The sequence below is a fragment of the Esox lucius genome, chromosome 19, assembly GCF_011004845.1.
Source record: "Esox lucius isolate fEsoLuc1 chromosome 19, fEsoLuc1.pri, whole genome shotgun sequence".
NCBI lineage: Eukaryota > Metazoa > Chordata > Actinopteri > Esociformes > Esocidae > Esox > Esox lucius.
The window spans coordinates 28540572-28773803 of record NC_047587.1 but is presented as its reverse complement, the minus strand read 5'-3'; the positions used below and the strand labels follow the sequence as shown (position 1 = coordinate 28773803).

The 233232-nt window shown below is 42.3% G+C and overlaps 8 protein-coding genes across 14 annotated transcripts; 6 read left to right on the top strand and 2 right to left on the bottom strand.

Annotated features, from left to right (window-relative positions):
* The first annotated feature begins 2117 nt into the window (after positions 1 to 2117).
* Positions 2118 to 10447, top strand: csnk2a2b (casein kinase 2, alpha prime polypeptide b). 2 transcript variants are annotated; one of them, XM_010884038.5, is made up of 12 exons: positions 2120 to 3286; positions 4185 to 4296; positions 4914 to 5015; positions 6536 to 6586; positions 6923 to 6982; positions 7108 to 7191; positions 7483 to 7593; positions 7764 to 7865; positions 8336 to 8436; positions 8686 to 8834; positions 9017 to 9099; positions 9541 to 10447. In XM_010884038.5, exons 1-11 carry the CDS (start codon positions 3183 to 3185, stop codon positions 9091 to 9093), a joined length of 1053 nt encoding a protein of 350 aa, XP_010882340.1. In that variant the 5' UTR covers positions 2120 to 3182; the 3' UTR covers positions 9094 to 9099; positions 9541 to 10447. The 2 variants fall into 2 exon arrangements, with proteins under 2 accessions (XP_010882341.1, XP_010882340.1); XM_010884039.5 differs by lacking the exon at positions 6536 to 6586 and having other exon boundaries at positions 2118 to 3286.
* A 13163-nt stretch (positions 10448 to 23610) lies between these two features.
* Positions 23611 to 55759, top strand: fa2h (fatty acid 2-hydroxylase). Of its 3 annotated transcripts, none has more exons than XM_020040579.2 (7): positions 23611 to 24250; positions 45259 to 45348; positions 49176 to 49318; positions 50069 to 50169; positions 51921 to 52093; positions 52449 to 52701; positions 52887 to 55759. In XM_020040579.2, the coding sequence occupies exons 1-7, from the start codon at positions 23960 to 23962 to the stop codon at positions 52952 to 52954; spliced, it is 1119 nt and encodes a 372-aa protein (XP_019896138.2). In that variant the 5' UTR covers positions 23611 to 23959; the 3' UTR covers positions 52955 to 55759. The 3 variants fall into 3 exon arrangements, with proteins under 3 accessions (XP_019896138.2, XP_010882343.2, XP_034144283.1); XM_010884041.4 differs by having other exon boundaries at positions 23613 to 24241; XM_034288392.1 differs by lacking the exon at positions 23611 to 24250 and adding an exon at positions 44651 to 44761.
* Positions 55760 to 73778: 18019 nt separating this feature from the next.
* Positions 73779 to 117733, top strand: LOC105018601 (anoctamin-10). 2 transcript variants are annotated; one of them, XM_034288032.1, is made up of 13 exons: positions 73779 to 74069; positions 76022 to 76221; positions 76569 to 76742; positions 76962 to 77102; positions 77679 to 77798; positions 82056 to 82667; positions 83325 to 83380; positions 103562 to 103636; positions 105346 to 105510; positions 108054 to 108245; positions 113845 to 113982; positions 114147 to 114263; positions 116939 to 117733. In XM_034288032.1, the coding sequence occupies exons 2-13, from the start codon at positions 76029 to 76031 to the stop codon at positions 116945 to 116947; spliced, it is 1992 nt and encodes a 663-aa protein (XP_034143923.1). In that variant the 5' UTR covers positions 73779 to 74069; positions 76022 to 76028; the 3' UTR covers positions 116948 to 117733. The 2 variants fall into 2 exon arrangements, with proteins under 2 accessions (XP_034143923.1, XP_034143924.1); XM_034288033.1 differs by lacking the exons at positions 73779 to 74069; positions 76022 to 76221 and having other exon boundaries at positions 76576 to 76742; positions 77033 to 77102.
* A 6220-nt stretch (positions 117734 to 123953) lies between these two features.
* LOC105018530 (anoctamin-10) lies at positions 123954 to 136478 on the top strand. The gene is made up of 13 exons (XM_010884042.5): positions 123954 to 124256; positions 124758 to 124957; positions 126899 to 127072; positions 127405 to 127545; positions 128096 to 128215; positions 130734 to 131372; positions 131919 to 131974; positions 132424 to 132498; positions 132675 to 132836; positions 133326 to 133517; positions 133708 to 133845; positions 134048 to 134164; positions 135640 to 136478. Exons 2-13 carry the CDS (start codon positions 124765 to 124767, stop codon positions 135646 to 135648), a joined length of 2016 nt encoding a protein of 671 aa, XP_010882344.2. The 5' UTR covers positions 123954 to 124256; positions 124758 to 124764; the 3' UTR covers positions 135649 to 136478.
* A 150-nt stretch (positions 136479 to 136628) lies between these two features.
* Positions 136629 to 160170, bottom strand: snrkb (SNF related kinase b). Its single transcript, XM_010884043.4, has 6 exons — positions 159766 to 160170; positions 154724 to 155438; positions 143291 to 143432; positions 140234 to 140446; positions 139865 to 140002; positions 136629 to 139295 (listed from the first exon to the last, which is right to left on the bottom strand). The coding sequence occupies exons 2-6, from the start codon at positions 155310 to 155312 to the stop codon at positions 138113 to 138115; spliced, it is 2265 nt and encodes a 754-aa protein (XP_010882345.2). The 5' UTR covers positions 155313 to 155438; positions 159766 to 160170; the 3' UTR covers positions 136629 to 138112.
* A 2002-nt stretch (positions 160171 to 162172) lies between these two features.
* Positions 162173 to 172979, top strand: ldhd (lactate dehydrogenase D). Of its 2 annotated transcripts, none has more exons than XM_010884044.5 (11): positions 162173 to 162424; positions 163907 to 164019; positions 165613 to 165754; positions 165955 to 166096; positions 166337 to 166496; positions 167013 to 167212; positions 167366 to 167494; positions 167610 to 167737; positions 171482 to 171572; positions 172126 to 172237; positions 172324 to 172979. In XM_010884044.5, exons 1-11 carry the CDS (start codon positions 162326 to 162328, stop codon positions 172487 to 172489), a joined length of 1482 nt encoding a protein of 493 aa, XP_010882346.3. In that variant the 5' UTR covers positions 162173 to 162325; the 3' UTR covers positions 172490 to 172979. The 2 variants fall into 2 exon arrangements, with proteins under 2 accessions (XP_010882346.3, XP_034143959.1); XM_034288068.1 differs by lacking the exon at positions 162173 to 162424 and adding an exon at positions 162481 to 162666 and having other exon boundaries at positions 172324 to 172489.
* A 4041-nt stretch (positions 172980 to 177020) lies between these two features.
* On the bottom strand, positions 177021 to 217022 carry znrf1 (zinc and ring finger 1). The gene is made up of 5 exons (XM_013138994.4): positions 215791 to 217022; positions 194302 to 194397; positions 180036 to 180141; positions 178758 to 178846; positions 177021 to 178412 (listed from the first exon to the last, which is right to left on the bottom strand). Exons 1-4 carry the CDS (start codon positions 216173 to 216175, stop codon positions 178789 to 178791), a joined length of 645 nt encoding a protein of 214 aa, XP_012994448.1. The 5' UTR covers positions 216176 to 217022; the 3' UTR covers positions 177021 to 178412; positions 178758 to 178788.
* A 2954-nt stretch (positions 217023 to 219976) lies between these two features.
* gins3 (GINS complex subunit 3) lies at positions 219977 to 224577 on the top strand. Of its 2 annotated transcripts, none has more exons than XM_010884046.3 (3): positions 219977 to 220330; positions 221017 to 221250; positions 224172 to 224577. In XM_010884046.3, exons 1-3 carry the CDS (start codon positions 220160 to 220162, stop codon positions 224400 to 224402), a joined length of 636 nt encoding a protein of 211 aa, XP_010882348.1. In that variant the 5' UTR covers positions 219977 to 220159; the 3' UTR covers positions 224403 to 224577. The 2 variants fall into 2 exon arrangements, with proteins under 2 accessions (XP_010882348.1, XP_019895777.1); XM_020040218.2 differs by lacking the exon at positions 224172 to 224577 and adding an exon at positions 223728 to 224060.
* The last annotated feature ends 8655 nt before the right edge of the window (positions 224578 to 233232 follow it).

Here is a 233232-nt window from a genome sequence, read left to right as displayed (position 1 = left end):
AAATTTGCACAAATGTGTTTTCGCATTGTCTTTATTGGATATTGTCGATTGATGGCAAAAATATATTTAATAAAAAATGAATGAGGTCTATAATACAACAAAATGGGGAGAAATTGCAGTCTGCCAAAGTTCAAACAAATATCTCCAAAGCAAGACCATAACCTAAACTCATATGGCTATAGCAACTGGAGTTTTTTTTTCTGGTACAAACAGTGGAAATTAAATCTCAAGATTTAAATCCAGTTGAACATGTCTTTCATTTGCTAAAGAGTTGACTAACATCCCTCTTAACAAGTACAGGTCTGGCAGAGCTCCATCAGAGAAGATACTAATCTCTGAGAAGATCTGAACCCTGGTTTTACAAAGACACAGCAAACTGCAAGGTAATGACTTTGCCACTGATCCATTTAGGGATACCCTAAACTTTGGCTTTTAAAAGGGAAATGTTGAATGGGCAGTTACTGTAAAAGGGAAATTTGTGTGATTTTTGCTGTACTACTAGCAAAAAATAAACAAAAATGACCAGTAGACATCTGTAGTTATAGTGTTAAGTTAGTGTTTCAAATCATGTTTTTCTACAAAATGTATCAGAGTTGCTGACATATTCCCCATTTAAACATTCTAATGGGTCTGTCTATCTGTTTGCATTGACTTGTAATCTCCTTATGCTCACTTTAGACTCTTGCAGTACTATCCTTCCAGTCCTAAACTACCCTGGACTATCTATTACTATACCAGCCTCGTTCAGTAAGGGAAGATGAGGAGATAAGCTGTGTTATTTTTTAAAGGCAGGATTCTACACAATGCCCCTTTTAAGTAGTAATGGCCAAACAGGCTTCATTTGCGTTATTTTAGGTGCAGGATATTATGCTCAGATTTTCTTTATCACAATAAAAGGAACCATTGAAATATATAAGGCAATATAGTTAATAATCTAATATGTAAAAAAGAACAGAAAAGTGATGACGGACTAGATTGACAGACAAGATTGTTCACACACAAAAACAAAATCCAATTATTATCCCAAAGTAGTGTGTAAAGCAGGCATAAGCAACCAGCTTTTCTACAGGTAGTCTTTAACTCCCTGATTTTTGAGTCCAACATAACAAGCATTGCTCTTCTTTGGCAATGTTTGCAAACACAGAAAGCTAGGCACCAGATGCTTAACCAAAACTCTTTCTCTTTTAAAAGAGGGTGAAAATATGACGAAAGGGGAAAAAGAATAGAATAAAGAGCTTAGAATAAAATACAAACCTCCATCTTGCAACTTTCAAAATATAATGTAGGAATGGCCCTTCCATGTCTGCAAGAACACTGCTATACAGCATAGATAAGACAGAAGTGTGCTGGTATAACCCAAACAAGATGGAAGGAAATTGAGTATGAAAACACAGATGATGTCAATTCAGGCCATAATAGCAGACAGGAAACTGATAAATAACCTTATTGATAAAAACAACATTGATTAACCTATCCTTTAGGATCATCTGAACCCAGGGAAAATCCACAACATCTATGACTTGGAGGGAATTTGGGTGACAAAAAAAAATATCCCCTGCAGCAAAGACATTAGGGTAAAGGATCAGAATGTTGTAGATTATGCTGCTTTAAGGAGGCAAATAATCTCCATATATAACCTCTCTTACTGGAAGGAGGTGCTCAAATGCATGGAAGCCATTTTTGGATTCGATATTTACTTTAGAGGAGATGCATTTGACAGACGCCAGTTTTAAATAAAATAATAAGCAAATGTATAAAAAACCTACAGGCTTTCTATATTCCGATTGATAATTGGTGGAATTATTCCCAGTGCTGTTATATCTCCTACGCACTGAAAGGCGCTGCAGCGGTATCTGAATCTATAGCTATATGGCCGAAGATATTACAAAAAGCGACACATCCGACTTAGAGACACGCCCACAATGTTTTTCTTTTTCTTGTATCAGATGGAGGGCTCTTTGGTCTGCTTAGTTCCTCCACCCAGCGTAGGGGATGCACCAGAGAGCGATATGCCTATTGGCTAGTTTATCTTTCAGTGTGGGCGGTGGCCCTTGGCAGACCTTCCAGCTAACACTACCAGCTCTGCCCCAACCAGAAAGAAGTAACCAGTGGCATGTCACGTTCTGGGGCACCCCTATGCAGGGCGGGGGAAATAAGCAGACCAAAGTGGCCCAGTCTGGATGAAAAAATATTGGGGGCATGTCTCTAAATCGGATTTTTCCCTTCTGTGCTGTCTCTTATATGGCCATTATTCAGATGATGTTTATTTCCGGGTGCGCCTTCTATCACAATCCGGTTTCCTGCGGTTCGGAATTAGGAGCGGGGGGGTTCTAAAAGAAAGCCCCGCATCCCGACCTCCAATAGACTTTTCAAGGGATTTTGAAGCGGTCTTCACTCCGTCTGCATATGCCACGGGCCCCGGCGAGGGTGCACCGCACCGCGCTCAACGGTGGTGCGATTCTTTATGACTGAGTTAGTAAGCATGCTAGCTAGCTAGCAACATCGATTTCTACACCACCCCCTTTCCAACCGGCTATTCCTGCTGGTGTCAATACCCCGTAGCTTGTGGGTGAATTGTAAAACCCAACTTCTCTATTGGACTTTTCCGTTTAATTCCTCCACGATATCCCCATCCTGCTGGAAGTGTTGACTTGGAAGGGCCATCAAAAGAAGAGGACATTTCTGGTAGGATCCCTGCTTCGGATTTGGGATTTAAGGCCCACAAGGGGGTTTAACCCGCAATCATTTGATTCCTAAACCCCTAATGCCTGGAATCTTACAGTTTTTGTCAGTATTAATGAAATGTTTAGCATTTTTATTTATGTAATTAGTGACAGTTTTTGATTTTGCCTTTCATTCTGGACCCAAAATGTCGATCCTACCAGCAGTTTTAACCCTAATTGGCTATATTTTACGGTCCCTATCCTAACCAACATCAGCCTTGGAACACCAGTCAGATTATAAGACTGACAATCTGCAACTAGCAGTGTTCAGCGGTAAATGTCCACAGCGCACTGTGGTCATCTCTCACGGGGAAAGGTGTCAGATAACAGGAACACCCTACTTTGACAGCGAGTCTCAGTACTCCGACCGGACGACGGTGGTCTCTGTTCCAGTTCCAAGCAGTAAAATAGCTCCGTGGCAATCGAATCGAACACACAGGCCGAGCTCCGGTGCTCGCCATGCCCGGCCCGGCGGCCGGCAGTAAATCTCGGGTATACGCCGATGTCAACACTTTGAAGAGCCGGGAATATTGGGACTATGAAGCCCACGTGCCTAGCTGGAGGTAAGATGTTGTAATTTCTTGGCATCGAATTTCGTAACATCGTTTTGCGTTATTTTCACTGATGGGCTTCATAGTCATAGATCTCTCTAATGATGTCCATATCTCCATGTATGTGTTTTCTATTAGAATTACCAGGGTAAATAGCAATTATAGGATATTGCTGCAGACAAATCCTATTTGCGCTCCACTATTACAACACCATATCTAGCTACTTCCACCAACACTATTTTGATTGCATTGGAAATACTGTCTGTGGGCGGGTGCCATATTATATAATGATAATATGAATAATATTAATACTGTTAATAATAATAATATGTTATTTCGTAACTACAATGCGCCCTTATTATATCAGTCATGTTTGGATATGTAATTGCTTAATAAACACGTTTTTTTCTTTTATCCGGAACGTGGATGGGAGTATGCAAGTCGTTGCAAAGCACGTTCAAATTGGCGTGTGCTATCGACCTGGATGGTAAAGTCATCAATCTGTGAGATTGAGCAGACCTAGCTGGCAGTTTACGCCAAGGCTGTACAGAATGACGTTTGTGAATTGTTTGCGCTACAGTGACTACATTTCATATACCCTGCCTTCCATATATAACTAGGATTCCTTTAAATCCTGTCGTAAATATATTGTTCTTTGAGGTTTAGTTCATTTGGATCTATTTACATGCTGTTCACGAGAAATTCAATTAAAATATCTTTACAGTTGGATACCTGATTTTAATCTTACTATTAGGCCACTCATTTAATATATCCAGTGTAAAGCAAAAAAGGGCCTACTCTATACCTTGAGTGTGGTGTTGGGATAGATGTATGTGAAATACAGTTATCTGCTCTGTTTGCTCTCAGTGAAAATGATCTTGTACTCATTTCTTTTCCATCTTCCCTCTAGTAACCAGGAGGACTACCAGTTGGTGCGTAAGCTTGGCAGAGGAAAGTACAGTGAGGTCTTTGAGGCCATCAACATTAACAACAATGAGAAGGTGGTGGTCAAGATCCTCAAGGTACATTTCCCAAGGCCTGCTTTATTATTATTCCCTCAATAGCCATGACATGACATGGCAGCCTGCTTTAAACATATACCAGGTTTAAGCTAAATCTGAAAAGAGAAAACACCCAGGTAAACACCCATGTCTTTACACCTGAGTGTCATGAGACAAGTGGGAAAGACTTGAATTATGCTGCTGTACAATGGCAGAAATGTTTTTGCGTAGACACATGAGAATGTTGTTGTTTTCTTAAATTAATAACTTTGGGGTGTGTATACACAATTAAAAATCCTAATTTTATGTTTTCTTATTGAAGTATAAAAAATGTCCCAAGATTCTTTCACTTTGATAATTTTGAGTGGATTTTTAAATAAAAAAGATCAAATACAGTACCTTTACAGATTTAAGTTGAAGGGAACGGAATATGTAGATTGTGCAAACGGAAAGTAGCATTTCACTAGTGACTACATTGTTCATGTACTAATCAGCCAGCAAAACATAGTGGGAGGTAACGTTGGCATCTTGTTTATGCCATCCCCATTACAACTTAATAAGGTCACATTCAGCACAGTCAAACGTTTTGGCTTCGTCCTGGTCTGACTGGATGTTTCCGTTATTATGACCCTGATCAGCCTGTCAAGAAGAAGAAAATCAAGCGGGAAATCAAGATCCTGGAGAACCTCCGAGGGGGAACCAACATAATTCGATTGGTGGACACAGTGAAAGACCCTGTGGTATGTTTTACAGCTTTTCTCTCTTCTGGACCGTCAGGTTACCTGGCCACTGCGTTACCCCCACACCTTAATATATATATTTGGACTGTGACCCTGTTTTTGGGTTGCGGTGTCTGTATTCCGTCAATTTGAAATGAATACGTTAACTGTGACATCTTGAAGTTCAGCGTGTTTACATACATAGTTAATAGACCACTCCATTTTAGTCTACAAAAGTATTTGGAGAGATTAACATTATGTACAATTGCGTTGTTGTTTATTAATTTGTCCTTTGCATGCTATGATTTCCTGTAGTCTTTGACCCATAGACATCAACAGACGCTAGGTGTCTTCCCTGGTGAAACTTTGCCAGGCATGTACTGCAGCTTTCTTCAGTTCCTGTTTTTTTTCTGGCCATTTCTTTGGCTTCAGTCTTATCTTCAGCATGTGACAATCATGTCCAATCAGATTCAGATTGGGTGATTGACCTAGGCAGTCAAGAATATTCCAGTTTTGGCCATGAATGTCCATAATGTTCAGGCTCTTTATGATACTTTTTAGGGAAACTAACCCAACTGTTCTGTTCTTGAGGCTTCTTGTTGTTTGCATCTTGTGGTGTGTTATCCCTGGTTATCCCTGGTGTGCTCTCCAACAGTCGTCTGAGCTCACCAGTGCAGCGTTTTTTCTCTTTTCAATGTACCAAGCTGATCGTTTTGGCATGCCAGATGTTTAGGCAATGTCTCTGATTGATTTTATTCAGATTTTATTTAGATTTTATTTGCCTCATGATGGCCCTTATGGCACAGCTGTGAAGCCCGTTGTCCAAAGACTTGTCAAATGTTATTAATCTAATTGGTTCATCAGACAAGGATGATATATATTATAGTTACAGAATCTCTAATGAAGGGTAATATTACATCTAATCGACACAATTACATTTGCACCGTACATCACACCACAATCACTACTTATTGGGACTGTTTTAAATCCATATCTTTTTTTTATTGGTTAACAGAAATCTTAGTAATGGCAACCTTTTTATCAACTGTACATGATAAAACGGGGGACATTCTTTGTTACATTAATGCGTGGTTATTTCCATTTAATAGATAACATGGAAACACCCAACCGATAAAGCTAACTTAACAAATCATTGCTTCAAAGTTCCACTTTATCACATGTTTTCGATGCTTCTAGCAACAAAAATAAGAATGACGGTAATAGTAATCCCAGAGGCTAAATTAACTCGACTTATATTTAATTTCAAACGGACAACAATTGTGACCGGGTCGAAATTGCGATGCTTGTAATTATTTTATTTAATTCTTAACCTGTGTTTGTGTGCAGCGGCTGTGTGGTAAAGCCGCGGCCCAGGGACCAGTCTACCCATGTTCCCTGGCAGAGAATGTCTCATAGCCCAATGTCATTGTTATTGTTTGACAAATCAAACAATTTGAATATTTGTGATTTGAATATTTCACTTATTTTCTGATTTATTTTCAACTTTCTTTCCCTTCTCTCCATCTCTGGTCTCTCTGCAGTCCCGAACGCCTGCGCTTGTCTTTGAATGCATCAATAACACAGATTTTAAGGTAGAATCATCTCTCTTTAGGCATGGAGTTTGAATTGTTTGGTATGGTGTTTTCAGGAGGTAATCTTGGTCATGTGGCCTATTAAGGCTCGCAGTCTGTTTGGCTGTTTGGTTTCAGAATAGGAGTCCCCTTTATTCGCTAAGTACATTTATATATGAACAAATATAACCCTGGTATAAATGTGCTGCTAGTGTTTGACAACATGTACGGAGTTCACATGTTCACGCAAATATCACGTGTGGTTTGTTTAACATCAGTTGTTTCATTAAGGATGTATCCTTCTTATACTTGCTTTCTGCTATTTCAATCTCAAATGTTGTTTTATTCACTCTGCAGGAGCTCTACCAGAAGTTAACAGATTTTGATATACGTTTTTACATGTATGAACTACTTAAGGTGAGCCTCAATTTTGACCCTGTGTGTTTTCAAATTGCACCCGTAGTCCTGTCTCCTTAACGGTTGGATTAGTTTGTTTTTGTAGCCGTTATTTCTCTACATGATTTGGTTGTTTGTGCTCATAGGCTCTAGACTACTGCCACAGTATGGGGATCATGCACCGAGATGTCAAGCCCCACAATGTGATGATTGACCACCAGATGAGGAAGGTAAGGGAGCTCTTCATCTTTCTCAACCCTTGTTTGGTGGAACCGAGGTAGACCCTGCGAGTTGGATGCTTGTGACGTGCCTGGTCAAATACGTATCCTGCTCCTGGTCAAGCTATTAAAAAAATTATCCGAAGTTCATAAAATCATCCCAGTATTTGTGTGGCCACCAGATGGCGTCGGAAAAACACACCGGACGGCAAAACTCACGATGCTTTTGGAGTACCTCCCTTGCATGCCACCTTTTCTGTGTGTTTCTTTTCTAACGCCCTGTTGTGTCTTGGTGTGCTGCAGCTACGCCTGATAGACTGGGGCCTTGCGGAGTTCTACCATCCTGCACAGGAATACAACGTACGAGTAGCATCGCGCTACTTCAAAGGACCTGAGTTACTGGTGGATTACCAGGTAAATCCCCAGCTGGACACACTCAACTACACACAACACACACAGCCACACACACCACATCCATTCGGTAAATTAAAAGTGCTCCGGTGATGTTATTGTGTACCAATTGAATTGTCATTCCTAGCTCTTGGTGTGCTGATTAACTGCTGCATTCTGAATTTTCCTGTCAGATGTATGACTACAGTTTGGACATGTGGAGTCTGGGCTGCATGCTGGCCAGTATGATCTTCCAGAAAGAGCCCTTCTTCCATGGCCAGGACAACTATGACCAGGTGTCCAATCAATTAACCTTCCCTTTCAATTGTCGCACATCATAGTTAACCCACTGTAGCTACAGACATGTGTAATCTAGATCAGTGGTTCCAAACTCTGGTCCTCGACTACCCCCAACAGCACACATTTTTGTTGTAGCCCTGGACATGCAAACCCAATTCAACTCAATGAGAGCCTGATAATTAATTGACAAGTTGAATCAGCTGTGCTTGGCTTGGGGCTACAGTGAAAATGTGTACTGTTGGGGGTACTTGAGGACCGTAGATGGGATCCTCTGATCTAGATCTCTCTCATAGTATTATAAAAATGACTGTTAGTCTTTAAGTGCAGATAATCACTACCAGATAATGCATAATAACCGCATTAGATCAGATTACACATTCACTGCCCGATTTAGTTTGTACATGAAGAAATGTCCCCCAAGACAAACAGAGACACTTATTTGTAATGGATGCTGTTCTGACTTCAGCTGGTTCGAATTGCCAAAGTCCTGGGGACAGATGAGCTTTTTGGCTACCTGCGCAAATACCACATTGAGCTGGACCCACGCTTCAAGGACCTCCTTGGCCAGTGAGTACTGACAGGGTTAGGACATGTGTTTAGCTTTAATGAGTGTTGACTAATAGAGTTCAGAGATTGATCTGTTCTAGTACTACTTCTACCCTAAATGAGTCCCTACAGATTTTGACCACATTTAAAAAATAATTATCAGATGGTGGCCCCCTAAATCCAGGAAAGGAATCATTAATTCCCAGGTGATTATCATGTCCTATTGATGTGACTGCCTGGGGTAAGTTAGTTCTCTGGCTCCCCCCTCAGGCAGACACGGAAACGCTGGGAGCAGTTTGTCCAGACAGAGAACCAGCATCTGGTGAGCCCAGAGGTTCTGGACCTTCTGGATAAGCTGCTGCGCTACGATCACCAGCAGAGACTGACGGCCACAGAGGCTATGGATCACCCGTACTTCTGTGAGTATCTTAGCCTGAACCAGCCCTGCTGGTTGCCCTGCTGGTTGCCCTGCTGGTTGCCCTGCTGGTTGCCCTGCTGGTTGCCCTGCTGGTTGCCCTGCTGGTTGCCCTGCTGCGTAGTGACGTGCCAAGTATTAAGGCCGTGGTTGGATAGGATCTCTAACACAGTAACCCCTCTACAGATCCTGTGCTGAAGGAGCAGTCTCTCTCTAATGCGGATGGCAATATGGTGACCAGCGGATCCACTACAGCCCGATGAAAACAGGTGAGTGAGACCACACAGGAGACTGCTGTGACAGTTGTGCTGTTGTACATTTGAACATTTCTGATACCCGCTGCATTTAGATTAGTTTCACATGTTCGAACAGGATCTGTGAACACGTCCCAAACCACTGTTTGGGACTGTTGTGAGTTAATATATTAATCTGGGTTCACATAGCTATTTGCCAACTTCAAATGAATTGTTTTACCTGAGATAGGTTTCCTACAGAACATAAGCAGCATGTGTAGTTTGCTTCGATATGTTGGTGATTCTATCAATATTTGTACGTGAAGACATTGCTGCAAATTACATTTTACAGATTTCTGGTTTTCATTCCACCTGTTGTGATTTGCGCCCAAAGAAAATTGTGGATGTAAAAGTGATTATATTCTATGAAGGGAATAAGCATTAACAGCCTTATCATTTATCTGTTTTGTCTTTCAGAAGAACATTTGTTACCTCAGATTTTTACCCGTTTGTGGCAGAAACCTCTTCAACTGTACAGTGACAATGGATCCAAGTAAAGCTGACCATAAACACCACTCAAAGATGTGCATATGGACACACACGCACACACACACACACACACACACACACACACACACCCTTCTTCTCAGTGTCAGTCTGTGCTTGCCCAAGTAATATGTCAAGCAGCCAGACGATGAGCTTGATGCCTGATCTGCTGCCCTGCACCCCTTCCCTTATCTTTAGGTCATCAGAAAATGTTCAAAGACAAGAAAAAAGGCCCCTTCCCCGTCTTTCTCCCCCTTTGGCCCCCATCCCTTGTTTAACTAAGCATGGAGAATGAAAAGGAGCGTAAGCCTGTCCCCCGCCCTCCTGCCTCCGTCTGTCTGTCTGTCTGTCTAACTGTCTGTCCCCCGCCCTCCTGCCTCCGTCTGTCTGTCTGTCTGTCTAACTGTCTGTCCCCCGCCCTCCTGCCTCCGTCTGTCTGTCTGTCTGTCTAACTGTCTGTCCCCCGCCCTCCTGCCTCCGTCTGTCTGTCTGTCTAACTGTCTGTCCCCCGCCCTCCTGCCTCTGTCTGTCTGTCTAACTGTCTGTCCCCCGCCCTCCTGTCTCCGTCTGTCTGTGCCCCGACTTCCTGCCTCTGTATGTCTGTCTCTCCCCCACCCTCCTGCCCCTGTGTCTGTTTGTCAGTCTGTTTCTGTCTGTCATTTTCTGTCTGTCAGTCTGTCAGTTTCTGTGTACATGTTCAGTATTCAGCCCCTTGGCAGACCTGACCTCAGCCTCCACACACTGTAGTTCCTAAGTGGCATGGTGGACCTTTTACTCTGCTCTAGGTAGAATAATGAGAATAATATTCATGAAAATAAAGGATTTTTATTTAGGTTGATGTGTTTGTGTCATGATTTTATAAAATGTCACTATAACATATTGTTATTCAGCATTTTAGCAACATTGAAAGTTGTAGCTCATCAGAGAGACCTCTATATGTGGCACTGGCATGTTGGTCAAAGAACAGTGGCATCAATGCCATTAATTGCTGAGCAAGGTGAAAAGCAGTCATAGTTTTGGCTCCAAGATCTATATAACCTAAATAGGCAATTTGTTGAATGATTTTTCTTTCTGTTGACCCTATTCATGTGTATGGACTTAACTGTGTGGTTGTTGTGTTGGATATGTTCATCCATGTTCTTCACTACTATACACAGGTACACATCCTGTGACTATTATTAGGAGGCCTTTGTTATTGGAAAAGTTTGTGCTGCCTGACCCTTGTGCTGGAGTGCATTTTAGGTCTTGTGAGTTCTCTTTTTCACAAGAGGAGCTTTTGTGACTGGATATAACTGGGAGATCAGGTGACCAAGTATAGCCACATGAAATCATTTAGAGGCTACATACCTATAAACTCTATATAGGTATATAAATTGTTGCCAATGTCTCTGGGCACATCAATATCGCCATTACCCCATATCAATGTAGTCAGTTGAGTGGGACTAGGAAATTCACTTGCTGATCACTCCTAGTGACCTGGTTATGCATGAAGTCACTGTTGGCTGCAATAAAAGAATGGAAGCCCTCAGTGTTGCTGTCCATGTTTAAACCAAGTATTTTTGGTGTATAATATATTGCATTATTTACTGTGTCACAAAAGCATTCACCCCCTTTTCTACATTTTATTGTGTTATGAAATAAAATCCAGATGGATTCATTCAAAAGTTTTTGCCATTGATCACAAAAAAAGTCCTTATTGTCAAAGTAAAAAAAGAGGAATTGTTCTAAATTAATTAAATACAAAACCAAAAATTATTGTCACTTGTATTGTGAGAAAGACTACAATGTCTTCCTGAATATTGTAGATATACAGTAGTAAACCCATTTGGGGGAATAAAAGGTGTCTTGTGTACAGGACTATCCAATATCCTTATCCTCAATCTCATGTAACTAGGATGATGTAATGAACCACGTTGGTATGTATAGGGGATCAATTAGTCATGTGTATGTTGCCTGCAATGGAAGCCAATCTGCCTAATGTAAATTGTGGAACTGGTGCCAAGGAACCAAACAGCCCCTAGTGGTGCTCATTTAAAATAAATTGTACATATAGGTTCAGGAGGCCTTGTCAGCAGGCCTTGTTAATGCTGTGTGCAGGTGTGTCATGTCTTGTGTTAGTTGAGGAATGTTCAGCTCCTCCTGAACCTTTGGCCAATCACATTCTGTCTCAGGGCTCTGCTCAACATTCTGGTGGACGGAGCACTGCCGAGTTTTCTCTATCTGTGGGAAATCCTGTTTTTTCATAACTCAATTAATCAGATACATTTTTTAAACCATCTGAAATGTTTTGTCACAAACATCTGCACTGCCTGCCTAAAACCCCAAACAGAAAGCAATACACATGCAGAGTCACAGTGGCTAGAAGAAAATACAATCAAAACAAAGAACCCCGGAGAGGTTGAACTGTTTTCTTTAGAGGTAAACAATGATTTTTCTATTTTTCATTGACTTTACCCTTTGTGAAGGACAAGGTGTTTGAATTGTTTATATGTGACACTTTATAATCATTGACTTTACCCTCTGTGAAGGACAAGGTGTTTGAATTGTTTATCTGTGACACTTTATAATCATTGACTTTACCCTCTGTGAAGGACAAGGTGTTTGAATTGTTTATCTGTGACACTTTAAAATCATTGACTTTACCCTCTGTGAAGGACAAGGCGTTTTAATTGTTTATCTGTGACACTTTATAATCATAGACTTTACCCTCTGTGAAGGACAAGGTGTTTTAATTGTTTATCTGTGACACTTTAAAATCATTGACTTTACCCTCTGTGAAGGACAAGGCGTTTTAATTGTTTATCTGTGACACTTTATAATCATTGACTTTACCCTCTGTGAAGGACAAGGCGTTTGAATTGTTTATCTGTGACACTTTATAATCATTGACCTTGCCCTCTGTGAAGGACAAGGCGTTTGAATTGTTTATCTGTGACACTTTATGATCAATTGACTTTAACCTCTGTGAAGGACAAGGCGTTTGAATTGTTTATCTGTGACACTTTATAATCATTGACTTTACCCTCTGTGAAGGACAAGGCATTTTAATTGTTTATCTGTGACACTTTATAATCATTGACCTTACCCTCTGTGAAGGACAAGGTGTTTTAATTGTTTATCTGTGACACTTTATAATCATTGACTTTACCCTCTGTGAAAGACAAGGCGTTTGAATTGTTTATCTGTGACACTTTATAATCGTTGACTTTACTCTCTGTGAAAGACAAGGCGTTTGAATTGTTTATCTGTGACACTTTATAATCATTGACTTTACCCTCTGTGAAAGACAAGGCGTTTGAATTGTTTATCTGTGACACTTTATAATCATTGACTTTACCCTCTGTGAAGGACAAGGCATTTGCTTCAAGCTCTACACATTTCAGCTCCTTCACGTGTGAACAAACAAGAGGCAGTGTGACTGAAATATCAACTTCCTTCTTGAAAGGAAACCTGAGAGCTAGCTTCCTGTGCTATAACTTGACTCCTCTGCTCCTCACGCCTTGATGACAGTGTTCAAACAGGGATATGAGCAGTAACACGGTCTAGTCCGCTGTGGTCCGGTTAGCAGGGACTTGGTCAGGCGAGAGAACTGGAATCTATGTAGGAACTGAGGCCTTATTTGAGGTGTTTTGTTTCCTGTGTTGTTTAGGTGTCCTGTGTCTTAAGTGGCTATGTCAAACGTTCTTTTAAGCATACACTGTCTTTCATTATTTGACCTATTTCTTTGTGCCTGTCTGCCTTTCATTAGTCTGCCTGTTTCAAACAGGATAATTTATACAAGTATTTTGGATTAATTTACTCAGTTCATCAATGTAACCTCAGTTGCATAACATTTCATTCTATTTTCCTGGCCATGTTTGTTCCTGGACTTCACTCCAGGTCGTGGAACCCACAAGTGAAACAACCATTACCCACAAAACAACCCAGAGTCAGTGGCTAGAAGCAGACACCAAAACATCTATGACTGAGTGGATCAAGATTGTCAGGAATATGTGGAAGCCAAACCTTTAATCCAATCATTATTACATTGTTTTGAGGAATAACTCCCCTTGAAAGTAATTGGTTAATACTTGATATTATGTATGGCACAAACAGGCGTCATGTACTATTTGTGTTTCTATGTAAATATCATGTCCATTTAACATGTAATCCAGAGTCTACACTTAAGTGGAATGTCATCAATTTATTACATTTTCACAGCAAACACAATCATGTAATGTTGCAACAGTTCACTATAACAGGTGTTAGAAATTTTCCATTCTTGAATAAAGAAACCACACTAAATATAAATAACAGTATAAATTTCACAGTACAGTTTTCACAGTGCAATGTAAATTTATTACAATCCCTGTTTCCCCAAAAAATGGGACGCTGTGTAAAATGTGAAGAAGAACTGAAAGCAAGGAAGTGCAAGTGCTACAGAGCCTCGGAGGTGACATGGATAGGAAAGCATGCGTGCGCTTTATAACTCGCATGCACGCTTTACTAAGTTGCACACGCATTTTAGTAAGACGTCCATTGCAATGCTTTTGGTAATTTCAATGAGTAGAACAATTCACAAGTGTAATATAATAGCTAGATGACTGCACCTTATTAACTTGTAATATGTAATACACAAGAAGGACATATTTGGTGCTGGGCACTGAAATGCTGATACAGTAGGTAAACATGCCCCTGCCCCAACTTTTTTGAATGGTGTTGCTGGTATCAAATTCCGAACGGGCATGTATTTCTCAGTTTCAATAGTTGATATGTTGCCTTTGTACTATTTTCAGTTAAATATAGGGATTAAGTGATTTGCACATCATTGCATTCTGGTTTTATTTACATTTTACACAGCACCCCAACCTTTTTGGAAACGGGGTTGTATATGGCGACTGCCAAAATGTAACCAACACAAACCAACACCTTCTCCCCCATTCCTCACATCAGGGAAATAAGTGCTGTACACTATCCTGACCATTGGTGACTTTCCCCTGGTTTAATTACGCACCTTTACAGTGAACAGAGTCTCACAAAAACATTGCAGTGCTTGCCATCAATAGAGGATTAAAAACATTGACACAGAAGTCTCTAGACCATCTGTATCAATGGGTAATGAATGCCTGCTGGGCCCTAACATAAAGCTGAGTCTGTCAAAAAATACAGGTGTGCTGTGTCTCAGCAGTCCCTTCCCTACCCCCAAGAAACGAAGCGTGGAATGGACAGAGTCTCTGCCCCTTGTTACTGGTTTATGTGGAGGAGGGTTAGAGTCATCCCAAAACAAACTGTGGCTCCCATCAGCTGCGTTGTTGTTTTTGGAACATGGTGGGGTGTTTGTGGTCATTTATCATCCACATCTTATCACGTTGGTGATACTACGTTTGCGCCAAAAGCTTGAAGGCAGACATCTCTTGTCTGACTTGGCCGGGGAGCCCGGTGGAGAAGACGTCGCTTGCTTCCTGAAACACAAAATGTTTGGCCATCAGCATGTAGTTTATATTGAGGAACCGTATTCATTTAACACACACACACATACGCTCAAACTACATTCACAGTGGGATGGTTTTTAAATTGACATATTAATCCAATACATTTTGGACCCTGTGACTAGACGCTAGGTGATACACTGCACGGGGCTTGTGGCCTCCGACCGTAGACGGGGAACGTGCCGTGTAGAGACTCGGCCATACCTGTTGTTGGCGGCTGCGGTTGCCTCGTAGCGCAGAACCCGCAGCATCCTGTAGATCTGACGTAGAGTCAACTTTGGGGCATTGCATGCCAGGCGCGGGCGGGTGACATTACGAGGGTGGCGGTAGGTGATGAGGGACATGTAGTCACACTTAGGGCCCTTCCCGAAGAGTTGGAGAGGCTGCCGGGGGGGCCCATCCCCGTAACAGGAGGCAAACTGAAGGGGACACCAGGATGTGGTTCCATTAGCAACACAGTGTCAAGAGCATTTGTCCAAATAAAAAATAAATCAGGACACACGTTGATGATTGTTTTCAAGAAATAAACTATATAAATAAAAGAAAAATCTCGTTTTGTTTTATTTACATAGTTTACTAAAACATTTTTGTTGTTTTAGTTTTTAACAAAGGACTATTTAATCCATTTTATCGCATTCAAACTGCACTGCAAAATCTTTCGTCTCTGCCCAGAACTCCAGTAAACAGTCGAACAACTCACATGCAAGATACAGCTTTTCTAAAGAACATCAAAACTCTGATCACTGGCAATCAATTAGCATATGATCTGGCACTGGCCTCTCGCCTTCAATCAGGGACACACTTAATCACCCTCTCTATCAGTAACCCTATCCCCAGCACACACAGCCTCCATCTGCTGCTGGATCCATCTTCCTGACAGTGACACTCCAGATAACCAGATTATTTTACTTGCCACCTGATCATCAGGGAGAACACTGGCTGAACATCCTCACTCTGATTGCCAGACAGCCTGAGCTGGTGCATGTACAGCTGAGATTATAAACAGAGGCTCTTGTGCAGAAACGTATTCAATCTATTTCTATTTGATGGAATTAAATGCACTTCTCTTTGGTCTTTTCCCTGTTTTATTTCCTCACATTTCTACCATAAGCTTACTTAATAATCATAATATCATCAAACTCATCCGCTGATCCAGTTATTTTAATGAACATCCATTAATTACCAACATTTTCTCAAAACAAAATTATCACCCAAACACAAATATACTCACGGGAACTACAGTTGCCATGTACTGAGACGGAGAGACTGCTTAATCTGTTCGAAGTCCTGTGGCTGAGGAGTGAGCTTTGAGATTTTCTGTGGACATGCCACCTTCATAAAGCTTCTGAGAAAGTGACGCGGAATAGACTTTGGCCAATCACATTCCAGACAATACAAAACAGACCTGCCTGCTCCTGACATCACCAAATAGTGAGGTCACTGCTCCCTGTGCCCCCCCCCCCCCCGCCAAACACAAACCAGCAGCGGTCTAATGTTTCAGAGAATCAGAAGCACAAACAAGCTTTTAATTATTAAGGCTTTAGTCCCTGAAGATATATTTAGAAGCAGAATGTCAGGAACAGTATAATTCTGGCAATGATAAAGGAGAAGAATAGGATGACAAGTTAATGGGATGGACTCGTCATCATTTCATTGTTTGAATTGGGCCCCTGGTTATCATGCTTAACATAGACCACGAGTCGACGTTTTCATTCATTTGTTCCTACAGAGCGGATCAGAAAGGTGAGCTGCCGGCTGCAAGTCAGGTCATTGCCAGTAAAGGTACAGTATATATGTTACATCCCATTCACAGTCCTCACTCAATTTGCATACGTATCTGAGCATGTGCGCATACACACACACACGCGTAACCACACGTCTTATCTAACTAAAATGGGACATAAAAGTTGATTGCCTTTAAACCATAATCCCCCAAGTTTTACTGTAACCATGAAACTAAACTTAATTCTGATTTCAAATTATAATTCAAACTATCTCTAACCCCAATTGTAACCCCAAAACAATAGCCTTTTTCAAAATGGATACAGGAAAGATTTCCTGATTAGCCACCTTTTTCTGATTTAACCACAATTTGGGCATATTTTTGTCCTCATTTCTATAGCAAAACCTGTTAACAAAGCATACACACACTAACCCAAATAGACAAATGGGATACCTCCTTTAAGGTAAAAAATATATATATATTTACAATATATAATGTAATTTTATTTTTGCCCAATTTTTCCAGAGAAAAGATACAGAGCAAGACCTAGAAACACATTGAGGAAAAGTCCAGACAAGAATTATTAAAGTTGGACTCCAAACACAAAGCAGACAGTACCCAATCACTTCCTCTAGCCATTTTTTAGATTGGATGCAGTTTTGATTGCCATCTTATGTGCCAGTCCAATTTTCAAGAGCTGTCCCCTAAATTTAGCATGTGGGGACAATTGAACAATTTGCTCATTTACAGGGTTGATATCACCAACAATTCAATGCCAATTGTAGTCACATATAAAACACCAGTCTCAAACGTCACAGTGAAGAGAGAACTATGGGATGCTGGCCTTCTAGGCAGAGTTGTAAAGAAAAAGCCATATCTCAGACTGGCCAATAAAAAGAAAAGATTAAGATGGGCAAAAGAACAAAGACACTGGACAGAGGAAGAACTCTGCCTAGGAGGCCAGCATCCTGAAGAAGACTCAACACAAATTGCAGGTATTATTTAATGAAGCTGCCAGTTGAGGACCTGCGAGGCATCTGTTTCTTATCTTCTTACTCAGTTTTGCACAGGGGCCTCCCACTTCTGGGCAATTTCTCGCATGGGAAAACCTTCATTTCTCAGAACAAGAATTGATTGAAGAGTTTCAGAAGAAAGTTCTTTGTTTCTGGTCATTTTGAGCCTGTAATTGAATGCACAAACACTGACAGTGAAGAGGCTGAACAAATCAATAGGCCAGTTTTATTGCTTCTTTAATCAGCACAACAGATTTCAGCTGTGCTAACATAATCGCAAAAAGGTTTTCTAATTATCAACTAGCCTTTTAAGATGATAAACCAGTTGTAACACTTTTTGCAATTTTCACAATTAATCAAAAACCATTTACACTGGAACGGCCAATTTGATATTGTTGTAAACTTCACTATGTCAACTACTGAAACAATGTATTTAATTGTAAAATTGTAAAGCATAAAAATTATTAAATATGTCTGGAGATGCCGTGGTGAACGTTATACTGCCTGCAACATCATCCAGCATGATCGGTTTGGCGGTGGGTCAGTGATGGTCTGGTGAGGCAAATACTTGGAGGGTCGCATAAACCCCACGTGCAAGTCAACAGTACCCTGACAACTGTTAGGTACCGGGATGAAATCCTCAGACTCATTATCAGACCTTACGCTGGTGCTGTGGGTCATGGGTTCCTCCTGATGCAGGACAATGCCCAGCCTAATGTGACAAGAATGTGTAGGGAGATCATGGATGACGAAGGCATTGATGCCATTGACTGGCACTCACATTCCCCAGACCTGAATCCAATTGAGGACATCTGGGACGTTATGCATCGATGCATCCAACACTGCCAAGTAGCACCACAGACTCTCCAGGAGCTCACTGATGCCCTGATCCAGATCTGGGAGGAACAAGGTGTTACAACCGTCCCAGTATGACCAGCCATGTTTTCACTTCGTGTGTACTAGCCAGACTGCTAGCTTGACACATGTTAGTCATCTCTATTTTTAGCTTTCAAAACAATTATTCTAATAATATTTGTTTGGATTCCTAGATTTGATCCCAGGACAGTATCCAAAAAATACATCTGAAAAAAACACTAAAACAAAACCTTTTGCTGGTAACGTTCTCTGGGAGTTACAAATTCCACTCCTCGTTTCTAAGCAAGAAGACAATCTAACTGAACATATGCAAAGTGAGTGTAATCACTCTAGCTTGTTTCTGATTGTAGGAATTCAAGGTGTTACAACTATCTCATGTTACAACTGTCCCTGGTCTCCCCTACATTAAAGCATTGGCCATTTCCAGCTACAATAATCATTTCCAACATTAACAATGTCTTTTGAATGGTAGTTTAGGTGGCCCGGAAGTGTCAAATGGATTCAACATGACAACATGTTTGTGTCAGACTCAAACATCAGATCAGGTCAGACTCCTCATGAGGTGCGTAGTTTGTAATTTTGTAGTGAGTAAGCTAACTCTGACCATCATTTTCCCTTGCTTGGGCAAGTGCCCTTGACTCAGATGAAATTATGTAATTCAAGGGCTGAGGGTGCAGTGTTTACTGTCTACTTTGCAATTGGAGTTAAGAGAACAGCCTCAACTGTTGTGACCTGCAAAGACTTTCCCCCAAAAAGGTGTTAGCCAGTTTGGCCAAGTCAATTAATGCGTCGTTTCAAAAATCCTCCAAGAAAATGTATAGTTATTTCCATCCTGATGCATTGCACTGTATATAGGTTAGGAAAATGCTCCTCTCTTCTGATTCTATTCTGCCATCTACTGGGAGACTTGAATTGTTCTACATTACTGACTGCATGAATGACAGTTTTCTCCCAAGTGCTATGGGCCCTCCAGGTTTATAATAAGTTCTAAATAGCTTCTCGTAGAAAAAATATATATAATCATTGTGAAAATTTATTAGTGTTGCCAAAGGTGGTCTAGTTGTCTAAGCTGGTGCCTCCAGTGCACCTATACCGCTGTAGCATCAGTTTGATCCTGGGCACTTTCTTTTCAGCAAAAACAATAAACATACGGAAAATACAATGCGGTCCATAGGTTTTTTGGGCAGTGACACAGGTTTTGTTGTTTTGACTTCAGCATATTTGATTTGAAATGAAACAATGACTAAGGAGTTAACGTGCAGACTGTCCACTGTATTGCGAGAGTAAACATCCACAATATGTGAACCGTGTAGGAGTTGTCTTTCTATACATAGTCTACTGCATTTTATGGGACCAAAATTAATTGGACAAAAACCTTAAATAAATGTGTCACAGTTTCTCATTTGTAGCCAATCCTCACGAGACACCAGGTATCTTCCCTTTTGATGCGTTTATGGTATTTATTGAAAAGGGGAGCGGGGAATCGAGAGGGCTGAGGTGGAGATGATCCAGGTGGGGATGGAAAGAGAGAGAGACCGGGGCAGACAGGACGACGGGGGGAGACCGGCGAGGTGGGCTGGTGTGAGCTTGGCGCGGAGTGAACAGGTAGGTAGATGGGCGTGGTCCACGTGAGCGTGACGGAGCAATCAGCCAATGAGTGGCTGACAAACCGGGGGAGAAATATTGCAAAGCTGTCGAGAGGCAGGTGAGACCAGTTGCAGGTGAAAGATGCCCGGAGGGAGGGAAAACACGGAGAGGACTGAAGGCACGGCCGGGACTGTGACAGTACCGCATACACATTCAGATCTTTTTCTCAGGACATTTTTGCTTTCAGTCATGTCTTCAGCTAATGAAAAAGCATGCTTTTTGGGATTCAGTTCAGGTGATTAACTAGGCCAATCAAGAATAATCCACTTGGTCCTAAATAACTCCTTGATGCTTCTGCTGTATGTTTAGGGTCATTATACTGCTATAAGCTGAAATGGCGTCAAAAAGGTGTTAAGGCATTTGGTCTTTTTCTTTTTACATGAGGATGGATTGATTTGAAACATGGTACAACCAACATCAAGTTAATATTTTTGACAAGCAGCATGATAGTAAATCTTTTACACGTTTTCACAAGTGTATCATCTGTGTAGTCTGTCATGAAAGGGTTATTGTCAGTGCAGTTGATATTTTTTTAATGATTAAAGAAAATATGCAAGGTTTTAAAAAGCATTGCCACATAACAGCATTTGATAGTGGAGTTAAAACCACTTTGTCTAATTCACCCTATTTTTAATCACTAGGCTGATGATATCATCTCATTTGCATAGTCAGTTAAAAGAGGAGACAAGAAATCTTGCAGTAACAGAGTTACTGAGAGGTTGTTTAGGAGACGTTGTATATTTTCATGGCTGGGTTTATTAGCTGTAATAAAATTACTCATCTTCATCTAGCAACATTATTATGGTAAAGAAGCCTGTCTGTAGAACAGTCCCCCATGTTCTAAATAAAAGTATGTTGAGCAGTCCCACGTTCCAAATAAAAGTCTGTAGAGCAGTCCCACGTTCCAAATAAAAGTCTGTAGAACAGTCCCACGTTCCAAATAAAAGTCTGTAGAACAGTCCCATGTTCTTAATAAAAGTCTGTAGAACAGTCCCATGTTCCAAATAAAAGTCTGTAGAGCAGTCCCACGTTCCAAATAAAAGTCTGTAGAACAGTCCCACATTCCAAAGAAAAGTCTGTAGAACAGTCCCATGTAACCAAATATTTAACGCCAACACACCTTGTTGAATGAATGGGGTGACTCACTCCCTTCTGAACATTTTTATTGAAGAGACACAGAGTTGGAAAGATAATGGATAGGAGGATGGCCAATCAACAGGAGTATATTGCATTTCAACCCATGCTGACTCTGGCTTATAAGATGGGGTCAACAACTGTAACCGCTGGATAACTTCAAGCAATTATTTACCATGTGGGTGTATGCCTTTAAGGATGTGCTTCATATCTTATCATAGCATATTTAGAAGAATTCCCGTTGGAATTAAAGGGACAATCTGGTATTGGTACAAACATAATATCCTTTTGATATAATGGATGATAGATAATTAACTCTATAGCTCTGTCCATGAATTTAAGAGTGGTTGCATTTCTCCAGCTCCAGCCCGTAACTATATACATTTGTTGTTGTTTTTTCTTTAAACCTTGTGTCACTGAATCCTTAATTGCTGGAAGAAAAGTACTATCGGACCTAATGCCTTGATAGAGCTAACAGGGACCCAAGCTGTCACAAGGAGTGTGGCCACACAAGGCAATCATATTTGATCACTTACCCTGAAACCTAGATTGAGCCAGCCAATTGCAAAGCCCTCCATGGGACCCCTGCACTAATCCAGAGGCAGTGACGCTCTTGTCCAGAGCAATTTGCAGTTGGAAATGTGATCGGCCAAACCATGCTGGTTGAGTACAGTGATTGACTGTTTATTAGATGTCCCAACACCTAGCAACCACTGACAGAAAATGTATTACTTACATCACAGCCGTTGAGTTAATTACTTTAAATCAGTTAGTAAACACATAACTACATCATATATTTCATTTTATTTTATTTGCCTTTTCCCACTTCCCCAACATATGTATTTTAGACTAATGTTTTGTCATTGCACATTCTCCAGTATCTTCCCACAAATACTTTTTTCTTGCTGTGTACGGCTGCTTTAGACTTTAATATGTGTTAATACCTTAATAGACCTTAATAGACCTTAATAGTGTTGTGACCTTAACCCAAAACCTAACAACCTTGTGGTTCAAACGTTTTGGCATAAGGTTTGTTGGTCGCTGAACCTGACTTTGAGTAAAAGTTGTTGCTGCCAGATAATTATCTATATTGGTACCAGTAGAGGAAAGGCACCCACCAGCCATTTGAGAACCATATACATTATGAGGGACTTATAAAGAATTGTGTGGATACATATTCTGGAATGAATTGGGTGTAACAATCATACATCCAGAAACCATGCTGAGAGGTTTGAACCTCTTGTTTTTACCCCTTGTTCAAGTACAGTCTCTGTACATGACTGAGTCTAGTTCAGGGACATCGCAAGAATTTTCCATGGGATCCTCAGTGACAAAAGCTTATAGACCTGCTTAAGTGAATTTGTCACATTGTGAGACTTGATAAGTTACATAAGTGCTTTCAATTCTGTTTATACAAATACAAAAATACCCTAAAATAAATAAATTCCAGTAATATACTGTATCTATCATTCTGTCCATGTGCAAGGCAATGAATTGCTCCTGTAAATCGATCTGGATGAGAGCCAATATTGTCTGCTAAATTATCAGTATGTAAAACTCATTATATCAATCATTTTGGAGTAAATTTTTCACTTCGCAAATGCAAACGGTAAAAAAAATATAATCGGCTAGTTGTCATAAGTGTATAATTTAAATGATGATGTATGCTATTGACATTGTGGGGAATTCCCACACATCTAAAACGCAGAACTAAATAGGCCTACGACCATTCGAAATTAAAACCCAAGCACCTCTATAATTTTCACAATGTACTTAATGAATGTTCTTAGCCGACCGGTATTAAATATTTTTTTCTCCAAAATAAATCTAAACATTAGACTGATGATATTTGTAGGCTTCACACCGGAGATGGCTTGCGTTCTGATGTAGCCTAAAGTAACAGGTAGCGTGGACGAAAGACATGCCCTTAGAGCAGTCATGAGAGATGAATAAACTCATGCATATGGTAATTTGAGTGTTGGTCGGGTGTTGGGCATTCCGAATCTTGTCGGTGAGCCGTGTCTTTTGGCTCTGTTCAACTAATTAATTTGGTTCCCAAACGACTCTACGCTCAGTAGCGGAATATTGTATATTATGTTGGCAACTTAACTTTAAATATGTATTCATTTTTACAGGGCTAATGTGTCTCGCCTGCAAACCGTTTAGATGTTAAACACTGCAAAAACAAGTGCGTTCAATGCGAATAGGCTAAGAATATGCTTCGGTAGCCCATATGAAATCGTTGTCTGGTGCGCAACAGTAGCCTACTAGCAAGGCGTATACAATTTACGGAGCCAAATAAACGGCTCTTATGCAAATGCGATTTGGTTCTTTACGTTCACCAAAAAGAGCTGTTCGTTGGTTAACTCACCATCACTCAAACCTTAGGGCTGACACGAGTTAGAAGTTATACCCGCGCGGTCAGTTGGCCTGCCAAGGGGTCTTTCAGTACTCCTTTAGTTCATGTTTTTAGTCTCTTCAACATCATAATGTCTCTATCGGATTCCCCTCGGGTTTTCTCTAAGAAAGAGGTAGCCCGTCATTGCACTAAAGACTCATGTTGGGTGCTATTGGGAACGAGAGTTTATGATGTGACTGGATTCCTTCGAATGCACCCGGGTGGAGAGGCTCTGATATTGCGCAGGGCAGGGAATGATATCAGCCCGGAGTTGGAGGGACCCCCGCACCGACACTCGGAGAACGCACGGCGGTGGATGGAACAGTACTACATAGGAGAGCAGGACAAAGACTGTGATGCGGACGAAACACAGGTAAAGCCTGTATGTCAGAGCCTTCCTAGAGAATTACAGTATCCGATAGGCTGCAAAATACAATACTAGAATAGAAATTGCTTTTACCCTTTCGTCTTTACATTTTACAGTAATCTCAAATGGGCTGCTAACATTTAGCTCAAACATGGTTTATTATTGCTTACTGAAAGTAGACCAACTTAAATTGGCTGTAAGAGATGTTTCCTTATCTCACAGTTAAAATATTGCGGTGCAAGGAGGTGTGAGTTTCACATCTACTTCTGTGGTGCTGCATCTAGACAACCTCACACTTAGGAGCCTACTGCTACTTTGAAACCAAAATGATGTGTCACAAAATTCCAATTCAGGATGTATACAGACACTCATTCCTATTCTTCTCAATGCTTTTCCATTACAACATTTAGAAATATATATACATTTTTTTATCAAACTGCAAAATCAAGAATTAATGTTGATCATAGTTCATAGACCATGGGCCTCTTAACACTCTCAGTGTAGCCTAGACTTCGAATATCACTATAATGGCTGAAACATTCAAGTTTAGATGGAGAGAGTGTTGAACTCTGGCGTAAGTTCACAACAGAATATTTCTGGGTCAAGGGGGCCATATTTGGTTGTCACCGTTCTAATCCTGAAGTTAGAAAGTGGCCTTGCCTTGATCCTGTTTACTTATGTTAAATAGTGTCATGGTCTTGATCCTGTTAATTAAACACTGTGTCACTGTCTTGATCCTGTTAAAGGGTAACAACTGCCATTTCTGAAATGTGTGTACCTGCCTGAACCTCTGACAGTGTTGGACTGTCTGTCAAAGTGCTCACCTCTTTTACTGACAAAGAATAAAACCAAGCTAAAGGACATGCTAAGAGTGTTTTTACACTACAATAATTTTATGTAAATCAAAAACAGTTGTTACCAGATTTGCATTGGAGATACATTTGAGTGTAAATGGGTAAAAATATTACATATTATGTTAATGTTATTTAAATTGTTATTTATTTTTTGAAGACAATTGTTGTAGTCTAAATAGGCTGTAAGTCTATAAATGATGCATCCCTCACTCCTTTCTGCAGCATTACATACAAGTTTTGTGAAATACAGCCAGCCTATAAAATAAATAAACATTATTTTACAGTGAACGTGTTACATTTGGAAAGTATCATTGATTGTGAGATACTACATGTACATTTGATGTGATGCATTTGTACAACTCTGGGAAACAAGGTGTTGACAAGCTGAATTGTGGAAGGTGGTACGTGATTAACTTCAGCCAGTTAACCAGTAAGAAATACCATAGTTCTTTATTTCCGTGTAGCACAGGAATGTTGCACCTCTTATAACCACAGGCCAAATAGGGAAGATTCAGCTATGCTTCCTGTTGCTGATGTGAAGGATATCAAGCGTATTTCAGACCTGGGTGTTCAGTGCTCTGAATTTGTGCTCTTGGAACGACTTGTTGTTTTAAAACTATTATAAATATTTTCGGTTCCTGTTTTTTACCCATGTGTTTGCTAATAAAAGCCATAAGTGATGATAGTGAAAGCAAGTGTTTTGGTGATGTGCCCCTTTCTTATACACTTAAACATGTAAACATTAGGGCCCAGCCCAGAGAACTGTTCTTTCAACATTCTCCCTTCCACTCATTACCACAGTGTTTGTGCTATTGTGGCTAGGTCTGCAGGCTCTTTGGACATTGTACAATATCATATTATCTCTCTCCCTCATAATCTAAATCCTAGGGAGATGGTTGCTACTGAGAGTCAGGGGACAGTTTCTCTGTCCTGGTATATCTGCTATCTGATCCTTATGGGACACAACAAAACCTACAGCCAAATTTACACAAAGTGAACGGGTTACGCTGGTTCCTCATCCCGTCATGTTTACTATTCCTAAGAGTCCTTTCTGTTGTACAAGTCAGCAACCAACACTGGAAAGGACTCAGGTACAGGGAGAGGGATGTAACGTTCCCATGGCACAGGTTAATGAGCGATTGGATGATACATGTCATTGAATGATTCTCTCATGGAATCTGGAGATATTTTGGTGGGCCTGGTCTGGTGTTGAAGTCAATTCCATTAGTTTTCTCAATGACAAAATCTAATTATTATGGCTTTGAATGGGGAAAAAGTTAAACTGAAACAGGAATTTGGTTTAGCCTCAGACTTGACTGAAATTCAAATGGAATAGGCCATTGATCTGGATTTTGATTCTTAGAGTGGCAGTGTGCTGTCCAGTCTGTTGTAGCTTTTCTAGTTTGTATGAGGTTAGGCACGGGTGCTACTCCATAGCTTCACTACTTTGTTCCAACCATTTGAATACAGTTTTATCATTGTTAATTGAAGCCATAACTATGCTGTACACATTCCGCCCTGACTTGATGGGGAGTGTGTACCAGGCTGTTTGTTTTCATGTGTAATGTATGTATGCATAGGCTTTTAAGAATTGTGAATGTTGTCCCTCTGACATTATGTGGGACGCGGCCTGTCAGTGGGTTGATGATAACCTTTAAGGAGGAATGTGTGAGGGCAGTCATTGGACCTCAGCCTAAAAGGAATGTTTCCTACATTTTCTGTCAAAGACTGTATTGTCTTTCATTACTCAAACTCAGGGACATGACCAAGCATTTTGCAGCAAGCTGCTGACGGAGTTAGGAAGTAGATCATATCAGACACGCAAATCACAGCCTCTTTTGTTATTGGACAGCAGAATGAATTTCTAAAATAAAATTAAATGTATTCGTTAACTTCAGGTTAAACATGTAATATTTCAGTGTATCAATACACTCAAAATTCAAGGTGCCTATAAGAACCTTTTGGGTTGCCATGAGTTAAGAATCTCCTGTGAAAGTGCTATTTGTGGGATCCCTACAGGAAGTTTAAAAGGAAACCTTATTCTGATTGGTTTGATTATTAACCTTTTTCATCTCCATAGAAAAGGCAGTCAATCAAATTGGATCTGTAGCTTATAGGAGGCGTGTCTTTTGCATAGTTATTTAAGGTCCAAATAAAATATAATTACTGTTCATCATGTTAAGTTTGCACCCCACAATTTAAAATTGTCTTTCAATATGTATCTTACAGTTGTCCTGAAATTATAAAAGCGTTAGATAGTTGATTGTATGTGGAACATTTGACATAGAACCCCAAAATAATCTATGTTGGTACTAAGAAGGGTTCTCCCTGGAAAGAATAACGTCTCCTATGAACTATGATTTGGTTTTAAGAGAGAACACCAGGGTAAAAAGCGAATCTCCTCGGGCATGCCATTCCTGTTTACCTCCTACTACTTTGGAGAAAGACATCAGTCGCAACCTTTCAATTAGCACACATTGTGCATCCCTCAGGTACCGCTCTACAACTGCCAGTTGGACCCGCCTAAGGGTAGTGTGGGAATAGGATGATGTCAGTGGAAAGCAGCGGGTCGGAGAGGGCTGGGGGGGGTGGGGGGCGGGGTGAGGAGAGACCAGGCAGGGAGTCCCGATTGATTAGGACGTAGCACAAACACAGCCGCCATGTTTAACCTGTCCTCTGTGAGGATGGCCCACTGGCTCTGGTAAAATAAGAGCATTAAAGTGAGGCTTGGGCCCCTGCGAGAGGAAGCACAGGTGAAAAGATCAGACTGTTGACACAAGGAGACTTCATTGAGCTTTGGGACGTGTAGCCATAGAAAGATGCAGGGGGTCTCATTGGTTAGTGTGACACGGTAGTCCCACCATGAGGAGCCCTGAGGGCTGACAGAAAGTCCTTTGGCAGGACTGAGGGTGGGGTACGCCATGCCACACTCTCACTTTGTATCTAAACTCCTTACCCCTCCCCATCCATCTCCTTGCTTAGAGACAAGGGGAGCCAAGGAGAATCCGTTACTTGTTTACAGCCACCAGTTTGTACCGCTGCAGATTCATTTAGTATATTGTGTCTGTTTACCTAATAGGGTTAGCTAACATGTTAAGGTAATAGGACACTGCATGGGTCAGATTGTGTAGCAAGGACCGACACAGTTTAACACAGGCCATTCCAAAGGACAAATAGTCTTGTTTAGTTCAGTGTCATTGGGTTGTAAACTATTAGTAATTAATAGGATAACATTTGCTCTCTATCCGTGTGCCAAATACCTCTGCTCTGTTAATGGTTAATGACTTACCGGGGCACAGCATTTGGCTCTTGGTAGACATGCAGTAGCTTGGCAAGATGCAGTGATCTTTAGGACAGAGATCGCTAGTTACCCATAATATTAAAAGGAAAGTTATCATCCCGGAAAAGCTATTGCACCTCACAATTTAATGTATTAGGCGCCTTCACATTCAGCAACAGCTTTCATTACTAATTTTAAATGAAGCAAATTGATACTAACAGAATTTTGGCAAAATCCTCCAAATGGCATAGTTGTTAGCTATGGTTCAACTGTCTATATGTTTTCTAAAGAAACAAACCAGCTATGCAGTGAAATGAGTCATTGTTTTCATTATAAGTACTGTATAGCTGTTAGTTAGCCATCCCCAACATAGCGTAGTGGTTAGAGATGTGGACTTGTGGCTGGGGTTCAGTCCTCACCGTTGAACTAAAAATGAGGCATTAGGATTTGTTCAAATTGCTCTCGTTTTCAATTTACATAGTGTAGTTCTCATGGCGTAGTGGTTGGCTAATCAAGTTTCTGTTTGTTGTCTAAAGAAACGACCCAGCCGTGGAGTGACGGGAGTCATTGTTTTCATTATAGGTGCTGTATACCTATTAGCTAGCCATCTACAGTGATCTCGTTCTAATTGAACGTGTTGAATGTAGTGTTGCAATCCTGTTATACCTGTTGTTGGTTTGGATGTTAACTAATGGAGGGACCTAGTTTCGAGAACCGTGGAGTTTCGTCTAATTGGTTTGACAATACTGAAGTAAACAGACACCACATCTCTACACACGTATCACGTGCAACAACACCTCTGTTTAAATAGCGTAGTGGTTAAAGACACAGTCTGTCCCATCGAATCCAGCCAGGGAAACAACATTCATTCTTTCTAATTGCTAGCCTGTTAAACTAGGCTTGCCTGGTTTCGTGTTGAAATACAATCTCTTTTGGGGTTTAGTTGAGGTCAGTTTACAGGTACACATCATTTTATAGTTTGTGGTTATGTTCGGTCCCTGACCATCCACTTCGCATAATCAAATATTTTGGTTTTCTGTGGAGGCCTGCTTCTCAGAATAAATTTAATTTGAACATCACTAGTTACCATGCCCATGTTGTGTTTAAAGTCTATATGGGTTCTCCTGGGTAATTGTGGTAAAATTATATAAGCATTCTGTAAATGTCTTTATAGTAACATGAAACTTGTTCCCATACATCTTAAAAAATCGAATGAAAGAAAAACTGTTTGTGTCTGCACATTTGTAAATGAGAGGAATCTTGCCAGTCAAGTTTGACTGGTTTTGTTACTGAGACGGGTGGAGTGATACTGCTAGACCCATTTAAATACGAGTTTGTGTCTGAGCAGTGGAAGAAGATAGACACACAACTCTACATCCTGTCACTGTTCCTGTCTACGAGGGAAGTCACATGTTTATCATACATCCAAAATCATTAATGCAGTTCGTTTAAATAGCAGACACATTTCCACATCTGAAACACGCTGCCCGGGACACTTTTTACAGTATAACATGCAGCTAAGGTGACTTTTGTGCAAGGTGAATGTTGTGGCTTAAAGGAATACTAAGTGACCTTAATTAAGTAATGAGAATTAAGTCAACCGTATTAATCCATTACCCACATTAGTAACTTGGATCTGGGACATGTGACCAGTTGGTAGTTTCATATCCTCAGTGTTGAGAAACCAGAGAAAGGGAAAGACACGGAGAGAGACAGAAACAGACAGAAACTGAGTGAGAAACATACAGAGAGAGAGAGAGAAACAGACAGGGATTGTGAGAGAAAAAGGGATTGCTGATCAGACACATTCAACAGAGCCATTGTAACTGAAGTCAGCTGATGTGTGAATGATAATGAGACTGATCTGATAATGAGATACATGATCTTTAGCTAAAAATCAATTAAGACTGTCAGTAATTGGTTCTTATGTTCATGTGTATGGAGAAGGGGAAGTAATCTCTCTAAACTCTTTGTCAGTCTGACTGTCTACCTTGGCAAAGACGTTATAGTGAGAGTCAATCATTAACAGAGTCAAGTCACATGACCTCTTCACTGTGACTAGGATGGAAGTATGGATGTCTCCTCGGACAGAGGTTTTTAACTGGAGTTCTCTCCATGGTATCCTCAGACACAGAATCCACATGTCTTCCGTTCTTGATCCGGTATGAAAGATGATACCATTATTTTGGGTAATTGGTACAATTACGTCAGATTTGTTTAATAAAGATTTAGGCACACATTGCTCTTCAGATCTTCTTGTTTAAATTATGTTTTTATAAATAGGTGTATTGTATTAATATCTTGACAGAGAGGTTAATGATGACTACTATTTGACAATGTCCTTATTTTCTCCAAAAGTTTGTTTGATTAAAAATGAATATGTCTTTTCTAAAACTGTTATCCCACTATTCTGGCCACACCAGTAAGGCCTCCATTATGAGTTCAATATTTCTAAAAGTGTGACTGTGAACATTGAAGCTGTATTCACATTAAAAATAAATATACAGCCCAACCCAGCTACTGTTGACTAACATTCAATAAACGGTTTGATTAGGTGTAATTGCCGGCAGCAGGAGATGGAAAATGTGCAGGGAGGAAACCATAGCAATTATAAATCAGGTGTGGCATCACCACACCACTTTGGATTTAGTTTAATAAACTGTATGATGTTAAGTGTGAAGACAGGAAAGTGATGTTTCTCTGCCCTTAGAGGCTAATACTGCCTGCTGGTAGCTGGGCAAATTAAGTAATGCTATGTTTCTGTAATTTTCTGGATTTAACATTTGAATACAGCATCTTTTTAAATGTTTCCCCAGTTGGAATACATAGCTGTGTACGGTGAAGCCCCAGGTTCCCTAAAATACAGTATTTCTAATTGGTAGCTGATTTGTGTAAAGTTTGCAGTAGCATGAAAAATATTATGCCTGTATATAGAAATATCTGTATATACTGTATATACAGTGAACACCAAAACCATTTGCAGTTTTGTTTTTTGGCTCTTTATTCCAACAATGAACATACAGTTAAAGTGCAGACTCTCATCTTTAATTTAAAGGACGTTTCAATTGTTTTAGGCATTAGTGTTGCTTTGTCTTGTTAGTGCTTGCACAAGAGAACCGTCAGTGTCTAATCTGGATTGTAGGCATTGCATTTCTAGTTTAGTCTTTTGCTGTTGTTTGAAATCATGAGGACCAAATAAGTTTCAATTAAATATCAAGCTGAACATCACAAAACAAATAAATGAGAATACATCCATCAAACACAAGCATCAATTAGATATGTTGTCCCCTCTATACATCTCTATATGACAACAGGTATAGAAAGAATCAAATTTGTACAATACACTACCAATATGTTGTTTTTAAGATCACAGACATCTTATTGAACTGTATTAATAAGATGTCTGTGATCTCAACTGTATTGTGTTTGGTAGTGACTGTCTGTTCATTTGAGAGTTTAGATTATGTTCTGTTCACTCTTTGCCATTTACTCTTCCCACACACACTATCAAACACCATCAGCAACACTATCAGCAACACAATCAGCAACACTATCAGCAACTATGCGCAAAACAAACCTGTATTGTAGTTGGTTAGATAGAAGCATGTATATGTCTATGTGTGTTACTATACTCATACAGGGGCTTTCTGGTTGCAAATTTTGTCTTGGACTTTTTCATGATGTTTTTGACAAATATTTACTACAAGGCCTTCTTTAGCTGCTAAGCAAAATGGGAAATAGAAGTTCTACAGGACTGTACTGTTACTCTTGTCAGTTGGATGGGCAGCTGTTCCTTTTGGCTGTCTGTGACCTCACTATCTGCCACCCTAAACCAAGCATTTCCCTCTGTACCCCAGGCTACCAGTCCCACACCCATTCTTCCAGGGTTCCATATACACACTGTGACCCCTTGTTCTGGCTGTACCAGTCTAGGCTAGCGGCTTTCCTGGCAATCCATTTGTATTTTGTCACTCATTCTTTAATTAATTAATGAAATAAGGACACACAGTGGCTTATTTCAGTCCGCTCCCCTCTTCCCGTCCCAATGTAGGGCTGCTAATGAAGAAGGTCAATTGTCTTACTACATGACTAAAACAGAACTGCTCAGTTCTCCTGTCCCACATGCCTCCACACAAAACAGACCACTGCAACCAGGAACAACTGCACACATACCCTCTGAATCTCTCAGACCTCTACAGTAGAAATTGCAGAAGGGTTAGTATAGCAATGGTACAGTAGTTGTACAGAAGTAGTACAGATGCAGTAGTAAGTCAGGAGAATTTGCAAGATGCGGTCTATGAGGCCCTGAATTCTTGCAGGTGGTATAGCTACCCATTCGTCTTGTCAAAATACCTCATAGTCACACAAAGTCTTTGGTCGTTTTGCATGAACTGCATGTTTGAGATCTCTCCAGACTGGCTTGATGATATTTAGCTGAGGAGACTGTGATGGCCACTCCAGAACCTTCACCTTTTTCTGCTGTAACCACTGGGGGGTCAACTTGGCCTTGTGCTTAGGGTCATTGTTGTGCTGGAAAGACCAACAGCATCCCTTGCGCAGCTTTTGTGCAGAAGAATGCAAATTGTTTGCCAGTATTTTCTGATAACATGCTGCATGCATCTTGCCATCAATTTTAACAAGATTCCCTGTGTCTTTAGAGCTCACACCCCTCCAAAACATCAGTGAGCCACCACCATTATATAGTATTCTGTTCACTATAGGCCTTGATGACCCCTCTTCAAACATAGCGCTTATGTTTGTGGCCATAAAGCTCTTTTTTGGTCTCGTCACTTCACATTACAGTGTGCCAGAACCTGTAAGGCGTGTCAAGTTGTTGTTGGGCATACTGTAACCAGGCTTTTTTGTGGCATTGGCGTAGTTAAAGGCTTCTTTCTGGCAACTCGACCATGCAGATAATTTTTTTCAAGTATTATTGTATTGTGCTCCTTGAAACAACCAATCTTTTTCCAGAGCAGCCTGTATTTCCCCTGAGGTTACCTGTGGGTTTTTCTTTTTATCCTAAACAACTCTTCCGGCAGTTTTGGCTGAAGTCTTTCTTGGTCTACCTAACTTTGGCTTGGTATCAAGAGATCCCAGAATCTTCCACTTCTTAATAAGTGATTTAACAGTACTGACTGGCATTTGCAAGGCTTTGGATATCTTTTTATATCCTTTTCCATCTTTATAAAGTTCCATTACCTTTTTACACAGGTCTTTTGACAGTTCTTTTCTGCACCCCATGGCTCAGTATCTAGCCTGCTCAGTGCATCCGTGTGAGAGCTGACAAACGCATTGACTATTTATACACAGACACTAATTGCTATTTAAAAAGCCACAGGTGTGGGGAATTCACCTGTATTTGCCATTTTCACCTGTGTGTGTCACCTTGTGTGTCTGTAACAAGGCCAAACATTCAAGGGTATCAGAATCAGAATCAGCTTTATTCGCCAGGTGTGTGTACACATACGAGGAATTTGACTCTGGATTATACAGGCTCATGATGTGCTTAAAAAACGTAAACAAAGGACACTCAACAAGAGTCACCGACTGCAATATACAGTACACATAAATACCCATAATAAACCAAAACAATAACATAGTAAGACTGATGAGACAATATACAGTACACATAAATACACTTAATAAACCAAAACAATAACATAGTAAGACTGATGAGACAATATACAGAACACATAAATACACTTAATAAACCAAAACATTAACATAGTAAGACTGATGAGACAATATACAGTACACATAAATACACTTAATAAACCAAAACAATAACATAGTAAGACTGATGAGACAATATACAGTACACATAAATACACTTAATAAACCAAAACAATAACATAGTAAGACTGATGAGACAATATACAGTACACATAAATACACTTAATAAACCAAAACAATAACATAGTAAGACTGATGAGACAATATACAGTACACATAAATACACTTAATAAACCAAAACAATAACATAGTAAGACTGATGAGACAATATACAGTACACATAAATACACTTAATAAACCAAAACAATAACATAGTAAGACTGATGAGACAATAGTGCAATCAGCAGGGAATAAAGGGTGCTGGAAATAAATATTTTTTAGAGGTATTATTATTTACATAATGACGGTGGATGTGATCTATATATATCTAGTGTAATGGAGCAGAGTGCAAACGATGCTGGAATGAATAAATAAATAATTTCTGTGCAGGTGTAATGTACATGAGGTAGGTGGATGTGATAAATACAGTATATATACAGTAGAACAGCACTGAATTACAGGATGAATGTATGTTGAATGAATGAAAGTTGAATGTTCATCAAGAGTGATGGCCTGTGGGTATAAACTGTTCCTGTGTCTGTTCGTTTTGGCACACAGTGTTCTGTAGTGCCTACCAGAGGGGAGGGCCTGGAACAGGTTGTATCCAGGGTGTGATGGATCTGCAGTGATGTTTCCTGCCCTTTTACTGACTCTGGTTTTGTCCTGGATGGAGGGCAGGTTGGCACCAGTGATCTTTTCTGCAGTTCTGACTGTCCGTTGTAGTCTGTTCCTTTACCGTTTCGTGGCAGATCCAAACCAAACAGTAATGGAAACTTGTTAGGGGGGTATGTAAACTTTTGATCGGGGCCATTTGGGTGATTTCTGTTATCATTATGATTTAAAAAGGATCCAAACACCAATGTGATAATTAATGTTTCATATTTTCATAAAATCCCTTTATGTTGTCTTCCCAGAGTGGAGATCTCCCCTTTGTGTAACATTTTATAGGGGGCCTGGTCAGGCTGGCCAACAAACCAAGGCGATAACTCAACATATAATTCACCCTGAAAACATCCCATAAGTTATACATCAATTGGTGACAGCATCAAAGTTCCATCAGGGGACAAGCTTCACCATGAGATCCAAAATGAATGTACTTGTGTATTCTAACTATCCACTTTCAATTAGTCATGCGTTTCGTTTTCTGTATGAGAGAGACATTCCCTCCACAGAAACACCCTTGATGTTTTGTTGTAGGAGGCACTGATGAAAGGCAAATATAAAATTAGGGCTGGGTCTACATGTGCATGTCCCTATGGCATCATTAAGTTCCACCCCTCTGTGCTGAGGTGTGTAGCAAACTCCAAAACTCTCACCCATCACTGTACACTATAGATGATTAAGAACTAAAGGTCTCTTTTTCATAGTACCATCCACACCTGATAAATGTGTGATGAAGAACCAATGTTCTCTGTGTTTTATGTATGTACATTTTGGGGGATAATATTTTGGCCAGGTCCATCTTGATCATTTTATTTTTAATTTCAGTGAAACCCAATAAATAAATAAATGTGTAAATAAATAACTGCTTATTTTGTTAAACTAAGTCGTACAGTGTTACCAGTGGTGTGAAGAAAATGTATAGTACAGTGTTTACAAGGTGTCAGAATTCAATACGCCATGTCATCTCTGTCAGTATTCAATACACCATGTCATCTCTGTCAGTATTCAATACGCCATGTCATCTCTGTCAGTATTCAATACGCCATGTCATCTCTGTCAGTATTCAATACGCCATGTCATCTCTGTCAGTATTCAATACACCATGTCATCTCTGTCAGTATTCAATACACCATGTCATCTCTGTCAGTATTCAATATGCCATGTCATCTCTGTCAGTATTCAATACACCATGTCATCTCTGTCAGTATTCAATACACCATGTCATCTCTGTCAGTATTCAATATGGCATGTCATCTCTGTCAGTATTCAATACACCATGTCATCTCTGTCAGTATTCAATACACCATGTCATCTCTGTGAATATTCAATACAACATGTCATCTCTGTCAGTATTCAATACACCATGTCACCTCTGTCAGTATTCAATACGCTATGTCATCTCTGTCAGTATTCAATACGCCATGTCATCTCTGTCAGTATTCAATATGGCATGTCATCTCTGTCAGTATTCAATACACCATGTCATCTCTGTCAGTATTCAATATGCCTTGTCATCTCTGTCAGTATTCAATACACCATGTCATCTCTGTCAGTATTCAATACGCCATGTCATCTCTGTCAGTATTCAATACGCCATGTAATCTCCGTCAGTATTCAATACAACATGTCATCTCTGTCAGTATTCAATACACCATGTCATCTCTGTCAGTATTCAATACACCATGTCATCTCTGTCAGTATTCAATACGCCATGTCATCTCTGTCAGTATTCAATACGCCATGTCATCTCTGTCAGTATTCAATACACCATGTCATCTCTGTCAGTATTCAATACAGCATGTCATCTCTGTCAGTATTCAATACACCATGTCATCTATGTCAGTGCTGAAAATATGACACTGTCTCTGTCAGTATTCAATACACCATGTCATCTATGTCAGTGCTGAAAATATGACACTGTCTCTGTCAATATTCAATACGCCATGTAATCTCCGTCAGTATTCAATACAACATGTCATCTCTGTCAGTATTCAATACACCATGTCATCTCTGTCAGTATTCAATACACCATGTCATCTATGTCAGTGCTGAAAATATGACACTGTCTCTGTCAGTATTCAATACACCATGTCATCTCTGTCTATATTCTCTACATAATGTCATAGTTCATATGGTACGAATAGACAGACACACACCTATTGTGTCATGCCCCTAACAAGTTGGGCTGGATGTTGCATGAAAGGGTGTCGCTTTAATCACGGGAGGTGTGTGTCTGATAGTTTGTCCAACTTTGAGACTGAATAGATGAATCATTGATACGCAGAGAGAAACACATAGAAATTAGTTTCAAAATGCTAATTATAAACACATATAAGTAATTAGTTGTTAGCAAACTGAATACTTCTAATGATTAAAAACAAATCTCACCTATAAATAGATATTATAATGGATAATCATACAGATTTTAGTCTGTGTCTAATCACCTAAAAAATACATAAAAGGGAGCATTGGCAATTCCAAACACCATAGACAGAGAACATTTTGGAAAATGTAAACTGCAGGATGTTGTCCAAGATGTTGTTGAAGGCTGAATATTGTCCCCAGGGCAAAATGGGTTTGACACCCCTTGTGTACGCCCAGCCCTTCTTTAAACAGCCGTTGAGGTGTTACCATGGTGAGGTCTAACCAAGCTCGGGATGGGAGATATACTGGTCAGGTGTGGATGGCCATACCCACTTGCCTTTCATACTCTGGCTGAGCAAACAAAAGCCTTCTGGTCTCTCTCTTACGTGTACTAATACTGAAAAAAAAAGTACATTCTAAATGTGCACAAAAGCATAGAAGTGTGATTTATCTAACGATCCGTTGACCGATTTACCGGTTGGGGATCACCACTGATAAATATCAATTGTTCTTAGCCTCAATGCTAATTCATAACCTTGGTTATTGAAATTTTGACACACCTCTAATTACTCATGTATTGTCCTAATCATCCCATTAAATTTTCCCTGCACTGTGTTAACCTATCTCTGTCTCCCCTGTTAATAAACTAGTCGATATATTTGAACCTTGATGCCTCTGGTGCCGACTTACTCCTAACTTAAGGTCCAGGGTCATGTCGAGGGGGGTTTTCCCAGACGTTTCAGATCAAGCCAGGTCCCAAAGTTATTAAACAGGCCCAGAACAATCCTTGCCAGAATCTAATTTGTTGTTCATTCCAGCCAAGCCTTCTTATAATTTTTATCCTTGGTGAACTCAAGTCTATGTACAGTCAGGTAGAGTGCCTCTATCACCTCAGTGTCACAGTCTTTGGCATGGGGTGTAGGGTATTTTAGCTCTTTCTGGTTCTTTTGGTACATTCTGTTCCCTTTCAGGAAGCTTCATTACTTAATGCAGTTTCTGTTGCTATATAATAGTGTGTGAATGAGAGATGTGGCACTGCATTCAGGACTGGATAGTGACAGTTACTTTAATTACATACTGGTTTCAAACTGCTGCTCCTTGGAGAATCATCCTTTGTTGCTGATTTACACAGTGTTTGTGTTTTTATTTACATGCACATGTCTGACTGTCTTCTACGCATTACGCATATACTGATACATCAACTTGTTTTCAGTGTGTTAGTGCTTAGTTGCACTAATACCCTGAAATAAAACTGTCATATACCAAATACTGTAACAGGAAACGTTTGCCTACTCGGCCTCTGATGTTCAAAAGTCCTGCTCGGGGGATTATCTTTGCTTATGCTCATGTGTTTTTTTGTATGTTTCTGTTAATGAATTGGTCATTCCATATGATTTCAATCACTGTATGACCAATATTGATTTGAGTTAACCTTTCATACATGCTTGGCCAATTTATGCCACCAAGATACATATTTTTAGCAAGAAGTTTATTTTGCAAGAAAATGTCTTCTCAGCTTGTGAAGCGGTTTGGATACTTATTGTCAGTATATCACTTCCCCTTTCTCTTTTGAGTTCCCTTTCATTTTGTTTTGCTGCCCATGTGAGGCAACACGTCAGTCAGTAACACATCTTGGCTGAAAAAATAAAGCAGCCGCCGATGGAAGTGATTAGTTACAGACCATCAAAACAACTGCAGATGACTGCTGACAGACTGCTCTACCATTTACCTGGCTTCAGATTTATTTGTTAAATGAAGTTCAGTAAATCACAATTTACGCTAATTACAGTGCAGTTTTTGCTCTTCTGGAACGGGGTACTCTAGAGCAAGACAGGTTAAAGACCTGCGTGAAGTTGGCCCCCCACCCAAAGCAAAATGTTGGCAGAATTTGCACAATAGTTTGTGCTCTGTTTGTGCTGGTTTGTGCCATTACATTTTTTGTTTGTGCTGCTATTATTTTTTTGATCGCATCGCATCATCTTCCGCTTATCTGGGGCCGGGTCGCGGGGGCAGCAGTCTAAGCAGGGATGCCCAGACTTCCCTCTCCCCAGACACTTCCTCCAGCTCTTCCGGTGGGACATAGTCCCCTCTAGCGTGTCCCTAGGTCTTCCCTGGGGTCTTCCTCCCCGGTGGGACGGGACCGGAACACCTTCCCAGGAAGGCGTTCCGGAGGCATCAGAAACAGATGCCCAAGCCACCTCAGCTGACCCCTCTCGATGTGGAGGAGCAGTGGCTCTACTCTGAACTCCTCCCGGGTGACCGAGCTTCTCACCCTATCTCTAAGGGATCGCCCAGCCACCCTGCGGAGAAAGCTCATTTCGGCCGCCTGTATCCGGGATCTTGTCCTTTTGGTCATGACCCAAAGCTCATGACCATAGGTGAGAGTAGGAACGTAGATTGACCGGTAAATCGAGAGCTTCGCCTTGCGGCTCAGCTCTTTCTTCACCACGACAGACCGATACATCGACCGCATTACTGCAGAAGCTGCACCGATCCGTCTGTCAATCTCCCGTTCCATCCTTCCCTCACTCGTGAACAGGACCCCTAGATACTTAAACTCCTCCACTTGAGGCAGGCACTCTCCACCAACCTGAAGTGGGCAAGCCACCCTTTTCCGACTGAGGACCATGGCCTCGGATTTGGAGGTACTGATTTTCATCCCCACCGCTTCACACTCGGCTGCAAACCGTCCAAGTGCATGCTGAAGGTCCTGGCTTGAAAGGGCCAACATGACAACATCATCCGCAAAGAGCAGAGACGAAATCGTGTGGTCCCCAAACCTGACACCCTCCGGCCCCTGGCTGCGCCTAGAAATTCTGTCCATAAAAATTACAAACAGAACCGGTGACAAAGGGCAGCCCTGCCGGAGTCCAACATGCACAGGGAACAAGTCTGACTTACTGTCGGCAATGCGGACCAAGCTCCTGCTTCGGTCGTACAGGGACCTGACAGCCCTTAGCAAAGGACCCAGGACCCCATATTCCCGAAGCACTCTCCACAGGATGCCGCGAGGGACACAGTTGAATGCCTTCTCCAAATCCACAAAACACATGTAGATTGGTTGGGCAAACTCCCATGAACCCTCCATCACCCTGTAGAGAGTATAGAGCTGGTCCAGTGTTCCACGGCCTGGACGAAAACCACACTGTTCCCCCTGAATCCGAGGTTCTACTATCGGCCGTATTCTCCTCTCCAGAACCCTGACATAGACTTTCCCGGGGAGGCTGAGAAGTGTGATCCCCCTGTAGTTGGAACACACCCTCCGGTCCCCCTTCTTAAAAAGCACCCCGGTCTGCCATCCCAGAGGCACTGTCCCCGACTGCCACGCGATGTTGCACAGGCGTGTCAGCCAAGACAGCCCCACAACATCCAGAGACTTGAGGTACTCAGGGCGGATCTCATCCACCCCCGGTGCCTTGCCACCGAGGAGTTTCTTGACCACCTCTGTGACTTCAGCTCGGGTGATGGACGAGTCCACCTCTGAGCCCTCATCCTCTGCTTCCTCAATGGAAGACGTGACGGCGGGATTGAGGAGATCCTCGAAGTACTCCTTCCACCGCCCGACGACATCCTCAGTTGAGGTCAACAGCTGCCCACCTCTACTGTAAACAGCGTTGGTAGGGCACTGTTTCCCACTCCTGAGGCGCCGGATGGTTTGCCAGAATCTCTTCGAGCCGATAGTCCTTCTCCATGGCCTCACCGAACTATTTTTTAGATATTAAATAATATTTTGTAAGTCATTCTGAGGTCACTCAGCCCCCTGTCACGATCCAAGGAGGCTGCAGGACACAGACGGTGCAACAAATGGGTGTTTATTTCCCAAAAAGACGTGACACAACATGACAACCGTAGCATGCAACAGTTACTGAGAAAACACACAATGGCAGGAGCTTAAGTAGGGACATGACAAGGGGTCTCTAAGATACTGGTGAAAGCAATAATGATGAAGACAGGACAAAGGGAACAAAAACAGACAGAACAGGCTACATTGAAGAAGGTGGACTGAGAAGGGCTCTCAAATCCATGAACTCAGGTCAGCTAGTAGAGCCCGGAGTCCAAACTAAACATGGCAAAGCTGCATTTAGCAATTATGCCGCACACAACTGGAACTAACGACCAGAAGATCTTAGACAGGCCCCAAACGAATCCATTTTTAAATCCAGGTTAAAAACACTGAGCGCATGAACTTAACCACACTGTTAGACTAATTGATATTTTTATTGTATTTTTATTCAATCTCTATTGTATTTTTCTATGTTTTATTATTATATTGTTTTATTGTTTTTATTCTAGTATTTGTTTTTATTCTATTGTATTATTTTTTTATTTATTTGTAAAGCACATTGAATTGCTTCTACAGTATGTATGAATTGTGCTATATAAATAAACTTGCTTGCTTGCTTACATTCAAGAAGAGAGGCAAAAACCAAACAGAACATAAACAGATCCCAAACTTGCTCCAAATTCACCCAAAATAGTCTTCTTTGTTTGTACCAGTTTTTTGCCGGTTTGTGACAGTTTGTGCTGTTAAGAGTTTTGTTTGTGCCGCTGCTGTGTTTTATATATTAAACGTTTAATTATAGGTGATGATGTCACCTGCCCAAACAAGAGACGAAGCAAACAAAGCACAAACAAATATTTTGGTTCAGTTTGGAGCATGTTGAGAGGTTGAGTGACCTCAGAATGACCTATACAATTCTATTTAATATCAAAAAAATGACAGCAGCACAAACAAAGATTTTAACAGCACAAACCAGCACAAACAGAGCACAAACGATTAAGCCTATTTTGCCAAAGTTTTGTGGTGGGTGGGGGTCCAACTTCGTGCAGGTATCAAAATGGGATATTTTTTCTGGTTGAGGCAGGTGTTTATACTGGGCAAGATTGATAGGAGGGAGTAGGATGCCCTTACAAAGGAAAGTGTGTCATGAAAGAGGGACTGAGCACTAAGTGTTATGGTAACTTTTATTAACCTTTCTATCTGTATAATATCTGGTTCAGTTCTCAAATAATGTTTTGAAACCATTACAGTGGTTTAGTTTTAGCTGTAGGACCAGGAAGGACACCAAACGGTACATTGTCATTACTAAAATCAGGATATCTCCCATCCCGAGCTTAGATTCCTTCCACATCTGTCTGCTACCATTCTTCATCATCAACCAGCAGGCTCTAACAGTTGTCAGAGTTAGTTTTCTTTTAACATACGTGCATGTTGATGAACAATTCCAATAAATAATGTAATATACTCAGAGGGCTACTTCTGGATTCTCTTCGTCATACACATTAGTCCAAGACTGTGGTTTTACTCATTGAACCTTTTGAAAACATATTGTATTATCTCTTTTAAGTTACGTTAGCCCTTGCTTTTGCTTCATCTCGTGAGTACATTACAACTGCAGCCTAGTGCCACTGATATGTGTTATTCTATAATTCAGCCATGTTGGTAAACATTTGATCAAAACCAGCTCTAGATGTGGTGCCAGATCTATTTGTGATTGTTCTGTTGTATTGTCATAACCTTGTTCAGGTCATAAGTTGCCATTGTCATAACTTTGCTTGGTATTGTATTTCATACATTGGCCACAGTAAGATAATCTTTTTTCAGTGGACAGTTAGTGATTAATCAGTCAATATTAAAATAACAATACTTATACTTAATAGTATATTTCCTTGTTTTCATCATATACAATATTCAACACTTGAATGAAGCTGGGAGTGAAACCTGTTGTTATTAGTTTAAGTCTGGTATGCAGTTGTCTGTTTAGCAACAGATTCAAATCTAAAATTAGATTTTAGGAGGCCTGCATGTTGACGGAAATGTTCTAAGTCTTTGAGTATGTTTTTTATAGTCAATCGTTTACCTATTAGCTGTCAGTGGAATGTGTCAGCATGAATCTTGTAATGAGAACAATGATGAGAACAATGAGAGAAAGAGAGAGCTGAAGGGAGACTGAGAAAGAGATAATGTGAGTGTGTGGTGGTAGAAGTTAGCTAAACATAACTGGGGTTACATATGTAGGAAGCAGAGATATGTCATTAGTATTAATAGTATTTAATAGCTTTTTCATTTAGAACAAACTGTGGTACTGACAGGCTGGGCTTCCTTGTGAGGTGTTAAGTTCCCAAAGAGATCTGTAAGTAAGATGGTGGGAGTGGTTCATCAACTTTTTGGCCGGGGAGTAGAGAGAGAGAGAGCTGCCGCTCTGCTGACAGAAACCTGGTTGATATTTAATTTGTCTGACACTTAGGGGAGCTGTCAGGGAGAGGAGAGGAAAGGGAACAAAGAGGGATAGGAAGAACGTTTTATGGACACACGTTGGTTGGGAGTGATGACACTGAGACAGGTGACACAGGTGTCAAACCGGTTCCACAGAGGGCTGAGTGTCTGCAGGTTTTCCCACTTACCTTTTATCTGATTGACTAATTAGGTCACTATTACTTTGATGACTATTTAGTTAGGAATTTCCCACACCTGGTTTATTGGTCTCAATTAGGCACCAATTCAAAGGAAAAACAAGCACACACACTGGACTAGGCTGTCCTTCAGGACAGAGACACTCACTGGGGATAATAAAACTGAATTATGATGAGTATACCATATTATTAAATTATGGAAAATTAAAGCATTTTCAGGGATTTTCCTGAATATAAAATTCAAAGGCGGCCGTCTTCCCAAAATCTCGCACCACCTCTTTGTGTCGGCATGGTAATACATGATTATGCGCTCATTCACTAAATAGCCTACAGCGAATTTGACTGTAGGAGAAAACCTCTTTTCATATTGGCAGTGCTGCCAGATAGGTAGGCTTCCCCGCCAATTTGAAAATGTTTGGGCTTGGACGGGTCGATTTACAGATAGGTTGTATAGAATAAATAGCGTTTGGGTGTTTTTGTGGAGTACGCAGATTTTAAGACTCATCCTCTCTGGGATGTTCTTTTTATACTCAATCATGTAACTGACCAATTGCCAATTAACCTAATTAGTTGTGAGATTTTTTTTTTAAATGTGTTGCTTGCACATAAGAATTGTTGATTTGATAAAAAAAAAAAAAAGCTAACTTCTCCTTTAACCATATTGTAAGTCCTCATGGTAATAATATAAACGGTACCCATTATAACATTATACACCGATCAGCCACAACATTATGACCACCTGTCTAATATTGTGTAGGTCCCCCTTTTGGCGCCAAAACAGCCCTGACCCGTCGAGGCATGGACTCCACTAGATCTCTGAAGGTGTGCTGTGGTATCTGGCACCAAGACGTTAGCAGCAGATCCTTTAAGTCCTGTAAGTTGCAAGGTGGGGCCTCCATGGATCGGACCTGTTTGTCCAGCACATCCCACAGATGCTTGATTGGATTGAGATCTGGGGAATTTGGAGGCCAAGTCAACACCTTGAGCTCATTGTTCCTCAAAACATTCCTGACCCATTTTCGCTTTGTGGCAGGGCGCATTATCCTGCTGAAAGAGGCCAATGCCATCAGAGGATACCGTTGCCATGTAAGGGTACACATGGTCTACAACAATGCTCAGGTAGGTGGTACATGTCAAAGTAACCCAAGGACACAAGGTCTCCCAGCAGAACATTGCCCAAAGCATCACACTGCCTCCGCCGGCTTGCCTTGTTCCCATAGTGCATCCTGGTGCCATGTGTTCTCCAGGTAAACAAAGAACACACACACCCGGCCATCCACATGATGTAAAAGAAAACGTGATTCATCAGACCAGGCCACCTTCCATTGCACCGTGGTCCAGTTCTGATGCTCACATGCCCATTGTAGGTGCTTTCAGCAGTGGTACAGGGGTCGGCATTGGCACCCTGACTGGTCTGTGGCTACGCAGCCCCATACGCCCCATACGCAACAAACGTTCTATCAGTACCAGCATAGATTTTATTCACTTTGAATGTTATTCACTTCACCTGTCAGTGGTCATAATGCTGATCTGTATTGTCTTAATGGATATCCTCCTCATGTTTGCATTTTGAATTGGAGCTCACAATCCCTAATTGTCATAATTCTGTTCCACAGACTGCAAGGAAGAGGAGGAAGTCTAAGGAGCGCACAGAGGACGAGGAGCCTTCACCACTCAGCAAATGCAGTCAAGTGAACCTGGACACGGTGAGAGAGAAAACCCTGTGAAAGAGAGAGGGCAAGTGAGAATTAGAAAGACACAGTGTAGAGACATATGAGACCAAATGTTGACAAGCTGACTTGTTTGAGACAACAACATATTTTAATGCAATCTACACCGCTAGTAGATGTACACTATATGGCCAAAAGTATGAGGACACACGACCATCACATCTGTATGAGCTTGTTGGGACGTCCCATTCCAAAACCATGGGCGTTAATATGGAGTTGGCCCCTACTTTGCAGTGACAACAGCTGCCACTCTCCTGGGACGGCTTTCCACAAGATTTTGTTTCTGTGGGAATTTGTGCCCATTCTGCCAAAAGAGCATGTGTGAGTTCAGGCACTGATGTTGGAGGAGAAGGCCTGGCTTGTAATCGCCGTTACAATTCATCCCAAAGGTGTTCAGTGGTGTTGTGGTCAGGGGCACTGTGCAAGCCACTTGGGTTCCCCCACACCAACCTCATCGAACCATGTCTTTATGGACCCCACTTTGTGCACAGGGGCTCAGACATGCTGGAACAGGAAAGGGCCTTCCCCAAACAGCTGCCACAAAGTTTAAAGCACCCAACTGTCTAAAATGTCTTTGTATCCTATGACTCTTCACTGGAACTAAGGGGCCTAGCCCAAACCCTGAAACACAGCCCCAGACAAACATCCTCCACCAAACATTACAGTAGGCAGTATGCATTCCAGTAGGTAGCACTTGTTGGCCCTGGCATCCGCCACATCCAGAGGCAGTGTGGATCTATGTGGTGAGTGATTTTTCCACGCTACGTGCTTCAGCACTTGGTGGCCCTGCTCTGTGAGCTTGTGTGGTCTTCCACTTCGTGGCTGGGCTGTTGTTACTCCTAGATGTTCCCACTTCACAGTTATAGGACTTGCAGTTGACCAGGGAGGTTATAGTAGGGCAGTAATGTCTTGTGGCAAAGGTGGCATCCTATGACAGTGCCACGTTTAAGCTCTTCAGTATGACCCAATGCCAATGTTTGTCTATGGAGATTTCATGGCTGTGTGCTGGATTTTATGCACCTATGAGCAGTGGGTGTGGCTGCAACACCTGAACTCAATAATTAGTGGGGGTGTCCACATACTTTTGGCCATATTGTGTACTTTAGCTCTATATGAAAAAAATACGTAGGTGATGGGCTATTGCTTAGAGAATAGGACCAGTAACTACCAGTAAAGTCTCTTCCGGTACTGTCCATCAGTGGCTAATTTCTGGAGATCAATTAAACAATAGCTCTTAAGTTGTAATGTCAGGGTTTGATTGGACGTGCAGTCTGCAGCCAGACCACAGGTCAGTCATTTTTTTGGGGGGGGCAATATTGGCAGATATTACACAGAGAGGAAAGTTTAGGAGACATCTTGGTACAATGTAGTGATGTATGGCAAAAGGAAACTATAATATGATGAAATACTGTTTGAGATGAGCTGCTCTATGGGCATTGGGGAGTCAGAGGTGAGATCGGTAAGGTCAACTTTGTATACAGCACCATTTAAGTTGGATGGCTAGGGGCAGATTTGTAGATGTTGTGTCTCTTCAATTTTTTTCTGTTAGTTAAGATAGGAAAGTAGAAAAGCATGTTAAATAAAACCAGTGGTGGGTTTTATTTTGATTTTATTTTGGAGGGGTTTGGAGGGATTCAGCTCAGGGTATGGCTCAGGTCCCAGAGTCTTACTGTATCTGAGAATCTTAGGGACAACTCTGGGACAGTATGTCTCAGTTACGTAGGAGAAGATGAGGTCTAAATGTACAAAGTAAAAGGACTTGTTCACGAGTTGAGGAAAGTTCCTAATTAAGGAAAGGTAAAGGGAGTTATTTTTGGTCATTTAGAACGTCCCCCATCTGGTATATAGAGAAAAGTCCTAGTGGAGATGGTGGAAGTACTTTTACTTGGTACTTTTTAACAAGTAAAAAGTCACTGTTTGCAGGCAGGCAGGGTTGATGTGTCTTGTCCGAGGCCCTTGAGTTTAGCGTTCATGCTGTTCCACCTGAGGTCTGTGAGCAGACAGTACACTCCTGCATTTTACACATCGTACAGGAGGATGAGAGGGAAAAAAATGCTGGGAATTTTCAAACAAGTCTTATATTGAAGAGGTTAACATGCTCCCTGGTCATTCACCCAGCTTGGAAAACAATGGCCGCCTGTTTTCACAGCTAATTACACAAAGACAGTGTTGAATATCTTGTGTCAGTCTGTAATGCATATAGATGAGTCAGGCTTATCAGTAAGCATTCCAGGTTAAGACGATGCTGATACAGTAAAACTAGTACTACTGGTGTAGAGATAGGCCGGTACCAGATCTTAAAGGGGTCACGTGGAGAGGCTCCAACATTTATTGCACTCATTCAGTTATAGTTATCCAATTATTATTGAAGAATCTAATATCTAATCTTAATTTAACTGTGTACCCATGCAGAATCACACATTTCTGTTGGTTTTACTCCAGCATATCTAAAGAAAGTGAATGTAAGCAAAGACTGGACATTGTGAACCATACTCGGATGGTCAGTGCTTGTGTCCACATCTATAACTTGCAATATTAGAGTGGTTAAATTTTTCCAGCCATGCCAGTTAGCTTTTTACCGAAACAGGATCGGCCAAAACACGTTGATATAGTTTGAGCTGCTGACTTAATTTTTTTTATCACTAATTTAGCATGGGCCATCTATCTCAGGCTTGAGGAATCTTGTTGGAAAAGCTTGTGAAAAACATCCAGTCATCGTTCTTTATTCGCAGAGCCTGCAGGGGCCAGTTGTGTTTCTGTCATTGCGATTAGTTGAGTGGTGGCATAACGCTTGACATTCCTCATCACATATCTAGGGCAGCTTTTCTCACACTGGCTCATTATGCCTTGCCTCCTGCACATTGGAGAAATATTTAATCTGCATACCTTAACCATGAGATACAGTACCAAATGATGTCATAGCTCCCCATTTTGACCTGTCAGTTTGCTCCTCCATACATACATAACTAAAACCATCTTCTCCATACTTTGAAAGGGATAGTTTGGGATTTTGGCTATCAAGCCCTTTATCTACTTCCACAGAGTGCAATGAACTTAAGGATAAAAGGTTGTACAAGCTAAATTGTTTCAATAAATCAAATACTAAGTTGAGATTAGTTACATTTGAACAGGCTAGTTAACACTCTCTGCATGACCACAGGCCAACATTTGTTTTTACATTCTGAATAGATCCTTGTCACCTCAGACTCAGTGAATGGTTTTATATTGTCTGCCATAGACAATAGTTAGTTATTGCATAACAGTGTAGTATCCACCTAAACCGCCCTGTAATTGATTGTAGTCCTTGGCTCATAAAATGCCAAATTCACTCTGCCCACCTCATCACTATCTAAGGTCATGTTATGAGGTGAAGTTGGTGTTTACTAATGGGTTGAGAAAGAAATGCAATAGGTAAATCCTTAACCTCGGTGCCCACATCGTAGTCTGGGAATTACACAAAGCCATGTTTTTCCTGGTTCTGAAGTGTGAAGTAGTGGTGACATCCATCTCTTTACCTCCACCTGGTGGACAGATGCACCAGTATCAGTCAGACACGCCAGATCACTATCTCTATCACTGTCACATGAAGATAATACCACAGATAATATTATGCTATGCCTTAAATCAGCATTTTACAAGAAAAATATTTCAATTTCACTTTTAGGCAGAAGTGGTTCTGATGTTGTGACAGATTAAAGCAACGTGTATGAAGCTGTATGCTGTTCTGATTCATGCTATAAGGCTGATGTTATTGTTCTGTGTAACCTGTAACCTGAGCCCTGGCTCTCTGGCCTTCCCTGCAGGACCTGGTGGACTGGAGGAAGCCCCTGGCCTGGCAGGTGGGCCACCTGGGAGAGAAATACGACACCTGGGTACACCAACCCGTGGACCGGCCAATTCGTCTGTTTGGGAATTATTTTCTAGAGGCCAGCACCAAGACATCCTGGTAAGATTTTCACTTCTGGACGGTTTCCCAGACACAGATTAAGCCTAGCCCCGGACTGAAAGGCTATTTTCAGTTGAGATTCTCTGTTGAACGCATGCTCTAAACCCACGCTCGTCTTAATCTTCCTCTGAGAAATCACTAAAAGTCAACCACAGACAATAGGTTTCCAATGAATGAAGCCTCAGCTTGACGCTCTAACGATTCCCCTCGTCCAAATCCACGTACAAAATCCACATGACCACTAGATGTAGTTCAACTATTTACTTTGACATAGGCAGTAATTGGTACACACATATGGTCAGTTTCAGAATCATTAATATTTGGGAGAATAGCAAGAGGGGTCAAAAAACTGTGTGGCTCCACTGTCTTCTTGCCTGACTGCCAGAACATTACCACCCCAAAACCTTTCCTTGCGAGAGTATCAAAGGACGCAACAATAACAGTCTCCTATTCCCAAAAACTACAAATGTAAGATTAATGAGATTTTAGGCATTCTAAATAATCCACACATTTTAGTTTGAGGAATAAAAAATTAAGTTACTACATACTGTAAATATGAACTGTAAATACTGTAAATATTCCTTCCAATTCCTAATAAATAAATTAACTGTGTAGTTACAATTGTTTGTATATTTACTTAAATTATTGAATCAATTAGTCAAATATTCAGATTCTATTTAGAAACTGCATTTAGGCCCCTACACAGACACACTGCAGTTTGCATTTTGATGTTGGATTGTCTGCTTGTAGGTACATGGTCCCTGTTGTGTGGATTCCATTGGTTATCTACCTCAGCTGGTACAGTTACACTACCTTGGGACAGGAGACAACCAGACTGTTCGCCAACACAGGTCACCAAGACACTGTCTCTCTGTGTATACTTTATTATCTGTCAAATATTATACAGTACAGGCCAAAAGTTTGGACACACTTTCCCATTCAATGCGTTTTCTTTATTTTCATGACTATTTACATTGTAGATTCTCACTGAAGGCATCAAAACTATGAATGAACACATATGGAATTATGTACTTAACAAAAAAGTGTGAAATAACTGAAAACATGTCTTATATTTTAGATTCCTCAAAGTAGCCACCCTTTGCTTTTTTGATAGCGCTGCAAACCCTTTGTGTTCTCTCAATGAGCTTCATGAGGTAGTCAACTGAAATGGTTTTCACTTCACAGGTGTGCCTTGTCAGGGTTAATTAGTGGAATTTCTTTCCTTATTAATGGGGTTGGGACCATCAGTTGTGTTGTGCAGAAGTCAGGTTGATACACAGCCGACAGCCCTATTGGACAACTGTTAGAATTCATATTATGGCAAGAACCAATCAGCTAAGTAAAGAGAAACGAGTGGCCATCATTACTTTAACAAATGAAGGTCAGTCAGTCCGGAAAATTGCACAAACTTTGAATGTGTCCCCAAGTGCAGTCGCAAACCATTAAGCGCTACAACGAAACTGGCTCACATGAGGACCGCCCCAGGAAAGGAAGACCAAGAGTCACCTCTGCTGCTGAAGATAAGTTAATCCGAGTCACCAGCCTCAGAAATCGCAGGTTAACAGCAACTCAGATTAGAGACCAGCTGAAGGCCACACAGAGTTCTAGCAGCAGACACATCTCTAGAACAACTGTTAAGAGGAGACTGCGCGAATCAGGCCTTCATAGTCAAGTAGCTGCTAGGAAACCACTGCTAAGGAGAGGCAACAAGCAGAATAGATTTGTTTGGGTCAAGAAACACAAGGTCATTAGACCAGTGGAAATCTGTGCTTTGGTCTGATGAGTCCAAATTTGAGATCTTTGGTTCCAAACGCCATGTCTTTGTGCGATGCAGAAAAGGTGAACGGATGGATTCTACATGCCTGGTTCCCACCATGAAGCATGGAGGAGGAGGTGTGATGGTGTGGGGGTGCTTTGCTGGTGACACTGTTGGGGATTTATTCAAAATTGAAGGCATACTGAACCAGCATGGCTACCACAGCATCCTGCAGCGACATGCCATGCCATCCGGTTTGCATTTAGTTGGACCATCATTTATTTTTCAACAGGACAATGACCCCAAACACACCTCCAGGCTGTGTAAGGGCTATTTGACCAAGAAGGAGAGTGATGGAGTGCTGTGCCAGATGGCCTGGCCTCCACAGTCACCAGACCTGAACCCAATCGAGATGGTTTGGGGTGAGCTGGACCGCAGAGTGAAGGCAAAAGGGCCAACAAGTGCTAAGCATCTCTGGGAACTCCTTCAAGACTATTGGAAAACCATTTCAGGTGACTACCTCTTGAAGCTCATCAAGAGAATGCCAAGAGTGTGCAAAGCAGTAATCAGAGCAAAGGGTGGCTACTTTGAAGAAACTAGAATATAATACATGTTTTCAGTTAATTCACACTTTTCTGTTAAGTACATAATTCCACATGTGTTCATTCATAGTTTTGATGTATTCAGTGAGAATCTACTATGTAAATAGTCATGAAAATAAAGGAAACGCATTGAATGAGAAGGTGTGTCCAAACTTTTGGCCTGTACTGTATATCCTTTTTCCCATTTGCAGTGTAGTAGCTATGTCGTTCCTGTGTAACTCTGTATCTGCCCCTCCTTCTACAGACTACTCCATCTTGGTGCACAAGTACAGCTTCCCCTTCATCTTCTTGATGGGTATGATCATGTGGACCTTCCTTGAGTATTGCATCCACCGCTTCGTCTTCCACATGCGCCCGCCCGCCCACAACTATTACCTCATCACTATTCACTTCCTGCTGCATGGACAACATCATAAGGTGAGATATGGACACACAACAGGGAAATATCCCATGTCTTTTTTAAGTACAAACAATTTTTTTTGGGGCACATTTGTTGAGGATTCCTTTGGAAGTGTCCAACATGTGTATGTTTTGGTTCCACGTCCAAGCCACGTGTACGCAGGTTTGATGAAACCAACGTTTTCAGTAAACCGGACAATGTCTGTGTTCTTCTGAACTAACACAGTGGTTAATCTCAGGTCATCAACCTGGAGAATAGCGGTATCACAGTTAGACCCAGCCACTCTGGGCCACCCCGCACCCCCTGCCCCCCCGATGCCAGTAGGGCCCCCCGGCGGCGGGCCTGGTTAATCCTGTGGTTTTCTCCCTCCAGTCACCCTATGATGGCTCCCGTCTGGTCTTTCCCCCTGGCCTGGCCTCAGTGGCGATAGGAGGCTTGTACCTCCTGCTGACCAAGATCTTCCCGGAGACCCTGGGGGTGTCCCTTTTTGTGGGGGGGCTGTTTGGGTACGTGGTGTACGACATGATCCACTACTACCTTCACTACGGCTCCCCCAAGAGAAATTCCTACCTGTACAGCCTCAAGGCATACCACGTCAAGCACCATTTTGAACACCAAAGAGCAGGTAGGGAGGATCCAATGGCTCTTTGTACCAGCATACCTCTGCAGGCATAACGGCTTTTAGAGAACATAAAAGATGAAGTACTGTGTATTATCTGTCTCTGAGATTGCTTCTTATCTATTTTAGCAGTATTCCAGCATGTGTTCTTCAGTCCTCTCACTCAAGACATTTGTTGTTTTCCTCTGCAGGTTTTGGAATCACCACCACACTGTGGGACCGTCCGTTCAACACACTGATCCCCGAACAGACCTTCTAGAAGACCCAAATCACTCTCTCCCAACCCCCATCTCACATACATCTGGCATCCAACTGGTTTAGTGTCACCATATTGGTTGGATGGGCATTTTCCTCAGGATGTGGTTGTGAATGTGTTTCGGGACTGATGTCTGATTGAACCCTCTACTCAGTGCGTCCTCAGTGTTGCACTGTTGAATATTTGATCTAAATTGCACTACTTTGGCTTGAAACTGTAATAATATATAATATTGATGTTGACAGATTGACTTTGGATGCTGGATAACTTTAGCTAGCAAGCTAAGACTAAGAGATGTTTACAGAGTCTGACCTAGATGTCATTTTTACTGTTAGTTATTTCTGACTGACTGTATTAGCTAATGACATTATTGCCATCTGTCTAGGGTTAATGGAGAAACGATGATAACGGCAAAGTTGTTTTCTAATAAATATTTGACTACTTTGGCAATGTCATCATATTCCTAAGCCCCTGTAGTGTAATTTAGAGGAAACAGTCATTAGCTCCTGTTTTACTATGTGACTGACTGACTATCAGGGATGCAACCCATGAATACCATGTGACCCCAGCATATCCAGCTGTCTGGCCCTTTGCTTTGCTGATACAGTGCTTTTCTCCTCTTCGAACAAAAACACATTTCTCTAAGGTTCTAAGTCCTAGGCAAAGTAGGAAGGTGTCTTTTCAGAGCTTCAGAGATGCAGAGTCAGACATTGGGTTTATTTTCTTTGTTCATATGTTTTGTTTATTAGATTGTATAGGACTTTTGATGAAGTAAGGATGAATGTGTGTGTTGTCTCAGGTTCTAATGGTCACATCGCATCTAAGACAGAGTCAGACAAGTGGGAGAGGGCATGTGAATATGGAAAAGAGAGGAGAATGAGGGATTTTTTGGAAAGTGAAAAGTGAAGATGATTCACCCTTATCTTTTTGGAAGCTGTCCAGGACCATATATAACTTTAAGAAAACTCAGGAAGGTGCCTCCTCTTTCCCTGGAGTGTAGAGGCTGCACAATGCTCTCCTCTGTTTTTGTTAGGTCAAGAGTTGTTAGTGACTTAACCCCATGTTGTCACAGCTATGCTGTTTTGAACCTAGCTAAGCTTTCTTCTCACAGAAAATATACTTTTGACAGCCCTGCTCACTGAGTGTAATGACTGTGTAGTCTGTTGTGTCTTACTTAAACTGGGTCATTTCCCTTTAAAATCTGTGGCAAAGTATGGATGGGGAGGATTTACAATTTCACTATGTTCATACTAATTTGTGTATTTGTATTAATTAATTATATATAAATGTATAGAAATATTTGTAAAAACAACAAGGTACTTTTTCCTTACAATACTCTCTGAATTGTCAATTTTACTTAGTTTGTTTTACTAGGTGGAGACAGATGGAGTGGGAGGAGTCCGATGTACACTTCCTGATATGTGGATGACAGATGTCTGAATAGGTGTTGTTATGGATACAGACAGAACACTAGGTGTATAAGGCCAGTCCATTGGGTCTTCTGTTGTGAGGAGCAGCACATTGCTTGTATGATAAGCAAAGCCATGTATTTAGAGAGCTTGGCCATGTTAGCGCCTTTAATCTCAAAATGTTTTGATGAGGTAACGACAGAGAGAAACAAGTCTATACTCTGTTGTGCTGTGAATAATAAACAGTGAACACTGTGAACTAGCATTAAGTAACAGCTACAGAGGAGAAAGTGGTTGGCTCGTGTTTGTACAGTTCCTAGCCAATCCTCAGGTTTTTAACCCCATTTTTTTATCCTGTTATTTCTATCATTTTATCAATTCGCTGTTTTCCTTTTTATTTTATTAACATTCTTAACCATTGGTGATGCAATTACAGATCAGCTCAAATATATGTTCTTTAGGTGACCACAGAGATACTAAGTGGACTGGAACCTGACAAAGCCCCTGTGGTCTCAGACAGTAATTTGAAACATTACTAATTTCATGTTAGTCTGTTATGCAGCAACACCCAATAAGGCTTCCAGTGTCCACAGTCTCCTATCAACTCCATAGGGACTTAATGGTGAGACTGATCAGATTTCAGGTATTCTCAATTACAAAAATGTTGTCTAATCCAGAATGTACTTCAGGGGATTCTTCGTGATGAACTTCCCAACAGTCAGGCTAATTTGTGGATACCATTCTTATGTATCTGCGTGCAGTTAGAAGCAAGTTGCTAACAAGCACCACTGTTACATAGTTTTAGAGCAGTCATTGCGCTATAGCTAGTTATTATTAGCTTGCAAAACTACCTCTGACTTCATTCTTATTGGATGTGGAGACTTGAAATGGTATCCATTAGATCTTCTGACTCTGGGGAAGCAATGACAAAACCCTGAAATGTCCCTTAACAACTGTACATCAACTGTTGTCGGGGTTGTGGGATTAGTCTGTTAAGAACTCAGGTTAAGGGTCAAGGTCGGGTTGTATTAAGACAGAACAGTCAGTGGAGGTATCAAGTGCTCATATTAGTGTACTGAGATTCTGAATGTTCTTCATGATAAACTGCATATCCAAGCCAATCTTTGTACCCATGTTGATGCTGATCAGTTTTTTACTTCTCGCGTGACTTGGGAACAGTCCAACAGTTGTCTTGATGTTGATAATGATTATAATAAATAAATAAATAATAATGGTGATGATTATGATAATGATGCAGTAATAGGATGTGCAGTTAAGGTTGGGCAGCCCCTTCCTGTCCTCATAGCCCCTTGTCCCTGATCCCAGCCCTTGGCTCAAATTCTAAAAGTCTATGCAATGCAGATGTATGTGTAAATAAATATCTGCATATTTCTGATAATCATGTGTCATGTTTTGTTTTTAAGATGGTTCCTTTTAGTCTCAACTCCAACTTAGTGGACCAAGAGTACTGCTTGTCTTCTATTCTACCTGGCATGTAATGCACCTGTCCCAGGTCTTAACTAGTCCACGATTAGAGGGCAAATGAAAAATAAATGTAATACGTCATCCATAACTGCTGAGACACGTACTTCATAACAGGACCTTATAGCTTTCATAATCTGAAGCATTTTCCTGCTATAAGCAAGTATGAGATCCATCAAGGAGTATAATGATTTAGTATAATCCAGAATTGGCTTTTCACAGAACTACACTTTTTCCTGAATATTTTAGCATTTTATATTTCGGTATTTCTATGGACCTTTTCTTAATTTACCACCAATATAATATAACGTGTGACTTAAAAGACATTAACAGTGATTATCCAAAACATTTTCTTTTCTGGCAGTATGTAAACCAAAACAGTCCCCCCAAAATGTGTATTCTTTTGCATGATGTTATGCATTCCCATTCATACAAATTAGGCAAGTGTTGAAGATTTCAACATAAAATCAATCACTTACACCCCAAATCACATTTTGACTTTTATATTCTAATGAAAAGCGGTTAATCGTAGCTTTTAAGTTGTGCCGTTATTATTTCTGTATTCCAACTAACAAATGTCCATTTAAAACTATGGCAGAACAAAACTGTTTTCCAGAAAAATACATTCAAAGATTCCAGAGCATTTTCAGTGTTTATTGAGATTTTATAAAGTAACCATTAGAGATAATAAAACCCAACAACATTAAATAAATGGTAACAACATACTAAACATCAATAGACATAAGTTGACTGTCGAACTCTTTCCTTTACATTCACTCACGAACAATTCCAATTCCATTCCCTTTCGCATGCATGGACATGTAGAATGCATGCCTTCATGTCTCTATGCAGATGTGAGATTACTATCTGTCTCTATAAATGGGTATCTGTCTATTAATCTGTTCATTTAGCTTTCTCAATTAATTTGTCATCTATCGCCCTCTATTAGCGGGAGCGTGTGATATCTCGTTCACTTGTGGCTTCTCGCTCCCGACACTGACTTCCTTCCAGAAAAGGGTTTCAGAAGTAATCTGGTTAATTAAACTTGTTAGCTCTGTAATATAAGCGTGGGGGTTTTGCGACATGGATTACTTTTTTACAACCGCCGTAAAAAGAAAATATATTCTGTTGAACATACGTGTAAGTAGTATTGTTTCAATGACAAATGCCATGCTAGTATTAGCTAGCACAGCCAGTCAAAGCAATTATCTGAATCCACTGTATGTCAAACCTTTGCAATTGACCGCTTAAAAATTTTGATAAAAATGCATTGACCTAATCGTGTGTTGGTAGTGTTTTTTGCAGGAGCAAGAATACTGGACCTTTGTAAGTTTGATTAAATGTATTTCAACACCTAAATTATGTATTTCAACATTAAAATGTCAGTAATGATGTACATCAAGTCATCATTTTGGACTGTGACCATTATTTGTTTTATGCAGTATGCTTAGCATGTACGCCTCAATGTGAAAAACCAGTTTTTGTACTTCGGTGCTGCAAATATGGATAGAGTTGAATTTATGTATACATATACACTCACCTAAAGGATTATTAGGAACACCATACTAATACTGTGTTTGACCCCCTTTCGCCTTCAGAACTGCCTTAATTCTACGTGGCATTGATTCAACAAGGTGCTGAAAGCATTCTTTAGAAATGTTGGCCCATATTGATAGGATAGCATCTTGCAGTTGATGGAGACTTGTGGGATGCACATCCAGGGCACGAAGCTCCCGTTCCACCACATCCCAAAGATGCTCTATTGGGTTGAGATCTGGTGACTGTGGGGGCCATTTCAGTATAGTGAACTCATTGTCACGTTCAAGAAACCAATTTGAAATAATTCGAGCTTTGTGACATGGTGCATTATCCTGCTGGAAGTAGCCATCAGAAGATGGGTACATGGTGGTCATAAAGGGATGGACATGGTCAGAAACAATGCTCAGGTAGGCCGTGGCATTTAAACGATGCCCAATTGGCACTAAGGGGCCTAAAGTGTGCCAAGAAAACATCCCCCACACCATTACACCACCACCACCAGCCTGCACAGTGGTAACAAGGCATGATGGATCCATGTTCTCATTCTGTTTATGCCAAATTCTGACTCTACCATCTGAATGTCTCAACAGAAATCGAGACTCATCAGACCAGGCAACATTCTTCCAGTCTTCAACTGTCCAATTTTGGTGAGCTTGTGCAAATTGTAGCCTCTTTTTTTCCTATTTGTAGTGGAGATGAGTGGTACCCGGTGGGGTCTTCTGCTGTTGTAGCCCATCCGCCTCAAGGTTGTGCGTGTTGTGGCTTCACAAATGCTTTGCTGCATACCTCGGTTGTAACGAGTGGTTATTTCAGTCAAAGTTGCTCTTCTATCAGCTTGAATCCGTCGGCCGATTCTCCTCTGACCTCTAGCATCAACAAGGCATTTTTGCCCACAGGACTGCTGCATACTGGATGTTTTTCCCTTTTCACACCATTCTTTGTAAACCATAGAAATGGTTGTGCGTGAAAATCCCAGTAACTGAGCAGATTGTGAAATACTCAGACCGACCCGTCTGGCACCAACAACCATGCCATGCTCAAAATTGCTTAAAACACCTTTCTTTCCCATTCTGACATTCAGTTTGGAGTTCAGGAGATTGTCTTGACCAGGACCACACCCCTAAATGCATTGAAGCAACTGCCATGTGATTGGTTGATTAGATAATTGCATTAATGAGAAATTGAACAGGTGTTCCTAATAATCCTTTAGGTGAGTGTGTGTATATATATAGATACATATATATATTTATATATATATATATTTTTATTTTTTTTACACATTTCAGAATAAAAGATATGGAATAACGTCTTTAAGCCTTTAGTCCAGTTTAGACTACATCTTCATCAGGTCCCATTGAGGATACACGGAGAGGCTTGTCGAGGTGACGGCGGTTCAGCAGGGGAGAGTGGAGCTGCTATGGAGCATAGCGGTACAGGTAAGGGCAAGACAGGTACGCATAAGGACCGGGATAGGGGAGGTACGAAAGGGGGTGGGAAAAGGCCGGACAGGGCAGTGGAGGGAGAGGGGAACAAGAGACGGAAATTTGACAGTATGGGTAATGGTAATGGTGACAGGGGAGGAGAGAGTTGTGGGGAAGAAGAGCCGGGAGTAGATGACATAGGTATAGGGAACAAGGTAGTGCTGACGTTTGTGGAGGGTGGGGGTGTAGGGGGGATGAGTCCAATGAAACTGACGGCTGCAATCCACAATGATGTGGCTGAGGTGGTGGGGGCTAAAGTGGTGAAGGGTGGGGATTTGGTCATAGAGTGTAAGGATAAGGAGCAGAGAAATAGGGCCTTGGGGGTGAAGCAGGTAGGAGGTCGTAAGGTAGGGTCAAGCCGGGTGGAGATTCAGACAGGTAAGCAATGGGTCAAAGGGGTGATAACGGGGGTGGCTTTTAGTGTTGATAGTAGAGAAACTGAGGGTAATTTGAGGGGAGGCCGGCTTATGAAAGTACAAAGAATGCAAACAGCAAGGGATGGTGTTAGGGTGGACAGTCCGTCTATAGTGTTGTGTTTTGAGGTTAGTGTGCTGCCAAGTAAGGTTACCATTGGATATATGAGTTATTTTGTGAGGCCGTATGTGGCCAAGCCTTTGAGGTGTTACAACTGCCAGAGATTTGGGCATGAATCAAAGACGGAGAGGATTAGGCTTATAGTTATAGCAGCAGAGAGGCACCTAGAGATGGTAGGGCTGACATGGGAAGAGGTACAGGAGGACCTCATTCAGCCAAGGCAGGAGCCATGTATCAGTGGTACATAGTTATGGTGGTCATCCTGCAGTGGAATGCTCAAAGCTTGTTGGTTAATGGACAGGAGTTCAAGCAATTTCTAGAGGATGGTCCAGTGGCTCTTGATGTGATATGTATACAGGAAACATGGCTCAGGCCAAGATTGGAATTTGTTATACAGGGATATGTGGGGATTCGTAGATACAGGGCAGTGGGGGGATGTGGGGGTTGTGCCACGTTTGTCAGAGAGGGAATACCGTTTAGGATGGTAGGTTAGGGTGTGGAGCTGGAGTATATTGTGGTTGAGAAGGAGGGGGGGTGATAGTGGTTATGAACTTTTACAATCCCTGTTTGAGATTTGCACAGGGGGACCTGGAAACAGTGGAGGGGCAAGCCAGGCAAAAGGTGGTGTGGTGTGAGGATTTTAATGCTCACAGTACATTGTGGGGTGGGCTGCGAACGGATGGCAATGGGCAAGTTGTGGAAGGGCTCATGGAAGTTGCCAACCTGGTGTGCCTTAATGATGGTAATGGGACTAGGATTGATGTCAGGACAGGGAATGAGTCGGTATTGGATCTGACGTTGGCTTCCAGTAGCGTGGCAGGAGGTTGTGTGTGGGAGGTTTTGGAGGCCTCGACAATAGGGAGTGATCACTACCCCATAAGGTGTACAGTAGGCCAGAGACTGGAAAAGGAGGAGTTGGAGAGTGGAGTTGGGAGGTGGCTGTTTGATAGGGCAGATTGGAAACGGTTCCGGGAGGTGAGTGATCAGCTGATGGGAGATGGTGACGGGGGCGGGGAGTCAGGCCCTGCTGAGGAGAACTATTCGGCAGGCCAAGAGGGCTTGTTGGAGGACATTTTGTGATTCTATTGGGTGGGAAACACCGGTGGGGGGGTATGGGGTATGATCAAGAGGATGAGTGGGGTGAGGAGGGAGTGGGATTATCCAGTGCTGGGTGATGTGGATGAGGTTGCGGTGTCGGATGTAGAAAAGGCAGAAATGTTGGCTAAAGTGTTTGTACGGGTCCATAGCTCGTCTAACTTAACTGGGGATGAACAACGGGGGAGGGAAGGAACGGTGAGGGAGTATCCGGGCCGATGGACAGGAGGGGGGACGTAGAGGGGGATATGAAGGCGCTGTTCACTGTGGCTGAGGTGAGGAGGGCTTTATATAAGGTGGGGAAGACAGCGCCTGGGAAGGATCAGGTGTGTTATATAATGTTGGCCCATCTCTGATGGGGTGTTGGGCAAGGTGTTGGGTCTGTTCAACAGGGTGTGGGTAGAGGGGTAGCTACCGGTGGCATGGAAGGAGTCGTGGTGGTCTATTAGGAAGCCTGGGAAGGATCCGACATGACTGTAACTATAGGCCGATAGCACTGACGTCACATCTATGTAATGTTATGGAATGGATGATTGTGGGGAGATTGGTGTTTTTCATGGAGAGCAGGGGGTTGGTGGCTCCGTATCAGAGTGGATTTAGGAAAGGAAGGGGTACTATGGACCCTGTTCTGTGTCTAGAAGGAGAGGTCAGGAAGGCACAGGTGAATGGGGAGGCAGTGGTGGCTGTCTTTTTTGATGTGGAGAAAGCGTATGGCATGTTGTGGAAGGAGGGTCTGCTGATTAAGCTAGGAATCATGGGGAGGCAGGACGTACAATTGGATTAGAGACTTCCTGTTTGGTAGGTCAATTCAGGTGAGGGTGGGGACAATTTGCTGTGGAGAATGGAACCCCTCAGGGGAGCGTGAACAGTCCGGTGCTGTTTTCTATAATGATTAATGATGTGTACTGTCGGGTTCAGCAGGGTGTAGGTAGGTCGCAGTATGCTGATGATGGGGCATTATGGAAGAGGGGTAGAAATGTGACGTTTGTTGTCAGGAAGGTTCAGGAAGCGGTAGATGGGGTAGAAAGATGGGGAAGACAGTGGGGTTTTAGGTTTTCAGTGGAAAAGACAAAGGTGGTAATTTTCACAAGGAGGAAGGTGGGTGATGAGGTTAAAGTTAAATTGTATGGGAAGACCGTGGAGAAGGTTGAGGTTTTCAGGTTTCTGGGTGTTGTCTTTGATGCCAGAATGACGTGGGGAGAGCACATGGAGAGGGTGGTGGTGAGGTGTAAGAAGGTTTTGAATGTGATGCGCTGCCTGACGGGGAAAAGTTGGGGGGCTGGTAGAGCTGCGTTGAGGACCATGTATGTGTCATTAATTAGATCGGTGGTGGACTATGGGTGTATAGCGTATGGGTCAGCAGCAGTGAGCACTCTGGAAAAGTTAGATAGAGTGCAGGCACAGGGGCTTCGAGTCTGTAGTGGGGAATTTCAGACATCACCGGTATCAGCATTGCAGGTGAAGGTGGGGGAGATGCCATTACATTTGAGGAGAAGACAATTGTTGATAAATGACTGGGTTAATTTGCAGGGACATGGGGTTTTGCACCCTACATAAGAGGTGTTGTTGGGGTGCTGGGAACACGGTGGAAGGGAGATCATGAGCTTTGGGTGGGTGGGGGACGCCCTGGCCAGAGAGGTAGGTTTCAGAGGGAGGAAATTTAGTCCGACAGTGGATTTGAAATTGAGACCTCCTTGGGTGCTTTTGCCTCCAGTGGTGGATCTGGGAATTTTGGAGATGGTGGGAGAGGATCGGTTGGGCTAAGTAGGTTAAGAGGCGCCTGGAGGGTGGGTACCCGGAGAGTGTAGTGGTGTTCACGGATGGTTCAAAGGACCCAGGGACAGGTCGGACGGTGGCAGTTTTTTTAGTTAGGAGAACGAGTGTGTGTCACTAAAAGGGTTACGGATCACTTGGCGGTTTACACGGCTGAACTTTTGGCGGTGCAGTTTGCATTGAGGTGGGTGGAGGACACGAAGCCGGCTAGGGTGGTTATTTGCTCTGATTCATGTGAGGTGTTGGTTAGTTCTTTCAAGTCCACTAGGAGACAGGACATTTCAAACAGGGTGTTGGAAGCGCAGGATAGAGTAAGAAGAGACAGTGGATCACATCCTGAGGCAGTGCAGACTCTATGAGAGGGAAAGGGAGAGGTTGCAACAGGGTCTGAGGGCAGAGGGGGTGAACTTGGTGAGTATAGGATCTGTGTTGGGGAGGGAGTGTTCGGGTGCTGTAGTTAGGTGTCTGTTTGTGTTCCTGAGAGAAACTGGGTTGGCAGGGAGAATTTAGGTCCTCCCTGGAGCTGACCCACACTCCTTTACAGTAGGTGGTGGTAATGCACCAATAACGTTGGATGCCAACCGCTGTTAAACCCCACAGAAGAAGAAGAAGAGGATCTGCGTAGTGAATGCAATACATTATACACATCTATCTTCTTAAATAAAGTGGTCATCCTTTCCGGCAGTCACTGAGGAATCACCCCATTGTAAATCAACCTGGATTGTCCAAAAAATATCTCTCACCAACATTGAATATATTTTTTATTCAGAAGTATATTTTTATTAATTAAAGAGTGGGACACCATTACTTCCAGTCAATCATTTGTCAATCAAAATACATAGTACTTACATTTTCCTAAACCCCCACAGCTATTGGTTCTCTACTTTACCAACACATTCAATGACTTTAATTCAATCTGGAGTATATTTTCATTCATTAAAGAGGGGGACCCCATTTCTGCCAGGCACCGGCGAAATCTGTGTCCCTTTGTCAATCAAAATATATAGTATCTACATTTTCCCAAACTCTTACAGCTATTGATTCTCTACTTTACCAACACATTCAATGACTTTAATTCAATCTGGAGTATATTTCCATTCATGAAATGAATAAAATTGTGAATAGATAAGAATTTACAATAAATTGAAACAAACAATATTATCCAACAGACAAAATACAATCACAAAAGCAAAGACGACACTTTACTCTTCCTTGTTGTCAGAAATGAGTCTGAGTGGTCTTCAATTCTATCTTCACCTTCCTCTGCCGTTGGACCCGTTGCTGCACCTGGACAATGAACAGTTTAAAAACAGTATAACAGAGTGTGAACCATTTGATTCAATTCGTTCATTATTTATTTATACCACTTTTACAATTTTGTCAAATATCTTGTTGAATCCCCCTCCATGAACTGCCACCTTAACGTGGTGGAGGGGTTTGAGTACCCGAGTGACCCTAGGAGCTATGTTGTCTGGGGCTATATGCCCCTGGTAGGGTCTCCCAAGGCAAACAGGTCCTAGGCGACGGGTCAGACTAAGAGCGGTTCAAAACCCCCTTAATGATGAGTATAATTTTGAGTTCTGTGACGTCGCCTGGTATGGCGCAGCTGGGGCCCCACCCTGGAGCCAGGCCCGGGGTTGGGGCTCGTATGCGAGTGCCCCATGGGGCCCGGCCGGGCTCAGCCCGAAGGAGCGTCGTGGGGCCGCCTTCCCATGGGCTCACCACCCACAGGAGGGACCATAAGGGGCCGGTGCGGAGAGGATCGGGCAGCAGTCGAAGGCGGGGGCCTAGACAACCCGATCTCTGGAAACGGAAACTAGCTCTAGGGACGTGGAACGTCACCTCGCTGGCGGGGAAGGAGCCTGAGATCGTGCGTGAGGTTGAGAGGTTCCGACTAGAGGTAGTCGGGATCACCTCTACGCACGGCTTGGGCTCTGGAACCACACTTCTTGAGAGAGGATGGACTCTTCGCCACTCTGGAGTTGCCCATGGTGAGAGGCGGCGGGCTGGTGTGGGTTTGCTTATAGCTCCCCAGCTCTGCCACCATGTGTTGGAGTTTACCCCGGTGAACGAGAGGGTCGTTTCCCTGCGCCTACGGGTCGGGGATAGGTCTCTCACTGTTGTTTGTGCCTACGGGCCGAACGGCAGTGCAGAGTACCCGACCTTCTTGGAGTCTCTGGGAAGGGTGCTGGAAAGTGCTCCGACTGGGGACTCTATCGTTCTACTGGGGGACTTCAACGCACACGTGGGCAATGACAGTGACACCTGGAGGGGCGTGATTGGGAGTGGTGTTCAGTTATTGGACTTCTGTGCTAGTCACAGTTTGTCCATAACTAACACCATGTTCAAGCATAAGGGTGTCCATCAGTGCACGTGGCACCAGGACACCCTAGGCCACAGGTCGATGATCGACTTTGTTGTCGTCTCATCTGACCTGAGGCCGTATGTTTTGGACACTCGGGTGAAGAGAGGGGCGGAGCTGTCAACTGATCACCACCAGGTGGTGAGTTGGATCCGATGGCGGTGGAGGAAGCTGGACAGAGAGATCTTTAACTCCCACCTCCGGCAGAGCTTCGACTGGATCCCGAGGGAGGCTGGAGATATTGACCATGTTCTCCACTGCCATTGTCGAAGTGGCCGCTCAGAGCTGTGGCCGTAAGGTCTCCGGTGCCTGTCGAGGCGGCAATCCCTGAACCCGGTGGTGGACACCGGAAGTAAGGGATGCCGTCAAGCTGAAGAAGGAGTCCTATCAGGCCTGGTTGGCTTGTGGGACTCCTGAGGCAGCTGACAGGCCAAGCGGACTGCAGCCCGGGTGATTGTGGAGGCAAAAACTCGGGCCTGAGAGGAGTTTGGTGAGGCCATGGAGAAGGACTATCGGCTGGCCTCGAAGAGATTCTGGAAAACCATCCGGCGCCTCAGGAGTGGGAAACAGTGCCCTACCAACGCTGTTTACAGTAGAGGTGGGCAGCTGTTGATCTCAACTGGGGATGTCGTCGGGCGGTGGAAGGAGTACTTGGAGGATCTCCTCAATCCCGCCGTCACATCTTCCATTGAGGAAGCAGAGGATGAGGGCTTTGAGATGGACTCGTCCATCACCCGGGCTGAAGTCACAGAGGTGGTCAAGAAACTCCTCGGTGGCAAGGCACCGGGGGTGGATGAGATCTGCCCTGAGTACCTCAAGTCTCTGGATGTTGTAGGGCTGTCTTGGTTGACACGCCTGTGAAACATCGCGTGGCGGTCAGGGACAGTGCCTCTGGGATGGCAGACCGGGGTGGTGGTCCCTCTTTTTAAGAAGGGGGACCGGAGGGTGTGTTCCAACTATAGGGGGATCACACTTCTCAGCCTCCCCGGGAAAGTCTATGCCAGGGTTCTGGAGAGGAGAATACGGCCGATAGTAGAACCTCGGATTCAGGAGGAACAGTGTGGTTTTCGTCCGGGCCGTGGAACACTGGACCAGCTCTATACCCTCTACAGGGTGATGGAGGGTTCATGGGAGTTTGCCCAACCAATCCACATGTGTTTTGTGGATTTGGAAAAGGCATTCGACTGTGTCCCTCGCGGCATCCTGTGGAGAGTGCTTCGGGAATATGGGGTCCTGGGTCCTTTGCTAAGGGCTGTACAACCGAAGAAGGAGCTTGGTCCGCATTGCCGGCAGTAAGTAAGACTTGTTCCCAACATGTTGGACTCCGGCAGGGCTGCCCTTTGTCACCGGTTCTGTTCGTAATTTTTATGGACAGAATTTCTAGGCGCAGCCAGGGGACAGAGGGTGTCAGGTTTGGGGACCACACAATTTCGTCTCTGCTCTTTGCGGATGATGTTGTCGTGTTGGCCCTTTCAAACCAGGACCTTCAGCATGCACTGGGACGGTTTGCAGCCGAGTGTGAAGCGGTGGGGATGAAAATCAGTACCTCCAAATCCGAGGCCATGGTCCTCAGTCGGAAAAGGGTGGCTTGCTCACTTCAGGTTGGTGGAGAGTGCCTGTCTCAAGTGGAGGAGTTTAAGTATCTAGGGGTCTTGTTCACGACTGAGGGAAGGATGGAACGGGAGATTGACAGATGGATCGGTGCAGCTTCTGCAGTAATGCGGTCGATTTACCGGTCAATCTACGTTCCTACTCTCACCAATGGTCATGAGCTTTGGGTCATGACCGAAAGGACAAGATCCCGGATACAGGCGGCCAAAATGAGCTTTCTCCGCAGGGTGGCTGGGCGATCCCTTAGAGATAGGGTAAGGAGCTCGGTCACCCGGGAGGAGCTCAGAGTAGAGCCGCTGCTCCTCCACATCGAGAGGGGTCAGCTGAGGTGGCTTGGGCATCTGTTTCGGATGCCTCCGGAACGCCTTCCTGGGAAGGTGTTCCGGGCCCGTCCCACCGGGAGGAGACCCCGGGGAAGACCTAGGACACGTTGGAGGGACTATGTCTCCCGGATGGCCTGGGAACGCCTCTGTGTCCCCACGGAAGAGCTGGAGGAAGTGTCTGGGGAGAGGGAAATCTGGGCATCCCTGCTTAGACTGCTGCCCCTGACCCAGCCCTGGATAAGCGGAAGATGATGGATGGATCTTGTTGAATCATTACTTGTGGAAGTCGTAGTAAAAGTCTTTACATTTGAGTACTTGTGAGGTTACTCAATGTTCATCTATGTTTGAAAAAGGTTACCAACCCAGCTAGTAGTAGTTGTACTGTAGCTTGCTAACGTTTGAGCTAACGTTAGTTGGCTTGCTAGAGAGTACTGTAATTCGATGGGAACTGTTAAGAATTTGCGTGTATCAGAATCTCTGAAAAGGACTAGGCTTCGGTCCGAATGAAAATTTAACACAAAGATTTATTAATAGAAAATGATAAGTCAAAATACATGAAATACGCTGCAGCGGTCAAATACTTGTTTTAACCCTCAAGCTTCCACTAATATTTGCCCCGAATGAAGATTAACCATTGGTTTTGTTTCTCCCGCCACAGGGGTGGTAACTTTTCACTCTTGTGAGTAAAACCCATCCTTATTGGCTCTTCGAATCTCTTGGTTTTCGCTGTCCAATGAAGAAGGGCATGCTTTAAACTATTCCCCCTTGGGGTTATTTTCGGTCACAGATCAACAGGTTCTTGCATACAGATGTGAAATCTTAACAAGGTTACAGTAATTTACGTTCTATTGTCCTAACCTAGACTCGAACATCAGGGGGTGGGAGACAGCAAGTTTCTTCCTGCTGTATGAGAGGCAGTTTAATTTGTATGTTAATTGTTGGGTTTTAATCCTGTCCCTCTAAATAAGACAAAGGAAAATCAAGGTGATTGTGAGACAGAAGGATGTTTAGACCTATTAGCTATACAGGGACAAGGAGTGAAAATTACAAAAGCATGGAGTTTTAAACTTTGATGGTTATTGTATCCAATCATATTTTCTAACCTGGCTGCAGCATACAATTTAATAAGACAAAAACATAGAAATACATGGTAATTTAATTCATCTCAACAGAACTACCAATGTTATTTTAGCTATATGGCTTAACAAACTAAACTGATGTTTAATGTAGTGGTACAGTACCGTTTGCTAGCTGCAGTAGCTAGTTAGCTAGGTATACCTTGCACTACCTGCAGTAGTTAGCTAGTTATATTACAGTACTATAATGTCAGCTACATGACTAAATTAGAAAATAACTACATTTGAAAATTGCTAGATTAGAAAACGAAAGTATGATTAACATCAATGATTATAACATTTCTAAATAGAAATAACTACTAATGTAGGCTAACCACAGTAGCAGAAGAGTACTGGTGAAAACTCACAGACATGACTAAATCAGAACATAAATCCGAATTATCTTAAACTGGAGTAAAATAAAGTGCCATAGCCACCGGTTATGTCAGCTGAGATACTGTAAATGTCTGATGACTATTTAGGAGTACAAACTAACGAACAAGAAATGGCGGGACGCTCGAGCTATGGCACATCTGCGCGTGCACAGTTCACAATTTGTGTATGCATTCCGTCAATTGTGAGAGATTATATAGAACTTTGAATTGGTCAGAATTGCGGTGATTGGGGAATTCCTGTGACTCTAAACATCTTCAGGTGAACTTTGAAATATTTGGAATACGTGGTTTCCGATGTGGTGCCATTAATGACATTGTAAGCAAAGTACCCCAGATAGCAATGAGTCGGCGGACCAGCGGTGGTCCTCCAGAGACAGTAGAAGCGTAATCGCAAACACGTTTGCTGGCTCACCGCCTAGCGGCAGTCGCTTTTTAATAGCGGCAGCCACCTTCCTACCGCCTTTGTTCTGCGGCTGGCCCGTGGGCCAACCGCCGTTCCACAGAAGGCAGACCTTCCGCGGCAAACGCTATTTTCGAGCGATCTGCCGCTTTTAAATATATATATCCATAGTCGACAGTGCTCATTTGCATAAATATTTCGAAAAATAGATTCGCCATAATCGTCCGATTCCAATGGTATATTATTAGTAGCCACTTTCCAGAAGCGTTCCGTGTATAATTGGGGTTGTACATGTATAATATGGGTTGTATAGTTGTATAGTTTGGGTTGCTATGAGAACTTTTCACCAGGCAACGACATTGCCAATGCATCTTAGAAAGGCTCATGTGTACACTAGAATAAATATTACAAGCGTGTATATCACTATATATGATGTTTTGAACCATAAAACATCGTTTGTATTATATATAAGATATAAAAATAAATATTTAGTCAAAATAGTATGGGGATGTTCTTGAGTTTTTGGGAAGAAGTTGGTAATTTTTCTGAATTTATAAAATATATAAGTCCAAACGTAACTAGCGATCTAGTGCCGTTTTGTGTCATTACACCTAAAGGAACCGTTATATTGGGTTATCTTTCATGTTATAGTGTTTCATTTCTAGGTTGAAGAACCAAATTTTTTGGGGGTGCCTATATTTTTTACCTTCTATTATATAATTATTTCATTATTTTCAACCCAATTACAGTGTAATTTGATAGTAAAGGCATGAAAGTATGAGGAAATAGCATTGACAAAAAATCTCATAATGCTTTAAAAAAAAAATCTTGATGCTGAATGGCAGAAATGTTTTCCGAAATTTTTTTTTTGCCTTTCAAACAGATGAGTTTTATAAATAGTGACCCAGAAGTCTGTTTTTATGTGTTTTTATTGTAGCCAGAGGGGTTAGTATTACCAGGATACATCATAATAGGTTGTATCTGTTACAGAAATGAATCTAGGACCCAAAATGTCCCAGAAATGAAATCCGGCCGAAAGCCCCATAGGTTAATATTTATAGCATGAAGTTTATCGAGAATAATGATTGATCAAACCAGACAAATTTCCATTTGGTGTTTTAATTCCACATTTCAAGTACAGTAACTGTCAGATCACTGAAATAAATAACAGGCAGAAAAAAATATACATTAATACACACTACAGAACATGCAGGTTTCTAATTAAATTTTGGTTACAAAAAAACAGCCATACAAGCAAATTATAACACAAACACAATAATTGTTAATAATATAAAGAGGTCAGCTCTGGGATGAAAATAATTACCAGTAAGCATGACAATTAATGAGGATATTTGGTACCAAAGAATGTGCAGGATACCAAATAAATTGAGGTATAACATCACGTTTTCAAGCCATTTCTAACAATAGGAAAAGTGTTAATAATTTAGAGTAAAGCTCTAGAGTAGAATAGACCATTATAATGGCATTGCTGACCTGGAGCACAATATTTACACCGTACTGCAATAAGATCTGTGTCTCTTGTATCTGTGATAAACAAAACTTGACGGAGGTAAAAACAGTAGTAGAACAGACCATTATAACTGCAATGCTGACCTGTGGCACAAGGATTTACAAGCTATATTTAACAATAGAATAATATTTAAGCACTGTGACGGAATAAAAAATGCTGATGTTAAAAACAGTAAGTAGAATATTTGGTACCAGGTAATGTGCAATATCAAGTATCAGAGGTATGAAATAGTATTTCCAAGCTAATATATAGAATAACAGTTAAGCAAACTGATGGAATGAAAGTAGAATTTTGGTACTAGTTAATGTGCAATATCAAGTAACAGGTATGAAATAGGATTTACAAACTATAATAGAACCGTTAAGCACTGACGGAATGAAATAAACCAATACTAAAGCTAAAATATATATATATATATTTTTTTTAAATGAATCCACAGTGAACAGGGTGGATTTGGTGAGTGTAGTCTGGCACTTCTGGCTTCTTGATGTTACTGACTGCAGGATAAAGAAAGTGTTCCAGTTCAGTGATGCTGGGGTGTCAGTAGTCAGCCTAGGTTTAAGGGGTCGGCTGTGGGTCCCTCTCAGCTGTGCGGCGCCTTTTTCTGCCTTCACTGTCAGATGCTCCTTTCAGGTAACGCACCTACAGGGGTTCCCAGAAAGTAGTCAGTCCTGGTCCCTCAAATACTAAACTATGACATTTATATCTAGGTCTACTACATGTACAGGTATTAAACTAACAACCACAGGTGTTGTTTGCAAGTTGTACCTGATTGCCCAGTGAGAGCAAACGTCTTCGACATTGTCCCTACTTGCTTCACCTGCTCTTGAAGTGAGCCACTGTCATCCGAAGCTACAAAATGAAAGGCATATGGTAATTCTGAACCTACATTACACACAAAAAGGTAAAATTTAAGAAAGAGTGCACATTCTCACCTGCTTGTGCATTGCACCCCCTCAGGGCTTGGTTCTCCTCCCTCAGAGATTGCATATTGAGTAATGAAACTCTAATTGAACTGTGCAAAGCTAATGGAATGTACAACACACCTCAACACCTTTTATCCAGAAAGTCAAGTGCCCTAATGAAAAACAGATTATGGATAAAAGGATTCCTAATCTTAAATAGAAGCAATAGTTTCCAAGACAAAAAATGTCACAAATAACATCACATACTCAAACTCTTGGCTCTGTGAAGTGGAGTCTGGATTACTGGGGAGAAACCTGGTTCTGAGAAAGAGGGAACAGAAATTTGAAAATATAACAAAGTGTATAGTTTAGTTACAGGATCACAAATTAAGCATCACAGCAATACATTTTACATACCAGCTCTGAAGTCTACAGATGGCTCAACATTTTCCTGGTTTTCTGGAATCGATGCAACTTCTGTAGCATGTAGTGATTCAAGTGAATGTCCTGTTTGTCCCTCTCAACTCTTTTCAATATTATTTTCCTTTTGGCCCAGTAACTAGACATTGTGACTAACAATGCATTTACCTTTAAAGCCAAAACGATTGACCAACAGTAGGTCTCTTTGGTGAAGATAGCCGGTTATGCTCTGGCCAAGGTATCTGCAAGAAAATGTGAACAAAACCGGATTGTTAACATTAGGAATATACAGTAGCTATGCTGTGGGGTGGAAACATTATCAGCCAAATGTGGAACAGTGAAATTGTTAAAAATAAAATGTATTCACCTAGTGTTGTGATTCAAGTGAACACAGAATTTTCCTCAAACATAAAAAGTACAGCAGTTCAGAGAATTAGAAATCACAATCGCCTTAAATCCAGTACAGTAGCAACACAGCATAAAACTTGCTAGCCATGCACAGTGTGTACTGTAACAAAGGCGAAACAGCATGTGCTAGCTAACACTTACTAGCCACTCTAGCTACTGGACTAGCAGCTTCCTTGTTCAGGCAAACAAAATAATTGAAACAACATATATACATCGTTATTTTCGTAAGAAAACACTAAAAGTTAAACTTAGTCTTTCTAAATGTAAAGCTTTTGCTACCTACTATAGCTCGTTAAAATTCTACTAGCAACAATGCGTAAACAAGGCTACTTTAGCTGCTTAGGCAAGAACAAAGATGACTACACATTTTAAATATATAAACTAAAAACAATGTAAACATAATATTGCGTTACACAAAAAGGAAACATGTACTTACTTAAACGATGGTAGTCAATTACTTCGCTAGCTAGCAAACTGCAAGCTGTAGTAACTCGCGATTGAGCGACGAACTGATGCGAATGTGTGTCCAAACCAACATGGCTGGTCGATTTTGAGAGTAGCCTTGTATTTAAAAGCGGCTTGCCGCCAGACGGACGCGGTCCATTAGACCGAGGCAACCGCCAGAGAAAATGAAGCAGTCGGACCGCCGGCTCTTCGCGGGCGGCATCTCGCAAGAAATGGGAGTGACTACATCCTGAGCAGGTAAGGAAGATTACCAATTATGTGGTCATGCAATTACCTTCGGAGAATGTTGCCACAACATTAACTATGACATTACCAATCCATAACGTCAAGGTTGGTCGTGGTTACCTAACGTGTTAGCTGCGAAGCCTCAACTAAAACTGTTTACGGTTATACAGTATTGCTACTATTTGGATTCCAAGATTCTCTAGTCTTTTCACTTGACGAAAAAGTCAGTTATCGTCACCTATATTGAAACAGTAGTTGTATCAATGTCATTCACGAATGGCTAATAAACTGTTAAAACGGCAAAAGGCATACAGTTCATAGATGCTATTCATGGTGGAGGAAAACTTAATAAGAAATGTTACTCAGTTTGACACAATGGTTAATGGTGTCTAAAGAAATATTCAAACTTTACGTGATAGATACTGTATCAATGTCATTCATGAATGGCTAATTAGCTGTTAAAATGGCCAGTGGCAAAAGAGGATTTGTTCACAATAGACAAAAACTGTGCTGGCTACATCATTCTCTCTTCTTTTCACTTGACAGAAAAGTCTGTTGTCATCATATATTGATATAGTACATATTGTACAATGATTCATTAAGTTGTTAAAACGGCCAGTGCAGTGCAAATGCATAGATGCTATTTGTGGTGGAGGAAATCTTAATAAGGAATGTTACTCAGTTTAATACAATGGTTAATGGTGTTCATTTTTCCATCCCTATGCATTTATTATTTCTCTCTTTCATGATTTTTTTCATCTATCGCTATGTCTGTTTATCTGCAACAAGGATAACCACCTAGCCTCTGGCTGCATTCTTGAACTCAGCTCAGGTGCCCCCCCTTGAGAAGGCATACCTGCCCCCAATCAGGCCTTGCCAAGGGCCCCAGTTATGTCCTTCCCCAGGGATTGTACGTACTTTTTTACATTACTGTAGTTATATTTTAGTCTCCTACAACCACATCGTTTTCCCCCCACATTATCTGAGTCCTGCTCCTGACCAAAGCCCTTCTTGCCCGTTTACTTACAGTAGTTTGGCCAGACAGCATGCTCTAAGGAAAGTTGGTTCCAAACTTTTAACATTTCACATACATTTCACTTACAATTATGGAGCCCACTGTGCTCATGGGTACTCTCGATGCTTTTACAATGTTTTTTATAACCTTTCCCAGATCCATGCCATAGACCTCCAAAACATTTAAAATTATTTCTGTTTTGGAGGTCTATGGAGAGTTCCTTGGACTTCATGTTTTGGATTTTGCTCTGACTGGGACCTGAGCTCAATGGGACAGTAGGACCCAGGGGAACAGACACTGCTGGGAGGTACTTGCATTGAGCAAGAGGATATTCCAGTATATCTGGTAGGCTACCTGTCAGGAGGAAAAATAAAGGCAGTGAAAAGAGCTCCACACCCTGAAAGGGGGAAAAGTTTCACTGTGTTCCTGACCTAAATCTCAGATCTAACCACCTGCAAGTAGGACATATCCTTAGTGTGTGTATTTTGGTGTGTGTTCAGGACCCCTTACAAGGCCCCACCTTCTTTTAAGACCACAGTGTGTGTCTTTTCTGTGTGAGTGTGTGTTAAACACTGGAGAGCTTGTGGGCCAGTCATCCGTCTATTGACCTAAGCCTCTACACATTCTCAGGTACTGTAGTCACTCATTCAATCTTCTTATTCCTTCCCTTATCTCACGCTATTCCTTTATTTAGCCTTAATTTCAACCTTCTGTATATTTTCTGACCAATTTAAGTTTCCTGACTTATTTATTTAGTTTTTGTTTAGTTTTTCACTCTCAAACTCACTTTTAATTGCATTGGTTAATAGTGTAAAACTGGATGTTTCAAGTTCACTACCAAGATTAAAACACATTTGCTGATATTTTCAGTACATTTTAGAGAGCAAGTTGCCTTTAAAAAGTAGGTAGCATTTTACATACTAAAACATGGATTTGTAATAGTGTACACGTCAGCAGTCTTAATGCAGTTACATCTCACTTCCCTGTCAGCCTGAGCTACTACAACATCTGCAGAGGGAAGATCTGTTTCCCTGAAGATCCAGAAGCTTATGGGCATGCGTGAATCACATTTTGTTCATGTATTTCCTATATGGTCATTATGGAGTAAAAAAGAATACCAACAAAGAGCTGCTGTCCCCCCCAACCTTTATCAGATCAAGTGGGGAAAGTCACCATCCCCTTTCAAAATGTTAAGCTTTTGCTGCATTTCAACATGAAATGACAACACACAAAATGAGACTTTCCCAGCATTATTTACACACAGTAACCCACAATATCCAAGTGAAACAATCTAAAAGGGGGTGGTGACTTTCTATAGCCAATGTATCTGCTGCTGAATTCCTTCCTCCCTTTGTGTTTCTTTTGCATTGTTCTGATCAAACTGATAATGTAGCCTCCTGTTTGATCTTTCTGTACATATTAGATTAAAATGCTTTAAAAAACAATCTTGTGATTTTTAAACTAATCCCCCCGCCCCCCCAAAAAATAGTCAATATCTTGAGTGATCTTTGACTCATACGCCATGAGAGTAGTAAATGTAGGATATATTGTGTCAGAATGGTGATTTATGAATTCCGGTGTGACGTATGGACCTCCTGTATGACGTGTGTTAGGGCAGAACTTCCGGAAGTCCCACCCTGCAAACCGGATATCCTGCCCACTTGTCACATCAACCTGGAAGCCCCGCCCGCCATGGTCATAAATCACCATTCTGACACAATATACCCTACATTTACTACTCATGGGTATGCGTATGAGCATGGTGGCAATGAATGGGTAGGTTTTAGCCTGTTAATGTAAGAAAAAATCTATTTTCTTCAGTCAATTATCAATACCTAAATTATCATTTTGTGATACAATTCTCCACAGATGCACATTTAAACCTGTGCAAACTCTATACAACTTTTTAGAGATGGTCTACACTTCATAGAGAAAAGCACAAACATGATCAGAACTGGCCTGGAGTTTGGTTTCCCATTATGGAACTGAGGCTTATGTAACGCAAAAAAACTGATAAAGGAATTCAGTATTTGCCCTAAATGTAGAGGAAGGTTGACCGTGTTTCAGTTTTGACTTAAATCTGTATTACAATCTGTCAGGATATATTAATTGCTGTCTAGCTATGATCCCCAAGACTTTGTCAGGAGCTGAAAAATTATGGAAAGTGAAATGGAAAAAGTATTGCACAATTCAGATGTGCAAAGCTTTTACAGGCGTACCCAAGAAAGCTCACAAACGTAATCTCTGCCAAAGGTTTTTCTTAAACTTTATGAGTCAAGGGGTTAATTTTTACAGTCTCATTGAATTATATTCATAGTTCATTAGATGTCAGATCTAATTTGCATTTTGTAATACAAAATAATGTGAATACAATTCCAGGGGGGAATAGCAGTTGGGGTAGGACTGGTGTAAGTTATGAGAGGATTTGTTGTTGGGGTTAAACTTAGTTTCTCATGACAAAGATAATGTTGCATGAATTCATAGCTTATCTGATTCTACCTCCAGAAAACATTTTGAGATAGTAGTAAAAATCTCGTTTTATTTTTTATTTTTGAGGTAGAATGACCCATCTGTCTCCACAGGGACGCAATGACATCACTTGGTGATAAAGACTCTGTCCAGATGCATAACCTGTTCCAGGGCTCCTGGACACAGGTCAGCTGTCCCTGCTGTGTGTCTGACAGGGTGGAGCCCCTGGTACTCATCCGGCTGTCAAACAAGGTCCAGCCCATCACTAAGAGGTGGCTCATCTCCCTGATCGAAGCCTCAAAAAGGCATGGAGGTGAGAGGTCAGGACAACAACAAATCAGATGTCTGACTACAGTTCTGTCTGGGTTGCGCTGTACTAATAACAACCAATTTAACTGATTCATTTAGGATTGATCATTATTTTCATTGAGACTTCAAAATAATAAATGCTAAGCCAGGGACGGCTGTTGTCATGTGGGTTTAAACTGGCATGACAACATTTGATTTAAAACTTAGTAAAACTGGAGGGTAATTAGTCTGTATGTTTGTTTATCAGCTGAAGCATGGGTACATGTATTAAGTTCTGGTCTGAAACAGAAGTATGTAAGATGGAATTGATGGAATGATAATAATGTAGACCCTCTCTCCTTCCTGGTCCAGGAGCAGCGTTGTTGGCCCACCCTGGAGAGGATGAATGTGGGGATGTGATTGTGGTGTCAGCACCTCGCTGCACTCTCCTCAGAGCCACAGAGGACCTGGGTCTCTGTAAGAAATACCGCAATGGAGACATGGTTGCTTTCTCTTACCAGGACAGAGACAACTTCAGCAATGTTGGTAAGAATGTTGGTAATAGGAAGAAGAGCGGGATATATATGGTAATACATGTTAATAACATGCAAGTTGGAATTGAACTTGTTTTGTAGATCTTCAGTACACTCCACCTTCTGTAAGAACAGAATAAACAAAATGCACAGTCGTTGTTATATTGTGGGAATGAAGCCCATATTTTATATTAGACAGTCTTGATTGACACTTGATTGACACACTTGCCAGATAACATGCAGGAGTTCCTGACACTAGCAGAGCGTCAGTACATAGTCAAGAATGAGCTGGACTCTCTACAGGCCCAGAAGAAGCAGAGAATCCCAGGAGTCACAGAGGCTACTGGAGTCCTTGAGGCCTGGGGGAACATTTGTGAGTCTTCACGCTAACCAATGTGGCCAACTTATTTTCCCCTCGGGAGGCACTCTATTTATTTTAATTAGAATTACAGCCTAACACACATAATACAGTACTTCTAATGTCCGTATCATGATGATACAGTACAGTTAATTGGGAGAGGGCAATGGGAGAGGGCAATGGGAGAGGGCAATGGCAGCAGCACAGCAAGCCAGCAGCACAGAATCCAAACACAGTATGTTTTTTTCCTGCGTGACGAGCATTGCTGTCCCAAAGTATGTTGATGGAAGTAGCTACTGTCAGCTGGGGTGGGAACTGGGATTATAACTAGCAATAAAATAATTATTGTTCAAAATCTCTATGTATACATGTACAACGATGCTGATTGGTCTGCACAAGTGTGAATGATGTCTACGTATACATGTACAACAATGCTGATTGGTCTGCAAATGTGAGAATTATTTTTTTAGATAAATAGTTTAAGACAACTTACACTTGCATGGGTACATACACTTAGTTCCCTGTTTGTGTTAATGGTAACAATGATAGTTGTTGTTGTCCTGGCTCATCCTTCCTGTCTCTCTGTTGTAGTTCAGAAGCTGGCAAAGGCTGGAATGATAAAGGACATCGTCCCTCTGCATGACCAGCAGAGACTGAATGACCTCGGCAAGACTTGGTACTCTGGAAAGCAGATATGGGGACAGCCTCTCGGTAAACACCAACATGCAGTAAACCGCACATAGAAATGTACTCTTACTGCAAAGCTAGACCAGAGATGTCATGAAAGAATACTGTCATTGCACCACCAACATGGTTTCTGGGGATGCTACAGTGTTAAATTGCAAATTTTTGACAATATTAACAGTTACAAATATTAGTGAAACAATGTAGGAGCGAATATTTCCAAAACTACAGTGGTTCCCAAAAGTACCCACCCTCCCCTTTGAATTTCCCACATTTATTGTGTTACAACATTAATATAAAATGTATTTAATTAGGAGTTTTTGAAACTTATTATAACAGAAACAATTCAATGATGTCAAAGTGAAAAATCAAATCTGCAAATAGCTCTAACTGGTGGCATAAGAATTCACACCCTCTAGTCAATATTTGGTAGAGTAGCACCATTGGCAGCAATTACATCCATGAGTCTTTTTGGATAAGTCTCTACCAGCTTTTGACATCTGGGCACACATTTTTTCACATCTGCAATTTGCTACATTTTATATAATTTGATAATGTATCTAGTTAAATCTGAAAGCTATTACAGTGGGTATAGAAAGTCACCAACCATTTTCATGTTCACAATTTACAGCCTGAAATGAAAACACAAAAAATCAACCTTTTTCTGTGCATAAGTAACTTTTTTATTTACCCACAGTAACCCACAATATCTAACTGAAAATAAAATGAAAATATATTTAAAATGTATTAAAGTTTTAACACACATCAGTTAAAGTCACATCACCGCCTTTTGCTTGAATTACAGCCATAAGTCTCTTTCAATCCATCTTTGCTAACTTTGCACACCTAGACCACGCAATATTTGCCCATTCTTCCTTGCAGAATGGTTTAAGCTCAGTCAAATTGAATGGTGACTGCTTATGGACTGGACACCAAGTAATTCCACAGAATCTCGATGGGATTTAGGTCAATCAATCACTCAATTTTATTTATAAAGCCCTTTTTACATCAGCAGTTGTCACAAAGTGCTTTTACAAAACACCCGGCCTTAAACCCCAAGGAGCAAACGGCAACAGTATTGAATTTCAGTGGCAAGGAAAAACTCCCTAAGAAGACCAAAATTTAGGAAGAAACCTAGAGAGGAACCAGGCATGTGGGCAGAGTCCTGTGTCTATTAAACCTAGTCCAGGTCAGAAGCTTGACAAGATGGACAAAAATGGGGGGGTCAGCAGAGTGAAAGCTGAAATCGTCAGGTTTTCGTCTTGATCTGCAACACAACCAGGAGGATTTTGGACATGGACAACAACAAGTCTTTCAAGCCTGGTACTCCGGAGGTGTGGGCCAAGACCTCATGCCCTCCTAAGTTTAAACAAGGCAGGGAAAATTTAGAAAGTGCATTCCTTAGAACTACAAGGATTTACAGTGGCGAAGAACTGACCCTACTCCCCCAGCACAATAATATAGCAGCGTAAGACCTTGGGACTGAGACAGCGGGATCCAGTGACACTGTGGCCCTGTCCAGGTGAGTGGGCCACTCAAGGACATTCACCTTTTTGACCTTCAGCCACTGTACCGTGGTTTTTGCTGTATGCTTTGGGTCATTGTTTTCTTGAACAATCCCATTTTTTGTTTCTGGCAGAGGGCTGAAAGTTCTCCTCAAGAATCTTTTTTGCACTGTCCATTTTCCGTTCTATACTGACAGGTGCTTCAGTCCTTGTTGAAGAGAAACACCCCCCCAACAGGATGCTGCTAATGACGTGCTCTAATGTATGCATTGTGTTTTATGGGTGGAAAGACGTCCTGTGTTTTCATTAGACGTCATTTTGCATTCATGACAAAAATGTCAATTTTGGTCTCATCTGACCACACATCACCTTTTGGCACTTCAGAAACTACAACATGCTTTTTGGCAAAGCTCAAATGAAACTTGTTGTTGCTTTTTTTTTCTTGCCACCCTCCCATACAGGCCACATTAATTATGGTCTTAACTGTGTTCCAACAGATAGAAAAAGCCTTTTTGTATCCATTCCCTGACTTGTACCTTCCCTGAAAGTACCATTCTGCCCATCGTTCATTTTTTGGTTTGAATTGCACTACTAAGCAATGGAGTCCTTATTAACAATTGTTTTTACTCTGAACTAATCAGCATCACTACAATTGATAAAATATAGAAACCAATAAGCCTGATTTGAAATCTGGATAGGTGGAAGATACGTAGCTATTCCTCAGCAAGTTTGCTACTGCTATTCTAAGGGGGTGTTCACCTACCCAAATAGGGTGTTTTACTGTTTTAATTTTTCATACACATTTTATTTTCACTTGGATATTGTGGGTAATGGTCCGATTTTATGTGTTTTCATTTCAGACTGTAAGAAGGAGGTGACTTTGTATACCCACTGTAGCTGTAATTAGCCTGAATATAAGTTTTGCCTTATTTTGTTTTCATCTTAAAGGCTTGTTCCAACCTGATAAATGCACACCCAACCGTTAGTGGGCAGTGGCACATAGGCTATGGTATATGGCAAAGATTTCCTATTTAATACAGGCGACGGTTTTATTGCTTCAGCGTCGTTAGAGGCTTTGGCTCACGCAGCAGTTTTCCAACATCCTATGGTTGTTGCTAAGGTAAACAATGAGCCCCACGTGATTGATTACACAACCTGTGTTCCTCCCATAGATATGAAGCACAGATGGGACGTATAGATCTGATATCTCAATAGTTCTGCCATCTTATCTTGGACCAGTTCGGGAAGAGTCAAGCCACTTAACACAAATCATTTATTTTATAACAGCCTCTTAACTGCTTTGCTTTAGAACCCCAGAGAAGAAACAAAACAAGAAACCACGCAGGCCTAGTTCAGCTGGCCCGCAATGAAAAGCGTTAATCGTTGTTGCCCTCCCGAGATTCAAACACGTATTGCCGACGTGAAAGACTGTACCTTTAACTACTACGCCAAGCTGCTGAGTGTCAGTATAGCCTATTGACATTAAATAATTCTGTCACGCATTAACATCAAATCAAATTTTTTATTAAGCATTGTTTTAAACTGACTAACGTTTCTTATTAAGTTTACCTCCACCACAAACAGTTTAGGCTTACTATAACATAGCTACAGAATGTTGTATATAGCCAGCAAAATGTTTGTCTATCCCGACCCAAAAAGCATGCACGGATGCATACTTTCCAAAATCCCCAAGAAATAGTTGCAATACTGTATAACCGTAAACAGTTTTTGTTTAGGCTTACTATAATGTAGCTACTGAATGTATTAGCCAGCTAAGTTCTTGTCTGTCCTGACCCAAAAAGCATGCACGGATGCATACTTCGTAAATCTACCAGAAACAGTCGCAATATAACTGTAAACAGTTTTATTTTAGGCTCACTAATGTAGACACTGAAGGTTATAGCCAGCAAAGTTTTTGTCTATCTGGAACAAATCTAAATTAATACTTTGTTTTGACTGTGAGGAGATTCGATCGAGGCAACTATAGCTTGCAGGTCCGCTTCTCTAACCACTATTTAACAAGGTAAGTCAGTCAGTCAGTAAGTAAGTCACTCAGTCAGTCAGTAAGAGACATTCGCTCTTATAGGCCAGGTCTGCTTACACAGTCCAGCAACAAAGTTAGCAATTAGCAACCTGTAGATGTCAAAAATAAGCATTTATGACAATATTCAGGTGAGCAATTAAATATTTAGTTATCAGTTTTAACTTGCTAATATATTTTGACTGGAGAGGAAGAAAATCTCTGTTTAATTCTGGATCAGCCATGAATTCATTTTTCATTACCTAGGAATATAGATGGAAGAATGTTCTGTGTTGGCTTATTGATGGTTAAGCCTTGAAGAATTGATGGATTTGTCCTGGGGGTCTTTACATGAGTAAGGTTAATGAGTACTATTGATGGAAAAGATATCCTCTGGCCTAAAACAACTCTTTGTTCATTCCTGGATGTACTGTACCAGTCAAAAGTTTTGACTCACCCATTTGCTTGAATGAGTGTGTCCAAACCTTTGACTGGTACTGTATTTCCTCTCGTATACCTATAATAAATAAGTCTGTTAACTTTGTAATCCACACTGTTGGGTTACTAACTTCTGCTTGTAAACTGAATTAATTCAACATCTTGATATCTGAATTCCTCTCATTCTGTGTTAATTTCAACAACAACCGTGAGTTGCTAAATTGCGATTCATGTTTCAGAGCTGTTTCGGAGATGTTGCATGATGTGAAATAAGTTTCTGTTCTAGCCATTACATCCTACTAACAATGTCTTCTTGTGCAGACGCCATTCACTCTTATTTCGGAGGCACAGTGGCCTTCTACTTCAGCTTTCTGGACTTCTACACCTGGGCCCTGGTGCCTCCTGCCCTCCTGGGCCTGGTCCTGACCTTTCTGATGCCTGGAGGTGGATCATCAGGAGAGGCGATGGGTGATGATGATGGCCCCTCAGTTAGCGGTCATATGGTACAGGCTGTGTTTAGCATGCTGTGGTCTACACTGTTCATGGAGTTCTGGAAGCGGCGGAGCTCATCCCTCTCCCACCGCTGGGGTACGCTGCAGCTGTCTGAAGGCTTCGCCGAGCCCCGCCCCGGTTTCCATGGCACCCTTGGTATCAACCCTGTGACAGGCCGCCTGGAGCCGCTGTTCCCAGAATGGAAGAGGCAGCTGCGTGTGGGCCTGGTGTCGGTTCCTATAGTGGTGCTGTTCATGGGGCTGGTGGTGCTGGGCATGATAGGCTTCTACCATGGAGAGGCCCTGGCCCAAGGATTCCATCAGGACAGAGGCTCCTGGTTCTCCAGGGCTCTGCTCTATCTGCCCTCCGTGGTCCACATCGTCTACACCAACATGCTGGGGAATGTGTACAGCACTGTGGCCTTGCAGCTCACAGAGTGGGGTGAGAGTGGGCTCTGGGAAATGGGTCAGATAGGGAAGAGGTGATAAACTGTGATGTTAGGGAGGGCTGGTAGCCCTTAGTGGTGAAAAGGGATGCAAAACCAAAGGTTTGGAAAATAAAAGTCAAATTATTTCTTCCAACAACTAAACAAGGGTAACTCAAAACTAAGTTCTTCCAAAAAAACTCAACAACTAGACACATCCCAATGGTGCCGACTTCCTAAGGAAAAACACCTCTAACAAGCTCTAATTAATGTATTTATATCTGGTGTGCTGTTCAACTGTTCCCTTCTTTCTAGCTGCCACTAGGGGTTGTAGTTCTTTTGCTGGAACCATTTTGTTGTAGTCCCTCAGCCAGCTGGAGGGAATGTAGTGCTCCTTTAACACCAGCACCCTTGAGACATCACAAGACACTGGGGTTAAAAAGAACAAGAAAAGAGCATACATTTTTCAGGCCCACAAATAATTAAGATATGGTCTGGGGTGTAATATTTTATGGATAAAAAGATACACTCACCAAAGGCCAAAATGAAAGAACAACAGAAAGGGATGTTGGATGGGAAATGTCAAAGTTTGTGATATTTACATGAAGAAAAAACATCACTTGTGTGTTACCAGTGCTAAATCCACTGAAAATCTGTCTGATTTCCCCTCATAGAAAACCACAGAGAGGAGTCCTCCTTCCAGAACCATCATACCACCAAAGTTCTCCTGGTCAGTCCCGTATTTCCTTTAGCCCCCCCTTTCTTCTGTTCTTATGGAATATCTATATACTGGCTGGTGCAGAGCTGACATTATTCTGGTACAGGTCGGCGTAGTTGCGATGGCCTTTGGGTCTTCTAGTACAGGTAGGTGTACTACAGATGGGCTAAGTGTATTCTAGTAGAAGTAAGTGCAGAAGAGATATGTTAATTGTATTGTAGTACAGGCAGGATACAATTTGATACACTGCCGATTTTGCAGGTTTTCCTACTTACAAAGTAATTAACCCACATGAACATGTAGTGCTTTCCAGGTCAAGAGAGGATGTCGACTGACAGACAAATGCACTGGATTTTTGTACAGGTTAAGTTTTGTAGAAATATGTTGATCGTATTACTTTTCAGGTAGTATAGTAGGTGGACATTTTCAGTAGATGTGGTACATTTCTGGTGAATGTCATTGCAGTGGACTTAAGATATTTGTATTCACTTTCAGGTCGGTGTAGTTGAGGTGTTTTATGTTACAGAATTTTTCTGCAGGTTGGTTTAGTAGAGATATGTCCTAAGTGTTTTATGTTGCTCGTCTTTTCTGCAGGTAGGTGTAGTAGGCATAACTGTGTTCTGGTACAGGTGTGTGTAGTGTAGTGTAGTGTAGTGCAGTTTGTCCCTCCTCGGACGTCTGTTGGTAGGTACTCACCACTGCTGACCGGGCACACCTACAAGCCTTGCTGTTTCAGAGATGCTCTGACCCTGTCGTCTGACCGAAACAATTTGGCTTTTGTCAAAGTCCCTCAGGTCTTTACTCATGCCCATTTCTTCTTCATCCAGCACGTTGACTATGAGAACTAATTGTTCGCTTTCCATCTAATCTTCATCTTGACATGTGCCCTTTTAGGAGATGATCAGTGTTATTTGCTTCACCTGTGAGTGGTCAGGAGTTTGGCTCATCAGTGTATTTTCTGGTCCAGGTATGTGTAGTAGAGTTATCCTATGTGTATTATGTTGCAGGTTCTTCAGGTAGGTGTAAAAGACATGCTAACTGTATTCTGGTGCAGTTGCGTGTAGTAGAGATATGTCAATTATTTTCTGGTACAGGTCAGTGTAGAACAGGTATCCTAAGTGTATTTTGTTACAAGTTTCTTCTTCATGTAGGTGTTGTAAAGATATGCTAACTGTTTTCTGATGCTGGGAGTTGTAGTGAAGATGTGCCAATTGTAATCTGGTTCAGGTAGTTGTAGTAGAGGTGTTGGGACTGTTTTCTGGTCCAGGTGTGTGTAGTAGAGATATGTCAATTGTTTTCTGGTACAGGTAGGTGTAGTACTGGTATCCTAACAGTATTATTTTACAGTCTTTTTCTTCTGGTAGGTGTAGTGGAGATATGCTAACTGTATTCTGGTACAGGTGTGTGTTGTGGAGATATATCATCTGCTTTCTGGTCCAGGTACGTGTAGTAGAGGTATCCCGTGTGTATTATGTTACAGGTTGTTTTGCAGGTAGGTGTAGTAGACCTGCTTAATTTTTTCCAGTACAGATTGGTGTAGTAGAGGTATCTGGAGTGTGTTGTGTTACAGGTTTTTTCTTCAGGTATGTGTAGTAGAGATATGCTAACTTTATGATGGGACAATGTAAGACAGGCACAGTCATGCATCTGATCACCATCCACATTGTATATACCCAAGGTACAAGTGTTTGTAACCTAGAAACAGGATCAGGAAGAAATCACAAATTTTTTCTGGTACAGGTTGGTGTGGTAGACATTTGCTAAGTGTATTGTTCTACAGGTTCTGGTACATGCCGGTCAGCATTTCTAGTAAATTTGCTAAATATCTGGATAATGTATGTATTGTAGACATATGGGATTTGTTTTATTTTTCAGGTACACTACTGTCAGAAATGTCCTTGTTTTTTTTTGTCCATTAAAATAACATCAAATTGATCAAACATGCAGAGTAGACATTGTTAAGGTTGTAGTTACTATTGTCACTGGAACCTGCTGATTTTCAATGGAATATCTACGCAAGCATACGGAGGCCCATTATCAGCAAACATCACTCCTGTGTTCCAATGACATGTTGTCTTTGCTAATGCAGGTTTATCATTTTAAAAGGCTAGCTGATAATTAGAAAACCCATTTGCGATTATGTTAGCACCACTGACAACTGTTGTGCTGATTGAAGAAGCATTATAACTGGCCTTCTTTAGGCTAGTTCAGTATCTTCAGTGTCAGTGTTTTTGGGTTCGATTACAGGCTCATAATGAAACAAAAGTAAAACAAAGAACTTTCTTCTGATATTCGCCAGTCTATTCTTGTTCTGAAAAATGAAGATTATTCTTTAGTAGAGGTATACTTACTGCTTTCTTCTACATGTATTGTGAAGACATGCTAAATGTATTCTTTGTGTAGTTTACATGTATTTAGGTACATGTTGGTATTTTAGTTCTATGCCATGTGTATTATTATTCAGGTATTCTGGTAATGTGTGTTACATTTCTGGTAAATGCTGTTGAAGTACAGATTCTCATACAGGTTTGTGTGGTGGAAGTAGGCTGTCTATTCTGATACTGGTGGGTGGGTGTACTAGGAAAATGCTATGTGATTGTGGTACAATTGGAGTATTATGTATTTCCTGAGTTTATACTTCTTTTTTGTGGAGATGTGATCTGTTATGGTACCTTTATTCTGATACAGGTAGTAGTTGAGATGTGCTATGTGTTTTCTGATATGGGTTGGTTATTTTGCTAAGACTTGCTAAGTCAATTGTGGTACAGGCATGTTTGGTCATGATAGGCGAAGTTTATTCTTTTACAGGTTGCTTTAGTAGAGATATGAGAGGTGGTGGGGCACAATTCCAAAAGTGGTGGGGCGCAATTTGCAACATATCAGGGCATTTCACAGGGGCCAGACCTTTTTTTCTTAACTTGTGAGGTAAACCTTTGTCCTACTTATATGCTTAATTGACAAAAGATATTTGTAAACATTCATGTACATTTGAGTAACTCAGTAGACACTTATCCAGAAAGACAAGGCATGCAACTTTTATAGATAATTATAAAATCTTGTATTTCCAATTAATAAATTAATCAACTGCTCACTTCAAAAAGGTGTTTATAAAATGATATTCCCATTCCATACACCACAGTCTATTGAATCACGTCACTATGTATTGCACTCTTACTAACTCTTTCCTACTAGTATCTATAGCTAGGTGTCACCTTGGCAGCTTTTCACGATGGCTACAGTTTTGTTTGCACTAGAATTCATTAGCTACTTATCCTATAGTGCATTAGTCGTCATCCATCTGTTATGGTTGGACAAAATTATGTATATTTTCCATGTAGACGACTGGAATTTTCAGCTAGCTAGGTTTTACATATGTTAACTTAACAACCCCACGTCACCAGTCTCAATTTAACAAACTGACTTAGTGTCCCTTGTCTTGGCCTTTGGTAGCAGCAGCAAATCGTTTCATCTGTACCCGTCTTTTTCCTGTGGCAAACATGTAATCAGTGAGCTTAAATAATACTACTCAGCTAGTTCATGTAAGGCTACTATATGTAACAATAGCAGTTTTGTCAGTTGGATATGATCATTCTAATTGTGATCGGGACAAGGGAGTTTGACATACCTTGTTTTTTTAGTAATAAAATGACAAGGAGGCAGGCGATAGGGGAGCGTGAGCATAAAAAAGTAGCTAGTAACCATCTGCAATGACTCGATTAAACTAAAGCAGAAAGCTTGCAGAACGCATTTCTGCAGCTACTCCATTACACGCATTGATTCTCCACAGATGTTGCATGCTGCTTTTTGAAAATGGATAGAATCATTTTCGTTGATAAAATTGTGTGTCAAGTAGCTATTTACGTAGGCTACCAATTAATGGCTGCTTGCTAACATAGCCATATGGTTTTTATACTTTATAGACTTCATCTTTCTATCAGTCCCATTTTCATGAAAACTCAATGCAGTAAAGATTGTGAAAGCAGGTACAATAACATGGGCTTTATTACAAGCCCTTTACTTTAGATTGTTAAATTCCTAATTTCGGTTACGGTATTAAACATTACATATAAATTACATTTTTCTTACCGGAGGCAAAAGACCAGGCGTTCAACTTGACAAACGAATTTGCGTTACTCGTCCATTTTGGTCCATGGTCCTACCATCTGGAACAATTGATATTCAATCAATCAAATGTATTTATAAAGCCCTTTTTACAACAGCAGTTGTCACAAAGTGCTTTTCAGAGACACCCGGCCTTAAACCCCAAGGAGCAAACAACAGTAGTGTTGAATTTCAGTGGCTAGGAAAAACCTACCTAAGAAGGTCGAATTTTAGGAAGAAACCTAGAGAGGACCCAGGCTCAGAGGGGTGACCAGTCCTCTTCTGGCTGTGCCGGGTGAGATATTAAGAGTCCAACTGGAATAATAAATACATTTCTCTGGGCTAAATCCAGAGTCTATTTGATTTTAGACTAGGTCAGAAGTATGACCAGGTGGACAAGGACAGGGACAGCAACGGGCCCCCCAAACCAGGTAATCCGCAGGTGTGGACCAGGACCTCATCTCCTCCTAAAATTTAAAACTCCTAAAATTGTCCTTGGTCCAGACTAAAGTAGCTACGAAATTCCTCTCCTAAAAGCCAAATAATTTTTATCAGTCGGTGAAAGTACACAAACTGTTTTCGCGATCTAATCCATCGGTCTCATCGTTGAATGAGCCTATCAATACTATCTTGACAAATTATTAGTGATGTGCAGTTCGCGAACGATTCGTTCGTTTTGAATAAAATCTCGGGACTCACAATTCCTTTTTTCTATTGACTCGTTCGATTGTATCGTTCATTCGAACGTTTGACAGCGGATTACTACAACATGATCACTTGCTTCATACCGTCCTCCAGCTTAGTTGTCCGATCAACTTCTATGTGCATTCGCAGAGAAAATAGATCAAAACACGAACATCATAGAGACATGTTTATAACTGATAATTGAACGCAGACTATAATAAGTACTGATGCCATTAAAAAATATATGAAAACAAGCACGGAGCCACTTGCCTTTGCCTAAGTAAAAAAGACTTGTGAACGACTGACTCGGTCAGTTTTATCAACGGTTGTTTCGTTCATTTGAACGACTGGCGGAGTTCAATCCACAACGGAATACGCTGTTTATAACGGCTCCTGGATGTTTTTCCAGATCCGAAAAATCACGCTTCAACTGATGCCTTCGATCTTTTAATGTTTTCCTCTCAGGAATCAGAATATTCCATATCACAAATCGAATTAACACCGTGAAAAACTGAAAAATAAACCAAAATTACAATCAAATTTGTTGAAGCGATTCTGCCATGACATCACTCGAAACATATCCCATTAAACTGAAATCAATACACACAGTACATCAAATTATAAATAAACAATAACTAAAATACATACAAACATACCGTGTGCTTTCCAATCGGGACTCAGGAGACATCAGTAGACAATTCTTTTGATCAAACACTTATTTTACCTCTTTCGATTGTGTGCGACACCTCGTGTTTAGCTTCGTTCACACCAGACACGGCAATCTTTATGCGTTCCGGCGGGAGTCCATTCATTTCAATAGAAAGCAATCCGCACCGCTGCGTCTAATCTACCGTACTCGGCCAGATTTGGTTGCGGTACGGCAGGTGTTTCGCACGAGTTGAAATTTTCCAACTTGTGCGGTGCTTTTCCGTACGGTATCAGAAACGGAAGTTGATGTACCACCGAAGAAGAGCTAATATGTAGCTTTCAATTACGGGTTTATGGGATCGCAAAAATAGATTTGACAGCTCATTAATTATTTGTAATAGGTTACCAGATCAAAGTTTGAAACGCTAAATATTTCAGCGCGACATATCCCAGACCTGATTGGTTAAAACATATTTGAGGGAAAATATATATATACATACAGCCTGGATGACGTTTTCATTTCATCTACTACAATGAAACTAACTGAGAAAGCTTCTGCTCATGCTTGCATGGCTACACTTTTCCACGCAGCATTTTTAACATTTAGGTCTCGGTAAACGTCCGAGGTAGTATCATACAAACAAGGGTGGCTAGACACTAGCAAAATGAGGCTCTCCTCCATCTTTCGATACTGGTTATGAAGATGCGGAAGATTGATTGCGTTTTTTGCGTAGATTGATTGCGATGTTTGCGTTAAATTACCGTACGGTAATTTTATGCCGTGTCTGGTGTGAACGAAGCTTTTCTCTTTTCCTTTTACCGGTGAGCACGCAAAAATGTAATCACATGACCAATACAAGTTACTCCTTATACACTATTACTGATTGAGACGTGATAGCTTTACTGCAACAGCTCCAACCACAACGAGCGGAAGCGGGGACACCTCTACCGTGAATGAGGCCGGGATGGCGAGGAGTTCAGACGGGAGTGGAGTGGACATCGCTGATGTGGATGGGAAACAGGATGGATGGTCTTATACCGGGGGTGCCAGGAAAAAGATTAGGAAACGATTTCGGGGGAAGGAGGATGGGGAATCATTCACAGGTGGGGAGGTAAGTAAGGATGTGAGAGGGGAGGGAAGGGGGATGTGTGGAAGGGGGGTATAAAGTGGTGCTAGTGTTTACAGAACCGACCGGAAAGATGATGAACCCTGTAAAGCGGTTGGGCGGGTGATAGATGCAAGATGTTTACGTTTCGGTAAGGTACTTATTGTTGTGGCTGACGAAGTGCAAAGGGATAGATTGTTGAGAATGGATGTGTTAAATGGTGGACGAGTGAAGTGTCAGGTGCCGGGAAGTACAGGGAAAATAAGAGGGGTGATTACGGGAGTGCCTGAAGCAGAGATGGGGACAAGTCACACATGGTCAAGCAAGTCTCAAGTCTTAAGCATCATGTCCCGAGTCAAGTCTCAAGTCACAGTTCAGACAAATCAAGCAAGTCAAGTCAAGGGTTCACCCTAAGCAAGTCAAGTCGAGTCCTTATAAGTTTCAAGTCAAGTCACAGTACACTGTCCTCTGTTTCTGACGTGCGCTCGGTGCGAAGCTCTATTTCAAAATCAAATATTTTTCTCCCTCGCGGTACAATTTTTTTGGGGGACGAAGCGGAGGGATCTTGAATCAGCCTGAAGGTTTTGTATTCGCTATAACAACCGCCTCACTATACCTTATCCCGCTTATTACATGGCTACCTACCAAATAAATCAATAATTTGACACAAAATATTGATTTCAAAAGGAATTTATTGATTTAAAAACGATTGTATTGTTTCCTCTAAAGAAAATAGTCTGTTCCGTCTTTGGTTAGAATCCTGCTGCGTCCATAGCAACGCGCTGTTTTTCATGGCAACGGTCTGTTATCAAGAAATAACACGCATTCTGCACTGGAATTCAGCCAATCCATGTAATAAGGGCTATTAATAACAACCTTATAAACTAATTATTGTGACTGAAAAACTGCCTAATATGTAATTACGCTGTAATTATTCTTGTCTGTATGAGTAAAAAAAAAAAACTCTTCGAAATGTTTAGGTGCTAGTAATCACATCGGCGCCTCCATGTTAGCCTTTCATGCAGTAAAGTTAACTGTTATGGTGTAAGCACAATGCTTTTTAGTTTCCACACGCAGTCCAAAAACACTTGAAAATGCGCACATTTAATACAGACATTATAGCCTACGTGTAATAATATACATGCCAGCTCATTTTAAGATGCCCATCAACATTAAAATTCAGGCTATGCCACTGTTATAGTCAAATTCCCTCACATCTATTTACCAGACGTATTCAGTAATGATAATGGTCACATTTCTAACAAGAAAAAAACCCAAACCTAATATGCAACCAAGGCCAAATTATGACAAACAAAAGATTAATTCATTACATTAGTAACTTAATCGTTATAGATCTTAGTGAAACTGAATATAAAGAGATTACTTTCTTACCTTTCCTTGTGGTTCTTAAAATGACGAATGACATTTGATATTGTAGTTGTCGTGTCAGATACTCTTGTGTTGCATATTTTGCATCTGGCAAATCTTTTTTTATTCACACGGTCCAGTTCAATGTCCTTGTAGCCAAACGATACTATGTGTGGAGCTCAACTAACGTTACTGTCTGCCATGTTTGACGCGGTTTGAATTGTGCAGCGTTAAAGGCACATACGCTGATTAGTGGTGCTGATGTCACAAAATATAAAATAATTGTATTGCTGTTTGTTTATTATAAGTTCAAGTCATTGTCGAGTCTTCCACTTCAAGTCAAGTCTCAAGTAACTTGTTCTCAAGTCAAAGTCAAGTCAAGTCATTTTCATACTTTAATCAAGCAAGTCACAAGTCCTGAAAATTGAAAAGAACTTAAGAGTGTGGTGTCGGGAGGTATAGTGGTGGACGTGAGGCGGATGAACAGAAGAGAAGGGTGGAGCGAGCAGGTGAGCCAGACGCTGTTGTTGGAATTTGGAGGTCCGTTACCGAGTAGGGTGCAGGTGGGGTTCAGAAGTTACTATGTAAGGGAATATGTACTGCCGCCGCTGCTGTGTTTCAAGTGTCAGCATATGGAACATGTAGCAGCTGTGTGTAGAGGGAAAGTTAGGTGTGCAAGATGCAGGGGTCCGCATGAGTATGGCAAGTGTGAAAGGCTTTAACTGCATTGGGGAACACAGTGCTGCATTTGGTGGGTGTAGGGTGCAGATGCAGGCAGCAGAGGCTCAGCGCTATAGAATCATGAAAGTCACATATGCTGAAGCAGTCCGGAGAGTGGGTGGGATGGGGTCAGGTGAGAGTGGGTGGGATGGGGTCAGGTGAGAGTGGGTGGGATGGGGTCAGGTGAGAGTGGCTGGGATAGGGTCAGGTGAGAGTGGGTGGGATGGGGTCAGGTGAGAGTGGGCGGGATGGGGTCAGGTGAGAGTGGGCGGGATGGGGTCAGGTGAGAGTGGGCGGGATGGGGTCAGGTGAGAATGGGCGGGATGGGGTCAGGTGAGAGTGGGCGGGATGGGGTCAGGTGAGAGTGGGGAGAAGGAACACGATGCAGGGTTGGTGTCAGAATTGATGGTAGAGAGGCATCAGATAGTGTTGTCAGAGACGTGTAAGCATGAATGTTTGGTGGGTAAAGATATGTTGGTAGTGGACAGGATTGGCTTCTTGGTGTTCATCTGTAGTGTAATGAGTGTTAGTGAGCAGGTTAAGAAAAAGTCTGCGCAAATAGATCTTGTGGTACGTGCTGCTAGGGAGTTTCTTTGTATTTCTGAAGTTACCGTGGCAATGATTCATGAGGTGTTGAAAGGGACAAGAAGTGAAGTGTTCAGGCTTAGGATGGGGTTGGTAGTGCTTCAATGGAATGCAAGGAGTTTGGTGGCTAATGGGCAGGAGTTTAAGAAGTTTTTGTATAGTATGGATGTGGTACCTGATGTGGTGTGTGTACAAGAAACGTAGCTTAAGCCCATGTTGGAATTTGTGATCCCGGGCTTCAGGTCTGTCAGGTGTGACAGAATGGAGGGTGTGGGTGGGGGGTGTGCTACATTTGTTAAAGTTGGTGTGAACTACAGAAGGGTGGAGGTAATGGTGTCAGAGAGTGTGTGGGTATAGAAATTGTAGGGCATAAAGAGAATATAGGATTTCTGAATTTCTATAATCCCTGTGCACGGGTGGTGTTGGGGATGTTGGAAGAGGTCGATAGGAGATTCAATGAGGGAAAGGTGATGTGGTGTGGGACAGTGTGCGGACAGATGGCAATGGGAGAACAGTGGAGGAATGTATGGGATGTCGTGGCCTGGTGTGCATGAATGATGGGAGGGGTACTAGGATTGATGTTGTAAGGGGTTCAGAATCGTGTCTGGATCTGACGCTGGTGTCCGCAGTGCTGGCAGGACAGTGTGAGTTGGGAGGTGCATCGGGAGACTGCAGTAGGTAGTGATCACTAACCAGTTGTTTGTAAATCAGGGTTTAGGGTATGTAGACAAGGTAGAATGGGAACACAAAGATGGTGTTTTAGGAAGGCAGATTGGAAAGATTATGAGCGTGTGTGTGGAGGATTGGGGGATGTTGTGGTAGGGGAGGAGTCTGTGGATGTGTGTGCAGAGAGGGTGACGGCTGGGATATTGGCGGCTGCATTGCTGGTGATACCGGTGTCCAAAAGTGGTGGTCAAAGGAGGGTGGTGCCGTGGTGGACGGATGGATGCACAAAAGGACTGGTGGAGAGGGATGTTACATTGAGAATCCTGAAGAAGGGTCTGACTGAAGTTAAGTTGAGGGATTATCAAAGGAAACGAGCGGTGGCAAGGAGGACAATTAAAACAGCTTAAGGGAGGCGTGGTGTGAGTACTGTTCCACTATTGGGAGTGGGACGGATCTGAGTAGGGTGTGGAGGATGTTTAAGAAGATGTTGGGGAAGGACACTGGGGGATTCCAGTGTTTGTGGAAGGTGGTGTTCCTGCAGTCACAAATCTGGATAAAGCCAATGTATTAGGTGGGGCGTCTGAGGGTGTGCATCGGTGTGATCATATCACGGAGGAGGGTATGAGAAGGCAAGTGGATGTTGTGATGGCAATTTCTAAAATCCAAATAGTTGTACGAAAATGGTAGGTAAGACAGGAGAAATCAATTGCGCAATAAACGGTTTTAATGAAACTTGCAAGGAGAAAGTATACAGGTTACAAAGTAACGGTGGATAGTTTCTAAATAAAAACATCATTTCGACAGTATTTATTACATAGGAAAAAGGGGTGTGGTAAGATGCTGCCATCTGTTTCATGTCAATCAAACACCTTTCCCTTTGTTCTATCACACACGTCAAATGCTATCTTCCCCCACCTTATCCTTCCTGCAATAATGTTTACCCAAAGGGGCAAACTGGCCTTACTCCCCCTTGCTGTATCTTCTCCTATCCTGTCCTAAAACCCATTGATCTGCATCTGGACAGACAATAGATGCCCCCTATGCAAATACCAGGTCCCACACATTCCTGTACCTATCTTAACAGTGGGACTCTATCCTTTATACAATGTATTCTCACTGAGTAAAGAAATTTCCACAACAATCCATCCTCTTGATACCATGTCAAACCTTGGTATCAAACCTTAAACAGTACACTCATTAGGATGTAGACTGCAACAAAACAGTACTCTTTAACAACATGACCCAGTCAATATTATTATCCTTAGTGATTAGAGAACTTAGCAAATCTGAAATGTCTGAATCCTCCTTTACATTCTTCTAGATGATTACCTTCCGTATAAACACCAAGATCACACATTGTCATCATACAGAATCATAACATAGTACAGCAAAACTTTTATGTTAAAATCATCATAAACACCTATCACTGAATGCATCCTTCAATTTATCACTGTTACAAAGTCCTCTCATGCCAACTGCTCAATTCACTGAAAAGTCCTCTCCATGGTTCCATTTGGATGTTCTTCCAAAGTCATCACAAATGTTCTGCTCTTCCAAACGTCAGACAGTCAGTTATGAACCATTTCTTTGACAGGCCGATGTAACAGAATGAAAAAGTCAGACGTATATTCCAAGGTGTTGTCCTTCACAGCTCAAATGCAGACACAGCTCTTGTTGTCTCCATTCTAGCTGCTTTATCAGCCAGGCCAGGAGAATCTGTGTTCTCCCTTGTGAACTCCAAGATGACCAGTTTTAGCTAAAGGTTCTAGAGCTAAAGGCCATGTAGAAAGTGACTGGTTACTAGCACCCGAAAATTCACTTTTCCCTCAGTGACTTCAATTCACTGTGTCTAACCTTCAAACACTGCAATCCTCGTGTAGCGTGTCGTCGACCCCAGGTTCCTCTCTCAGCTACCTGGACAGCAGATGAGATGTACCTGGTATGGACCCAATCAGCGTTGCATGATGTTGTGCAGTAGATCTTTCCTACGCCTCCATCCTCTCGGTCGGAGGTTGCCTTCTCCATCACATTGCAGAACCAGCAGGACTCGAGTCAGTCCAGCTCACAGGAACTCAGCATTCTGTAGACGTGCGGCACCTAGACATGCAGCGAGCCAGAGTCGACTCCTCTCTCAGCTGTAGGACAGTCTGTCTGTGTGTCTGTGAGATCCATCTCACCTCAGCCACCTCACAGTTGTCCTTTTAAGCCAAGCTCAGTCTCTCTCTGGGCTCCAGCAAGTCCTCTGTTGCCGAATCGCTTTCAAGTGTTCTGTATCTGAATGTGTGAATTATCCTTGAGAAGATTAGTTCCAACTGCACAGTACATCATCACATATGTCCATCACGTTAGCTTGTTGCATCTCGCTGATACATTTGAACCACACACTACCAAACACTCAAACCCTATATTTCCAATATCTCTCTACTTCTTCTCTCCAAATAGATTAGAACAGTTGAAATCAATAACAGTATCGTTAAAACATTAACATCTCTGGTGCTTCTGTTCTGCTAGTGTAGCAAAATAACAATTCCAACCTTTTCTATAGTTGGTGTAACAACCAACACAAAGAACAGAAGAACACAATTTCACATTTCTTATTACTGTTCCAAAAACTCATCAGTTAAGATAGTTTGCTACCACTCTCTAAGAGCAGTTCATGAACAATTCTCAGTTCACCTATATGATTTACATCTGATTGTGTTGTATCGGAACTACAATCAAATTCACCCATTGTGAATACCTCATTTCAAATCAAACATTTCACACCATCTTGAAGGTCAGCTAACATAACTGTTATTTAGCCTAATTTCTCTACAAGATGAAACTTAGTGTGAATGTCTCCAAGTCTCTTCTTATTATCCTAGCACATCAAACACACTCTGAAATCCTGTCATAAATCATGACCCCCCCTTTTTACTCCTTTACCACCACAGGGCTCTCCCTGGAGTGGGGGGTGGTTTACTAACCTAAGGATAACAGACCCTGGTCTTGGAGGATTGTCACCTTATCACTAAGGGACACTGTTGTTATCTTGAAACACCCCAGGCATTGACAATAGTAAAACAACCTTTTTTCCTCATCATTCACCTCAAAGAAACCTCTGTTAACCATTAACTTTACAATGATTGCTTACTAGGACAGAACTTAAATTAGAATCAGAATACCCAATTTTGATAATGTCTGTTTCTCTTCTAAAGAGTCCAAACAAGTTAAAATCCATCTCAAACTGTTTTTTTTTTTGTGTCAGTGAGTGGAGTGCTCCAGTGGGTCTGTACCTCTCTTTACAATTTTGACTATGTAAGACTTCTCAACTTGGTTTTCCCGAAATATAAATTGATGCAGAATTATTTTCTCAATATCAAATAAACCATGGCAACATTTTGTAAACATGTAAGGAATAACAAAATGTGCTCCCTGCACGTTTTTACCCACTTATTCCATAGTGCATAAGATTAATATGATTACTTCTAATCAAATATTAAACTAACTGAACAGTAACACACCCATCAAATTAGTTATTGCTTAGCTAAACCATTTCAAAATGGCAAGATGTATTCTACTCAACCATACCCATGTTAGATTTCACATAAAACATACATTTCAAAAACCCAATTTGACAAACTAGATTATTCACGTAACTTCTTCAAGTACCTATTTAATTTGCTTTGAACTCTAAGTTCAACTCTTTTTCATTTGAACTCTAGATAATCATTTCATACAATCCCCCCCTGCTTTCAAGACAGAAAATGACTTCAAGCTTGAAAGCAGAACCATTACAGGACCAAAATTAAAAAGAAAACGATAGTTGGGAGGAATCTAACATACATCCAGTAAACGTCGCAAACTGAATATCCAACCAAAACAACCGAAAATAAGAAAAACAAAGGAAATAAAAACTGTACCACACACACGGTCGCTCGTGTGAAGGAACTCCCAAATTAGCATATCAAAATTTGCATTTACACAGGCAACGGCCAAACTAAGTTGAGACCAACAAACATCATGACTCAATTTACCTCCTAAACTCTAGGGAATTTTCTCAATTTTAGATGTAAGTCTACGTCATTCAAAATAGTGCCAGTCAGCCAAAATCTCTACTTCCATGCATATCTCATGCAAAGACATCGAATTTGTTCTAGCAATTAACAATGTTGGATGACTCAAGGTCTCCACCCTTACTACAATTTGATTCGAAATCATAAATGTAAACATTAAAGCAACCAAAAGGAAAACTTATTCTGCTTTCACTTAATGTTTTATCATCCCAAAACTCAACATGCTTGTGTTGGTAAAATTACCACGTGTGAGAACAGGCTGAACACTCGAATTTAACCCTTAGTAATATGCTACCTTGATATAATGTTAAGGGTGGCGGAAGCCATCCCAGTGGACCTGCCCACCCTTCCTGAAGCTCTGAGCTCCACACATATATGGTGAGCCATTAGCAAGGCCAAATGTTCGTTTATGGTCCCCAGACCATCCTCTCAACTTAGCCTACATCGTTCGTTAACTGAAGATTTTAGATTTAGTGTCCAACCTATCTAATATTTTCGCAGTTTGTAAAAATGTGCTTATCATTATCTATACAGAAACTCTTAAGAATGGCGCTCCAGGCAGAAAACAGATTTATGACGTCACTATAATCAAGGTACAATGAGAAATCCAAAGGAAACTCAATGTAGCCTTAAACACCTTTACATCAATACCCTATTTGTTCACAAACGTACCATTCCAGAATTTAAATTCCATGAACAAGTATCATGCGTTGGTTTTAAAAACACAAGTATTATCCCAGTTATCGTTAGAAAACACCTTTATTTAACCAAACTCAATTTAGCATTTAAAATAGGACGTCTAATTTTAGGTTAATTTAAACGGGGGATAAACTGGCTTTGGCTATTTGGGGAATAAACAGGCCGTAGTCATTTCACCCTCTTTTGCAGGCTATGACTATATTTGCTGAATCCAGTCTTCATGGAAAACAGCATATTACCTTAATACTAAAAACTTTTGCTATCGTCTGCATCCCACTCCATACAAGGAGAGAGAAAACACTATTTTAACCCCTCATTACGAAACCACAGGACCATATTTTACCAAATCACAGAATCATCATTATACCAATTTCTAAGCTATCCCTCTAATTATATTTATGCCATTATTTTCTTAAACTCCTAAGTTAGCAGGCTAACACTCCCACGTGTGCAAGCCATCAGGCAAATTCAATTTCAACACAAAGGCAAAGGCCAAAAGAGTAGGCCTCGCATAATAACCATGTTAACAACGCAATGTAAGCGTTCGCCCAAACGCACTCCAAACAAGACGAAACATTGCTATTACAAAACTTCCAAGTTAACACCAACCTCGGTAAACGAGATCCAATATTCTATCAAGGAATACTCAATGCAGCCAATCGGATCCCTCGTGCACAGGGAATACCAAAATGGACAAATGCATTTACTAGACCGACCACAACCAGACAATGACAAATGCCCTTGACTCGGGCCATAACCACATTCAGAACAAACACAAGTGGCGCGTGCATATACAACTTCTGTAGCATACTGATCCAAACCATAAGCTGACCAACAATTGCGGCAATTTACAGGAGCCTTCTACAGGCACTGAAAGTATGAGATCCAATCTCAATTGCATATTTAAGTCCAACCTAAATTGCAGATGTTCAAGCAGTCCAACCGCTTATAATCCAGCACTAATCGCAACGCAATAGGTTAGCAGCATAGGAATGGTTGTCAGGCCTAACTACAGTCGCTATTAACCAAAACACCACACTTCAACATCCAAACATACAGGAGCACGCTATACTCCATCACGCAGTCCAACTGCTGCACGGGAATTGGTGTCAGGACATGGAACAAAAACGACATGTTTCTAACTACAGCCGCCCTGACTGCAATACTCAAAACTTCTAGTCACAATACTTACTCAAATCCATCTATCAATTTCTACAAAACCATCAAATCATCAACCACATTGTTTACTAAAGCATATGAAAACTGTATTAAGGAACAATCTCACCGGTTGATGCTCCCTCTGGTCCCCTGTCTGACCGTCCGCACCCCTCCCTCAGGGGGTTCAGCGTTCCTGCGTGTTCCCGTTGAATCACTCGCGGCAAGGCCAAAGAGATTACGGGTGTGTACACCTGGTGTGTACAACTCCCCACTTTTGGAACTTTTCTTGAAACTCGTAGACATGCTCAACACTTCCAAAGCGGAGCAGAAAACGGCCTCCAGCGGCCCACAGCATTTCCACGTTCACAACGAAAAAGTCCACAGAGCTTGGCCACGTTATGACTCCAACGATGCAGTGTCCCGATCGGGCCTCCAAAGAGACCCACCTATCGGTCCAGCTGAACTCCGCGGGGTGGGGTGACGGGCGATCAGAGGAGAACGAGCCATCTAACCTGAGCAAAAAAAACTACAACACAGATCAATATACTCCACACTGTCTACACACCGTAGCCTACGCTTTCCAAACAACTTTTCATACGTTACCACGTCCATCTACCTCCAATCAGCCCGACAGGCCGCGCATCCATCACCGAATGAAAAAGCCAGTCGCCGGAAAACCTAATAACGCTCAAAGAAACATTGTTCACATGTCCAAACACCATATACGTCAGTGATAATTTTTGCCGGTCCAGCGTAAACACGAGAGACCGGCAAAGATTTACTGTCGCACGTCCCCATGTTTCAGATTTACCCAGTAAATCTAATTTATACTCAACACAACCAGAAAGCGAAGTCAAGCTCGTCAGCCCACAAATGAGATTTTAAAAAGGTCCAACCTTTTACTGCAGATTTTAAACTATAAGTCCAACTTTAAGTTTTTATACCGAATTGCGTTCTTACCCCCAAATTCAATTTCCGCAGGAAACCTGTACTGATCAAGCACGAGTCACAGCTCCCGTCAGGCACTCTTTCTCAGCCCGTCAAAGGATAAGCCTTTTCTGGACGGTACTAGAATTCCAGAGCTTTCTCTGGCCGTGCACGGTTAACCTGTTAGGAAAGGACTCGAAACCGATCAGGATTAGGATCCCGGACGTGCCCCCAAATTGTGATGGCAATTTCTAAAATCCAAATAGTTGTACGAAAATGGTAGGTAAGACAGGAGAAATCAATTGCGCAATAAACGGTTTTAATGAAACTTGCAAGGAGAAAGTATACAGGTTACAAAGTAACGGTGGATAGTTTCTAAATAAAAACATCATTTCGACAGTATTTATTACATAGGAAAAAGGGGTGTGGTAAGATGCTGCCATCTGTTTCATGTCAATCAAACACCTTTCCCTTTGTTCTATCACACACGTCAAATGCTATCTTCCCCCACCTTATCCTTCCTGCAATAATGTTTACCCAAAGGGGCAAACTGGCCTTACTCCCCCTTGCTGTATCTTCTCCTATCCTGTCCTAAAACCCATTGATCTGCATCTGGACAGACAATAGATGCCCCCTATGCAAATACCAGGTCCCACACATTCCTGTACCTATCTTAACAGTGGGACTCTATCCTTTATACAATGTATTCTCACTGAGTAAAGAAATTTCCACAACAATGTACTCAGGGAACATGGGGATGTGATGGTGAGGAAAGAGGAGACCGGTGAGGGGATGGATGTAGAGTTCTCTATGTATGAATTGGAGAAAGCCTTGGAGGGGTGTAGGACGACGGCCCCGGGAGAAGACCGGATATGCTATGTGACGGTTGAAAAAGCGTTGGATTGTGTGAGACGAGCAGTGTTGGAGCTGTATAACAAGGTGTGGAGGTCTGGGACTGTTCCGGCTAGGGGGAAAAGAGCAGTGGTGTTACTGTTTTTGAAACCAGGTAAGGACCCTACGAAGGCGGCGAGTTATAGGCCTATAGCATTGACGTCCAACCTGGGGAAACTGATGGAGAAGATGGTGGTGGCTAGTCTGGAGTTTTTTCTGGAGAAGAGTTTTTTTTTGAGTGATGCACAGAGTGGGTTCAGGAGGGTAGGTCGACTGCAGATGCATTGGTCACAGTTAGCACTGAGATAGCAAAAGCACTGACGTTGAAGGAAGTGATGTGTGTGGCGTATTTTGATGTGGAGAAGGCATATGACACCATGTGGAGAGAGGGGCTGTTGATTAAGTTGAGTAGGTCTGGTGTAGTAGGTAGGCTGTATAACTGGATTTTGAGTTTTTTGTTTGGAAGGGTGTTCCGGGTGAAGGTGGGGAGGTCCTGTCAAGGGAGTTTGAGGTTGCTAATGGCACGCCGCAGGGGAGTGTGGTCAGCTCATTGTTGTTTGTGGTGATGATCAATGACATTTTTGGGGCAGTGGGTCCAGGGATGGGGGTGGCTTTCTATGCAGATGATGGGGCAATGTGGAAAAGAGGAAGGAATGTGGACTGGGTAATGAAGAAAATACCGGAAGCATTTATAGGTGTGGAGATGTGGTCATTGACTTGGGGGTGCAGAATGTCAGTGGCCAAGTCATGTTTTATGTTGTATTCTAGGAGAAAGGTTGAAGGACTGAGATTGTGTCTATATGGGCAGGAATTGGTGCGGGTGTCAGAATTCAAGTACCTTGGGATGAGGTTTGATGAGAAGTTGACTTGGAGGACCCACGTGCAGTATATGGCTGTGAGATGTTGAAGGGCTATGAATCTTATGCGGGCAGTTGTAGGGTATGATTGGGGAGTGGATAGACGTACTCTGGTGTGAATGTATCAGACGCTGATTAGGTCCATTTTAGACTATGGGTGTTTTGTGTATGGGTATGCAGCTAAATCCGTGTTGAAATCTTTAGATGTGGTCCAGGCGACCGCGTTATGGCTGTGTGTAGGTGCGTTTAGGACAACATCGGTTGAGGCCTTGCAAGTGGAAGTTGGGGAGATGCCGCTGGTCCTGATGTGTGAAAAGGTATGTTGGTGAGGGGTACTACACGTTTCTCCAGTTATTGACAGATGATTTAAAGGATCCGGAGAGGGTTGGTGTGGGGGTGTATGTACCGGAATTAAATGTAGAGATGGCTCAGAGACTGACAGACCAGGTGTCTGTCTATACGGCAGAGATGGTGGGGATGATTCTGGGGTTGAGGTGGGTGGAGGAGGTGAGACCCTTGAGAGTGGTGGTATGTTCCAACTCAACTGCGGTGTTAGGCAGCTTACAGACTGGAAGATCAGACAGAGGTGACTTGTTGGTGGAGATGATGTTGTTGTTGATAGGATTGGAGAGGATGGGTGTGGTGGTTCGATTCTGCTAGGTGCCGGCTCATGTTGGTGTGGAGGGTAACGAAGGGGCTGATAGATTGGCTAGGAGTGTGTGTAGGAAGGAGGGGGTGGGTGTACAGGTACCGTTAGGAGGGGGGGAAATTAAAACCTTGATAAAGGGGGTAGGTGTTGACTGTTGCAGAGGAAGTGGGATGGTAACAGGAATGGGAGAGGGTATTATGGGGTGCAGCCTACAGTGGGGGTCAAGGTGAAGAATATGGGGTGTAGGAGAGAAGAGGTGATGTGGTGTTGACTACGGTTAGGACATACAGGACTGAACGCGTCATTGAAGGTCATAGGTAAGCATGAAACAGGGCTGTGTGATGGGTGTCAAGTGGAGAAAACGGTTGAACATGTGTTGATGTATTGTGAACAGTATGATGTTGAGAGGGAAAGGTTGTATGAGAAGGTTAGAGGGGAGGTTAGGAAGTAGGATGTAGAGGGGTTGCTGGGGGTCGGGAAGGGGAGTGGGATGGTAGCTAAAGCTGGATGTCGATTTCTCAGGGCTACAGGTCTGAGTGGGAGGATATAGGAAAGGCAGGCCGTGAGCGGCCTCACACTCCAGTACGGTAGGTGGGGGTATATGCACCTTCAATGGATGCGATCAGCCATTAATTTAAGAGAAGAAGAAGAATATAACGCACTACCTCAAACGCAGTCAGCGGTAGTGTGTTATTTTCAACTGAGTAAACGGGCTGAAATTTGGAGAAGTGTTTTATCAACTTGTTCAATGGCAAGTAATTTGTGTTTATTTTTTTAGTTGCAAAACGTGTTCTAATAATTTCTAATAATGGATACATTGAATGCCCTCAATACTCCGCTGCATTGGAAGTGGTGGCGCGATGCCACACCACTTTGAAAAGTACTGGGGCAAATGCCAGCTCACCACACGTTTGCCGGCGGCTCTGCAGGGATATGCTTAGTGTATTCTGTTACAGTGTATTATGCAGATACTATTAGCTCTGTATGGATATGTGGTAACCATTTCTTAATGAGATGCTAATCATTGACACAGGTGCCTTAAAATAGGTGCCTTACAAATAAAATGTTCCCTTTTTCAGTTTACTTTCTTTAACAACTTTGCTGTGCTGTTCCATATTGCTTTCTACAAACAAGATTTACCACTACTACGGAAGGTAAGATCTTTCATTTGAGAGTCAATGTTTGCCTTTGTGTCAGTAGAGAAATACTGTAAACTAAAATGAAATTGACCTATTATACACAGAACAAAATTATAAATGCAACCCTTGTTTTTGCCCCCATTTATCATGAGCTGAACTCAAAGATCTAAGACTTTCTCTATGTACACAAAAGACCTATTTTTCTCAAATATTGTTCACAAATCTGTCTAAATGCGTGTTAGTGAGCACTTCTCCTTTTCCGAGATAATTTATCCACCTCACAGGTGTGGCATAACAAGATGCTGATTAGACATCATGATTATTGCACAGGTGTGCCTTAGGCTGGCCACAATAAAAGGCCACTCTAAAATGTGCAGTTTCACTGTATTGGGGTGATCCGTGGGATCCAAAAACCAGTCATTATCTGGTGTGACCACCATTTGCCTCACGCCGTGCAACACATCTCCTACGCATACAGTTGATCAGGTTGTTGAATGTAACATGTGGAATGTTGGTCCACTCCTCTTCAATGGCTGTGCGAAGTTGCTGGATATTGGCAGGACCTGGAACACGCTGTCGTATACGCCGATCCAGAGCATCCCAAACATGCTCAGTGGGTGACATGTCCTGTGAGTATGCTAGCCATGCAAGAACTGGGATGTTTTCAGCTTCCAGGAATTGTGTACATATGGGGCCGTGCATTTTTATGCTGCAACATGAGGTGATGGTCGTGGATAAATGGCACAACAATGGGCCTCAGGATCTTGTCACGGTATCTCTGTGCATTCAAAATGCCATAAATAAAATGCATCTGTGTTCGTTGTCCATAATACACGCCTGCCCATACCATAACCCCACCGCCACCCTGGGCCACTCGATCCGCAACGTTGACATCAGGAAACTGCTCACCCACACAACGCCATACACACTGTCTGTCATCTGCCCTGTACAGTGAAAACCGGAATTCATCCGTGAAGAGAACACCTCTCCAAAGTGCCAGACGCCATCGAATGTGACCATTTGCCCATTCAAGTCAGTTACGACGACGAACTGCAGTCAGGTCGAGACCCTGATAAGGACGACGATCATACAGATGGACTTCCCTGAGACGGTTTCTGAGAGTTTGTGCAGAAATTCTTTGGTTATGCAAACCGATTATTGCAGCATCTGTCCGGGTGGCTGGTCTCAGACAATCTTGGAGGTGAAGATGCTGGATGTGGAGGTCATGGGCTGGTGTGGTTACACATGGTCTGCGGTTGTGAGGCCGGTTGGATGTACTGCCAGATTCTCTGAAACGCCTTTTGGAGACAGCTTCTGGTAGAGAAATGAACATTCAATTCACGGGCAACAGCTCTGGTAGACATTCCTGCAGTCAGCATGCCAATTGCACGCTCCCTCAAAACTTGCGACATCTGTGGCATTGTGCTATGTGATGGAACTGCACATTTTAGAGTGGCCTTTTATTGTGGCCAGCCTTAGGCACACATGTGCAATAATCATGCTGTCTAATCAGCATCTTGGTATGCCACACCTGTGAGGTGGATGGATTATCTCAGCAAAGGAGAAGTGCTCACTAACACAGATTTAGACAGATTTGTGAACAATATGTGAACAAAAGTTTGTAATTTTGTTCAGTGTAGATATCTTCACACATTATTTTTCTTATTTTATTTTTGTGTAAATTTTACAACTGTTTGTTTTTCATTATCAATTTGTGCACACAGAGGCTGGCCTCTCTACTGATTTTGGCCCAGCTGCTGAACCAGTTCACAGAGGTAGTGGTTCCATTTATAGTGGACCGGTTCCTCAGTGCTCCTCAGAAGGACCAACAGGAAGACAAACTAGACGAGGACACACTCAGAGCCCAGAGATTCCTTCCCCCTTTTCCAGTAAGTCCATGTGATTTGATGTTTTTCTCTGTTTCCCTTCATTGTGATATTTTCGTCATTTGTGTCAGTGTTAAATCAAGGCTAGGTAAATATGATTGTATCATACTTTATGTCAACTGTCTTTTTGTTTTGTTGCTTTAAGTTGTCTGTTTTAACCCTCAATGTTTATGTTTGTGTTCACTGTGCAGACTGTTTCTGCTGTTATGTTCTCCTCATTCCACTGGTTTAATCAAATTCTGTATCAAGTAACAGGCAGCCTTTGAAAATAAGTATGTTAAAAAGTATTAGATTTTTGTCTGTGACTTTGTCCTTCCCCGTATTATTAACCAAAGCTGTCTTGTCACACAAAAAACAGTTGGTTCCGAGCTCTGAAAGTTAAAAAACGAATACTCACCTTAGTTTGGCTCACTGCAACGTATTTGTCCCACTGATTTTGCTATTCTGTTATACACACTTAAGTTCCATTCTTGTAACCATCGTCAATGTGCATAATCTGAGGACCCTTCATGCCAGAAGTAAAGTGGTAAAAACTCGGTCTAAACAAAACTTGTTTTGTGATATCTCATATAAAGAGGAAATATACTTCACAAAAACTTCCTACCATCTATACCATCCCATACCATACCATCTTCTTCCGCTTATCCGGGGCCGGGTCGCGGGGGCAGCAGTCTAAGCAGGGATGCCCAGACTTCCCTCTCCCCAGACACTTCCTCCAGCTCTTCCGGGGGGACACCGAGGTGTTCCCAGGCCAGCCGGGAGACATAGTCCCTCCAGCGTGTCCTAGGTCTTCCCCGGGGTCTCCTCCCGGTGGGACGGGACCGTAACACCTTCCCAGGAAGGCGTTCCGGAGGCATCCGAAACAGATGCCCAAGCCACCTCAGCTGACCCCTCTCGATGTGGAGGAGCAGCGGCTCTACTCTGAGCTCCTCCCGGGTGACCGAGCTTCTCACCCTATCTCTAAGGGATCGCCCAGCCACCCTGCGGAGAAAGCTCATTTCGGTCGCCTGTATCCGGGATCTTGTCCTTTCGGTCATGACCCAAAGCTCATGACCATAGGTGAGAGTAGGAACGTAGAGCTTCGTCTTGCGGCTCAGCTCTTTCTTCACCACGACAGACCGATACATCAACCGCATTACTGCAGAAGCTGCACCGATCCGTCTGTCAATCTCCCGTTCCATCCTTCCCTCACTCGTGAACAGGACCCCTAGATACTTAAACTCCTCCACTTGAGGCAGGCACTCTCCACCAATCTGAAGTGGGCAAGCCACCCTTTTCCGACTGAGGACCATGGCCTCGGATTTGGAGGTATTGATTTTCATCCCCACCGCTTCACACTCGGCTGCAAACCGTCCAAGTGCATGCTGAAGGTCCTGGCTTGAAGGGGCCAACACGACAACATCATCCGCAAAGAGCAGAGACGAAATCGTGTGGTCCCCAAACCTGACACCCTCCGGCCCCTGGCTGCACCTAGAAATTCTGTCCATAAAAATTACGAACAGAACCGATGACAAAGGGCAGCCCTGCCGGAGTCCAACAGGGAACAAGTCTGACTTACTGCCGGCAATGCGGACCAAGCTCCTGCTTCGGTCGTACAGGGACCTGACAGCCCTTAGCAAGGGACCCAGGACCCCATATTCCTGAAGCACCCTCCACAGGATGCCGCGAGGGACACAGTCGAATGCCTTCTCCAAATCCACAAAACACATGTGGATTGGTTGGGCAAACTCCCATGAACCCTCCATCACCCTGTAGAGGGTATAGAACTGGTCCAGTGTTCCACGGCCTGGACGAAAACCACACTGTTCCTCCTGAATCCGAGGTTCTACTATCGGCCGTATTCTCCTCTCCAGAACCCTGGCATAGACTTTCCCGGGGAGGCTGAGAAGTGTGATCCCCCTATAGTTGGAACACACCCTCCGGTCCCCCTTCTTAAAAAGAGGGACCACCACCCCGGTCTGCCATCCCAGAGGCACTGTCCCCAACTGCCACGCGATGTTGCACAGGCGTGTCAGCCAAGACAGCCCCACAACATCCAGAGACTTGAGGTACTCAGGGCGGATCTCATCCACCCCCGGTGCCTTGCCACCGAGGAGTTTCTTAACCACCTCTGTGACTTCATCCTGGGTGATGGACGAGTCCACCTCTGAGCCCTCATCCTCTGCTTCCTCAATGGAAGACGTGACGGCGGGATTGAGGAGATCCTCGAAGTACTCCTTCTACCGCCCGACGACATCCCCAGTTGAGGTCAACAGCTGCCCACCTCTACTGTAAACAGCGTTGGTAGGGCACTGTTTCCCTCTCCTGAGGTGCCGGATGGTTTGCCAGAATCTCTTCGAGGCCAGCCGATAGTCTTTCTCCATGGCCTCACCGAACTCCTCCCAGGCCCGAGTTTTTGCCTCCACAACCACAAAAACTTCCTAATAATAATTATTTTTGGACCAACAATTATAACCTTTCTAGAACAATTCCATATTTTAACTTGATAGACATCTCAAAGTTATGGGCTTAGATCATAATTAATTGTCTCTCTTACTACCTTTCAGGGCTTGTTTGGGGAGTACATTGAGTTGCTGTTGCAGTTTGGATTTTTGAGTCTGTTCTCCTGTGTGTATCCACTCACTGCCACCCTCCTACTCCTCAACAACATCACTGAGATCAGAGGAGATGCCTACAAGATCTGCAAACTGTTCCGGAAGCCATTCTCCCCCCCTGTGTCCAACATAGGGGTGTGGCAGGTCAGATTTCTTTGGGCAGCAGGAATGCAAATGTCTAAAAGGAGGATGTTGTAAGCATTGCAACCTTGCACGGCTGCCTGATCCCACTAGCTTGCATTTAAACACTACACGGATGTCAGTCTGGTCGGGCTGGAATTCAAACTGTTTGGGCATGGGGCGTTTCCGATGGATGTTTAGAAAAGTTAAACTCAAATGCAGTTGGATTGACCTTCTAACTAATCAAGTCAACAGCGCACATGACATAGTACCAAAGCATCATAATTCACAACATAAACGTGCTGTACATCGAGCAACAGCAATCAAACAAGCAGATCAGCAAGTGTAGCTGATTAACATGTCTGAAAAAATTATTGCAGACTTTGTTAAGAATATTTGCACTTGAAAGATACCTTAGCCAGCACCATGATTTATTTTTGTTGAAAAAATTAAAACAGCAAATGAAAACAATGTTAACAAAAGAATAATAGCATTAGGTTTAACATTGCTGAATGTTTAAAAAAATTATAATCGGGTTAGTACTCATCACCTAGACCACACCCATTATTCATGAAATTTCTTTTAATATGAAATATGAAACACTGATAGAGTATACTTTGGTTAATTACATATTCACACACTAAGTCAATACCTGTTAGAAAAAACTTTATTTAGATAAGTCAGCCCACTGAATCAATACGCTTTGGATTAACCTTTGGCAGTGATTATAACTGAGTCTTTTTGAATATCTAAGAGTCTTAAGTGCTTTGTTTGGCCATTATTCTTTTTAAAATTCTTCAAGCTCCATCATGGTGTTGGGGATCATGGATAGACTGCAATGTCTTTTCTTGCCATAGATTTCAAAGCAGATAGAAATTGCTGTTTTCTTGGTAATTAACTTCATAAATGTATCCTCACCCTTGATCTCTTTTTTCTCTTGGAGAGATAGGAAACCCCTGTTGGGCTACGTAAACACATTCTTGCCTGATTTAGAACTTATCCATTAGAAGATATCCATTTGTATGTGTGGATGGCATGTCCTCCGACAAATCAAAGGTATCTTTTGGTTTTCCTCATGGCTCAGTTTTGGGACCACTATTGTTTTCACTATATATTTGCTGCCTCTGGGTGATGTCATCCAGAACCACAATGTCAATTTTCACTGTTTATGCTAATGTCTCACAGTTGTACATTTCGATGAAACATAGAGAAGCCCCAAAAGTTGCTAGTTTGGAAGCATGTGTTTCTGACATAAGGAAGTGTACGACAGAGAACGTTTTGCTCTTAAACTCACTAAAGGACCCAAGAAACAGTTTTGTTGGCCGATCTCACAGTGAACCTCAATGTTTGTATGGTTGTATCCCAAAAAACTGTCAGAAACCTTGACTACACGTGACCCTCATCTCTCCTTTGATGAACATACTTCAAGAGAGGCGTTTTTCCATCTTCAGAACATTGCAAAAATCGGAAAGTTTTTATTAAACAAATGATGCAGAAAAACGTATCCATATTCTAGTTACTTCAAGATTAGATTACTGCAATGCTCTTGTCTCCCTTTACCCTTATAAATCAATAAATCAACTTCAATTAGTGCAAAATCCAGCTGCTAGAATCTAGCCTTTCAACACTGGGTGCTTGTTAAGGCTAGATTTTTAGGTTTTATTGTTAACCTATAAAGCACAGGTGTCAAACCGGTTCCACGGAGGGCCGAGTGTCTGCAGGTTTTCGCTCTCACCTTGTACCTGATTGATTAATTAGTTCACTAATTGGTTAATTTCTACCCCCACCTGGTTGTTCAGGTCTGACCTGGGAACCAATTTAAAGGAAAACCCAAAGACCTGCAGACACTCGGCCCTCCGTGGAACCGGTTTGACACCCCTGCTATAAAGCATTACTTGCTCCTACTTACCTTGCTGGATTGTTCCAGCCATTCATACCTACCATTAAACAAAGATCACAAGATGCAGGCCTTCTAATTGTACTTAGAATTTATAAACAAACAACAGGAGACATGGTATGATTTTCCAAATATGGTTAGAGACACAGACTCAGTGCAAGCCTTTAAGTGTCTACTCAAGATTCATCTCTTCAGCAAGGTCTATAATTAAATATAATCTGGCCCAGGGGTGTAAAGGTGAATGGAAAGTCTTGGATACAATCCACCCTTGCTTCTTTTGCCAGGTGGGCTCATCTCCACTATGATGTCCTCTCTCCAAAACCATTCGAGGACAGAGTCACTGGCATACTGTTGTTCTCGTGCAATGGGAGTGAACTCTGTAAGCAATACTCGGCCCTCTTTCAGGGTGGTTGCGGTTGGTTGGTGTCCCTTTTGTTGATGCTTGGCAAAGTGGGTGGAGTGACTTCCTGCCTATTGGGCCCTGTCTGGGGTTACCTTCGGACAGGACTACCCGGCCCGAATGACTTGTAGCTGTCCCTGTCCAAATTCGTCCTGGTTGTGTTGCAGATTAAGTTGCTGATGATACCTGATGATTTCAGCTGCCACTTCTCTGACCCCCCGATTTTCCCTGTCCTTGACTATCTGGTCATGATGCTGACTTGGATTATGTTTTATAGACTCTGAACATAGCCCACCTGCATTTATTTATTATTACAATTTGTATTCTTAAAATGTTCATCCATCACAGCCAGAGGAGGACTGGCCAGCCCTCAGAGCTCCTCTCTAGGTTTCTTCTTAGGTTTCGGCCCTGTTAGGGAGTTTTTCCTAGCCCCTGTGCATCAACCCTGTTGTTGCTTGCTCTTTGGGGTGTTTTGTTGAAGCACTTTGTGACAACTGCTGATGTAAGAAGGGCTTCAGGGACGTCGCTTTAGCCACCCTAAATATTAGTCAATATATTTTCTGTGATTCCTTTTCTTAAACTTCTTACAAATTGCATAGAAATTGTATAGAATCTTCTTAATTTGGCAACATGTTCGGTTGAGTTTGATGCTTTGAACGCAACTCGCTCATCTGAAGCGAGATCCCTTCTGTAAAGTGTAGCTAACGTCTCCCTATTATCGGCCACCATCCCTTTTTATCGGCTGTTTCTAGTGGTCGGAGAACTAAATCGATCTGCTCTCTGCCCTCAACCTGTGCCGGCCGCCCTACAGGCGCCCGGTTCGGGCCATCATGTCCCTGTTGGGCATGATGGCCGCAGCGCACAAAGTAGTTCCCCTGGGCCTGCTGCACATGCGCAGCCTACAGCCTACAGGTTCGCTCGCCAGTGGGTCGACCTGGTGCGTTGAAAACCAGACATTGTCTCTGCCAGCTCGCCTACAAGGGGATCTGAACTATTGGAGGGACCCCTTGGTTCTCTCTCAGGGCGTTCTGCTGGGCATGGTGTCAGAGTCCGTTCAGGTTTTCACAGACGCCTAAGGTGATGGGCGCTCTCTGTGTACAGCCCTACAGCAGTGTTCTCTCAAGTTGCTCTCCCTTAAGACTGCCTTGCTCATTGCTCGTTCTCTGCTAAGCGAGTGAGTGATCTCTGCACGCTCTTGGTGTGCCCAGGGTGCCTGGCTATCAGAGAGGACTTAGGTTGCGCTACACTGAGACCTAATCCGTCCTTCGTACCCAAGGTTATCACCAGTTCTTTTCGGTCGAGGACTATCGACTTACAGGCCTTCTTCCCTCCTCTGCACGTCCGTGAGGAGGACGAGAGGCTTCACTGTCTGTGCCCGGTGCGCGCTCTCGCCCTTTACACACTTTCCAAGCCGCGTCTAAATGACAGTCATGGACTATCTGAATGAGAAATATGATGACGTAGCCACAGGTGACCTCCTGGACAGGCTTGTTGGTCGACCCTCTTTGACCTTACATCAAAGAGGAGAAGGTGGGCCACATAAAAGCAAGAGCTGTCTCGGGGATAGTCAATGAGGGACATGAAAACCCAAGCCCAGCACGGAGATGTTGCTGCTGCTTCACCACAACTGCCAGTCACTGGGCAGATTTTTCAAAAAGCTGTGCTCCACCCCCGCAGGTCAAACTGAAACCCAGCTGCTACCTTCAGTCTCCTGATGCTGTCAGTGAAACCAACCCACTGGACTGGTGGATCCACCAAAAAAACTTTCCTAGAGTCAGTCACCTGGCAAAGCGCTACCTGTGCATTCCTGCGACCAGCTCCCCCTCAGAGTGTGTTTTTAGCACAGGTGGCAACATAGTAACCAGCCAGAGACAGTAGACAGACTTGCCTTTCTTGCTTTTAACTTGTAAGACAACAACTACCTCATCATAAACTGTTATGTGCCATTAGGCTGTTACAATGCATATTGACTTGCACAATTATAATTTTTTATTTCTTGTTCATAACTTGCCAGGGTTTATAGCTTTAAAAAAAGTGGAGTTAATTGTTATTTGTAAGTTCTACTTCTGACAATAAATCAGAAACATTTAAACCTTTGGTTTGTTCAGGCAGGCTTGAGTGTAAAGCAGAAATGTGCCTTTTAACCATTATTTGATTAAAATTTGGATAATTATAATTAATGCCAGACACAGTAGACAGACTTGTCTGTCTTGCTTGTAACTTGTAAGACAACAACTACCCTAACATAAACTGTGAGGTGTTATTAGGCTGACAGTTAAAAATGCACATTGACTTTTTTTTTTATTTCTTGCTCATGACTTGAAAGGGTTTACAGCTTTAAAAAAGGTGGTGTTAAAATGTTATTTCTGAGTTGTACTTCTGACAATAAATAAGAAACATTAAAGCCTTTGGTTTGATCAGGCATTGTTGAGTCTGAAGCAGATATGCACCGTTTAAACATTATTTGATTAATATCGTGATCATTATCATTATCGAATGAAATAAATATATATCGTGATAATTTATTTTCCATATCGCCCAGCCGTACACTTACTCTTCCTGAACGAACGCCTGGATTGATACAATTGTGAACAAAATTGACCTGTAAGCACAGGAAGTGGCTATTTATTTAAAATGAAAATGATTTCATGAAAATTCATACTTTATTTCGAGGAATAGAACATTGTCATGTTCTTTGGGGTGAACAGCATCACTTCTCTTAGTTTGAAGTGTTTTAGAGTAGTTTTCCGCTTGGATTGCAGCTTTGCAATAGGGTTATTTGTACCATGCTAATAATGCTAATTACATTCTGAGACAGCTGAATAATGGATTATTTAAAAAAATGACTCTATGTGCCTGAAGGACAAACTTAGCTTTTTGTGGCCAAAAATCTTCTCCATAGGTATTGTTAATTTAGTAAATATATTCAATTTTCCCTTGATTTTGTTAACTTTCATCCACTTGCTTACAATAGGCTATGCTGTATATATTGCGGCATTCTGTCTGGGCCCCACCACACTAATACCGCTTTGATTGACGATTGTAAACAAAAACAACATTATAAAACATTTTTGTCATGGTATATAGTATCATCATATGTAAAAATTTGAGATTGGAATTTTAATAGTACTTAATAGAAAAATAATATTCAGGTCTATATATTTTAACCCAAAAAATAAATACAGGATATGTAAAGAAAATGTACCCAGAGTACACACACAAGTACTCGAATACTAAATTCATTTTGGGTATTAGAATATTTGACTATCCATGCCCATCCCTACTGTGCACACAGATATATTCCTGTATGCCTGTGTGTGTTTCAGACAGCGTTTGAGGTTCTGGGCTTTGTCTCCGTTATGTCTAACTGTTGGCTGCTGCTACTGTCCCCTCGGGTCCAGGAGTTCTGTCTGGAGGGAGGGATCAGCAGCAAGAATATCCTACTGTTTGCCATCCTGGTTGAGGTACAGTATGAGGAGAGTTTGTTTTAGATGTCATCCCAGTCATGATACAGTATTGGGGGGGAGTTTGATTTGGGGTTTTTGGAAACCATTGTGATGCGGGAACATGTATCTTGATGCTGTTTAATTTAATTTACTGAGAACTGACATTTATGTTTGTTTGTCAGCATGTGCTGATCCTGTTCAAGATGGTTCTAGCCTTTATGATCCCAGACGAGCCTGACTGGGTCAGAATCAAGAGGGAACAAAAGGAGTTTCAGTCCATGCAAGCACTAGGGCAGCAGGTAAGATTTTTATGATGATTACAGCATACAGCTCATGAACATCAAAAATCCAATATCTCAAAATATTAGAATAAAACATTTATAATGCAGAAATGTCGACCTGAGAAGAGCTATAATCAGCTAATTAACTCAAAACACCTGCAAAGGTTTCCTAAGTATGTTAATTTATGCACTCAGTACTTGGGGCTTCTTTTGCATTGAATTACTGCATCAATGTGGCGTGGCATGGAGGCAATCAGCCTGTGGGACTGCTGAGGTGTTATGGATGCCCAGGTTGCTTTGATAGCGGCCTTCCGCTCATCTGTGTTGTTAGGTCTGGTGTCAGCTAGACCCGATTCCAACAAAATTACTGAAGGAGCTATTTCCTGTGCTTGGTCTGCCAATGTTGAACATGATAAATTGCTCTCTTTCCTCCGGATGTGTACCAAACTCACTAAAAATAGCCATTATTGTTATCACTATATATGCTGCCTCTGGGTTATGTTATCTGGAATCACAATGTCAATTTTCACTGTTATGCTGATGACACAGTTATATATTTCAATTAAGCACGGAGATCCTACTTTGGAAGCATGTGTTTCAGATATTAGGAAGGTGATGTCAAAGAACGTCTTGCTTTTAAACTCAAGAAAAACAGAAATGCTCATTTTAGGACCCAAGAAACAAAGAGCTTTTTTAGCAGATCTCACTGTGAACCTCGACGGCTGCATGGTTGTATCCCAAAAAGCTATAAGAAATCTTGGCTTTGCCCTTGACCCTGACCTCTCTTTTGATGAACATATAAAATATGTCTCAAGTGTTGCTTATTTTCATCTTCGAAACATTGCAAGAATCTGAAACATTCTATCAAAAACTGTTGCAGAAAAACTAATACATGCTTTTGTTACTTCTAGATTATATTAATGCAATTCTCTTCTTTCCGGTTACCCTGACAAATCAATAAATAAACCTTAATTAGTGCTGCACAAGGCTGCTAGAATCCTAGTGTCAGTTCTCCATCTCCACTAAGTTATCCTTCTCCTCTATAAATCCTTGTAGATATAAGGAATGCATTTTCAAAATGTATCCTGTCTCCTGCCGTTTTAAACTTTGGAGGACATGAGGTCCTGACCCACACTTGCGGAGTACCTGGCTTTAAAGACCCGTTGCTGTCCCTGTCCAAAGTCCTCCCAGTTGTGTTGCAGATCAAGACGATACCTGACGATTTCAGCTGCCACTGTGCTGACACCTCCCCCGTGTTGTCCCTTTCCTTGTCCATGTGGTCATGCTTCCGACCTGGACTAAGTTTAAATAGACTGGACTCAGTCCACATGCATTTATTAATTATTACAATTGTACTCTTAATATGTTCACCCGGCACAGCCAGAAGAAGACTGGTTACCCCTCTGAGCCTGGGTCCTCTCTAGGTTTCTTCCAAAATTTCGTCCTTAGGGAGTTTTTCCTACCAACTGAAATTCAACACTGCTGTTGTTTGCTCCTTGGGGTTTAAGGCCGGGTGTTTTGTAAAAGCACTATGTGACAACTGCTGATGTAAAAATGGCTTTATAAATACATTTTATTGATTGAGTAATACAGTACCATGCACAGCAAACCAGTTACCAGTCGTTTTGGCACTGTGGACAGGTGCCAAGTCCTGCTGGAAAAGGAAATCAGCGTCTCCGTAAAGTTTATCAGCAGATGGAAGCATGAAGTGCTCTAAAATCTTCTGGTAGACGGCTGCTTTGACTCTGGACTTGATAAAACACAATGGACCAATACCAGCAGATGACATGGCACCCCATATCATCACTGACTGTGGAAACTTCACACTGGACTTCAAGCAACTTGGATTCTATGCCTCTCCACTCTTCCTCCAGACTCTGGGGCCTTGATTTCCAAATGAAATGCAAAATGTACCTTAATCTGAAGAGAGGACTACTGAGCAACGGTCCAGTTCTCTTTCTCCTTCGCCCAGGTAAGACGCTTCTGACATTGTCTCTGATTCAGGAGTGGCTTGACACAAGGAAGGACACTTGTAGCCCATTTGCTGGACAGGTCTGTGCATGGTGGCTCTTGATACTCTGACTCCAGCCTCAGTCCACTCCTTGTGAAGCTGCCCCAAGTTCTTGAATCGGCTTTGCTTGACAATCCTCTCAAGGCTGTGGTCATCCCTGTTGCTTGTGCACCTATTCCTGACACACTTTTCCCTTCCAGTCAACTTTCCATGAATATGCTTTGATACAGCACTCTGCGAACAGCCAGCCCTTTCAGCAATGACCTTCTGTAGCTTACCCTCCTTGTGGAGTGTCTTCTAGACAACTGTCAAGTCAGCAGTCTTCCCCATGATTGTGGTTGGGTGTACTGAACCAGACAGAGATTGAAGGCTCAGGGTGTTTTTTAGCTGATTAGAGCTCTTCTCAGGTAGACATTTCTGTATTATTTCTTCTAATATTTTGAGAAACTTGATTTTATATTTCCATGAGCTGTAAGCTGTAATCATCAAGATAGAAATAAAAAAAGGTTTGAAATGTTTCTCTTTATGTGTAATGAATCTAAAATATATGAAGGTGTCACTTTTTGATTTGAATTTTGAAACTTATCCACGATATTCAAATTTCTTGAGATGCACCTGTATATGTCAGTTACTGTAACAATCAGGGATCTGACTGTCCATCATCTCCTTCTGACTCCCACAGAAGCTATAAAGGCTGTGGAATCCATCTGGGGAAGTCTGAGTTCCCTGTTGCTCTTCAAGTGTTGGTCTTGACCTGGGGTGCCCATTAAAGTCAGATTCCAAGCCGATAACTAGAGGAAGATGTCGTCTGGTCTCTCCTGAACTCTGGAGCAAGCCATTGTTTTCCATCTGTCCTAAAAAGCTCTCTGTCTCAGTATCTCCGTGTGGAGGACTGCTCCAGTCATACTGGGGGTCATGATGCCTTTGTTGAAGAGCAAGTGTACAGACATTCACCGCAGACACCCACATGTTGTTCAGTTAAAACACGTCTGACACAACTTCTTCCAGTGCGCTAACCGTTCCAATCCATAGAGAGACACACACCGTTCCATAGACAATCCCTTCCTTAGGAACTCTCATCCTTCTTCAATATCTGTTTGTGACACTCGGACTAAGAAAACATCCTTTTGCAACCATATCAAATGATTTAATTGTGAAACAGCTCAACATTGCCAGCTTATTAAAAGACCAAGAGGGTTTCCATTAGAAAATCTGAGTGGTGATGACTCTTATTAAAGAAGACTGTCAACTGTGTTATACTGGCTATACATGCCTTCTCAATATGGCTCCTTAGGTTTAACTTAATTTGAATAATGTTGCATGATACTTTTGAACATCATGTGCACATGTACTTTTAACTCACCTTTCTTCATCTAATGAGTTAGTCCAAAGGCAGGTTGTCATTTTGAGCAATACAGGAAGATAACAGGTTTTACAGGGCTGTAACAACTCGTCGCGGTGTAGTGTTGGAGGAACCAGGCGCAGGCAGTACTCTCGTTCGTGGGTTTTTATTAAAACAACAAACAAACCAAACACGAACGGAAAACGAAACTAACTACTGATGAAAATAAAGTGCGCGACAACGCGTCTTAACAATCAACATTCAACAGTAATTTAACAACACTCACCGGTATACTAACAGACAGCAACAATGACAAGCAACAGCAACAATGATCCACAATGTGGGGAGCAGAGGGGAAACATATATACACATACAAACGAGCTAGATTGGGACCTGGTGTGGAAGATGGGAAACATGTGACAGTCCGGGATGTGTTCGTGAGAATATGGGAACTTGTGGAAATATGGCACGGTGGCGCTGCTGCTCCCCGCACCATGACAGTACCCCCCCCCAAAGGCCCGGCCACCGGACGGGCCAAGACAAACCCCAGCCCAAGGGAGGGGGGGCGGGGCAGCACAGTACCCCCATCGGCACAAACCCGCCGAGGGGGCGGAACAGCCGAGACTAACCAGGGTGGCGGAGCCGTCGGGACAGGCCGGGGAGGCAGAACCGGCCGAAGATCAGGAGCCGGCGGAGGGTCAGGAGCCGGGAGAGCCGACGGAGGGTCGGTGGCCGGTGGAGGGTCAGAGGCCGGGAGAGCCGACGGAGGGTCGGTGGCCGGCGGAGGGTCAGAGGCCGGGAGAGCCGACGGTGGGTCGGTAGCCGGAAGAGCCGACGGTGGGTCGGTAGCCGGAAGAGCCGACGGTGGGTCGGTGGCCGGAAGAGCCGACGGTGGGTCGGTGGCCGGAAGAGCCGACGGTGGGTCGGTGGCCGGAAGAGCCGACGGTGGGTCGGTGGCCGGAAGAGCCGACGGTGGGTCGGTGGCCGGAAGAGCCGACGGTGGGTCGGTGGCCGGAAGAGCCGACGGTGGGTCGGTGGCCGGAAGAGCCGACGGTGGGTCGGTGGCCGGAAGAGCCGACGGTGGGTCGGTGGCCGGAAGAGCCGACGGTGGGTCGGTGGCCGGAAGAGCCGACGGTGGGTCGGTAGCCGGAAGAGCCGACGGTGGGTCGGTAGCCGGAAGAGCCGAAGGAGGGTCGGTAGCCGGAAGAGCCGAAGGAGGGTCGGTAGCCGGAAGAGCCGAAGGAGGGTCGGTAGCCGGAAGAGCCGAAGGAGGCGCCGGGGCGGCCGGGACAGGAAGGGGCGCCGGGGCGGCCGGGACAGGAAGGGGCGCCGGGGCGGCCGGGACAGGAAGGGGCGCCGGGGCGGCCGGGACAGGAAGGGGCGCCGGGGCGGCCGGGACAGGAAGGGGCGCCGGGGCGGCCGGGACAGGAAGGGGCGCCGGGGCGGCCGGGACAGGAGAGGGCGGTGGCGGCCAAACCCCGGCAAGCTCAGGCGGTGCAGGCCACTCCTCCTCGGCCTCAGGCGGTGCAGGCCACTCCTCCTCGGCCTCAGGCGGTGCAGGCCACTCCTCCTCGGCCTCAGGCGGTGCAGGCCACTCCTCCTCGGCCTCAGGCGGTGCAGGCCACTCCTCCTCGGCCTCAGGAGGCGCTGGCTGCTGCTCCAATGCAGCAGTGGGCAATCGGCGCCGTGGCGCAGGGACAGGGGCAGCGGAAGGCCGCGGAGCAGGAAGCGGTGTGCGCCTAATTGCCAGCCTACAGCCTGGCCAGCCTGCACGGGGTCGAGGAGGCACCGGACATAGAGGGGGCGTCGTCGGGACTTCCCCCGGGCACCCACTCAGCCCCCCCCTAAAATTTTCCTGGGGGGACCTCGGACCGAGCGTTGGGCACCTCGCCCTCTTCTTCCTCCGGCCTCGCCTACGTCCTGACCCTCCTGCCTCCTGCATGTCCTGCAGGAGACCCTTCACCAGCTCCCCTTGTTCTTTGGTGAGGGGCTTGACCACTCCATACTGGTCCATGCCCCACAGCGGCACCCCGAACCCATCTTGGGGCAACCCCCAGCACTGCTCCCCAAGGGGATCCTCCTCCACTCTCTCATAGACCGCTTCATCATCGTCCGATGAGAGGGAGTCAGACCCCCAATCGCCCCTCCACGTATACACCCTCTCTGGAGGGGCTGCCTGCTGGCTCCAGTTGCGGTGGATCATTCTGTAACAACTCGTCGCGGTGTAGTGTTGGAGGAACCAGGCGCAGGCAGTACTCTCGTTCGTGGGTTTTTATTAAAACAACAAACAAACCAAACACGAACGGAAAACGAAACTAACTACTGATGAAAATAAAGTGCGCGACAACGCGTCTTAACAATCAACATTCAACAGTAATTTAACAACACTCACCGGTATACTAACAGACAGCAACAATGACAAGCAACAGCAACAATGATCCACAATGTGGGGAGCAGAGGGGAAACATATATACACATACAAACGAGCTAGATTGGGACCTGGTGTGGAAGATGGGAAACATGTGACAGTCCGGGATGTGTTCGTGAGAATATGGGAACTTGTGGAAATATGGCACGGTGGCGCTGCTGCTCACCGCACCATGACAAGGGCTGACAAGGGCCGCACCATGACTAATCAGTGACAGGATTGCAGAACCTCTACTAGTCTGTCATTATTTAGTGTGGGTACTAAAACCTCTCCACTTCTCTCAGTGGCAGTGTGCTCCCACTTACAAGGCAGACCTTGCACTTGACCTCATCTTCATTAGATGTTATCTGTTTACTAATCAGAATATACACCAAGGGAGGACTGACAGTTTCACAACATTTATTAACCAGAGATGATTTGGGGTGCATACAAATTTACATTCTTAAATGCTCAATTGGTCAGTGGCAGCCACACCAGAAGTGGGAAATATTATCTCCTCACACCACCAGAGTAATGGCAGACATAACACACTTTTTCAAGTCATGTAGAGTTTTGCTCATTTTAATTCAGTGGCACCTAAAGTAGCATAATATCATACTGAATGGAGTGCCCTACATGTTGCTATATTATGTAATGTCTACCCTTGAGACTGGGTTGGACCGGGGCAAGCAAAATCCTTTCATTATTTGGTTGCCACAATTCTACAGATATCAGTATATATATGTTTAAGTGAGAAAAACAAGCTCTCAATAATGTAGGGAGTCATTGGGTCATCAAAATTTGTGAAATACATTTAAAAAGATCTAAAAATATTGTCTTTTAACGCTTTTGTAAGCTGATCAATCACAAGTGAAAGTGAAACTTACAGGTGCAGCACAAGTGAAAGTTACAGTTGTGCTCATAAGTTTGCATACCCTGGCAGAAATTGTGACGTTTGGCATTGATTTTGAAAATGAGACTGAACATGCAAAAAAACTGTCATTTATTATCACATAGTTGTTTAGCATTTTTTTAAATCATAATGATAACAGAAATCAACCAAATGGCCCTGATCAAAAGTTTACATACCCTTGAATGTTTGGCCTTGTTACAGACCCCCAAGTTGACACACACAGGTGAAAATGGCAATTAAAGGTGAATTTCCAACACATGTGGCTTTTTAAATTGCAATTAGTGTCTGTGTATAAATAGTCAATTAATTTCTTAGCTCTCACATGGATGCGCTGCTCATGCTAGATACTGAGCCATGGGGAGCAGAAAAGCACTGTCAAAAGACCTGCGTAACAAGGTAATGGAACTTTATAAAGATGGAAAAGGATATAAAAAGATATCCAAACCCTTGCAAATGCCAGTCAGTACTGTTCAATCCCTTATTAAGAAGTGGAACATTCTGGGATCTCTTGATACCAAGCCAAAGTTAGGTAGACCAAGAAAGACTTCAGCCAAAACTGGCAGGAGAATTATTCAGGATACAAAGAAAAACCTACATGTAACCTCAGGAGAAATACAGGCTGCTCTGGAAAAAGAAGGTTGTTTCAAGGAGCACAATACGACGATACGTGAACAAAAATGAGCTGCATGGCCGAGTTGCAGAAAGAAGCCTTTACTACGCCAATGCCACAAAAAAGCCAAGTTACAATATGCCCAACAACACCTTGACACGCCTCACAGCTTCTGGCACACTGTAATTTGGAGTGACAAGACCAAAATACCTTTATGGTCACAACCATAAGCGCTTTGTTTGGAGAGGGGTCAACAAGGCCTGAAGTGAACAGATTACCATCCCCACTGTGAAGCATGATGGTGTCTCACTGATGTTTTGGCGGTGTGTGAGCTCTAAAGGCACGGGGAATCTGGTGAAAATGTATGGCAAGATGAATGCAGCATGTTATCAGGAAATACGTTATTGGACTTTCCAGCACGACAATGACCCTAAGCACAAGGCCAAGTTGACCCTGCAGTGGTTACAGCAGAAATAGGTGAATGTTCTGGAGTGGCCATCATAGTCTCCTGACCTTAATATCATCAAGACACTCTGGCGAGATCTCAAACGTACAGTTTATGCAAGACAACCAAAGACTTCGCATGACCTGGAGGCATTTTGCCAAGATGAATGGGCAGCTATATTACCTGCAAGAATTTGGGGCCTCATAGACAACTATTACAAAAGACTGCAGGCTGTCATTGATACTAAAGGGGGCAATACACAGTGTTAAGAACTAAGGGTATGCAGACTTTTGAACAGGGGTCAGAAAAAAATAATATTTGTTGCCATGTTTTGATTTATGATGGTGCCATCCTGTTATGACCTACAGATTAAATAAAAGGCGTGTTTTGTCTGCTCACTCATGTTTTCTTTACAAATGGTACATCTATTACCAATTCTCCAAGGGCATGCAAACTTTTGAGCACAACAGTATATAATGGGCATTTGGTCGATATTCAATTTACAGATTAAAAAAAACAAATATCCACTGAAATTGTGGTCAATCTGAATGTGGTTGCAGGCTTCGAGTCCAGACAGTGGTGGTAAAGTGTGTATAACAAATAACATTTTACCACCACAATAACAAAAATGTGGCATATATCGCAATTGTATATGTGTGTATATATATATATATATATATATATATATATATATATATATATATATATATATATATATATATATATATATATGACTGTATCTGTACATTCATGTGACACATTAGTCACAAGTCTCCATGCTGTTTAAAATACTGTGTTGAGACATGTTCACCCATAAATGTAAACATGTTGGCCAGTAAACGCCTCCTATCAAGTTTTGTGCAAATCAGTGGTGTCAGAAGAGTAGTATTGCTTGTTTTTCTGAAAATGCTAAATACAGGTACTTGGGACAATTGTGTTCCTTGTGAAGAAATATATGACGGTCACAGTAATTTTTATGTTGGGTGTGGCCCAGTATCATTATGCCAGGCTGCCCGCTCCTAGGCTGTCTTAGGAATTTGCATGTGGATTTGCCCTTAAGGAAGATAGTAATCACCAATGCCAAGAAACAGAGTACGTGTTTAGTTATTTAGTTCTTAACCCAACTTTTCTGCCTGAACCCCTATAAAAGCTAAAGTAGCATTTATTGATGGAGTTGTACTTGCAACTGCCTGTGCAATATGTTGCCCATCAACAATTTTAATAACCATGTAAAATCACTTGAGTAGGCGTGGATTTGATTCCTTTCGTCCGCAGTGTTCAAGGGGAATAATGACAAATATCTACAATTTGTCAAAGTTCATAAATCAACTGAAGAAATGCAACTCTTTTCCTCAGGCAGAGCAGGGTCGAGCTAGTGCGAGTGCAGTGTTATCTGGTTGGATTGCTTTCCCACCACTAATGCGATTTCATAGAACTTGGAAAAAGAACTCTTGTCAGTGTGAAAAACGACATTCATTTAGTGTGATAAGTGTGAGTTGCACATTTTACATTTGACTTTTCCTAACATTGCCTCCAAAGACAGCTTGTCAGCTTGTGCAGTAAGGCCATCAATCGTCAATGGAGATGTCAGAAATTGTAAATTTAAAGCCTGCAACAGACTTTTATCCCATAATTTGTATATATCATGTACCACAATCGACTCAACCATGTTATGCCTGAGTGAGAGAGTTGCATGCATAGAGAGACAGTCCAACAATTACTTGAAGCAATTTATGAAGTAGGACAAATTGAAGATATTTGTCATTATTCCCATTTAAGGAAGATTTTTCTGGTCAAGCTGTAGTCTGATGTTGGCAGTACTGGCTGTGGTGTGACGGCTAGAGGAATGTCTGACAATATTACATTAGCCAGCCGGGTAACTGGGAGCAAGATCATGTTCAGCTGTGAACAGCGGTAGTCTGAGCTCTGTGGGACAGTAGGACCCAGCGCTGCACATAGACAAAGGAAGGCCAAGCTGGGAGGTGCCTGTCAGGGCTGAAAAATAAAGGCAGTGAACAGAGCTCCACGCCCTGAAGGGAAGGAGAAGTTTTACTGCATTCCTGTCCTACGGCTCCGACACAATCATCTGCTAAGGATTCTTTGGGTCTGATTAGGTCTGTGTTTAGGACCCCTGACCAGGCCCCGCCTTGATTTCAGGACCTCAGTGTGTATGGTTTGCTGTGTGTGTTTTCCGTGTGAGTGTGTGCTAAAACATCACACTGGATGGGGTGTGGGCCAGCCATCTGCATACGCCTATTGACCTACACCTCAGCACATTGTCAGGTACTGTAGTCCCTTATTCACTCTTGTTATTTTATACTCACTCTTCTGCCTCTGTCTAGCTTTCATTTACATCCGCCCTGATGTTACATGCAGAACAGAGGAAGTTGTTTGTCTGCTATGATACTGCAACCACACTGTTGTTGCTCTCTGCAGATGGTTAGTGCTTGATGCAGAACCTTTTTAAAGAGACACTGACATGAAAAACCTAAACTCAACAAGAGTCGGTACTGCCGACGGCCAGGGGTCTGGCTTCTCTTGATCCTGTGTTCCTTTTCCCACTGCTGCACTTCTATGTTCACTCAGTCTGTCCGCATCTTTACCATCTCTGTTTTGCATCTACCCTCTCCTTTCCGCATCACATGCAAATCACACTGCTCTCTATCGTTCAGCCACAGCCCACTATGGCCATTTGAGATCTCCATGTAAATGTTTGGATTACAGGCCATATAAATATATTCCAGACGATGAACCAGTAAAACTCCTTATGCTGGCTCTCCACAGGTACGCAATGACATCACTGGGTGATAAAGACTCTGTCCAGACAGAGAACCTGTTCCAGGGCTCCTGGACACAGGTCAGCTGTCCCTGCTGTGTGTCTGACAGGGTGGAGCCCCTGGTACTCATCCGGCTCTCAGACAAGGTCCAGCCCATCACTAAGAAGTGGCTCATCTCCCTGATCGAAGCCTCACAAAGACATGGAGGTGAGAGGTCAGGACAGATGGGGTCAACAGCAGATCAAGCCTGTATCCACAAAGTATCTCAAAGTAGGAGTGCTGATCTAGGATACAAGATTTTATAGACATGTCCTGTGTAAGAAGTCCTATTCTGAGGCACTTTGTGGGTTTGGGCTCAGTTGTCTGACTGTTCTTGAGTCTGTTCTGTATATTTTATTTCTACTATGATTGAAATAACTACCAAATTTAATAAAATCAATAAAATAGATACTACGACTATAGTACAAAAGCATGATGTACTATAAGACTTGATGATGATTCTACCTGGAACCGTCCTGAACTTATCAACATATCTTTACAGTTTACAGATTTGTTTTTTCTCTTTTAGTGTCTCTTTTTATTGATGTACAAGCAAAAAATAAATTTTCTTTGTGTGATGAACACTATAATTCAACTTAGGCATTAATTGTATGTACTCACAAATAAATAATTGTCTTTGAAATGTTTGTCCACTTGTTTGAATAAAATACGAACTAGTCCAACATCAAAATTAAATGTGTAAAAAATGTATTTTTCTTCATGTGCCATAATATGACATTAAAGCCTAGACTGGTGAAGCCTCCAATTCATCAGCAAGATTGTAAACCTCCCACACCTGACATTGACAAATGTAACATCACTATCATCTAACACAACGGAATAATTTGCTGTGTCAAATTTATATTGGCGTGACAGTAAAAATGGTTCATGTCATTAAAGATTAAAGTCTGTGATTTCTGGTCAATAGCTGTAAAAGTGTCACTATCAAGCTAAAAATGGTCTCTGGAAATTGTGTACTAAAGAAAGTCTATGACTTTGTACATGCCAATTTGTGCCACATCTAAACCCATTTGCCATCAAACATGGAATTTGATGGTTAACCGAAGTATGAGTAATTCTGCTTAGATAATATGCACATAAACAACATATTACACATTCAGGCCAAAATGGGTGTTTTTAAAATCACAGAAGTCTCAGGTTGAATCTGTAATATGCCCCCCCCCCCAACCTAATTATTTAAATGTTGCGCCACGCGAAAATTTAATAGTACAGTTAAAAGGTACTTAGCATAAATTCTGCCTGTTCTAAGCCTGATAATGTCATTTTATTTGCATAACCAGATTCACAAAGGAGGGAGCAACATAATTTGGAGTGACAGACTTACTGAGAGGCAATTTAGAAGACTTTAGGGTATGCTTTATTCATTTTGAAAGCTGGGCTTATTAGTTATACCGATATATAAATGTTAATTAAAATGACTAGTCTAGCTATCTAGATTATTTCAATGAACTATTTTCTCTGTAGCTCGCTTAGCTAACTTGCTTATTTGCTAAGGTTTTATAATCTAACTTGTGTCTAAATAGTTTTTTAGCTTTGTTCATGGGTGTAAATGGGCCCGAACGCTCAGTTCTTCATAATACTGTTTGGGAGCTCCTTTGAAATAAATTTGAATGAGAGTAAACTAATGTCTGAGGTATGGCAGTGATTCTTTTCTATACATAGACAAGCCTCATAGAAACAACATAAGACACATCCAGCCCAAGATTAAAATGTAAATATTCACAAAAATTCTAGAATGCATCTATAATGCCATTAAGATATTTTTTCTGCAGCAATTGCTTTACATAATCATGAGTATCCCCGTATTAAAATCCAAATCCTATCATAACAAGTGGACTGTATTGTCAGTAAATATATCTGGGACTATATAACCCAGATATATAACCCAGTAAAAAAAGACTGGGCACTTCCCTACAACTAGAGGGAAGTGTCCACTTGTACAGCCTGGGAATCTGCACAAAACTGCGCGGGCAAACATCAGTCTGTTTTTCTGTTGCTAAATCAGGTCTGTCAATGAGTACTGGGCTGAAACCGCATAGGAACACATTAGTACATAATAATGTAGACCCTCTCTCCTTCCTGGTCCAGGAGCAGCGTTGTTGGCCCACCCTGGAGAGGATGAATGTGGGGATGTGATTGTGGTGTCAGCACCTCGCTGCACTCTCCTCAGAGCCACAGAGGACCTGGGTCTCTGTAAGAAATACCGCAATGGAGACATGGTTGCTTTCTCTTACCAGGACAGAGACAACTTCAGCAATGTTGGTAAGAATGTTGGTAATGGGATGAGTGGTGGGAAATTTATGGTAATAAATGTAAATAACATGCAAGTTATAATGTAACTTGTTTTGAAGATCTTTGGCACACTACCTTCAGTGGCAAAATAATTGCAAATTTATTGTTGTAATAGTGTGGTAATAAAGCCCATAAAAGTTATTCAATGTATTTAACCTGGCCTCAAGTTACAGCATATCATATGAAATGGATGATGGTGATACACAAATGTAGAGATTAATATTTATTATGTTGTGTAATATGACATTGAGTACAGTTAATGTAATATTATGTTGATTGACACTTGTCCTCTGTGTTGCCAGATGACATGCAGGAGTTCCTGACACTAGCAGAGCGTCAGTACATAGTCAAGAATGAGCTGGACTCTTTACAGGCCCAGAAGAAGCAGAGAATCCCAGGAGTCACAGAGGCTACTGGAGTCCTTGAGGCCTGGGGGAATGTCTGTAAGTCTTTACATTTGTGTGTGTGTATGGATATGGGAGAGAGAGTGATAAAACATGAAAAAGCTGAGTTGTGATTAGTGTTAGAGTTTGTTTTAAGTTTAGGTATTAGGGAATACGTTTAGTGTTAGCATAAAGCTTTGGTTATTAATATTAAGTTTAGGGTTGCATTAAGCTGAGGTTAGGGGATAGGGAAAATAGGCAATCATTTATCTGGATCCCACAATGATAAACAAATAATCATGTGTGTGTGTGTGTGTGTGTGTGTGTGTGTGTGTAAATGATATTCTGTCAACCTCAGCATCTTCTCTCCTCTCTGGTCTTAAATGACCACTGCGTGTGTGTGTTAGCTGCAGCAGTGCAGAGCAGACCTCTGCCTCTGGTCGATAAATTCAGTATTCTTTCCTGTCCTCTCTCACTACTGCGTGATTTATCTGAGAACTACAACACACAGCCTGTACATATATTACCCATTCATCTGAAGCTTCTGGCTGTGTCCCTGAAATGGTATTTGTAGCTGTCATAGCTCATCCCTCCTGTCTCTGTGTTATAGGTCAGAAGCTGGAGAAGGCCAGGTTGATAAAGGAAATCTTGCCCCTGCATGACCAGCAGAGACTGAAGGACCTTGGCAAGACCTGGTACTCTCAGAAGCAGATATGGGGACAGCCAATCGGTAATCTACAACATACGATCTACTAAAACATGCAATAATACAATGGCTAAGCGGAAGTATGCAGTAACACAGTAGACTCACTCCTGTTAGAGTTTAGTGCATGCAGACTGACATCTGAATGCTAACATCTGTAGTCTTTAGAGTTGAGTATACCCTGCTAACATTGTGGAAAAAGTTATTAAAAACGTTTCTTTATTTAGTACATCATAATTAAAATATATTTTGCATCAATGTGTGAACGACATTAATACAGAGCAACATCTGATTACTATTAAAATATTATAATAAAGCGTGTTGATTTGAATCCTGAATCCAGAGTATCTGATAGTTGCTGTATATAAGACCTGAACTAGCTGAGTTTGCCAACATTTATTAACCCAATTCAGAAGACAAAATGTAACAATAAGCTTAGTCTCCATTTTGGCTGCGAATCAAAGTTGGTTGCCTATCCCAGTCACATTATCAACTCCTTGGCAGCTAGGGCACCTCCAAGCTCAATCAACGTAGAAGTCTGGCAAGTGCATTCCTTCTGGCGCATAAGGATTCCAGAACAGAATTCCATGTTGAGCGAGAAGTGTAATAAGAACCAGAACAGCATCAGATACTTCATAAGACACATATGTCAAGAATTTGCGTTCAATGTACAGTACATTGGGGCATTCTCCCAGGGAATTAAGCTGGTTAAAAATTATAAGAAATTGATTATTTTATTCCTATAGTAAAATATAAAGGTTTACCACTGAGTGTTATGGCGTTATTGATTTCAAATAAATAATTACACAATCTCTGTTAACCACACTACATTTAAAATGTATGTTAGGCTGCTATATCCTATAGCAGCCCAACCATTGTAAGCTCATTACACAACTATTACCTTTTAGCACCAATTAATTAACTATTATTATCATTAACATAAATTAAATTATTATGATATAACATACACTCACCTACAGAATTATTAGGAACACCTGTTCAATTTCTCATGAATGCAATTAACTAATCAACCAATCACATGGCAGTTGCTTCAATGCATTTAGGGGTGTGGTCCTGGTCAAGACAATCTCCTGAACTCCAAACTGAATGTCAGAATGGGAAAGAAAGGTGATTTAAGCAATTTTGAGCGTAGCATGGTTGTTGGTGCCAGACGGGCCGGTCTGAGTATTTCACAATCTGCTCAGTTACTGGGATTTTCACGCACAACCATTTCTAGGGTTTACAAAGAATGGTGTGAAAAGGGAAAAACATGCAGTATGCGGCAGTCCTCTGGGCGAAAATGCCTTGTTGATGCAAGAGGTCAGAGGAGAATGGGCCGACTGATTCAAGCTGATAGAAGAGCAACTTTGACTGAAATAACCACTCGTTACAACCGAGGTATGCAGGCCAAGCATTTGTGAAGCCACAACACGCACAACCTTGAGGCGGATGGGCTACAACAATAGAAGACCCCACTGGGTACCACTCATCTCCACTACAAATAGGAAAAAGAGGCTACAATTTGCACGAGCTCACCAAAATTGGACAGTTGAAGACTGGAAGAATGTTGCCTGGTCTGATAAGTCTCGATTTCTGTTGAGACATTCAGATGGTAGAGTCAGAATTTGGCGTAAACAGAATGAGAACATGGATCCATCATGCCTTGTTACCACTGTGCAGGCTGGTGGTGGTGGTGTAATGGTGTGGGGGATGTTTTCTTGCACACTTTAGGCCCCTTAGTGCCAATTGGGCATCGTTTAAATGCCACGGCCTACCTGAGCATTGTTTCTGACCATGTCCATCCCTTTATGACCACCATGTACCCATCCTCTGATGGCTACTTCCAGCAGGATAATGCACCATGTCACAAAGCTCGAATCATTTCAAATTGGTTTCTTGAACATGACAATGAGTTCACTGTACTGAAATGGCCCCCACAGTCACCAGATCTCAACCCAATAGAGCATCTTTGGGATGTGGTGGAACGGGAGCTTCGTGCCCTGGATGTGCATCCCACAAATCTCCATCAACTGCAAGATGCTATCCTATCAATATGGGCCAACATTTCTAAAGAATGCTTTCAGCACCTTGTTGAATCAATGCCACGTAGAATTAAGGCAGTTCTGAAGGCGAAAGGGGGTCAAACACAGCATTAGTATGGTGTTCCTAATAATCCTTTAGGTGAGTGTAAATATGACTCAAAATACAGTACAATCACACAATTGCAATTTGGTTTAAAATGTTACATTTGTAGCCTGAAGGAATATTATTTTCATATCATGTAAAGTATTAAGACTGTTAATTAATTTTTTATTCAAATCATGTGAAAAAGTAGTACATTTGTTGTGGTGAACAACATATGTATGCAATTTTAAAATAGTCAGCTATGCGATTAAGGAGCTTTTAAGGGGTAGCCATTGCTAGTGATGGTTGTTCAGATTCGCTGTGCAGGTGAATTTTGAGGATACTGATGGTTTACAGATCCACTAGCATTAATCTACTAGTTAGTCATTAATTGCCTCACCACCTCTTTCTAACTGTGCAGATGCCATCCACTCTTATTTCGGAGGCACAGTGGCCTTCTACTTCAGCTTTCTGGACTTCTACATCTGGGCCCTGGTGCCTCCTGCCCTCCTAGGCCTGGTCCTGACCTTTCTGATGCCTGGAGGTGGATCATCAGGAGAGGCGATGAAGAAGCAGACCACGGAGAGGGTGATGGGTGATGATGATGGCCCCTCAGTTAGCGGTCATATGGTACAGGCTGTGTTTAGCATGCTGTGGTCTACACTGTTCATGGAGTTCTGGAAGCGGCGGAGCTCGTCTCTCTCCCACCGCTGGGGTACGCTGCAGCTGTCTGAAGGCTTCGCCGAGCCCCGCCCCGGTTTCCATGGCACCCTTGGTATCAACCCTGTGACAGGCCGCCTGGAGCCGCTGTTCCCAGAATGGAAGAGGCAGCTGCGTGTGGGCCTGGTGTCGGTTCCTATAGTGGGGCTGTTCATGGGGCTGGTGGTGCTGGGCATGACAGGCTTCTACCATGGAGAGGCCCTGGCCAAAGGCTTCCATCAGGACAGAGGCTCCTGGTTCTCCAGGGCTCTGCTCTATCTGCCCTCCGTGGTCCACATCGTCTACACCAACATGCTGGGGAATGTGTACAGCACTGTGGCCTTGCAGCTCACAGAGTGGGGTGAGAGTGGGCTCTGGGAAATGGGTCAGATAGGGAAGAGGTGATAGACACTTTGGTTACAACAAACAGGGAAAAATGATACAGTTTTCAGGCCCATGAATAATTCTGATCAAGGCTGGGGTAAAATGTTCAGGTGTTGAGAAATTGTCTACGAATGCACAACCATTTATTCACAAGCGTATTCAGGGCATTTGGAAAGTATTTAGACCCCTTAACTTTCTCCACATTTTGTTGTTTAATAGACCAAAATAACTCTATCCTGGAAAGAAACCATTGGACAGAATTATAAATAGGTTCCTTGCCTAACCCCAGGTTATATTGAAGAACATCTGAGTCTGGTTGTCTACTGTCATGTTCCCATACCAGAAAACATTCTCTACCATGCAATAGAATCCATTACATTTACTAGACAGAAGGGCTGCAAAAACAACAAACTCATCGACATTCCTGGAGGAATATAGGTTTTTTCTACTGGGTGGGCAGTGTCAAGGTTTATGTGTTACCAGTGATAAGCCCACTGAAAATCAGTCTGATTTCCCCTCATAGAAAACCACAGAGAGGAGTCCTCCTTCCAGAACCATCATACCACCAAAGTTCTCCTGGTCAGTCCCGTATTTCCTCAAGCCTCCCATTTCTTCTGTTCTTATGGAATATTTACACTGTGTTTCAGTATACTACAGGATACACCGGTACAGAGCTGACAGTTTTCTGGTACAAGTAGGGGTTTTAGAAATAGGTGTTTTCTGAATATTATGTTACTGATAGGTGTTGTAAATATAAGTGTATTCTGGTACACGTTGTAGTAGGGTATGATAAGTGTATTCTGGTAAGAGTAGGAGTAGAAGAAGTAGGCTAAGTGTATTCTGATATTATGATACAGGAAGGTATAGTAAAGAATCAAGATGGTACAAGTAAGTATATAATGCAGATGATATTAGCTCTGCGTGGATGAGCAGATGTGGGAACCATTCCTTAGTTAGAGGAAGATCATATATACACAGGATATTAATTCATGCTTTACAAGTAAATGACTTCCCTCTCTCCTTTTCAGTTTTCTTTCTTTAACAACTTTGCTGTGCTGTTCCACATTGCTTTCTACAAACAAGACCTACTACTGCTGCGCAAGGTGTGAGATTTCAACAGGGTACCGCTGTTTGCCATTTAGTGGCCAAACAAAAAACATTTTTTGTTTTCCAAACTGAACATGAGCTGTTTGTGCACAGTCTGAGCTATTTGTGCACTGTTTGTGTCTGAAGTAGTTGTTCCCATTGTGTGTTTGTGTTTTTGTCTGTTTGTGCACAGAGACTTGCCTCTCTGCTAATCGTGACCCAGCTGGTCAACCAGTGTACGGAGGTATTGGTGCCATTCATAGTGGACTGCTTCCTCAAAGCTACTCAGAAGAAGCAGAAGGAGGATGACCCAGAGGTGGACAAACTCAGAGCCCAGAGCCTACCACGTTTCCCTGTAAGGAGCTGCATGATTTGTGGCCCCATTTGTTGTTGATTTCACTTTTTGTTGCTTTAATAACCATAAAACCTTTTATGCTTGACATTATGGTACCTGTTAAAATCACAATCCCCACACTCCACATTAGTAGGGCCGGTGAAAGTTGGGTGATTTGGTAAAATATATGTTGAGGTATCATGTCAGTATGTTAAGCTATTGTGCAAATATGTTGAGGTTTTATTTAAATATTTTGAGGGATCATGTCAATATGTTGAGGCGTCATGTCAATATGTTGAGGCGTCATGTCAATATGTTGAGGCGTCATGTCAATATGTTGAGGCGTCATGTCAATATGTTGAGGCGTCATGTCAATATGTTGAGGCGTCATGTCAATATGCTGAGGCGTCATGTCAATATGCTGAGGCGTCATGTCAATATGCTGAGCTATCATGTTTTGAGGAGATATCGTTTTTTTTAGAAAGCGCTGTTTCTGTTCTTATGTTTCAGGGCCTGTTTTCGGAGTACATTGAGTTGCTGGTGCAGTTTGGGTATTTGAGTCTCTTCTCTTGTGTTTATCCACTCACTGCTGTCTTCCTGCTGATCAACAATGTCTTGGAGATCAGAGGAGATGCCTACAAAATCTGCAAACTGTTTCGGAAGCCGTTCTCCGCCCCTGTGTCCAACATGGGTGTCTGGCAGGTGAGAAGGTTTTTAAATGAGACAATGTGAATAGACAGGAAGGACATTATGCTGCAGATGGAGCTAATTGTTTTTAGCTACATCTTTTGTTACGTGGTTCCTGACAAGCAAGCCAAGAAAATTCCCTATCAATGCCCATCCATGTCACTATGCACACAGATATATTCCTGTATGCCTGTGTGTGTTTCAGACAGCGTTTGAGGTTCTGGGTTTTGTCTCCGTTATATCTAACTGTTGGCTGCTGCTACTGTCCCCTCGGGTCCAGGAGTTCTGTCTGCAGGGAGGGATCAGTAGCAAGAATATCCTACTGTTTGCCATCCTGGTTGAGGTACAGTATGAGGAGAGTTTGTTTTGGGGTTTGAAGTAATCCTGGTCAAGGTATAGTATGGGAGATTGTAGTAAGGGTTTGATGTCATCCTGGTCGAGTTACAGTATGAGGGAGGGGTGTTTGGAAACCATTGTGATGCGGGGACATGTATCTTGTTGCTGTTTAATTTAATTTACTGAGAACTGACATTTATGTTTGTCAGCATGTGCTGATCCTGATCAAGATGGTTCTAGCTTTTATGATCCCAGACGAGCCTGACTGGGTCAGAATCAAGAGGGAACAAATGGAGTTTCAGTCTATGCAAGCACTAGGGCAGCAGGTGAGAATTATGTATCTATCTACAGTTGTGCTCATAAGTTTGCATAGCCTGGCAGAAATTGGGCCTTGTTACTGATACACAAGGTTACACACACAGGTGAAAATGGCAATTAAAGGTGAATTTCCCACACGTGTGGCTTTTTAAATTGCCATTAGTATCTGTGTATAAATGGTCAATGAGTTTGTTAGCTCTCACATGGATGCACTGAGCAGGCTAGATACTGAGTCATGGGGAGCAGAAAAGCACTGTCAAAAGTCCTGCATAACAAGGTAATGGAACTCAATTACCTCTATTATCCAAAGCCTTGCAAATGCCAGTCAGCACTGTTCAATCACTTATTTTGAAGTAGAAAATTTGGGGATCTCTTATCTGACCATGCCAAGGTCAGGTAAACCAAGAAAGATTTCAGCCAAAACTGCCAGAAGAATTGTTCGGGATACAAAGAAAAACCCACAGGTAACCTCAGGAAAATACAGTCTGCTCTGGAAAAAGATGGTGTGGTTGTTTCAAGGAGCACAATTCAACTATACTTGAACAAAAAATAGCTGCATGGTCGAGCTGCCATAAAAAAGCCTTGTTAAGGTATGCCCGACAAAACCTTGACACGCCTCACAGCTGCTGTAATTTGGAGTGACGAGACCACAATAGAGCTTTATGGTCACAACCATAAGCCCTATGTTTGGAGAAGGGTCAACAAGGCCTATAGTGAACAGAATACTATCCCCGCTGTGAAGCATGGTGGTGGCTCACTGATATTTTGGGGGGGTGTGAACTCTAAAGACATGGGGAATCTTGATGGCAAGATGAATGCAGCATGTTATCAGAAAATACTGGCAGACAATTTGCATTCTTCTGCACAAAAGCTGCGCATGGGATGCTCTTGGACTTTCCAACACGACAATGACCCTAAGCACTAGGCCAAGTTGACCCTCCAGTGGTTACAGCAGAAAAAGGTGAAGGTTCTAGAGTGGCCATCACAGTCTCCTGACCTTAATATCATCGAGCCACTCTGGGTAGATCTCAAACATGTGGTTCATGCAAGACGACCAAAGACTTTGCATGACCTGGAGGCATTTTGCCAAGATGAATGGGCAGCTATACCACCTGCAAGAACTCTGGGCCTCATAGACAACTATTACAAAATACTGCACCCTGTCATTGATGCTAAAGGGGACAATACACAGTATTAAGAACTAGGAGTATGCAAACTTTTGATCAGGGGTCAGTTAATTTATTTCTTTGTTGCCATGTTTTGTTTTATGATTGTGCCATTCTGTTGTGACATACAGTTGAATGTGAATCCCATAAGAAATAAAATTATTTCTGCTCACTCATGTTTTCTTTACACATGATATATCTATTACCAATTCTCCAAGGGTATGCAAACTTTTCTATAAACTGTATCTATCTATCTATGCCAGTTACTGTAACAATCAGGGATCTGACTATCCATCATCTCCTTCTGACTCCTACAGAAGCTATAGAGGCTGTGGAATCCATCTGGGGTCGTCTGAGTTTCCTGTTGCTCTTTAAGTGATGGTCTTGACCTGGGGTCTTTTTAGAATGACCTGCTGTGACGAGGCAGATCCATGGGATCTGGGAGCCTTGCCATGAATATGCTGTCTATTCCAAGAAACCATCTCAGTATCTCCCTGTGGTCATATCGAGAGAAGACTATTTCGTCAAGGGAGATTCCAGAGAGACAGGCCATGGCAGGCTGATTAGAAGGCAAAACCAAAGAGCATTGTGTTACCGCAGCTTCTGCTTAAAAATGTACTGAATTATAAGGCAGCTTTGGACATTGTGTCTGGATCCCAAAATAAGCAAGCAGTATATTTGCTAATATGATCATATTCCCACTGAATCATATTTTTTACATTGACTATTATGTTTTACGGCACATTGCAGCACAACTGAGACCACTTAGAGATCACCATCTACAAACATATTTGTGTAGCTTTACTATATTTAAACATTTTAATTGATAATCAGCTTGAAACCGCTAGGTAATCTAGCAGTTTGAACATCTGACCAGTAAGTGTCTGACTGGTAAATCGAATGCCTGAGTTGGCAATGTGGAAAATTGGTTGTTCAGTCCCTGATCAAGGGAGTTATCCCCAGATAATCCCCAGTTGGCCATGTCATTGCTTTTGATGAGAATTCTCAGTCAATTTACCTGGTGTAAAAAAATATGCTGGAATTAATTATTATACATGTATTTCATCATTTAAATAGAAACAGATCCATTGTCGATGAATGCATAAAGTTAGGTTGATGGTTGTTTTGAAAAAAATAAAGAAAATAATACAAATCATCCAAAAAGTAAAAGACTTCTGAAAATTAATGACAGATTATTATCATTTGACCTGTCCAAATGTATAACAATGAACCTCTTCTGAGGAACAATAATTAGTTGTATCTGCCGTATAGGACCTGCCTAATTAAAACAACACACACCGTTCTCTGGTTTAATACAATTTTAATAAATAAATACAAAAATAAATTAATCTCATTGAGATATAGTCATTGTTGAAATCAGGGTCAATGGGCCTACAGAAAGACAGAAATGCCCAAATCAGGCAAGACGTGAAAGAGAAGACAGCCGGTTGGTGGAATGGAGATCCACCCCATCCAATGACAGAAGAGGAAAGAAGCAGGAGATGAGGTTTTCATATATATACTGAGTGTGGGTGCCAGCTGAGATTAGTGTTTTGTATCCAGAACAGCACTCCTCTCTCCCACAACGACAAGCTGGAAGTGTGCCATTAATTCAGCTCTGACAAAATTGAATGTTTCCATGTCCATGTGTAGGTAGACAGTATTGTACTCTCAGAAAACACTCAACAACTTGTACACAGAAATCACCAGGGAGTCCAACAATAATACACAAGGAGACATTGTATGTGTAATGGCCCAAATGAGGCAGAAGTGGTAAATGAAATACACGTATAAGTTAATGAACAGTATCTGTCATCGCTCCTAATTATGTCACACATAGATTGCACAAAACAATAGTTACAGTCATGTATCTCTATGTCTGTCCTGTGACAAATCCACTGTTGTCCGATAATAATAAAAGGCGTCAATAGCTTTTGTAAGAATAAAATTTCAAGATTTTTAATTTAAGTATATACAATCTGGAAGACCTGCATTTCTGTAGCCAATATCATACTCATATTTTAAAAAGTTTCTCATGATAAAATCTGTCCAAAAAAGAAATTCACAGCTTTCCTCTTATGAGTCAGTTAATAGCCTAAGGCTAATGTACACTTCTCAGCATGCACCATACCATAGTGCTCCAACACTGTAAGTAACGTGTGTAAGCATTAAATGACACCTTGCTTCCAGCTACACTGTCGAGAGCATCAACCATTCCGTCAGTCCGCTAGTTGAGCTAATGTAGGCGGGTGACGGAGGCCCAGAGTGTGGCGGACATTTCTACAAAATGCATGCATGTCATTTTAGACATTCCAATTACAGCATGGTACTAGCAGGCCTCAGAGTGACAACATACCAAATGCTGTGATGGGCTCGGTTGGTATTAGGCTAGTGCAAAAGGTAGAGCTACGATACAAGGGCTTTTAAAATAGCGATCAATACAAAGCTATATAGTGATGGTCTAAGACTTGACGAAAAGCAGTTTGTATAGTTCAGTACATAGCAGCACAAAAGGTCATTTTTCTCACAAAGGAAGCAGCAGCAGTTGACTACACATATATAACTAGGCAGGAAAATGTCTGAGGTCACGTAAGATCATTCAGTTCGAGTTGGACGCAGAATGATAGGTCAGACTGCTCTGGTGTTTTGTGTTTAAGTAACGTGGACTTGGTCTGAGGCTGTAGCTTCTGTCTTTCTGGGCCACCAACACTTTCAGTTTGTTCCCCGTGGCCAACGGGATGGAGTGAGTGACGTGGGAGGTATACCGAGGTGTATCTACGGCGGCCGGGCCTACAACACGTGGCAGCAGTTGTACTGGGCAAACGGCAGGATTTTCTCCTTGGAGGTGGGCTGGATGTTGAAGGACAGTGCCTTCTCACAGAGGGGGAACTGCAGTAGACGGTCTCGCAGGTTCACGTTCTTCGCCTTCCCGGGATCCACCCTGACCGTAGGGTCGCTCGACGCCTCCCTGGGCCCCAGGTGACCCTGTGGTGCACTGTTGGACCTGTCCAACTGGACGTCCTCCGGCATGTCCCCCTCAGGCCCTCCTCCACCCCCCACCACTTTCCGGGTCATCTCCACCCCGTCCGGGCCCAGGTCCACACAGTGGTTACGGGGCAGGGCGTGGGGTGAGGCGCCCAGGCCGGACACCGGGAGGTTGGGCTTGGACTCCGTGGTGTTATTGTTGTTTTCATGCAATGCGTTTTCCTCAGGTTCCATCCTGTCTAGACTGCGGGTATCCCGTCGCCCCAGGCAACACTGCACCCCCCCTAGGCGAGACGGGCATGCCGGAGGCGTTTCAGGGGTGAGCGGACTTTGCACCACGTTCTGAACAAGGCTTTCTAAAGCGCTGACTGGCCCGTCTGGAGTCATATGGTTACCTGGCCTCAGTGGGTCAGCTGACATCCCCATTGGCTTCTCCTCTGACTCCATCTGAGCCTGTTCCTCCCCGGTCGCCATCTGGCTAGGCTCCGGCTCTCCTCTGTGGCTGGAAACCCCGTCCTGCGGCTCCCTGTCCCCCTCTGCGCTCTGGGTCTCCACTGTCTCCTCCACGGAGGTCCCTGGCGGGCCCGTTTCCTCTCCTTGACATGGTACTATTCTGTCTGGGCTCAGTGGGGCCTCTGGGGCTGAGTGTATGGGACCTGACTGATCTGTTGACACGACGGGCGATACCAAGCCTTCCTCCTCTTCGACTTCCTCCTCATCCTCCTCCTCTTCACATATGAGCTGCAGGGCTCCTAGGCTCTTGACTAGCAGGGGTTCGTCAGGGGGAGGCGGGCGCAGGCTTAACCCGAGGATCGGTCCTGTGCCGTAGTCGGGGAAGGGGGTCTCTTTGCGACTCGGCTGGGGTTGGAGCAGGAGGGGCCGGTTGGCCAGGAAGTCCCCAGACTCTGACACTCCTCGACGGGGACAGCCAGCCAGAAGACCACCAAGCCCCCTGTCCTCCAGATCCAGAGGGTCTGACATGGGCCTGCTATAGAAGAGACAAGGACATTAACTGGAGTGTTCATGGTCAAGTACTACTAATGTAGCCTGTTAGGCAGGCCACGCTAAGCAAACTAACATTGTGTTTAAAAACAGTGGAATGGCAGCATCTGTGAGTGACGCCTCACAACACGTCGACCCAATTAAATGCTTCGCTTGGGCAATGCTCTGAAAGGGGCTTACTAGGTTATTGTTATCATTCTAACACTGCGCGACAATGGCCAGAAAACAGCTGGTTAAAACTGCATCGAAACACAGTGATGTAGGCTAGGTTTGTGGTGAACCATGCTTCTGTCAAGAAAAAACCTGACCTTTCACAAGTCATTGTCAGTGCAAACAGACTTCCCACCATCTGTAGGGGTTATAACAGGGTCTGTACTGCTGACTCAAGGGTTTTGTAAATCCTGTATGTAACACCTGTCGCCGAGAAATGGAACCCGTCGCTCCATTAGAGACCTTTTTCAAACCTAAATATTTCCTGACCTCCAAGGAGGCATGAGAAGACTTGGAGGCATGTCCTATGGAGGCAAGACTATGGCTTTTATGAAGGGGTCTTACTGGAGCTGTGGGGGCTCAGCCCAAGCGCTGTCAACTTTGGGCCTTTCACTGGGCTGCTCCTGCTTGTCTCTAAGGATGCGCTCCCCCAGCAGGTAATATGTGGCTGTGATGTGGTTGTATCGGTCAGCCTCCAGAGCCCTGAGTAGAAAACAGCATGGAAATCAATATCAGCTGCATCCTTTGTACTTTTCACCAAGTTCTGTTGCTTGAGAAACATACAGATCTGTGTCAAGGTAGAAAGGATTATTATAACTTATTTACCTTTATTTTACCAGTCAATAAAAATAAAAAATAAAATTTGTATTTACAATGACAGGAAAGGAAAGAGTGAATACAGGGAGGAGTTGTGGGAGACGGGGAGGTCCTCACTCTTGGATGGCATCACGGTCTGCAATGTTGCCGCTGGTCATGGCCTGGAGGATGACCTCGTGCTCCTCTGGGGACAGGCTACGGTGGGAGGTGAAGGGGGCCGCACTGTGTCCCGAAGGTGAGGGGTCAACCCCCTGCAGCCAGGGGTGGTTCTTGATCTCCTTCAGGGAGGCTCGACTACACGGGTCCCTTTGCAGGATACGGGAGATCAGACTGAGGGAGAAACAGGGAGGGGTTTCAAATCGCTGGTCTCATTTTTGGATTCAACCGATACGAGTTAATGGAGGCCTCATGCATACTGATTCGGTAATTGACAGGCAAAGCACACAACCTCATATCTGTGATAACAGAGTGAATGAGATCAAACTGTCTTTCTACTGTATCCAATAGTTAATCATTATTCATGAACTCCAGCAGACATCAGACATTCTTTAGGTGCGTCCATGCAGGGCCAGGCAGGTGATCTGCTGAGAGGCGTGGCCCAGCCTGACGCTGCAGAGTATGCACAGTCCGCCTCAGAACAACCTATTTGTTCATGTGACTGTTATATTGCACTGCAGCGAAAGGCCGAGAGCGGTATCTACTCTGGTCCGGAGGGAAAAACTGCTGTTAATGTCCACCAAGTGGTGCCACAACTCCCTATGTCACTATAAAAGTGTGTGTATGTGTGTGTACAGGGTTTAACCAGGATCACCAATCAGCCTAAAGGCTCTATCCTTGCTTAATGCCTTTTTATAGATGTTCTATATGCCTGTAAGTCCATCCATACGGTGTAAGTACCCATGATTCTAAGTTCCTGTTGTTGTTTGGTATATCCTATTCATACAGCTACTTAAATATTTATAGAAATTAATTATTTACACACCGTCCTCCTAACTGGCTAGTGTATATCTCACAACACCACTACAGTAAAGCACTTAATACAAAGTAAGAGTAGCTTTGGACAGAGGAAAATAGAGAGAGAGAGATGAGATATGCAGGATCTGGAGAGGAGTGCTGAATACCAAATTGCTCCATTCCCTTCCACCTCAGCCGTCCATTTGCGTAAGTGTCCAAAAGTGACAATTATCAAGAGTAGGGTCTAATTAGACCCTCCAGTGGCCACGTGCAATGAGTCTGCAAAGATGTGGCCTTCGTGAGTAGAGGGGAATTCCATAATGCACCATGTCATTTTTTTGCACGATTTCACACGAAAGAATGGAGAGGTGTGTCTAATTACGTAACACATACATTTGTTAATATCTGATTTCAAGACTTTATTTAGACAATTAGAAAAGATGAACTACATCCTAAATGTCATGTCTAACTGTTACAAGGTTTATATCTCGTGAAGCAACATGAGGGATTTGCTCATTTACATTTCAAGTTTGTTTTCTTATTCGAAAGTGGACAGGAATAGCATCATTCAAGTCACAAGTGTTTGCTGAAGGTGATGAGTTTACTGATCCACACACCACTCTGGAAGTCACACTCTAAATGCCTTCAGCAACACCTGACAATGGAGGGCCCTGCAGGCAATTGGCTGAAGGTTGAGGGGGTGGTTTGGGATTCACAGAAGGTCCACTTTCACTCAGTTGATTTTGCCCGCAGGACAAAACTGTTCTGTTTTGCAGAGGATAAGCATCCCATTTAAAATAGCTTTTATCAGGGCCCTGGTCATGTGACCCAGGGGCTAAGTTTGGAACTGTTCACGAGCCAGGCGGCCAGATGTCTGAGACACAATCATCGTATTCAGAACCACAAGGTCTGGGGGGTTTGGTCTGGAGTTTAAGGGCGGCAGGGGTGTCAACCACAAATAGAACTGCTATCAATGAGATCACCTAAAACACCTCTTAACATACATTTAGTTTTGTCAAGATTTAACCTTAACAGATGCTTGAACTGCAGTGAGATCATTAGTGCCATTAAATGAAATGGACAAGGTATCCAAGGGTTTATGGTACCCAGGATAAGAACACTGAACGAGTTGCAGACAACTTACTCAAACCATGTCATTCTGATTGGTTGGCCAAATCCATGAAATCAATGTTCCGTACTGTATTCCCTATTCAAATCAACACTGAATACCAGATTCCCTAAACAAATCAACGTTCAGTATTATATTCCATATTCAAATCAACATTCAGTATTGTATTCCTTATTGAAATCAACAATCAGTATTGTATTCCCTATTCAAATCAACATTCAGTATTGTATTCCTTATTCAAATGAACATTCAGCACTGTATTCCGTATTCAGCACCCTCGTCCCAAAAGGATTACAGGGTACACTGTGTCCAAAAGTCTTTGCATGAGCTTGTCATTTAGGTGTGAGGTTAAGAGTTAGAGTGATACAATTTGTATCCACCTCGAGTTTCTGGGCATGATCTAGGGTTAGGATGGGGTGGACTGGGATAGGGCAGGTTGGGGTGGGTTGGGGTAGGGCAGGCTGGGGTGGGCTGGGGTAGGGCAGGCTGGGGTGGGCTGGGGTAGGGCAGGCTGGGGTGGGCTGGGGTAGGGCATGTTGGGGTGGGCTGGGGTAGGGCAGGCTGGGGTGGGCTGGGGTAGGGCAGGCTGGGGTGGGCTGGGGTAGGGCATGTTGGGGTGGGCTGGGGTAGGGCAGGCTGGGGTTGGCTGGGGTAGGGCAGGCTGGGGTGGGCTGGGGTAGGGCATGTTGGGGTGGGCTGGGGTAGGGCAGGCTGGGGTGGGCTGGGGTAGGGCAGGTTGGGGTGGGCTGGGGTAGGGCATGTTGGGGTGGGCTGGGGTAGGGCAGGCTGGGGTGGGCTGGGGTAGGGCATGTTGGGGTGGGCTGGGGTAGGGCAGGTTGGGGTGGGCTGGGGTAGGGCAATGTAGGCAAGGGTATCATATTTAGCACGTGTATTTCTTTATTGATTATACTGTTGTAGTAGAATCACAGCACATAACCGAGTTCTAAAACCACAAGACACATTGTCACTGCAGTGTACAAGTCAGCGTGTCTGTGCTCATATCATTTGAGCATATCATATCAACACTGCATCAATGCAACAGATGTGTGAGAGAAAGCTGGGGGCTGTTTAGACAGGGTGATGGTACTTACTCTTTGCAGTCAGCAGAGACATGGGTAGGGACGGTATAATGACAGTCCATGATCATAGTAAGTGTCTCACTGTCATTGGTCTCCTGGAAAGGGGGCTGTCCACACACCAGCATGTAGAGAATCACCCCCAACGACCAGATATCTGGAACAAAAACAACATGCATCATATGTTACGTACACAAACACACCGTCACACTTAATGGGGTAAAGGGAGTTCATGTAGAATATTCCTCAGCCTTACATGTCCACATATAGCCAAGAAGGGAAATGTCACATGTGTTTGTGAAACAGATCCCGGGTTAGAGCTAGGCACTTGCCGAATCTGAAAGAAGCAGTGCTGCTCTGTACTGGATGAACTGTTTGGCTAGTCTTGACACTGGGGGTCGCTGATGAGTTCATTTCAGATGTAGCACATGGAGTTATGCATATGCACATACCAGTTTTACTTACCCAAACATTTGCTGAGGGCAGAAAGAAATGTGATTGGTACAGTCAAACACCCAATCGAAATGGGGAAGAGGCGGTGCTCATGAACACAAATTACATCAAGAAATGTGCAATTCTGCTAATGTTATAATGAACATTACTTGATTACATGCTAAATGTGATGTAATGTAACTAACATTCAGTGGCAAATCTTTGCTAATAATATTCACTTGCTCTTTCGATCCAACTTAAAATGTTCATGACCACCGCCTCCTCTCCATTTCAATTGGATGTTCGCCTGAACCAATCACATTTCTTTCAGCCCTCAGAAGAGGTTTGAGTAAGTAAAACTGGTATGTGCGAGATGCATGAAACATAGGCCTCAGTGTTAGCGTCCTAAACTTAAAATATTTGGTGAAAAGTTTTTTTGGAATTCTACTTTGTTTTACAGCAATCATAACAAATTTGTATTTTTTTGTTGAAACTTACTCTTCAGGTAGGCTGCAAATAAATATGTATACATGGCAATTTTATAAATTGCTGTTGATTGCTTTTTTAAACCCTGATACCCATCGACTCAAGATGTTGATCTACACGCAACACTAGTGTACGACTAGTCTCAACATATTAACAGCATGTATTGGCCCTACGCAGCTGAGTAACTTACACTTACTTGCAGGGTGTTTACACTGAAATGGTACTTACTGCTCACATAACATTTAGTAGCTAGCTGGGGTGGGTGTATGTCAGTAAACCGCTTGTAATTCCTCTGCCACCATATGAATACGACCAAACCCTTCCCAACCAAACTTGTGAACAGGCCAGTCTTGCCTAAACTAGACTTGCCTTCCGGTGGGCATCACTAAGCTAAAACATATTTTCACCACAAAAAAGAGGCCTCGGCGTCATCTGTATCCTTAAGCGTTTCTTAGAACAGAGTGGACGGGCCCGACCCAAAAGAACCTCAATAGGGATCACACAGACAGGCATGCACAACTATAGCCTGATTACCTTCCTGGAACTTCATTATACGTTTGGGATGCATTTCGAACAATAGTGTACCTTCACACTGCAATATTATAAGCTGACACAACAGTTGTATAATATTTTAATATTGTTAAAAAAAGGCTCAAAAGCTGAAATGAAATTGCGGTGGTTAAATTTGATAACTATACAAAAATTGGGTCACAGGCCAAAAGCATTTGGGAACCCCCTGAGGGAGGACAGCTGCGTGTTTGCGAAGCACTTGTCCTGATCCTGAATCGGGTGGAAGCTGTATTCGCTAAGCAAGCAGACACATATTATAGTATTAGGTCCAAGAGATAATAAGGTCAGGTCACATGATCAAGAAGAAACGGCTGTCCCTAATAAGCACTCAAACCAACATCTCTAACATGTTTTTCCTTAGGCTGGTCCCAGTAACTATACAGGCATGATGTTGTTTCCAGACCCAGGCCTTTGTCCCAGACAGCTGGGTGAGTACATAATTCTTCCTCCCTAGTGTCAGAGGCAAGGTCCAGGGTGAGCACACAAGACCTCTCACCCACACTGACGCTGTGTCTCGAAGGCCCTTGCTCGGAGCCTTCCATTGGCTCTGGCTCTGCTCTTGTTGAATGACAGTTTCCATTGTGCGCTGTGCGCGCTTTTCCTGCCTCCACCCTCTCCCCTTCCTCAGGGCCGGGGTGACGCAAGGTCTCTGGAAGAGCTTTCAGAACATCCTGCTCCCAGAGAACAGGGAGCAGCGGTGGAAGATGCCAGAGTTGGCCAGAGAGAGGGAACTGTTGGGGGGGTGGTTGCATTTCCACAAACTTTATGGCTTTCCCAGAAATTAGGCTTCCCATCTTCTCCTTCTCCTAGTCATGTGAACCAAGATGTGATCACTGAAGAGAGGAGACGAGGGAGATGACGAACCAATTAAATGATGTTATTCCAATTCCCTGGATTCATGGGCTGATATAAAAAATGAAGAGTATATGTTTAGCGTGATAATTATCCTTGTAAAACAGAGTTCAAAGTTCTAGAGAAAAGTAAAGTGAGCTGGTCTAACCAGAGTGTCAGACACAATCACCAGTCTGACCACTGGGCCTGAATGGGGCAGGGCGGTGGGCGTCACTGGAGCTGCATGCTGGGACAGTGGAGACAGGGCTGCCCGCTTAGTGCATGTCACCATTGTCCTAGAGTGCTCTTGAAAGCAAAAACAATATCCCTCAGTCTTTCTCTCTGCCTTGTTATCGTATACAAACATTCAAAAAGACAAACACGCAAAGAGATGAACGCAAGTGCGCACACACATGCAACTGCGTACACGTGCACACATGCACACACACACACACACACGCACACACACCTACATTCTCTAGCCTTTCCACCTCTGTTACACAACAGCAGCAGATCCAAACCATCGGCCAGTGTGACTGCTCCCTCTCTGCCTGCTGGGGAATGCCACAAAAGCACAATTATCCCCATCAGTCATGTCTCTGAGCCCAGGCGAAATCAACTGTTGAGAAGTGAAAATCAGCAATGAGCACTGAGCATCCAACCATAAAGCGAATAGCCCCTCCTAGGCTGAGCTGCCATATTTAATCAAGTACAGTCCAATAAATCATATGTTTGTGCGCCTGTTATGTAACATGGAGTAGTAACCAGAGTTAGGCTTTTCTCTACTGATGACTGTTGACCACTGTGAGATAAATCCCCATATTAATGTGTCTTCAAAGAGTAGAGAATATGAATAGCTGGTATTGAGTTAAGGTTCAGCTGATGATAATCATCAGACAGTCAGAATGCCTTATGGCTCAGATTATTAATGCTGCATTAGGGCGTAGGTTACTCATGTGGTTATTCTCTTATTTCCTACTCATGTGGTTATTCTCTAATTTCTCTTATCTCTCTCAAAATACACAGCATTTGTACAGTGCCTTCGGGAAGTACACAGACCCCTTCACTTTCTCCACTTTTTGGTATGGTAATACTCAATTTTAAATTGATTAACAATTTTATAAAATCAATCTAAACACAATATAAAGTAATGACTAAGCTAAAATAGGTTTTCAAACATTTGTGCCGGTGTATTGAAAATGAAAACATTTAAAATCGATACTTAATGACTGTAATTATGTAAATGTTAATATAAGTTTGCTCTTTGGAAAATGAAATATATCTACATGTTGAGATCATAAATATGTATTCAAGATTACGTTTTGTTATTGATACAGTAGCTCAAACCTGTACTTTTAAGTATACAGTTATATTCAATAAAAACTGTACTTCACCCAAACCCATTAAAAAATGTGTAACAATAGGTACTGTTACAAAAATGGTATTGTGTTTCATGTGAATGTTTTTTATTTTTGAAACAATATATTTTGGTCACCTCCCCAACATTTCTCCCCCTAACTGCTGTGGGTGAGAGCACGACCACATTGTTTTAAGACAACAGACAAGTAAAAATGTAAAGAGATCAAATCTGGGACCTACAGAACATGACTGAAAGCGGATTATTTAGGAAACGATACACGGTCATGATCAGATCCATGAACCTTGGTGTAAAATCAGTGACGTTGCTTACCAAAACCGTTTGCCATGGGTGTAAAATGAGGTCAAAGTCCGGCCTTATAAAACCTCTTTCCTTTCCTCCCTAAATCTGTCACACCGGAGTGTTCAATGTACCACAGTCTACTGACCCTTCATAATATGTTGCTATTCATGGAAAGAAAATGACAACATGTTCCAAATGTATCAGAAAGGCCGTAATTACAAGAACTAACTTCCTCAGCTCATCCCCGAAGCAGTATGACCACCTAGATGTCTGCTCCTACTGACTCACCAACTGTACCTGCTGAATTCCCCCTGCTTCTTCTGAGTAGCCTAAACCATTTTTACTGCATCTGTTAAGGCAGAGCCCAGACATACTGATCATTTCAACACTTTTATTTATCCAGAACAAATTAGAGTAGGTAGTACATCCTTCTCCATACACTTACACATCTGTTATTCTGTACACAGCTGTGTTTAGCTTATGTAAATTTAGCAGCCATGTCTTAGACACAGAACTGCTGCCCATGGCCCTGGTACTGCTGTGTTAGACACAGAACTGCTGCCCATGGCCCTGGCCCTGGTACTGCTGTGTTAGACACAGAACTGCCACCCATGGCCCTGGGTCTGGTACTGCTGTGTTAGACACAGAACTGCTGCCCATGGCCCTGGCCCTGGTACTGCTGTGTTAGACACAGAACTGCTGCCCATGGCCCTGGCCCTGGTACTGCTATGTTAGACACAGAACTGCTGCCCATGGCCCTGGTACTGCTGTGTTAGACACAGAACTGCTGCCCATGGCCCTGGGTCTGGTACTGCTATGTTAGACACAGAACTGCTGCCCATGGCCCTGGTACTGCTATGTTAGATACAGAACTGCTGCCCATGGCCCTGGTACTGCTGTGTTAGACACAGAACTGCTGCCCATGGCCCTGGGTCTGGTACTGCTGTGTTAGACACAGAACTGCCGCCCATGGCCCTGGGTCTGGTACTGCTGTGTTAGACACAGAACTGCTGCCCATGGCCCTGGCCCTGGTACTGCTGTGTTAGACACAGAACTGCTGCCCATGGCCCTGGCCCTGGTACTGCTATGTTAGACACAGAACTGCTGCCCATGGCCCTGGTACTGCTGTGTTAGACACAGAACTGCTGCCCATGGCCCTGGGTCTGGTACTGCTATGTTAGACACAGAACTGCTGCCCATGGCCCTGGTACTGCTATGTTAGACACAGAACTGCTGCCCATGGCCCTGGTACTGCTGTGTTAGACACAGAACTGCTGCCCATGGCCCTGGTACTGCTGTGTTAGACACAGAACTGCCACCCATGGCCCTGGGTCTGGTACTGCTGTGTTAGACACAGAACTGCCGCCCATGGCCCTGGGTCTGGTACTGCTGTGTTAGACACAGAACTGCTGCCCATGGCCCTGGTACTGCTGTGTTAGACACAGAACTGCTGCCCATGGCCCTGGTACTGCTGTGTTAGACACAGAACTGCTGCCCATGGCCCTGGTACTGCTGTGTTAGACACAGAACTGCCGCCCATGGCCCTGGTTCTGGTATTGCTCCATGGCTCTGCACACACATGCCTCTGATAGCCTCTGTATGATCATATGACCACTGTGTTAGTTATATTCCTCTCATAACAACTAATGGACACTCTGCTAATAGCCCCCCCCTCCGGGGGTTCCATTCATACACACTCCTGGTATACACAGAAGAAGAGGAGGTGTGGTGTACGGCCAGTATACTTCGGCTAAAGGTTTTTCTTATGCAACAAGTAGTTCCTGAATAAAGACCATGGCCGTAGCTAATTGTCTATACACCCTGATGTGCCGTTTTGCCATTGTAAACCATAGAACAGTAAACACTTTGTTTTGTCATTCCCATGATATACAGCTTCTTATAAACCAGGTGGGCTCAGTCCTGAAAGCCGTGGTATATAAGACTATAAGACCGGGTTTCACAGGTTTGACATCACATCACTTTTTACTGCTATAATTGTGTCGGTAGCCTGTTTAAAAGGGTTTGTGATTATTTAGCCCTAGTTTCATAACCTTGATGTCCTTTTTCAAATCTCAGACACAGAACTCACAACCGATGATCAAATTCATTGAACTAAAATCACCTGTTCAAAATGACAACTTAACATCAAAATATTACCATTTCAAAATGTTATTCACACATTACATTTGAGATGACTGTCTATTAATTTCATTACAATGATCTAACAATCAATTGATACCACTGCTCAAAATGATGAAGAACTGTTGCATTACTCTTAACGCCTGGTTTTATGGAAACTGATTTACAATATTCCTAGATCATGAAAGTTTTAGGATAACGAGATCCTTTGTCACCAGTTTCCGTGGAAAGTGAACCAACTGGAATACATCATCTATGGACATAATATTTCATCATCATTCTTCATCAGACACTGTGTCTATGGTCCCATGTACCACTTTTCAAGACCATGTTTTCAGATTTAACATTACTGTATGTATGCAGGCCCTTGTAATTGTTTTCCCAATACTGCCAGCTTGTTACTGATGATTGATTTCACATGGTGGTATGAGTATATAGTGAAGCTGTATGAGTATACAGTGAAGTGGTATGAGTATACAGTGAAGTGGTATGAGTATACAGTGAAGCTGTATGAGTATACAGTGAAGTGGTATGAGTATACAGTGCAGGGGTATGAGTATACAGTGAAGTGATATGAGTATATAGTGAATTGGTATGAGTATATAGTTAAGTGGTATGAGTATATAGTGAAGTGGTATGAGTATATAGTGAAGTGGTATGAGTATATAGTGAAGTGGTATGAGTATATAGTGAAGTGGTATGAGTATACAGTGCAGTGGTACGAGTATATAGTGAAGTGGCATGAGTATACAATGCAGTGGTTTGAGTGGTATCCACCTACAACCACATAGTAATAACATGGAGCCGGCAGGTGATCCAGGTCACAATAGAGGTCAAACAGTGGGAGGAGGAAGACTAGGAAGACGAGGTGGTCAAAGGAATGGCAGGGGACAAGCACCCCTTCTTAGAGGTGGTTGTGGGCCTCGTTTGAGAGGTCTTTTATTTTAGCTTTGATTCAAAAATGCCTATGTTGTGATTTTATTGTATTTCATCAATAAATGTCAGATTTTGTTCAATGATTCCAGTGTGCCTGTAGTATTCCCTCTACTACTTATTTCACAGGGAAGTATTTAGTTGTAGTAACAAAATGAAACATGTATCACATGTTTTGTACGACATTATTAAATGACTATACAAACAACTAAACAGAGAAACTATCAGTATATTGTGTGTGGGTGATCAAAATAAATGTTCCTATGGTATTTCATGATAAATGACTTATTTCAACCATTGATTCTGCAAGTGCAAGGTTTCTTTAAAGTTATGAATGCACAATGACATGTTTTGAAAATTGAACAGCTGTGATGGTAATTCCATCGATAGGAACTCTTAAATAGGACTAAGTATACATCAGTTCAATTTCCATAACACAGCGTATGTAACAAGTGACAACTGTTTTGAGTTTTGTGTTTAGAGTTTTGAAAAATGACATCAAGGTTCTGAAATTAGTGACAAAGTGATTTAAAAAAACGAATATGCCATGGTTAAGCTCTGTGTCCAGGCACTCCGTGATGTGTCATGCATAAGAACAGCTCTTAATGGTGGTATGTTGGCCATATAACACACACCTCATGCTTAGTGCTAACATATGCCATGACTTTCAGCCAATCAGCATTCCATATTCGAACCAACATTTTTATAAATTACAATAACCCACACAAAAGCAGTAAACACAGGACTCTCAGTGAAGATGAGATTGTACATTTCTGTTTGTATATGTGTCTGAATAAGTGATCCACAAAGAGATATGAGTTTATGACTCATGTTCCTCTGGCCTGAGATAATCTCTCTTTCTCAGAACGTAACCTCTGTCTCAGTGCTGCTCAGCATTATCCACAGTGTGTACTGGTGCAGGTGGGATATAATGGGGTAGGACTTTTCTCTAACAGTACAGCTTGTCTTTCGTACACACAGGAAGGTTCTGCCAAGCTGCATATCTGGGGCAAACCCCATTTACAATATAGCCATCCAGTCTCAAGTCCTCCAGGTGTCATTCATCTAAGAAGAGCTGTTGAAATATTGTGTTGGATATTCAATTTACTTTCTCAAGTCTAAACTGACACGGAGTTGACCCCAAGCCTGCTGTGTTGTAGCTTGTCATAGGATCTTGTGTTGAACAGTGTTGTGATGTGTTGTGTTTTAATGTGTTATGAAGTGTTGTGTTCTGTTGTTTTGTAATGTTGTGTTTTACTGTGTTGTGTTGTTTTGTATTGATGTGTTGCATTTAACTGTGTTGCAATGTGTTGTGATGGGATGTGTTGTGTTGTTATGTGTTGTGATGGGTTGTGTTGTACTGTGTTGTGTTGTGATGTGTTGTACTGTGTTGTGTTGTGATGTGTTGTGTTGTGTTGTACTGTGTTGTGTTGCAACATGTTGAGCTGTGTTGTGTTGTGATGTGTTGCAACATGTTGAGGTGTGTTGTGGTGTGTTGTGTTGTGATGTGTTGCAACATGTTGAGGTGTGTTGTGGTGTGTTGTGTTATGTTGTGTTGCAACACGTTGTGATGTGTTGTACTGTGTTGTGTTGTGATGTGTTGTGTTGTGTTGTACTGTGTTGTGTTGCAACATGTTGAGCTGTGTTGTGTTGTGTTGTGATGTGTTGCAACATGTTGAGGTGTGTTGTGTTGTGATGTGTTGCAACACGTTGTGGTGTGTTGTACTGTGTTGTGTTGCAACATGTTGAGGTGTGTTGTACTGTGTTGTGTTGTGATGTGTTGCAACATGTTGAGGTGTGTTGTACTGTGTTGTGTTGTGATGTGTTGCAACATGTTGAGGTTTGATGGGTTGTGTAGTACTGTGTTGTGTCGTTCAATGCTGAGCTGTTCTCTTAATTTCATAGCAGGGGCTTTATGGAAGTGGGTCTCAGTGAGCTGCCTCTCGACTGGCACTCTGTCACTGAGACCTAATGAGTAGATTACACCAGCGCCTGATTAGTGCAGTGGAGTAAGAGCATGCTGAGCTAATGAATATTCATTTAGTCAGTCATACTGTAACTTTTCACAACCAATCTGAAGACTGCTGAGTCACAGAGACCAGACAGAATATTGGATCACACACACACACACAAACACGGATGCGCGCACACACCCGCCTTCTCCCAGCCTGACTTTGACTCAGCCTGTCAGAAAACATTAAAGACCCGATGCTACTAGATCCAGGGTCTCTTCAGCAGCATGGGGGACGTGTGCTGGTATGCCAGGTTCTGTTCGGACAGGCTCCAATCACTACGGCAGGTCATCTTGACTGGCCTCAAATCTGCTTAATTCCACAAACCAGATTGTGCTGGGCGGGTAATGGGACCTTTCACGGTGCCAGGTGCTTCGGTGGCCGGCGTGCCACACAATCTGATTATACATACCACTGTGAGCTCCACCCACTGGGCAGCCTGCCCCGGGTCAGTTCAAACAGCCACACACTAAACCCCAAGGACACCCACACACAATACCACACCACAATATGGGGGAGTTAACAGACGTGCCAAAGCCTTGTGAGCACATAACCTTGTTTTGATTAAATGACTAGAATGTGTACCAGATGTGTGTGAGGATTAGCTGGTTAATCAACCGGACGTATTAACCAGAGGGACACAAAAATCTCAACAGAAGCTGATTTACTTGAGCTTACAAATGTAGGTGAGCACAGTTGGAGCAGGATGTTGTGCGACCATAGTGACACACGAGGGGCCCATCACAGAGTAGAGCCCCTCTAACCGTCCGGACTCCGGTCTCCTGGGTTGCCTGGTGTCGTCTTTATGTTTGAGGTTCCCGCCAAGTCCAGATTGTGCAGGTTGTGGTTTCAGTGCACGTACCTAAACCCAAGTGGTCCTCTGCAGTGGGAGGCTTACTTGACTTTGGGCACCTGGCAGGATGAGCTGGATCTCAGAGCAGCCTGACCCAGTTAGTGGCTTTAATCCTGGCACACTCCCAGTGCAGCACAGCCCCAGAACACCAGCGGCCCCAGAACACCAACACCCACTAGGGTTGTAAGACTGATTTCATTTCCACTAAGTGAGAGATCCTGTCCCCCTGTATGTTTGTCTGTCTGTAACATCCAGAAGTTGTCTAGCTGACGACCATTCCCAACAGGTCTGAAGGGGTTACTGGATTAGAAACACGCAGGGAGTTACTGTGCCCATGTACGTCTCCTGCAGTCATAACTTCAGGCGGTTAATGACTGTGTCACTTTCCACACACGTGTTAAGATGCCATGGTTCTTTTTCAGAATAAAAGCCTATTTCCCCTATGCAGCCGGGTCAGGTGAATAATAAAGTGCAGAGAGGTGTTTATCTATCCGGGGCAGGACAGGGATGTATGTTTGAAAACCTGGGGCCTGGTTGAAGTGTGAAACACAATGGTGATAGAATATCGATTTGAGATAGTTTAATTCAGCAAGAGAATGATTTGGCAGCAACAAATTATTAAACTTGAATTATTAAAAGGTGAAATTTAAGAAACACATTGGAGGTGGAAATGTAAAACTTTAAAAATACTTTTAGAAACAAAAATACAAGATAAACGTATCTGTCCGTGTCTGAATAACTCTCCCTGCGCTACTTGTTGCTGATTTCATTTCACTGAAGAAAAGTCCTTAAACAACCCTGTCTGTCTCCAGTAAACAGATCAGATTAAAACAACATCAGTGGTAGGGCGGGCTGAAGTTTGAGTGGCAACCCACCATCTTCCTATCCTGACACAGAGACAACTACATCCCTCTCTTTAGGCTTTAATCCCTCTATAGACACAGCTTCAGTGTCCCTGGTCTCTATTAAATCTGTGTGCATGGTTAAAAACCTTTCCACCCATCCATGTGCAAATTGCATTTTCAATCCAGATTCTCTGCAGCCTAGATTGTACTCCATCTGTTCGTTTGTGTGTGTGTGCGGGATACATTACAGGGACTGGCTGACTGATAGATCCACAGACACACCCATGTTCCTCTTTCCAGCTTCATCTTGGTCTCAGGGGATTTGTGGTAATTCTATGCAGCTCAATGGCTTATAGGGACCTGAATCTATGTGGTCTTTATGGACAGAATAAAAAACCTTGGTGAATGATTTATTTGTCTGCAAAATGGGTTACGCGCAAAGAATGTTCCTTGTTTTATGGAACAGTCTCTCCACATTGTTCTCATATTATTCGTATCACCTGAACCTTCCTACATAAACAACAGAGACAGCTAATCAGACAAAAAAATAGCCAGACCACTCAACTAATGGACAGCCAACAAGTCAGATTAACAGACAGCCAGGCAGTTGAACTTACACAAGGACTGTCTGTCAGACCAATAGACATTCAGAATAACAGCCAGTAATCAGACAACCCAATGTCTTACCTACAGCCGGAGCATCATACTCCTCCCCCAGCAGGATCTCAGGGGCGGAGTAGGCCAGCGAGCCACAGCTGGTCATCAGCATGGTCCCGGGCTTGAAGAGGTTGCTGAAGCCGAAGTCGGTCAGCTTAACCGTCCCCTGCTGCCTGAAGAACACCACGTTCTCCGGCTTGAGGTCCCGGTGGACCACATGGAGCCTGTGGCAATAGGAAATGGCCCGGACAATCTGGGCGAAGAGAACTTTGGCCGTGTCCTCGGCCACGCCGCCCTCGTGGCGCAGGATGTAGTCGTACATGTCACCTCCGTCGCCCAGCTCCAGGATCAGGTAAAGCTTGGTGGCCGTGTCGATGACCTCATAGAGACGCACCACGTTGGGGTGCTGCACCAGCTTCATGCACCTCACTTCCTGGAGCAGGTGTCCTGTTGCCAACGCGTCCAGCTTGGTCTTGTCGATCACCTTGACCGCCACCAGCTGGCCGGTAAACACGTGGCGGGCCAGCTTGACAACAGCGAAGTGTCCCTTCCCGAGTGTGCGGTCTAGGTCGTAGAGGCCGGCGATCTTGCCCTCGTAGCCGCTCTTGGAAGCGGCCATGTCGGGGCTGGGAGGGGCGAGGGCGGGGTGAGGGGAGTGGTGTGTTGGAGACAGTCTCAGTCTGGATGAGGGGCCTCGTATGAAGAGAGGGAGGGCGGGGCTGAAGAGGCTCTAATGCTGAAGTACCTGGGCAAGGAAAAGGGGACCACAGGGCTAGATATCAAATAACCCAGAGGAGGGGATGGTTTTCCAGTTTAGTATGTGAAATGTAGTGCTTGAAAAGACCAATTAGGTGGTTATTAACACTGACGTCTGTGTACACTGACCACTTAGGTCCTTAATAACACTGAAATCTGTATACACTGGATCACAATGTAACACAGTCTGCTGCAGTTAGGCTCTTATTAGTGAGTGCTGACATCAGTATAACAGAGAGAACAGAGAGCCGAATGACAAATTTGCTGTTTAGCATAACAGTAGAGCTACAGTAAAAACACACAACACAATGACTTTAATCAGGCTATTCTCTGTATGGGCCTATTAATCCAATTAAACGTATCATAATTTTCTAATTATTTTAGTAGTTATATATTGGTCCTTGATTAATGTATTTAACTTCAAAACCAGTTTCACAAACAATCTGTCCTTCCTTGAAGTTATGGTGTAGGTGTGTGAACATTTTGTGACAGTACATTTTGTGACCTGACAGGCAGGTTGGGGAGGTTTTCATATCTACAGCAGGGAGTGCCTCATCAACCGCTGTCTGACAAGGCAGTTAAAGAGGACAGAAACTTAAAAAGAACAATGACAAGACAAAGCAATTTTCCATAACACCTCATAACAATAAACATCCCAAATCCCCTAAAGACGTAGTGAGAAAAAAAACCACTTCATTAAAAGCCCACAAAGCGTAGGTAGCCTCATTCTGTAACTCACAAGTTCCCACTTTCCAAGAATCCCTGTGGATTTTGTCAAAGGAACAGGAAGGGAGGGAGAAAGAACAACAGAACCAGCGTTACTAAGAGGACAGGAGGGAGGAAGGGCTAGAATAATCAGCCAAAGGTGGAAATAAACCCCATCGGAGGAGGTTGGCAGATACAGACTTGGTTGAGGGATAAAGGCCATGGATGAGGTTGGCAGATACAGACTTGGTTGAGGGATAAAGGCCATGGATGAGGTTGGCAGATACAGACTTGGTTGAGGGATAAAGGCCATGGAGGAGGTTGGCAGATACAGACTTGGTTGAGGGATAAAGGCCATGGATGAGGTTGGCAGATACAGACTTGGTTGAGGGATAAAGGCCATGGATGAGGTTGGCAGATACAGACTTGGTTGAGGGATAAAGGCCATGGATGAGGTTGGCAGATACAGACTTGGTTGAGGGATAAAGGCCATGGACGAGGTTGGCAAATACAGACTTGGTTGAGGGATAAAGGCCATGGACGAGGTTGGCAGATACAGACTTGGGTGAGGGATAAAGGCCATGGATGTTGAGTGTGTTTAGGGAGTTAGTGGTAAGGAGTCAGATAACAACGATCCTGCAAAAATGCTGTGGATCAATATCTGTAATGGGATATTATAATTGGCGTGCATGTGTGTGTATATGCGTTTGGGTTGATGCGCGTTGCAGGCGTGTGTCTGAATGGTTAATTTGCAGAGATGCAGCAGGAATGTACAGAGAACAGGATTTCTCACATGGGTCTGAGTGCTGGGTGCCTGGGTCTTTGAAGGATCACGGGCAGAGAAACAAAGAGCTTTGTCTGCAGAAGTCTGATGTGTGCAGGTCAATAGAGTGGGCATCTGAGGGCCAAGTCTCTCTAGGGCTCTGTCTCTTTCTCTCATTCTCTCTCTCTCTAGGTAACTCTTTCTCTCCATATGTCCCTCTCTGTCTGTTTCTCTGTCTCAATACACAGAATAATCTGACCACCACTAGAATGCTCCCAAAACGTATTTTCACAGTGTGATGATAGAGCTAACAAGCTGTTTCTTCAAGGTGTTTCAGGAATATTAACAAAACACTGCAAAGCTGAACAGCCACTGTTATAGATAACCTACTTAAAACGTTCTGAGAATCAATAGTTATTAGCTACAGTAAACTGTGTATATGTACACTAGGAGTAAGCACACACGTGCACACAAAAGTATATCACCTGCCTCAGAATCAGTCCTTGGGTAGAGCTACCATGACTCCAGCAAAGAGCTGCAGCAGCGGTTATGCTGAACAACGCTCAGAGGGCAAGACTGAGACAGACGGACGACAACAGGGTAAACAGACAGTCTATGTGAATCATAAGGCCACCCTCCTATTCACTGTGGCTTTCACTGCCTCTTGTCAGCTTCCCTAAAACAGCCCTGTGTGAGACTGCAGCTTCCTACAGGGAGCAGGGAGGGAACCACACTGTTTCCTTCTGATAGTGTTCACATAGTGACCAGGCTTCCGCTAGGGAAATGACTTCCACAGTTATAAACTACACAGACACGTAAATACACAAACACACAGACACACACACTCACACGCACACACACACACACATACATACACACACACACACATGCATCTTTCAGGAGGTTGCATGCACAGAGATAAACAATGCTAAGGCCTCAGGATTTCAGCGTACTCAGCATGTTTGTTTGCTAACAAAAGGATCTGAAATCTTGAGCCAGTGGGTGACAAGATCTATTGTGCTGGTGCCTGGAGATTGCTGAGCAGAAACCAAGGTGACTAAGTGAATATTCTAGACAGACAACAGAGGTACCTCTCTTAACACGAAGACAAGGATGGATTTAGGCACAAGCTGCATCGCACGCACACACACACACACACACATATGCACCCAAACACAGTACAGCTGTGGTTGGTATTACGATGTGAGAAACAATTCTGTCTCTTTCAGATTAAATCTAGAGGTGGAACGGGCTGAGAGAGGGAGGACAGAGATGGAGAAAGAAGAGGGAGAGGTGATGGAGCGAGGACAGAGATGGAGAAAGAGGGAGAGGTGATGGAGCGAGGACAGAGATGGAGAAAGAGGAGGGAGAGGTGATGGAGGGAGGACAGAGATGGAGAAAGAGGGAGAGGTGATGGGGAGGACAGAGATGGAGATAGAAGGAGAGGTGATGGAGGGAGGACAGAGATGGAGAAAGAGGGAGAGGTGATGGAGCGAGGATTCCTTAGATATGATCTCATCTTACTGGTTCCTATCATGCAATATTCAACATGGTGAGGTCACCATGGGACTAGGGGAACAGAGACTTGAGAGCACTCTCATTATCGCACAGAGGATACAGTTCCACATTTATTCCCAGCATTTAAACTCTTATCAGACATTTAACTCCACCATTACCTCTGCCTCTCCCTTTGTCTGAAACAGCACATTAATATAAATAGAGTCGAATTGTAATTCTATTTGGAACTACATTGTCAATAGGGGTATGTCATCTGTCTATGCTAGTCTTCCATAACTGGGCCCCAGTTTGTAGTGGACATCTCTCATATCCGGTCCTTTCACCTGTCAGTGGTAATTAAAAGAGGAGTTCAGCCAATGGCTCTCCAGGGCTACTGAGACACACAGATAGCTGCTGTGTGTAGAGAGGCACACGCTCAGGTTCCTCATGCAGCAGATGGAGCACAAACAGAGGCAGTGTTCTGAGACTGCTGCAGGGCTTGTCTGACCTGGCTGCTCTCCCATCTCCCCTCTTCTCTCCGTCCCCCAGGCCATCCCTGTGACCCAGGAGACAGCACAGGGGACATTCTGTCCTCTCCAGCAAGGGGGAGAACTGGGGACAAGTGTCGCAGGCTGTCACAAATATAGCATGTTCACAAGCCTTCACAAAGACATGCCCTCACTCAGACTGTATACACATCAACACATGCATGTTCCCTAAATCCACTCTGTGACTTTGACTTCCCCCTGCTCTCTGTATACCAGTCCTCCCTGTCCTCTCAGGCTCTCGGGCTGGCTGTCCTGTGGTGACTCAGAATCGGTCCGAGTTCCAGTAGTGTCATTATCCCATACAATCATCACCAATCATCTTCAAAGGTCTACAGATAATACTTGGTTTAGTTAATTAATCCAGGATGTTACCTCTAACATTAGAGTCTGTTAACATGTTGGCGTTCTTAAAGTTTCAACTCAACTTGAATTATAAGGCAGAGGTATCCGAGACGATGCATCAGTAGTGAGTCAGTGCCATTTTCTGTGAAAGGTACGAGCGCATAGCTTATAGCTTGAATACAAAGCAATGATTATTATCCTATGTTACGGAAATCAATACTGTACCAGCAGAATAACAGCCCTCCGTAAACACTTTCTTTTGACTGGTAAACTTCCACTCCACTGCTGCAGTCCCTACTTCACAAAATACGTATTTAGGCTACTACGCATCTGAAGAAATGCACGGACATGTGGTAAACAACATTCAGCGCAGTCCGAAGAGAAACAATCCAAGACATGCTGCTAAAATTACTCAATATTGAGAGTATGGATATCTAGTTAGAGAATTTGAAATAACTTACCATTGCTAGGGAAATGCTTTATCCTCCGAGCTAGTGGAGCGACCAGACACTAGCTCCGCACTTCCTTCTAATACAATACTAGCCGATAGAATCGTCAAAATCGTAATAACGCTATTGGTCAACACACTTTTCAACTAGTCCCTGTTGTATAGACTTTGCTATGAACGTGTTTTTGTGTGTGTGTGTGTGTGTGTGTGTGTGCTGATGTCTCCACAAAGGACAAGGCAACAGGGATGCTCGATGTTATGAGTGCGTCTCTCCCTCTCCGCAGTATTCGCGCAGTCACCTCAGTCTGATCCGCTCTAAGCGCTGTCCTGCTACTGACGTCAAAAGCATTCCAAGCTCACTCCCGACTTCTGCGGACGAATTTCTTTCTTTTTTTTTTCTTTTTTTTTTTTACAATTTGGCCTGCATGACTTATGAATAAATATAAATGTTCCCTTGAACTCATTGTGTTAGAGTGCTTTTAACTGTTAAACCTTGTGTGTTTCTGGACATTGGGGTCAAGAAGTATTTGCCATTACTTTAATAATGGTACAGTCTGTCTTCAAGTGATACCTGCGTTGGCTCCCCATGTTTCAGCTAAGCCGCCCCATTGTGAAATGTCGGTTCTGATGTAAGAACGGAAGGAAACTATTATGCAAAGCCCCAACCACTGTGTCTATAATTAGTTATAGGTGGAAGAAATAATAACACAAATGGTAGCTTACATTCTTCACATATTTCAATATATGGTGAGGCTCGAGGACCCTGGGCCAAGGCCTTCAAAGCCACATCACATATGAATTATACCAGGAAATCCAAAGACAACATATTTTACAAATGGGAAATCTGTAGTAGACCTATGACTTTGGAGACAATTAATTAAAGCATAGTGTTCACTTGTACAGTCAGTATGGCTGCAAAGTATTTTTTACTTTATGCCAATAACCAACATTTAACTGACACAAGATGACATCTGGAATGTAAGCATTACATAAATATATGTCACAGAGCAGAACATCAGTTCTTAATAACCATGGAGGAGGACAGAGAACGTGTCCTGTAAACAAACTGAAGCGGGAGAGCAGAGACCAGCAGTGCATGTTGAAAGACATTTTTATCATCTCAGGGGCATTGATCAGGATTCTGAACACATTTAACACAGGCAGCAGGGGTCTGGTCTTGTGTTGGACCGGAACAATAGTGAGAATAACAGCTTGTCTGCTCAAAGATGTGCTGGAACCAAGAATAAGAATTTCATCAGAATGTGACTTAAAGAACTCCATCTGTTTCTCTCTCTTGATATTGCTTTCTACCCAGTCTGCCAATGGTCCTGGTTGAAGGGCCCCGAATCGAGCCACTGACCCAAATTGAAATCCATCATTACCATTCACAAAAGAGTATTGACAAAAATGTGTACTGGGGCTATAATACAGAACCTGTCAGCAGCACAGCCAGATGTAATGATTGATTTAGTCTTGGGGACAGGATACAGCTCAATCAAATGATCTGTTATCTTTCAATGTCCTGTGGCTGAGGACGTAACTGCAAATCTAGAGCTTTCTAGCAGAATGGCTAGCTACATGCACATGTAAAAAAATAATAGCCGCAGGCCAGTTTTTATGTCATTTTTATGATGAATGTTTCCAAGCTTTAGTCCGTGAGCTTATTAAATTCCATATAAAGTGCACATTTGTTTGCCATGAGGCCTACTACTGTACATTGCATGTGAGTTTAACTTGTGGTAGATAAGGAACAGCTTAAAGCAGAATGTTGGTGCCATACTCCCATCTAGTGGAACACTGTTGAGTTTTTTTCCTATCTGATATTTGCATTTATAAATGCGTCACCATTCAAGTTGTCACTTTTGTGGCTTAATTTAAAGGCTCATAGTAACAAACTGTTATGGCTTTTGGTAATGGTAATGGAAAATACTTTTTCATTACGCTTTTTCAACGGAGAGTTCTATTGAGACCTATCTTTTGCAAAGGAGCCAAACATTTTACAGTTACACAACACATAACACATATAAAATAAACATAATAGTACAAATTAAAAAAGGCTACAATGTATGTTTTTTAATCAGCCAATAAGCAGAGGCCAACAGTGCATATTGAGATTGCTTTCATTCTGTAGTAGATTTTGTGTAGTCTGTGCATTCTCGGTATTCTGTCCTTACATGTTTTCTATCACAAGCAGCATCTTCACATCAAGTAAAATGTATAAATACATTGCAATCTTAATTATTGTCTTTATTTATTATTATAAATATTATTTACTATATCGTACTTCATTGTACGTTGTCGTGATGGAACCAGCAAATATAAGCACTTTTTTTTCCCACACCTGCAAATGGTGAAATGAAACTTCTTTGCGTTTTGTAGCGGTTTGTAGCTCGTTGTGTAGGCTGGTCTAATTTTCTACGTCACTACTCTAGCCTTCTGATCCGGAAGTATATTTTTCCCTCAATAAAATCACAGGTGACAAGTTTGAAAATAGCATTGTCAGAATTATAATCAGAGCGTAGTATAGCAGGCGTTTAGAAAGAGTTCGTTGTCTGACGTACGGCTCTGAGAAAATGACCTTCGTCTGGAGACCCGCGCGACGCTTGTACCCTCAGCTGTCAACGTCAAGTTTCGTGCAGTCTCGCACTATCATAAAAGAAAACAAGTTAAATGTGAGCATGCATTGTTTTTTTTTTGGTTTTAGCTATTGTTTCGTATGAGTAGTTATGTTTAAAAATCTTGTAAAAATCTTGAGATGCATATAACCCTAATGAACGATTTGTCTTTTTCTTTGTCAGAATTACGGTGGCTTTTGGGAATTCCATAGGGGATAACTGAGGAATTGTATTTTTTTTTTTTAATGTGTCTGGGTATATCATCGCATCAATTCAGTGAACATGTCGGCACCCACTGGGTAATCAGTGTTATATTTTTAATTCTCAGTTTAATTTTACAATTTAACTTGCAGTATGTTGTTCAACTCCAGTAGACTTACCTTGCACTTTTTCTGCAATTACTGCGTCCAAAAATATTTACAGTACTGCAGTTTCCAAACTGCTATATTTTTGTAAGGCTTGCTAGATTTATGTGTGCCAAATGTCGTCACTGATTTAGATAAATAGATATAAACATGTGGCCATTATACCAGTGTGTACCAAAAGTTAATAACATTTGTAAATGGCCTAGCCTCCTCTCAACTACTCTACAGCAGAAACAAGAGTGTTGAAGATAAAGATGTGTCACGCCAAGCCAATTTTGTGCCTCCCTCTGCTGGAATTCAGGGCACTGTAGGTATGCCATGATCTGGATTCCAACACCTTGCCTAAAATATGGCAAATAACATACATACATACATAGATAAAGACAACTATACGATTTCATTGTGTGGGACAATAATGTGGTAGTTAAATAACTTTAATGACTTTTTGCCACTAATATAATTAGTAATGCAAATGTAATCTCGAATATGATCGAATGTCATCAATCTTTCAAACAATTTACTAAAGAGAGATGATTAATTTTGCTCGCCATCTTTATATATTGACCCCTTTCTGCATTATTAATACTCACTTATATCTCTGGACTCATTGGTTTTTGAGGTAGGACAAGTAACATCAATGACATAAATCTAAGGGGCAAACTTATTAAAAAATTATAAGTAACAAAATGTTTATAGGTTATTTTTGTTTGTCTGTACAATATTAATACATTCATTCACACTACCACCAATTTGCTAACCCCCAGTAATTTCCTAAATACATACAAATAGATGTTTTGCAGTATAATTGTCATTTTCCTATAAGTTAAAGAAAACCAAACATGTATATATTTTTTATTTTACATTTTTCTTACCCTGTGGCCACCCTATTAGGCAACACTCTCTCCATTGTCTCCTGAAGGTGCTGGAAATAAGGGCATCTTGTTCAGCCTTTATCTTTAGTTTGTTCTGTAATTTCTGACTTGTGAAAAGATAATGCTTTATTGCTTGTTACAAATGCGCAGACCCAGACTGATGAATTATATACATTTAATGTGCCTTCAGTTGTGTAATTTATTTCCAGTTATAATAATAAATTGTGTAATTTACTTCGTTATAATAATAAATTGTGTTATGGATAAAATAGTACTATTATATTTTTGTTTTGTTGTATTAGAGAGCTGGTTTGGAGCGAGTGATCCCTGCCTTCCGCTCTGTGTGTGGTGAAGATGGAGTTTCCTTGAGTGAAGCAGTCAGGGAACAACATGGCAGAGATGAGTCTGTACACCGGTGAGCTCAGCTGCCTAGCCCAGAACCAGCATGTCCTGTCTTAACAAACACACACACTCATCTCTCCTGTAGCCTGTTTTTCGGATGGTACCGAACAAACAATTCTGCTTTTTTTGCCACAGGCAACCTTTAGATTTTACAAAGGTTAATATCCAGTAATTCAACAATTTTTTCTGTGAGGTGAACTTAAAATAAAATAAATAAAATAAAAACCGCAATTTTACAACTTTTGCCCTGACATATGCCATATCCATGTTATATTTATTTTATGAACAGGTCCAGTCCCTAACACTATCTTTAGATACCCATTAAAGGCGGTATATGGTAACAAGGTCAAAGTTCAAGGGGACCCTGTTCAATTCATAATTGGCTCCAAAGTCTATCAGGAAAGCCTCAGATGTCTCAGTAGAGCAGTGGGTTGCAAGGTTGTCATGGTACTCTGAGAGATTGTGATTCACTGCCTTGTGAAATGCATTTTGCTGTTTGTTTACAGAACATATGAGATTAGGATATGGCCTACTCAGGAGAAAAGCCCTTTTTCTCAGCTTTTGTGTTGGGGCTGTTTCTCGGTAGCAAGGTTAAATAAAATGGCAGAGTTGTAATTTAATACAACAGTTCTACCGTCTGTATTCTGTGTTATACAGTTGTTTTAAAGAGGTTATGTCTTTGTACTGTACTTAAATACTGGCTACATGGTCAGATTGTAAAACGTATTTAATCTAAAGTAGTAATAAACTACTTTACTAAGTCTCATTGGGAGCACCACAGTACATAATCAGTATATGTCTCCAAGTTTACTTTGACACAGTGGTTATTCTGTCAATATGTGCTTTTAATTAGCTGATGATTAGGCCTAATACAAGGTTTATTACTTCCCAAACTACATTACCGAGCAATGTTAGTTTAAATGGGCTTATTGAGTGACTGCAAATTTTTTAAATTGCACCTCGAGTATTTTGCTAATTTTTGAGACACTGACCTCCTTTTTTGGGTGGAATCGGGAAATTAACTTCGGGAAGTCAACCGGAAATAAAATCCAGTCACTTATTCCCAATGACGCTCAGTAACTTCAATTCACATCCCTCCCTGAACTGAGGTCAGTCACGTCTAATGTGTTTCCGGTGAGGAGTTCACTGCTTGTACACAGCCAGATCACCGCTTGTACACACCCAGATCACCGCTTGTACACAGCCAGATCACCGCGTGTACACAGCCAGATCACCGCGTGTACACAGCCAGATCACCGCGTGTACACAGCCAGATCACCGCGTGTACACAGCCAGATCACCGCTTGTACACAGCCAGATCACCGCTTGTACACAGCCAGATCACTGCTTGTACACAGCCAGATCACCGCTTGTACACAGCCAGATCACCGCTTGTACACAGCCAGATCACCGCTTGTACACAGCCAGATCACCGCTTGTACCCAGCCAGATCACCGCTTGTACTCAGCCAGATCACAGCTGAACACAGCCAGATCACAGCTGAACACAGCCAGATCATCGGCTCGTTGGGATTGGGCTGAACGTGAGAACTCTAAGGTGCGGAGATTCCCTGTGTGTCTCAGCCTAAAGGATTCTTCTTCCCCAGTTGTTGCCCCCCGGATGTGGTGGTGTGGCCACGCAGTGTGGAGGAGGTCAGCGCCCTCGCCAAGATCTGCCACCACCACTGCCTTCCCATCATCCCATTTGGCACGGGCACAGGCCTGGAGGGTGGAGTGGGTGCTGTTGAGGTGAGAGAGAATCCAATCTGGTTTTGAAAAGTTTATAAATGCTACATATCACAGTCGTCGGACTATACTTTTCTGGCTTTGTAGGTGTGTCTAAACGGCTCGATGTTCTGTCACTGCTGTTGTCAATAAGAAACATGTCAGGCAGAATCCTGTACGGTACATATGAGGTGTGTGTGTGTGTGTGTGTGTGTGTGCGTCAGGGTGGGGTGTGCTTCAGTCTGAGGAACATGGACAGGGTGTTGGATGTCCATCAGGAGGACTTTGATGTGACCGTGGAGCCAGGTGTAACTCGCAAAGCCCTGAACTCCTACCTGCGAGACACAGGGCTGTGGTTTCCTGTCGGTGAGTTACGTGATCTGTGGCACTGCACATGACGACATTTGGCAAAACGTTTTTCTATTCTGAAATAGGGGTACCAGGGTAAAAATCTAAATACTAGGAACTCCTGGTCCCAACTTTTTGTAATCATGTAAAAGAAAAAAAAAAAAAGAAATCCTTCTAGCTAGCATGTTTGTGTCCTAATGTAAGTGCTATGTAAATATCTGAAAATGTTGGTATAAAACCTGTGGTGTTTTCGCACAGACCCTGGTGCAGATGCATCTCTCTGTGGCATGGCAGCCACCAGCGCATCAGGCACCAACGCCGTGCGATACGGCACCATGAGGGAGAATGTACTCAACCTGGAGGTGGTGCTGGCAGATGGAACTATCATCCACACAGCAGGGAGGGGGCGCCGTACCAGGTGACTCTTCCTGACATACATATTAATGTTGACATACATAATGGACCAGGTAACCCTCCCAGACATACATATTCATATTGATTGATAAATTATCTATATATATATTTTATGTAAATGTATGTATATTTGAATTAAAACCAAATAAATGACCATACTCAGACTTTTGTGCAGTACTGTACATAATGGACCAGGTAACACTTCCAGACAAACATATTCATGTTGACATACATAACAGACCAAGTAACAATTCCAGGTACATATTAATGTTGATATACATTATGGACCAGGTAACTCTTGCAGACAAACATTCATGTTGAAACACATAATGGACCTAGTAACCCTTTCAGACATACATATTCATGTTGATATACATATAATTGGTTACACTACAAGGCAAACAGGAAAGGACAGTTAAAATATCTTCTAGTGTTTGTCTCTTAGCAACCTACAGTTTTTGCTCTTTTCTGTTATATGGAATTCCACCAGTTGTATGACCTCTGGCCTTTTCTCCATTAGGAAGACATCTGCCGGGTACAATCTGACCAACCTGTTTGTGGGTTCAGAAGGCACGCTGGGGTTAATCACTAAGACTACCTTGCGTCTTTATGGGGTGCCTGAGGCCATGGTATCAGCTGTGTGCACCTTCCCCTCTGTCCAGGCAGCAGTGGACAGCACAGTCCAGGTCCTCCAGGCGGGAGTGCCCATCGCACGCATCGGTGAGTGGTGGAGGTCTGTTAACTGGATTTTTACCCGGAACCAAGGCTCGCCTTGGTTTTCTACCTGAAGGTGCCTCTCCATCTTAAATTCACACTGAAAAATTATTTGAGAAGATGTACCGTCCTCCTAACTCAAGCATCCGTCCTTCCCAGAGTTCCTTGATGATGTAATGATTGACGCCTGTAACCGCTTCAACTCCCTCTCTTACCCTGTGGCCCCGACTCTCTTCCTGGAGTTCCACGGCAGTGAGAAGAGTCTGGAGGAGCAGGTCACTGTCACAGGTGTGTATGTTTGTCTTATTGATACAGTGTCATAATGACGTGATATAACTGTTAGTTGAAAGGAACACCTGTGACCTCTCGTTGATGGGGAAACCATTTGTTTTGGTGTGTTTAGAGGAAATCACTCGGGATAACAGTGGGTCAGACTTCAACTGGGCACGGGATGCAGAGACCCGCGGGCGTCTGTGGAAGGCAAGACATGATGCCTGGTACGCTGCCCTGGCACTCCGACCGGGCTGCAAGGTGAGTGGGGTTCTGACTTAGATCCTTTTTGGTGAATATTCAGTTCCCTGTGATGGTTTGTATTGACTAATGATGAGCATCACAAGTATTTTTGGTGAGCTGGCTCTTGTTGCTCTGTTCGTCTGAGAGAGCCGGCTCATTTGGCTCCCAAACAGATCTTCAGTTAACATTAGAACTGCCAGGCCTTTCTGACCCCCAGTATCCACCAGGGCCAACGCCATTTGGCATCATTAGCATGCGAATCATCCATTTTAGCATGGACATTCTCATCCACAGCATCCCCAGCCTGGGGCGGAGTCAAAGGAGGAGGTATGCGCCACCCCTGAAATCTGATTGGTTCCCTGTGGCCCCCCCATTTTCCTTAGCTCTGAATCATTTCAATAACTATAAAAACTAAAGCAAGATCCTTCATAGCAATATTGCTCCACAGTTCTTTCCCCAAAATGATTGAACCTGTAACCTGCAGAATAAAACGAAAGAATACAAATTTCCTTCATGTGTTGTGGTACTACATCCATGGACTTTTTATATTCTCAACGAGCGGTCGGTGACAGGATACACAGATTCTGTGTCTAGTACTACCATGCCGCCGAACAAGAAGAATAAATCTTGCTGTACCAAAGGTGTGCCATTCCCGCTTTTCAAAAAAATAAGGTGTACATGCTGTGGACGACGTGACGCCAGATACGTTTTGAATGTTCCCTGGAATTGCATGTGTATAGGATACATTGTAATTGTATTTGCAAACTAACATCTAAATTCTAGTTAAAGGTGGCATGTTTTCATGTGGTTAGGTCCCTAGACAATATGTTAATCGTCTTCATTTGGTCTTAAAGGTAGGGAGGTCAGATGCTCTTGTGTGGTTACTGATAAAAAATGTTTTGCCACTTCTAGAGCCCATAGAAGTTGAATGTCCCGTATGATTACATTGCGAATAGAATGCTATTAAAAGGCAAAAAAAACGGTCTTGTAAATAGGCCTTAAGTAATTTATTTTAATATCATATTGCTTTGATATTCTAGAAGAGTTAAGTTAATGTGAAGTGATGTTAATTCCTTAGCAAACAGTTAGCTAAGCACAAAACAGCAGGGTCACATCTGTCAAGCACGGAATTTAACAGAATTATACTGAGTGCTTTGTATGGTTTATAGAGAAGCTGACAATGAAAAGGAGACATGATATAAAAGACTACTTTATCAAGAAAAAAAACATTATATGGACATACCATACAATAGATATACTACTATGTTGTTTGCTCAAAAAAAGAAGAGCAGTTCATACTTTTTTTTCTCAGCAAATTCAAGTCAAGCTTTTTTATTGTTATTGACTTGCAGTACCAGAGACCCACCGTAAGCTTGTTTTTAAATATGGACAGAAATGTCTTTTCTTTTTAAAACCAAGGCTAGAATGAATAAACATAAGCTGAATCTGTAGCATAAGATATCATATTAAACAGCAGAATGTGCACTTAGGCCTTGTTGTTCATGTGTTCATTTCAATAAGACAATTTCAGGAAACTGTTTCTATTATTCTAATGCACATTACTTTAACATTAGAAAAAAGGTCAGTGATGGCATTCATTTTCCAGTTATTTACATCTTTGGACCCCACCCCCACCTCTCGGTTTTACTGCTGCTCCCACTCAGCTGAAAATATTCTGGAGCTGCCCCTCACCAGCCAGCATCAGTTTCAAAGAAAGATTTTCCTCAGCCTTCGTAACAGAATATACTGTTCTAATAAATATATTCACGAAAATGTAGAAAAGTCATTTGTTTATTGTATTGGACACTGTGTTTTATTATTACGCATTAATCAATCTTGTAGGTTCAATCCTTATCCTTCTGGCCCAGTCAGCAAATAGCTTTATGTGAGCAAGTCTGGCAAAAAAAAAAAGTCTGGCATACATCATTTCATTATTAATTATTCAGTGTAGTACATTTGATGAATTACATACAAATCTGATTTGTGAGTAAAATAATGAGCCAAATTCATAGAGAGCTGATATTTTGTTGAAAAACCGTAATGTCTTAAACATTACAAATTGTTGAGGATATCGTTTGTATTATGTACAATAAAACTTAATTTATTGAATAGTCAAGGATATTGTTTGTATTTCATTTCACAAATAATTAGTTAGCGTAATACATTTGATGAATTGCATAAGAAGCTGAATCTTTTGTAAAATAATCAACAAAAATTAACAGACCGATGACTGTTTGATATTTTGTTTCTCTCCTAATGAAAGTCAGCAGTGTGTGATACATTTATAGAATTGGAGGATATCGTTTGTATTATTTTGTAATTATAAATACTTTGTTGAAAGGTCAAGGAAATCATTTGTATTATTATTATTTATTTTACATTTTTGCTGGACTGTGTAAGCAGAGCTGGCAAAGCAGAGTGAATGTCTCTTACTGAGTGACTGACTGACTGACTACCCCTTGTTAAATAGCGTAGTGTTTAGAGAAGCAGACTTGTGAACTATAGGTCCCGAGTTCACATCTCCTCGCAGGTGAAGCAAAGTACGCATTGTGAATAATTCCGTATTGACGAAAACTTTGCTGGCTAAAACCTGAAACTGTATACTGTTATATTGTGACTCTTTCTGGCATGGAATAGTTCATCTTAAGTCTCGCTAGAAATTGCTCAATTCTTATGATTATTCGTAGGAAGTTAGTAGATACTAGTAAGCCTATTACTGGCTAATAAGCTGTAAAAACGGCCAGTGGCAAAAGCAATACAGTTCATAGACGCTATTTGTGGTGGAGGTAAACTTAATAAGAAACGTTAGTCAGTTTAACACAATCCTCAATGGAGTCTAGCGACTGCTGAAACATGTAATGCCGTGGTGTAGTGGTTAAAGACAGTGCCTCTCATGTGGAAGACCTAAGTTTGAATCTTTTGAGAGCAACGACATTTATTAATTATTTCTGGTAGATTCCACGATTCTCTCGTCTTTTCCCTTGATGAAACAGTTGTTATCCTAGCCTTTATTGATAGTTATTGTATAAATGTCATTCACGAATGAAAGAAAAAAGTATGTTGTTTTGCCATGAAAGAAAAAAATATGTTCTCATGCCATGAAATGAAATAGCTTTGGCAGACTCGCTAGCAATTGCTAAATTCTTATGACTATTCCAGTAAGTTAGTAGATACTGGTAAAGCTTATTACTGGCTTATACGCTGTTAAAACCGCCAGTGGCAAACGCCATACATAGCCGCTATTTGTGGTGGAGGTAAACTTAGTAAGAAACGTTAGTCAGTTTACTGTTTCAATATCATTCACGAATGGCCAATTAAACTTAGTAAGAAACATTAGTCAGTTTAACTGTATCAATGTCATTCACAAAGATTTGTTCAGGATAGAGACGAGGCGATACTGACACCCAGCAAATGTACAGCTCCATGGTGTAGTGGTTAACGACCTGGCAACCTTTTTTTGTGAGTAAAGAATTCCGACAGTGTACTCAATGTATTATACGCCTATTAAGTTATAGAAGGAGGAGGATGTAGCTTTCAAAATGGCCAATTGGCGTCGGAATTTGGCAGTTCTAGTGTTAAAATGCATAAAACTACATTTGGAACAATGAAAAAAGGGAAGAAACTTTAAGGCAAAAAAGTAGGCTACAATTGTTAGTGTGAAATGCTTGTTCAAAAAGGTTAACATCTTACGTGTCTCAATTATTAGATCGACTGATAAGTTCATGTAAAATCATTGTACTGTACTCCATTTTGATCCCACAGGCCTACTCTACCGATGTGTGCGTCCCTCTTTCTCATCTTCCTCAGATCATTGTAGAAACCAAGGAGGACCTGGTGCTAAATCGACTCACAGGTAACGCTAACTAAAAGTTGGGGCACACCGCAGCGTTTGTAGGCCTTGCGATCACTTGGCGGTTGTCTTACTTCCCACTGATAACTAACCTCATGCTGTGGTCATGCTGAGATTGATTGTGTTCAGTAACTAATACCGTGTTGGGGCTTGCAGAACAATTTACTGAGGAATAGATCAAATCCTGTCATATAAGAGCACAGTCAGGAATACCAAACGTTTTTATTGTCTTTAAATGAAGCCAACATGTTTCCAAGTTAAAGATTTAAATGGAGGATCCTCAAATTCTGCTCTGATAACCTCAACAGATGCCTTTTCTGAACAGCCTCCTGTGTGGTCTTGGCTCGGTGCTATCAAGGATTTGAATTATTGCTATTTTAAATACAATCTCTTTTTTTGGATTTAGTTGTGGTCAATTTGCAGTGTAAAAATAATTGTTGTATCATTATTAAAATGTATTTTTTAATCAAAAACTTTATTGGGCCAAAACAAATCACTTGCAGGCCAGATTTGGGACGTGGACCACCTATTGCTGACCTTTGGTATTTGTCCCTAGGTCCAATTGCGGGTCACGTTGGAGATGGAAATTTCCACTGTATAATGGTAATGGACCCCAACGACCAGGATGAGGTCACTAGAGTACAGGAATTCACTGAGCGATTGGCAAGGTACTGTTTCTTTTGTATTACCTTTCCCTTTAATACTGCTCTATAGCCCTGGTACCATGTGACCCCCTCTCATCCCCATCCTGTAGGAGAGCACTGGCCCTGGATGGGACGTGCACTGGGGAGCACGGGGTGGGCCTGGGGAAACGGGCCTTGCTACGAGAGGAGATGGGACCAATGGCCATCGAAGTCATGCAGGGCCTCAAAGCCACCCTGGACCCCAAAAACCTAATGAATCCTGGGAAGGTGCTGTAGCTGAAGGTGCTGAAGCTGTCAACTTATCACAGAGCACTGAACCAATGAATGAAGTCTAATAGGGATCCCATGTTGCTCAGTTTGTTCAGCACATTGGTTTGTGGGTTTGATTCCAGGTTTGTGGGTTTGATTCCCATGGTGTACTAGTATGGAAAATACTTTCTGGGCGTCTGTTGAATTACTATGTAAATACTTAACAATTCAGTTGCCCACAGTTTTGTGTTTTAAGGCTTGAGTGACTAATGAGCACCAAGGGCAAATTATTTTTGTGTCCTCGGTTTTTCCTCTTAAAAATGTGATGCTGCTAATTTAGATGTTATTACAACAGAAATGTTTGCCTCAAAACTATTTATTCACTATTTGTATTTAACAGTTTGTAATGGCATATGTTTGCCTTTTGTTTATTCTCTGTTTTGTGCTGTTAATTTGTAAATGCTGTATTTAAGCAGTAATTGACTGATTGACAATAAAAGGCCTCATCATATTGTTATTGAAGCATTTTTTTATGCCATGATCAAGTTGCTCTTATGTTGCTAAAGATATTTAAAAAATCAAATTGCTCACAGTGGTTGTGTGAGTCAAGCCAATCAAAGTAGAGAAAAACAAGCTAGGCTATGTTCAATAAAGCAACGACACCTTTATGTGGTCAAAGGAGAACAAAGACTTCTCCTCAAGAGAATACATTAATCTATCTAGGAAAGAGTTATAACTTGATATCTTGGTAACCATATATTAGATGTGTTTAGAACATATTTTTCAACATACTGCTCTAGAAAAAAACAAGAGACCACTGCACCTTTCCTTTCCAAAAAAGTTGAAAAGGAAAGTTTTGAGTGAGGAACAGAAGCGTTCAATTTGCAGTGGTCTCTTAATTAAAACCCTTCTGTTCCTCACTCAAAACCTTCTTTTTCGACTTTTTTGGAAATGAAAGAAAAAGTGCAGTGGTCTCAAAAAATTTTCCGGAGCCGTATACTCTGGGGCATTTTATGCTTTATTGACAGAGGACAGGAAATAGGAAAGACAGAAAAGATTGGAGTGTGCTGAAATAGCTGTGGACTATATCAAACCCATGCTGCAGCAGTATATACAGTGGGGAGAACAAGTATTTGATACACTGCCGATTTTGCAGGTTTTCCTACCTACAAAGCATGTAGAGGTCTGTAATTTTTATCATAGGTACACTTCAACTGTGAGAGACGGAATCCAAAACTAAAATCCAGAAAATCATATTGCAAATTAATTATTTAAAAATCATACATTTTATTGCATGACATAAGTATTTGATCACCTACCAACCAGTAAGAATTCCGGCTCACACAGACCTGTTAGTTTTTCTTTAAGAAGCCCTCCTGTTCTCCACTCATTACCTGTATTAACTGCACCTGTTTGAACTCATTACCTGTATAAAAGACACCTGTCCACACACTCAGACGCCAACCTCTCCACAATGGCCAAGACCAGAGAGCTGTATAAGGACATCAGGGATAAAATTGTAGACCTGCACAAGGCTGGGATGGACTACAGGACAATTGGCAAGCAGCCTGGTGAGAAGGCAACAACTGTTGGCGCAATTATTAGAAAATGGAAGAAGTTCAAGATGACGGTCAATCTCCCTCGGTCTGGGGCTCCATGCAAGATCTCACCTTGTGGGGCATCAATGATCATGAGGAAGGTGAGGGATCAGCCCAGAACTACACGGCAGGACCTGGTCAATGACCTGAAGAGAGCTGGGACCACAGTCTCAAAGAAAACCATTAGTAACACATTATGCCATCATGGATTAAAATCCTGCAGCACACGCAAGGTCCCCCTGCTCAAGCCAGCGCATGTCCAGGCCCGTCTGAAGTTTGCCAGTGACCATCTGGATGATCCAGAGGAGGAATGAGAGAAGGTCATGTGGTCTGATGAGACAAAAATAGAGCTTTTTGGTCTAAACTCCACTCGCCGTGTTTGGAGGAAGAAGAAGGATGAGTACAACCCCAAGGACACCATCCCAACCGTGAAGCATGGCGGTGGAAACATTCTTTGGAGATGCTTTTCTGCAAAGGGGACAGGACGACTGCACCGTATGCAGTCGTCCTGTTGGGGCCATGTATCGCAAGATCTTGGCCAACAACCTCCTTCCCTCAGTAAGAGCATTGAAGATGGGTCGTAGCTGGGTCTTCCAGCATGACAACGACCCGAAACACACAGCCAGGGCAACTAAGGAGTGGCTCCGTAAGAAGCATCTCAAGGTCCTGGAGTGGCCTAGCCAGTCTCCAGACCTGAACCCAAAAGAAAATCTTTGGAGCGAGCTGAAAGTCTGTATTGCCCAGCGACAGCCCCGAAACCTGAAGGATCTGGAGGTCTGTATGGAGGAGTGGGCCAAAATCCCTGCTGCAGTGTGTGCAAACCTGGTCAAAAACTACAGGAAACGTATGATCTCTGTAATTGCAAACAAAGGTTTCTGTACCAAATATTAAGTTCTGCTTTTCTGATGTGATTTTCTGGATTTTGGTTTTAGATTCCGTCACTCACAGTTGAAGAGTACCTATGATAAAAATTACAGACCTCTAGATGCTTCGTAAGTGGGAACACCTGCAAAATCGGCAGTGTATCAAATGCTTGTTCTCCCCACTGTATGCACCTGAGGCAGGAGGCAGGTAGGACACCCATTTGTTCAACCTAAAATTGTATTTACATCAAAACTATTTGGTGTTTGTTCCATTACTCCACTGATGCAATCCCTGTCTTGCATGTATACAATCATATTGTCAACATAGTTATAAAATTTGAATTAAAAGCTGTATGTTTTGAAAACTTTTTTGCTGACATGCAGAACATTGCATGAACAGTGAACTCACTAAGCAAATACCAGAAGCATGTTTATGGGTGAATGTTTCCTTTAACCTCTAGCCACAGAACTACATAAATGCACACATACAGTACATGCTCCATTTCTTCATCCTAAATGACCTGACCTGTATCCATTCTACTTTTCACAGGCAAACTAACTTACTTCTTTAATATAACTTTCTTAAAAACAGCATAATGTTTACCTCCATGTGAAATGTGTTAGCTGCAGCAAGCTCTCTCAATGTTCATGAATGTTTGAAGCATGTTTTTACCTTTCTCTAAAAGTGTGTAGTTCACATCTGATTTTGATATTTACCCTGTGTGTCACACAATGATGTGGTGAGGACAGACAAACTCAACTTGCACAGGTGCGCGGTTGTTTGTCAGGGCCTGAATGTAAGTAAAATAATTACATGAAAAGGCATGTATATTTTGACTTTTTATTATTATATATATCATTACTCATCCCACAGAATGCACATCAAAATCGTCATACAATTAGTTGGTACATACCTCCAACACAGTCATCCATTCATATCGCTGAAAAAAAGTAATGAAATGATAAAAAGCAAGAAATGAAGGTGTGGCCCTTTAGAGCGTTGGGCAGGGCTACAGTTAGCAAACAGACTGTCTGTTAACTCCATAACTGAAGTCATATAATTCGCTTTATCATAACGGACTGGTAGTCTGTCTCCCTTGTGTTCCATTCTTCAGAAGCTTAGTGGTCGTCTGCTTGCTTAATGAATGGTTTCGATGTGCCCTTAGGTATGAAGCAGATAACTCTGCAAAAATACTATATTTTCTACATTTTCAACTAGCACAAATGGAAAAAAAGATTTCACCCATTTGTTCAGCTTTGTTTAATTTTCTTTCTATTATTATGTATACATTAAAGGCATTCTGAATGAGTAATGTGAGTTTTCTGCCAAGACTTGAAAAAACAAATCTTGTTAAATGTGAATAAGTAAGTTGTAACCCTGGAATAGCTCCACGATGTGGCTGTCATGGTTGGGTGGATGGGTCTTGAACACCTCCTACATAAAGTCACATCAGCCAACACAACCAGAGGACCTGACCTATTTCAGCAGTAAAACATATGGGGCACCGACTGTCTCTTAGACCAAGAGGCATTGTGCGTGCACACACACACACACACACACACACACACACTAAAGGCCCATACAGGGAAATGACTCATTATTATCAGTTCTTCCCATCCCAGCAAAAAAAAGAAAAAAGAAAACCTGGCGGAGAAACACAAGGAGAAAGTGAATGTATGTATGTCATGTAACTGTAAACATTATAGCAACATAAAGGAAGATATACCACATTCACACAGGGAAAATGGACATCTAAATTGTAAACATTTCAAACACAGACCAACACACAGTATTGTCTCAGAATTCCATTCGACCCTATACCCACTCAAGCTTTCACCACAGAGATGGCTGCATCATCATCATCATCACCTCCCCAACCTCAAGCCAGGCCAGATGTGTGTTTACTGACATGGCTGCAGCACAAAGAAGGAAACCCACCACCCTTAACTGTCCCCCAAGACAAGCACTCAGCATTCACACCACCAAGCAGAAACAATGTACACCATCCGCATACAACAGGTGTAGTCTGACAGGCATTATCTCTGTCTGACACATGTAGAAGCATAAACTACCCCCATCACCGCCCCCCCCCCCCCCACACACACACACACACACGCACACAAATACAGCCCAAGCGGAAATCTACACAGCCAGAACTTGCCTCACCACTGTCGCACCTCACACACCGTTACTCCACCTCAGAGCGAAGACTACGAGAAGCACGTATGACTCCTGCTAATTAATGGGTGAGTGTTATAACTCGGGATTTAAGAGTGGGTGGGGAGGGAATATTTGAGGATTAATGAGTGGGTGGGGAGGGTATAATTGGGGATTAATGAGTGGGTGGGGAGGGAATATCTGAGGATTAATGAGTGGGTGGGGAGGGTATAATTGGGGATTAATGAGTGGGTGGGGAGGGTATAATTGGGGATTAATGAGTGGGTGGGGAGGGAATATCTGAGGATTAATGAGTGGGTGGGGAGGGTATAATTGGGGATTAATGAGTGGGTGGGGAGGGTATAATTGGGGATTAATGAGTGTGAGGGGAGGGAATATCTGAGGATTAATGAGTGGGTGGGGAGGGTATAATTGAGGATTAATGAGTGGGTGGGGAGGGTATAACTGGGGATTAATGAGTGTGAGGGTTTTTATATCTGGGGATTTATGAGTGTAGGGTATTATAACTGGGGATTAATGAATGGGGAAGTGGTATAATAGAGGATTAATGAGTGTGGGGTGTTATAACAGGGGATTAATGAGTGTTGGAGTTGATATAACTGAGCATATAGGAGTGTGGGGTGTTATAACAGGGGATTCATGAGTGTTGGAGTTGATATAACTGAGCATTAAGGAGTGTGGGGTGTTATAACAGAGGATTCATGAGTGGACGTGCGGTATAAATGAGTATTCGGGGAAGCCTTCTGTTTCATGACTAAACAACATCTTGGGAGACGACCCTGCCCTGACAGAAAGGCTGAATCCAGCCGGGACATTCCTGTTCTCCATTGTTATCTTCATCCTCTGTCTCTTCCTGGTGATGGACACGGGAGGGCTGGACACAGATGAGTGACAGAGAGCCAGACAGGGCCAGACTGGAGGCAGAATGGAGGGCAGAATGGAGGGCAGAATGGAGGGCAGAGCAGTCCAGACTCCCGGAGGAGCCCAGAGGGCATGTAGTGAGGCGACCGGCTTGCTGGAGGGGGGGGGGCAAGCCGCCTGGTGAGGCAGTTTGCCTGGAGGGACGGTCAGCCTGGTTTGGCCGACAGAGGGCCCGGACTGGCAGTTAGCAGTCTTTAGAGCTGGAAGAGAGGGGCAGGGTGGAGGGGCAGGTGGAACTGACAGTATTGGCCTGACGTGTCTTCTTTTGGTTCAGTTTGCTAGGGATTTTCTTGATTGATTGATCAATTGATATATAGGTTGTTTTGATTGCTTGACTTTTTTTTGGTTACTTCAGTGTCCAGATATCCATGGTAGGACCGTGAAGTGTCCTGAGAGATACACAGTGAAACGGGTGGAGATGTTAACCATACATCAAAGTGAATACACAAAGGCAGTTGAGGAGTTCATGTATTGGGGATGAATTATTCATAGACTACTAACAGAAAGCTCCAGCTGCATACAGATTGACACCGTTAGTTCTGTTCAGGGTGGTTATGTGTGCACATTAGGCAGTGAGTACAGTTTAAACTTGACTGTTAACTATTCTGAGTGTTGTCATCATACTGGTAGCTACTTTCACACTGAGTGTCCCATTTGGATCCTGATGTTCTTCTAAGCCTCTCCTGTCACCAGCCTCCTGAGCGGAACTGAAGGAGGAGTGGAGATGCTCTCACCTTGAAGGAGTAGCAGCGACACAGAGGCCGGTCAATCTGAAGGATGCTCAGGGCAGGACCGATTGATCTCAAACCAAGAGTCTATACAGCTGGAGAGGAACAGAGGAGAAAACATCACCGTCATTATAAGAGTCTATACAGCTGGAGAGGAACAGAGGAGAAAACATCACCGTCATTATAAGAGTCTATACAGCTGGAGAGGAACAGAGGAGAAAACATCACTGTCATTATAAGAGTCTATACAGCTGGAGAGGAACAGAGGAGAAAACATCACCGTCATTATAAGAGTCTATACAGCTGGAGAGGAACAGAGGAGAAAACATCACTGTCATTATAAGAGTCTATACAGCTGGAGAGGAACAGAGGAGAAAACATCACCGTCATTATAAGAGTCTATACAGCTGGAGAGGAACAGAGGAGAAAACATCCCCGTCATTATAAGAGTCTATACAACTGGAGAGGAACAGAGGAGAAAACATCACCGTCATTATAAGAGTCTATACAGCTGGAGAGGAACAGAGGAGAAAACATCCCCGTCATTATAAGAGTCTATACAACTGGAGAGGAACAGAGGAGAAAACATCCCCGTCATTATAAGAGTCTATACAGCTGGAAAGGAACAGAGGAGAAAACATCACCGTCATTATAAGAGTCTATACAGCTGGAGAGGAACAGAGGAGAAAACATCACCGTCATTATAAGAGTCTATACAGCTGGAGAGGAACAGAGGAGAAAACATCACCGTCAATATAAGAGTCTATACAGCTGGAGAGGAACAGAGGAGAAAACATCACCGTCATTATAAGAGTCTATACAGCTGGAAAGGAACAGAGGAGAAAACATCACCGTCATTATAAGAGTCTATACAGCTGGAGAGGAACAGAGGAGAAAACATCACCGTCATTATAAGAGTCTATACAGCTGGAGAGGAACAGAGGAGAAAACATCACCGTCAATATAAGAGTCTATACAGCTGGAGAGGAACAGAGGAGAAAACATCACCGTCATTATAAATCTGGTCTCTGTCACCATGCATAGCCGAGGCCTAAACGTATCAGACCACTGATTATAATAAATCCACTGCACTTCATTAAGCCTGCTGTCCTGTGGGCGTTAATGGGCTGTGTACGGTAGAGTTCAGCCAAGTTTTCAGCTTGGACCTGAATCACATGGTGCAACAGAAATGACCCTATATCTCCTATGGCCCAAAAGTTTGACCTGAGCCCTCTGTGCCCTGGCGCACGGCGTTGCCTTGGAGTTGAGTCGTTCCTTCCTCACCTTTTGTGATAGATGCAGAGGCACGGCAGTCTGGCAATGGTGTCTCCTTGCTGCAGCTCCTCCAGACAGATAACACATTCCCCGGCATCCCTCGCTAGAACGTCATCTGTGCCACACACACACGACAAAACACGAGACAACAGTGAGTGTCAATACCAAATATGAAGTATGAAAAAGCCTCACCAAAAGAAGAACAGACCCAAGGTTGTCTATACTAGTACAGCTGAAGGAAGGCAGGTGTGCAGACGGAAGAACATGGAGTCAGTGTGGCAGAGCATAGGAGGACTAGGCCTGCTGTAGCGGTTGTGGTGTTAGCTAACAGCAGGGGGCAGCACTGAACCCAGTCTGGTCTGGTCTGGCCTAACACAACTCGGTAATGCAGGTTTTCTACCAGCTACCATCATGCCACCACAACACGGTTTGAGCTTATTAAACCTCGTGCACAAAAAAAATGCGTCAACCTGGATTCATTGTGACAGAAGTCCGTTCATTTCAATTGGATACAATAAACACAGCTGTGACTCATCGAACTGGAACTAGGTTACAGCGTGTCCGCTGTCGAATGCCTTGGATCTTTCCAACTTTCATTCACCACACAGTATCAGAAACGGATGATTAACAACCAGAGAAGTTGCTAATGTGTAGCATGGTGCTTTTTGTTGGGACGCGTCACATTTCTGTACCAGACATGATTCGGTCAGTGCCTGTTCGGTCACGGTTCATGACGATCACTAGATTTGATGGCTACACTTCAGTCTTATTGACAGCTTGATCTGTTCATAGTGTTGCCAACAGATTAGTGCTGCCAGTTCCGAGGACACAGTTGTTTTTATTGTATTCTGTGTAACTGTTAGATGGATTGTGTTACTTCTCCGGCTATGTGTTACAGAAGTAACTGCCTCCATTCTGTTGTGTTATAGACCTCATTCATAATTGATTGAATATCTTTTTTGCCGTCAATTTACTTACAATACCCCCCATGGCTAATTCAGGAATGGTTTCTGGATAGGTCTGTAGATGTCCTTGAGTGGCCCGGCCAAAGGCCAGACCCAACTGAACATCCGTGGGGAGATCTGAAGATTGCAGTTCACGAATGCTCCCCATCCAATCCGACACAATTTGAGAGGATCTACAAAGAGGGATGTGATGAACTGCACAAATCCAGGTGTGCAAAGCTAGAAGAGGCATATCCAAGTTGACTAAACCGCAATCACCGCCAAATTTCAGCATATACTGAATAAACAATCTGAATACTTATGGATTCTCAGGATTTTCTGTTCTTAATTTTTCAATACATTTCTAACACATGTGTTTTCTCCTTGTCATTGTAGGGTTTTGCGTAGACTGATGACAAAAAAATAAGAAACAATAAATTAAGTCTATAACACAACAAAATGTGGAATATTGAAGGGGTCTGAATAGTTTTTAAAGGCAATGTATGTGTTTAGAATGTAAGAGTCTGTCCAGTGAAAGATAAAATTCTGAAGTATAGAGAAACCAAGTAAAAATACTATTCTGGCGTTAGTCAAAAAGTCATTGCGGTTAGCGTTTAGGATTTTGAGGATTTGTTATTAAAGAATCCATCTGTTTTTTTCTTTAAAAGGAATGAAAAGCAGGATCTGACATGTTGTTAGTCCATACCCCTACAGTGACTCACCAGAACACACATGTTGCAACAGCCACTGTTTTTAGACAAATAAGTGGTGGATTCCAGTAATCTGACAGACAGGAAATGCTGCTCTGCATCGTGCCAAAACCGAGTTGGAGACCAAACCACATCCTGTTACAGAAACTCACTTCTTCCCCTAGAAACACCTGTGTGGTTGTGTGTGTGTGTGTGTGTGAGTGATGTTGATGGTGTGTGTATGTGTGTGTGTGGGGGGGAGGTTTGTGTGTGTGAATGTACTTGTTTACAAGTATTTTCAAGACCAAAACATCCTGATACTACATAAAAACATGCTACATGTAGAAACCTCTGCTCTGAAATGATTTTATAGGCTGCTGTGTTAGGTTTAAGGTTTGAAGATGTAGTTAGGAGTTAATGAGTATGTAGCTCATTGAGGTTAAAGTTACAGTAAGGGTAAAGGTCCATGCCCAGACATTTCGAGAGGTATGTGCTCAACTGAAAGGAGTATGCAGTCTGTGCACATGGACGAATGCTGTGTCAGAGATAGTGTGTGAGACGAACACGGACGATGAATGCTGTGTCAGAGATAGTGAGTGAGACGAACACAGACGATGAATGCTATGTCAGAGATAGTGAGTGAGACAAACACAGACGACGAATGACGTGTCAGAGATAGTGAGTGAGACGAACACAGACAACGAATGCTGTGTCAGAGATAGTGAGTGAGACGAACACAGACGATGAATGCTGTGTCAGAGATAGTGAGTGAGATGAACACGGACGACGAATGATGTGTCAGAGATAGTGAGTGAGACGAACACAGATGACGAATGACGTGTCAGAGATAGTGAGTGAGATGAACACAGACGACGAATGCTGTGTCAGAGATAGTGAGTGAGACGAACACAGACGATGAATGCTGTGTCAGAGATAGTGTGTGAGACGAACACAGACGATGAATGCTGTGTCAGAGATAGTGTGTGAGACGAACACAGACGATGAATGCTGTGTCAGAGATAGTGAGACGAACACAGACGACGAATGATGTGTCAGAGATAGTGAGTGAGACGAACACAGACGACGAATGCTGTGTCAGAGATAGTGAGTGAGACAAACACAGACGACGAATGATGTGTCAGAGATAGTGAGTGAGATGAACACGGACGACGAATGATGTGTCAGAGATAGTGAATGAGACAAACACAGACGACGAATGACGTGTCAGAGATAGTGAGTGAGATGAACACAAACGACGAATGCTGTGTCAGAGATAGTGTGTGAGACGAACACAGACGATGAATGCTGTGTCAGAGATAGTGTGTGAGACGAACACAGACGATGAATGCTGTGTCAGAGATAGTGTGTGAGACGAACACAGACGATGAATGCCCGTCAGAGTGCGTGACTCACGTCACACAGATGGACGGATACATGGCAACTGGAAAGGCCACTATATAGCAAAGGGGCAGGTGCTCTGCACAGTTTGAGCCTTACCTGTGCAAGTGCCTGGTAAGGGTTAAATTAAGATTAGGACAGAGGTTTGAGAAAATAGGATTATGATTGTCATTATTTCCTCTAAACACAAGTCTAGATACAAAAATGTGGTGTGCGTGTGTGTATAGTCTGTGTGTTTAGTCTGTGTGTATAGTCTGTGTGTTAGTCTGTGTGTTAGTCTGTGTGTATAGTCTGTGTGTTTAGTCTGTGTGTATAGTCTGTGTGTTAGTCTGTGTGTTAGTCTGTGTGTTAGTCTGTGTGTTTCTGTATGTTAGTCTGTGTGTATAGTCTGTGTGTTAGTCTGTGTGTTTCTGTATGTTAGTCTGTGTGTATAGTCTGTGTGTTAGTCTGTGTGTATTACTGTTTACTCGTATTACTGTTTACTCGTATTACTCGGCATGACTGTTTGACTGAGGGATTGTGGTATAAAAGGGGAGTTTAGAGAAAGACGGGTGCTCTGAACCTCTTGTATTCCATTCACAGGAAGTAGCCACAGGTTAAATTATTTTTAAATGTCCTTGATTGTGAATGGAGTAGATGGAATGAAGGGGAGGATGGATGAAAGATGATGGAGGGGTGTTTGAAAGGCGTAGGAGAGGTCAGAGACCAGGTAGGGGTGTGTGAAAAGGGTAATGTTTTTTCTCTGTTATGTATATTATTGCTATATTTGCTATATATATAATAGTCAATACTTCCAACCATAATGTTCATACTCCCCATCCTACTCCTTTTAAAATTGCTGCTAGTTTACATTGTTATGTACAGTATATTATTGCTATATTCTTTGCTAGATTTTTGCTTTATGTATTTCTTAATTCTTACAACGTAGATGTCGTGTGCCATGTCCCAAGAACTTAATTGTGTATGATGATGCTGTTTTATTCAGTTCATTTGATAAATAAACTTTGAACTTTAGGAACGATGAAAGACAAGGGAGGCGTGTGTTAAAAGGGGAGGAGGGATGAGAGACAAAGGAGGGTTATGTGGAGGGGGGTGGATGGATGACAGACCAAGGTGGGGTGTGTGAAAGGTGGAAGGATGAGAGACCAGGGGTAGGAGGGATGGGAGACGGGTAGGGGTGAGTAAAAGGGGTAGGAGGGGTGAGAGACGGGGGGTGTAAGGGGGAGGAGGGACACGAGATGGGAGATGGGTGTGTGAACGGGGGAGGAGGGACAGGAGACGGGGGACGGGTGTGTGAAAGGGGGAGGAGGGACACGAGATGGGAGATGGGTGTGTGAACGGGGGAGGAGGGACAGGAGACGGGGGACGGGTGTGTGAAAGGGGGAGGAGGGACACGAGATGGGAGATGGGTGTGTGAACGGGGGAGGAGGGACAGGAGACGGGGCTGCGTGCAACTGAGGCGAAGGAAGGGGAGACGGAGTGAGACAGACAGAAGACATATGCTCTGAATGTAAATCAGCTTAGCCGGGTCCCATCACACCCCCGCCTCCCCAGCCCGCCTCCCCAGCCCGCCTCCCCAGCCCGCCTCCTCCGACATCCTCACTCTCTGAAACTGGTCCTCAGTCAGTCCACACACAGCTGGTCCCTTTCCACACCCCTGCGTTAGAACAACAAGCACCCCCTCCTCCCCCTCGCTCCTTAGCTTGTTATCCTCTTAGGAGATCCGGTACGGCTCCAGCAGCTCCCTCTGCATTACGCCAGCCGGCAGGGGAGGCGAAGGGGGGGAGGGAGGAGACAGGTGAGTCGTGAGTGTGTGTCTGCGTGCACGGGTTGATTCAGGCCCAGGTCATCACTGCTTTACGTGCATTACAGGGAACCGGGTGTATTGTGATGTTATCAATAAGGTCTTAGGCTTTACGCTTATTGTCTTGTTTTTGGGTGTGTGTGTCTGGGTGTGTGTGTGCGTGTGTGTTTTCTAGGAATCCCGGAGTGTTTGCCAGTAGGCTATCGAGTGGAAAGACGAGACACAGGGTTTCAGTGGACATGTGAACGAAGAGTGAGTGATAGGTATACCCAGGCCATGTGAGCTGACCACTCCATCTTTTTTGGGCTTCGACTTTGCATGATGATATTTTAATACCTGTGGTTATATATAACCCGAGGAGAGACGGCGAGGGCGGACAGAGAGAGAGAGAGATTGGCTTTTACAGCACAGGTCATTGCTGCTAGTTTGGAGGACACACTGATACAGACTCTGAAGTAAGCCAGGCTTGAGAAAGGCATAAAATAAAAGTACTTCAGTCCTATTGATGTTTTTGGGGAGAATGCCAAATGTCTGCTGGCAATACATTGTATGCAAATGACACTGAGCGGAAAAGGAGTTTATCAGTCAAATACAAATTAATAAAGTCTAGATATCACATACTGTCTCTTGTCCTTTTGATGACAGATGGTTTGTCTTTGACCCTCGTTAATGCTTTATTTGTCTGTATTGTCTGAGTGTGACTCGCATGTTACTCCCTCCAGCAGGATCAATACTGTCTGAGCCTGAGGGGAGTTCATGGGGAAAAGACCCACTAAAGATCACTGAGTAAACAACACAAATAATGTGTGACGTTTCAAACCAATATAACAAGGTCACACACGCTGGGCAAACACACACTGATACACACTATGGTCAAATATCGCCAGCTCACATCATCCACACAAATACCCTCTATGGTCAAATATCGCCAGCTCACATCATCCACACTAATATACACTGGGTGCATGAACATCATACAGTTAGGTCTGGAAATATTTGGACACACACAATTTTCATAATTATAACTCTGTACGCCGCCACAATTGATTTGACATTTAATAACCAAGATTCAATTGAAGTGCAGACTTTCAGTTTTGCTTTAATTCAAGGGGTTGAACAAAAATATTCTATCAGGCCATTACAGAAGATTTCACTTGTTTGCATTAAAACACTCATGGGTTGCTTTCTCAGTATGTTTTGGGTCATTGTCCATCTTTAAAGTGAAGCGCTGTCCAATCAACATAGCTGATTTTGGCTGAATTTGAGCAGACAATATATCCCTATACAATTCAGAATTAATCTGGCAGCTTCTGTCTTCTGTCACATCATCAATAAACACTAGTGACCCAGTGCCAATTGAAGCCATGTCATCACACTGCCTCCATCGTGTTTTACAGATGAAGAGGTATGCTTCGGATCATGAGCCGTTCCAAGCCTTCTCCGTACCTTTTTCTTCCCGTCATTCTGGTACAGGTTGATCTTAGTTTCACCTGTCCAAGAAATGCTGTTTAAGAACTGGGCTGGCTGTTTAAGAAGTCTAAACAGGCTTTCTATTCTTGAGGCTTATGAAAAGTAATTGTCCAATTACTTTTGGTGCATTGAAAAAGAGGGGGCTACATATTAAAGAGCTGTAATTCCTAAACCTTTGCTCCTGTTTGGATGTGAACACCCTCAAATTAAAGCTGAGAGACTCCACTTTAAGCCCCTGTTCATTTATTAACTGTACCTTGAATATATTTTGGTTAACAGCCAAAATAACAAAGCGTGTCAGTGTCCTATTATTTCTGGACCTAAATGTATATGCTCTCTGTCATTATTTCCTATCAACACACACTCTCCATCTGCCCGACTAACAGTATGTCTACAAACAGATAAAACACGTTTATCACAGACACAACACTTATATTACAGACACAACATGTTCATCACAGACAAAACACATTTATCACAGACACAACACGTTTATCATAGACACAGCACGTGTTACTACACATGCTAGCACAGTACCAAAAGTACAGTTATCCACAGAAATATGTCCTCCAACAAAGAATGTATAGACTTAGGGGTTAGAATTATGGTTAGGAATTAAGGATAGGTTTGGATTTAGGGTTGAGATTAGGTTTTGGGGGGTTAAGATTATGTTCAGGGTTAATGGTTATACCAATGTGTGTAGTACATTGGCCTAGTAGAGATCTGGTGATGTGTGACAGGCAACGGGCCCAGCCAATTGACAACACCATAAAGCATTCTGGGAAATAAGATAAACTGCAGTTCTGTTCCTGTTTTACTAAAACTCTTCAGAGTGACTGGGAGGGGGGAGATGGAGACAGTAAGGAGCGACAGACACAGAGAAAGACAGGCAAAGACAGACAGATGAACAGAGAGACAATGAGATGGGAAAGATGGAGGAGAAAAGGAGTGAAATGACTTTAGCCCCACTCTCTGAAAAAGTGAAAACACACTTGTCATCTCAGTCTTTATTTTTGACACATTTACTTTCTTTCCTCCTCCATCATCCTGTCTGCCTCTCCTTCTGTCTCTCCTCCTCTGTCTCTGCCTCTCTCTCCCCTCCCCCGCTCTCTGAAATCCCCTAAGTTAGTAAAACACAGAGACAGAACTGCAGCTTAACTTATTTCCCGGAATGCGCTGTGGAATTGTCCGTCTGCTAGGTCCGGTGCCTTTGTCACATCAGCTAATCTCCCCATCAAGGCAAACCGACTTCACACATGCGTTCATATACCATTTAAAGCTGGCAAATTGTGTTTTTTGGCGTAACCCCTGGCAAATATGTTGTAGTAACCAAGTACCTACGACTCTGTTTTGTTTGTTTACAACTGGTCATTTCATAGAGAATTTTTTGAGGCGCTCTCATGTTGTTATATCACCAACATTTTGTGAATAAAGGAGCTAAAGTGGTGGCTCTGGTGCTGGATGGTTGCTAGGCAAAAAATATCTACATTAACTCCAATTAGCTCTAAATTCTAGTATCATGAACATAAAGAAATCTTTAGTACAAAAGAAAAACACAGGAAATACGTATAACGTACTGTCTAATGTCGGCCAACAGCTTGTTCAGAGGTGCTAATACTCTCCGTCGACATACATTAGACAATATTAGTCTGTTTTCAAGTTTTTATCAGCCATAAGTGCTTCCTCAGCATATTCCTGCTGCCGGCACTGATGCTCCTATTTCATGTAGAGCTCCCCCATGAACCCCCCACCCCCGTTTCTTTTTTCATCCAGTTCAGTTTAATGAGGTCTGGAAGGAAATCCAGCATTCAGATCCTCTCTAGATGGCCCTTTGTAAAGCTACCTGCCTCAGTCATTGCCGTCCCCCGTCACCTGCCTATTTAACATGCCTCTACAATTGTCTGTAGACTGGAAAGCCATGGCTGTCATTCCCCCCTTCAAAGGGGGCAACAAGCTAGTCTTGAACAGTTATAGGCTGATTACCGTTCTGCCCTGCCTAACTAGTTTTTGAAACAAAGGTAAATTAACAGATAACTCACGATTTTGTGTCACACCAGATTCTTTCAGCGGAGCGATTAGCTTCTAAAGATTGCCATGGGTGTACCCAGCAACTGCTGCTAATATTTACCTCAATAAATGATACATTGTTTATCACAATGCCAACCGCTTTGTCACCGGTGCCTCCTACAGCACTCATCATTGGTATCTTTGATAAACTGGCCTTTGCTGCATACACAATGGTACCCTTTTACCTACAAGTCCCTCATTGGAAAATCCCCCCTTTACCTCAATATCAGCCTACCTCACAGAATGCTGTGCTCTGGTAGACACCTCACACTGGTCATCCCTGAAGTCAACACCTCTTCTAGCTGTCATCCCTATCACTTATTGGAATGAATTGCAAAAGATTCTCACACTGTCATTACCCCTTATTTATTCAAACTGTCTGAGCTGCTATCTGATCTCCGCACCTGCTAAGCACCTTATCCAACTGGATTTATGTCACCTTATTACAGTGAGCAATTTTGCCTCATATTCCATTTGTATTTATAAGCTTTACCTCATATGGTATAACTCATTGGTATCTTGCTTATTCCATTGTACATAATGTCTTTTTGATTGTTTTTCTTTTGTTTTAATTGTATTCATGTGCAATTGTTCTTCCTTTGACAAGGTCATCATTGGTTCTTCCTGCTTAACAGGATTAATAATGAAGAAATAAAATAAAAATGTCACTCTTAATAGGTATTCATACTCCTTAGTCACTATCTCAATACTAGTACATCCCAGTCTATTTCTCATCTTTCCAGACAGACCTATCCTTGAATACTAAATTCCCAGTGTTTATTTGTGTATATATTGGTTTCACCTTTTATCATTATAACACATTGTATACACTATGATATACCATATATATATTTGTGTGGTTCTCCAACTTAGCTATCTTAAGATTAATGCAATAACTCTACGTTGCTATGGATAAGAAGTGTTAGCTAAATAACAAAAAACAGATAATTTGTTTCTTTTACACAATTTTAATTGAAAACAATCCCAGTAAGGTAGTAGTACACTGTTACGCTGAAACGATTTGATATTGAGATAAAAATGGCTGCATTGGACCTTTAAATGCCCCAGAAAGTGGAGCAATCAAATGTTACATGCAGCCCACTGGGTCACCTTCAGTCCCAGACAGACCAGACAGGCTAGACTGGTGAGCTGTCACTCAGACAGGTAGCTGTCAGTCATTTTGTCAGTCACTCACTCACAGGGCTGCCCAAGGCTGCAGGCAGACAGCTATCTCAGCCAGCCACACTCTCAATGGAACAACCTGGAACAAGGTTGGCACACAGGGAAATGAACAGCAGTCATGCACCCATAATGCTCTGGGAAGGGTGATCCTATAGGTGACTGAACAGACACACCTGGCTTGACTGGCTTGACTCCCCGAACATGTATTACATACAGTGCAGTCTATAACTGTTTGGATGCTTGGACAGTTAAACAGGTTTTGCTCTTTTGGCTCTGCACAACACTTTGAATTTGAAGTCATACAATACTGACGGGATTAACAGCTTTGATTTGAGGGGTATTTTTTCATCCGTATCAGAGGAACCACTTAGAAATAATGTGAAATAACATTTGTCTTTATGTGTGTAAATGTAGGTATGCAAGTGTGGATACGTTTGTGTACATACCTCATCTGGGTGTGTAAGGATAGGTGAATATAGGTATGTATGTATGGGTGGTGCTGACCATTGCATTGTGGTCTGGGGTCACCGGAGGTCAGGCATGGGAGGAGCTTAAATCAAATGAATCCCTAAGAATTCCAGGGGAGGAGACAGGATGTTTGCTATTAGCTTGTGCAACACGTTTTGCAGACTGTATACAGGACTGTGAATGTGGTGTGAAGAGGACTGGTTAGGCAAACCTTGGTAAGATCCCACCTTTGAATCCGGGGCAATCTAAGACCAACACAGCCATGCATCTGGCCACATCCTTTACACATATATAGTTAACCACAAACACAAGTACAGTGTGATGAATAAAGAAAACAATTAATAGGATGAAATACATTAATGAGGAGTAACACTGCTCTGCAGGCCAACGATGGCCAAGGGAACTAAAGTACAGGCTTTCACTTCAGGGTTCTTGCACCATTTTTCAAGTCAGTTTCAATGCTTTTTAAGACCTTTTTTAGACATCAACAAATAAAATGTAAGACCCCAATAATGTCTACACAATTTCTTTGATAGAAAAGAGACAATTTATTAGTAGGCCTTTAGGTTTTTGTAACGGTGTCACGGTTCATCAACACCATACGCGTTGCATTGTCATCAACGTTGTGTTAACCTGACGTTTTACCTGAAACATAGAGCGCGTTTTTACAAAAGGGGAGAAGAGCAGACGAAGAATGTAATAATGAGTAAGTAAAATATCTATTTTTAGGTTTTTCACAATTATCAAGTTGCTCCTTCGTGTTAATGTCTTTATTAAGGGTGAATTGGGACATACAAAAACCTATAATTCTGCACTTCATTGATCAGTTGTTTGCCGTGCATCATCCAACTTTTACCATAGCAAGGTTGGTGTGTCAGGGCATCTTCCTAAGGAAAACTAGTAAAGCCAGAAGCCCACAGAAGTGAAACAAACATGCTGCAAATCTAAAACAAACATTCTGCAAATCTGAAAAAAAAAAACATGCTGCAAATCTGTAATCTGTAGATAATAGGTCAATATGAGTAACCATTATTTGAATCAATTTTTTATGAGTCAATACAGCAAATCCGCCCCAAAAATCTATTGATTTCTTATTAATCAATTAATCAATTCACAAGACGCGCGCGTCGGCCGTCAATAATTGAGCCTCAGCGCGTGAAGCTTGGAGGCTGCCATTTGACGTCACGCAATGCGACTAGTGTAGTACTGTAGCAGTCATTTATTTCAAAGGGGGCATTACTAAACAGCGTCGTTGATGGCGACGCTGAACGCTCGATGGCTGTAGTGTAGCTCCTACGTTAGTTAAAAAAATACACGCTAATTAGACGTTTTACCTAATTAGACGTTTGTCACTATGCGTGACAATTTTCCCATCAGCCTTAAACGCACCATCAGCAAATTTAAGACCTGCAGCAAATTTACGGTAAATGTAAGACAATTTATAACCTTAATTTCCCTGACTTTATTTTAAGACCTTTTAAGACTTTTTAGGGTGCCGCGGGAACCCTGCACTTGCTGAAGACAAGAATAAATAATATTTAACATTTTTGAATAATTGGTCCCCTAAAATGATGGAGAATATTTATATAAAGAGGTTAAATTCCTACATGGTTCACAGTTTATTAATGTACGTATATGCCCTCCAATTAAAGCTGACAGTCCTGTTAGTCATTGGTTCATTTCATATCCAATGTGCTTGATTATGGTGTCCAAACTAAACTTGTCACTGTCCCAAGTATTTATGGACTGCTCTGAGAAACATTCTCTCTAACCACCTGATCCTATTGATTCCACATAAACCAAACACCAATTACAGATCTAATATCATACATAATGATCTGTATGTCGCAACAAATAAGAACATCTGCTAAATTACTAAACTTTAACAATAACAACAGCTTTGTACAGGTAACTACCCAATTATAAAGTTAACAACAGTGTCTTTACTGAGCATTGGGCCACAATGAGCCAGAACACATTCAATGCACCGTGGCATAGATTTTACAAAAGTCAGGAATTCTTGGAGGGATTTTTCCACAAGAAATTACATAACTTTGTGTTTTGCTGATAGTAGAAAACACTGTCCCAGGCTGTCTTATAGTAAGTGTTTGAGATCTGGTGACTGAGACAGCCGTGAGATTTTGTGAAACATCAGCAAGTTAAGCACTCTTTGTCATTGAGGCTCCTGTCAAACGTGTACCAACACTCACTCTTCTTGTGAGACATAGAAATAACTGAGATATTTCTTCTATTGCAGCATTCAATATAGGTAATTTTTATCACTCAGAATTGGCTCCTGTATGTACATACAGGCTTTTTCTTGTTTAGATATTGTGATTATTCAAGTACAAGCAGCTCAAGCTGGTTTTTAATTACATTTCTATGACTTCTGGAATGGACAGTTTTAAACTCCAGTACTTAGGGAGGTCAACCCATATGCAGATCGTCAAAGTAGTACTGCTGAGAGAATCAATGGAGGGAACAACACACAGCCATGACATTAGCTCTGGTACTAGAGAGACAGGTCATACATAGGTCACAACTACATTCCCACAGTCAGAGATGGGAAGTGAGCACCATGAGAGAGGGGAAGAGAGAGTCTCATGAGAGACGCACAGAGAGAGAGGGAGAGAGCCCCATGAGAGACGCACAGAGAGAGAGGGAGAGAGCCCCATGAGAGACGGGGAAGAGTTTCCTGAAACGGGAGAGAGAGCACAATGGGAGGGAAGACAGTCAAAGTGAGCAAGAGAGAGACAGAAGGATGAAGAGGAAAGGGGAGAAAAGGAGTACATGTGTCATACAAGCGGGAAGTGAAGAAGAGTTAAACAACAGTGTGAAGGGCTTTGGCATTCGAAGTCAAGGACAAAATAAAGGGATACCTATTTATGATATTTTTACTTACAAAGCCAGAACATTACAGTAATTGCTAGTAATATTTGGTGAGCAAAAGCCAGTTCCTCTCCACTGCACCAATGATGCATAGAGAACTCAGCGCTGTATTTCTGTCTCAGTGGTGCTTCCTGTGCACTCACAGGCACTATAACGAAACAGGGAAAACATTGCAATGTCCAAGCACCAACAGGGAAAGATTAAGGAAATATCTATGAACCAACAGGGGAAGATGGAGGAAATATCTATGAACCAACAGGGAAAGATTGAGGAAATGTCTATGAACCAACAGGGGAATTGAGGAAATGCAATACAATCCAGTTTTTTATAACTGTTAGTAACAATACCAAAGCATGAAATATACTTGAGCTTGTTGTTTTAGTCCAGGACTAGAGTTAATCTGTCTCCCCGAAACCAGTCCTAGATGGCTATTGCCACATTTCCCCTGGTGCTTTAACCCAGTACTAGTGTGACACCAGTGTTTTATCCTAATGTCAGTTCCAGAGATTAGAGTTTCCATTAGAAGTTCAACACAAAGTACATATGGCAGGCACTTGGGGTGGGATGGATTAGTAAATTGAGCATACTATCCAAATAGTTTGTGTTTGTAGCTAGCTAGCTTAAAATACCTACTTAATGAAAGGGTATCATGTTCGTTATAACATCCAGCCAAGTGTTAACGTAAAAAAAATACTTCCTTTTTACACTAATATAGCTACTAACATTATGTGCTAATTTGTTGCCAGCTGTGTGTGCATTCATTGAACGTCTTCTTTCAAATATCATGTCCTGTAGGACAACTAACTTTGAGTTAGCCAGACTTTCCAGGTTTAGTTAATATTTCATTACATTAAGCCATGGTATATGCTTCTCACGAAACAAAAGACTAAATGTTTTGTATAGCTTTGTAAAATAATGCATGACCAAACAGCTGTCTGGCAGAACCACCTTAGCATGTGAACATAAATGACATTCACTATGAAAGGCGGCCAAAAAACATTTCTCTATTCCAGAGTTCCACTAGTTGCCACATTGAACCATTAAAAGTTCCTCCAAGAACTGACCAGAGGTGGAAATTAAATGTTTCCTTGTGGATCTACAGGGTTCTTTAATTCACCACTAGTTCTAAGAGTGTGGAGTAATTAGAAGCTCAATTTCCCTGTTTTTGAGAAGAGATGGCATTTACCCAATAAAGACTTCCAGCAACTGCCATAAACTAGCCATATGCTACCTTTAACTTCCTTCAAACTGCCTGCAGCAGCATACAATTTCAAACAGGGTTTGCAAAAAATCCTGTCCAAAACACCTTTTTTGTCACTACTGAAAGGACTTGAACACAGGGTCTGGGGAGGGGTCTGTCTCACCGTTGTACGACAGGCGGGGCTTGCTTAGACACATTATGAAGTGCACCTCCATCTCATTCGATGCCACAGACTTGGAGCAGACAGGACACTTGAACCCTAAGGAAAAAGTGAAGAAGGATTAGTTAGATCTTGATACTGGACATGCATGTATAATGGATGTCATGCTGTTGGCTTAACATGTACCACCTTATGATTAATCTCACCCGAGGCTTAAACACAGGACCTTTGCATTGCTAGCTTATATGACAGTGCTCCCATAGCGTCTTGCTGGTTGGCGCCATTTAAAATGAATACAAATCAGTGTTCCAAACTAGAGTAGAGGGAATCACCATGTCTGTGACAATCCATCCCTATGTTCATTGTGATCACCTTTGCATAAAGATGAGATACAGACGTGTCCCTTTTTCACTATGAAACATTAAATGTTCACTAGCAAATAAGATGGGGCTGGAGATGGATAAGTTATGTGCATGAACCCTGACTAAACCAATAGAAAACACCATGCTGATACATTATTGGAATGTAGAGTCAGTCATTGCATCATATCCTGGAAATCCAATTCCAAATAGCAGACATGACATTCTGCAAAGCCCAATTTTTGTTCTGATGTTTGGTTTCAGCTTTGTGCATATTGCAGTATTAGGAAAGCACATAAATAACTTCAGATCATATCAATCCCTGGTTCCACTTGATGTGCAATGAGTTTTAGGTTTTTAGCCCTTAATAGTGCTTCTAGAACAACACCAATCATGTGTTGCTGGCTGCAACTGACCCAAAACTTTACCTTTACACAACTAACATAAACACCAGGGATGAGTCCCAAACTGACCCAACACTTTACCTTAACGCAACAACCATAAACACCAGGGATGAGTCCCAAACTGACCCAACACTTTACCTTAACACATGCTCCATGTCCCAGACATTACTCTGTACAAAAGAACCCAGGTGAACATTAGGTCCCAACCTTTGGCATATGGTGCCATTTAGGAAGCCAACCAGTGGTGTTCACTGGCTGCTGTAGGAAACCCTTTACACTCTACAGTTAATATTCCGGGTCCCACAGTGCAGGGTTCAACACGTCAGCTTTTAACACGCAGGGAAGACAATTATCACATTGGCCATGAAAATGCCAGTCCAGGGACCATGATGAGCACCGTGTGAATGGCTGGAAATAGACTCTGCCGTGCCAAATTGTGCCTGTTTTGGTAAAATTATAACTACACAAACATAAGTGTTCACAATTCATTTATACCTTGGGATATCGCTCCAAATATTTTGGTTTTTTAATGTTAAATATGCAATAGGAAGTAAGGGGTAGCATATTTTGCCCTCTCCAGCTCAAGGCCTTCGTCATTGTTCGTTTTGTCAACAAATGTAGACGGGGCGCTTTGCACATGATACCATTAAAGACCATTAATGTCAGGATTTATTCATTCCCTCAATGGTGGGATCAGTTGAAACGTTTACTTTGTGGCTTGTCTGGTTTCTCTGTGGTCTAGAAATCACTTGGAGGGCATTAATCAATACCAGACCAGACAACACGGTCAGAGCGGGAGAGGAAGACAGCCATAGGAGGTATAAAGGTGTGGTTAGATAGAGAGACAGTGGAAGGAACTGAGAAGGGTAGAAGTAAATGTAGTTGGTCGGTAAACCAGAGCCCCTCCCGTCCACCCACCACCCCCCATGGCAGTTGACCCAATTTTCCCCTGGCTGCTATTTTCAGCCCCTCTTCAGGGACAGACAGAGAGAGGAATGGAAGAAATTATAGGCAGAAAGAGAGGTGAGAGAGAAAGGTAGAGGGAGGACTTTCTATGAGAGATGCTCTTTCCAGGTTAGATCTGATGGACAGAGACAGGCATGGATGACCTCCCAGAAGGTAAGCTCGTTGGGCTCTATGGCCATCTCAATGATCAAAGACGTGTTCATCAGAGTTCACAGGACCACGGTGTCAACATTTTACCCACATGGAGTGAAAATCATTTCACACTTTCCTGTCATACACAGACTGGCCTATTTCCCCTGTATATACAGTAAGTCTGTCTGTCTGTCTGTCTCTGGATATACAGTAGGTCTGTCTGTCTGTTTGTCTCTGGATATACAGCAGGTCTGTCTGTCTCTGGATATACAGTAGTTCTGTCTCTGGATATACAGTAGTTCTGTCTCTGGATATACAGTAGTTCTGTCTCTGGATATACAGTAGTTCTGTCTCTGGATATACAGTAGTTCTGTCTCTGGATATACAGTAGTTCGGTTCTGTCAGTATTTAGTAGGATTCCCATTAGCTTGCTACAGAGGCAGCAGCTTCTCCTCATGGGGTCCTAAACAACACAACATGAATACAATACATAAAATATACATCACTACTTAATATGACTACCTACAACAGTGCAAAACACAATGAAAAAAACATGAAAATATCTGTATTCACTGGCTGTAAAGTTAAAGTTTAATGGTTTTATTGCTAGCTTGAGTTTCCTGGGGTGGCAAAGAGGTCCATGTAGTTACGACTCTATTTAAAGCTGTATGTTTCTCAGCCTCTAACCCCGGGTTGCATGTCTTGTGTTGTACCAGGACTGTGTGCCAACAGTTTGAATAGACAGGTCTGTACCTTCAACAGGTCGCACAAAAACACCAATAATGAGGCAGGCCATCTCTCCACATCTTTAAGCCATGACAGACTGACATGCGGGTTATCAATATTTGCAGGCCATCTCGCCACATCTTTAAGCCATGCCAGACTGACATGCGTGTTATCAATATTTGCAGGCCATCTCTCCACAACTTAAAGCCATGACAGACTGACATGCGGGTTATCAATATTTGCAGGCCATCTCTCCACAACTTTAAGCCATGCCAGACTGACATGCGGGTTATCAATATTTGCAGGCCATCTCTCCACAACTTAAAGCCATGACAGACTGACATGCGTGTTATCAATATTTGCAGGCCATCTCTCCACAACTTAAAGCCATGACAGACTGACATGCGTGTTATCAATATTTGCAGGCCATCTCTCCACAACTTAAAGCCATGACAGACTGACATGCGTGTTATCAATATTTGCAGGCCATCTCTCCACAACTTAAAGCCATGACAGACTGACATGCGGGTTATCAATATTTGCAGGCCATCTCTCCACAACTTTAAGCCATGCCAGACTGACATGCGGGTTATCAATATTTGCAGGCCATCTCTCCACAACTTAAAGCCATGACAGACTGACATGCGTGTTATCGACATTTGCCCTTCATGTAAAACAGGGATATAGATGCTCCTATGTTCTGAAACAAATACTTTTTGCCTACAGTATGTCCTTCTTTGTCCTACCTGACCACACACCTGGGCAGTAGCCATACTGTACATTTTACAGCTTACTCCTGTAAGCTGCTCTGGATAAGACTGTCTGCTAAATGACATAAATGTAAGTACATAATACAACTGTCTGAAACTCACAGGTTTACAGGTCACATTAAGCTTGCAAGTCTTGCAAAGTGATGTGTAATACCTATTGGAATATAGCCAGAGTGGGAGATATCCAACATTTGGAGTCTTTATTCACCCGCAACATACATTCAGAATGACTCCCAGAGTTGGGAAGTAGTGATGTGAAATTCACAAACAATGTTTTTTTTTTTTTATGGCTATTTATACCAACTTGATTTAAGTGACTTGTTCAACTCAAATACAGCACCAGTCAAAGCTTTGGACACACCTACTCATTCAATGGTATTTCTTTATTTTTGCTATTTTAATTTTTGTTTAATAATAGTGACAACATCAAAACTATGAAATAATCCATGGAATAATCTATTAACCAAAATGTTTAAAAAATATATTTATATATTTTAGATTCTTCAAAGTAGCCACCCCTTGTATTGATTACAGTATTGCACACTCTTGTCATTCTCTCAACCACCTTCATGAGGTAGTCACCTGGAATGCTTATCTAACAGTCTTGAATGTCTTTCCACTTATGCAGAGCAATTGTTTGCTGCTTTTTCTTCTCACTGTGGTCCAACTCATCCCAAATCTCGTTTGGTTTGAGGTCGGGTGATTGTGGTAGCCAGGTCATCTGATGCAGCATCCCCTTCTTGGTCAAATAGCCCTTACAGAGCCTGGAAGTGTGTTTTGGGACATTGTCCTGATGAAAGAAAATGATAGTCCCACTAAGCGCAAACTAGATAGCATGGCGTATCTCTGCAGAATGCATTGGTAGTTATGCTGTTTGAGTGTCCCTTGAATTCTAAATAAATCACCAGCAAACCAACCACACACCATCACACCTCCTCCTCCATGCTTCAAGGAGGGAACCACAAAAGCAGATATCATCCGTTCACCAACAATCATCTCACAAAGACACGGCAGTTGAAACCAAACATCAAATTGACTCATCAGACCAAAAAACAGAATTCCACCAGTCTAATGTCAATTTCTCACATTTCTTGGCCCAAGCAAGTCTCTTCTTATTGGCGTCCTTCAGTTGGGATTTCTTTGCAGCAAATTGACCATGAAGGCCTTATTCACCCAGGCTACTCTGAACAGTTGATGTTGAGAAGTGTCTGTTATTTGAACTTTGTGAAGCATTTATTTTGCCTACTGTTCATTGTGGGTTTTGTCTCATTTTTGACAAATGAATAACACTTAAAATACGAGTTTAGGGAGGTGGAGAGAGAGTCTGTAACCGTAACTGTACAAATAATAAATAAAAAAAAGTGGGTACAAAAAGAGCGATTACACTTCATGGATAGTGAAAAGGCAACCAGATGAACTGATAAACAGAAGATACACAAAGCCTAACACCCAGAGGAGTTTTTGGAAAAATACAACAACTTTTCACCTAGTGAAAAGGCAACGAAAACGCCAATGTATTGGTCCAGAATGTATAGGTAAAACTGAGAGGAATATTTGGAAAAATAGGCAATTTTCTCCAAGTGAATAGAAAGAAGAAAAAAACACGTCTCTCCTGGGGGTTCTAGTGGGGCTAACAAGTTGATTTCAAGGTTCAATGCCAGTGTATAGGCCCAGACTCATTGTTTAAGCATTGTTTGTCTATAGGTGACATGAATAAGGTTTTGGAAAAATACAATGTCATTTTCGTCTAACAATATCATATGTGTATTATTAACATAATATCATTACCTGTATATCGCGACAGCCCTAATACCCACCCAACATTGTCACCCTCTGTATACCCACCCTAACACATTAAGTAGGTAAGAAATTCCATAAATTAAAAAGGCACACCTGTAAAATAAAATACATTTAAGGTGAATACCTCATGGACCTGGATGATAAAATGCCAAATATTTTGATCTGTTTAAGACATTTTTGGATGCTACATGATTCCATAAGCGTTATTTCATGGTTTTTATTTCTAAAATATTATCCTACAATGTGAAAAAAAATAAAAAATAATAACTTTGAATGAGTAGGTGTGTCCAAACATCTCACTGGTACTATTGAATAGACAGCTTTGTATTACAAAAACACACAGTAAACAGAGTCACTTCACAAAAAACTTGAGAAGGAATAATTTGTGCAGATGCTGCAGCTCACAAACGATATGTGCAAGTCAAACTCCCCAGTCAGGAAAAAGCAGTTCACATTCCAAACTGTTCCAATCCACAACTAGACTTATTTGAAATGTACCATGAAATACTATAACATGTCTAGTATCTCACAAAAGTGAAGTGTCATTTCTTCAGCATTGTCACATGAAAAGCTATAATCAAACATTTGAAAAATGTGAGGGGTGTACTCACTTGAATGTCTGGCAGTCGCAAATGTATATTTTCTAAAGCAGACTTTCACACTACAACAATGCCCCTTATGTAGAACTGGCCTTCTAGGCAGAGCTGAGAAGAAAAAGCCATATCACAGACTAGTCGTTAACGAGAGGCTTGTAGAATAATTACTCTCACGCATGCTCTGAACTTTACTGACTAGCATAAACTAAGCATGTCAAAAGATTTTGTTCTTTTTCACTGAATGACTTGAAATGTTCAGAATCGTTAAAAAGATTAGAATTTCCCAACACTACTAAAAAGACTAAGATAAGAGAAGAACTTAATTATCTAAACTGGCATCATCTTTTCAGAAACAGGCACAATATTTCAAAATAAAACATAAAAACCTCAATCATGGAATAATTCCATTATCTACATGGTGTTTATAGTTGAGTGATTTGTCTCAAATGTAATTTTGACAGCCAGCTACAAGGTGAGATTGTTTAATTAAAGGTTTATTTATTGTTCACTCATTTCATTTTAAGTCATCTTGCTCTGGCTAATTATTGTTCTTGTGTTCTTGATTTGTACAACTGAGGAAGTTCAAACTACCTGTTCACCCTTGGTTGTTTAGAACTGGTACTGTTCCCAAGTACAAGAACACTTGTGGTATGTCCACTTTCCCAATCTGCATTACCACAGAATTTTCAAAAATGACTAATTCCCTTGGATGTGAATGTACAAATCTCCTCTTTGTTTTAACAGCACATTATAATGTAATTGTATTGTTTGATAGAGAGATGGTTTAAATGTGTGACATTATAGAATGTTACTGTTTGTACACTACTGTTCCGAAGTTTGAGGTCACTTACAAATGTCCATGTTTTCGAAAGAAAAGCAAATGTTTGAAAAACATTAAAATAACATCAGACTGATCAGAAGTAGTGTAGACATTGTTAATGTTGTAAATGACTATTATAGCTGGAAACGGCTGATTTTTTATGGAATATCTACATAGGTTTACAGAGGCCCTTTATCAGCAACCATCACTCCTGTGTTCCAATGACACATTGTGTTTGCTAATCCAAGTTTAACAAACAAGGCTAATTGATCATTACAAAACCCTTTTGCAATTATGTTAGCACAGCTGAAAACGGTTGTGCTGATTAAAGAAGCAATGAAACTGGCCTTCTTTACACTATTTGAGCATCAGCAATTGTGGTTTTGATTACAGGCTCAAAATGGCCCGAAACATACAATTGAAACTCTATTCTTGTTCTGAGAAATGAAGGATACTCCAGGGCTGTGTACTACTCCTTTCACAGAACAGCACAAACTGGCTCTTACCAGAAAAGAGAGAGAAGTCAGAGGCCCTAGTGCACAACTGAGCAAGAGGACAAATACATTATTGTCTAGTTTTAACAGCTTATCAGCCAGTAATGACTTACTAGTGTCTACTAACTTACTACTTGGAATAGTCATAAGATTTGAGCAATTGCTAGCAAGACTGAAGATGAATTTTACACTGCCAAAGCTATTTCATTTCATGGCACAAAAATGTTGTTTTTTCTTTCATTCGTGAAAGACATTAATACAATAACTTATCAAAATAGGTGACGATAACTGACTTTTTCATCAAGTGAAAAGACAAGACAATCATGGAAACCCCTACTCTTTTACTGCCCAAGGGGTTTTGATCTAGCCTATATTACCCCAAAAAGCATGCATGGATGCGTACTTCGAGAATCCACCAGAAATAGTCGCAATATAACTCTAAACAGTTTTATTTTAGGCTTACTATAATGCAGCTACTGAAGGTTGCAGCCAGCGAAGTTTTTGTCTATCCGGAACAAATCCTAATGCATGAATTGATTTGACTGTGACGAGATTTGAACGCAGGACCTGTTGTTTGCAGGTCTACATCCTTAACCACTACGCTATTTAAAAAGAGGTAGTCATTCAGTCAGTCACTCACACACTCACTCAGTAAGAAACATTTGCTCTTCTTGGCCAGCTCCGCTTACATGGTCCGGCAAAAAAGTGTTATAGATAGATTAATCTAAGTTTGAGGTGTTCCAATCACAAAGAAGAACATTCTTGAGATGCACAGCAAATGACAAGAAGCTGGAGGAATGCCTAACGCCAAGTATAATGAAGGCAATATGATGGTCTAGCGGTGCTTTGGTGGTGGTGAAGTGGGAGATTTGTAAAGGGTAAAATGGATCTTGAAGATGGAAGACTATCACCCCATTTTGCAATGCCATGGCATACCCAGTGGACTGCGCTTGATTGGAGCCGGTTTCCTCCTACAACAATAACAATGACCTAAAGCACAGCTCCAACTAGAATGCCAAAGTTCTGCAAGGCTCTACTTGTTTCAAATGGAGGATTCTTTTACGAAAGCAAAGTTTGAAGGACAAAATTATTATTTCAATAAAAACCTTTTTTTTTTATTGAACTACATTTCCTATTCATGTTGCTATACTTCCTATTCAAACAAATTTCATGTATGGTTTACTGGAAAACAAGGACATTTCTAAGCGACCCCAAACCTTTGAACGGTACTGTATACATGATCTTAATATGTGGTGAAAAATATGTTCCGCATGACCTTAGTGGAGTGGTGGTGTGTCCAGATACTTGTCTTTGTTTGCCCTAGGCTACCATGTGTAGTGGTCCGCCTCTTTGGCTTAGGAACATTATTGTATTACATTATTGTGTCCCCATGTGTTGTACCGGAGTGACCTACTGATGTTGAACTTTAGGTTATGTCTAGAAGTGAGCACAACAACGGGCTGACAAGCCGCACCAAAATCTATTCAGTGCAATAAAGAGCAAAAAGAATCAATGTGGATCAATGTGTGTGTGTCTGTGTGTTAGTCAGAGAGTGTGTTAAGGGAATGTGTGTGTGCGTGGGGGGGGGGGGGGGGGGGGGGGGGGGGGGGGGGGGGGGGGGGGGGGGGGGGGGGGGGGGGGGGGGGGGGGGGGGGGGGGGGGGGGGGGGGGGGGGTGGGTTTCGCAGCTCGGGGTTAAATTTAAGCAAATGTTACAATTACAGTCAGGATTAGAGGTTAGTGATTGAGGTTCGGAATCTGGTGGTCTCTATACTAGTGGGAAGTAGGACTACCAGGGTGTGCGGAATGGAATTTATGCTAAGTCATGAGGGATTGATTGTATTTTGTAGGAACTGTGACGTCATATTGGGAGTCACTTATCACAGACCTGAATCAACAAGCATATGCTAAAGATATTCTCCTCAGATGAACACAGAGCGGACCCTTGATAACCCACACACTTACAATACAATACCGACAGTACATATCCCAGAACTAGGGTTTTAATTGTCAGCTACCACGTACAGTTATACAACTACCGTTCAAACCTTTGGGGTCACTTAGGAATTTCTACTGCTTTGGAAGGAAAAGCTATTTTTATGTCCATAAAAATAACATAAAATTGACCAGAAATACAGTGTAGCCATTGGAAATGTTGTATATCACGACTGTACCTGGAAACAGCTGATTCTTAAAAGAATATCTACATACTGAGGCATACTGAGGCTCATTATCAGCAACCATCAGTCCTATATGCTCTAACGGCACTTTGTGTTTGTTAATCCAAGTTTATCATCTTAAAACACTAATAGATCATTAGAAAACCCTTTTGTGATTATGGTAGCACCATTGAAAACTGTTGCGCTGATTAATGAACCAATAAAACTGGCCTTCTTTTGACTAGTTGAGTATCTCAACTAGTCAAAAGTACCTCACAGGTCCTCAACTGGCAGCTTCATGAAATAGTACCTGGACTCTGGGATGCTGGCCTTCTAGGCAGAATTGAGAAGAAAAAGCCATATCACAGACTAGCCTACAAAAATAAAATATTAAGATAGCAAAAGAACATAGACACTTGACAGAGGAAGAAGTCTGCCTTGAAGGTCTGCATCCCAGATGAGACTGGTGTTTTGCGGGTACTATTTAATGAAGCTGCCAGTTGAGGACCTGTGAGGCGTCTGTGTCTCAAACTAGACACTCTAATGTATTTGTCCTCTTGCTCAGTTGTGCACCGGAGCCTCCCACTGCTCTTTCTATTCTGGGTTGAGCCAGTTTGCGCTGTTCTGTTAAGGGAGTACTACACTTTGTTGTATGAGATCTTCAGTTCACTGGCAATTTCTCCCATGGATTAGCCTTCATTTCTCAGAACAAGAATAGACTGACGAGTTTCAGAAGAAAGTCCTTTGTTCCCAGACATTTTGAGCCTGTAATCGAACCCACAAAAGCTGGTGCTGAAGATACTGAACTAGTCTAAAGACGGACAGTTTTATTGCTTCTTTAATCAGCACAACAGTTTTCAGTGGTGCTGACATAATCACAAAAGGGTTTTCTAACGATAAATTAGCCTTTTAAAATGATAAACCTGGATCGCAAACACAATGTGCCATTGGAACACAAGTGATGGTTGCTGATAATGGGCCTCTGTACACCTATGTACACCTGTAAAACCTTATGTTTCAAGGTACAAAAGCCATTTACAATGTCTACACTGTATTTCGGATCATTTTGATGTTGTCTTTATGGACAAAAAAATTTGGTTAGTGACCCCAAACCTTTGAACGGTAGTGTATCGCGATTTGAGGGTCATGGTTCGGTAAGTTTTTCGGAAAGGCACAAAAATGTATTGTCAGCAGTTAGTGAAAATCTTTTTTTTATGTTATTTAGCAAAAGACACCATACCAATTCAGGAAGAATGTATAATGCATATTGTCTATGCATTAGGCAGAGAGCACAATCTAAAGTAAAGTGCAATGTATAAACATGGCACAAACACTGTCTTGCAACCACATGAGTACTACGTCTACTAATTACTCTCAATCAGAATACAGGCGCATATCTGCGGCCACACACACACCGCTATTGTAATTTTTTTAGCCCAATTAGACTGCTGCTAAGGGATGCTTGGATTGGGTAGACGAAGTGGTGATGTTTTTTAGTGTATCCGTGTTGCTAAGGGAATAAGGAAACTGTGGTGATGTTGGCGTAGATGGGTTAACTAGTGCTAGGGAGTTGAAGTCTTTTTACTGACTCATATCTTTTCAAGTCATTCAGTAAAAAGAAACACTAACCGTCAGGAGTTACGTGCGTGTACAGATTTGCTGCTTGCAGGTCATTTGAAATGATTCAGTTGAACTCGTCACTACAAGAAGGGCCCATTACTCTCAAGTCCGTAAAAGAGAAGTCATTCAAAAACAATGAGTCGTTCGACCATTCGTACATCAGTGTCAACATGTTTTTTCAGGTGTTAGCTGCCACATTAGGCTAAAGTACCTTGTCAGAAGTGGACACAAACAGATTTTGTTTTGTCCACAACTCTATCAGTCGCTGTTGTAGTCTACTGGAATGTCAAAGTGTTGCTAAATTGGACATTTAAATGAAGCTGGAGGGTTCTACAGTGTTGGTCTACTGTCCCTTGAGGGTTCTACAATGTTGGTCTACCATTCCTTGAGGGTTCTACAATGCTGGTCTACCGTCCCTTGAGGGTTCTATAGTGTTGGTCTACCGTCCCTTGAGGGTTCTATAGTGTTGGTCTACCTTTCCTTGAGGGTTCTACAATGTTGGTCTACGTTCCTTGAGGGTTCTAAATTGATGGTCTACCATTTATTCAGGGTTCTACAGTGTTGGTCTACTGTCCCTTGAGGGTTCTACAATGTTGGTCTACCATCCCTTGAGGGTTCTACAGTGTTGGTCTACCGTTCCTTGAGGATTCTACAATGTTGGTCTACCATTCCTTGAGGGTTCTACAATGTATGTCTACCATCCCTTGGGGGTTCTACAGTGTTGGTCTACCATTCCTTGAGGATTCTACAATGTTGGTCTACCATTCCTTGAGGGTTCTACAATGTTGGTCTACCATCCCTTGGGGGTTCTACAGTGTTGGTCTACCTTTCCTTGAGGGTTCTACAGTGTTGGTCTACCGTTCCTTGAGGGTTGTACAGTGTTGGTCTACCATTCCTTGAGGGTTCTACAATGTTGGTCTACCATCCCTTGGGGGTTCTACAGTGTTGGTCTACCTTTCCTTGAGGGTTCTACAATGTTGGTCTACCGTTCCTTGAGGGTTCTAAATTGATGGGCTACCATTTCTTCAGGGTTCTACAGTGTTGGTCTACCATCCCTTGAGGGTTCTACAGTGTTGGTCTACCATTCCTTGAGGGTTCTACAATGTTGGTCTACCATTCCTTGAGGGTTCTACAGTGTTGGTCTACCGTTCCTTGAGGGTTCTACAGTGTTGGTCTACCATTCTTTGAGGGTTCTACAATGTTGGTCTACCATCCCTTGGGGCTTCTACAGTGTTGGTCTACCGTCTCTTGAGGTTTCTACAGTGTTGGTCTACCATCCCTTGGGGCTTCTACAGTGTTGGTCTACCGTCTCTTGAGGGTTCTACAGTGTTGGTCTACCGTCTCTTCAGGGTTCTACAGTGTTGGTCTACCATCCCTTGAGGGTTCTACAGTGTTGGTCTACCGTTCCTTGAGGGTTCTACAGTGTTGGTCTACCATTCTTTGAGGGTTCTACAATGTTGGTCTACCATACCTTGGGGCTTCTACAGTGTTGGTCTACCGTCTCTTGAGGTTTCTACAGTGTTGGTCTACCATCCCTTGGGGCTTCTACAGTGTTGGTCTACCGTCTCTTGAGGGTTCTACAGTGTTGGTCTACCGTCTCTTCAGGGTTCTACAGTGTTGGTCTACCATCCCTTGAGGGTTCTACAGTGTTGGTCTACCGTTCCTTGAGGGTTCTACAGTGTTGGTCTACCATTCTTTGAGGGTTCTACAATGTTGGTCTACCGTTCCTTGAGGGTTCTAAATTGATGGGCTACCATTTCTTCAGGGTTCTACAGTGTTGGTCTACCATCCCTTGAGGGTTCTACAGTGTTGGTCTACCATTCCTTGAGGGTTCTACAATGTTGGTCTACCATTCCTTGAGGGTTCTACAGTGTTGGTCTACCGTTCCTTGAGGGTTCTACAGTGTTGGTCTACCATTCTTTGAGGGTTCTACAATGTTGGTCTACCATCCCTTGGGGCTTCTACAGTGTTGGTCTACCGTCTCTTGAGGTTTCTACAGTGTTGGTCTACCATCCCTTGGGGCTTCTACAGTGTTGGTCTACCATTCCTTGAGGGTTCTACAGTGTTGGTCTACCGTCTCTTCAGGGTTCTACAGTGTTGGTCTACCATCCCTTGAGGGTTCTACAGTGTTGGTCTACCATTCCTTGAGGGTTCTACAGTGTTGGTCTACCATTCTTTGAGGGTTCTACAATGTTGGTCTACCATCCCTTGGGGCTTCTACAGTGTTGGTCTACCGTCTCTTGAGGTTTCTACAGTGTTGGTCTACCATCCCTTGGGGCTTCTACAGTGTTGGTCTACCGTCTCTTGAGGGTTCTACAGTGTTGGTCTACCGTCCCTTGAGGGTTCTACAGTGTTGGTCTACCATCCCTTGAGGGTTCTACAGTGTTGGTCTACCGTTCCTTGAGGGTTCTACAGTGTTGGTCTACCATTCTTTGAGGGTTCTACAATGTTGGTCTACCGTTCCTTGAGGGTTCTAAATTGATGGGCTACCATTTCTTCAGGGTTCTACAGTGTTGGTCTACCATCCCTTGAGGGTTCTACAGTGTTGGTCTACCATTCCTTGAGGGTTCTACAATGTTGGTCTACCATTCCTTGAGGGTTCTACAGTGTTGGTCTACCGTTCCTTGAGGGTTCTACAGTGTTGGTCTACCATTCTTTGAGGGTTCTACAATGTTGGTCTACCATCCCTTGGGGCTTCTACAGTGTTGGTCTACCGTCTCTTGAGGTTTCTACAGTGTTGGTCTACCATCCCTTGGGGCTTCTACAGTGTTGGTCTACCGTCTCTTGAGGGTTCTACAGTGTTGGTCTACCGTCTCTTCAGGGTTCTACAGTGTTGGTCTACCATCCCTTGAGGGTTCTACAGTGTTGGTCTACCGTTCCTTGAGGGTTCTACAGTGTTGGTCTACCATTCTTTGAGGGTTCTACAATGTTGGTCTACCATCCCTTGGGGCTTCTACAGTGTTGGTCTACCGTCTCTTGAGGTTTCTACAGTGTTGGTCTACCATCCCTTGGGGCTTCTACAGTGTTGGTCTACCGTCTCTTGAGGGTTCTACAGTGTTGGTCTACCGTCTCTTCAGGGTTCTACAGTGTTGGTCTACCATCCCTTGAGGGTTCTACAGTGTTGGTCTACCGTTCCTTGAGGGTTCTACAGTGTTGGTCTACCATTCTTTGAGGGTTCTACAATGTTGGTCTACCGTCTCTTGAGGGTTCTACAGTGTTGGTCTACCGTCTCTTGAGGGTTCTACAGTGTTGGTCTACCGTCTCTTGAGGGTTATACAGTGTTGGTCTACCGTCCCTTACCATTGCAGCTGTTCCTTCTCGAATTCGGTTCAGATACAGATTTGTGTACCGTTGAAGTGAACTAAATATATACTTACCCTGAACCCTTTACATTATCATGTTAAACAAAAACAATGCATAGATATCAAGTTCATTGTTATAGGCAGCGGGGAATCCAATCACAGGAGGCGGTTGGCAATTTTATTGGGGAATTGAGGTCATAGTAAGGCATGGAATGAATGGAGATCACCCACAGGGTCTCCACATGGTTCATTCCATTCACTCTACTGCCGCAATTATGAGCTGCCCTCCCCTCACCAGCCTCCTGTGATTCCAGGTCCACGGTGGCCGGCGTGCTGCTACGGAACCCATGTTCCTTCTCCTGCAGGTTGAAATAGAGCCGTCACACTGTGCTCCCGTTAAAGCGTCCCATGGCGCCACTCCATAAAGCCGACACACATCTCAACCTGAGCCGACCTACTCAATCTCTGCTCCATGCATTTTTCATGATGTCTCTGCAGTACTGCCCTATTCCCCGTGGTCAATGATAAAGAATTCAAAACCTTACAAAAAGACTTGTGTCTAGGAAGCTCATAAAATGTCCATGATTGGCGACTGGCATTATGATAGCTCGTCCGTCAGTATCATTACCCTCCCCGTACCAGGGCCCTCCTCTCATCCTGGGTGTCTGAAGAGAGGTGAGGGAGAACCATATCCTCCTTCAAATAATGCTCAACTGCTTCAGTGCTTAAAATGTGAGAGACTGGGATTTAAGGGTGAACTGTAAGCATTAGTCTCAAGGGGGATCTACAGTATCTCCCAAAAGGGAGTACACCCCTCACATTTCTGTAAAAAATTTATTATATCTGTTCATGTGACAACACTGAAGAAATGACACTTTGCTCCAATGTAAAGTAGTGAATGTACAGCTTGTATAACAGTTTAAATTTGCGGTCTCCTCATAATAACCCAACACACAGCCATTATTGTCCAAACAGCTGGTAACAAAAGTGAGTACACCTCTAAGTAAAAATTTCCAAATTGGGCCCAAAGTGTCACTATTTTTTGTTGCCACCATCATTTTCCAGCACTGCCTTAACCCTCTTGGGCATGGAGTTCACCAGAGCTTCACAGGTTGCCACTGGACTCTTCCACTCCTCCATGACGACATCATGGAGCTGGTAGATGTTAGAGACCTTGCGCTCCTCCACCTTCCATTTGAGGATGCCCCACAGATGCTCAATAGGGCTTTCTTGTGCATCATCTTTAGAAGAGGCTTCCTTCTGGGACGACAGCCATGCAGACCAATTTGATGCAGTGTGCGGCGTACGTTCTGAGCACTGACAGGCTGACCCCCCACCCTTTCAACCTCTGAAGCAATGCTGGCAGCACTCATACGTCTATTTCCCAAAGACAACCTCTGGATATGACACTGAGCATGTGCACTCAACTTCTTTTGTTGACCATGGCGAGGCCTGTTCTGAGTGGAACCTGTCCTGTTAAACCGCTGTATGGTCTTGGCCACCGTGCTGCAGCTCAGTTTCAGGGTCTTGGCAATCTTCTTATTGGCCTAGGCCATCTTTATGTAGTTCTTTGCCATGAGGTGCCATGTTGAACTTCCAGTGACCAGTATGAGGGTGTGTGAGACAGATGACACCAAATTTAACACACCCGCTCCCCATTCACACCTGAGACCTTGTAACACTAACGAGTCACATGACACCAGGGAGGGAAAAGGCTAATTGGGCCCAATTTGGACATTTTCACTTAGGGGTGTACTCACTTTTATCGCCAGTGGTTTACACATTAATGAATGTGCGTTGTGTTATTTTGAGCAAATTTACACTGTTATACAAGCTGTACACTCACTACTTTACATTGTAGCAAAGTGTCATTTCCTCAGTGTTGTCACATGAAAAGATATACTCAAATATTTACGAAAATGTGAGGGGTGTACTCACTTTTGTGAGATACTGTATAACTTAAACCACCTAACCAAGGAGTAGATGCATAGAATCAAATGGTTAGTGTATTGTTTTATAAATAACACTTAGACAGAATCAATAGACTGTTGTATCAAGTGTTCTCAACCTTCACATAAATGCCTAAGCTCTAGGGGTTGATGTAGCGGATAAATAGATTGTTTTTTAATGCTAGTTCTTAACTGCTGATATTTAAGGCAAAGACATGGATGTGAAAAGTATTTCACTTATGTGCCACAAGCCTCACTGCACCCAGAAAAAATAACTCCCTATTAACATTAATTAGCCCAACCTGTGAATCTCTCTTTGCATTCAAGAAAATATTTGGGCAAATAACCTTAAATCAGGGATTGAAAAAATATTGTATTTACATAGTCTAGTTTTTATTTCATTTTCAGACCTTTAGTTCCCAGGTGTTCTGAAGACCATCAGGACACAACCTCTCCCTTCAAGCCACCTACTTTCCTTAATTGAAGCAATTAATTGTGTTCGGCTTCAATCTTGAGCTTGTTTTGATTTTACTGCAATCATAAATCTGACCGCTTCTTGAATCATTCATCTCTAGTTATAGCAATCCTGTGTCATCGCCTGAAGCACTTGGCATAAATCATACAATATTGTTTATATAGACTAAAATCTGATATTCTGGTAGATTAAATTGTAGGACATCTACCACCATGGATGCCTACACATCCGTGTTGCTTTAAGAATTCCATGAACACAATATATAGTCAATAGAGTCTTTAAATGAAGAAGACTGATTCAGGAGCATATCACTGGATGATTTAAAAGTCCTATAGATTGGGGATAGGGTGATGTTTAAACAGTCCTATAGATTGGGGTTAGGGTGATGTTTAAACAGTCCTATAGATTGGGGATAGGGTGATGTTTAAACAGTCCCTATAGATTGGGGATAGGGTGATGTTTAAACAGTCCTATAGATTGGGGATAGGGTGGATGTTTAAACAGTCCTATAGATTGGGGATAGGGTGATGTTTTAAACCAGTCCTATAGATTGGGGATAGGGTGATGTTTAAACAGTCCTATAGATTGGGGATAGGGTGATGTTTTAACAGTCCTATAGATTGGGGATAGGGTGATGTTTTAACAGTCCTATAGATTGGGGATAGGGTGATGTTTAAACAGTCCTATAGATTGGGGATAGGGTGATGTTTAAACAGTCCTATAGATTGGAGATAGGGTGATGTTTAAACAGTCCTACAGATTGGAGATAGGGTGATGTTTAAACAGTCCTATAGATTGGGGATAGGGTGATGTTTAAACCGTCCTATAGATTGGGGATAGGGTGATGTTTAAACAGTCCTATAGATTGGGGATAGGGGTGATGTTTAAAACAGTCCTATAGATTGGGGATAGGGTGATGTTTAAACAGTCCTATAGATTGGGGATAGGGTGATGTTTAAACAGTCCTATAGATTGGGGATAGGGTGATGTTTAAACAGTCCTATAGATTGGGGATAGGGTGATGTTTAAACAGTCCTATAGATTGGGGATAGGGTGATGTTTAAACAGTCCTATAGATTGGGGGATAGGGTGATGTTTAAACAGTCCTATAGATTGGGGATAGGGTGATGTTTAAACAGTCCTATAGATTGGGGATAGGGTGATGTTTTAAACAGTCCTATAGATTGGGGATAGGGTGATGTTTAATACAGTCCTATAGATTGGGGATAGGGTGATGTTTAAACAGTCCTATAGATTGGGGATAGGGTGATGTTTAAACAGTTCCTATAGATTGGGGATAGGGGTGATGTTTAACAGTCCTATAGATTGGAGATAGGGTGATGTTTAAACAGTCCTACAGATTGGGGATAGGGTGATGTTTTAACAGAGTCATATACTGTGGACTAAGGATAGGGAGGCATATTCGAATTCAAGCAGAAAGACGGGAAAAAAACACTGTACAAGACAGATTTCTGTGTCTGCCTCCAATGAAATGTCAGGCCGACAGGGTGACAACGCCTTACAACACGCAATGTTTCTAATGAGAATAAACACCTTGCTGTTTGACGCCCTGCCTCAGTCCAATCAAGGACATGTCCCTGGTTTCTCACAGGTCATTAGACAACAAGGATCAGCTTATTAAATGAGTGACCTTGTTTGTTTGTGTATATCTTTACACCACGCGCCCGGGCATGAACGTTCAAATGATGACAGTTCAACGCTTCAACATATGATCATGTCTCCAGACCTGTCTAGTCCAGAATAAAGGACAGTATGCCCATAAATGGATAGCAGTGATTTGATTACATCACATCCAACTCAAACGCAACTCAGACAACTCTTTACCTTACCGGAAAGAACAGCAGTTTCCATGGAAACAGCTGAATGAGAGAGGTAAAGACACAGAGAGGGGAGCGGAGGGGGGGGTGTCTGTGAGTGAGAGGGACATACTGACCTATTGTTGTGTTTGTTCAACTCTTTGATTGCAGTCTATAAAGTGGCCTCAGAAACAGGTAGGATGGTAGAGGTAGGATGGTAGAGGTAGGATGGTAGAGGTAGGATGGTAGAGGCAGGATGGTAGAGGTAGGATGGTAGAGGTAGGATGGTAGAGGTAGGATGGTAGAGGCAGGATGGTAGAGGTAGGATGGTAAGAGGTAGGATGGTAGAGGTAGGATGGTAGAGGTAGGATGGTAGAGGTAGGATGGTAGAGGGTGTATTCGCGATAGGGATCATTGTGTGGGAGATGAAGGGGTATTATTATACAGTGAAGGAGGAAGAACGAGCTGTTATGCCGAGGGAAGCACTAAGAAACAGTGAGATTTAAGTTTGTAACGCTTAATGTTATAGGAGGTGCCCTGTGACCGGCGTACTGCCTTCTAGCCAATGGCATTGTCAGTGTGGTTGATTGACAGGAGTCAATGCCCCCCTAAGGATTTCAGAGGGTTATCTTTAGAATGTGTCGGCTGTATGATGACAGGATTTAGTCCTTGCACCATGGCAACGGTCACCGCTGCCTTTGCCCTGGCTCCCTTCTAATTGGCCAGTCGTTTGCACTAGTGGTGTCCTTTCATTAGAAAGGTCTGTCAGCTGTCATTCAAAAAAGACTGGCCGTAACATCCCTGGTGACCGGACCTCTGTCAGAGGAACATGTCGGGCAGCTATCCCTCCCTCGTCATCTATCTCTCCCTTCCTCCCTCCCTGGTCCTCTGTCTTTCTCTCCATCCCTCTCTCCCTCCACCGGTCTCTCCCTCCCTGGTCCTCTGTGTCTTGAGGACATTAGTGTGTGAGGAGATTGTGGGGGTGGTAAGGAGCCAGCAAGTATGCATCTTGAAAACAGCAGTGACAAGCAACATGGTTGTCACAGCAACAGAAACCCTCCCTCAGCCATCCAGTGTAGACTGTGCGTGTGTGTGTGTGTGTGTGTGTGTGTCTCGCTCACTCTCTCTCTGCGTCTGTGTACACTTTGCCGAGCTAAAGGGAGAAGAGAGAGAGAGTGTGTGAGGGGAAGGGAAGGGAAAACAGAAATAAATTGAGAGAGTGACCTATATTGTTGATTCCCGCTGCCAGACAGTTCAGCACAGATGTTCCACAATCACATCACTCCTAAAAGACTTCCCACTTCCCACTGTAAACCAGCCACAACGGTGGGCATACACACTAGTATGTGATCGTGTGTGTTCTAATCACCATTATTTCGATTTCAATTAAAATGGCGGCATACACAAGTGAACGATTGCTTATGGCTCTAATCTGAAAACAATTACATTGGCTTCCGCTCTAAGACAGTGCAGTCAGGGCTGTGCTCTGCTCACATCGGTGAGTGATTACTTAGCTCTGTGATGGGTGGCTGAGCACCGTGACTATCACAGGAAAGAGATTACAAAAGCCATTGTTAAAGGTGTCTTTAATCTGAGAGGGCAAAACAACAACTTTAGGTGACAACGCAGAGAGGCCTCTGTCCAGGAAGTGCATCACTGGAGGGAAAACTGTCCCATTGCTGTTGACTTTTCACAGCCGGCTCCAAACGTTCCCAGGATTTGACTTATCAGACAGTCATCCACTTGACAGAGTTAATGCAGAATCATTCAGGCTGAGGAACAGGGAAGGCCTAAACAGCCCAGATGGTAATAATCAGAGGCCCATGTGATATCTGTAGTTATCAAAACACGAGGATTACAGTAGATTCCATTGTCATAGGGGACCTGTGATGTGATGTTGTGTCAGACTACTTGGTTTATAGGATGAACAGCATAGTTCGTTATGCAAAGAAATGGATTCTGTCTACTCATGCCCCACTCCGGTCTTTCATGCTTTGAAGACGGCATATTTCTGATCTGAGTAATCAAATGAAGGCAAAAAGATGTTTGACCAATGCTCTACTGAAAATAAATTGAAGTCTCTGAAAAAAATCCAAAATAATAGACTTTTCATGGTTCTATCAATGAATGTTGCAATTCTATAGTCCAATCCATAATATGATAAGACTGTGACCGCATCAGACTGGTGTCTGTTTGAAATTGATCGAATTTAAGATTTGGTGTCTCTGTCTGGAAACCAGGTTTATCAGAGACATGACATGGATCTCAAGAGTTATCAGAAATTTTTCACATTTTGGTCAAGAATGGACAAGTTTAAGGCAGTTCCGACACAGGTCTACTGAGCAAGGCCTTCATCTTTCAATCACCACTGTTAGCTTATGAATCTGACATCTGAATACAATTACACTGACATACACTGCTCCTTTCTTCATAAGGCTCCTATTAACAGACATTTTTTCAGAGACAAGAAAAAGCTCAACATTTTGAAAACTGCTTGAATTCTGTACTTGACGCAGGACCAGGGATTTATCCCTTAACCGCTGCTTACAGAAGTCTTCAGTCACATAAAAGGTAAATCAGGGTCGCCTAGTAATAAAAGGGAGGCAAACAGCCTGGATGTTGACACCAGACTTATGGTTTCCCTCCTGTGGGCTGCTGGGTAGGACTTTGATAATGAGTGCCTGGAGACCTGAGACAGTGTCGTCAGTTTGCTGCGGCTCAGGCCCTGACAAGCCCAGTCAGTGAGACATGTTGTGGTCTGAGGTAAGCGGATGATAATGTTGGGGGGCCCCCCCTCCCCTCTAATCATCGGCTAATTAACTAGGACACATTTGGCAACCAAGCTTGCTTCATTTAAAAAAAAAAAAAAAAAAAAAGGTATTGGAGACAACCTGCTATTCTGGAGGGCAGACACCCAATGAACCGGTTTACTGGCCTACTGCACACACATGCACACATACACAAGCACACGGGTGCGCACACACACTTTACAAATGAAAGTTCCATGGATACAAAACCTATGTCATTACATTGATTTGTAAGCCCTGATAACTGTTACATACAGCTGTGATGTGTGTAGTCAGTTTGACTGTGTTGAAACTTACCACTGTGGGAGCTAAACCACCTGGGTGCAATGTGCAGGGGCAAGGTGTCTGCCAACGACCCTCGGGATCCCAGATAGAGCATACTGTCCGTGTGATGCCCGCCGCCAGTTTCCTGGTAGCCGTTACCATGGGCAGCGTTAGTGCCAGAACCCCCTCCGGCCCTGTCCGAGTCTGTTCCTCTGGGGGTATAAAACCCGAAGGGCACAGCAGGACTATGTTCTATGCCCATCCCAGCCACTGAACTCACTGAGCGGCTACGTAGCCCCATAGTGCCACTTGGTCGGTAGTGCCCAAAGTGGGCCGAGGGTGGCACTGCGCTGTCATCCGTCGAGACACCGGGAAAAGCACCCCGGGGCCGCCCTGCCGTACTTTGCTTGCCCCCCATCCAAAGCACCCGAGCAAAATGGGTGGGGGTTGTTAAAACGGGGGCTCCGCAGAGAGTCGAGGGCCGTCACTGGAATTGCCCCCGACACGCCTGTCTGCAGTGGACTTCTCGCCCCCTGCCAGGGACAAAACGGCAGCTAAAAAAATCCGGGTTGTCAAGTCTGACTAAAGCAGCTGTGTCTAACAGACGCAACAGCCCATTTCCCTGACCGGAACATGAGCGACTGAATGTTTTGATTCACACCAACGGAGAAAAACGATAATCTATACCAGGAGGATGTCAAATGAATGACATAAAAAACGATAAAGATGAGCGAACGCAACACGTTTTCCCTCACAGCTAATGACAGGACTGCCTGCCTTAAATCACAACAGGGATGATGACAAGCACACAGCGCAACAACGAATCCGACAGTCGCGCTTCTCCGCAGTAGGCTATCACATTTATGTATTATTTTGTCTTTAAGACTGACTCAGCTGATAGCAATGACAACTGTTGCTGTCTGTCTGCCAGTCTCTCTTTCCAACGACGTGTCCGAATCCGCTTGTACTCCGGTTCCCCGAGAATCGGGTCAACGTATGCCGCTCCCCTGCACTCTCATATCCGCGCGCTCGTTCTCAACGCTTGCAGCTGGTAGACAATGGAGGCGTTCAGTGCGCATACTCGGATTAACAATGTAACGTCTCTGAAGAGGGATATGATTTCTATAGCAGCAGCCTATGTGGGCCTATATTCATAATCACGAGGAGTTGATTTGAAATACTTTCCTAATTTTCGCTCTGTTGTAGAAAACCAAGGACGAATCTCTTCTTGCTCGCCCCTGGTTGTAAAGTCAGACGAGTGTGCAGAAGACGAGATATGACCCATAACGCTGTCATAACCATATCGGACTAGTTAGTCATAGAGTCACTATGGTCATAACCCAGTCAAAATACAGATGGCATAGCGTTTGTCACTATATGATGAAATATTGAGATTATTGACTCTAAATAGGCTAATCATGGGATTAGGCCTATTTAAATCTGATCCTAATAATTAGTAGGTTAGATTTGTTTCCCCTCAAATAGGACTAATTATTATTGGTATGAGTTATAACTGTTTATTGGCCCATTGACTAAACTGTAGGTCAAAATAAACAACCAATGAATACTTTTTATAGTATAAGTGCTCACTATGTTTCATAAAAAGCAATCAGTGACCGAGAACTCAGTTAATTAACTTTACATTTATATTTTAGTAATTTAGTAAGGTGGAATTAGTTTTATGTTGAGAAATATTTGTAAGAAAAATAAAATTATACATGTTCCTTCTATAAGTTTTGCTGTGGATACTTATGCACGAAACATCCACATGCTGTGGAAGCTCACAGTTTACACAAATTAAAGAAATGGCCTACACAAACAAAGTTCCTTTATCATCGGCCTCCTCCCGTGAAACCTTAAATTTGCTGTCACATTTTCTAGATAGAGAGAAGAGAATGAAGACCAAAGAGCATTCTACAGAAGTTAGAGATAAAGTTATACAAATAATTATAATAATGCATTATATTTATATAGCGCTTTTCAAGGACCCTGAGACGCTTTACAATATGAACATGATGCATTGATTAGCAAAAGGGTACAAAATACTATCCAAGTGAGCACAGTTGCACCAGTAAATATAAAGCTGCTTCTCCCCAATCAGGCACTACCAAGAAAAGGTTAAAGCTGGTTCTACCAAATATATGGTGCATTTGTAGGGGTTTATGCAAGCAACATATTGAAGTATTTATTTTTTCTTACAGATATTTCCCAACATAAAACTAATGTGGGTGGGGAGATATTTGCATGTTTTGTATGTGAAAACAACAATCTCTTAATTTAAGGTACACAATATATTGTGTGTGGAATTAAGTGACAGCACAGTTAGGGGTGATGGAAACCTGACATTTACTTCAGAACAATAAAGTCAATAAAATACACTGTCTAACAAAATGCTTAATCACAGAACAATAACAAATAATAAAAAAATATAAAAAAAGGGATTTGTTCAGTGGTGTAGAAAAAGCATTATATTGAATGCTTAATAGACATGTCAGTCAGGCCAGAGTGATATGGGTGATATGGGTAGTCAGGCAATCTCAAATTCTAGCGTCAAATTAAAAAATCCTACACACATGCATGCATGAAGGCACGTACACAAGCTCAAACACAAAAACACACACATAGCCTACAAGAGAAACACTAGGACCTCCAATGGCGACATTAGTAATTGCAAGTTAATCACTCACCACTGAAACTTTTATTGTGGTTGCAAAGAAATACATGTCACATTGCATGCACTTAACACTGTGTTCAGATTAAAGAGAATGCATTTTTAATGAAACAGGTGAAACTTTTTGCCTATAATCAGTGACAACAATAAATAGGCTAATGCATGTAACGCCACAAAACTCCTCACTTAAAAATTAATTGGTTGATATAAAAGGGGGTCATGGAGAAGTAAACCCACTAACCAGGCCACACTTTATTGTTTGTCAGTGTAATGAGCATCAATCCTAAAAGAAACAATAATAATGTAAAACCAAAGGTTGGCAGCATATAACAAGTTAATACTTTTTATAAAATTGATAGCCAACTGCTTAATATTAACATTAAAATTAACAAGCAGTTGATAGGTGTCAAATTCTAGTAAGAAAGGTATTTGATTTTCTTGTGCATCCACAGATGCTCAGCACATGATCAATGGCTTGTACTTCACATTGCCACATCAAGCACACAAGGCATGCTTTTACATTTGGGATGTAAACTGATGACCATACCCTAATTGTTATGGAAAATCATCAGTTGAAAATGCATTCAGCTCATTTAGGCCTACATGATAGCCAGACAAAGATGTACCTTATTGAAGTTGCTAGTCTAATTACTTATGTGTTAAAATGGCCTTAGAATTTCTTTTGTCAATACTGCAACAACAATGTGGCTAGCTATTGTTGGCTAGTGCCCTTGACGAAAGTTGTCTGTTGCACTGGAGACAAGGTCACACCCTCAATCAGGAGAATTACATATCTGATTTCCACATCTACCAGATGTGCACATTATCTCCAACACATGAATCTAGATATTCATTACATATCACTGGCCTGTACTCATTGTCCAGCTCCTCGTGTTTTCTTCCTAAGTTCCAAACCTTCTAGGGCATTTTCTTTTTAGCCATTATACTTTAATTTGTTGTTTTTAGGCTAGGGATCTGTGTTTTGTTATAGAACATTTTAAAGCTGCTTTCTCCAGGTGATTGTGAAATGTAAAAGCAATTTCTCTTGATTTTGATGACTAGTGGGTAAATTCCTAATTCAATTCTGCATACATTGTTGTGGGTTTTACGTAGTAGGCAACCCATACTGAGGATTCTCAGTTGGGTGTTTATCCCATTTTGGTGAATTATTTATTTAGTATTTGGAATCCAGACCTCACAAACTTAGAGAGCAATGGGTTCTATAACTGATTTAAGTGAAATGGTGAATAAAGAAACATGTGAGCAATGTTTACTGTACTATAGCACAGTTGTACTGATTCCTGTAACACTTCTAGTGGTTCCCCAATTGGTATCAAAAATAGCCTTGGTAGCATAAGCATAGTGCCTAGGAAATGTTCATGTTTTTTTTACAAGTTGAAACATTAAAACACAATTTCCACGGCATAAACATACACATTGATTTGGAATCTTTTTTTCTTCATAAATTATAACATTGCACAGAAATATTTTAAATCATGTTAATTGGCTAACAATGAGTTTTAAGTATTGCTCTGTATAGACCTGAGTCCATGAAATCGATTGCTCTTGCCTGACTCAACAGCTGTTTTTTGCGCATGTCTGGGTTATTTCGAAGTTTCGCGCCAAACAAAGCAAAGCGTAAGTAAACACACAGGAGAACGAAGGTTGCTCGCTTAGCGTTTTAATGTGATTTTGGTGAACGTCTGTTTTTTTTTATTAAAGTTCGTTTTAATGGAGACGCCGTCATACGTTCCCGTGCCTCCCGGCGTGGGTATGGAAGATAATTTCTTCTCTCTTGACGACATTTTACTTTCTCACGAGAGGCTGCCTAGTCGGATGGAGTGCTTATTTCCCCGACTGGGATTCCTGGAAAAATCGAGTGACTCGCGTGATATTCAGGAGGTCTGTCAAATGTATAACATTCTAGTTAGATGTAGCTAAACCGGTCAACATTCCACCGGGTTATGTTGCTGTTTAGCCACTGTGCATTCATTCCTCCTAACGTTTATGTTGATTCTGTTTGCTGTTTAGTGGTTTATACATGCCCTGCTCACAACTTTATAGCTGTGAAACGATTTGTCTAACATATGTATTGGAATAATTTAGGTAGGCCCCTTCCTGTTGAGAAATCGATACGCCTCTCATTACCGGTTGACTGTTCCGCTAAACTAGTCACCTTAGCTGTCTACTTGGAATTCCTGATAGTCAGCTAGCTATGTCACATACAGTGCGCAATTTACCTAGTCCCAAGTGAAACCACTGGTTAGGTCAAGTATAAATACAATTTGTTGGATTTCCGAAATTTCTATAATTATAATCGGGAGGAATATGATACTTATTACAGTATGGTACATCACAATTGTCCAGTTATCCGGCAGAAAATCATGCAAGTCAAGGCTTTTGTGGGGTTTGCCCTGTAGATCCAGGGTATTCCATTATTTAATTGGATTAGCTAATCCTCATACAATGTTAGTCTTAATGTGAGTGGCCAAAATGCATGTTTTCAGGGAGTTGTGGCAAGATCTTTTTTGTGACTATACAAGGCTTTGTTATTTCATCAACAACATTTTATTTGTATTGTCTTTCAGGGTACAAAAATGGAGATGCCCCTTTTCCTGGCAAAGGGCTTGTATGAAAGGAAGAGGCGTGTTGTCTCAGTGGAGTTGCCCAAGGTTTACAAAGAGGGCTGGAGAACTGTGTTCAGCGCAGACCCGACGGTAGTAGACCTGCACAAGATGGGGCCTTACTACTACGGCCTGGGCTCACAGATGCTGCACTTCGACAGCCCGGAGAATCCAGAGATAGCACAGGCTATACTTCAGGTGGGTACAGCACATAAACAAGCAAAACCCTGTTGTCCCGGCGTAATGATTTCCTTGCACCCCCCCAACACCTCCACCTGTGGGCCCAGGGGTTGTCAATGTTCGCTTCTAGCTGAGACTTTCAGTGACTCCCCAGAAATGGTGTCTCTCCACACTCAACTTCATTCACCTGCGTTCCTGTCCATTTCCCAGTTATAGCAATACATTTTAATGTATGTTGCGTTAGACTCGTCATACGAGGGTCTCCTTTGCACCCACGGACCCCCTGCACTCACTCACTGTCTCTGAAGGACCACCCTGTTCAGCACCACATAAATACAATGAGAGGTTACTTCTTAATGTCTGTCTTCTCAGTCCGGGGTGTCTACACATTAACCACTTTACTATGTACATTGTTTTAGTACTGGGTTGAGCCCCATTGCTTAGGCATGGATTCCACAGGGTGTCAAATGTCCCAGAGGGTTGTAGGTCCATGCCTTGCGCCGCGGTCTCGGGCACAGACTAGGTGGGTGGTGGGGCTCCGGCTGTCGCCAGTCGCAGCCTGCTAGATAGTTACAGTGTACGTTACTGTGTCTAACTTGTTTCAACTCCTCTCCCCGGGTGGCTTCTCTTTCCTGATTTTGAAGCTGGCATTTACATGAATTTACTTTCCTTTGCTTGGTCATGCTCGTCTTGCCTGTACTCTCCAATGGCCCGCCCACACCTAGTAGTAGTGAGCAACAAATGGGATCAGTTCCTTCTCATCCCGAGAATGGTGGGTTGACGTCCGGGGACTTTGCATGCCGCTCGGAATGGAACCTAGTTTTGTTTAATGCAATAGCCATTCTCCTTCAACCTCTCCCATCAACAAGCTGTGTTGTCCCGCAAAATTCCGGCTACCTAACTGAATGGTTTTTGATTGTCATGGCCATTTCTGAAATACCGGAATAGGTGCACCTAGCACATTCACTGTGTCCATTCTAAACAATAAATGAATGCCTTGATGTCTGTCTGCCTACTTTTATATAGCAATCCACAGCTACGTGACTTACTGTCACGGAAATGGAATGATCTGTTTGTGTAACTGGTGGTGCCCCTGATAACCTGGCACCTAAGTACATTCTGTATTGATCCACTTCTTGATTTATTGAGCTTTGCCGCCCTTCATTCCTTAACTGGCCAATGGGATTGTATACAACGCTGACTTTTCAAACCCCCGACCATAACCATGCTGTTAACTCATCGCCATAATTATGTCAGTTTATAATGCTAGCCCTGTTAGCTTGATGTTAGCGTTGCTTACGTTGCGGTCCTAATGTCTATCATAGGGAAATACTATTATTTAACTCTTAATATAATCATTGATTTCAAATAAGGTAGTGTGATTGCCAGGGCCACAAACAGATTGGACACTCTTTGACAGTATGAATGGGAGGGGTGTCAGGTTGGAGACTGGTATTGAACCTTGGGCTCTGGCTGGGGGCTGCATATGTACATGGAGCTGAGAATGTTACTAATGGACCGCGGTTCTGCAGCCATTGTCCATCTCACTGGCTCTCTGCCGATACCCATGTCTTCTGTAACCTTAAGTCCTGCCGCTTCTACAACCTCAGCCACCGTATTTGTCACTATTCCTTATTTTTTCACTTTCAGTTGAGCGTTCTCAAAAAAAGTCACCACCCTGGCCTAAAGGTTGGATATATCGATAAATTTACCTTTCTTGAAATATGGATTGTGACCCTATGTGAAATGTGAATCTCAAAACCCTAGAATAAAAATTGGTTCTAAAAAGTGGTTTCTGTTCCTAAGTTATCGACTGTTATTAAGAAACATTACAGCCTTGCAGGATCAAGTGTTGTCTGTATCAGTTTGAATAGTGTACAAGACCAGGCAGTAAAATGATACATTGCCTGTTGATGATCCTTGACTTTTTCCCAAATGTCTCATCTGAAGTACTATTACAAGTCAGTCAAACTAATGACACTCATTACTCAAATTAAAAACTAAACATTGGTTGTGACTTTTTTGTTTTTTACATGTGTGTCTCAGATTATTTGTATTAGAATTGGGTGGAAGGCCAGACAAGTTGGTGTCTGTCAGCCACTAGGTGGTGCTGTGATGGTAGTCCTTTTTCTTGTGTTGTAGCAGTGTTTTGTTGCTGGGCTGACAAATCACATCAGGTATCTTTGGAAAAACTATTACTTTAGTCAGTAAAATAGGACAATTCGTTTTTTCTTGCATCCATTAAGGATGACTGAGTTTCATTACATTTTTATGCACCTCTTAACTCACTCGCTTGAGCTGTATAAATGACTATTTGTCTTTGACTGTTTACATTAACAGTTTAGTTCATGAAGCATTCTCTTGCATTGTTATCATTGGTTATTCTGATGTTTATACTGTGAGAAATGTAACAGCATATTCCTGTGAGATGTGAAAGTGTGGAGAGGTGAATCTTGACAGCATTCTAAATGGCACTGGTCTGTGCTCCCATGCAGTGCTGTGCCGAATGGCCACCTGGTGGTGCTATAGGAAGCAACATGCTGGGACATTTTCAGAAGCTCATGTCTGTCAGCCCATGTTTGCCTCTATCCTGGATGAAGTCAAACATTATGGTATTTCAGCCATATTGAATTTTCAAAGTTTTTTTCAAAACACCCGAATCCTATTCCTCTGTGCCAAACAGACTCTGCACATAACTTGACATATACAGACCAGGTTGTAACAACGCTATATTTCCTAAAATGTAGCATAATAAACTACAACATAAAAATTATGGTGGCTCCGTGGGTACACTGATGAAACCCGTAAACGCTGCTTGCAGCTTGAATTTATGTCTTGTATTTCTTTGATAGATGTGTGGGTGTGTATTCTTCTAGGGTATTGCCACTGACAACCAGAATTCCTCCAATATCTCATGGTTTAAATTCTTTACCTCCCAGACATTTATTGGTCGTTTTCGCCGAACCATGGATTCCTCCCAGAATGCCTACAACGAGGACACGTCTGCCCTGGTGGAGCGACTGGATTACCTGGAGAGGGCGCTTTTCAAGGCTGGGCAGAGTGGCCTCAACAGCTTCCAGTGCTGGGAAAGGGGCCGTGCGTCAACTCTCACTGCTTCCAGCCTGGTGCTCAACTACCGCAAGAGGAAGATCACTGATCTGCAGCCCTAAGGGTGATCCCCAAGCAATACAAATCACAGGGCAGGACAGAGGACTGTAATGGGACTGTTGAGGACTGATGTGTGTTGTATAGCTGTGTTTTTTTTTTGTATGTCTGTTGTAAAGTGGTATGTTTGATAAATGTTTTTCAAAAGCTTGTAAATATTTGTAATCTTATTATACAATGTATGTTTTCAACCTCTTTTTCAGTGTGAGTAAAGTCATGTTACAGTGGGGAGAACAAGTATTTGATACACTGCTGATTTTGCAGGTTTTCCTACTTTCCTACAGCATTTTAGGTTGATCTTTACAATGTTAAGTTGTTTTGCCTTATCTCTGATAAAATGCATGGCAATGTGTTTTGGAATACAACTCTTCTCTCAGAGTATCCTGTAAGCTTCTAGTTCTACACATGTCATTCACAATTAACATAGAAACAAAAATGAAACCAATTTAAAGACATTAGCCAAGTTATGAAAATGGCAAGTATTCAAAACTTTTCCAGTTGGTTCTTAGCACCAGCACTCTAGCCAACAGCCCACAAAATAGAGTTGCTAGGCTAAACTGAGTTAATGAATAAAAGCACAATTGCTTGTCAAACAGCAGTCACATCAATTGCCAGGGTCTTACACAGCTATATTATTGTGCTGGGGGAGTAGGGTCAGTTCTCCTTCTCCACTATAGATACAGTATAGAACAAGTATTTGATACACTGCCGATTTTGCAGGTTTTCCTACTTACAAAGCATGTAGAAGTCTGTCATTTTTATCATAGGTACTCTTCAAATGTGTTACAGAATCTAAAACAAAAATCCAGAAAATCGCATTGTATGATTAAGTAATTTGCATTTTATTGCATGACATAAGTATTTGATACATCAGAAAAGCAGAACTTCATATTTGGTACAGAAACATTTGTTTGCAATTACAGAGATCATACGTTTCATGTAGTTCTTGACCAGGTTTGCACACACTGCAGCAGGGATTTTGGCCCACTCCTCCATACAGACCTTCTCCAGATCCTTCAGGTTTCGGGGCTATCGCTGGGCAATACGGACTTTCAGCTCCTTCCAAAGATTTTCTATTAGGTTCAGGTCTGGAGACTGGCTAGGCCACTCCAGGACCTTGAGATGCTTCTTACGGAGCCACTCCTTAGTTGCCCTGGCTGTGTGTTTCGGGTCGTTGTCATGCTGGAAGACCCAGCCACGACCCATCTTCAATGCTCTTACTGAGGGAATGAGGTTGTTGGCCAAGATCTTGCGATACATGGCCCCATCCATCCTAACCTCAATACAGAACAGTCGTCCTGTCCGCTTTGCAGAAAAGCATCCCAAAAGAATGATATATATAATAATAAAAAGTCAAAATACACATGCCTTTTCATGTAATTTTTGTACTTACATTCAGGTCCTGACAAACAACCGCGCACCTGTGCAAGTTGAGTTTGTCTGTCCTCATCACATCATTGTGTGACACACAGGGTAAATATCAAAATCAGATGTGAACTACCCATTTTTAGAGACAGGTCAAAACATGCTTTAAACATTCATGAACATTGAGAGAGCTTGCTGCAGCTAACACATTTCACATGGAGGTAAACATTATGCTGTTTTTAAGAAAGTTATATTAAAGAAGTAACTTAGTTTGCCTGTGAAAAGTAGAAGGGATACAGATTTAACCTGCAGGTCATTTAGGATGAAGAAATAGAGCATGTACTGTATGTGTGCATTTATTTTGCCACGCTTGCACATGTAGTGCTGTGGCTAGAGGTTAAAGGAAACATTCACCCATAAACTTCTTCCATTTTCTAATAATTGCGCCAATAGTTGTTGCCTTCTTAATACAGGTTAATTCAGGTAATGAGTGGAGAAGAAGAGGGCTTCTTAAAGAAAAACTAACAGGTCTGTGAGAGACGGAATTCTTACTGGTTGGTAAGTGATCAAATACTTATGTCATGCAATAAAATGCAAAATAATTATTTAAAAAATCATACAATGTGATTTTCTGGATTTTTGTTTTAGATTCCGTCACTCACAGTTGAAATGTACCTATAATAAAAATGACAGACTTCTACATGCTTTGTAAATGGGAAAACCTGCAAAATCGGCAGTGTATCTACAAGGATTTATAGTGGAGAAGGAGAACTGACCCTACTCCCCCAGCACAATAATATAGCAGTGTAAGACCCTGACAATTGATGTGACTGCTGTTTGACAAGCAATTGTGCTTTTATTCATTAACTCAGTTTAGCCTAGCAACTCTATTTTGTGGGCTGTTGGATAGAGTGCAGGTGCTAAGAGCCAACTGGAAAAGTTTTGAATACTCACATGCACAATTATTGCCATTTTCATAACTTGGCTAATGTCTTTAAATTGGTTTCATTTTTGTTTCTATGTTAATTGTGATTGTCATGTGTAGAATTAGAAGGTTTCAGGACAGTCTGAGAGCAGAGTTGTATTCCAAAACTCATTGCCATGCATTTTATCAGAGATAAGGCAAAACAACTTAACCTTGTAAAGATCAACCTAAGTTGTTTGCCATATTATGTAGCTTTCATACGTAATAAGTTAACATTTTTGTAATAATGACTGTAAATATGCCTTCCATTACATTGTACATGTACTTATATGTACTTATACTTATACTTGTACTCTATATCAACATTTTAGTCTGCGGCGGACCTTGTTTAATTTGCTATAGTCACAACATAAGGTTCATTCTACTTCATTTTATGGTTATTGGTTGTTAGGGGACTTTGTCATTACACTGAAACTGTGTACAATAATGACCATTAAAGTGGTAATTTCATCCTATGAGAAATAATAATAACCAAAGATGATTCTGGATTGAAAAACCCATCCACACGTTTGTATACTTGCACTGTTATGGCTTACATAATGGTGATGCTGATCCAATCTGTTGCTTACAGTACATACTAATGAGGAGCAGTGTGATTGCATAGTAATTAGTGCATTGACAGGAAGCCCTCAGGAAATGTGTTATGGCCGGCCGAGGGCGCAGGGTTACAATGTCAGTGTTTAAATGGTGTATTTGTTAAGCCATGTGTGTGGGTGTTTATTGCTGCTGTCAACTCGTTAACCTGGTCTCTGTCTAACCTAGAGGTGACATTCACACACGCATTGCCTGTGTCTGATTAAAAGCTCTACCTGTGTCATTATACACAAGGAGACACTTGAGTGTTGGTATGCAAACTTCAGCAGCACACGCACTCACACATACTAAAGACGTTTCTATCACGTGTCTTATAAAACACACACGCACTCACACATACTAAAGACGTTTCTATAACGTATCTTATAAAACGCACACGCACTCACACATACTAAAGACGTTTCTATCACGTGTCTTATAAAACGCACACGCACTCACACATACTAAAGACGTTTCTATCACGTGTCTTATAAAACACACGCACTCACACGTACTAAAGACGTTTCTATCACGTGTCTTATAAAACACACGCACTCACACATACTAAAGACGTTTCTATCACGTGTCTTATAAAACACACGCACTCACACATACTAAAGACGTTTCTATCACATGTCTTATAAAACACACGCACTCACACATACTAAAGACGTTTCTATCACATGTCTTATAAAACACACACGCACTCACACATACTAAAGACGTTTCTATCACGTGTCTTATAAAACACACGCACTCACACGTACTAAAGACGTTTCTATCACGTGTCTTATAAAACACACACGCACTCGCATACTAAGACGTTTCTATCACGTGTCTTATAAAACGCACACGCACTCACACGTACTAAAGACGTTTCTATCACGTGTCTTATAAAACGCACACGCACTCACACATACTAAAGACGTTTCTATCACGTGTCTTGTAAAACGCACACGCACTCACACATACTAAAGACGTTTCTATCACGTGTCTTATAAAACGCACACACACTCACACGTACTGAAGACGTTTCTATCACGTGTCTTATAAAACGCACTCACACGTACTAAAGACGTTTCTATCATGTTTTATAAACAGCACACACACTTACACGTAGCTACAATGTTTCTATCACATTTCTTATAAACAGCACACACACTCACATGTACTAAAGACATTTCTATCCAGTGTTTTATAAACAGCACATGCACTCACACAAATTAAAGACGTTCTTATGTATAAACAGAACACGCAGTTGTTCCGTTTCTCTGGCACTGTTTCCAAATATCATGGTACATGCTGTGCCATGGTAAAGTATTCAAACCACACTAACACATTTTATTTAAAAAAGATCGGGTGTGACAGCTTCACGGTTGTCAAATGATTTAAGTCAAAGTTATTCAGTTTTGGGGGTTGTAGGATCGCAATATTGTGATTTAAAAATGTATTTGGGATGTAGAGAAAGATCCTTGTATTTATTTTGACATCAAAATGTATGGGGTGCAGTAGATGGGCTAGTCTGCTTTTGTTGCTGGTACTAAACTTAATGAAATTGAAAACCTAATATAGCAGGTGTTGCTTCTTAATAGATTTCAAGGGTTAAAGGGATAGTTGAACTAAATTATACAATGTTGTAAGCACTCTGGGAGAATGAAAGTAGTTTTAATCATTGCCATGGTTTAGTTTTCATGGCACAATGCATAAAATGCTAATATGGACAAAAGTATTCAAACCCCTGAATTGACTAATTTAACCGAATTACAAATGGTATGTTGATGTATCACTCTGTTTGAGATTCAAAAACAATTATTAATAACTGACTGAAATTGGTTTAGGAAGAAAAATTATATTAAAAATATTAAACATATCTGTAACTGTGGAGATCCTAGTTTACTCAGATGAAAGAAATGTTCCTAAAGAAATACTCTGATATGTGAACCATTAAAGTTGCTGACACTTTCTAATTTAAAAAACACAGCCCAACCAATGTTGAAGAATTAGTTGGGCTATAACATAAAAATGTCCATCTGAAAGCATGAGAGTGTCCCATGCCTTAACACTACCATGGTGAGGACAGCATCATACTGTAGGGATGGTTCTCTACAGCAAGAACTGGGCATCCTATTAAAATTGATGGAAATATGGAGCTGAAGTCTGATGTAGTTGTCTATGCTCCTGACTCGTGAACGCACAAGCTTGAGTGGAAATGTACCTTTTAGCAGGACAATGATCTATGCACAAGGCTAAAGCGACTTTGGAGTGGCTCAGGAACGAACAAGGGGAATGTCCTCAGCAGCCCAGTCAATCTGAATGTCAATGTAGATTGACTGGGCTGTAATTCAGTAAAAGTAAGTAAGCGGTGAAGGGTTTGAATACTCTACCATGGCACAGTATGTACCATGACATTTGGAAACAGTGCCAGAGAGACTAAACCACTGCGTGTCCTGTTTATAAATAAGACATGTGATAGAAGCTATTGATGTTCCCCTCAGGGATGTAGCTATTGATCCTGGGTTGAGTGCCCTCTGCACATCCAACGGCTGGGTACCAATAAACACTGTATTATCAAAACGTCTATATCAATGTTTCCTGTTAATTGTACGCCGGACCATTCTCTTCAGCCTGGACAAAAATTGAGGGGTTTTGGAACCAGCTCAAATCATCCTTGTTGGTTCTTTTTTTTTTTCATTGCCATGGAACCGAGATTAGGTTGAGGTTAAATAAATAAGGTAAAATTGCTAGGCCCGATTTTTAGATAATATCTACTGATGTGATTTAATAGCAACATTTCTGTTATACTCTGGGATGTGTTTTTTTGAGAATGGAGGTGTGCTTGTGGATTTGGCCAGGAATTATTTGTGTTATATGTGTATAATAGATAGCAATGGAGACTAAGTAGATTAGAGGAGGTTGCCCAGAAGAGATGATGAAACAGAAAGAATGTGAGTACTTTAGCTGGTTGAAAAAACTGCTTTTGCATCAAAACATTTTTGAGAGGTAATGGTATGTAGGTGTTTAGCTAGCTAATGTTGGCTGTTATGTATCTGTCTGAATTGTTCCATAGGCATTTGAATGAGGTGCTAGGTTCTGAGTAGTTTGCAAGTTTGATACTTCTGACAAAGTATACTAATTCTGTGGGCTCTCACTTGTGGTGTCCCCCAGGGCTGGATTCTAGGTCCTCTCAAAAATAATTTGGTTCTGTCATATCCTCAGACTTTCTTTTATATCTTTGCTATGTGTGTGCCATTCTAAACAAATTCTCTATGCCCCTTTGGACACCCAGATTGTGAATGTGACCAACATCTGAAGCTCAATCATGACAAGATCTAGTCTTCATCTGGAGAAATGCCCTGTTTCCACATTAAGACCTCTCTATGGCTTCTACTGTAATAAAAATAATTTAAAATAAAACATGATAAATGACTTGAAGTTCGTGGTTTCAAACAAGGTTTTCCTATTGCAACCATAGCTGTTGACCATTCTGTTAACTGTAGTGTAGTTGCAGACTCAGTTTCTAAAATAGCACCAAGCTTTCCTTGGAAATACAACAGGAAAAACATTTGAGGTGCTCTACTTTCAATTTGATTAGGTTTGCTATCTAGCCTTTTCAGTTTAACTTGATGTGTACACAACACACTCCCAGCTTTTCTGTCAACGTAGTCACGGTCTTATATCCAACCTCTTTCAAGTAACAATTTCAACTTTATAGCCAATTCAGTGAGCAGATGCATTACTTTTCTAAATAGTTTCAAGTATTTGGCTTTATTTAATCATCCTGCTTGACAAAGCACTTGGATCTCAGTTCATCGATGATGGACAGCAGTCTTCAAGTCATTCCACTCTGGTTTGATTGAATTTAGCTTGGGGCTCTGAGTGGGGCGGTGAAGGATTCTTACAGTACCTTTTTATTCCTTACCCACTCCACTGTAGTTCATGCTGTGTCTTTTCATGTCATTTTCATTTTTGAAGGTGAAATTCTGATGGTCAGAGTTTCAGCTTTTTTGCAGAGCTTTTCCTCAAGGACCTCGCTGTACATAGCTCCATTAATAAACCTGTCTATCCTGAGTGTCCCAGTTCTTGATCATTAGAAACACCCCCTTATCATAATGCTGCAATCACCATGCTTACCAGTACTGATCCTGTTCTTTGGATGATAGATTTTGGTTTATGCCCAAAAAGTTTGATTTCAGTTTTGTCAGACACTTTTTGGTATATTGCAGAATGGGATTCGAGTGTACTTTCTTGAGTAATGGCTACGTTTTTAAAAATATTTTTATACACATTCCCTGATCTGTGTCTTTGTACAACTTTGTCTCTTAGCTCTTTTGAAAGCTGTAGGTGTACATAGTTGAGGATTTCCTTTGCAATTCATTGCCTAACAGAGGAAACCTACAGAAAATTCAGAATTTGTAATGAAATCATGTGAATCACTACAATTTAACACTTGGCCATTTCACTTGGAATGTGTTCTTTTAGGAGATTGGTTACACCTGAGCTAATTTAGAATTGTTATTAAAAAGGGGTTTGAGACTTAATTCAATTATGACATTTCAGTTTTGTGTTTTTCATGTATATTCTAATTTCCAAATAATACAGAAATGCTCAAAGAAGTAATTTCGATCTACCTGTTTATGTTGGTGACTTATCTAGTTTTGTTGACATGGTCTCATCTTTTGTTAATGTCATCTTATGTTTTATATACTTTTTTGAGTTTCTTCACCACACTGTTTTATTGACCTGTATAATCATCTTGGCTAACATATTCAATAGGGAAAAAAAGTTTAAAATTCCTGGTTGGAGATTCCAGTTGGCACTGGATGCTGAATTACACCAGAGAATTAAAAGCACTTAAAAATATCCAGATGACAGATTTACTGCTTCTATTATTAATATTTTGCAGTAGAATATTCATTAGAGTAGCTGTACTGTCCTGTTTGATTTATCTTCTGTCTTAAAAATGGCACTAGTGGCTGAGTATAAACAACATAAGTGAGCAACTCTGTGACAAAACATGAGGTAAATTACATAAATCATTGAGTATAGCTATTTGTCACCAAACCCACAGGCCTAGCTGGTTAGTGGTCACTACCATGTATCAAACAAGGCAAGCCATGAGCAAACTGACAAAAATACAGAACAAAGATTTTTCACAGACCTGAGCAGGAAAAGAGCCAAATGACTTGGCTAGAGAAGTGTTTGATCAATGATCCAGCAAACTGATTCTGGGTTGTCTAGATATCAAAAGATTGTGATGAAATGCCTTACACCTGATTTCTAGAATATTCTAGAAGATCTTGTCTCGTGCTGTGACGACTCATGGAGCTCTCCCTGGAGCCAACTTGAGAGTCAATGCCAAAAGATTATAGCTAACAAAGGCTAGCGTTAGGGACGGAGTCCAGGGACTGACACACAGCTTGATACAGCAGTGTCTGCTTTCTGTTTATTTTAAGTGTCTGTGACAGTGGAATTTATAACCAACTTAGTTGTGTATGCTTCCAGTGTTTAAGTATGCTTCTCTCACTTTGGTTTGCAGGCAGTGTTGGGCTTATTATTTTGACTGTGGCTGTCATTATACTGTTTCCAAGGAATTAGCCATTTCAAACACTTTTCCTTGAAGTGCACTGTGAGCCAGTTACATTTCACTCCTCCACTGCTCCATAATAAGGCTAGTGACGTACATCCAGCACACATTATTACTGCTGCTTTGATCTAATAATTCCCTTCTAATTAAAGTCCTTATCTGACTAATGATGGACAGATGTTGTTGTCTTTTTGTTCTTGTAACACTACATCTTATTAAAAGTTATGTATTCTCACCACTCCATTTTCAAATGTTCTTCCATTTGGTCTCTGCCTTTATGGCAGTTTTTGAGTGGGCTGTGTAAGACCCTTGGTTGCATAAGAACCTT

Bases quoted from the DNA above. Each gene is read 5' to 3' on its own strand.
- csnk2a2b (XM_010884038.5), top strand. From the start codon at position 3,183: ATGCCCGGCCCGGCGGCCGGCAGTAAATCTCGGGTATACGCCGATGTC. The intron at 6,983-7,107 runs GTGAGCCTCAAT...TTGTGCTCATAG, and splicing joins ACATGTATGAACTACTTAAG to GCTCTAGACTACTGCCACAG. The intron at 7,866-8,335 runs GTGTCCAATCAA...TTCTGACTTCAG, and splicing joins GCCAGGACAACTATGACCAG to CTGGTTCGAATTGCCAAAGT.
- znrf1 (XM_013138994.4), bottom strand. From the start codon at position 216,175: ATGGGGGGCAAGCAAAGTACGGCAGGGCGGCCCCGGGGTGCTTTTCCC. The intron at 194,398-215,790 runs GTAAGTTTCAAC...CTTTTTCCTTAG, and splicing joins GTGGTTTAGCTCCCACAGTG to GGTTCAAGTGTCCTGTCTGC. The intron at 180,142-194,301 runs GTGAGACAGACC...TGTGTGGCACAG, and splicing joins GCCCCGCCTGTCGTACAACG to ATGACGTTCTAGCGAGGGAT.
- snrkb (XM_010884043.4), bottom strand. From the start codon at position 155,312: ATGGCCGCTTCCAAGAGCGGCTACGAGGGCAAGATCGCCGGCCTCTAC. The intron at 140,447-143,290 runs GTAAGTACCATC...TTTCTCCCTCAG, and splicing joins GTCTCTGCTGACTGCAAAGA to TCTGATCTCCCGTATCCTGC. The intron at 140,003-140,233 runs GTGAGGACCTCC...TTTTCTACTCAG, and splicing joins GACCGTGATGCCATCCAAGA to GGCTCTGGAGGCTGACCGAT.
- gins3 (XM_010884046.3), top strand. From the start codon at position 220,160: ATGGAGACGCCGTCATACGTTCCCGTGCCTCCCGGCGTGGGTATGGAA. The intron at 220,331-221,016 runs GTCTGTCAAATG...ATTGTCTTTCAG, and splicing joins ACTCGCGTGATATTCAGGAG to GGTACAAAAATGGAGATGCC. The intron at 221,251-224,171 runs GTGGGTACAGCA...TTTACCTCCCAG, and splicing joins TAGCACAGGCTATACTTCAG to ACATTTATTGGTCGTTTTCG.
- LOC105018530 (XM_010884042.5), top strand. From the start codon at position 124,765: ATGACATCACTGGGTGATAAAGACTCTGTCCAGACAGAGAACCTGTTC. The intron at 128,216-130,733 runs GTAATCTACAAC...CTAACTGTGCAG, and splicing joins GATATGGGGACAGCCAATCG to ATGCCATCCACTCTTATTTC. The intron at 133,518-133,707 runs GTGAGAAGGTTT...TGTGTGTTTCAG, and splicing joins CCAACATGGGTGTCTGGCAG to ACAGCGTTTGAGGTTCTGGG.
- fa2h (XM_020040579.2), top strand. From the start codon at position 23,960: ATGTCTCTATCGGATTCCCCTCGGGTTTTCTCTAAGAAAGAGGTAGCC. The intron at 50,170-51,920 runs GTCACCAAGACA...CTCCTTCTACAG, and splicing joins CAGACTGTTCGCCAACACAG to ACTACTCCATCTTGGTGCAC. The intron at 52,094-52,448 runs GTGAGATATGGA...TTCTCCCTCCAG, and splicing joins TGCATGGACAACATCATAAG to TCACCCTATGATGGCTCCCG.
- LOC105018601 (XM_034288032.1), top strand. From the start codon at position 76,029: ATGACATCACTTGGTGATAAAGACTCTGTCCAGATGCATAACCTGTTC. The intron at 77,103-77,678 runs GTGAGTCTTCAC...TCTCTGTTGTAG, and splicing joins TGAGGCCTGGGGGAACATTT to TTCAGAAGCTGGCAAAGGCT. The intron at 113,983-114,146 runs GTACAGTATGAG...TTTGTTTGTCAG, and splicing joins TGTTTGCCATCCTGGTTGAG to CATGTGCTGATCCTGTTCAA.
- ldhd (XM_010884044.5), top strand. From the start codon at position 162,326: ATGACCTTCGTCTGGAGACCCGCGCGACGCTTGTACCCTCAGCTGTCA. The intron at 166,497-167,012 runs GTGACTCTTCCT...TTTCTCCATTAG, and splicing joins GGGAGGGGGCGCCGTACCAG to GAAGACATCTGCCGGGTACA. The intron at 167,495-167,609 runs GTGTGTATGTTT...TGGTGTGTTTAG, and splicing joins GGAGCAGGTCACTGTCACAG to AGGAAATCACTCGGGATAAC.